A 288358-nucleotide genomic window follows, 5' to 3' on the forward strand; every position below is an offset into this window, starting at 1 on the left:
AATCCGTACCTGCACCTTAACCCAACTCGTCTTAAATTATTTTCTCTTCGTTAATGATAACATTAGATGCCATTCAAAAAAGCATTACGGCGTATTTAAAACTAGTAGTGGCGGATCCAGAAGTACCTGGAGAGGGGATAACTAAAAACTTGAAAATACTGAATAATGAATGCCTTTTATTAACCCGCGCTCGACAATTTTATAGTGGATAGTCCGATAGACCGTACTGTCTATCTCCAATGTTTTTAAAAACAATGTTTCGAAGTTAATAGAAAGAAATTCTAAAGTACCCTCCCCTTGAATCTGCCATTTTCCAGAGACTAGTAAATTTGAAGAAGAGAAGTCGATAATAAAACATTATAATATAAAATTCAGAAATAAAAATTTCTCTGTATTTTATTCCGAAAATAAATATTTTTAACGTTTAATAAATTAATACCGCCTTAATATAGACTTTGAACAAGACGCCTCCGCTATAACCTTGCGCATAACGTACCGGTATAAGCGTAAGAAAAGTTTGTCGCTAGAAGTTTAATTTCGAAATCGCGAAACCAATGGCATTCCGTCTTCACCGACGTCGATGGATGGTCGTGGTATGTGATCCACATCGGAACGCGCCGGGTGTTTGTCGGCCATATTGTTTATGCTCGAGCACGAGCGTTTTCAATCTGGCTTTCAGTTATCGTTCGTTAATTACTTAATTGTTAGTGCCACGACGTCATCTTCCATATCTCCGGGGGAAAACAAAGTCTGAGCTCCCATGCCTCCAGGTTTGTTATATATTTACAAGGTAACGGGACAGGATAGGTAAATGCCATTTAACGTTACGTGTTTATAATTATAATGTCCGGTAAATGTAACGTAAAACTACGTATCGCGCAAACTCCGTAATTAACGTTAGCCTAAAATACGAATAAAGTGATAGAAAAAATATTTGATATTCGCGGGAGGATATTTTACTAAAATTGACTTTTATGGGGAAAAGCCGAAACATCAACTCATTTAATGCCGTTTTGGTTATAGACTTTACCGGACAAAATTAAACGCGTGGAATTCCGCCATCATTTAAACCGCAGATAAAATAATTTTAATAAATAAATTGAAAAATAAATTATAGTCAAATCTCGGTTTTCGAACATTTCGGTTTCCGAACAAGCTACTTGGCAAGAGCTGGCCACAAATCAGAAAGAGAGACGGTCAACGTCCTATAGTTGCTGTGTTAACGACTGGACAACGGATTGGGAAGTTAAAGGCGCCCAGATCGCTTGGCGTCATAAGCGCCAACTATCCATGACGTTATTATTCAAATTACTGTAGATTCCGATGCGCATGCGGATAAAGTACTATTTCTGTTTATCCGTACGTGTCGCAATCGAATTTAAATAAAATTAATTAATAAAAACCGCGTTAATCCACATTGGCGTATTATAAATGGCATCCAAGAATTCGTATTTAAATATGCGTAAGTTAAATTAAATAACAAAAATTTATTAATCTAATATTATATATTATTATATTAATATTTAATTTAATATTAACACTAGGTAGCCAGTTAATTAAAACTTCAAATAATAAAATAATTAATTAAAACATTGAATCCGAAATCGAAACTAAAATTAAAAATAAAATCAAAATTAATTAATTAATTTAAATTTAAATTTAAATGAAAGCAATTGAGACATAATATTTGGGAGAGTGTGGATAAAGTACTTATTGTCCGTCTCCATTGATTTGATTATATTTCATCCAGGCACAGTCGAGTCTCTATTTATAGCACTTTTACTTTCCCAGCTGTTGTATAGAACAGAGGAAAAGTATGGCAATCGGTCAAAAATGACCCCCTCTAAGAATTTTACATTTTTGACTCGGGGGGAGAGCTTCGAAATATGGAGAAGTGCAAAAATTTCGGGGTTTTTTCGGCATGTATGGATGTTAGTGTGAAGGGCACGATTTTGTTCACCCTGTTTGAAGCTTAATAACTCCCGTTCTTTTTGTCGAAAATTTTTGAAATTTTGTAGGTGGTTTGTTTATTCGGAGATCGATGCTATTAAATTTTGGAGGTTAAACGGATTCGTGTATATCTTCAGTAGAGTCGGACTTTAATGGCGATTTTACTTATTAGCATTTTTCAATTTTTTTATTTTTAAAAACCCCATCTCTACCCTCAAAATTGAGATTTTGCCATTTTATAATAGTTAAAAATATAAAATGTTTTAAAAATTAAAATACGCTAGCAGATGGCGCCACTAAATGTTGCCAGGAAAGTTAAGCAACTGGTTATTGAATTTTTTTTCTAAAGTGATGGTTTCGGTTTCGGTTTCGGTTGGCGGTGACAGAAGATTTTGTTTTTATTTAATTAATACACATGTTACAGTAAAAGTCGGGAGTCCGGTAACTCAGAAATTACCGGTAAATTTTCGGGTATCGACTGGTAAAAGGCCGAAATACCAGATAAAATGTCCACATTTTTGTCTTGTATCAATATATACCGGTAAATTTCCGGATTTACCGTCTGCTAGGGTAAAAACGTATTTATATGTTTGTGTTTTGTAATATACTTAAAAATATAAATTAAGAAAATGAAAGTAGTCAACCTCAAAAATAAGTAATTTTTAATAGTGACATAAATACATTTTAATGCCATGTAGTCTGTGATTTAAAAATAAGTTTTTTAAATGTTGTTTATTACAATATATTTTAATTTTTAGTGCTTGTACGGCTGTAGTTTTTGCCTCTGGGTTAACAAATATAGTGCAAATACTCCCAGGCGTCGATCTCTGGTTATAATAAACACTAGGTTATACTAAAGTAGTAAAAAATTTTATAATTTCATACAAATTTATACGAACAATAATTGTTGTGATGATAGAGAAAATTCGATGGTTCCAATAAGGTTGACTATTATGACATTTAGAATTACACGGCAAAGAAGACGACTTACACAAACTTTTCTTTGTTTAACACCTTTTAAACAATCGCCCTTTTGAACCCCTGGCCTCCAACGAAAGATAATTTGCTAAAACTTTCGTACACTAACTTCTTTTCCTACTGCCTCGATGCGAAAAAAATTTTCTTTGCACGGTGTAATTTGGTTCCTACTGTATAGTGACTTCAGTTTTCCGACCTTAATGCCGAGTTGATAAAATTCTTCATACTCAATATTTATGACAATAGATATTATATTGATTTCGAATCGACCTTTGCTCGGCATACATCCGGCACTTTGATTCTTACATTCTGTTCAACTCAAAGTTTTGTAATGTTGTTACAACAGGTTGTGTTTATTTTCTTCGCAGGCAATTCGAGGCAGTCTTTCGAAACAGCATCATTTTTTCCACCCTGTTATAAGCTGTCGGAGTCAAGTGTCAACTCTCGGGAGATGATGCCGGATTCGCAGTTTCAGTTTCGACTAAGGTCAAATGTTGTGTCCCTGCTACTTCGTCTGTTCCAACTGCATTTTCTTGCCGATCTCCTGCAGCTTTAGCTGCGTTCCTCCATTTCCAGCGTTTAACAGTTTAAAATTTTTTGTTTTTGTTTTTTTTTTTCAAATCTTTAGTGTCTACGTTGTTTACTAAATCAAGTGGAACGACTGAGCTGGTTGTACCCATTTTCGTCGGAACATCAAACATAGCTACATATGGTGAACATTTGATTCCTTTACGATGAACTCTATTCTTCATTGCACGCACAAATTCCAAGCCTTCGGACTATTTTGAAGTGTTATTTATCTGCATTCGAGTTGATAACATATTTTCGATGACCTAGTTTTCGACTGATTCCCCAGACTGACTCTGCCTCTGTTTTCCTCGAACTATCTTTAAATCAACCCACATGCCACGTAAAAATTGACTAACTTGGTTACAAAACTCTCTACCATTGTCAAAATAAAGGATATTAGTCGCGCGAAAAATATCTGAAAGATCATACTCGGCCGTTTGCAATTTTAATGCTCGAAGAATAACAAGTTTTGTTAAATAATCCCGGTATATCAATAGGAACTGTTGATGAAAACAAATATAGTAAAGAATTTCTTCTTTTCCAGGGGCCGTATTCTGGTCATCCTGTCTCGTCTCTAGTCTCTCACAAGCCGGTCGCCGATTAGCTAATCATTTGTTTACGTCTCGAGAAATCATCGCGTGTAGCCAAACGTGATTCTGGACAACATTTTCTCTCGTTTCTCAGAGACGAGCGGATAGTTGTCTTTCGTCTTTTGCCTCGATTTCGTTATATCCAATATGAACAACTGGATACTACACGCGCTGTACAATCGTATTAGAGAACAGAACGTTCTCTAATACGATTGTACAGATTGTACGATTGTACGATTAAATCTATTTCGGAAAAGAATATTTCGAGAGAGAAAATGCTTCCGATTTTTTTCCAATGCCTGCTCGGAAACGCTACTGATTCCATTTTTTTTTTTTTTTTTTTGTTTTTTAATTATCCAACATCAATTACCGAACTATTGAATATGATCTTAATCTTACTTAGATAGTTAAGGAGAAATTGGATGGTAATGTTTCGTAAAATATCTAAGTACGCACGCTTTTCTAACTTAGGTTATTAAAATTTTTATCTGTTAAGAGACAAATTGACATTACAATCTGTAAAAACGTTATAAAACAAAAAAAGTAACTTCGTGTTTTATTTGAACGCGTGCTTTCAATGCCACGTGATCTATAATTACGTACTCTGCATTTTCGAAAATTTTACAACTTCATTGGTTAAAATTCAAAAAATCTATACGTGTTGCGCGCGCAGATAACCCGAACTTGTATAATCAACCTAGTAAAATCGTGACGTCATCAACGAAGACGAGACGGTTAAAAGTGACCATAATCGCCGCTGTCTCTGAGAGATGAATTTCGTCTCTCGTTCTTAAGAGAAGAGAAGTGACCAGAATACGGCCCCAGTAGACATCGGTTCTATTCGTTTTTCTTCATCTCCGAGTCGAGAACGTCCTACTCCTTCAAATGTCTATAGCCAAGAGACTTTTTACTAGCATTTACATATTTTTAGTTTACATTTTTAAATGTATTACAAAACAACGGATACTTACGATTACTTTTTTCATCCCAGCCGATCGGTAAACCGGAAATTTACCGGTAATGCCTAAAAGTTAGCGGACTCGGGACTTTTACAATAATATATATATATATAGTATAGATATCAATAGAGATAATATTGTGTTGTATTTTTAGACATTTTATGCACGAAATACAGCCAAGGTTTTAAAAAAAAGCTTTGTTTCGGTGCGGGGAAGGGATTAGTCCATTTTATGTTGTTTCTTACGGAAAAATTTGTTTGGGTTGGAGAAGAAATGGGTTTTCGAACAAATTTTAGAAAGGAAATGGGAAAAGCCGGGTTGGAATGTATGATTTAACCCTCTCCGTCTCCCCGCGGGGCGGGGAATTACGAAAAATCCCTTCTTAGTGTGCATTTTCATGACTTATCCTGTGTACTAAATTTCAACTTTCAATCCTAACCGTTCGGGCTCTGCGCTTATTATTATCATTGTTGTTATCAATCCATCTCAATTATATTACAAAGATAAGAAGTTTACGTAAGGATAGAAAACGGAATGTTTCTTCTAACGGAAGGAGAAGAAATTTTTACGATTTTTAAAATGTAGAAAAAGTTGCTTAGAAACGAAATATTTGTCTTTAAGTTTTAATAAAAGACATTTTTAATTGGAAAATAAATATAAGATTTTACCGTAAAGGGCGTTAGCGCGGGAGAAATGGGAGATGGGGCTAGGTTGAAAGAAAGGTTAAGAAGAGGAAAAAGTGTTTTTCCGGTCGGAAGCTAGACGAAATTGTCTGAGGAGAAGAGGGAAGAGCGGAGGTGCATTATTTATATAAACGAAGGCGATTTCAATTTATATCCGGGACGAAAGACGGAGAACAATTGCACGGAATCGTCTTGTTAACGGCAATATTTTATCTCCAATTGATCTCCCGAGTATTTCGCCCCTCCTAACGGTCGCCGTTCATCCCATCAATCGGTTGCGCCAAAATTTACAATTTATCTTGCGTATTTACGGAACAACATATACAGCGCCAAGAGCCGGGGAAGAGACCGTCAAATCCGGAGTTACGGGAGACGAACTTTTGGTCGAAACCCGCAGCTTTTTGTATATTTCACTTTCCCCGGCGGTCACCGCCTCCCGCCAAAAATAGGGCGTATTTTGGTTGCGGAGGTAGCATTAAAACGGACCCGGAGAGATTTACGGAAAACGTGGGAAGACATCTTTGCCCGGACAGAGGAGCGATGGGGATCTCCGCTTCCGGGCAAAGGGGCGGGGTCTGGGAGGGGCGGAAGGAGACGATCGAGAAGTCGAAGTAATAGACGGTCGGCGGCGGTTTGGCCTTTTCGTGGGTTAACGACGATTGAAAAGGCCAAGTTCGTCGGTCTTTTCCCTCTGGAGACGGCTTTCTTATAATCACGCCGAAGGAAACTCTACTTCCCCCTCTGTAAATAAAATTCCCCTTCCGAAAGGAAACTCTTTTTACCAGCCCCAGTTCCTTCCGTTACTCCCTTCGTCCCTCTTCGCCTTCCCTTTTCCCCCATCGATTTTAGCCGGAAATAATCAACAAATTTTCACTTTCTATATCTTTTGACATTTCTTAGCCCCGCCGTCGGTCGGACTTTTCCTCGGCGTATGGCAAGATTTTACCCCCTTTTTAACCTTACTGTGTTAAAGGCGAACAGGTTTTTCGGAAATTTCCCCACTTTTCGATTATTTCGTTAAGGAAAGAATAATAATCTGAGAATTTCCAGGGGAAAACTTCCCTCCGTCGGTCCAAGCCGGGGACCGGAGACGTTATTTAATCGGCGCTTCCGGAGCAAGCAGGGAGTGGAGGGACGGATGCCCGTTTACGTTTCGAATTAGACCGAAAAGTCCGTATATAAATCCCAACGGTAAAAATTTTCTAAAGCGGGTAAAATAAGTTCCTGGTAAGGTAATTGATTTCTACTGGATAAAGAGTCCGTCGACTAATTAACGCCCTTTAAATTTTAGTAATTAGCCAAATCCTTTCAATTAGTTTAAAGAAGATTAAGAAATCCGCTTCCGGTAGAAAATTTTCTTTTAAATTTTCGTCGGCCGCCGCCGTCGCCGTATTCCTTCTATCGTCACCCTCCGCCTCCCTTTTTAAACGCGTAAAAAGGACGTATCTGGTCGTAATTAAGGCCGCGACTCCACTAGCCGTAAAAGGGCCGTAAAACCCCTCACCGTAAAAGCTTTTAATCACGTGACCATGATATTTTACGACCTGCTCAGGCGTAAAATATCATGGTCACGTGATTAAAAGCTTTTACGGTGAGGGGTTTTACGGCCCTTTTACGGCTAGTGGAGTCGCGGCCTAAGTCAGGCGCGTAACGCGGAAATCAAAGAAAAGGGTTTACGCCTTGCCCGGCCCAGTTTCATTTCCGTCTTATGGCGGAAAATTACCAAATATATTTTTTTGCGGATCCTTTGTAGAATTATTTCCAATTCATCGGACCTATATTCGGTAGGTCGCCAGCCGTAAACAAATAGCCTGTCCCTACCCATTCACGTGGTAAATGAAGAATTGCGCTGGGATATCAAATCTGTTACCGATAAAATTATATTCTTGAGTCTTCGGAATTATTTCCGTTTAACCACCGGCAAATTCCTTAACCGTAAATCATAAATAAAGCCAAATTTTCATTTATTCTTACCTACGTTTGTTTAATTTCTTTAAGTCGCAATTACATTTTACTATTAAAAATCGAATAAAAGCAATTTAAAACGCTTTTACACAGAATTTTCTTTTCTACTTCGCTTCTTGACACTCCCTCTCTGTTTTTTTTTTTTTTTTTTTTCCATTAATCTACAAAGATCTTTAATCTTATTTTACTGAATTGATAATTTTTATCCTTTAATTCCCATTAATCTTTTTACCGGTAATTTTTCTAAGTTACTTTTTAAAATGAATAATAATATTCAACAAATTTGAAGTCTCCATCGATTTTTCTGGAAATTTTTTACAACCAGACTCGGGAATGCGCAAACTCTACGTTCGATAATCACCTCCGAGGCTTACCTACTTAAATATTTTTATATTTCATTAATTATACTAAATTAGATTCGGGTAAAGTTTAGCACCAGATTTTGGCGCTGGTTAGTTCATCGAAATTAGGGTTTCTCATTTCCCGGTCCTTTGCATGTCCTGGGATTCCGGGATAAAACTGAACGGTTTCCCGGGATTCCGGGAAATCCCAGAATAGAATTAATTATTTTTAAGATATACAAAATATATTGAAATCAAATGATATAATTATTTTTCATTTTTTAAAGTAATTTAATACGTTTCGCAACCAGCAAAATCATATTAATAATGCTGTGTAAGATATAGCCTATATTAAAAATTACCTTTGAATTACGTAAAAATTTTCACAAATAGAAAAAAATTTATTAAAGTTTGCTGCAAACAAAAACAAAAATGGTTTTTAATTGAGTTGAAAATTTAAATAATAAATGAACTTAAATCGAACTTCTAGGTTATAAGGTAATTTTCGTTTTTTAAATAAAGCATAATACAAAATATTATTGTAAATTTTTATAAGATTTTGAAAACCAAAGATGGTCGATACTCCGATCACTCAATCTGATTCTTATTTTAGTAATGAAAAGTCTACGAGAATGCCCTTTCCGATTCAATTGATGTGATTGGAATCGTGATTAATGCATTTAAAACAGATGTTATGTGTTTTTCACCCGTAGCCTGGAAGATTTCTAGTTCGTTTTCGAAATTGTAGTACTTCTTTTACTCTCTAGTATTCTCAATTTGTCTACCTCGACTGCTTTAATAGAAACATCATAGCCCAATAGTTGGGCTGTTCGTTTGTCTTTAGTAATCAGGTTTATGAAGAAAATTCATACTCGCATGCTTCGTACTCGTTTATATCCTTGCCCAATTTGCACAACCTGGCATTATGCAGTTATTGAAGTTACTAGGCATGGTTAAAAATTAAGACAGCGTAAGCACAATTATTCCAGATATTACAGGTTGTGACAAGTAAAGAATTTTGAGATTCCTGCCACAAATAAGCTACGTAGTGATTATTGACCATTTGTGACTTGCCATAACGAGCAAAAATTTAAAAAACTAATAAATAGGTTTAAAATTAATAAATACAAATGAATTCTGATAATTTATGAGTTAATTACACTTTCTACTTGCAAAATTTTCTCAACCTTAACACAAAATAAGATAAAAGTGAATTTTTAAGAAATTTGCAAGATTTCCCGGGATATTTCCCGGGTTAAAAAAACAACCGGGATCTCGTTTGAGGAACCCGTAATCGAAATGACATTGGATGTTACACGTCAGAATTTCTAAGCTTTGCCACCACCGCGACCAATCTAATTGCTTTCTTCAGAGATTTTTAATGTTTTTTTAAATAAGAATCGAAGCTTAAAACACTCGATTAATGATTAAAAATCCGCAAACAAAAAGTTTTCATTCATTACGAAATGTCAAACGTTGCTAAAAAGTGACGTTGAAATTCGGTAGAAAAACTTCTTTTAATTCTTATTATAAACCTAATTAACATTCTTACTCAATTAATTAACATACTGAATAGTTAATCGAATAATTTACCAGAAATAACCTCCTTTATAATAATTCGATTAATATATTAGGCAATACAGTATATTATTAAAGAAAAAATACGTTGAGTTAAAATGTAAGAAGAGCCACTTTCAATGGTTTCTATTAATTGTTTTGCATAAATAATCCTTCGAACGTCTTCCCCAGTGGCAGATTTAATTTTGTCCGTTTGAAACGTACAGACCAGATTAAGACGTTATTAATTATTTAGAAATAGAAATCAGACACTAGGGTAAATGCTCGGATCTTAGTAGATTATACGAATCAATCCTTTCTTATTTTTTTAACTACGTGCAGTATATAAAACAATATGAATGGCGCTACCTCGTACTATACTTCCAACGCTTCGGAGTTCGAACGTTAAATTCGACAAAACTTTGCTTCGCGGTTCGAACTGCGCGTCTAATAAAAAAATTGCGCTCGAAAAGTAAATGCGACTCGGGCGTTTTCGGTGCATTTTTTCGCTTTACTTTTGGCGTGTTTGATTACGTTTACTCTATCGTGTGTTATTCGTCGATTTTTAATAAATTTTTTCCGTCGACGGCTTTGGAGCGCAACTACGTTTTGTATCATTTACTTTAAAATTTCCCCAACAAAGTATTTAAAACTACATTTGACACGTTCGAAATTTAGCAGCATCTTCCCCATACACATCACCAATTTCTTTTACTGTTTGTACGAGGTTAGGTCCTTTCCGAAACGGGTAAAGCACGATAGGCCCGATATGGTTTTAATCCGAAGACGAAATCAAGTCGAAATCAGAGAAGAGGGTGGAAGCAACCGAGTATAAGAGGAAGGTTGTAGCGTGGACGATAGAGACGAAAAAGCAACTTGTGGTCGTATTTGGCGGCCGCCATTAAGGTGCCGAAAGCCATGGGTAAATGCAATTTTCATTTTATTTTATGGCATTTACCTACTTCGTTTATTCTTTGAATTTAGTATTGGGGCATTTAACTGTGTTATTTTTCCTTTATTTGTGTGTACTTTCAGTTTTAAGTTTATCTTTTTTCAGTCTGGAAACGGATTGATTTGTTTCCGTTATTTCCAATGGGAAAAGTTGGTTCGGATTTCGAACGGCCTCCTGGAATGAATGTAATTCGACGTACGAGGCGCCACTGTATATTATTAAAATTAATTTACACTAAATATATATGTATAAACGCCTTACACGAAACATCGTGGGTATGCATATATACAGGGTGTTTGGTTTAAAAATAAGTTTTTGTTTATCGTCGCTCTACAAACTTTTTTGTGACATTCACATTTATACGAAAGTTTCTAAAATTCGAATATGTTTATGTAAATCCGTGCGTTGTACTCTAAGCCAGAGGCTCTCTTAATTTATTAATTTTACTTGCTTACAGAATACCAAAAAAAAGAAAGAAAAGAAAAAGTGATGTCGATAGAGAAAAATAGGCTTAACGGGATTTAGATTTTCCAGCCGAAACGGTACGCACAGTACTAATCGTCTAAACTACTATGAACCAAGCAAGGAATTTAAAACATTTCCTATCGTACTCTTGTCAAAAGACTTAAAGATAGTAATTTAGCAAAGCCAGCTCTTGGATATAATTCAACTTTAGGTACTCAAAATTTAAAAAGAAAATATTTGTTTATCATATAAATAAGTTACAAAATCGAGACAGGTAAAGCAGATTGGAACAAAAGTGGAGGCAGGAAACACGTACAGTACAAAGCATATTACAGAGTATAACGAGTGTGGAAAGCAGAAAAAGGGTAAAATATGGATTAAATTTATTGTTAAATAAAATAAGAGTCTTACGCTTGAGCGTTAGGCAACTCTCCCGAGGTGCGGGATAGATGCCCGAAACAAACAAGTATCATTTCGTTGCTCCTCGAAGGTTACGTCAAGTTTTTATTCATCTTTGTTTATTTTTATCGAAACATAAAACTCGGCCGAATATGTCTTATATATTTATTTCTTGCGGAACCTGCATTTAAATCACCATTAAAAGTACTGTACCTGCGTGCGGCCCACAATCACCCTACAATCAAGCCGGGCAGAGAAAAACGATTTTTATCATCAGTGTCGATCCGTGGTAATTAACGTAGATTTTTCGATATGGAAACTGCGAATATTTGGTTAAATAGAGGCCCGGGAAGCTCTTTTGTTAAGTTCTAGCACGGGGCTTTAAATTATTAAAACTTCTAGGACGATTATTTCGAGTAGGCCTAATATTATTACGCCAGCCTGGCCACACCGGAACGGAGTTTGATGTGGTCGATACCGATAAAACTAAGTCGATATAAACTATTAATATTAAAGTAAAGAATAAAATTATAGCAAATTTTTATACTAATTTGATACCGTACACATATTAAAGCCACTGTCGTATTTTAAGGAGTCGGCCGATCCGCAAAAGACGTAATATTCCCATTAGACAGTCGGCGTGAAAAAGTTCTAGGGTGAAATATTCCATTTACGAACGTTTTAAATCTTTACAATAGTCGACGAAGTTTAGAAATAGTTTCAAATATTGCAGAACTATCAATAAGGCCGAGGCGCACGACGCCAGCGGATTTAACCCCAGTCATAGTTAGCCTAATTAATAAAAATAGACTTAGATAAAAAGGTAGACGGCGACCGTAGGGGAGAACGTAGAGCGTAGGTCTACGTTAATTTATTAACTACCGACCGAGTGTTTAAGACGTGAAGAAGCAGGGAAACTAAACCCGACGGGAATTATAATATTGGAATTAGGGAAAAGATAGAAGAGACGATACTTTTCTTTTCATTACCGTAAGTTACGTAAAGGGCGGGTATTATGTCTATTTATAAATATAGAAGTCGCCACGCATTATGTTCGGACTTCTTTCCACGATTCTGCAGCCGAAAAGACTTGTCGGGTGGTAACAATAAAAGCAGACTTTTCTTTTGTTCCCGTCTCAATACGTATAAGTGATCGAAGCGTGCCAACAAAAGCCCGTCTGACACAAAGCAATTACCCAGGGGTCGACTCTGCCTTCGTGCGCGGCGGACACGAAAGACCAAGAAACAAACGTATTCAAACAATATATTCCGGTGGGTTCGCCGGCAGTGAACCGGGGGTGGCCGCACGAGCAAGTAGTCGACGTTTTCCGCCGGCACGCGTCTACGCGACACCTCCCGAAAACACTCGGGAACGTGGGAAAAACGGCCGTACTTCCACCCGGTGGCTTCTTTTTAAAATAATTGTGGCGGAGGAGGGAAGACCCCCGCCCATACCACGGGGTTAAACGAGCGTAGGATTAGCGCAGGCGCCTCTTCCTCGCTTCCTCCTCTCCGGCCCGGGCGGGAAGAAACGGCCGGGAAGCCAGAAGATAACGGAAATGAACGGCGAGTGCTCTTTCTGCCCGCAAACCTTCCGTTCTTCGGCCGGCGCCGGTCCCAATTCCTTCACTCTTACTTATCGCAATTATATTTATTCCGTAAATGAATTCTCATAATTAATAATTACGCACTCCGTCCCGAAATATTTGCCTTTAATATACAAACGATCATTCTTTTAACGCAGACCGTTTAATCGCCGTTAAATGTAGCATTGCGTTATACTTAAACCGGGCGGTAAATATCCTTACCTTCTTTCCCCACCCCCGTCCTATCCTCGCGATTACCGCTTTAAAAAAGAGACGTAATTTACTGACCAAGGGCCAGCCCGCCCCGCCCGTAACTACTGTTTTCCGTAAACTCTACCGTTAAAATAATTTTTTTTTTTAAATTTAAAACTTAAAACTTAAAACTACTTAATAAAAAAAGAATAAAATCCCGTTTAGCTTAGTTATTTTTTCAAAATATTTTAAATTATAAATATCGGTCGAAAAGAAGGGAAAATGCATAACCGGGAAAACACATAAAATAATTTAAAAACTCAGAATTTTCCTTACGCCATTTTTCACTTTTAACAGAAGATACATTGTTGGTTTTCTTCCCTTGTAATTTGGTGTTTCTCGACTGTGAGCGATTCGGACGGCCCGCGGCCCGCATGGAATAAAATCGGTAGAAGAAGTTTTTACAAAAAGACGAGGTGGATAAACGTTCGTCGTCGGGAATTAGCGGGCGGGATGCCGTCCCCTTTAATCACTTCCCATGTAATTGGCCGGCCGGTCCGTAACTCTTTCCGTAATTAGCCCAAAAGTAAATTACGAAATCGGTTACGGATATTTTAAGCCCGTGGCCCGGGAGACTTTTACCCGCGTGGCCGTTACGGAATACGGTGCAACGTCGGTGCCGGTCGATGACGGCCGCATCCCTCTTTACAATACTCTACGGTCGACGGTAAATGCCACGGAATTGCAGCGTGACCGACGACCTCTGCGATTTAAGAAATCCTCCCCTTTACCTTCGAAAGTAGGTGAAAAGACCCGCCTTTCATTAAGCGTGGTATTCCGATTTAATGTAAATCAATTTACTCCAAGTCGATCGTACCTACCCAGCTCGGCTCATCCCTCGCGCTTATTACTTACTTCGACGTAAATATCCAAATGCTGAATTATTAGAAAATCGCGCCAATCCCGGAATATCTAAATGATCACCGGGGCGCGCGCAATTACAAAATACCGGTGGAAAAAGAAAGAACGGTCGACGTCATTTCAAATTTTAATAAACGAACCCGGTAATTTAACCGGCTGAAGAAAACTTTTTAGTACGGCGCAGTCTCATTGGTAAAAATATCTCTTCGGCGTGACGTCGACGACGTCTATTGGTCGACGGAAGCGATGTAGTTTGGCGCGCCGGCTGCGTAGGAGGGCCTGGGTTCCTATTTAACCGTATTTTCCTTTCGTTTCCTCCACCGAGCGGCTTCTTTCCTGCAGAAAGTGACGAAAGATGAACCGAGAAAAGAATATTTTCCTTTCCGTTCGTCTTCTCGGAACCTTCTTGCTTTTATCGCAGGTCTTTGCCCACCGCTTAAATAGGTGAGTTATAAAATAAAATCCTTTAATTTATTAATTGTAAATAATTGGACAAAATGAGATAATTTAGCTTGTACTAATTAAGGAAATGTTCCGTCGGTGCTAGTTCAATATTGATGAATTCGCCGCCCAGAGAGACGCTTTCAATAGTCGAGTCGGAAGCGCTCTGCGCCTTTGTTAATTACAGAAAATTCATTAACGATTCGTATTAAGTCAACACGACGTGCAAATCGTTTCCCCAATACACATCAAACAACTCGGAAGAATTTAACTTCGACTACGGCAAACAGGCGCAAACTTTACTACTGTAAAACTCCGTTAAAACGGCTACTTCTTTTTCTTGATTATAGAATCTATATTAGAAACACGTTCGACGTTTCGAATTTTAAACAATATTTTACCTTTTCGAAAAACGACGACAAAAAAGAGAAGCCATTAAAGTCGATTGTTACCTTTATTTAGCCTTTCGACCGATACTTAATTAATATAGACGCATTACGCCCACAAAACGGCCCGTAATCTTTCGCGGCTTACGGTACGCGGTACGACTTGTACGGCGCAATATACGATATATTTGTACAGAAAGTACGCCAATCCGGCGCTCGCCCCCAACACTTGTTTCCTTATTTGCTCTTTTTACAGTCGACGGTTTCTAAAACGTCGGTTTACCATTTTTTAAACTTACAAAAATACTGGGTTTAGTCGGAAAATATGGCCAGAGCGTGGTTATACCGAGATTTACCACTTAAATTTTTCCATGGGTTGGAAACGACTAATAAAATGATTATTCCTTGGGAATATTTGATGACGGTCGATATATTTATGGAAAATTTTCCATCAGGCGGCGGTTAATCCTATTAATAATTTAGAAACACCTAGAACTATAAATAAACTTTGATTGTATTAGAGAAAGCTTCGACAAAAATCTTTTCGAATAAAAGTCTCTCGCACGCTTTTAAACACTGATTTTATTCGTTCGACACTTACGATTTAATTGAATTCGCTATAGAAATTTTAAATCTAAAAATATTCATATTTTATAAAAATAAATCAATACTCGCTTAAATCTATTGTAAACATTTTGTAAACCCGATTGGCCTTTTCCCTTACTTTAATTTGTCGTTTTGGAAAAAAAGTTTTCCGTTATTACAATCAAAAAATTTACTTAAATATTCTCGGTGAAATTTTAAATAATAATATATCCTTTCTATTGAAATTTTTATAAAATTAATAGTATAATAAAAATCGAATTTGTTTCCTTTCTTAGTCGTACTTATTAGTGTTGGAAAAGCTTATGTTTCGTTTCCCCCCCCGTTCGAAACTATTGGGATTGTCGCGACGACCTTCCTTTGATTAAAGAGTTTTGTTTAAACGTAAAGAATTTTTAGTAGAAAGAATCGATTTTTGTAGTTGTATTTCCCGAAAATAAACAACTTTTTTTATAATATGGATTAAAGATTCAAAAATTCCAATATAAGAAAAAAAACCATTTTTGTTTGAAATAAACACAGGTTTTAACAAGTAAATACTCCGCTTGTTGCTCTGAGCAAATAAACGCTATATTTTCCTATATTTTTCTGTTAGAGAGAGGAGAAGTGGAATATCTGATCAACGTTTAGCCGAACTAGAAACACTTTTGGCACTCTCCAAGTTTAAGTCTTTCCACAGACCCGTCGCTTACGGTCTTCTGGATTTAGAGAAAATGTAAGTTTTTCTTTTATTACAAATATAATAATTGTCTCGTCTCCCATGTCATTTAATGAAATAAAACAAAAATAATTGTCGCTAAAATATTATACCCATGTCTTATTTTAAAGGAGCTACTCGATAATTAGTGGTCGCGTGTTTCCTTTTCTTCTATTTTTAATAAGATAATTTATAATAAACTCGTAATAAATAACTTAAATAAGTAAATTATTATATTAATAACGATGACGAAACTAGAATATTTTTAGCCAATTAATCTAATTAACCCTTTTACTATCATGGGGTCAACGGTAACCGCATTCCCTGTTTCCGAGTCTTATATTCTTTAAGAAAATGTTTGTAATATTTTCTCTCAATTGAGCCTGTTGAAAAGGAGTTTTCTGCCAAAGGCTTTACATTAAAACTCGCATCTGGGGTCGACTATGACCTCACAGTTAATTTTCTTCATTTTGATAAGTTTCGGTGTTTCTTTTTTAGCATTGCACGTGGTGACTTTTGTGTAGAATTGTTAAATATTCATTAATGATTGTTCCTTATCGTTCCCGAAATTTCCTGACTTCCTGAGATCAATCATCATTTGACAAACTGCTGGATTTGTACCTCTCCTCCACTTCTGTTATGGCAATCTCGTCATTGTCATCGTCTGAGTCATCTTCCTAATTACCGTACAAGACGTCTTCTTCATATCTATCGCCACTTTCTCAAACAACATATTCTGGATTTGACTGTCCACAAGAGTACAGTTCTCTAGTTTGGCTTAAATAAGCATCTGTAATAGGACAAATGATTGCATCTTCTACTGGGAAAATAGGAAACAACGAGAACTGGTCGTCTTTTACATTCTCGACATCAATACTCTAAATACTGTACTTTTATAGTATGGATGTACTGTACATGAACCCAAATTGGAATGGGTAGGTTATTACTCTTGGAAATAGGAAAATCACTAGTGAGGAAGTCGAGCAAAAATACCAAAACTGCCGCCTTAGCAGATCGGGGATGAAAACGTGGCCGATGTGTGCTTTCACCTAGGTGAAAAGACTTTCACGAGTTGCTTAACTTTCCCGGCTGTAGTGAGATTTAATTTTTTTTTACTGCATATTATTAATCATAGCGAGGAGTTATTTATTGTGACATGATCACATTGCCGGACTGCAATCTTTGATTACACTTTTAATTTATTTAACTTAAAACATATGTTCTCCGCCTCGAATTAGTAGTGGCTTGCCCCTGTACATCATACTTTTTCTTTAACAATAGAGTCGTGCCGGTCAGCTATTAACTGCTTTCAGAAGAGAATTTTCGAATTGAAATAACGTGACTTCTGGCGCAAACCGGAAGCTCTTATATAATTAATCGGGCCTCCAAGCTTTTGATATCTGGTCTCGCCTTTTGTCTAACTCCGTTATCGAAGATTAAGGAAAGACATAGACAGACGGACGACAGTGGGAATTTATAGGTTTACAATTTTTTCAAACTGTAGCCCAATAAATAAAATTGTGTGTGGCGCCCGCCATCTGTTACGAGATTTTGTTATAAACACTTTCTACATTTTTAATTATTATAAAACGGCAAAAGGCTTAACTTTTAGGGTAGTTTTAAGAGAAATTGTTAATGCTAATAACCAGTAAAATCTTCATTAAGTCCGACCCCTCTGGAGATAAGACACGTGTCCTCTGTCTAGCTCTCCATCCACTCGCCTTTAATCACCGACATTTAAACATGTTTGACTTCAGATAGCTCGAAATTCTAATTTGTAGAGTTATTTGATTAGTACTTTTTCCATATCTATTCAACTAAATAAATTTCCTTTTAATGTAAAATATTTACCTTGTCGATTTCAATTAACTGTTTATTAACTTTATCCTTCCTGTCTATACAAGCGCATACACAAAATGAAGTTTTATAAAATAACGATCAAATTATTTCGTCGCGATAAAGACGGGCCACTCGATTCTGCCAAATTTTGTCACAGTACTCAGAAATTTTCGGAGAATAGATTGGGTAAAGTACTTTTTTAGCGTAGAAAACTAAAACATTTTCCTATTCTCGTATAAGAGCGTAACAAAAACCAATGGACAGTCACAACTTCGGAATAATTTGCAAAGGCTGTGTACTCTTATTGCACAACCCACACCGCCCACTCTTGTCTACCGTTTCTAAGAACACCTTGCTTTGCCGGGGTTTTCTTTTCAGAACATTCCTTTCTGACTCTACAAAACATTATTTCATTAATTAAGAACGTTTCAAAGAGTCAGTAAACATATCGAATCTAAACTTCTTTTCGGAGTAAAGTATCAATAATAAGGCGAAATCGCAAAAGTGTCTACTCTTACGTCACCTTATCTTGAGATGTAAATAGTTATTACTTTTTTCATAATACAACAATTATTTCCGATTACGGCCATATCTCGGGACAACGTCATCTTTGGCCGGTTCCTGTAATTGTCGCTAAAAGTGTTTTAAACAATAAGAAATATGTAGTAATAAGGTCTAGTCTCTAGGCGCATGTTTCAGTCCAATGGTGCGGAATATACTGGCTGAATGAAGTTTAAATTTACAGTTCTGAAAGTTGAAAAAATTGTATCCCGATATTCCAACTGACGTCCGTCCGCCAGTCTGTCCTTTTTTAATCTCGAGAACAGTGTTACATTGAAGAAAACCGAGACCAGAAATGGAAAGGTTCGGGCAGGAGGCTCCAACTAACTGTAAAATCTTGCAATACAAACCGAAACGTGGTTTAAATTTAAAAATTTTCTCTTGAAAGGTGTTAGATAGAGTACTGGTATGATTCTATTGCTAACTGAAAAGTATATCGTACAGGGGCAAGCCACTGTTGAGGAGTAGAAGACATATTTTAAATTGAATACATTGAAAATATGATTAAAAATTTGAGCCCGGAATTGTGATAATGTGACAATTCTGGGCTCGTTAGTCTTTGATTTAATTGCTCAATTAAAAAAATATTCCTTATAATCTGATATTTGCGCTGAATAAATATTAAAAAGTAGTTGATAAAATGGCCAGGACTATAATTGTAAAATTAGTACACAATTAAGACTATACAAAGGAGTCTTTCGATGTCCTTTCTCACACCTCAGGAGAATAACAGTCTTACGGCGGAGTCGACCTTTTATTAGAGGTTGCTCATCCGCCTCACTGTGAGTAGCCTCTAATAAAAGGTCGACTCCGCCGTAAGACTGTTATTCTCCTGAGGTGTGAGTAAGGACATCGAAAGACTCCTTCGTATAGTCTTAATTGTGTACTAATTAAAAAATATGATTATTTAAATATATTCTAGTTAAGTTTATTATTATTATTATTGTTATTATACAACATTTAGAAAGTGAAGAATCGATCGTCTCAAATTTCATTTTCACACAATCATTCAATTTCGAATTCAATTTGAAACCAGGCGAATAATTTTAAATATTTTGATAAAAATGAATGGCAAAACACTTTTATAATTTAAAATATTTTATTATAATAAAAGAAAATTAAAACAGAATAAAATTTATTAAATCTCATAGACGACGATATAACGTAATTTGATAATCAATATTTTTTCTATAAATATTTAGATAGAAAAAAAGGAGGTCATCGACTTTTTTAAAAAAAATCCTTTTTCTTCAAGATTTTAACCATACAATTAACTTTAGAATTTATATTTTATAGTAAAAACTAATAAAGGATTATGACATAATTGTATTATTAGAGGAAAACGCAAAAGATCCATAGAAAATGCGGAGGAAGGAGAAAAGAAACGTTTCTATCTGGTCGACTTCGGAGGCGAAGACACAACTCCCACAAAAGCCCGGAGGAAAATTCCCGCTCCATCGGAAAGGAACGAGGTTGGTAAAAATTCGAATCAGTTAAGACGAAATAAAAACATCGGCCGGTGGAGTAAACACGGAAGATCCCGGATACGTCTAACAATTTCACGTTTAATCGGTAAATTTAAATTCCACAAGGATACAAAAACGCGAAGATTAACGTTAGCCCTATTCTAACAAATAAAATCTTTTTTGCATAAATTTACTTCAAAACATAAAAATAAGAATTTGTATTTTTAAAAGGAAAACTCAACCTACGTTTATATACTACCGAAACTCCGAGTTTATTCGGTTCAATTAAGTACTAAAAAACCGCCAAACACCGGACGGAATAAAAATAAAACCAGTCCGGTTAAAATCGGGCGACGGATTACCGAGAGGCACTTTACTCGCCGACGAACCATCCCGCCGAATACTCTTGCTTTTACTTTATTCCGCTTTTCTCGGGTGGGTACTCGGGTCGGCGGGCGAATTACGGGTAGCCCTGCCGGTTCCCATTATTTCCAATTTCTTATTTACAGTAAGATTCCGCTTAACGCTGGGGATGCGTTCCTAGATGACAGAGCGCTAAACGAAACAGCGTTAAACGAGGTCATCTTAACACGTAAATAAGGGGGATACGTGAAACAGAACAGAGAATAGGAAAATTTATCAGTTTTTTTTTTTTTATTTTGTAACATTTATTGTTAAATACTTTTTTATTACATTACTTATAGACTTATTTATTGTTAATATCGAAATTTATTCATAAAACATTCATGAAAATAAAAAAAAATGTTCGAGTAAAGAAGTTATGTTTTGATGAGGAAGGTTCTTCCTCATTTGACATCTTTTGTTCCTTTGTGAAGAAGTCATCTAACGTCGTTTGCCTTTTCCTGTTTCGTTCAGCATGCAGTTGTCGATAGCAAGACATCGCATCCGTGACACTTCGTCTTGCCTTTGAACCAGTGGCGTAGCGTAGTGGGGGCGGCAGGGGCGGCCCGCCCCGGGCGGCACTTATAGGGAGTGGCAAAATTTCACAATAAATAATAATATCTTGTAAGAATACCTAAATAAGGAGGCGGCGGAATTTTCCTCCGCTCCGGGCGGCTGACACCCAGGCTACGCCACAGCTTTTGAACATCTATCAAAATTGAAATCATTTTGTATAAACTGATCCATTATTTCCGTTATACTGGCTAAACATTTTTTAGAAAATCCGTTGAAAGTTCCTATTGTTCCTCATCTTCAGAAACGCTAATTTCGTCATCTTCATGCACCTGTTGTTCTACTAATTCTTTAAGATCGTCGTTGGAAAAACTTTCTCCAGTTGTAACTTGCAATAATTCTTCAATATCCTGCGCATTTATATTATCCAACCCTGTTTCATTAGCTAGCTTGACAATTTCGTCGACATCAACAATGGATTCTCTTGTGTCAACATCCTTGCTTAGCTCCGGCCATAGATTCTTCCATACTCCTTTCAAAACATTTCTCGGTCACCTCATTCCAGGAAAGATTGATGTTGTCTACAGCATCCATGATATTCTAGTTTTTCCAAAAATCTCCAATGGATTGTTTATCTGCTCCATCTGTTTTATCAATCAGTTGTCGGAATGTCCGCCGCAGATAATAAGCTTTAAAATTTGATATTACGCCTTGATCCCAACACTGCGTGCGATCTCGGGTAATTCCAATACTACCGCGTAATACCGAAACAGCGTCAAGCGGGGTCTTACTGTACATATATAAAAGAGGACGACCATTCCGTATGTCATCTCCGGTTTGAGTTGCTGCTTTAAATTCGCCTTTGCGTCTTTCGTGCAAGGCCAACTTGGATTTATTCCACGCACACAACGAATGGTCTTCCTTTTTACAGCATCAAACAAAACGGACATTCCGCCGAAATTACGCCGTTGGCTCGAGTCCAGTGAATGTTTCCTTTAAGTCCTCCTTTTTTGCCGTTCGATCGAACACGTCGAACGTTTTGTTATCGTATGGGTTCGTTCAACCGGCTTTTGTCGGGGTCTTCGATGGGTAATTGTCGGGTTAAAAGTTCCTCCTTAATGTCGGGCGAGACGGATTACGCGTGAAGGTTATAAAAAGGTCGGGTCGGCCGTAATTCCTACCTACGTCGTTGTGTCGTGAACGTAGTGTTACGCTGTGAAAGCTGTAAAAGTATTTGCTTTGCCACATCTGACGACGTGGGTATTTTCATTTCCGAATAGTACTTTTTTTAATTTTAATAATCACTGCGACGATGATATATCCCGGAACGTTCGGTATATTTGTTTTTTATAATTCTTTCTTTTTCCTATAAATTTAATTATTTTTCCAATAGATGGCGCTACGTGTAACAGTGTCTGGTGTACAATACGATACTACCTCAAAATCGATGTTTTTAGGTAGTAAATACCCGACTGTCGATTTTAGGGTCTAAGTAATTCTCGCACAAACTTTGGTCCGGATAGGTTTATGAATAAAGATTTGTATGAAAGACAAACCAATAAACCAACAATAATTTATAGATTAAATTGGGGAAATTTCGATCACTTAAGCTAGAAATATTAGCCAAGAGAAAATTTAATCATTAAAAGTAAATGCAAAAGCTATACGTAATTAACAAACTTACATCTACCCGACTATATATAAATACAATAAATATCAGTGGGATACATTGAAACTTAACCGCTTAGTCAAGCACACTTTCGATCGGATTTCCTCGGACACGCGAGCAGTTGCAATCTTGGACTGGTAACATACCAAGGAGTTTTTGATTAATAAAAAAAATTGCTCCGTTTTATTTTGTCAGTGTTTGTCAATGCAGAAGTGGCAGATGTTGTCCTCGGTCGACTCGAAGCCGTGTATTTCTGTACGGCGTATTTGAACGCACGAATTTGTATCATTATCACGCCCCTGGCCGCATTGGATACAAATGTCATATATATTGAGCGCGGCAGGTTAGATATCTTTATATCGAACCTGTCACGCTGGTCACAAGTTCTTCGGGCTCTGCAATTCCGATGAGTGTGATCCGACTTACCCTGAAATGCCGTGTTGCAAATTAGTTAGCACTGTTTTCATTATGGTTACGGTATTAACCTCCGAAATAACTAACTAATCAGTGAAATCCATGCTTTCGTACAATGTGAAAATTTTTTGACTTTAGGGAGGTGTCAAAACATCACGATTCCAAAAACCCGGACTATCAAATGAGACGCAATTATAATATTATATTATAACAGTCGGGAACGTAACACACGTTACGTGGAAACGGGCAGGTAAGTAAAAGCCCACAGCCAAACATACATTTAACGTCATCATTCGTTACTTTTCGAAACCTGCATGAAGTACAGTGCAGTGGCGTAGCTAGGGTTCTCCGGGCCCGGTGTGGAACCGGATTTGTGGTCCCTCGAAAAAAATTTTTCGGCAGGGGTTTCCTTTTTCCGTAATGGTAATCAGGAACGTCCAAATAAAAACAAGCAAGTTTTTCAGTAAATTTTGGCTTTTGAATTTATTTGTTCCGTTTAATGCGAGGTAAAACAAATAATATTAGGATACATTTAAATTTTAAAAACTTACTTTACGAGTTTTCTGACTAGCAAAATCAGAAATATCAGAATCGAAATCGATGGAATTGGTAACTTCACGTTCAATGGATAAAATGGCAAGGTTAGTCAATCTCAGGTTGCTCATTGTCGATCTCAGGTAGTTTTTAATTAGCTTCAGCTTGAAAAAGCTTCTAAGTTGCAACACTAACTCCGATTTCTATATTTGGTACCGAATCGATCAATTTGTATCGATGAATAAAATTCAAAAGCTCCATTGGTCCTCCATTCTCAAATCAGGTTAAGTTCCGAAGATACAGCAATGAAGTCTTGAAGCCGTTTTCGTTCAAGAGTAAATTCTTTTCTGTCGACTTCTTCCGGAACGTTTTCAAGGTCCATTTCCGAAACAGCGTCCAGCAAAATTGCGGGCTTTAAGAAGGCGTATTGTTCTGCTAACTCTCAAATCCGTTGAAATCTTGTGCCAATTTCCTGAATGATTCAATCACGATAGAGTAAGCGGAATAACTTTAGTCTCGTCAAAAGGCATTGCATAATAGTTAGAAAGAGCTGCAAAAGCCCGCTTGTTTTGTTTAAGTTATTATAAGTACTGTACTTACAGAAATGTTAAAAAATTGCGTTTAAGCGTTCAATTTCTTTCGTTTGATGAATGATGCGTTAGGTACTTTTTTTGTTTTGTTTACGTAAACGGACTAAAATATTTTTGTGTAGTGGTTTATATAGTGTATAAATAGATTAAAGTTGAGTTGCTGGTTTTCCTGTGTAATAGGGGCTCCCAGCAGCTCGAGCAGCCAAATGCCAAATTTTGCTTTGTTCTGATTGCCATGAAAAATTTTCGGGTCTTTTTTTCTGTGATTTTGGGGCCCCCATGGGCCTATCGCTTTCCAGGAGCCCGGTGCGGATTGCACCTACCGCACCCCCTAGCTATGCCACTGGTAGAGTATGACGTTAAACTGGAAGTATCTCAAACAATAAAAATTATATACAAGGAGGTTTACACAGACGTTTCGAGTAATTCGGCGATAACGGTGTCACGGTCGACGCAAAATCGTACATTCGATAACCGACGGACGCGGAAGAATTTTCCATTAAAAGCGCCATTTTCTTGTAAGCCTAGGAGTTGACGATGGCGTTTGGATAATCAGTGGAATCATGCTCGATATTCCAAACTTCTAGGCTTACAGGAAAGCGGCGCTGAACGTCCGACGTACACGTTTCGCGTTTAAAACTTCGGCTTCAACCTGGCTAATATTTGCGAGATCGGACCGGGAGGATGTCGGTGCAAGTTCGACCGTCTTTTCGTAAGAAACTGTTGTATACATTAACTATTAATTTACTTTATTATATTAATTTCAGATAAGATACGACGGCCGACGTCGTTAAAACGAGAGAAACTGCCTTCGATTGGTCGCAAGATCGAAACGTTATCCGTCTTCGTATAAACATAGCGTATAATCGAAACGTTTGGCAAATTATTCCGTTTTTAATTTCAAAAGAGGTCAAAAATATTCCAAGACAATTAATCAAAAGACGATAAGGAAATTTTACAATTTCCTACGGACACCGGAAGAAAAGTCGGCTACGGGAGATGTGCAAAAAGAAAGAACTTTCCAATGTAATTTGTCGTAATTCTGCAAATGTTTATTGTTCGTAATGTACGACGATTGCCGTCTTTTTCTTTTATTGTAAAAAATAATACAATAAATTATTTCTTGACTAAAAGCCAAATAAATGTGAAACAGAACGACTAGAAATGGCCGGAAAAGAATCTCTCTCTACCAAATTTGTTTTCCAAATAATCATTGGCCTAAGAAATGAAAGACGATTAACAGATTTTAACACTTTTCACAAGAAATGTTTCATATTTTGGGAAATTTTGTTTTTAAAATTGTAGCAGAGAAATTCTAAAGACAGAAGTTATAAAATAGACATTTCCCCGGCTTTTTCAAAAACAATGACGAATTTTCCTAATCTTACCAACGGAAAAAGTCGGATTAAAAACCGGAAACGAGACGGAAATCTTCTGTCGGACAAATTTCTTTCGGAAGTGGCTTTTGCCCAGGGCACACTTTAAATTTAAATAAGGTGAAATTTCATATTTAAACGAATTGGTAATTAGAAAAATTTAGACTACGGGACTTTTCCGGATTTATTTTGTTGACCGGACGAGGTCTATGATCCGGCCTTCGGGCCAGGCAAAGCAAAAATTTGTCAATCCCAAATTTCTCTCTTTGGAATTTCCAACTTCTTTTCGTAAATTACGCTCATCCTTCCGTTAATGACGCTAGGGTTTTAAACCAAATATTATAAACGACTACGATGTTACAATCTAAACAATACAACAAGAAGCTGCTTAACTTTCCCGGCAACATTTAAAACTGGGTGTGTGACGCCATCCTTTATCATATTTTATTACAAAAATCTTTTTCTATTTTTAATTATTATAAAATTGCAAAATGCTTAATTTTCGGGCTAGGGACGAGTTTTATAGAAAATTGTAAATATAAATAACGACTAAAATCGTTATTAAGTCTGACTCTACTGCAGATACGACACACGATCATCCTTTATCTCCCCACCCCTCGGTCTATAACCACCAAAATGTAATAGCGTAGATCCAACCTACCTGCAGAATTTCAGAAATTTTCGACAAAAAGCACGGAAATTATTAAGCATTAAAGAGGATGAACAAACACATACATAAACAAACATCCATACACACTGAAAAAATCCACGAAATTTTTGCATTTCTCGACGTTTCAGTATTTCGGGTCCAAAAATGTAGAAATTTTGGAGGGGGTCATTTTTTGACCGACGGTCATTCTTTTCCTGTGTTATATATAACTAAACCGGTAAGTAAAAATTAATTTCGTTAGCAAGTAATACTAATAAGCAGATCGGTAGCGTAAATTAATAGACTAAAGGCATCACTCCTACAAATTCATTTATTTAAGAAACCGTAATTCGGAAGACAGAAACCGTAATTTGTACTCTTTTGAGAACGGAATATAACACAGTTTATAATAAATTTAAAATTATAATAAACTAGCAAGTAAGTCCGGCGTTGCCTGGGCTAAAAATAACAGCAAACTTTAAGATTATTGAATTATTACGTAATTCCAACCCTTCTATTATATTACATTTTAGTGTTTTGTTTATATAACTACAAAAGTTATCATACGTAAAGGTTTAACACATCCAGTGACCGATCTAACACATTTAAAAAAATTTTTTAAATTATGTACAGTAAGGGAATAAAGAATTTTTAAAATGCGTTAGATTGGGCATTAGATGTGATAAACCCTTACGTAAGATAGCATTTTATTTTATAAGTGCAAAGGTTATGATATAATAACATCAAAACGAAAACCATATAGAGTTTGGTTGTTTCAGCCTACAATTGTCACTTTATCGCCATACTCGGATGGTACGAAATAGCACAAATTCAAGGGTCAAATAGACAGGAATTGAAAATATATCTTACATTTTTCAGATATCATAATATTTTCTAATGTTAACTCCATAAAACCACAATTCACAGCCGAAAGTCAAACGATAATCTGCCAACCAATCAAATTTCGGAAAAAAACGGACCAAATATTTAAACTCGGCACCCTCGAAAAACCACTTAAATCGTATTTTGTGTCTCGGTAACCTCGTAGTATATAATTTTCCTATTCGAATACCATCACACCGCTGGTCCGATAGAAAGGAGTGTTGCGGAAGGTGGTCAAAGTAATTTGACCGAAAGAGAGGACTGTCAACAATTACTAATTAATACCGATTTACTATTAAAATTTGAAAAGTGATCCCTGTTAGACGGATTGTGACGGCCCCGCAAGTGATGTGAAGTTGCTAATCTTAACGTCCTAAAGACTTCATATGACTTGTTTAAATTAAAGCATCTTGTAAAAATGTTAGAATAATTGCTTTTTTTGTGATAATAAAGCGTTTAAATTTTGACAGCAGATTGTATAAACGACGTGGGAAGTATTTTCTCGTAAATATCACGTTTATAGAAAAATTATTAAGTTGCAATTTGAAAAAAATTGTAGACCTATAAATTTTCAGTGTCGTTTGTCCGTCACTGTTCTTCCTTAATCTCGAGAAAAGACTTAGATGAATGTCGAGACCAGACATGGAAATCACAAGAGAAAAATGATCAAATTAATTATATACGAACCGAATACGAATTATTATTTGTACCGCGAGTCAAGTTATTTCAATTCAAATACAGTATTTTCTCCCCGAACGGAGTTAGATACATAACCGGCGTGACTCTATTGCTAACGAAAATTACGATATACAGAGGAAAAACACAACTACACTCCACGCAGGCAAGTGTCATGTGCTACCTGTTGTGGAGGAGCCGGATGGCCGAGCGGCAAAGGTGGCAGCCTACCGCTCTGGGGGACCCGGGATCGGATCCGAGCGGGTCGAAAAATCCCCAGGAATTTTTCGGGGGTGGTCCGTTCGGATATGTCGGGCCCCGTCCCTCACCACCCGGTCGCCCCATTGTGGGCCTGGCCGAACCCATAATGGGCCTACTAAAAGAGGCCCTCTTAGTGCCCACAGGGCAGAAAGAGTTTTTTTAAAAAAAAAAACCTGTTGTGGAAATGATATATTATATTCATTTGATTACTGTAACAATTATGCGTCTATTTTGCGCTATTCTATTGTCGCTATAATTAAGTGAATATAACATATGTTTTTTAAAATTATATCCTTTTTTTATAAGAATTATATTTAGTTTATTATTTTGTTAAAGTTTTCGTCAATAGATGGCGTTACGTGTAAAGTTCCAATAAAATGTAGACAAATTGATTGATACATAGAAATCCAATGAATATTTTGGGTTGGAAAGTACGACACGATCTAAGTTAGAAGTAAATCGTAAACGTAACTGCCGAGTTTGGTAGCAATTGGTCGAATGGTCTAGACGTGCATAGCGTACAAACAAGCATCTTCATATATATATATGTTACCGGCAAAACTCGATTTTACGCCAAACTAGTTTTGCCTAGGCCAAACTAGTTTGGCGTAAGCGTGTCAGGCCAAACTAGTTTGGCGTAAGCGTGTCAGACCAAACTAGTTTAGAATTATTATTCAAGTATATTAATGGTTAATTTAAGTTCATCATAAAACACAAATAAGTTCATTTTTAATTTTAGTTTGATTTTAAAAGTTATTTTTATTTTGAGAATTTTTGAAAATATTTTCGAAAGTTACCTTTAAAAGTGCATGGCTTAATAAAGAAATACAAATTGATAAGTACTGATTAGCTTATTTTTATTTTATAGTTTTGTACCAGTATTGTACCACTTCTAATCAATACCGTTTTTGGTTAATGTTACCCTGGGTATCGAAGATGGCGGCTCGTCTCCGATTCCAGCGATCAGAAGACAGGGAACAGTGGGGACGCACGTTCTAACCTAACCTAACCTATTCTAATAATTTGGTTGCTAATAATTATGGTAATTTATTAGAATAGGTTAGGTTAGGTTAGAACGGGAGTCCCCACTGTTCCCTGTCTTCTAATCGCTGGAATCGGAGACGAGCCGCCACCTTCGATATCTAGAGTAACATCAACCCCGTTTTTTATAATTAAGTAGACTATGTTTAAATAAATATTGTTCATCTAATTGATTGCCTTTTGATTTTATTTTAACTATTAATATATTTAACCATTAATATACTTGAATAATAATTCTAAACTAATTTGGCCTGACACGCTTACGCCAAACTGGTTTTGCCTAGGCCAAACTAACTTGGCGTAAAATCGGGTTTTGCCGGTAACATGTATATATAACGAATAGTTTAAATAAAATACAAACGTATTAAATAGAATTTCATAAGTTACGTTAATATTGATCGGTAGTTTATTAGTATAGGGTACTTTTCCTTTTATATCAGGAATACTTTACCACCAGGAATATTTTACTTTACAGTAAAATATTACCGATACAAAAGGAAGGCGTAGAAGGCGGGTAACGGCGCAGGCGGAAGTCTTAGCTTCCAGTCCGGGTAAACGAGGAAGAAATTTAATAAATCGGATTTTCTTTTCTTTTCTTTCGAAGACACAATGTAGTGACGTAAACTTAAACACTGGGCGAATTTTTCATCCTTTTTATTCGGTTGGTATTATCACGAGAATGAAGGGAAACCTGAGCTCCAACCGAATAAAAAGGATGAAAAATTCGCCCAGTGTTTAAGTTTACGTCACTACATTGTGTCTTCGAAAGAAAAGAAAAGAAACGAAAATACAAAACACGGTTTCCTCAAGATAGAAATCGGATTTTTTTGTCGTAAATGAAGCGAATTTCTAGTCACGAAGCGGCCGCTGCAAAAGAAACTGCAGTTCCGGTCTAAAAGCGGCGAGAAAAGGGGGAATGAACGTTATTTGCGGGAAGAAAGCGAAAGGACTTACTCCGGTAGTTTTTCCAGCAGAATATACGGGGCCCGGCCCCTATTTAAGTCCAGGAACCAACGGAGAGAAAAGTTTCTCGAGCGGTAGGCCCCGCTCAAAATTTTGGGCAAAGGCGGGAAGAAGCGGCAGTTACCAGAAACGGGAGTAAAAGTAGTGGACGACGGACGAATTACGGAAAAAGATTCGACCCCGGGCTGGCAATTTTTGCAACGGGAGGCTTTGGAAAAGAAATTCAATTTTTCGGGGCCTATCCCGTATCACCACCGGCAAAATCGTTCGAGCCGTCCGACACAATACAGAATAGGGAATACAGAATTGAAAAATAGAGCAAACGGACTGAGTGTTCGAAACCCGAATGTTCGTCTTTCCCCTTTTCCACAAGGTGGTTCCCAAAAGGAAAAAGGCTCCCGGTCCGGCGGTTTGGTCCCCAAGTCGGAGTGCCACCGACTTCCTCCGGCTCTCCCTCCTTTATCTCTATCTTTTTTTTTTTTTTTTTTTTTTTTTAACTCTTTCCGCCCTGTGGGCACTAAGAGGGCCTCTTTTAGTAGGCCCATTATGGGTTCGGCCAGGCCCACAATGGGGCGACCGGGTGGTGAGGGACGGGGCCCGACATATCCGAACGGACCACCCCCTGAAAAATTCCTGGGGATTATTCGACCCGTTCGGATTCGATCCCGGGTCCCCCAGAGCGGTAGGCTGCCACCTTTACCGCTCGGCCATCACCCGGACAAGACGAAACGGCGGGCAATTTCCGGGACTGCACGCCTTCCGAACCCGTCCGTGATTACCCGAGGGAAAGCTGTCCTACCTCCCGCCACCCCTTTTCCCCATCCATTATTTATTGAATTTCCGCCCAATGCCCAATGCCCAATGCCCCATCCGCGGACGGCAGGATGACCTGGCGGTGGAGGTAGACCTGGGACAGATACCGGAGGGTGGAAAAATACCCCAAGAACTTTTGGGGCCGTACGTCGAGCCCCGTCCCCGGTGGTCCAGTGATGGCCCAGACCGACCCGTAAGGGGCAAGCTAAAAGAGACCCTCCCGGTTTCCGCAGGGAGGAAAAAATTAAACAAAAAACGAAATAAAAATATTTGGAAGGACGAAAGCGGGAGGAACAGAGAGAGGCGGGTGACGGCGTGTGGAATCCGGCCCGGGCAGGGGCTTATTCCTTAAGACTCGACTGGCGGTTAGCATTGACAGTGTTTTATAAAAATCGTCTCTACCCTGGAAAAGAAGCCTTTGGCCATTTTATAACAATTTAAAATACAGTGGAACCTCGCTTAAGAGCACCTAGCACAACGAGTATTTCGCATAACGAGCAAAACAAATTGTAAACATTTGCCTCGCTTAACGAATGAAGAAGAGAGGGAAAGTCTCGAATTGTGGGCCTGAGGCATATTCCATCAGTCTGTGTTTAGCACTCGTTTCCCTAGCATCTTAGTGTCACTTGTGATCGCATATTTTTCCAAACTGGCGTTCACACATATTACTTATAAACATCAACAACCATAGCTCGTTATATAATAAACACGCCAAACGATATGCCAAATTCTTGGGTCATTAAATTTAATGACCGATTCCAAATTAAATTTTAGAAATGTCTGAATTAAAAATTAGCTATTTATAATTATTAAATTTAATACGAGATGGAAACATAACTGTCTACCTCTAGTCAAATTAATTAATTTCTAATATTTAATTATAGCCTTTACATAAGCCAAGAATTTGGCATATCGTTTGGAGTGTTTATCAAATATATTAGCTGTGATTTTTTTTTGTTTCTGCAAATCGAATTCTCATTCAAGGATGGTTCATTCCGTACTAGAAGAAAAGATGATGATGATTCACGCTCCTTAACAATGTTTATTGTATAAATTTTTTTGAATAAACATTATACTTAAAACATTTAAGTATTTTTTTCGGCGTGGAACGCATTATCGAATTTTACATTAATTCTATGGAAAAAATTTGTTTCGTTTAACGAGTGTTTCGCATTACGAGTAAGACTCGGAATCGAATTATGCTCGTTAAGCGAGGTTCCACTGTATGGAATTTTTCGTAACAAAATGCGGTGGCGGCCTGGAAGGTGGGCGACGTTTTTCCTTTCCGGTGCTGGTCTAGGCAAAACGCCAGGACTCCCAATATATGACCTTGAGTAGGCCTAATACCTTGAGTCCTCTTTTGTCGCGTAATGATTAATACGGTTAAATACGTCGGGTCCGGTTAGAACGAAGGACGACCGTCGAACGAAATATCGAGTAAGATAAAGTAAACCACCTTTCCTCTGGACGGCGCCCGCCACCGCAGCCACTTTCCGCAATTATTCCAATATAACGACTCTTTCGACCTTCTACCTGGGGTTCCGGTGTCGCGGACGCGTTACCGTCGGCTTCTCCTCTCAAACACGCCTACGGCTTAACGGTTGTATTTTTAATTTATTTAATTTAAAATATACGCTCTCCACCCGATATTAGTACCGTAGTGTCTCGCCCCCGTACGTCATACTTTTGCGTTAGCGACGGAACCGTGCCGGTCGTCTAACTCCTTTTAGGAAAACTTTCCAATGGGAATAATGTGACTTCCGGTTTGCACGGGATGTTCTTATATAGTTAATGGCGGACTCCCGCTCATGGGGTTTTCATATCCGGTCCGTTCTTTCACTTACCAAAGTTTGTTCTCGAGATTAAAGAAGGACAGACGGACGACGGTGGGAATTTATAGGTCTATAATTTTAAATGTCAAAAATGTATTTACGGGAAAATTGTTCGTTTAGTTAAGTTACAGCAACACAACACTTGGGCGATCTGTCTAGGGAAAATGCCTTTCGAGAGGTCTTTTAAGGGCAACTGGATTTTATTCAGGCGTTACAGACGTGGAGAAAACACGGAAAACTCCACGTGGCCATCTGGTCCAAGCTAAGCGCCAACCCACGACAGAACTCCCAGTGTTCAGGGAACGGAACAGCTTGGCCACTATAGTTTATGGTGGGGCACTTTTAGTCCCGGACAATTGTTAAAGGCGGCAGCGGCGGCAGATGGAAAAAAGGACGACGAAAAATGTTTCAAATGGTGGCAATAATTATCATCCGTTGTGGATAAATACGTAATTTGCCGCTCCAAGCGGCCACCCCGTCCGGAGAAAACGTCTTAAGCAGGAAGGGAAGAAAACTTTTTCTGGGTTCGGACGGGGACGAAGGAAGGAATGGGGTAAGTCCAACGGCCGTAGCCTTTAAAGTCGTCTGGGGTGAGAGGGTGGAAGATAAACCTTTACTTTTGCGCTTTCTGCCGCGGCAAGAGGGCTTTAGAAACGGCCCGACCGATTCATTCGGTTGGAAAATGTTGGCCTGCGTTCCACTGGTTCGACGGGGTTGACGGAAAAATTTCCGCCGTCGGTGGGAGTGTTTGCAAAATGCGGTGGCACCCGACTTTCGAACCATTGGGTCGACCGACGCAATTTCCAACTGATGACGCCGCCTGTGCCCGTACGTCAACTCGATAGTCCGACCGGAGTAGAGACACTCCCCGTACTTCTCGTATTAAAACGAGTCCACTGCCTGACTATTTAAATTACATTTCCGTGCGCGTGCGGGTAAGACACCGTTTCCGTTTTTCGGTAGGCGTCGAAGTAGAATTTAAATCCAATTAATCGGTAAAAACCGCCTTATCGTCGTCGGCGTAACGGCATTCGACCATTCGGGCGTAAATATTCTTACGTTAAATTAAATGACAAAAATTTATTAATATAATTACATTATATTACATTAAATGCATTAAACATTAAATTATACATAATACATTAAAAAATTAACTTTTTAAAGCCGCCGGGATGGAAAGTGGTCGATATATCAGCAATTATTTATTGTGACATTATCACAATGCCGGGCTGCAATTTTTCATCATATTTTTAATTTATTTGATTTAAAACATATGCTTTCCACCTCAAATTAGTAGTGGCTTACCCCTGTACATCATACTTTTCCCGATAACAACAGAATCGTGACGGTCGTCTATGTAACTCCATCGGGGATTAAATTTTTGAATTAAAATCACGTGACTTCCGGTCTGTAACGAAAGTTCGTATATAGTTAATCGAGGCGACGGCCCCTAAATTTTACATATATGATCCGTCTTTCATCTATCCAACTCCGTTCTCGAGATTAAGGAAGGACAGATGGATGGACAAACTGACAGACCCCACAGTGGGAATTTATAATGCACAATTTTTTCAAATTGCAGCCCAATATAGAGGCTAAAGTATCCTCTGACGAAAGTAGCAACGTATTATCACGAACTTATCCACCGGTATGCAACATAAAAAATATACCTTTAGTCTAGAAAACTGAGATATAAATATATTGGTAACGATAAAAAGCCAGGCTGTTATGTCGAAAGTGCTGTCCTTTTAACAGTATAGTTAACGCGTCCATTTATGAAATATATCCGACAATGAAAGAATAATTAATTTTATCACGAATTTACCAACGTTTACCCTACTTAGTGTGTCCTTCCGCTTCCGTTACCATTGGTCGGGGAAAGAAACCAGCCATCTCTCCTCCCGCTCGGCCCGCGGTCCGGGCCCAAACCGAAAGACAGGAGAAGCTGGGGGGAATTAACGTATTTACGGAGGGGAGAGAGAAAGATCGGCCCTTCTTACGCGAACGGGTTTTCTCGGCCCAACTGCGCTTAAAAGGAAACCGATAGCGGAATGCCCCGCCGGTAGGAAAAGGCCGGACCGGTCAGGTGAGGCCCATGGCGCAAAATAATTGGCTTTTTCTCTCCACCGATAAAGTTTCCGGAATGATTCGTCGGACGAGTGACGTTTATTAAATTCCGGTCCTGGCCTCCCGCCTCCCCTTCCCGGGAATCGGTACCGGCGGATGAAAAAACTTGGAGATTTCTCGGGGCGGTCCGTCCCTCCGCTCCCGTCCGGGGTCCGCCGGGAAGATGGCGAGAGAAAAGATTAAAGGATAATTAATCCACCGCGTATATACGTATATCGGCCCGTATTCGGTAAGGAGCCGGATCCTCGGGAGGCCGGATTACGCACTCCTTTCCGATATAGATTACGGGTATCCCTGGTACAACGCGGTACTTCTACGACATGCTTTGGCTGTAACACAGTTGGAAAATTGTGGATATCCCCGTACACACGACTTCCGGTTTGGCTCTAAAGCGGTCTTGGAAATTCTCCGCACAAAATTTCATAATTTCTAAGCGAAACTTCGTTATTTTACGCCTTTTGTCGGTTCAACTTTGACGAAAACTGATAGTAGAAATTTTTACTTCCTTGTCTCAATTTTCCTATCAACCACGTCATTGCTTTTAGACTTTAACCCTTAAGACTGTCACCGCGCTTTGTTTTTATAGATTAATTTTCGTATTCAGTAAAGTTTATTTAAACATTTTTAGATAGGTGCTATTAAACTTTTTTTAACCGTAGGTAAAGCGATCATTTGTAAAAAGACGAACGAAATACGACGGTCTCACGTCACAAATTCTAAAAATGTCGGTCTGTACGCGACCCGCTAAAACAAATTATGAATTAATGACGTATTTTTATTTCGTCATCCATAAAATATTGTTTATGATAAAAATAAAAAGTATGAAGATGTTGAAATACTTCTGATCAAGATGGACAAAAAACCGAGATGACGACGACATTTTGTAAAATGAAAAAGGCTCTAGTTTAACTAAAGTTAATATTACAGTATGTTTAATTGTAATTGTTAATTACTTATCAATTGCTTTAATAAACATATTTCTCTTAGTAACGGAAAAGAATTGTATACTTTTGTTAACTTATAGAATGTAGCCCTATGTCTTGCATTAGTTCTTTGTTTCGTGTAGCACGGATTGGCGTAACAAGGAACTTTTTCGGAACGTAACTACCGTCGTATACGACAGACACTCGTGTTTGTAACGGCCTACCTCGGTCTGGTTCCCGGAGGACCGTCCGAGCGGGAATCCCGGTGAAAATGCACCTCCGCCTGGGAATTATTTGAAAAGGCGCGGTTTTATTCTCGCGAATAAAAACTTTTTTTTTGGGAATTTTCTTCGTCCAAAGCAGAGGCGGAATCACTTTCGAATTCCCCAGAAAATAGTCGATACACGACCCCTTAAATTATTTCTAACCGTTCCCAGGCCCCAGAAAAGGTTCAGACATCGGGCTAACCCGCCGCCGGGCTGCAACCCCGGTCCAGCCGGCCGGTTCGAATATTTGGCCAAATTTTCGCCGTCAACCACAGTTTTCGGCCCGGGCGGAAAATCGTCGGCCGTCAGTTGCGCAATCAACTGGAAAACGTCTTATCCGGCGGGAAATTTCCCTTATCCGTCGGATGTTCGACCAAATTCCGTGGGAAAGCGACGAGTGCGCCGGCGGTATTTAAGGGGAGGACGGGCGCTGCCGCTTGTGTTAAACGGCCACATGACCGGGTACAAGTTCGTCCTTCTCGTGGGTTTGCTGACTCTCTCCGTCCTCTGGTCGGCGCCGGAAGGTAAGATCCCACCAAATTTTATGGGAAAATTGGGTTACAAATGTGGTGTGCCGGAAACCCTTAGAAAGAGGACGAACCTTGGGCATCTGTCCACTAATACTTTTGCCAGGCCTCTTAAGAAGACGTTTCGGTCGGCGCGCTGGGTCCTTCCGCAATTCTAATTAATTCCGGTTAAACGAAACTTCTCTTTCTTATTTATAAAACGGAGCGATAATTGACGAAATTCCCAATATTTTAAAAGACAAACGAACCGCCGGTTTCTACTACGTGGCGTGATTTATTACGAGTACGTAATACTACGGACGTATAAGAAGGATTACAGTGGCGCCCGGCGGATTTCTTATTCCGAAATGTATACTTTCGGAAAACGAAGCACGATATTTATAAATGAAATAATATTGAGATAAATATCGTTTGGTATGGTACCACCGACGAAAATTGATTGCGGCTAAGGCTATTTCCAAAGGCTATTTCCAAATAATTACTATTATATTATAATAGAAATTTTATGTAAAGGTTAACGACTTGGTATTTTCAGTGGCGGCGACAGAAAGCATGGACAATTGCAGCGAGACGGGAGTTTGCATGTTGGCCTGCCATCCCAATATCAGACAGGAGGAAAACAACGACAAGTGTCCGGAAGGAGAGATGTGCTGTACTCTGATGTAGTCCAAGCCAAAATAAAATCCCAGCCTTGACCTCCGCTTTCATTTCTAATTTTTTCTCGTTTTATAAAAATTGTTATTCAAGCGTGCATTAAATGTTCGGGACTTTTTCGCTGGTGAAATGAACACCGGAAAGACAAAAATCGCGCCGTTCGGCCGGGGCTGGTATACCAATACCGAGACGGAGACTCTCGGTATTGGATACTAACGAAACAGACGGAAGGTATTGGGAAAACAAGATGGCCGAAGACGAGCATTTCCTGCAGAGAATGCAAAGTCCTTCCGAACTCAGCAACGACAAAACTACAGTAAGATCCCGCTTAACGCTGATTTGATTATAACGCGGCCTGCTCGAAGCCTTAAAAAAAACTCAAAATTTACGCCGATTAAAATTATCGCGGCATCTCATTGATTCGTATATAATACGATTATTTTCGAACACGAACTAATCAGAAAAAGGTGGCAAAAAGGCGCACTTTCTTTAAATCTATGCTTGATTGCTGCAATTTTGAAAAAAAGTATAACATCATGGATGCCATAGGCATCAATCATGTTATAGTTTTCGGATCCAATATATATAGTAAGTTAATGTGTACCTAGATAGCCAAGATGGCGGCCGGGAAAATTTTTCCCTACATTCTAGACGGCGACGGGGAAAATTTTCCCTAATTCGAGACTGCTACGGGGATATTTTTTTCCCCTGCGTTCGACGTGGCTAACGCGTTTCCGGTCGCCATCTTCGTCTTCTACTGTTTCGTAATAACGCAAACTAAAAACTCCTAAACTATAATAAGCGGCAAGATTCTAGGACCGAATGACGACGGTGGGGAGGGGGGCAAATTGTCGACCCCCTGGGGAGCAAAAAAGTCAAAGGAACCAAAAGAAACCTGTATATGTGCGCATTCGTGAGATATAGCCCTCGAAAGTTTCGCCTACGTTATGCGGGTTCGCGAGCAAAAAAGCCGGGTTACGGGTTACGTGACCAATATTTTTTTTACGATTTTACGGGAGTCCCGTCGCTTGCCGTTAAAATTGCCTTTAGTAGACGTTTTCCCCATTTTTTTACTTTGTTCAAGAACTACCGTGAATCGATCACTAGTTTAGCACATGGCGGCGTGTGGTGGCGCCCGTACGAGAGGTCAGTCGGGCCGCCATGTTCGCTGCCATATAGTCATTTTGGGAGGCCTATATCTCGCGAAGGCGCGCTCGTACACCCATGGTTCATTAGACTTTTTTGTTCCTATGTTCTACAGTTCTGTTAAAGTCCCAACCGCGTCATTCTGACCTAGAATTGTGCCGAATAGGCTACTGTAAACCCTATTTTAATAGAAAAAAAACATTTTTTTACTCACGTTGATTGTCTGTCATTTCCCTTTTTTACATTTCCTCCCGACTTTCGAACTTTGATCTTCGTTTATTATAGATCTTTTTTACCCCCTTGTTTTGCGTCGGCTGCTACTGTCGATGACTTCTTATTTCTTCTTTTTTTACTCGCGGTGGTTGACGTTTCCTTATCCCGACCTTTCTTTGATTTCTTTCACTTCTTCTTCTTATTATTATCGATGTTTTGAACGGGTGCAGGCGGAACTGTCTCGGGTTCTATACTAGCTTTTCGAGATATCCCGCATGCTAAAGCCGAAATCGTCGCACCACATTCTAGACATAGGTAGTGCCATTATGAATGACAAGATACATCCCGAGGAACAGACGACTACATTTGCTTTTAAAAGTTCCTTCGTACACTGAATATTTAACTGCACACGAACTGCATCTAAGAAGACATTCGTTTCTTTCGCTTCTGTAATATAATTTGCATGTCTTATTCGCACGTAGAACACTGCGATTCTATCTGCTGTATACCTAATTTGACAGCAAATTTGAATGCATTATCAATTGCCCGGTTCAATCCCAATTCCGAATAATCTGTTTCCATCATTTTATAAAACTTCCTGGTAGTACATTTGGCCCAGAATTCCTTCGAACTCAAATTAACGTCGCCCATGACGTGCACAAAATTTCAACGAAAAAACGCAATATCTTTTTGTTTTTACTCGTAAAAAATATAAATTACCTTTTTAGCAATTCGGAAAGAACAGATATTGTAAAAAAAAAAAAATTTCGATGCCAACACTGAACATGCAACACACCACTGTCTTCTAAACTCCCTGCAAACGAAATTTGCATAATTCGACGATTTCGGCACCAACACATTTCGTCACATTTCCAAAGAGCTCCCTCTCACGTCATAAACGCAAAATCGCGCGTCTCCGTTTCGAGGTTACAGGAAACGCGGCCGCTACGTCGAACACAGGGAAAAAAATTTTTCCCGTTGCCGTCTAGAATGTAGGGAAAAATTTCCCCGGCCGCCATCTTGGCTACCTAGGTACACATTAACCATATAGTTTATTACGGATCCAAAATATATAGTTTATTAAGGAATGATAAGGACAAAATAAGAATGGAGGAACAAGCGGGAGTATACAGAATCCCATTTGAAAACCAACAAATAGGGATCGATAAAGAATATGTAGGCCGCGTTTCTTTATGCAGCGAGAATGACGTCACGAGCAGCTATCGCTACACGTCGCTGTATCATAGTTTAGAAACGCTTTCCGCTCGAGCTAAACATGGATGCATAGGCGTAGCTAAGGGGGGGGCGGTGGAGGCGGCCCGCCCCGGGTGTCACCCTTACGCGGGTGACACCCGGTAGGCCTGTACCTAAAAAAAAAAAAGGTCAACGGCTCGCCTCCCATGACAGTTTCTTCGCTATGAGGAGACGCCACGAGAGCTCGCACCAGCTGAAAATCTTACTGTGATTTATTCTATAAATTCAAACTCATACGTCGTGATATCGCATATTCAATATAGCGTTCAAGTTGCTCGAGTGCAAAGATATTACAATTCAACAGTTTTATAAAAGAGTTAAAAAGGGTGACACCACGATATCCGCACCGGGTGTCATCCATGCTAGCTACGCCACTGCACGGATGCCGTAATCTATCCTTTAATTCCACAGTTACAGCCGAAAGTAGCGCTTTAGTTAAAGAACTACAATATTTAAATAAAGAGATATAAAGAATTGAGCATTTCTCTTTCCGAAAATGTGAACAAAGTAGAGAGATAGGAGATGTATAATTATATTTAAGATATGGTATCTTCTTATTCTTTAGATAACTTTCAGAGTCATTTTATAAAATTTAATCCTTCTTAATGTTTCTATAATATTTTTATCAACAGTCACTTCGACTTTTTTATTTTCGCAGCATAATATCGTATTATACACACAAGCGTCCATTTTGCTTTACACGTGTAGCAGGACGTAAAAGCTGCTTTATCTTTGCTGCAGCGACCTCTTGCAGCAAACGTTTAGAAACGGTTCGCTACATTGCAGCGCTGCATTTAGAAACGGGTTTCAGACTGTTCGCTGTAAAGCGCATCTCGAGCGCTGCATAAAGAAACGCGGCCGTAGGGGTGACCAGAAAAAACCTAGCAGTACGAGTAAAGGAGCACAAATACAGTGTTAATAAAGGTCTCAATAACACAATCCTGGCAAGCATGGCACAATCGGACAGAGCAATGGTTAGATGGGATGAAGCAAAGATCGTTAGAACGTTACACTCACCGTCCATTGCGATGGAAATGGAAAAAATAGAGATATACAAAAGTAAAATGAGGAACCGCTGCCTGAACGCAAAAGATGCGAATGCTTTACCAACAGCATGGAAATACAAGAGCGAAAAAAGTACGGGTTTTAATAATCCATAAGGAGTGAACTGGAACTTATATGTTAATTTAATTTATTAATAATATTAGACTCGTAATTTGTTATTTCATTATGTAACTTTTTTTAAACTCTTTCCGCCCTGTGGGCACTAAGAGGGCCTCTTTCAGAAGGCCCATTATGGGTTCGGCCAGGCCCACAATGGGGCGACCAGGTGGTGAGGGACAGGGCCCGACATATCTGAACGGACCACCCCCCGAAAAATTCCTGGGGATTATTCGACCCGTTCGGATTCGATCCCGGGTCCCCCAAAGCGGTAGGCTTGACCGCTCGGCCATCCGGCCGTCAATTATGTAATGTTAATAAAAATTACTAAACACGCTATTATTTGTTTATGTAATATACAAAAAATTTTTGTTGACTGTATTTTAAAAAATTCAAATAAGATGAATTTGAACAAAACGTTCCATTTTGGAATAATGGATGATAGCCTGATGATGGCCTATCGAAAATAGGCTGAAAACATTTGGAATAAAGAGAAAAAACTCGGAAAATTAAATTCAGGTGTGTTGGTATTAAAATTAACTAATATTGCTGGGAAGGAGATAGATAAATACAGTTACATTACGAAGTTTATAACTCGACTCAGAATTATTTGTTGAAACATGCGTTCGATGATTTTTAGTAGGTTTAGAACGATTTTTTTAAAACCAAACTTTTTAGCGTATTCTTGCGAGTACAGTAGAGCATCCATTATCCGACCCCCGATTAACCGACCGCGTTCTAGTCGGCAAATTCAAATGTCCGCTAGTGATGTGGCGGTACAATACTTGGTTATGTCTTGGCTACTTTAATATTATTTTTGTTAAATTTTTGCATGTTTTAGCTGGCAGCACTTGCTCGACCCTGAAAGGGAGGCTAGTATTTAAACCAGGTCTAATACACTATACTAATAATGTATTTTTTCATACTTTCCGGTTATCCGAGTTTTCAGTTATCCGACCAACCCCAGTCCCCAATTGAGTCGGATAATCGATGCTCTACTGTATTGCCCAGCGGTGCAGCGGTTGGTCCTCAACGCCCCCTAAATTTGCCTCGGACCGAAAAAGCCCCTTAGATCTCTTCAACGCTTACCGGTGGGTAGTCATCAGATTTAAAGTGTAGACTGCTTACCAATGAAGTACCACTTGGGGTTCACAAACTTTCATTTTTTCCTTAACATTAATGATATATTGTTAATAAATGAACATTATTTTTATTAATGTTTATCAATAAATAATAAAAACATTATTAAATTTATAAAATAAAAATATGTATTATAAGATATCTAAATATTTCTAAACAGATGACTATTTAGAAATCTTATAAAAACAGATATTGATATTAGTCTAAATCACCGAGATCACATTTCTACGTTGAATATATTTCAATTTTCACTTCAAGTCAAAATAGAATTCTATAATATGTGCAAATATAGAGCATAAAATGAAACATATATCAAAATCTGTAATTTTATAAAGAAGTAAGTGCGTTTTCAAAATGATTTTCAAGCATTTGCAGATTTTGCTGATTTAGTTGTTATCGCTCATCGAATGCGTTATAAATGGTTATTAGACATTACCTTTCTGAAACTAACTACGAGTATTTTAAAACGAAAAATTTTATCACTAAACAAAATAGTCAAATATCAAATGTTCTTACTCACCAAGGCTGGAGATAGCGACTACCCATTTTCTCTGTTTCGTAATTTTTAGGAAACCAATCAAACGAAACTTTATTTATGTGAAAATTCGAACCCGCCGGAACCAAACGCTAGCAATAAAATTTTTATTGCTTGTTTCCCATGGAGAAAAAATGAATCATGAGTAACATTAGTTTTCTCGGATCGTGGCTTGCAAAAAGGCTGACAACAATATACCATCTTCCAAACTAATTAATAATTAACAGATTTTCAGACTATTCACTCACGTAAACGCTAACGAATACACACGGACTTGTGACGTACAGTACCTCCAGCCTAGCGGCCGGATGGCCGAGCGGTCAAGGTTAGCAGCCTACCGCCCTGGGGGACCCGGGATCGATACGGACGGGTCGAAAAATCCCCAGGAATTTTTCGGGGGGTGGTCCGTCCGGATATCTCGGTCCCCGTCCCTCACCACCCGGCCGCCCCATTGTGGGCCTGGCCGAACCCATAATGGGCTTGCTATAAGAGACCCTCTTAGTGTCCACTGGGCGGAAAGAGTTACAAAAAAAAAAAAAAAGTACCTCCAGCCTCACATTTTCGAAACTTGCCACGAACGCTATTCTAAGGCAGATGCACGGGTCTGTAGTATAATGTATGCCTTGCCTTACATCAGAATCTCTTAAACTTTTTATCTAAGATCCTTTACAATAAAAAAAATTTTTAAACCCAATTTACAAAGTAGTTTTTACCCCCCCCCCTTAATGTGTGATACAAAACAAACCTCTGAATGGCATAAGCTAAATTTATGTTTTTTCATACAGTTTCGGTATATTCAACATTAATAATCTATACAGGGTGGGCCAGCGAAAACGAAACGGCAGAGTGTTCGTGTTCGTCCAAGCAAAGCGCTCGGACAGGTCGATTTTACTCTCGAGGGGACATCTTTTGCAATAAAGTTTTTGCGATTCTGAATATTAACTAAACAAACATTTTTTTCGAAATAAATGTTTGTTTAGTTAATACAAAATAAATGAGTTTTTAAAATTTTTTGTTGTCTGTTGTATTCAGAATCGCAAAAACTTTATTGCAAAAGATGTCTCCTCGAGAGTAAAATCGACCTGTCCGAGCGCTTTGCTTGGACGAACACGAACACTCTGCCGTTTCGTTTTCGCTGGCCCACCCTGTATATAAATGAGAATGTTTGTTTGTTTGTTCATTATACACTATTAGGCCGCTCAATCAATTGCTAAGAAACTCGGCAGTCATGTTTTATATACTTTTAACTTAGATATCGTCGTACATTCCATTCCAAAATATCGATTGAATTTCTGTAAATCAATTAATTTCTATCTACATTCGATTGTTGATTTTCACGTAGCGCCATCTATTTAACATTTAACAAAATAATAAACTAAATATAATTCTTATAAAAAGAATATAATTTTAAAAAACAAATTATATTCACTTAATTACTGCGACAATGGTAATAGCATTGTAGCAGTAATTGCGCTGCCTGGAATCGAAAGTGTTACCCTGCGAAACGACTATAAATATTTATTTATTTAATTTTTTCATCGAACTCTGATTTTTTCATTTCCGTACGGTACTTTCTAAATTCTAATAAGCGCCTTGCAGTAGCCGAGCGTACCGAACACCAGTAGACATTTCCATCATCCATTAAACATTTTCCATTGTGCGCCGGAATCGTCTGGCGATTCGTTCGTGTCTCGCTTTATTTTATGTATGTTGGATTATATAAATAAAAGCCCTAGCTATTAACAGTGCCGGCCGAGAAGAGCCTGTACACGACGGAACATGAGAGGAAGATGGCAAAATCGACGACAGAGGGGGAGAAGGAACTTATCGCCGAGCACCCAAGGTGGCCGAAGGTGTCGAGCGAGCCGCAAATGGGATCGGCAGCTTCTAAGGTACCGTAAACTCAGTTTTCTTGTTATTATAGTCTTTACCTCTTAAAATTTATTAATTGTATTATTCTTACCTTCCATCGTGCGTATTTCCTACATAAGTTATCGAAACGGGTGTCGTTTACGGTTTCGTAAGGGATTATTGGCATTCCGTTATCTCTAATGGGAAAAATCGATTGCGACTTCAAACGGATTAAATTCGAAGTACGAGATGGAATAATTAATACAATGGTACGAAATACAACCGTATTTTTTTTAACTCCACCCTGTGGGCACTAAGAGGGCCTCTTTTTGTAGGCAACATTATGGGTTCGGCCAGGCCCACAATGGGGCGACCGGGTGGTGAGAGACGGAGCCTGACATATCCGAACGGACCACCCCCGAAAAATTCCTGGGGATTATTCGACCCGTTCGAATTCGATCCAGAGTCCCTAGAGCGGTAGGCTGCCACCTCGACCGCTCGGCCGTCAATACAACCGTATTAATAAATAATGGCGTCCGATTTGTTAATAGGCTATGTTTTCCGTACGAGTCCTTTATCGACTTTATTTGGTTCGGTCGACATTATATTATTCGTAATCGATGGCGGTTTAGTCTTTCTATCAGGAAATCGACTTAAACCGCCGGTAATAGGGATTTTAGCAGAATGGTTTTTCACCGAACGAACGATACGCTCATTTCCTGTCGAGAATCGCTTTTAGTGGTCCACAATTTGTTCCAACATCCAAGGTCTATAAACACAAGGTCTAGACACGATACCGTGATGCATCGCGACAGTCGCCATTTTGGATCCTTTTGAGGTTATGTGTACGGTGATTCTAGAGCAGGGGTGTCCAACCAAAATCAAGATTGGGCCGTTTTGTAAATTTATTTTAGTTCGCGGGCCAAGACAAAAAAATATTTTCAAATTACCGGGGTGCCGATTTACGAGTCTCTACTGTATTTTGAATGTGAACACAAATTATGTTTGTCTACCAGAAACTTGCAGTATTTATGTGGATATTTTAGAATTTTTACTGCTGGAAATTTTACTTAACGAAAGTTTTGAATATTCAACCAAAGTTGGCGGGCCGCACGGGAAGTCACATCGGGCAGGATTGTGGCCCGCGGGCCGTGAGTTGGACAACACTGTTCTAGAGCGAAGCTGATTCTTTCTTTCGATCTCAATTAGTTGGATTTCTTATTATGTATATATATAATATGATGGTTTGTTATTCAGCACCGAATTGTAAAAATTCGACAGCCATAAGATTGTTTCGTTTTCCATCTGATAGATCCAGGAGTGTGATGATTTAAGAGTTAATAGAAGCTATGATTTATTAATACTTATATACAGATGAACCAAATTTATTAGAATTCAATAATAATAAATTTTCGTCGTGAATATTGCAGCCTGGCACTGTGACCGCGTCACAATAAATAATTGCTGGTTTCTACGTTAACTTTTATCCGATTCGGGTCTATTAGTCGTGTCGTCGAAATATTCGACCGGATTAGGAGACCCGCAACGCGGGAAGGCCTTGCCTTTTCAGTCCTACCTGTCTTTCCGTTTCCTTTACCCGGTCGGTCATAGGAATTATGCACAGTCGACTCCTTTTGGGACGAACTTTATCCAGCCGTTTCTCCTCCCAGGAAAAGGTAGGCGCAAAAAGCTGTCCGAAACGTGTGTACGGCTTTGGCGTGATTTCTTTTTTCTCCTTTTGTCCCACGGCAGACGACGACTTTTGGAAAGAACGCGGTTTTCCCCGTAATTAAGCTTTTAGTTCCGGATTTAACTCGCACGTCTCCGCGCCGTGATTTTTTACACGTTTTCCAGATTAAATCGCATGGAAACGGCAAATAATTTTTATATTAACAAATTATATATTTTTTATTTATTTACTTTTTAAATACAATTCTTAAAGCTTCGAGCTTTCTTTCAATAATAATAATTCTCTTACCGTGGCTTCCGTTGGAATTATAATGATATTTTCCACCTATATACCTACGTTCTTCGTACGTATATATTTAGAAAATAAAATTAACAATTATTACGTTCTTTCTCGTTACGCATTTTCCGTGACGTATTTCCACTACGGTCCCTAATAGTGACGTACGCTATAAATAAATTAATTTCATTTACAATGGTTCTAGCGTAACGGCGGAATTCAGCCCCGGGAAAAACGAGACGCACGAAAAATCTACGGAAAAAAAGGATTGTTTCTAAACAGAATTATTAACGTTCCGATGGAAACTGACGATAATAAATTACTTTCCAAATTCGAATAATTTTTTACCACGATTGAAATTTCTCGGCAACGAGAAACTGTACTAAAACGAACTTTTTCTTTTCGTTCTTAGATTACGATTTTCCCCGCCAAGCAAACTTAAGTATGAACCCAAAGTCGTTCGACGAAATTTGGCGTGGATTTTTGCCACCCGGCGAAAATCCCAGTAAAATTCTACCTTGGAATAAATTATTAATTTACAAAACACGACTTAAATTATTCGCATTTTAAACAGTTTTGCTGCTTATTTCGATTAAAAGAAAAGTTAAATACTCGTAATACAAATCGACGAAATAAAAAGGCTAACGACGTATCACTTATTGGAAATTGAGATCACGAACCGCTATAAGCTAACGCGGTGTCGGCCGGGAACACAAAATAATTTAGCGGAGCCCGACGAGTGCAAGGTGCGCGGTTATCACGTGTCGGTGACCGTTCTATTTACAGCGCCTACAAACCTGGTAGCGGCGCTAATTTTGTTTTACGTCTAAATTCTGCAGACTTTCTACTTGCGAGGCGACGAAAGAAAGCCGCTGTCGACCGGTGACGACGCGGAAAACTACATAGGATTTGCACTTAAGGGCGAGCCGTCGACCAACCAAAGATTGCACCGAGTTAGAGGCAACGTGGCATCTGGCAGAACATCACAGTCTAAACACGGGTTAAGATCCGTTCCATTAACTTCTCTTCGTCAATTTCGCTCCTCTCTGAGTCAGTCCCTCGAATCTCTTGAAAGTATAATTAATAAATACCCAGTCTTTGTATCCCGGATCGCCGTCCTTGGCCGGTACCGGTGCAGCGGCTGTAAAGTATAAATAGTAAAAATGTCGTTATTATTCCATTTCTAAAGGAAAATTTCAAATATTTTAGAATTATTTCACGCGCATTTATCCAACATTTTCTGTAATTCCCTACGCGGCGTTTTCACACGCAAACGTCTGGATCCCAAGCATTATAATTTCTTCTGCACCGTGGCGCGTATGCAACGTTGGCATTTTCGCCCCAACTGGCGCATCGGTCAATCGCAATGTACAAAAATGTCTTCCGATATTCACCCATGCGCATGCCACTCGTCCAGTTATGGATACGGTGAACTCCGATCGAGCAATATGGCCGCCTCCGTGGTTATTCTTAGTGACTTTTATAAAATAATCATAAAAATCGAATAAGTGGTTACCGTGTAATATTATTTAATCCCATACGTTGCAATTAGATATAAGATTATTTGGCGATTATTAAAACTTTTTATTGACTAATTGAAACACACAGGCTATGTCACCAGTAGCAGCAGAAGAGTACGCTTGAGAATGGAGTATGAAACGTTGTCGTTTTTGTATAGCGAGTTCTTTTAGGCTTCATCTTAGCAACAGTAGCAACTAATGAAAATATTTCATCATCGTCATTTTTACTATTCCTCTATATTAATCTAAAATTATTTTGACAAAATGAGTCCGCAAATGCCAATATAGCGCTGTTTGCTTCCGCCATCTTGTCGAGTGGTAGGCCGTTCCAGTGAACGCTTGTTAAACCGTTCACCGACTGCATCGGCTGTGGCTGAGACTGATGCATACTGGAATGTACCCATTGTTCATAATACTGTCAACGTCGAGGAACTCGTTATACATTAAATATAATGGGTAGCGAGTTTGGTTTAAGATATAGTCACAGGCGAGGTTTAAACGGGTGTATTAAGGCAAGCCAGCACATAAAGGACGACAACGGCAGCGAAAAAAATATCAAAGCATTTAAGTGCAGGTCAGGTTTACCTATTATCAAAAAAAGTTTTTTGATTTTGATGTCCCCAATGTCGGTACATATATCGGTACCGTCACTATCAGAAACAGTATATGTAGCATATATAATTAAATACGGGTATATACAGTATATTTTTTTAAAACTCTTTCCGCCTAGTGGCACTAAGAAGACCTCTTATAGCAAGCCCATTATGGGTTCGGCCAGGCCTACAGTGGGGCGGCCGGGTGGTGAGGGACGGGGACCGACATATCCGGACGGACCACCCCCGAAAAATTCCTGGAGATTTTTCGACCCGTCCGGATTCGATCCCGGGTCTCCCAGGGCGGCAGGCTAACCTTGACCGCTCGGCCATCCGGCCGCTCATATACAGTATATTATTTACCTTTTTGGCTGTAAAATATCATTTTAAATGAATTCTAAAAAGTAAATGGATTGAATGAAACACTTTAAATGGCACATGAAAATTACGACAAAACGTAAATATTTGTGCGCATTGATTCATTATTAACGAAGTTGAGGCTGAAGTTTTAAACGCGAAAACGTGTACGTTGGACGTTCGGCGCCGCTTTCCTGTAAGCCTAGAAGTTTGACAATGGCGTTTGCAATGTCGAGCATGATTCCACTGACTTTCCAAACACCATTATCAAACTTCTAGGCTTACCGGAAAGCGGCGCCGAACGTCCGAAGTACACGTTTTCGCATTTAAAACTTCGGCCTCAGCCTCGCTAATATCGACTTTTAACTCGCCTTATATTCATTTTATTCGTAATTCCACCTTATAATCGTAAGACAATTCCATTCTAGGCATTATCGTATCTTTTTATGGAGAAATCAGTCATTTATAACTGGCCTATATGTAAAAATTTAACTTATTTTCATTTTAAACTAATAGTAATTACAAATAAAGCATTCGTAATTTGTAATTATGACCAGAAAATACGAGAAAACGTTCCGGATATGGGCGCTGTTTGCCGCGGCGGCATAATTTAGAACTAATACTCGCTCAGGGTCTAGAGTCTACAGTAGACTCTAGACGCTTGTTTTTCGCACGGCAGAGTTCGCCACGGGTGGCGCCCGAGGAGGAAATTGTCGGATCGAGACCTCCTCTAAGAACTTCGTCCCATAAATGATTAACGGAGAGCGTTGCCATCGGTGGAAAGTTCGACGGACAGACAGGCGTACTTTTATTAATTTAGAAAAACCGGAAAATGGCGGTTCCTGCCTTCCGTCCCGCGGACGTTTCCGCCACTGGGAATAAACCGGACATACGCAGATTAAATGGCCAATGAAAGTTTCTAAAGATTTCATCCGAACTCGAACCTAGATTCATGAAAGTGGCGGCCCAGGCGTCCTCTACCTATCCTCCGGACCACATTACGGTTAGGGTGCGACTATGCAGACGCGAGCGAGCGAATATGTGGCGAGAAGAGGCGAGACGCGATAAATATCAAAACCGGTCAGATATGTGCGAGAACCAGAAATTCGCTCTCGCCAGCGTTATTTTTCGCTTCTCGCTTATGCATGGTTTTCCTTTGCGAAAACTAAATCTCTCGCAACCTCTCGCTCGCTCTAAATTCGCGTCTGCATAGTCTCACCCTTAAGCACCGAGGATTAATGTTATTCAGTGGCGTAGCGAACATAACTGGCGCCCGACACTTTATTGGCGCCCCCTCCCCCCTCCAAAACACATGGTTTGTCTTGAAGACCATTTGGGAGCGAGTGGCGCCCGGTGCATGATACACCCCTTGCACCCCCCTCGCTACGCCACTGATGTTATTAACAGGTAAAACGGACACACTTCTTCCGTATTTCCATAGAAAAAAATGTATTTCAAATTCCATTTATTTTTTAATTTGCGTTTTGCGCCAAAAAATCTGAAATCTCTTCGGATGTAAAATGATAATGCAGACGGCCCCATATTTTTAAGAAAAACTAGTCCGAAAATGGCCTGGTCTCAGCTTTCTACGGAATGAAAAGTGTTAAAGATTGAAAAATTGGCAGGCCGTAGGGAACGATACGGCGAATAAAAAATTCTGTTTGGTGGCAGTGTTTTTTACCCGTGTGAGGAACTAGGCTCTTTTTCGCGCAGAGTTGAAATTGCGCCTTGACTTCTAATGGCCGTTCCAATTATTGCGAATAGAAGACGACTAACAAATTAGGGCGGAGTTTCTCGACCCGTGGTCTACGGGCTCAAATTAAGCTTTCCGCCCGATCGGCTAATTTGCCGGCGTGTGGGTAACGCCAGCCCGGGTTTAAACATTTAGGCCTACGTAACTTGTGGTGCCTAAATTATTTCGGACGTTTTAGCGGTGGGGTCGCCGAATTGGGATATAACCGTAATTTAGACTTACGAATTTTTAAATCGACGTCCGGAAACTCGTCGAAATTCGAAGTGTCGTCTATGCTTTTCACTTCCACCGGAATGGCCGCCGGCCTCTCCCTGAAATATCGTTAAATGTGCATTTTAAGCGATCGTTTCGTTTTCGTCTTTGTCCGAACCGATTCCTTCCGAAAAATTGAAAAATATACCTAATGTGTTCCCAATCGACGCCCTTAAAAAACGGGTGCTGTTTTATTTCCTCCACGCCACCGTTAGCTCCTATGCGCTTTTCCGATTCACAAGAAAATCTCTGTATTAAATCTCTAGCTTCGTTAGATATTGGCACTTCTGGTGGAAAGATTAACGTCTCTCTCCAATTCATGACTTTTCTATATGTTTCCTGAGGAGTTTCCGAACAGAACGGAGGATATCCTAAAGCAGAAAAAAAATATACAAGTTCTTTTTCATTTGTTTTAAAAAATTAATTACAGTGATTGGTCTTGTATTTATTCTACGATATGCAAATCTAAAAATGAATCTTTAAAGCATTTGAAGTGCAAGGTATCACTATAATTGTTTTCATAGCAAATTTCTTTAATAAAAATAAAACATCTAAAACCAATTCATTCAATTGGATAGTCAAAATTAACTGAATAATTTATTCACTAATAGCGAAGTTTTTGAATAAACAAAATTTTTTCCCTAGAATATGGTTGACAAAAATAATGTTAAACATTAAACACATTATCTCTGTGTAAAGAAAATGTTTTTCCTCAATATTTAGTATCAATATGATATAATGCTAATTTTAAACAAGTTTAAAATGTTTACATGAACTTTTAACTTAATTTCTAACTTAACTTTTTAAAAATTTCTAATAAACAAAATCAATATATTAAGTTAATTACCAATAAGCATTTCATACATAATAACACCTAAAGACCACCAATCACAAGCACTGTTGTAACCTGTTTGCATAAAAACTTCAGGGGCTATATAATCTGGTGTACCTACAGTTGAATAAGCCTATAAAAATAAAAAAAATACATTTATATTATGATATGATTATTATTTAATTCTAATTACTTTGAAATTTCAAATATTTTAATTATAAATAATTTACTTACTGCTTTTGAATTATATAATTTATCTATTAATATTTTAGTGACATAGTAGCCTGTGCACACCTATAGGGACTGTTCCAAAAAAAAAGACTAACTTTTGTTTTAAAAACTTTACTACTTATGTACAAATTTATTAGGCTTTGTTCTCTTTAAAGTAGTCCTCTCTACTGGCAAAATACCACCATAATTAGAATACCTGCAGGAATGCATTTTATAAATGGTGTGCAAATCTCACATCACATTTTCCTTTATCTCCTCTGTGGTTGAAAATTACACTGTTTCAGTTCTTTTCAAACTGGGAAACAGAAAAACATCTGCAAGAGCCATGTCTGGAGAGTAAGGTGAATAGGGCATAGTGATTGTCTCATTTCTTTCCAGATAATGGCAAATTGGGAGTGATGAGAGAGCTGGCACATTGTCACAGTGCAACATCTACATTTGGTTTTCCTTCAACTCAGGTCTATTCCTACATATATCATCCCTCAAATGCCGTAAAATTTCTAAGTAGACCTTTTTGTTATATGTCTGATCACTCTCCTTAAGATCTTTTTCTCAAAAAAATAGAAAAAAAATTGAACCTTAAAAGCAATTCAAGCATAATCTATTGCAAATTCTAACATTTTCAATCTTCACAGGAGATCTTCCTCAGGATTCTTTAAATTGGAACGTGGAAATGGAACATTTTTAAGAATTATTTAAAAAAACATATAAACGAGAATTTTTTAAACTAATTCTCTTTAAAAATTTTTAAAATAATTTAAATTGATTAAATCAAAATTAAATCTCTTGAAAATAATTTTTTCAATTCAACTGTTCCCTTTGGTGTAAGGATTGCCAGGCTTAAGATAACTTGTCCTTCCTCTTTGAAATTAATGCAATGGCCACTCTTTACCGATCTGAATATTTTGAGAGCTTCCAGCGTCCTTATTTGGTTGTCATGCTTAGATCATTGTATGATGGAGGCCTGGTCTAGATGGGCTTGAATGTCGACTGCAGCATATTTGGCTACGGTGGTGTTGTATTTTCCTTTACTGATATCATACTTGTGTTCAGCCAGCCTTACTTGTGTGGTGGCGCCAATATTCTCAAGATCACGCTCAAACCTATTGTCTCTCAGTGTAATCTTATACATGCCAGGAACCCTAAAGCATGTCAGTGTTGTCCTTTCCGTTTCTGAGGATGTTATAGATAGTGGGAACATGCCTATATGCTAATTTATCACCTCTGTGACAGGCAATTTCTTTATATAAGCTTTTCATGTTGTGATTATAATCTAAAACTATGCGAAATGTGTTGTGAGCGTTCCCACTTAGTGATACAACATTATTGGGCATAGGAGTACCCCTGTTGGAATAGGTGTTCACTAATTTACAAATATGATGATTTTTGTAACCATGCCTTTTAGCTATATCCTCAAGATGTTTAAGCTCTTTTAACTTGTCCTCGTAGTACATGCAGTGGGTAAAAGCACGCTTGGTTAAGGCATGAAAGGCAGCTATTTTGTAGATATATGGGTCATATGAGTAGGCTGGTATAAACAGTGGAAGGTGTGATGGTTTATGATAAATATTGGTATGGATAACTCTGTTTATAATAGTGACATTGAGATCTAAAAAGTGTGCCCTTGAATTACTGGCTTGGTCTAACATTATGGAAAGTCCATATGGATTGCTATTTATTTGTTCTATGAAGCTTTCTATATTTGGTTTTGCTTTCCACAATATAAAAATATTGTCGACGTACCTTCTGTATATGATAATATTAGGAAGGAAAGAAGATAAGACTGTTTTTTTCTAATAACCTAATGACCGTCTCACAAAGATCCCCCGATAGGGGACTGGTACTAGCCCTAATGTGGACTGCCCATCGGTACATTTTTGTAAGTACTGTACATTTTGTAATTATATTGAAAAAAGAAGGAATAGCATAACATATGTGCTAGTTCTAAAATATGTTTGTGATGTGCAGGTTCATTGTCTATACTTAACAAGAAATCTCTAAGTGACAAAAACATGGTTGTAGGCGTATTGACGAGTACAGTAGAGTGTCGTTAATCCGAACCCCAGTAATCCGAATCGCCGGTTATCCGAACAATTTTCAGTCAGACTGTGTCGTGCTGAATCGAATGTTTTTGATACTAGATTTACTTCTAAAGTATAATTTTCATGTTTTTATATTCTTCAATATATTTATTTTGTTTGTACAAAATAAAGAAATAATTTTTAACGATACAATAGCCTCGATTATTATTATAAAAATTTGTTAGGCTTAAAATCAACGAAAATTCAGCACAAAGCGACACGCAATGGAGAAAAATTTGAACATCAGACAGGTTAATATATTTTTTCGTACATAATCGGTTATCTGAACAAATCACTAATCTGAACAACCCCAGTTCCCAATTGATTCGGATAAATGACTCGCTACTATATAAGGAAATGAAATCTATCATTGTTATATACACATATTGTGTCACTTGGAGCTGTATGCTTTTAAATGTTCTTTAGGCAAATCATGTATACATTGTTCTAATATCCTAGTAGGTGATTTAGCCTTATTGACAATAGATCTTATGGTGTTCCCTGGTTTGGGTCTTTGTGAACGTGAATAGTTTGGGGTATCTGGGGAAGTCATAATAGCCCTGCTAATTTTTAATTTATTGGCACATGATGTATGTGTGAGATTAATGACACGTCTATGTAATTTGTCGACGTAATTACCTTGAATCTGTTTGCAGCAGGTGTCCCTGATATAATGGTTTATAAGGGCTTTATACCTCTCCTCCTTTAACAAAATCATCAACCTACTTTTATCAGCTTTTAGCATGACGATATGATTGTCCGACATCCATTTTTTGCTCTCCCATAGAAGTTTCCAGGGGATTTTTTCTTGGCTCATCTCAGAGGATTTTATCTTGAAAGCCACTTTCCATCGATAAAAGTCTTTGGCATTCATCCATGCAGATGATGAGCTTCTCAATGCTTGGCACGACGTCTTCATGGTAGCAATACCTTGGTTTGAGTGCAAACATGGGTCCATATTTGAAGGTGTCGAGGAGGAAGGATGGGAGTGATACATTGTCCCAAAAAATCAATTGTGGGTGAAGTTGTACACCCATATTTTGTTGTTGTTTCTTGATAATTCAATCCAATTTCTTGCGGTATTTGTGCGCGAGATTTCTTTCTAACCTTTCTTGTAGATAAATAACTTGTTTATTCTCATACACAAGCAAATTCAGGTTATTGTCAAAACGAACATTTTCAAATTTAATTAAGTTCCTCAGTTCAGAATGTTATAACTTCATCAAACATATAGCTTTTCAAAGGCAAAGATGTTTTAACTTAGGTAATAAGGATTCACATCCTACCGGGAGACGAATACAGCATACAGACATTGGAAATACCTTGTAATTTCTGCATTCCATCAAGAAGTTAGCCGGCATAGCTTAATTATAGCTCAAACTTTGCAAGCCTGGAATATATCAAAAAAAAAAATTACAACAAACTGAACCTTAAAAGCAATTCCAGGATAGTCTATTGCAAATTCTAACATTTTTGATTTTCACAGGAGATCTTCTTCAGGATTCCTTAAATTGGAATGTGGAAATGGAATGTTTTTATTTAAAAATGTATAAACGAGAATTTTTTTAACCTGGCCATCCTTATACCAAAGGAAACAGTTGAATTGAAAAAATTATTTTGAAGAGATTTAATTTCGATTTAATTGATTTAAATTATTTAAAAAATTTAAGAGAATTAGTTAAAAAAATTCTCGTTTATACGTTTTTTAAATAATTCTTAAAAATGTTCCATTTCCGCATTCCAATTTAAAGAATCCTGAGGAAGATCTCCTGTGAAGATCAAAAATTTGCAATAGATTATCCTGGAATTGCTTTTAAGGTTCAATTTGTTGCTATTTTTTATAATATATTCCAGGCTTACAGAGTTTGATCTTTTTCTCTTTTTAATTTTGTCACAAATCTGATAAACACTACCTAGACTTATTCAGTAAAGTGACTGTAACTCAATGATTAACACAAATAGAATTATGTGACACTGTTTCAAAACTTGCTGCTAAATGACTAAATGACATCACTGTCTGTATTTCATTCTAATTGCTATTTGGAATGAAATACATCTGGGTTTTTGTGCTATCTAAAAACTTTGGTTTTTTTTTTTTTTTTTTTTTTTTGAACAACTCTCATAGATATCTGATGCATTAGTCTGGAATGAGATAATAGATTAAAATAAAATTTTATATATTATATTTGTTGCTTTAAACAGAAAAATGTATATATATTTATTACAAAAGTAAATTTCAAGCCAAATTTCACAAATGTAAAGAAAGAAGAAGAATGTAATTTTTCTTCTTCATGAATTGGATGTACAGTACACCATTTTCTGCAGTAAAGAAACATTAATTTTTTTAATAGCATCCTTCTGTCTCTTCCAACATCTTTCCATTGGTTTCCAATTATAAATCTGTTTTGCCCATTTGGCCAGCTCTTCTATTCTTTATGTTATGTTCTTCTCATTCTGTTAGCTATCAATTTACCTATTGGTTGTAATGGCTTTCTTCTTGAATTTTTTTCATTTCTGACTGTCTAAATGTATCTTACCCTGTATTTTGCTCAACATTTTCATTTCAATATCTATGTAACATTTGTCTTGTTTGCAACTGGTCCAATCTTTTTTCTATTCATTATAGAATTGTAGAATTAATGGAATAAGACAACTCAACGCATGGACAATCTGCCAAAGGAAAATGCCTCAGGAAGAACATCTATGGGAAGCTGGCTCCTTTTCAATGCTGAAACATAAGAAAACCTGGAAACTCCATATGGGTAATTCTTTGGTGAGACAATCCCTTAACCAACTCCCAATGTTTAGTGATTTTATCCACTCACTCTTGTCAGTATAGGCCACTGTATTATTTTGTATACAACAAATTTTGTTTCCTTTTCTAATTCCAAATTCACAAAATCCAAGTAATGCAGGAGATGTTGACAGACCAAGTCAACAACCCACTCACCCACTCAAAGACATTAAATTAGATCACTCAAAGAGTAAAAGAAAAACAATCTCAAACTTATAATTTCTTGTTACATATATTAAATGAATTAATATATAACTTTCAAATAAAAGAATTCTAAATACCATCTTTATTCTAATAAACAGCAAAACTGCACGATTAAAAAAGTCATAGATAATGCTCTCTAATACTAGTGCCATCTATTGGAGGAAGACAAAGCTTAATCTTAAACCAATAAACCTATTCACTGTTGTCACTACACTCAAACCTGTTTTTGTGCGATCGATTTTTGTGCGATTTTTTATTTGTGCGATTTGTTTTGTGTGATTTTTTGTGCGCGGTATATGAATTTCAATCAAATTGGTATACTGCACAAAAATAATTGCACAAAAAACGACCGCACAAAAACAGGTTTGAGTGTATTACCATATGTTAAAATAAACTGCAAGTGTGGAGAATATTGCATTGTTGTTGAAATAATAGTAAAGTAAAAAAATTACTAGTTTTATTCCATTAATAGTCACACTCTAATAAATAGCATAGTAGCAAGCCAAAAAAAGTTGTAGACAGTATGCTGTTTATTAAAATAAATACAGTATATACTAAATAATATAAATTATTTAATTTTATTTAATAAAGTCGATGAATTAATTTAAAATTGTGCATAAAATATAATCTATATAAACCTATACAAGAAACCCATATACAAGGGTGACTCTGAAAGCTTTGCAAAATAAAAAAAACCATTCATGATGAATTAAAGTGTCTATTTTTTTAATAATAAACTTCATAGGACACATTATGCATAAATGAATTTCATCAACCTGCCTTAATATAAGTGAGACAGGCCCTGTTTCTAATAGTAACAAGCATTTATTTATTGTGACACTGTCACAATGCGAGGCTACAATTTTTAATCAATTTCATTTAAAATATGTGCTCTCCACCTCAAATTAATAGTATCTTCCTCCTGTATATAATACTTTTGCTTTAACAATAGAGTGCTGCTGATCATCTATTAACTGCTTTCAGGGGAAACTTTTGAATTGAAATAACATGACTTCTGGTGAAACTAGATCCACCCATGTTCATTACTCATAACCCCAACATTACCAGAGTTAGACTTGGCCTTCCTTACTTAATAAAAGAATTAAATACTTTGATCATATCTTATTTTTTCACTCAGTGTGCCAAACATATTTCCATCGTAGAACAATGTCTTCATTATAGTTTTAAGCATTATAAGCATATTTTTAAATGCTTTTTAAATAATTTGTAATTTAGTAATTGTATAAAAGGAAAAAACATCTTATTACATGTTTATCATATCATTTATATGTCAACATTATTTATATTTTATATTTTTAACTTCTTTTTGTACCAGTTCTTTTTAATTTTTATCTTTTTATGGGTGCTTTTGTTAATAGGAGGATGGCTATCTGTTGTTGCTAGATATTTCTTATTGCTTGTAAAATAAATAAAAAGAAATTCATAACAACACATAAATTAAAACTCACTAGTTGCCTTCTGTTCTTTTTCCAACTTTCTGCTCTTCTTTTTGAATCCATTGGATTTGAAGCTAAAATAAAATAATTTTATACATTTTAATTAAATCAAGTATTAAGGCTATTTAAATATTAGGCTATTTATAATTAAAATTTTCAATTATATGTGCAACTAGAAATAAAATGTCTTTAAAGTATTTTTGATGTATTTTACTGTGAAGGACAAATAGACGAACATTTTATCTTAACTTTAATCACTTTAAATTTCAACCGTTTAAAAATGCAACCATTTTATCAAAGAGAAAGGTTAACAGCTGTAAAAATTAATTCCCACAGACTTGTTTCCTTGTTGAAGATGACCCATCTAGTGTGTCACCCAGAACTTTCGATAAATTTCAAGTATTGGACGCCAGACCCTTAAAAACAATCTCCTGACCTCATGTAAAAAACGCAAGAGGAGACCAAATAACAAGGGAGGGCTATGACAAATCCAGGCAGTCATCATCTAGTCGTTCAACTCGGACTGAAATCCTGTAGAAAAAATTACTTTGAAAAATCTCTGCAACTTTCAAGCATATTCCAGGGCGTTACCCAACCTGATGATCCATTGGATATTCCTCTGTGGACTATTCCATCCAAGATGCCGTTATTGAATATCAATCAATCAAACCTGTCTGTCACACTCCAAGTCAAGAAATCCAGTATCTCCAAGCCAAGTCTCTTAACAAGGTATTTATCAACATGTTAAAAATAAATTTGAAAGGTCAACTTGTCAGATCATAGAGCTATTCTCTATTTAGCTGTTATCCAGTGAAGTTGCCGTCTTGACTACCTAAGGTGGCTTCACTTATTCAACTTGGTCAAATAAAGTTTCCTCTGTGCTTAGTACAGCTTTCCAACTGTTATGTTTTATGTATCTTCTAACTGTGCATTTAGAAGCATGTTGTTTAAAGTGTTTTAATGCATTTTGTAATCCATGCAACTGACTGATGTGATTTGTTCTAAGACAATGCCAAAAGAAAACAGTCCCTTTTGTTGAAAACACATTTTCTACATTTGGTTTTGTTAGGACAGAGGATTCTGATCTGTCTATGTTTCTGATGAATACCATGAACAGTTAATTTCAATATTTTAAAATCAAACAAAATTTTCTGCTCCAATAAGCCTTGTTCATGCATTGAAAGGATGCATTTCTGTTCATCAATACTAACAAGTTTTCCATATGATATTTTGTACTATTAGCAGTTTCCTTGCTGTTTAGTACTAATGAGTCATATGTACATAATTATTGTCATAACCACCTGATTGAACATTAAATCTTGTAGATGCATAACAAATCAAGTTTTACCATTGGTCAATTTTTAATGACATATGTTGGATATGCAAATCAGTAATTAACCAATTTTACTTCTCCCTAGAAAGGTAGAACAGTAGCATAATTCTGGCTGTACATACTAGAGTAGGGGTTCGCAAACTTTTTGAATTCATGATCCCCTTTTCGATAAGACTTTTGCTCACAATCCCTTACTAGTTTGTCTTTTATTTCCTATTTATACCACCCTCTTCTACACCAGATGCACAAAGGGGGGCATAATGAAGTGAGAATGTCTCCAGGGTGGTATTACTGGGTATGCCTTCCATTGCAGAGAAACTGAACCCAGATTTCAGAAGATAGTTTTTGAAAAACAAATATGTTTCACAATAATTTTTTGTTGTAAATAGAAACTACACGTATGTTATTAAGACTTTTTTGTTTTATTGTGTGAAACCTCTCACAACCCCTACAGAGTTACTACCCACCCTTTTGGAACCTTGGTACTAAAGAAATATACTAGATTAACTTCCTATCGTGATTTCCAGTTGTTGAACAATTTTATATGCTAGTTGAACTTCTTCATCACTGACTTCTATATCAAGTATATTAAATTTATGAACTTTATAAACATGAACAAGCATTGATAGAGTTAGCAAATTTGATATACTTCTTAATTTTCATATGTTTATTACTAGAGACTGTCTCAATTGCTGCCTATGGCAGTCCAAATTCTCACTTCATCCACTTGTTTCCAACATAAGACTAGTCAAAACAAAAATTTCAATAATATACCTTCATCTATCTAATTAGAAGTTAGGATTCTGTAACATAAACTAAGTTCAGATCTTTTCAAAATATACTCACTACAGTCAGAGAAAAAAAGTTTTTATTTGAAATGACAAAAAAAAAACTCATTCCTTCAGATTTTCTCCATAAAAATTGAATATAGATTCACTTTTAGATTCCAGAACTAAAAAAATTTTTTTGAAGTTGACTGTAAATTCAACAAAAATTGGTTTTGGAGTTCAAATAATGCTTCAAAGTTCAAACTGGGTACAGTGAAAAATGTATTCAAAGTGTAAAATAAACTTCTGAACAAAGAATGAAATCTGAAATTAGCAATAATGTGTTAAATTTCACAACTGTTATAAATAAATCACACATCTATGTTAAGTAACCATAGCTGTTAAAAATACCCATAAACTTTCTATTCACACCTTTACTTATTAATGATGCCATCCAAGAAGTATGAGGAAGGCTGTAATATCGACAATTCAGATGAAAAAGGAACTTATTGCAAAGCCATGTTTAAGATGCCAAAGTCAATGGTGTGCAACCAGTAAATGCAATTTTCATTTTATTATACAGTATTTAAGTATTCTATTTATTGTTTTCATGTTTTCATTTATTATTAGGGCATGTAATTGTGTTACTTTACCTTAAATTTTGTGTATTTGCTGTTTTAAGTTTATTGAAATGGATATTGTTTAGGGTCTAGGAATGAATTAATTCACTTTCCAATATTTCTAATAGAGTAAATTGCTTTGGACTTCAAACAATTCAAAGTTTCAATGGCCTCCTGGAATGAATTAAATCTGAAGTATGAGACACCATTGTATGTAGAGTAGATAACATCATTTTCTAATTTGAAATATTGTTTTAGCAGTTAACTTTAATTTTCATATATTTTTGCTAAAAAAGCATTTGTAAATTTTAGATGTTTAATAAAAACATCTGCTATATTATTTTAGTTTCAATTTGAACTTTTGAAGAAAAAGGAATGGAGTTATTAATGGGAAATATAAAAGTATAAAAATTTATATACTGTGCATTCTCTTTAATATGAATCTATGCTAAGCTAAATTCTGCTAAGTGAAGTTAATTTTTATCATTTTGCCATTAAATTATCCAGACAAAACTAAAAAGAAATCAGATTATTTTTAAAAAATAATTTGTTTTCTTTGTTTAACAAATTTATAAAATTAATATGTAGTTTATATTTTAACATAAAATTTTTTTTTAAATTCTATATTTATGTATGTGGAATCCAAGAATAATCTGCTTAAATCAGGATGAGAGAGGGTGTGATATCAATATGAAAAAGCACAAGTGCAAGACTTTTTATAGTTGATTATCCATTTGTGAGCACTAGCATTTTTGTCTCAAACTTTTGTAACTTTTATTGCGCTTTTATTGCTATCAAATACAGTTGTGTTTTCATTCATACAACTCTTGACAATTATTGAAAACCCTAGACATTGTTTCTACATATACAGTCGACTCCGCGTAAGTCGACACCTGGATAACTCGTCACTGTAGGTTAATTAGTCAGATTTCTGTGGTCCTGGCCAACTTATATAGGCAATAATGTTATTAATGTTAAAAAACCACATATTTAAAGAAATTAAACAAATATGCTTTAATTCGAATAAATGTAAAGAATCTGATTGAAAAAAAGATGATCAGGTGATAAACAGAAAGGATGATTGAAAAAGACAGAAATCATATGATACATTACGTGCCAGACGATTTCTCTTACGTGCCACTTTGGGCACGCGTGCCATAGGTTTGCCACCCCTGCTCTACTGTATTATAAGTTAGCAAAACTAGCATTCTGTATACATAGCTGTATTTCATTTGCTTAATAAATTACATCAGTTACATGGCATTTGGCATATTGTACATATTGTACAGAAATATGTAAATTTCAGATAATTCAAACTTTGATAATTTGAAGTCACAATTATTTCGTTCCTTGAATTTCAAACTAATGAAGATTTCCTATATAAATTTTTTGCAATTGTTATAGGTATTAATAGTGGTTATTTAATAGTGGCTGAAGAGGGTCTGGTGAAAACCAAAATGCATCCCACAAATAAAATTAGTCTTTTTTTGATGTGATCTCAATTTTCTAATGCTCCAATATAGTTTGATAAGCCTTGTATATCTCTACCCATTGATAGTTTGAGATAATTCCTTCATTACAGGCAAGAAACTTACAACTATAATCATTTGTTTTATTTTTTGTTTTTCTGATATTCACTATCAAAAAATGAAAGAAAAATCAGAGTGTTGGTTTGTAAAAATTACCAATATTAATATAGCTGCAACATTCTGATAATATATCGCACGCTGGCAAGAAAGGTGACACAACTAAACAAATGGCAATTTTGAGGTTATGTCATTGAAAAATATGTATGAAGTGCCCCAACATTCACAAAGTATCACATCTCTATCTTGCAAAATAACAAAGTTATTAGAAAAGCAAGAAAAGTGACATAACTCAAAGACCTCATACATATTTAACTGATAACTCCTCATATTCAACAAGAGCAGAGCTACAGATCCATAATTACTATACTATAGAATATAACAGAATTTACCGCCATAAATACTTACCTGAAATTTAAAAGCAGCTTATACTATAAGTTTTATAGTATTCTTTAAGTAGATTTTTCTCACATACATTTTTGAATTGTGTCACCTTTCTTGCCGGCATATGATATATCAGTATAAAACTGGTTTTGGTTACACCTCAAATAAAAACTCTTCACTGAAAGTAATTTTTTTGACAACTTAAATAATTATTGTTTTCTTTCAATAATGTTTTTGAATAAATATTTGTTTATAAATATAAATTGTTAACAAGTAAATTAAAAATATAAATTAAATAACATACTAAAATCACTAGGTTTCGCTTGAGATAGATCACGATAAAATTCCGTCCTATGTGATTTCTTCAGACCTGTACATAATCCAAAATCAGAAAGTTTGATGTGACCCTATAAAATAAATGTAAACTGTAGGTTAAGGGAACCATCAGGATGTACAATGATTTTCAATTATGTTACAATATAAAATTTAAATAACAATGAAAGCAAAGAGAAGCAATTTTGTTGAATTGAGAAATTTCTCAACAAAAAAAATAAATGAATTTAAAAAACACTAAAACACACTAGCACAATGTTAAAATTGTGTGTGGTGCCATCTGTTATGAATATTTTTAAAATAGCAATTTTTATATTAATAATTACACAACTCAACAAATAAAAAAAATTTAGGCGACTGACGTTATAGTAGGTGTATAGGGTCTATAAAGCATCATTTTTATGAATATGGCAAGCATAATTTTCCAGCACGTATATATTTTTAGTTCTAGAATATAATTTTTAGATAACTTAATAATATATTTAGATAACTTTTACTTATCTAAATATATAAAATTACTTGTCCTGACTGACTGACTGGCATTCATCATCGCCCAGAGCAAACCACTGAACCTAAAGAGGTGAAATTTGGTACACAGTTAGGGTACGTCATGAAAATGCACACTAAGAAGGGATTTTTTGAAATTCCCCCGCGAGAGGGAGAGGGAAAGGATTAAGGCTTAACCTGAAGAATGGCTTCTACTGTACTATTTTAGATGAAATTTTTTGTTTTCAATTACGTTTAGTCTTCATCGAGTACTTAGGTGTATTAAATTGATAACATTTCAAGTGTTGTTATAAAAATTTTTATATATTTCGATTTTTTAGCCAAATGTTCAAACCGTTTTAAATTCGAATTTGTTATTGCATATTGGTTTAATTATAGAATGATTGTAAACGTTCCAGAAAATTGATCAAATTGAAAACAGTTTGTTTGATTTGTGGTAATTCTCATCATTCTCAGCAATAGGAGTTATATAACAATTACTATGGTTGTTGAAATACTGAATATAAATGGGGATTGTTTGCAAAATCCACATGGGCAAAGTCGTGGGTAACAGCTAGTTATAGATATAGGTAAAAATAAGAGAGAAAATCAACTTATATCAAACTGAGAAATTGCTCTATTTACAAAAATGTATATGAAATTACAATTACACTCAATCTGCTGTCAATAACTTTTTTGCAAATGCTGATTTTCATTTATATTCCATATCACGTTCTCTAGTAAGGAATCAGCAATAATCTCCCATTGTTCCAGGATCTCGCCTGCCTTGATACCATTGTTCCATTGTTAGGATATCTTGGTGAAACTTATCCCCTTGCTGATCACTGATGACAAATTTTTGAGGAAAAAATTTAAACATAAATGTAAAAAATGCAGTTAAAGGACATTATACAACTCATTTTATTGTAATTTTTAAGTAATTCTCCTACAATTTTTCTGTTGTCCAAAAACTGTTATATTAAGGTATTTGAGAGCAGTGCATTCTTTATCCAGTGCTTTGATGAAGGTTTTTATTAATTAAAGTTTTATATGCAGTGGGAATAACAAGATTTTTTGGGATCAACTAGAGGTGTATTCTTTGTGTTATCTTCACCTGGAACAAATTCATCTCTCTGAGGTCATTCTTTTACTTTAAAATAATTTTGTGTTGCTCTACTATTCCAAAGACAAACAAAACAATATTTGGGAAAAACCACCCTGAAGTCCCAGTAACTGTCCTACAACTTTTAAGTCTCCACATATCTGTATTTTAACGTTCAGTCTCTGCATCAAGTATTTTTAAATTCCATAAAATTACAACTCAAACCTTATGTGCCAGGGAATTTTTAACTTTATTTTTGTGTTTGGTGCATAGGAATTAAGATAAAAACACCTTTTTCCCCACAGTTGCAAAATGGCTGTAAACCAGTGTTATTAAAAAGGCAAAAAGTTTAATTTTGAGAGCAGAGACATGTTTTTAAAAAAACTGTAAATGCCAATAATGAGTAAAATTTTCATTAAGTCCAACCCCACTAAAGATATGACACAACTCCTCACTCCTTGATCTTTAACCACCAAAATTTACTAGTATAAATGCCCATATATAGAAATAACCCTGCAATTTCAAAATTTTGGATTCATCCAGTCCAGAGATATATTGCAAAACAGATGCCAACACACACCTGAACATGATATAATACTGTACAGTTTTTTACATTTTAGATCTTCTTGAATGTCTAAATGTTGAGAAATGCAAAACACCAGAAAAGTCCAAATTAACATATTTTCCCTATGTTATACTCTCTCAGAGTCAGGAAAGTAAAAATTATTGGGAAATTACAATTATATTTAAAAACATTTCCTGACAAAAGAATAGATATAATCTCAAATATAAGCTAGATCCATGCCACTTTGTGTTATGTGTTCAAAGTTTATCCAATGATAACATGAAAGCTTTGAAACGAGACAGGCACTTGTAGTGAGAAAACACAGATTTAGATAAAAAGCCAATTTTATACTTTCAAAGGATACATAAAAATAAAAGCAAATAAGTTCATTAGCGAAAATGACTATTGAAGATAAGTCCCTATTAAAGGTTTCTTATCTGATAGCATTTCACAGTGGTGCACCCAGAGGGGGCCAAGAGGCCCAAAAACCATCCAAAGTAAAAAAAAAAAATCTTTCATATGTTTCCAGCACTTCTTTATAGTTCTAACAAACGTTTTCAGCTTGATTTACAGGTCTTCTTCAGGTTAGAATTCATTCCAATTAGAAGGCCTGTAAATCAAGCCTAAAGTGTTCATTAGAACTATAAAGAAGTGCTGGAAATGTATGAAAAGGCATGTTTTTTATTTATAAAAATTCCAGCTTGTGGTAGAAGATTTAGTTTGAAATGCTAGTAAATTTTCCAAAAATATTTTCCTAATTAAAATTATTTTTTAATTATATTGTGTAGTGTCTTCTATTTCTATATTACTTATGAATTAGTGGTTACATAAGGCAGGTGGTTAAATAAGAAGAAACTATAATTTATTCTAAATTTAAAATCAATCTGATTTCTAAATTTAAAATCAAATTATAATTTCTTCTTTAGTCAAGAGATGGCACCTAATATCTATCTCTAGTTGTTCTTATCATGTTATTTCTAATTATAATATCTGTAGGATAATTTCTGTCCAATTATTTTGGCTGTTGGTTCATGGTTTATTAATACGTCGGGTTATTAAGATGTTGATATATTCAAATATATAAAATCTAATGTTCAGATATTCTATATTTATGTATTACATTTTAGAATAGTTTGTGACTGATATTCCAAAAATCAGTCACCTGAAAATGGCCTATGCATTAGGCTGAAAACATTAGTATATAAGCATATAAATGTTTCTCAGCAACCAAAGGTGTGAAATGTCTCTTCTCTTTGCTCTTGTTGCTTTTATAACCACTTTTGCAGCCAGGAATAAAGCAGGTTACAGGCATAATAAGTGGCTATCCAACAAATCCCAAAAATCCACTGATTCTAAATACACATGTCTATTCTTTGTAAAAACCAAACAACTTTTACCTCTCATTTTTCTTTTTAAAAACCAACAATTTTCAACATCTGTCTTTAAAAATGTACAATCTAAAGTTAAATCCAACATTTATATATTACAAAAAAAAACAAAAATAGGCTGAAATAACTAAAAACACCACAGATTTAAAAATGCATAGCACTAACACATCTCTTCCAACTCTGTCTGTTGAACAATCAGAATACTGCCCTATCAGAAATGAAAGGTGGTTATAATGGCAGCTCCTCATCCATATTATTTAATAACTTTGGGTCTGGGGTACAGTGCCAAAATATGTGGTTGCCACTGCACTAGAAACCCTCACTGCAATATATTATAAGGGTCTAGATGTACTGTACAGTACATAAGATTGGAAAAGATTTCTTCTTTAATTTTTGAAATGGTCTGATTTTTGTTAAAATTTTTCTTATATCTGATGATTAATCAAAATGTGATATTTCAAAAGGTGCACTATTACCATATTTAAAATATTTATAATGGTTGCCCAAAAGAAAAAAGAACATATCAGAACTGGCAAACATTTATTGAAAATCTAAAAGAAATATCCTTGTTTGTTTAGGCAAATATCTCAGCATCTCACAAGTAGACCAATGCTCCTCACATAGAATTTTGATAGCCGCTGGTAAAAAAATTTTTTGCCCTATCCTTCACCTCATTCTACAACTTGAAACTTTTTCCTTGCAAAGCTTTCTTGAGAGGTCTAAAAATGTGAAATTCGCATGGTGACAGGTCAGGACTACATGGTGGATGTTCTAGTATCTCTCAGTGAAATTTCTGTAACATGGCAATGGTTGCACTTGCCATATGGGGACAGGTATTGTCATTAATCAAAATAACTTTTTGTAAGAGAAGTCCTGGCCATTTTGACTTTATTGCTTTGTGCAACGCGACAGAGTTTCACAATAGCATTCTGAGTTGACTGTTGTGTCTGGTGTCAAAGTCAAAACAACAGCAATTGATGAGGTGGAGATTATGGTGTCTGCCTGACCTAGTCTCAGTTTATACTAAATTGACTTGCAGCCTTCTCTATAATTGCATCAATTGTTTACTGCTGTTTGTCCTAAACAATGTTCACCATAATCATGTTTCATTCATCTATAGATGTCAGCACTCCTATTCCCTTTAGCCCCATAAACCAAACTACTGCCTGTTGTTTGATTCTGGATGCTTCCATCATAACTAACTTAACATTAATCTGCCAATTACTGGAGATAAAATCTATTCCCACCAATACTTAATGCACCTCATGCTTCACCTTTGTTGAGCTTACCTCTTGCAAGGTGGCCCACCAATAGTTACTTTGCACAATGAAATATCACAAGTATTCACTTTGCATTTAGGCAACCCTTATAAATTCCATATATAATTTTCACATATTTGAGATGTTAAACTAAGTAGAGTTAGTAAGAGAAATTAAAAATAAATTTAGCATTATTTGGGAACTATCAGTATATGCAACATGGTCATATTCCATACTAAATAATCTATATATTAAAGTATGTTTTGAATTAAATTTTTTAGAAAAACTATAATCTAACAAAAGTTGTATATGCTCATTAACTTAATTCAATTAAGTTTCATTTTCATGTTCTGTACTTATATAAAACAATATCATTGCACTGCAATGTGGCTGATCATTGAACAGTTGGTATTAATTTTGGTTTGGTTGGGATTTTGATATGAAGGCATTGTGTGGGAGAGGGCAAGAATGAGTATATGGTGGATGAGAGAATTGGAGAGAATGAAGGAAATTGTACAGGGGATGAAGTCATGCAAGTCATATAATTTATGTTATTATCTCAGCAATTTATGGTATTTGAGTTAGATTTTGTGTTGCATCTTTTTTTGGTTTGCGTAGTGAATTGTTTTGATTATGTCAACTGAATTTCAAACAGCCAGAGGAAATAAGGTAAAACCGGATAATAAATCGCTTGCAGTTTAGCTCATTTTATTTATTACCCAAAGCAGGGCAGCCCAATCTGGTGTTATCTACAAATAGTACTTATTTTTGGTAACAACAATCATCATCAGCCAAGACTATATTGTGTGCGCACACACATAACATCAGAAAGCACAAAATGATTTTAAATATTTTTAGCTTTATAAATTCCTTCAATTTGAATTAAAAATCTAGTGTTTGTAAATTTTCAGAAAAATTCTTTAACATTAGGCATATTATAAGAGTTTCCCTGACTATTACAAAATTCTCTAACATTTCGCAGGATTCTGGGTGAGGAGAAATCCTAAAAAGTTATTGTGCTTAAAATATTTCTTGTTTGGATAATAAAACAGTTGTTTTTACAAGCACTCAGAGAAGCATTAATTAAACAACATATTCAAAACAGACAACAGCTACAGATATTGCGGATAAAAAGTCTAATTATCTATGGATCAACCAGCACCTCAACACCTAAAAATCCAAGAAAAAAAAAAAAAAAGAAAGATGTATAGTATGACCTAAAACAGAAAACAAAAGTACAGCTGTATATAATGTATGCAAAGGATTTATTTGTGAGAAACATGTAACACAAATATTTATAATTGTCATCAATAAAAAATTTTTATATGCTTTTTTAAATGCATAATATAAAAATTTCTTATTGATAACAATTTATGTATTGACATATAAAAAAATATAAAAGATTTAAAACTCTTTTATATTTCTTTATATGTCAGTACGTAAAACTAAATGTTTATTTAAAATTACTGTAAATTATTGAATTTTATTTCATTTCAGAGACTGTTTAAAATATCCCATATTTACATCAAGGTCAATTAATGTAAAGTAATTTTCATCAGCCTTCAACGGTTAAATTGTTTTATTATTTTTGAGAATATTAATTTTTATATTTAAACAGTAATAAAATTCTTCTTATTCTACTTACCCTAGCATCTAACAATAAATTATCCGGCTTTATATCTCGATGTATGAATCCTAATTTATGAATGGAATCTATAGCCAAGGCAGTTTCGGCAATATAAAATTGTGTACATTCTTCAGACAAAGTATCTTTTTTCATTAATAAAGTCATCATATCACCTAAAAATTTATCAGAGTGTATGTTTTTTAGAAATATAAGTACATATGAATATACAAGGTGTGACCAAAAAATTCAAGGACTTAGGGTGTTACTGTGAGGCTCCGGAAGTGAACCAGGACCATATACACAAAAAAAAATTAAATTTTATTTTCTTGTGTAAAGAAAACAATAATAATAATTATATTTTGTAAAATCGACAAAAAAACAAAAAGGGAAAAATAGAAATTTCATGTCCATAAAAGGACATGTTTGAAGAAAATTCTTAGAAAAATGTACTTCTCAAATTAAGACAAAAGAATAATGTAAGTCCTAAAGATCAAACATCTTTGATGTGGATCGAATTGACAGTCAGTGTTGACTCATCCTGTGTTCTGATCTCATTACATTTTGTAACAAGTGAGGACCAATTGGAAAGTGGAGGTAAGTCGAAACTGACCTAGTGGAATGTTCCATCTGGGACCAAAAAAAGATTATAAAAATCCAAATTTGGAGGATATGGGGGTCTTCTCTCTCGTGCTTTTGAATGTGCTACCCCTGTCTTGAAAAGATTATTCTCATTACAGACTAAGTATCCTCTTCAAACTTCCTAGTTACACCCCGGGGCCGTTGACTCCTGAGAAAACATCAGAGAACTTTCCTCTTTGGACCTTCGTCATCCGGAAAAAGGGACCCAGAAAATTTGGCTTCCACCGCCTGTTAAAAGTGTATTATTGTCGTAAGATAGTTTTTGTTATAATAAAGCAGGTAACTATTTGTAACTGGAGAGAGTTGTCTCTGTGTTCAATGCTCCCACTCACGTTCAACACCACTTGGGCCTCCTGTCAATAAGTGCAGTTCGGCGACATTAAAATCAACATCAAAATCTTTGCTGTGGTGGGGAGTGACTGTCAACTTCCTGCTATAAACTGCTCGAGTTTTTTAGCAGTTTGTCCATTAGTATTTGAGTAAAGGTTGATCGTAACACACTTTAAAACCAAATTTGTAAAAATCATGCAATTGTTAATCAACTGTCACTTAAATACTAACAGATGAACTGCTATAAAATCGTTCATGCCAATTGCCAATGTGAAAAAAAAATTCTAACAGTCTATAGCAGCCCCCCAAAGTAGGAAAGTGTCCTTGATGTGGCAAGGGGCCTAGCAGTGAGAGGCAAATGGGTTCTAACCCATTTGCCTCTCACTGCTAGGCCTCTAAGATCATGCCTTGGCTTCAGTCATTTATGGAGTTTTCAAATTCATATCTAGGTTCTAGAGGTGTCAGAATATCATGAGCCTTGGGTATATATACGAGGCTTTAATGAAGTTTATTGTCCAAGTGTCATGTCCCTATCCACACTTCCATCAGGATTTTGAGCATCTCTCCAATCTGGAACCTTTCCCTGTTTGGACAGATGACAATCAAAACTGCAGTTTGGAATAGTGAATGCAGACTCACATTAAAACAGAGGGAAGACTGGTTTGGTCAAAGCACAGTGGTCATTTTCGATGTTGCTGTTGTGAAGGGGGCCTGTAATGGGTTTCCGAAATATTCACAGGCAAGGGAGTGGTTTCTGTAACTGCAACAAACAGGATTCCCAGGGACGTCTTATGGGATAAGTTGACTATAGTTGTTTGGGCTAGTCTGATGCAAGTTGATAGCCCTGCTGATAAGGAGTGAAAGCACCAGCAGGTGCTTTTGTGAGGCATCACTTGATAAGAGTTCCATTGAGATATGGTAAGTTTCCCTTTTGTTCTGTGGGCTGTCCTTGATTGAGCAACACTCTCGTTGGCAGCAATATGAACTCCCCCACTTGCTGTGCTGGTGGGTAAAGTTCCCATAGTGCCCTTTGTAGCCTGGGAATGCTGGAACCCTGAATCTCCTGAATTCAAACATCATGTCAGTATGAGAACTGGCAGCCATGGTTGGGAACAACCTTGCCCCATGGAACTCAAGACACACACTCAAAAATTCTCCCATTCTTCTCAGTGGCACGAGGTCAATGGTTGAATGCATTATGGGAGGACGAATGCATTTGATCTTGCCCAGAGCCTGTGAATCCGCATAAAGATCCTTCTACATGGTAAAGGAGAAGCAGTTTTCTAAGAGGAAAACCACCCTTACTGAGAGAAAGGTGCTGGTCTAGGGACTGCAGCCTGCATACCAAAGCCAGTGGGGCAAGGAGTCATACTCCTATTGCCAAAACCTTGCTGGTGGCCAGGGGGATAGTGCCTATAATGGCTTGCAGGAACAACCTTACCCTGCGTGTTATCTACCATAACATGTGGTTGGAGAGCTTCTCTATGGCACAGGGCCAACTTCTTTATGTCTTGGGAGGAGGGACTTAAAAGTCCATTATGGACTGTAACTGCCCTGGAAAACCAGAAACAACAAGAAAGTATCCTAGCAGGGACAAAGGGATGGCCATAGCCAAGCAATCAGTTGAATTTAGGTGACCTTGGACAGGCAGCAATTTAAAAAGTTAGCTGTCCTGGCAGTGGGCCAAACCAGATGTGGAAAAGCTCTTAAATGCATACTCCAACTCTCAAAAGGATGTGGGGCACCCTTGGAAATTTGGGAATGGCCTTGACCCCTCTTTCTTTATTTTTATTTATCATGGCTGATCAAAGAGAGTTTATGCATGCGACTCTAAACTCTCAGGAGTGCAAAGTAAAGAATCCTGAGCAGGTGGGAAATGTCAAAAAGCCATCCAGTGTAAAACAAGAGGGAGAAAGTGGTGTATCTGGCACCACAACTAAAAAGCAGCAGTCTGACAAGAAGTGGAATGCTAGCAGTAAGAAAGCTGCATAGGCAGGAATGCAGCCAACCATTCGTCTTGAAAAGGCTGGCTGAGCAGATCATCCATCTAGCCTCCAACTCCAGCCCAGAAGAGGTTGAAAAGTTTGCCCCTAAAACAGAGGTGCAAGTACTGGTTAGCCAAATGGCAGTCACATTTATAGTGAGCAGGCACTGCACAGACAGGTGCGTATGCAAGAGGAAGTGGCACATGCAGATACTGCTTTGAAAAATGTCCAACCACAGCTGGGGATGAGGCTTTCAGGGCAACTAGAAGAGTTGCTCTCCAAACTGGTAAAGTTGATATGTCCTGTACAGACCCAGGATGAATGATTGCCTCAGCTAGTAGAGAGAGGAACCCTTCCTCTGCCAAATAGCAAGAAGGGACTGTAGTACAAATGCTCAGATATGAGCAAGGAGATAGAGGGCATCTTGAAGATGCTGGCAGTTCTACCATCCAGAACCTTTTTCAAAAGATGATCATAGTGTTGATGCAAGGATGCAAACTCAGCACTCAAAGAACAGAAGATGGAACCCTTACTGAAATAAAGGTGGCCCACGTCCTACAAACCAATCATTCAAGACCCAGTCAAGTGGAGTCAAAAAGTCCTGTGATGGGCATACACAAAGATTGTGAGTAAACCCCCACGGCTGAAGCACTCCTGCTTCAGCTGTGGGGGTTTACTCACAATCTTAATAAACACACCCCAGCAGAGGTTATCTCTGCCCAAAATGACTTGGGCCTAAAGGTCGACAATCTGAAGCCCAAGTTTTCCATCAAAAAGGAAAGGCTCATCAATTGAGTCTGTGAAGTCATGGCCCCTATTCAAAAGACTTTCTTAAAGGGGTAAGGTCCATGTTAAATGGACAAAAAACTAGGTTTTGGAACATTAGTCCTAATTGGATGCTACAAGTGCTACAAGTTTGGGCTTATCGTCCACGACTGCAGGTGGCCGCCCAGACTTCTAGCCATTACACAATGGCACACTACCACAAAGAGGGTAAAACGACACTGCTTAAATGCAGCTGTTTCAAAGCAAACAGTAAGGTTGGTTTGCAGCTGGAAACAAACCACTCCATGTCTAAGTGCCAGCTGCCCATCCTACCTGAGGGAACTGGCTGTGGTCAGATCTCGAGCAGACTATGACTGGTATGTGAAGTTGGCCTGAAATGAAGAGGAATTGATGGTATATACATAAGTAGATCTCTGGCCTAATGCTCGGTCAAAACTATCTTATATCCCCTCCAGCTGTTCAAAGTAAAAGTGAGGACATTCAGGATCCCACCATTATTACATGGCCAAAGCAGATAAGGCTATTTTAGGGCTAGGGTTGGGTATCTACCTACCCTGGCCCAAAACAGAAGCATAATGCTTATGAAACTAAAAGAAATTGATGGAACAATGTAATGAGGTCTATTGACCAATAGCTCAGCAATATGCTGGGAGATCCCCCTTAGTAAGAAAAGGAGAATCCCACAGCCCAAGAAGTTAAACACCACTCCATTTTTGATTGAGTGTATGTAAAACAGCTTTCATCTGTGTAAAACTATATGCCTATATTAGACAGTTAGACTTGAAAGCAAGGAAGGTAAGAACGGCTTGTCCTCATTTGGGCTGTACTGCCAGAGCCCAAGCATTTTTCTCGATCCAACTTTAATGTTTAGACATCTCAGTGGCTACTGGATGCCCAACTACTTATGATTAAGATACAGTCTCTTTGCACTGTGTAGTGCTATTAAGCAAGGCAAGGTCAATTACTTAGAGTTGTGATATGAGTAGTGGTCTATAACAGGAAGATGATGGTACCTCCTCACCATGGCAAAGATTTATGTTGTTGATTCGAATGCCCTATAGTCGAAGTCCCCAAACTTTTTGATCATACCTTGTGTACATTATACTAAAATATTAATAATCTATGAAGTAAATTTAAACTATCAGTTCAAATAAAAAAATATATTTAAATACATACCACCAGGAAGAAATTCCATAATAAGATATAGATTAATGGCATCTTGAAAGCTATAATACATTTTAACAACCCACTGATGATCTGCTTCAACCAACACATCACGCTCAGCTCGAACATGCGCAATCTGAAAAATTTTAATACAAATAATATAAAATCAAAACTTCTTATTTGAGGCAATAGCTAGTTGTTTAACAAAATAGATGTAATTTGATAGTTTAAGAAAAAAATAAATTTATAAACTATACTGAATCAAATAAAAAAGTGTAGTTGATAAATAATTATTTTTAAACTGTAAAATAACTGCTTTAATACTTTAATTCTCCAGTATAAAACAAAACTGATTAATGTTTTTGATCTAACACTAATATCTTTATCAAGTCAGTTAAAGTTCCAATATTCAGAATGCAAACTGAACAATGACATTACAAAACTAAGTAGAAAAATATTTAAAAATAAATAATTACTGTAAAATTTCACATCTGCAATATATAGTAAATGTATAAGTAAAAGAATTTTACTTATACATTTTGAGACTATGAAGGAAGCAGACCAACACTCAAAATTCTATTGAGTGTGCTGTTTTGAGTCTTTGGTCTGCTTCCTTCATAACTTTCTAATCACTTCTGTTATGGTTCTAGTTTTGTATCCTAGGGTTTTGGCAATTTCTTTACTTCTATTAAGTTTTTTCAGTCTCTCATGTGCACTACTGCAATACAGATATTCTCTTTTAACAAGTGCCAGAATGATGACAGTTTGTATCAATAAGGGTCATTCGAATTAGATGGGACATAGTGGGGACTACGTGTTGGTTTAACATATACACTGGTGACTAAATTTCCTCTCTTAAATTTGATATTTATGTCCAAAAAATGTATCTTTAATAAACTCTTTTGTTCCATCTTCAGTTTCAGTCCATCAGTTATTAGTATAAAAGTTATTAGTATTAACTTTATCCAGAAATTCATTAATTATTTTATTATTCTTCCAAATGATGCAAACATTTTTGTCCATTATCTTTTAAAATATACTGTATCTGCCATAAAATTGTTAAGAATATTTTTGTAATACCAGTTCACATAACAATCCTAATATTGGACTCTCCACAAGGACCCCTTTCTTTTGTCTGTAAAATTGGTTGTTAAAACTAAAGAACAATTCATAACTTACTAAGTTAGTTAACTCTATCATTTCCTTGGAAAATTAATTAATTCTAGGATCTGGAGGAGCATAAATTCCATTAGTGCTTGAAAACACGATTCTATTCTTATATACGGATATAAGCTCTCGAAATCAATTTCGAGAGCTGGTACCAATTTCTTAATCCATTAACAGTAGGTCTTGTAACTCCCTAACCACTTTTCCTGGGTCTTGTGCAACCAAAATACTATTCTCTAGTCTGTTGAATATATGTTGGGTCCTCTGCATTTTTCTACTAATGGTTAACGTCATAAACTATAAATATATGTTTATTTTCTGCATTTTGTCTTCTTTCTAACAATGTAAAATACTCATGGAATGCCAAAAGTGTTTCTTTTTTTTTTTTTGCTTATTTTATTGTAATTACATCCAAAAATGCAAAAATAAACATATCAAATTTCAGAAACTAGATGTAAATTATCTGAACTTACACAAATTAACATCTGCTTTGTGTGAAATTTGAAAGGAAGGAGTTATCTTTCAAGTTCATAGTACACTGTTCAGTGCAGCCCACATGACTAACTACTACTACTAATGTCAATAAGCCACTAATTGTTTTATTGCACCATAAATGAAAACACTTCCTGACTGTAAGTTAGTCAAATTACAATGTTATTATTTTATTGTAATTAGAATAATGTTTTCTTTAAAATTTATTTAACTGCTAATTTTGTTAGATGTGACTGGTTATATTTTTAGTCGCAGTTTAACTGGCATGCTGCTCTTCCCTGGTTATATGCAGCATGTCAGACAATATGTGAAAATATGGCAAAATTATCATGAGATGATGGCTTAACCATCTACTCTAAGACCAGTGTTCTGCAACCTTTTTCTACTTGCGGCACACCTATGACTCGACATGATTCAATATGACACACCAAAATGTTATTCCCCTCAAAAACGTATATGATATGATACTATTGATAGAATTTCATAATACCAAAACCTATTATTATTATTATGTTGGGTTTTGTGAATTATACTCAGGTGACACTGATGGCTGTGTACTATGCCGGACCAGAGTCAAGGCATAGTAATTTCAAAACAAGACAAAAATTAAATAAGCGTGTCAGTGTGTGTCTGTATTCAGAAATTTCCTAACAATATGACATGTATTCAATATAATGGCCTTCTGTAGTGTGATGTATGCATTTCTCTTCAATTGTAATGTGCCCAGGCTTTTGTGTAGTGTGTGTGGTATGACACCTGTAGAGGAGAGAATGACAAGTACAATAAGCACCCTATCCATCCTTCACAAATGCCTTATTTCCTGGGCAAGTTCTGTGTACTTGCTAATTTTTTCAGTGCAGTATTTTGTATATTATGAGTGTTTAGAATGGATATGTCTATAATGTATGTGATTTTATTGTGTTTGCCAATGAGTGTGATGTCTGGTATGTTGTGGTAAATTGTTTTATCTGTGATTATGGCTCTGTCGTAGTACATTTTGTGCGTGTTGTTTTTCAATACTGTCTGTGGAATGTATTTGTATTATGGTTCGTGGATGTCTAATAATTCTGTGTTTCTTTACAAGCACTTGATGCATTTGCTACTTGATTATGCCTGTAAATAATCTGTCTGTGCAAAGAGCTTGCAACCAGAAGTGATGTGTGTATGGTTTCTGGCATGATGTAACATTTTCTACATGTACCATTTGTGATTGTTGTATCTTTGAGTATGTGTTTTCTGTAGTTTTTAGTATTTATGACCTGATCCTGTATGACAATCAAGAATCCGTCCATCTCCCCAGAGAGGCAACCAGCTGTTTGACACAGTTTTATCAACAAAATCCTGGTCATAGGGAAAAATTAGGTCATAGGGATGTCTGCCATGGCGTGCCTTTCACACCCATGATTGCGTAATGGTGTCTACGCTATTTATATGTTGTGTCATGTCGTGTCCATATGTTGTGAATGTAAATTTAATGTAAGTATTATTTGAGTTACTGCTTTATGTAACTGTGATGTTTCTTGTTTTTTGTAGAAAAACTCTTGTAGTGTCTGTATTTGTTCGTAGTGAAGGTTTATTATGTCAATCAGGCCACATCTGCCATCTTTACATGGAAGGGTTAATCTTTCTGTGGCAGATTTAAAATGATGTTGTTTATGTTTAGTAAGTGTTGTTCTTGTTTTCCTTTGGAGTTGCTCCAGATCTGTGTGAGTTCAACATATGACTCCAAAAGAATAAGTGAGTACTGGGCGACATGTGTTTTAACATCATCTTATTTCATCAGTGCTGTGGCAGAGAATGAAATACAAGCATAAGAAACACAGCAACTGTGATAAAAATATATAAATAAAACTTGAAATTAATAAAATATGTAAAAGTTCACATCACACCAGTTGCAGAACACTGCTCTAGACAAATTACTTTGTATGTAATTATTAACTTAGTCTTATTATAGTCTGATAATTTCACATATCATTTTGCTCTAATCACAAATTGGGTTGTTAAGTTATGTATATTTTAAAGATGTTTGGAAGTAGAAAGATAATTAGTAGATGCATTCACTGATCATGAGAGAATTTCTATCGAAAACATTTTGATAAAAAGAAAGACTGACTTCTTGAGAGGGATTTGTAGCTTTTCTGTATGTTTTAATAAAAATGTTTTTATATTTGAATGTATGGTAATCAACTATGTAAGGAACTGAGTCCAAGCGTTATTTTTATTTTATTATTATTTTTCGTTTTATTATATTTTGTTTGTGGCTTATGTTTATTTAGGACGAAGGTTCCCCACCACTCCCTTATTAGTAATGAAAAAAGAAGATAAAACGACTCACGAAAAAAAAAATAAGCGCCGTAGGAAAAATCTCGCACACTTGCACTGCCCAGCAGAAGTAAACGGTCCGCAGAAAAAAAAATGGAGAAGGGAGTCCCCACACTCACTAGTAAAGAAATACTTGATAAACCGTCTTAATATCCCAGAAAATTATGATAAATACTTTGTAAACGGTTTATAAGCTTTTGTCCGAAAATTAAAGCTGCCAGAAAAAAAACTTAATATTAGAAACTAAGTATGTAAATAAGGGGAGTAACCCAGCTGAAGTGGGACGTCACCTCACAGTATAAAACCCGTATGTTAACCGAAGAAGGAGGAGGTGAATTCCAGAGGGAAGTGATTTCTAAATCGAGGTGATATCCAGAGTGAGGTGAATTCGACAGCGAAGTGTTTTCTGATAGAAGTCCAGATTGATAATTGGACGATCCAAGGTGTTAAAGAGGAGTTTGATTTGACGATATCAAAAGGATTGAGGAAATAGGTTCTTCGTATAGTGAGGTGACGGATAGACGTTTAATTAGTAAGAGATTTTGTTCATAGTTGCTAAGTATTTGATTTGTCAAATTTTCAAAAGGGGAATTAATATTAAGTTAATCCAAGTAGCTGAGTTTATTGTAAAGTTGACTTGTTGAATTTCGTTAATAAATTTTGTTTGGATTATAGACATTTGTACGTAGTAAATTCTAGTTACTAATTAAATATATTTGAACTTTTTGCTTTGACTTGATATTTATCGTTATTCGTACTAATTTTTCGGTGCACGATTAAAAGCCCAGGCCTGGCAAACTAACCTCAAATCCGTGTAAAGTACCCGTTAGGTTAATGGAAGTTTTACCGACCACAGTTAGTGTTGGTTTCCTAAGATACTAAAAATAGTACTTTACAACTAGTAATGATCATAATTAAAACAAATTTATTTCTATACAAAATATGAATATATTGTATACAGACTGGTACATTTTAATTAATTTACTGAAATAATTCAAAGAATACGCATCCTGAAAACATCATTGACCAGTGGCCCACTAGTCAATAAGCACTCCCACCCTACTTATTTTTTGGAGAAGACACTTGTGAAGAATATTACATTGTTAATATCTACCTCTAATTTTGTAACTAGGTCTGCATTTGATGCTAAGTCAGCCATTGCTAACAAGCTTGCTTCCACTCCCACAAGCATATCTTGATTTCACAAAATTGATGCAATTTCTTTGCATCCATTGGTACCAAACTTTGCAGTCAATGCTCGCAAATGCTTTATTCCTTAGGGCTGGATACTCTGTCTCACAGGTCTTAAACTGGAGGGATATGCTTTTTCTTATTACGAACAATTGATTCCAGTTTAATATTATTATTTACAAGCAAAAACATGGAGTATCAATGGGCTCTACCCTCTGCCGCTCTTGCAGAACTCATCAAGAAAAATGCTAGTTTATAGTTTTTAGTTCTACTCACACTTATTAAACCTATTTCAAACTGTTTAATTCTTTAAACTTTTAAAATTAAAAAAAAAAATTTTAATTTTGATCTTATTAAAGGGCATAAATGTGGTTTAAAGTAATATCTGCCATGTGTTTCTCATCCTTAAAATTAATGCTTCTCCCTTGTTTTTTGGCTTATATATTTCCAGCAATTGCAAGGCTCTAATGTTTTCTGATCATTAATAGCTCTTGTAATGATAGTGGTGTTCTGTAGATTGGCCTGGATGTTGCTGTCTGAGGCATGAATAGCAAAGTCGGTGGTGAGCTTGTGGCTGATATCATAACTATGTGCAGTCAATCGCTTTTGCAGATAGCATATTGTGGAGCCTATGTACTCCAATTCCTGTTGGTCTCTATGGTTCATCACTGGAATACAATATATTCCCAGTAAGCAGAGTTGATTGGGAGCATCTTTGCCATTGCATAATAAATTGTATATAGTAGGGTTGCATACTTATGTTATTTTGGTATTCTTATACTCTGCTATCTCTTTATATATGTTCTTCATAACATGACTATACTCCACTACTACATGGCAAGTATTGATATCATGTCCACTATTTCCATTATCCCTTTCCTTATCTTTCACAGTATTCTTTCCATTGTTTCATGCAAATTTTTTCTGTATGTATGGATGTGTGTGTGATGGGAGGCATGATTTCATTCACCCTCTTTGAAGCTTAACTCCTGTACTTTTTGTCAAAAATTTCTAAAATTTTGCAGGGAGGTTTGTTTATTAGGGAAATCGATGCTATTAAATTTTGGTGATTAAAAGTCAAGGAGGTGAGATAATGGGGGTCATGTGTATCTCCAGTAGGGTTGGACTTAATGACAATTGTACTCATTATTAGCATTTACAATTTGTATAAAATCATCCCTACCCTCAAAATTAAGCCTTTTGCCATTTGATGATAATTAAAAATATAAAAAATTTTTAAATAAGATATCATAACAGATGGCATCACCAAATATTGCTAGAAAAGTTTAGCAACTTGTTGCTGGATTTTTTAAAGTGAATCAGTCTAGGCATTTGTTTGATTCTCCTTTTCCTCGAAAAAAGTTTGCACAATTGTACATTTAGAAAGACCTGATTTGGATGAAAGAATGTGATGATGGTATTTGTTTGGCTCATTGCATCATTTTCCGAACCTCATTTAGTGTTAAATATCATAAAATAATGCATTTCCGAGGCATACTGACTGTGAGAAATATTAAAAAAGAAGTGCATCTTCTCATTTACCTTCCCCCTCTCCCCCAGTCATGGCATTGGCCAACAAAGCAGTTTATAAAGATGGCAACACAAGATGACATGATGGGATTCTTTGAGTAAAAAGGAATTAACTATAATTTCTTTGAGGGTAGTGTTGCAACATTAACTTTATCTGAAATAAGATTACAAAGTTATTTTGTAGAACATAATAAAGGCATGCATATCCACATATAAATGGAGAATTTTTGGGTTTCTTTCAAAAGATGATTCCAAATTTTCCAATCATTTTCCTTTGTTAAGCTAGATGTTTATTAATGGACCTTTCTCATAATGTAAATCTAATTTTTCTAAACTAAAATAAACTTTAGAAAATAATCAAAGGAATCAAAATCGGAAGAAATTTTGGTATTGTCTCATCACTAGTTATCATTAACTTGGACAAAATAGATGATGATGTACTGTTAAAGGGAGCTTAACAACTTGATGGGAATGAAATAGAAAATAGGAATGATGAAATGAAAGTTCTGACAGAATTAAAATTGATATAATATTGTTTCAATGAGTTTCCAAATTTCTTTAATGTAAATTGCTAATTTTCTGTATTCAAATAAAATTGATAATAAAAGATCATCTTATATTTGAGTGCTAATTCTCTCAAAAATTAAGGACTCCAAAACTGAAAGTTGACTTATATTTAGACCAATCTATATATATAATCGAGATGAGTTGATAATAATAATCAGCGCAGAGCCCAAACGGTAAGGGGTTGAAAGTTCAAATTTGGTACACAGTCAGGGTACGTCATGAGAACGCACGCTAAAGGGGATTTTTCGAAATTCCTCCCCACGGGGGAGAGGGACAGGATTAAGTCTTAACACTTCCATCATTGATGGAAGTGTTACGTAACAATGGAAATGTTAAGAGAAAGTGAAGTGCAAGACACAGATGCAGTTTTTCGAAATCAAACATATTTTTAGACCTATCTAAAAATTCTGTAATTAGTCTGGAAACAGAGAGGACCAAATTCTTGCATTCTGTGAAAACAGATAAAGTTGACTATAATGTAATAATCCTAATTTTCACTAAAACGATTAGGAGTTGAAAGTTGAAATTTGGTGCACACTTAGAGTACCAGATATAAGTTCCAAAGTGTTAAGTAACAATGGAGAACAAGAGAAAGTGATGTGCAAGATTTACAGGCGCTGGAAAAAAAAAAAAAAAGAAAAAAGAAAAAGAGTAATATGTTGGAACATATTCAATTTTCAAATTTAAACAGATTAGTTCGGTTTTTCTCGACCTTTCTTCTTTAGAACATTCGATGAAAATCAAACGATATAATCAGAACACGTTGTGAAAATCGAACAATATCAGAACATTCGATTTTCAAATTCGACCTTTCTTTAGAAAAACTTAGTTCATTGATGAAATTACTCTTTTTTTTTTTTTTGTGACTATAATGTAATAATCTTAATTTTCGCTATCGTTACTTTTGTCCGAGCAATGCCGGGCCTACTTGCTAGTACAGTATATAATTTAAAACTAAATTATGAAATTATTGCATACTTGTTCTTTTTCTAACATATCTGCCTTCCTTAAAATCTTCATCGCATAAACATGTCCTGTATCTTTTTTCTGAACGAGTCTTACTTCACCAAAAGCACCTCTTCCAATAACTTTAAGTGGTTCAAAATCTTCAACCCCTAATCTAGATCGTTTTAACCTCAAAAATTCAGTTTCCTTCATAGCATGCTGCATTCTCTTTTCTTGTTTCTACAAATGAAAATTAAATATATAAACAATTTTCACTGTTAGCAGATAATCTTTAATTTATTAATTAACTATATGTACTTTTGATATAATTAATAAAAACAGATAAGTAAGAAATACAACAAATAAAACAACCATAAATATTTTCCATTGTGGTTAATAGATACATGTTTGAATGTTTTATTTTTTTTTTTGAGGTACTGCCAAATGGAAATGTTTATATATTTTGACATAGAATTTAGGGAAGTGACTTTTCAATTACATGTACTGTACATTTGTGATCTAGAAAAATTTTATTTTGATTTTTGTTTTACCCTTCTGGATGAATAAAATACTAAATTATAGCTATCATTTTTGGCTGTGAGATCTTTAATACATCTAAAATGTATTATTCACTGACAGCTTTATCACAAACTACTTAAAGCTTCAGAAGCAAACACTTATAAAGTAACTCAGCACAATGGGGAAAGCCAAACTTACGAAACCCCTCAAAGTTTTGGGAATAAGTGGTATTCCTCTATCTGTTTTTGATTAGACAAAATGTGGAATGTACTAATTTCTCCTGCACTACAATTTTCACTTTCATCTTTTGTAAACCAAATCAGAATAATATACATATCAATTATATATATATATATATATATAGCAATTATTATTTTGATATGGTTTATTATAACTACAGTACATAGCCAAATGATTATCTTAAATACTCGGGCTATAAATCTATTTTGAATATGAATATTTAATACTAAGTAATCTGCTACTACATGTAGACGTTAGGTGCCATCTCTTATCTAAATTATCATCATCAATTTAAATAAGATATGGCACCTAATATCTACCTCTAGTAGCAAATTACTAAGTATTAATTATTAAAAATAGCAGATTTATACCCCAAATATTTAAGGTGATTGTTTAGCTATGTATCTATATATTATCAGGCTGACTTGTTTAATATACTTATGTTTATTATAACTAAAGATATTTACTACGAATGAAACTATTACTAAGTTTTATCCTCATGCCACTCTTCTTCACTATTATCATGAGTATCAAATACTCCAAACTACACCTTAACCTGATAAATAAAAAATTTAGTTTATTATATATTTGTCAACATGGACATTAATCATTAACAGGACAATTATACTGGTGTTAAGCATTTACACAAGAATGAGGAAATGTTTTCAGAAAAAACAGACTTTCTTTATTAAGCTACCTGTACAGTAAGGCAATAATAATTAAAAAATTTAGTTATTTATTAATTTATTGGGCAGTATCAACAAACAGAATGCGAAACACTCTAGTGTGCATACTGCATACAAGAGAAGCCAAACAAAGCCTACTAAGGAACGTAAGGATCTTACAGACAAAAAAAACTCTTCCTGACATCTACTCAATTCCATTCGAGACCACAGAGTTGATCATTACTACAAGCATATTGGTGCCACATGTAGATCACTACTTACGAGGATCAAATGAAAACTACGAATCAATCACAAAAATGCTGAATAATACACCATTAACTACCTTTATGTCAGACCGAGTCTTCTCCACCAAATCATAGTTCCTTCTTGGCTAAAATATTTGAAGGTATTGGAAATATACAGATGTATACTTAAAGGCATTACAATCAAATACATAGACATGGTACCTTTGTCATATGCTTGGAGAACTTTGCTTGAAGTCAGCAGATGATAAACATTGTCTGATCTATTTTTCTCTACATATAAATTGGTTACTGTATACAAATTGATTTAATTTTTATATATATTTTTCTTATTATTCTTGTTTTTTACTATTACTTCTTTCATTGGTACTTATTTAATTTTGTATTATTATTGTTTATGTTTTGGTTGCTTATTTAATTCACATATTTTGTATCTATTTTTCTTTTATCAAACTCAAAACATATTTAATAATTTATTTATTTATTTTTAATGCTTACACATGTAACAAGTCACAACATATATTAATTTTGTTTTCTATTCAAATTTATACTGGTGAACAAAAAACGGAAACATTTATAAAAAATGTAAAAATGTTAAAAGAGCTTAGATTTAAATTCTGACCATGAATATTTTACATCCCTTGAAAATTTCATGTGAAAATTTTAAGAAAAGAGATCCAAATTTTAAATGTCATACCTGTTCTTCTGATAATCCCTCTTCTTTCATTGATTCTTCAAGCTTTTCATGTCTAAAAAAAATTTAAAACATAGGTTTGAATATTTATTTATAACAATGATAATTCTGATATAAACAAAATGTTTTTTTTTTACTGAAGGAGTCAAGTTTTAATAAAAATTTAAATAAAAATATGTTTTAAGATTTTCAAATTTCTCAACATTGGTATCCCACTTGATATCTTGTAAAATAAAAGTTCTAACCAGCATTCTGTAAGCATTATTTCCAAATCCTGTTGTTAAGAAGATTGAAACAACTATTCTAAAGAAATTCAGATTCAATTCTACTACTTTTAAATTCTTTTTAAAAGCTGTCATGAACATAAACAGCTCTCAAACTATATAAGCTCAAAATACAATTGATAAAAAATCTGAGGACTATTTGGTCATTTCCCTGTTCAAATCCTTATGTCTTTTTCCTTGCCAGATAACAGTAGACAAGCCTTAAAAAATTAAAATAGGTGAAAAGAAGTCCATGCATCACAGACCAAAGTTGAAAAGTTTTTCTGGTCTTTTGGGTAGTATATCACTAGAATTTTATCTGTGTTGCACAAGTACACTCAGTGAAACTAACACCTATATGCCATTTTCAGCAAATAATTGAAAAGCTAACAACCAAAAAGTTCTCACATTTTTCTATCATCCATATTTTGATCTTATATAGTTTACCTTATATTCATGTGCACAAAAACTTTTAAAAAAGAGAATTTAAAAATGAAAACTGGTAGAACTGAATCTGAATTCCTTTAGAACAGTTGTTCTAATCTTTTAACGACAGGATTCATAAATAACTAAAACACATTGAGAAAGCTGAAACTGAGATAAACTTACAAATTAAAACCATCCACACTTTTTCAGCATAGAAATTTATTCAGCAAACAAATATTTTTGGTTTATTTTATAAGCCTGCCCCAGGCCTAGTATGAAATACAAATTTCAGATATTCTAAATTGGAATGCTCAACACATTCTATGATGCTAATTCCTGCCATGTGGTTGACAGGGATTCACATGGCAATCGTTTTTTGATAACCCCAAAGAACATGGAATTGATATATACATAGTGAAACTACCTGGGCTAATTCATGAAATGTGTTTATTCTTGTTCAGGCTTTTATTTTATTCATATATATATATATTCAAATATGGTTTTCTGAACTTGATGTTAAATAAGTAAAACAACATGGCCGTATTTAGGACAACACTATGTCTCAGAGACTCACTACTAAGCGGGATCACTTCAATGCTCATGGCAGGTCTCGTTCTCATTCTCCAACCATCTTTGGTATCACTGGTTTTGAGCAAAATCATTCAAACTTCGCTGGCCATAGCCATGATGCATTTTCAGTGAAATTAACCTATCTAATGTTGAAATTTCTGTCTGTTGCATGACACCCCAGGTTAAATTTTTGTCAATGTGAAAATTTCTCGTTTTTGAAAAAATAATGGTGGCTATTGTATCGTTCAAAATTATTTTTTTATTTTCCACAAATGAAATATATATATTAATAAATGTAAAAAGAAAAAAAATTATATTTTGGAAGTTAGTTTTAATATGAAATTATAAAATTATAAAGACACGCCATCTAGTTTCAAAACGTTCCAATGAAAAAACGAGATATCTCCTGTCAATCGATCAAGGTTAGCATGTGGCAACCAGAAATATGTGGGGAATAACACGGGACAGGTAAATGGATTTTTTCAAAGGTTCGTTTGTCAAAATTCGATTTAGCAACATTCGCTTTTCGAACTTTCCAACCAGCAATGCATGCGCAAATCTCGCACTACTGCCTGTTTGTAGAGAATGTCGCCATTTTGTATTTTATTTTGTCTCAGTTCTTGGTTCCCTGACTACCTACAAGTCTGTTTTTTTTTATGTGCGCATGATTTGGGCACTAATATCAGTGCCAAATTTCAACTCTTGACATGTACTCCTTCATACCTCTAAGCTGGTAACACATCAGGCAGTACAATTTTATAAACAAGTCATAGTCTTGTCAAACGTGCACATGAAACTTAATTTTCCATTGATTAAAAAATTTGTAAATAACATCATAGAATGTGTTGTGCATTCCAAGTTAAAATATCAAAAATTTGTATTTTGAAGCTAGACATAAGGCATGCATATAAAATAAACCAAAAGAGTTTGTTTTCTGAACAAATTAATCTGGTTTTTTTCCAATATTTAACTTTTAGTGTAAGTTGCTTTTTTTTATAAATACTTATATCCAGCAGTATTCTTTTTCATTTCTGGTGTTTAAGTGTCTAGTAGATGAGACAACTGACAAACCTTTAGGAATGTTTTAGTAATCTGGCAAATGCATTTTAGGTAATTATCCCTCTTCAGTGCAATACAGTGTTATAAATTACAAATAAAATATAAACCATAAAACAATAAAAAATATATATAACTTAAAAACCAAAGTTTATGATTACATAATCCTTGGGATCCTTCCTGTGCACAAATTCAGTGCTTTTGGCCCACCAACTGTTACAAGACAAGTAAAATATCTCTGTTGACAATCTCCAATCTATAATTGGTTGCTACAATGTTTGCATCCACTTAAATTCTGGCATAATGACATCATACCAACAGTTATCAATTTGCATACCCACATTACAATTAATATAATTTTCATTTTTTTATTATTTCTACATGTTCTTTAAATTTTCTTTTAAATGCACAAAAATATCAACCCAAAGCAATGTGATTAAACAAGTGTGATTTCTAGTTTTGCCCATTCTTTATTAAAAAGTTTATTTCTAAATGAATAATGTCAAGACCTGTTTCCACTTATGCAGAATTGCAGCAGAAAATACACCAATGATGTTGACAGAGTGGTTTTGATCATCCTGCAATGGAAAGAACATAGTGAGATGAGATAGACTCAAAATGAGCACTATGACTATTGAATATATAATGGCACTATGACTAGTGAACTCTTCAAATGTTGCCAGAAATCACCCAAAGTTCACACAAATGCTTATCAAAAGTTGCAAAAATTCATATTGTCACAAAGAACAGCTAAGCCTAAAACTTCAGCTTTTAATTAACAAATATTAGCATTTAATGTCACAAATCCATAGTTATAAGATAAAACATTGTGAATAAATGTTTTTAATAAGCAACAAAAGTTGAAACATTGACAAAATCTGACACAAATTTTCTTTAAAAGTAGCCCAATTGCCAAGAAATTGCAGGATCTAACAACTTGTTCTGCATCTAATCGATACCATCCATAATTGTTGAAAACAGCGATGCTCAACCTCTCCTCACATGGATATTTTTTAAATAGTTTGCCACAATGTGAATGGATGGAATTCTAAATTCAGAGAATTTTACTAGATTTTGAAATTTGTTTGTTATACAGCACAACAAATCCCATACATCTGTATACTGCATATGCTAAGATTTGTCAGTTGTTCTATATAGGGAAAAGGTCATTATAGGAAGAATTTAAAATTAGAGAATTTCCTATATAAATATTTTCTTTTAAGATGATCCTAAAACATTCATAGAACATATTTAAAACACAAAATATAAACATTTTGATGATTAAATATATAAATGCATTTCTAATAATCTTAAGATGGGATTCATTTATTAAACTAAAAAAAATTAAAAATTAATTTTTAATACAAAAACAATTATAAATAAAAATTAATCAAATTACAGTTTATCAAAGGAGGAAAGAATAGTTTTCAAAGAAATAAAAAAATTTTGACATTCAAGATTCTTCAATATAATATGAATGATATTGCAAATCTTCAAACATCATTTTCACCAATAAAAATTATATTATTTTATCTTGTAAAATTATTATCTCAATTATCATACTTACACAATCTAAATATCAATAAGGTAGCACAGTGGTACCTCATACTTTGAACGTTTCAGAGTTTGAATGATGCTTCGAAATTCAAACTGCATGTGCAGTGAAGAAATCCACTCAAAACAAACAAAATCTGTTGGCTGCCCAAGTTATCTATTGCTCTCACATCATGTTTGTATGTTTTCATTTGTTTTTTGCTTTATTTTTAGTGTTTTTATTATATATATATATCTTGTGTATTATTCATTAATCTTCAAGTTCTTCCTGCAATTTTTCTTCATCAACAGCTTTTGGAACCCCCTTATGTTTTGTATTCTTTAGTTCAAAATTTCCAAAACAAAACTTTTTAAACTACATTTGACACATTCAAAGTTTGGGAACATCTTTCCCATATACATTATGAATTTTATTTACTGTTTGTACAGCTTTATATCCTTTCCAAAACTCATATGCTTTTCATCTGAAGACAATTCAACTCAATTTTATACAAACAAAATGTAAAGTAAAAAGTTTAAAATAAGTTTCTAAACAAAGAATACAATCTAACATTAGCAATAATGTGTTAAATTTCACAACTGTTATAATTATATCATGAATCCATGATAAGAAATGACAGCTGTTAAAAAATAAACAAAAATTTTTGGTTCAACCCAACATAACCTTTATTTAATAACCATGGCATCCAAGAATTGTGTGGAAGCAACAAAGCCTAAGAAGAAGGTTGTAATATTGACAATTGAAACGAAAAAACTTATCATGAAGCATGAAAGTGGTACACTTGTGCCAGATCTGACAGCCAAGTTTAAGATGTCAAAGTCAACAGTATACAACCAGTAAATACAATTTCCATTTTATTATACAGTATTTACAGTCGAATAGTGATAAGTCGACACCCGGATAACTCGACACCCTCAGTTAAGTAGTCAGTTTTCTGTGGTCCCGGCCGACTTACATAGGCATTAATGTTAAAAAACTCCGGTTTACGCGACATCGTTTAACTTGACACCACTGGATAAGTTGACATACTTTTGCTGTCCCACACTCCGATAAGTCGACACCCCCTCCTGAAAAAATGAATTCACTCCACACATGTGGTGCAAACTCATTTTTTCAGGAGGGGAGTCGATTTATTTATTAATATATAATTAATATATTTAATAATACATTATTATTATTAATATATATACATATTAATAAAAATGCCTTAACATTTTATGTATTTTTATGTATAAAACAATAACAGATAAACAAAAAGAAAATATACAATCTACATCAATGTCATACCAGAATCCAATTTTGCATTTTCTCATGCCAGAGGCATTAAGAATCCTTAGACGTTACTTGCCAACAATTGACAATTGTGAAGATGATGTTTTAAAGGCGTTCATGATCGTTGAAAAAGAAAGTCGAGACAGCTAAGTGCTCGAAACAAACAACACTAAACGAATTTTTCAGTTTATCATCTACAGAATAATTGTAAACGGAGAACACAATGTTTTGTAAGTCTATGTTACTGTATAAAGCACTACTGTATTTTATTAATTGTAGTTTTGTGGTTTTTTTTCCAATTTCGCTTTAGTTGACAAATCGGATAACTCGACACATTTCCACTTCCCCTTGGGGTGTCGACTTACGCGGAGTCGACTGTATTTATTTTATTTATTGCTTATGTGTTTTAACTTATTATGAAAGAGGGTATTTAATTGTGTTATTTTTACCTTAAATTATGTGTATTTGCTGTTTTAAGTTTATTGAAATGGGTGATGTTTAGAGTTGAGGAATGGATTTATTCACTTTCCATTATTTCTAATGGGAAAAACTGAATTCAAAGTACAAGGCACCACTGTATTTACAAAATATAATGAGTAATATGAAGTTGATTATAAAAATATCTAAAAACAGAGTGTGAGGTATTAAACTCAAATAATATTTTATTTCCCAGGGTCATTATATTTTGTTTCAGTTCTTTTCTGGAGTTTGTTAAATTAGAATCAGAAGTATTAAAAGACTAGAAAAAATAATAAAAAATAATCTTACTATGCAATTCTGCAGACAACTATTAATAGAAGTTCAATTTTCAAACCAACTATGGCTATATACAGGGTGTAACGAAATTCCTTGCCAATATTTTCAGGATAAATTTGGCGGTTAAAAATAAGCTTAAAATCCTCTACATATTTTTCAAATTCTGCTGGCCTGTGGAAAAAAAGTAGGAAGTTTAAACCTGGTTTGCAATACTAATTTTTAGCATACCAGATCTCAAAAACAAAGCTGAATTTGAAAAACATTTATAGACAGTGGCAGGTCAAGCACTTAGAAAAAGGTTGCACTTAGAGCCTCCAAGTACTAAGTAATGCTATCAGATCAATTTATTACTTATTTAAAAAAAGTAATAATAATACTAATCAAGCTATTGTTTCCTTAAAAACAAATCTGTATTTTTAGCCTTTTGCAAACACAGATGTGATCATCATAACTCATTAATGGTTATTGCATTATTTAAAATGAAATGAAAAATATATTATTAATTATTTAATAAAAAATAACAAAAAATTACATAAATTTTCTGCAATAAATAAGATATGTAAGTTAATTCAAATTTATTATAAATCATTAAAAAGTGAAGGAACAAGTACATACATACATACATTAAAATTGTAAAAAAAAAAAAAAAACTAAATTGGAGCTTTTCTTGCTTTATGTTTAGCAAATTTATCGATAATATATTCATAATCTAATAACTGAACTGCACTGTTTTCTATGAACATCATTGAAAAATTAGTTAAATGCATATGTTTAACCAAGTTAACCTAAATATTTTTCCAGCAATGAATAGATGATTTATAAATGTTTTCAACTACGTTCACTAGTTTCTTCAAGTATAACTGGAACTTCTTATTTTTCAAGAAATGGAATGCCTCAATGTTCTAAACTGTATTGGAGCATTTTTAAATTATGTAATTGCCTTATTATGTTCAATGACATGTTCCAAAATTAAAATTAACAATCATTATTGGTTAAATCATTTTTTTAGTAACATTTATAAATTTAAACCAATAAAGATCATTAACTTTAATTTTGAAACATATGTCATCAAACATAATAAGGTAATTACATAATTTTTTAAAAACACTCCACTATGTTTTAAAACATTAAAACGTTCCATTTTTTGAAAAATTAGTAGTACTAGTAGTACTAAGCAGACTAGTGAATATAGTCAAAAATGTTTGTAAATCAACTACAGAAGGTCCTAGACTTTTGAACATTTTACTTTTGCACAATTTGCTATTTTGCACATTTTTAAAAGTTCAACTTCTTAAATATTTTTCTCGATAACGAAAAAATTTGCTTCCATGCAGAATACTCATACACTACGAAGTGCGGTATCTCACTCTACGTTCCTGGACACACATTACTTCTTATAATAGCGAACTTCTTGGAATCCTAATCACTATGACGTTGTTCCGAGCAAGAGGTCAAAACAGTTTCTGTCTTGCATTAGGGTGTGTGTCAACATATTGTGTGTTTTGCCAATTTATTTGATTATGTTTAAATATTTCATCCTTATTAATTGATAAACAAGAGTGAGAAATGGAGAAACTGTAGTGTTGATACGAACAAAAAGAAATTAAGGACTCATAAACTTCATACGATCGAGACAAAGATGGAAATAATTAAACATTCTGAAAACGGTGAATCTTTTGCTTCAATCAGACATTTGTACAATGTAAACAAGTCTACAATATGTTCAATTTTGAAAAATATAAATAAAATTAAGGAATATGTTCAACATTGTGGAAATATATCTTCAAAGATTGTTTCTAAAGATGTTGATCATCATGGATTGATGATCAACATCAAAATAATGTCCCTCTGAGTTTTTCAATTATTCAAGCTAAGGCTCTTAGTTTGAATAAAAATTGGAAGACTAGATTAAATGAAGATTCTAACATGGTGTTTCAAGCAAGTAAAATAGCTGGTTCAACAAATTTAAAATGAGATACGGTATTCAACTAACTCTTGACAACTTTATAAAGAAAACACCTGAAAGCACTTAAACATGCCTCATTAACTCAATATGTATACATATTGATAAATAAATACTTTAAAACACAGTTTTTGGTGCATATATTTTTACATCTCTCTACTTTTGAACATTCAACATTTCAGCACAGACTTTCAGGAACCAATTATGTGTGAATGTCGAGGGTTGCCTGACTTCACTGCTGGAAAAGTACTTAAGTTATCTATTTTCAACCAAATCAACCTATGTGCTCCAGCTTTAAATAAAGTGCAATTTATAGTAAATGCAACTGAGTAAACAAACTTTGCAAATAATTTATTGCTATTGTATCTAATTGTGCTTATTATATGTAATGCTTGCAAGAGTTATGCCTATGTAATTTTCCTCCAATTTTTTTCATATGTGAAAAGGTCCATGGCATTAGTGAGATGCTAGAAATTTTTTCTTAAAAGGTGCTTATGCAGTAAGAATAGTTCAAAGTGCATGTCCTCTGGATTGAAAACTTAAAGGTGGGAATTTTTTCAAATTTTTCCAAGTTTCATATGAGCCATTCACAGGCCAATTCGTTTAACTCCATTTGTAAATCCGTAATAATCGTTATTATTTTTACATTTTTTGCATAACTAATTTTATATGTCATTACATTAAAGCTATGCTTTAATACGATGGTATGTAAAGATACATTCTATAATGTATCTCTTTTTGAAACTGCTAACTTTTGGAAGTCCCAAGCATGCACTTCTTGCACCTGTGCAAGGTCCACCACTGTTTATATAGGATTTTAAGCTTATTTTTTGACTCTAGAATCTATCCCTAAAATACCAAACAATTACTAGATTAAATTTGACTATATTAATGCTACTAATTACTAATTAAATGGTAATTTGGTCTAGAGGGAAATGTTAGGCACCATCTCTTGATAAATTTAATAATTATGATTAAATTAATATTTAACAATTAATGTAGAAGTTCTGGAAGAAAAGAATTGGCCCTAACTACAATTTGAACTCATAATTCCCACTTGCCATGCAGATGCATTATCCTAACCTCCTCCTAATTTTACCTCAAAATTTATCAAGAAATGGTGCCTAACAGCTTCTAGTATAAATTATTTTGCATTTCATTAGTAATTAGTGACATTTAGCCTGATGTAATCTGGAAATCATTTGGCATTAATCTAAAAATTGAGTTTATTAATATTTATATTTCAATATTTAAAAAATTGACATGGAGTTTTGTTTACAACCTGTATAAAGTTACTTTCATACAAGATGTTACATCTTATATAGTTTGGGCAACTGAGCAGACAATTTGGAAATTTATGATCAGAATAAGAACTTAATTATTTTGGAATGATTTCTCATCTACTTTGTTTATTCCAAGAACATATATTATTAATAAGTGTTTCTCAATGTTTACAATGTCAACTTTTTTGTGATTAACAAGAATTAAATCTTACAACTAGTTTTCTAAATTTACTAAAATAATAGGATAAATATAATAATATTTTGAGAAAAATGTGTAAAAAATAAATTTTTTTTACTAATAATTTTCCCAATTATTTTTAAATTATTGATTTGTCTTAAGCTTTTTTGCACAGATAAGCTTGAAGACATTTTAAAACATTATTAATTTTTTAAGACACACAAGACCTGAGTGACAGGAAATTCTGGACCTAATGAATCAAAGAAGAATGTATAAAAATAAAAACATTAGAAAAACTATAAACAGAAATTTGGAGAAAAACTCAAAAAATAAAGGAACAATATTTTGAAGAAAAATGTACAGAAATCAAAAACCTTCTAAAGAAATATGACACATTTTATGTTCACAAAAAAATCAAATAACTAGCAGGACTATACAACAAGAAACACACTAAGGCCATACTGGACAAAAATGGTAACATAATTATACAGATTGAAGGACTACTTCAGAAAAAGATTTTTTGATAATCAAAGGCAAGGCTCTGAACATATAAATCTGTCTCAACAAAAATCAGGATATGGCATAACTATAGAGAAGGTGATATATGCAATAAAAATTATGAAGAATAGAAAAAGCTCTGGGGTCAGATGAGTTACCAGTGAAATTCTGAAAGTTATTGATGAAAACAAAAGTGAAGATCATGAAACCATCTTAAGCAACAATCCAAATGTCAACACTGATGTTGAAGATTCATTAGAGGATGATGATGATGAAATGAGAAAAGAAATTCAATCAGCATCATCAAACCATCAAGACGCACTGCACTACATCGTCCATTTAGAACAGTAGATTCTAAATGGATTTAGAACAGTGTATTTGCATGTGAATATGCTCAAATGATGGAGGTGTTCTACATGAAATCATCTGTTGAAAAAATTATAACATGTACAGTAAAAGGTCTGAAGCAATTCCTAGTCACTGACTTTTTCCATGATGTGTAATAAAATATAATGTAAAAATATCCCGCTGTAGTGTTAAGAATACCTTCATCTCAATCAATGGTTTTTCCTGCACCAATATATGACTGCACTTATTAAATATGTAAACTGATCCTCTAGTGGGGACACCTCAATAACTGGGACACATTTTGCTTGCACCACAGGCGTCTCAATTGGAGAGGTTTTACTGTATAGTACATGAATGTATTGTGTGTACATATATAAGTAGAAAATTACTGTATTCTAAAGTTTACTTTTTACACATTTATCTTATATATATTTAATTTAACATTATATTAGTAATATCATAAGAGATACATAAGTTAAAATATAAGTATTGAAATATGTTATAAAAATTAATACTACAAACCTATTTTTCCTTTCCATATGCTGTGCAATAAGATTTGAATAATAATTTTCTAAATGCACTTTTGCCTTAGTCGCTTTATCTAAGGTATGACCACTGAAGCGTATCTGCCCCCCATCTGTGGTAGCCATCCTCCGTGGACTACTCTTCTATAATAAAGTAAACAGATTATGATTATAAAAATTGTAGTTACTAATATAAAGTTTTTAAATATTTGGACTCTTAATTTTTAAAAATTTATGCAACTTATTTTCTTCATAAAAGATAACATAATAATTGCCTAAATCAAACAGATCAAACAATATTACATACTGTAAATATAAAAAAATATATTTTAAATTTATATTCATATTAAATAAACAACTTCAATAACAGTTCAAAAGTATGACTTCTCAATACAAAATTTGTTGATTAAGCCATTGATAAAATATATTTCATATATGTATCAACAACTGAAAAAGAAAAATTTTTACAAAATATAACAAGAATTGAAGACAAATGATTTCAGAAAATTCCTGAAAACATCTAAATTCAATTTCATTTTTGACTTGCAACAACTGTAATCAAACAATAACCAAAATAAACACAACTTTTCATAATTCATAAATATAATTATAAATTTATTTCATAATTATAAAAAAATATGAAATGCTTGCATTATATTTATCCATATTAATTGCCGTCAAATGTTTAAAATGCAATAGCAAGGTTCATAAAAGACTGAACAAAATGATAATCTGTCCAGATGTAACCTTAATTTGATTAACTTGAGCTCATTAGTTCATGTTTCTGTTGAAATCTCAAAATTTTTATAGATTCAAAATTAGAGAATTATGTCTCACAGTCTATCCCAATCTGAAATATAAATAATGATCTTTCTCTACAGTATTAATGGCAATATTATAAACTGTATCTGTATTATTGATACTCTTGTTTACAGACAGATTAATAAACACTTTTAGAATTTACAATAGCTAGTGGAAATAAAAATTATTTTAAAAAAATTAATTTTAAAAATCATTGCCAAGTGAAAATATTGTATCAAACTAAATTATCAGAAAAGTTACAAAATATGGAAGTATTTATTTATGAAGCATGTGAATAATTAATTACAAAAATATCACACCTCTAAAAACCTCACTAGGGTCTAGTGTCAGATTTAAAGCATTAACAAAAAATTACATTGTAAAAATACAAAGTATTATATTGGGTTGTTCGGAAAGTAATTTTGTTTTTTTCATAGAAAAATAAACGCAATATTCTTATAATAAATAAATATTTTATTGAATTATATATTGATCATTTTGGTCAAATATCTGTTGTCATTGTTTCTGGGGTAGCATGATTTCACATTCATAAAAATTTTGATCGTTGTTTTCAAAAAACTGATCCAAGTGATTTTTGACATTGTCATTTCAAGTAAATGTCTTACAGTTAAAAAAAAATTTGTATAGACCGGAACAAGTAATAATCTGAGTGTGTCTGATCTGGTGAATATGGTTGGTGTGATAACACATCCCATCTATGCTATCAGTTTCTGACTAAACTTGTGTGAAATTTATCATTATCATGGTAAAACACTACACTTTATTTGTTGACCAATTCTGGCCTTTTCTGTTTGATGATATTACTCAATTTGTTTACTTGATGGCAGTACACTTTTGAATCAATTGTTAAATTGTCTGGTAAAAGCTCAAAAAAAATTTTTTTTTAAATCCAACCATAGAGAGTATCTCTCATTAATAACATGTGGAACCCATATATCGAGTTTTGAAACGAAACAAATTCATTTTAAGTAATAATAAATGGTTCAATTTAACAGATTTAATCTCTTAGTGATTTCACGTGTTATACGGCAGATTGCTTCAATCAGTATCTTTATTTTGTTTTCATTGGCTTCAAATGGCCATCCAGAATATGGTGTATCTTCGATATTAAAACTGCCAGAATGCAATTTTGTAAACCAGTTTTTGCACTGTCTTTCTCTCAACACATCATCTCCAAACATGTACCACAATTTTTTTCTTGTTTGAACAGCATTTTGGGTTTTTAGTTATAAAAAAGCAAAATATGCCGAAAACGATGCTTTCGATTTTCCATATTTGATGGGTCACCGAAAAAAAAAAATTGTACAGAATCAAACAAAATTTTTTACAAATAAGCCTTAAAATGTCAGCTGTTGAAGGAAATAATGAATATGTGGTTTAAAATAAAATTGGCTGGTAAAAATACATCTAATTTCTCTAGTAATAAAAAAACAAAATTACTTTCCAAACAACCCAATAGACAATATGAATACGAATTCTTGTCTTCTCACTCGTCCTCTTTCAACATCACAGGAACATGATCCACACAGCGGAGTCGACCTTTCTTTTTAGGCTACTTTCCTCGTCTACATTTATGTAAATCAAGTAAAAAGTTCCTTGACTATGGATTCCATCATAAAATCCTTTACATTGTAAAGAAAAAATTCTAAAAATCCAGGATGTAATACAGTGGACCTCCGATATAACATGCATGTCAGGCGGGAAACAATACCCGCGTTATAAGGTGAACTGCATTATACCGAGCGGCGCGGTGTAACGTGGTTCACCTCTTTACTTTAGCAATATTGTCAAGCTTTTCTTTCACACTGTAAGCTTTTCTTTTACTCATCATGCATACAATAATTAAACACTATTTAAAATACATTCAGGAACTCAATACATACACAATTATTCAATATGCAGTAACAATAAAATGCGCTACTCACTTACGCCACATGGACCTGTATAAACTATAAACATGTTTGAGCTTATCGCATCACGAACATCACCCGCGCTATAACCGAGTGCGCGGTATAGCGAGCAGCACTATAACGAGGGTCCACTGTATAATTATTTTAACAAAAAAATACATTGTAAAAATACAAAGTATTACAGACAAGGCAAATACAAATTCTTGTCTTCTCACTCGTCCTCTTTCAACATCACAGGAACACTTTTTTACCTGATTTACATAAATGTACGTGGGGAAGTAGCCTAAAAGGCAAGGTCGACTGAGCTGTGTGGATCATGTTCCTGTGATGTTGAAAGAGAACGAGTGAGAAGACAAGAATTCATATTCATTTTGTCTGTAATACTTTGTATTTTTACAATATATCTTTTTGTTAAATATTTTCAGGTTCCTTCTGAGTAGGGTTTCTGAAACGGGATCCCGGGATCCCGGCTGTTTTTTTTACCCCGGGAAATATCCCGGGAAATTTTTCTCATCCCGGGAAATCCCGCAATTTTTTTAAAAGTTCACTTTTTTCTTATTTTGTGTTAAGATTGAAGAAATTTTACAAATAGAAAGTATAATTAACTCATAAACTGTCAGAATGCCGGAATGCATTTATATTTATTAATTTAAGCCTGCTTATTAGTTTTTTTGTTAATATGTCTCAAAAATAAATAATTGTTGAACTGCGGGCTTTGTAGTAATCCTCAATTGATACGTTCTGAAGTGATTCCAACAGAGGTTTTAAAAATTTGTATATATATATATATTTACAGAAATTTTGCGAAAAACAATTCCTTACTACCACCTGCAGTGAATTATCTGGCAGAGTGAGAGCTCTGTATTCTCGCGATTATTATGAGCACAATTGCAATTGAATAAAATAACAATGTGGAACGTTTAACCTTTACCATAATACTACACATTCTATCTTTTTCTTTTTTTTTCTAATTTTTTTTTATTTGTGAATTTTCTACGTAATTCAAAAGTATTTTTAATACATATTTTACACATCATTATTAATACGATTTTGGAGGTTGTAGAACACTTAAATTACTTTAAAAAATGAAAAATAATGATATCATTCGATTTCAAGATATTTTTTATATTTTAAAAATAATTTATTATATCCCGGGATTTCCCGGGATCCCGGGAAACAGTTCACTTTTATCCCGGAATCCCGGGACAAGCAAAAGACCGGGAAATAAGAAACCCTACTTCTGAGCCCTGCTTCATGTTTCTGGAATTCTATGAATTGAATATGTATAGAAGAACCTTGGTTGATTTCAAATTTAAATCGCTACATTACAAATGAGTGATTTAAATTTTGAGAGGTATGTTATATGTTACCAGCAGCACCGCTAGCTGTTCGAGCGCCCGTGTGCAATACTGATTATGCTGCCCCTGTTTAACTATGACTACCTATGCTGAGCTTGCCAGCAATACCAATTTGCCGCTCCCTGGACGTGCCGCCCGTGTGCGGTGCACACCTTGCACGCCCGCTTACGGTGGGCCTGTATGTTACCATTGAGTCCAGTTGAAGGGCGAAAGAACTGTTACAGAAATATCAATTATTATTATTATTATTATTTATTTTCTTTCATTTTGTAATTAAGTTTATCTTTCATTGTTAGGTAATACTGCAAAATTATTGAAAAAGCTCAATTTAGAACATATTCTTACATATAATGCTAATACTAATATCTAATTATATGTTACAATCTGGAAATAAACATTCATAGTAGACATGATAATGATATGAACATAATCTGATAAAGTGTCCAAAAGTTTCTAAGTGAAGGAGAAAACTTCATTTAAAGAATCAGACCATCCATTTGATATCATAGGTTTCAAGTTCTGTAGGACATTATCTTGCATTGCAAAGTGTTTTATTCTTGTCAATGTATTCCTGGAAATTTTTGCTTTTCCAATAAAGCTGATACATTCATATTTCTCTTGATTTCCAAGATGCTGCTTGAAGTCTGGTCTAAGCATAAGGTAGATGATCTCTAGACAGATTTGCTATTTACATATCTTTTCCTTTATAAGGGACATTCGGTGTATATCTTTGTAATCTTAATACAGTATATATATAATTCAAGTGATAATACTATAGCTTCTATTATCACTTGAAATCACAGTGCATTTGCACATTTGACTGATAAAAAATAAAATACAGTGGTGTCTCATACTTTGAATGACCTGGAATGAATTAAATTTGAAGTCCAAATCAATTTTTCATATTAGTAATTACAAAGTGAATTAATCCATTCCCAGACCCTGAGTAATACCTATTTCGATAAACAGTTAAAACAGCAAATACCATAATATAAGGTAAAAATAACATATTTAAATGCCTTAATGATAAATTAAAGCATGAAAACCATGAATAAAAAAACAGTAGAATTTCATTTTAACAGATCTTGGAACAACAAATTTTTTCCCCAGGTTCTGCCAAATCAATATAATTTTATCTCCTTTTAGCAGATTTGTAATTTGGAATAATATTGTAAACTTCTGTTTTTTTTCAACATTTAGTTAGTAATTGGGTGTTTCTGGGAATTTATAGAGTTTGATTAATCTACATCCAGGATATGTACAATTGAAGGATTGTACGAAGAGAGTCAGTGGGTGATACAATTGAGGAAGGGTCACCTAGACTCAATGGCCTTGCTAAATTTCGGCACGACACTTAGACGTCGGTCCAAGTATAGTGCCAAAATTTAGCGATGCCATTGAGTCTTTCCAAGTTGTGAACACCTTCCTGAAAAGTATCAGCATAAATGAACAGGTGTACTGTACATGACATTACTGATATAATGCAGTTGTATTCAACAAGCAGAAAAGCAGCAGCTATATAGGATAGAACATTTCAGTTGATACACTACTGGGCTAGAACCAAATGAATTAGAGTATGTTCTTTGTCTTCATTATGACAATAACAACAAAATTTATCGTAGATAGGACATTTAAATGACCTCAGAGAATTCAAAGTTGATTAAGTCTTAAGTTGAATAATAAGGCCTTTTATTGGAAAACTAATTTTGCAATTTATATAATTTGCTGTAAACCATCCCTTACATATTCTAGAAAAATTAACTCGATAGATTGGAATACAAGATATTTTTTAATTCCATAACTGATCTGACTTGGTTTGAAGTATTTCACTTAAATAAAGCTGATTGGGTCAAGAATAAAAAGTGGCTTAGGCCATCTAGAATATTTTTAACTGAAATAATAGTTGAAGTTTTCTTATCAGGATTAACTGCAGTCAGCAAAATGTTGTAAGTAGTTTGGCATAAGACATACGTAGGTAACTCAAAAATTCTTGACTGGAACAAGAAGAAATATTTGACAATTTTTTGTTCTAATGGAGGTCTCCCCAGTTCAAGATGCAGAGCAGAACTTGAAACTATTGGGTTGTTCGGAAAGTTCGTAGCAATTTTTAAGAGAAATAAAAGAAATTGTTTTAATACTAAAAATATACTTTTATTCCATTATGTATGCGCCATTGTTTTTAATGACGTGTTGCCATCTATGGGGCAGCTTCATGATACCCTCTTCGTAGAACTTTCCAGTTTTTTCCGCGGAAAACTGATCCACGTGGTTTTTGCAAGCTTCCAAAGTATCAAAGTTTTTATCATGAAGAGAATTTTGTAGAGAACGGAACAAATGGTAGTCCGACGGGGCAAGGTCGGGTGAGTAAGGGGGGTGGGGTAAAACATCCCAGCCTAGTTCCAATAATTTTTGGCGTGTTCATAAAGACGTGTGAGGTCTGGCATTATCTTGGTGAAACACAATGCCTTTTCTATTGGCCAGTTTCGGACGTTTTTCTTTAATTGCCATGTTCAGCTTATCCAATTGGGAACAATACTTATCAGAATCAATTGTTTGATTCTGTGGAAGCAGCTCATAGTACAGGATTCCTTTCCAATCCCACCAGACAGTGAGCATGACCTTCTTTGGATGAAGACCGGCCTTTGGAGTTTTTAATGGTGATTCATTTTTCTTACCCCACGATCGTTTTCGGCTGATGTTGTTATAAATGATCCACTTTTCATCACCTGTCACTAAACGCTTCAGAAAAGGGTCATTTTCATTTCGTCTTTCAAGAGAATCACAAATGGAGATGCAATCCAGTAAGTTTTTTTCCGTTAAGTCGTGAGGTATCCAAATGTCATAACGATTCACGTATCTGAGCTTCTTTAGATGTTCAAATACAGTACTGTTTGATGACTTCACTGTGTCTGCAATCTCTCGAGTTGTGTAATGAGGGTTTTCATCCAATAATGCTTTGATTTGGTCCTCTTCAATAACAGGAGGTCTTCCTGAGCGAGGAGCATCTTCAAGGCTGAAATTACCCGTTTTAAATTTTGCAAACCACTTTCGAACAGTTGATTCTGATACAGCACTCCCACCATAAACATCACATATCTTTTTTGCTGTTTGTACAGCATTTTTGCGTTTACGAAAAAAGAAAAGAAACAAGTGTCGATAATGCACGTTGTTCGCATCCATTTTTGCAATGAGCCAAATTAAACGCTATTTGAATAATCTTAACGGTTTTTTTGTAACGGACGCGTCTCAAGGTCATTTATCGTACTATTCATTGGTTTGTACAATTCTAATCATTTTTGCGTCAATCGGTGTCTCAACTGTCAGCTATCAAAAATCGCTACGAACTTTCCGAACAACCCAATAAATGTTCTATTTTAAGTCTCAAAATATTTCATGTGTATTTTTTTCCAGTTTTGGCAGAAGTTTCAAATTCAAAATGAGAATTAAATTTAGATTGAATAAAAGCATCAAAAAGCACTCTTTAATGAACTTATTCTTTCTCATTTGAAGAGCCAGCTAATGACTATTCTGAATATCTTTTTGCAATAAAGTTGAAATGATGTCCCGAGCCCAAAAATGTAAAAATTTGGGGGAAATCATTTTTTGCCCGATTGCCATACTTTCCGTCTGTTATATATAACAGTCAGGAAAGTAAAAATGGCCAAATATTTATTGTGATATGGTCATAATGCAGGGCTGCAATTTTTCATCATGTTTTTAATTTATTTAATTAATCTATGCTCTCCACTTCAAATTAGTACTGTAGTGTCTTGCCTCTGTACATCATGCTTTTCCTGCCAGTCATCTAACATCTTTCAAAGAGAAAATTTTTAAATTAAAATAATGTGACTTCCAGTTTGCATCAATGTTCGTGCATAGTTATTCGGCCTCCTGTCCTAATCTTTCCACATTTGGTCTCGACTTTCATCTACGTGATTCCATTCTCAAGACTAAGGAAAGACAACAGACAGACAAGGAGACAACAGTGGGAATTTATAGATCTACAATATTTTCAGATTGAAGCCCAATAAATATTGCCTTACAACTTGTAAACATGTTCCAAAAAAACGAATTTAGGCATAAAAATATATTAGATTAACTGTAGAGTTTGTGTACAATATATTTTACGTTATGAAATTGTCAGTTACAACCCTGTGCATAATGTACCGGTATAAGCATAAGAAAAGTTTGTCGCTAGAAGTTAAATTTCAAAATCGCGGAACTAATGGCATTCCGCCAGGGCCAGATTAACCAATAGACAAATTAGACAAATGTCTAGGGCCTGTAATTCGGAGGGGCCCAGCTTCGGTGCAGAATCTCTCTCTGTTTTAAAACGAGTTAAAAATTATTTAAGAAATTCGATAGGACAGGAAAGACTGTCTTTAACAATGCTTACTAAAGAAAGAGACACTCTCAAACAGCTATATTGATCAATTTTCTCAAATGAAAATCCAAAAACGAAAAATTTAAATATTTTAAAGGTTGATTAATGGATAAAATTACAGTACAGTTGTCCCTTGATAGTCCGATGTTTTGTAACCTGACATGCTCAGTAGTCTGACGCACCTCCCGGCAAGGTCACTGTAGTCCCCGTTACGTGTCTGCTTGCACAGAAGCATGTTGCGACATGAATCTCCCCACCCAATTCTTACACGATAACACACATTTCTTGTGTTTTCCATGAGCAGTTCTGTACGTACTATTATTTATGCCTATACATATTGTATGTACATTTACTGGCTTCCATATTTCTTTTAATAAACATGTTTTAGTTAACTGAAATGGGTGTTTCATTTCCATATTAACCTAGACAGCATTTTATTCATAAAATGTAGGAATATTGTAGGCTACTGCTAGCAAAACAATGCCAAATATGTAATCACTTTCGGCAATCCAAACACTTTTGGTAATTTGGTCCCATACCTGTCGGATTATCAAGGGACAACTGTATATACATTTTTCGTTGTATCAGAAACTCTTTTGCTGTACAATTATTATTGTATTAGTGTTTGTATTCTCTATTATTAATAAAAATTTTAAGTGACATTATTTAAGATTTGTTTAGAAGCAACTTATTTAAATGGGGCCCCAATTTAAATTTTGTCTAGGGCCCGCTAGAGGCTTAATCCAGCGCTGCATTCCGTTCTTCACCAACGTCGATGCATGGTCGCGGTAGGCGGGCCCACATCGGAACGCGCAGGGTGTTTGTCGGCCATATTGTTTTTGCTCGGACACGCGCGTTTTCAATCTGGCTTTCAGTTATCGACAGTTAATTAATTAATTGTTAGTGCCACGACGTCATCTTCCATATCTCCGGGGAAAACAAAGTCTGAGCTCCCATGCCTCCACGTTTGTTATATTTTTACAAGGTAACGGGACAGGATAGGTAAATGCCATCTAAAGTTACGTGTTTATAATTATAACGCCCGGTAAATAAGTTATAATTAGTAAAATACGTCGTGCGCAAACTCTGTAAAAATTTATTAAAAATTAGCGTATAATAGAAGTTCTTTAAAATAGTTCATAATTACGTCGTTTAGCCTAAACGTCGACTAATATTTCAACGATTCGGATCGATCCGCCTACGAAAGTCAATGTTTCGTGATAACGGATCAATCTTTTATCGGCGGCGAAAACGCCGACGGACTCGAAAGAGGAATCGGACAATTACTTAATACGGGCGCTTCCCTACTTACGAACGGGTTGGGTTCCCGATGTTTTGTCCTAAGTTGAAAACTAACGTAAAAAAGTACATTTGCACATAGAATAACCACGTATTGTTATTATTGTTTGATCCTTCCGTGAACTTAATACAACACGTTACGCTCGATTTACCAACTCGTTACTGCTTAAAGCTGTGTTTCAGACGCGGTTTCTTTCACATAACGCGCTTGGTTTTATAATGTCCAGTTTAGTTCCCAGGATAACAGGACGACGCTTCTCGTATTTATCTGCACTTTTGAAACACTAATCGGAAAAGTCGATAAAAATTGTAAACAATAGCGAAAAACGCCGTTAACTCCGATCTCACCGACTCGGACGCCACACTGAGAGCGACGACGATGAAACCCCGAAATTTTGTGCAGAAAGGAAAAATCCAAGAACGAGTTGCTTAACTTTCTCGGAAGCATTTAAAAAGTCTGCGGCGCATTCCGTTACGATATTTTATTTTAAAAAAGTTTTTACATGTTTAGAAAGGCGGTGAAGAAGACGCAGAAACGCGCTTTCCACCGATTCGTCCATCTGAATATTTTCTAAAATAAAAATTACTTTAATGTGGCCGTTAATCCCTGCGAAAACGGGCCTAGGACTTTGGCCTTGGGTCGACTAAACAAAAAAAGATGGTCGAGGTTAACCCACCGACAAAAGTAGACGTGTGGAAGAAGAGGCCTGCCTTACAAATTACTCGTCTGTTTCGGAAAGGAAAAAATGTTTCCTTTTTCGCCGGTCGGAATAAAAATCCACAAGCCGGAAAGAAAAATTTGAAATCGTAACGGTGACCATTCTTCCCGGCGTGCGGAACCGTAATTCTGTAAAGAACGAGTTATCGAGCATACCCGTACGCCCGGACGACGGTAGCACTCGGTCTTATCCTTTATCGTAATTTACAGTAAATTATTAAATTTAATTTGCCTTAAACTCCGGCGTAGTTTATTAATTTCCTGACAGACGAATATTATTCTTACTACACGTCCGTTACATAGACTTAACTATTGGTATAGGCTATACACTACGTTCGGACTGTACGTACAGTACGTAACCTGCATCTGCTCTGGCTCTAGTCCAAGTCCACTTTAAAAGATTAAATGAATACCGAAACGGGACAAATTAAAAGGCGCAAAATTTCATACTGCCGTAAAGTGAGTAACGTGTACCGATCGTTAGAGTTTCATTAATAACTAGCTGTTTGGTTTTTAAAATTGCTATTCGACGGGCATAACTTTATTAAAATTAAATTCGGCCCGACCCTTTCGGTTATTTATTGCAATTTTCTTAGAAAAGCAAATTTTTCCGAACGGCCAAGGCGCATTGTAGAAACAAAGGGGAAAGGTGTAGACCGGCCGGGAAATGACCTAGCGGTTACGTTTGACCTGACACCCCTTTTCGGTCGAGCAAACCGGCGAAAGACAAACCATTTACCTTTTTCCCGATGAAAGGGAGCGCGGTAGCCCGGACGCAAGACTGGGGTTAAGGCACGTCCAAGTCGCGCATTGTCTTGGCCAATCTATAAATCGAAAAGTGTCCGAGTAGGGGAGGAAATGGCCTAATTCCTGTAGCTTAGAATATTAAACCGGTTGACGCGCAGTGCAGAACAGCCGTTAAAATCCGGTTTCTCTTCCTATTAACTGTTTCTATTTCGATTGGCGCCTTTCGATCGAACCTAATCCGAAAGAAATCGAATGATAAAACCGAAATTAGCAAAATAAAAAAGGAAAATAACACTTTCCAAGTTCTTACCAGGCCGGGGAAAACACTATTCGCAGTGGAAGATCGAGTTTTATATCCGCGTTTCGACCGTGGTCTAAATTACGCCATTGGAAAAATAAAGAACGAGTTTCTTTGTAAAGTTACACAATTGCCATTTTTCTCTTCTTGAACAAACAGTTGCTTATCGAAATAACTGCCGTTATCTTTTGTGTTTATTAATAGAATGTTTACCAATTTATTTCCACTGCCGGCAATTTCTTTCTGTCTTATCTCTATTACGCAGGAAGACTCGTTACCGTTCCGCTCATCGTCTTACACTTCCATTTATCTTTAAACCCTTTAATTTAACGCCATAATTAACGTAAATCGCCGCGGATTAATTACGGCCCGGTCCTTGCTAATAAGTGATGACTTTTTCCGTCTAGCCCTTGCGGCATTAAAATTCTATTTTTAGCGTATTGCCTACATTTAATTATAGATTAGTATAACAACTTTATACCAACCTTTTGGTCGTTAACTACGCTACAAAATTAAAATCTCATTTTGTAAATTTAATTCAGAGTTTCGAAACGTTTAACCTATCCCTCGACTTTCGCGGAATCAAAGTTACGTTTAAAATAGTTTTCGCATTACAATTAATAACGGTTATTCCGATACGACCGGGCGAATATTTCAGCTTTACTTAAAAATTAACGTAAATGTCGGACAGACCGACGTAGGGTAAACGATGGCCAACTAGAAATTAATTAATATGGAGTTTTCGAACTGGGCCACCGCTCGTCACGTGAGAAGTGGAATTTCCGGATCCGCTAAGCCGCCACCCGACGTAGTCGATATCCGGTCCGACCGGACGGAGACTGCGTCGACGCGTACGTCACGGCCGCCGAAACGGTACTGCACCATTTTTAACTATTTCACTTTTCTCACGGGGATAAAAATTTTCCATCGGCGGGTAGAAATCGGGAAGAAACGGCGGCAGGAGTTTCCGTATTTTTCTTTGAATTTAAAAGGAAAATTTAATTTATTTACCCACCGCTAAGTTCATGGCTCCGAAGCCGCAACCGGGCAAACCACACCAGCCGGGAGAGGGGTCAGTCAGCTGTTCCGTTACTTCCTACAGTCTATCGCACCTGCGCAGAAGGCAGGCCCGGCGGAAAGTCGGGCGCAGGCGCCGTGAGAGGCGCAACGTTAACGCAGGCGAAGGGGACGGCGGGTAAGGTAGATGGACCGAGACGTCCGGCTTTCCAATCACTCATATATATGTATGTGTGTGTGTGTGTGTTACATATCGAAGTTTTAACCCGTCTCACGCCCATTACTAAATTACGTACGGAGTAACCCGGTAGACCCAACCGCGATCTACTCGATAAGGACGAGACGAAGGCCGAGAGAAATTTATAAGCAGAGAATAAATCGGGCGAGGGATAGTGTTTCCCGGTAGCACTTAAACAAATTTAACTTCCGTCTCGGAATTATAACTGGAAGGTTAACCGGGACAAATAAGGCAAAGGAAAAGAAACGTCCGTCTCGTCCGTATAATAACAGTCGATTCTATACATTTACTTTGCTCGGTACGAACCGTAGTTTTTCGTACAGGAATTTTACAGGAAAGGAATTTTACAGAATCGTCGAGAACGGTAGTAATTTTCGAATTTATAATATTTCGCCAAAAAAATTTAGTTTCCGCGCCAACAAAGGACAAAAAGGAAAGTCATTTTTGTAAAATCCCGCGAAATTTCGTAAATATTTGGAAAAAAGGGCGCGGCCACCGCCGGAACTTCCCGCCAAAAAAAAAATAATAATAATAATAATAATAATAATAATTATGCTGTTTGCGCCGTCAGGGGAACGTTTCGCGCCACCGTCCTTCTTTTGTCCCGACCCAGTGCGGGTGGAGGTCGAAACCCTTCGTTTAAACGAATTTTTTTCCCATCTTTCCGAGTTTTATACTTCCTCTGTCGGGCCGGCCCGTTTATCATCCTTATTTAGAGACTTCAACCACGTTTACTACTTTATCTCGGCGATGGAAAACGCAAGATGGAAACCAACTTGCGTTTTCCATCTTCCCTACGCATTTAATGTCTGTATCGGCGCCGGTAATAACCGGGTCCCGGCCACTCTCACACCCGCCGGGTACGCGGTTTCCGTTTACGGAAAATTGGGCGCCGGCCTTTTCCCGTCACGCCCGTTAGTTGTTTTCCGAATATTTCGGAAGTTTGAGATGCGGCGGACAGAGCCAATCCTTTCTTGTATTCCCGATCAGCGGAAGTATTCAACCGTCCGACGCTTTTATCCCAAAATCTGCCCTCGTCTGGGCCACAATTACTTACGTAAAAACACGGTTCGTACTCCAGTTTTTCCGCCGTTATAATTACCGCTCGCGCCTTCCATCTACAAAAATAATTTTCCCGTAGGTACAAATAACATCCGGGCAAAGGTAAAATTTAGCCGTGTCGCCTCGGCCTTTAAAATGAAATTTTGCCGTGCTTAGCTCAGAAAAATTTTATATTTTTAATTATTATGAAATAGCAAGAAGCTTAATTTTCGGGGTACGGCTGAGTTTTATAAAAAAAATTGTAAATGCAAATACCGAGTAAAATCGTTACCTACTGGAAATATACACAACCCGCATTATCTCCCCACCCGCTCGACATTTTAACCACCAAAATTTAATATCATTAACCCCCCTAATAAACAAATCTCCGTGCCAAATTTTCGACAAAAATCACGAGAGTTATTAAGCTTCAAAGGGATTGAACGAAATCGTGCCCTCACAAACAAACAAACAAACATATATACAGTATATAGGGCCTACATACATACATAAAAACCCATTTTATGCATTTCTTAACGTTTCGAGGGCCTCTCGGTCCAAAATTTTTACATTTTGGACTTCTCTGGCTATACTTTCCCTCTGTTATATGTATCAGAGCCGGAAAAGTAAAAATTCACAGTTCAATCAAAACTGACCATCTAACAATAGAAAACAACGAACAATTATTCGGCTACAAATTTGAAAAAGCTAAACCTATAAATTCCCTCTGTCGACCGTCCGTCCGTCCGTCTGTCCGTCCTTAATCTCGAGAACGGGGTTAGACAGATGAAAGCCGAAACCATATATGGAAAGCTTAGGGACAGGAGCTGTCCCTAATATTATCTCGACTTTCATCTATCTTACTCGATTCTCGAGATTAAGGAAGGAATTTACAGGTCTGCGATTTTCAAATTGCAGCCCAGAAACTACTAGACACGAAAGTTACAGCACGATTCCATTTCATTGATAGGTTTACCCAAATCATTTATAGCCTAATGTATTTTCGTATATAGACAAAACTTCAAATTTCAATAATGTCTCGAGTTTAAAATTTCAAAACGAAGTAAACCACATATAACAGCAAATAACAAGATGAATGGTTTAAAACAGTGGTTCTTAACCTTTTTATACTCATGGCCTATCAAATATTTCATAATTTTTGTGACCCCCATTTTTTTAAATAATAATTTAGGCCCTATATTTGTTAAATTATCTATACAATAAATTGATTTTTTTATTGTTGCTTTATTTTTTTATATAATAAATGTAAATCATAGTTTTATTATTTCATTATCTATCTAAATAACATTCAAACTTCACAATTAAACACGAAAACTCATTAATTTTTTACAGAAAATAAAATAAGAAACATGTCGATAAATCGATCCAAAGTCGATGCTAAAACTAAACTAAAATTAAAACATCCACAATATGTAAAGATTTTGCATATCTTTTGCAAAAATACTTAAATTTTCAAAGCCTACTACTAAGCCTACTATTTTTCATAATTATTTTTAAAATTTCAAGCATTAATAGTTTCTTAGAATTGCTTTGGAATAAAAGAAGTAAATACTGCGGTGTAAGTAGCATATTTACATTTATTTCTTCTGTACTAACAAAGTTGTATGTAGGAAGAAATAAAAAATAAATAAATAAAAATAAACAGGAAAACTTTATCTTTCTTATTTCACTTTTCAATACGATATTCGGTTATACAGCAATTTTTTTATATTATATTCTGAAGGAAATTTTGCATAATTTGGCGGCCCCCGGCAAACTTCTTATGGACCTCCAGGGGCCGCGGCCCCCCTGTTAAGAATCACTGGTTTAAAACATTAGATATATATTTAAGAATAAAAGTACTCGACAAAGGTAAACCCTTTAACAGAATTAGTCAAAAATAAACAAACAATCATCCCAGGGATAATCTTTAATTTGTTTATATTAGAAAATTAATAATCTTATGAGATTAACGATTTAAATTAAATTTATTGTGACATGGTCACAATGCAGGGCTGCAATTTTTAATCATATTCTTAATTTATTTAATTTAAAATATATGTTCTATATCTCAAATTATTAATGTCTTGCCCCTGTACATCAACTTTTACTGATAACAACAGTCGTGTCGGTCATCTACATCAGTGTTTCTCAAACTTTTTGGTCCGCGACCCCCTTTTGCACTTAAAAATTTCAAAGGACCCCGAAGAATGACTATGTGTAGGAAAACATCCCGGAGGGAGGGGGTTAAGGAAAGACAAACGGATGGACGACAGTTGAAAATTACAGATCTACAATTTTTTTTCAAATTACAGCCCAACAATTCTCTAAAAACTTTGTGACTAAAACTTACGAACAGCTAAATTGATAATATTATAAAGCACTCAGCAAATCATTATAGATATACGTACTTAACACCTTACTCTTGCCGAGAAAAAATATATTTATTTGCAACAAACAAACAAACGTTTTCAGCCTGCTTCACAGGCCATCTTCAGGCTTGGAATACATTTGAAATTCTAAATAGAATTTCAAATGTATTCCAAGCCTGAAGATGGCCTGTGAAGCAGGCTGAAAACGTTTGTTTGTTTGTTGCAAATAAATATATTTTTTCTCGGCAAGAGTAAGGTGTTAAGTACGTATAGCTAAATTGATATTTTAATAATTATTATTGAATTCATGACAAAAGCGATTCGCTTGTAATAATGACAATACGAAAGGAAAATGTGAAGAATCTCCCAACACAATTTCCGTAGATTTTAACCTGTGATATTTACAACGATAAAATTATTACTTACTTAAATATTTAAAATGAGTAAAATCGCATTTAATATGGAATCTCTCCGGTAATAGACATCGTGCGACTTTTGTTTACCGGGAAATTACGGGCCGACTTGCGCCCTACGAAACATTACGGATTGCTGTCCCATTTACGGATATAGATTAGTTACATCGGCAAGTTTTAGACGAAAGTAATGATTTACATTAGTACTTTGCCTTGATCTGCATCGACAAAGATATCATAAAGCTCGGTAGAGGTAAGCCGTCAAGTAAGCGAGCGAACGAACGGCATAACAAAGCCAACCTTACTTTACTGTAATTACAATACTTTCTGTCTATCCTAATTAACATTTTATTAAAAAACTAAAGAGGTATGCCTCATCCAGACAAAATACGAGTATCGTCGCCGTCTGCCATTTTTTCCCGACCTACGTATCAAATTTCATCGAGTTACGTCCATTCTTTCCCGAGATATCGATTTTTTTCATTTCACTTAAAAATTTTTTTCTTCTCCTCCAGTCAAAACAGCTACTTTTCGCGAAATGTCTGCTTGGGACGCGCTCATCATCATGTTCGTAATTTTAATTCTAATTTTTTCCGACAAAATTTAAAATAACACAATATTGAACTTATTTAAATTATATTAGTCTGCACTAATTTAATGTTCGAACGCTGGATTAGAGGTGAAAAAATCCAGTTCCGTTCAGGAACTGGAACCGATTCGAGTGAGAAACTATTCGGACGGAACAGTTTCACGAAACTGCTTAGTCTGTTAGACTAGATCAGTGGTCTCCAAAATTAGGTCGCAAAGTGATACTTCGGAGTACGCCAAGTTTCCCTTCAAAATGTGTGTGTGTCCTATACAGTCAAAATACTGTAATTCGAATTCAAAATGTAAATTTGTAATTTAATTTAAATGTATGTACTGTATTTTGTTTAAAATAAATTAATAATTTGATTTTTAACTACACCTACACACACACGCAATATATATATATATATATATATATATACATTATATGGGTACAACTTATAATTATTTTCTTCTTAGGGGTACGCGATCAAAAAAGTTTGGAGACCACTGGACTAGATGGTTTCATGAAATCATTATACAAGTTCTGTCGGAATTTTCGTTGGAGTCGGCAGTTTCTCATCATATACAGTCAAACCTGTCTATAACGGAACCCCAAGGGATCAAACAAGTCTTCCGTAGTAGACCGGTTTCCGTATATAGTGGTTACTACTATAGGTATCCCTCGATTAATGATTAATAAATTTCTCGATGTTACCGCGTACATCAAAAACGGTGGTACCTGGTACATTCAAATACAGTGGTACTTTGGTACTCGACCGAACAATCTCCACCCGCAAGAACAAATATTTTTATTTTAGCTTTAATCTTTTCCTTCATCAGTAAAAAAGTTCTCTAAGATGAAAATGAGTAACCAATAATAAATAAAATAAAATCTTACAGCTGCCTACCTTCGTCGAACAAAATTATACTCAATTCGGTTCGTTTCATAACAGGAAAAAAAAACTGCGTGCGGAACACAATTATCAGTTTATTTTACAACCATTTCAAGTTGCTGAAGTGTTTCAACAATACAGTAAGACGTTCCTAGACGACAAAGCGCAAAACGAAACAGCGTTAAACGAGGTCATCTTAACAGAGTAAATAGGGTTAGGGAAACACGCGACCAAAAATAAACAAATTTTACTATAATTTTTAGTTATTTTTATATTAATTTGCATAATTATATATGTTAAATAACACAAACATATGCACATAGAAATGTAAAGTTCATTTTTTGTGACAAAGGTCCTGGCTTTTCTAAAATTCTTGTTTTTTGCGATAAAGTCGCGTAGTTTCATTTGTCGCTTTTTTTTCTTTAAGCAAATGTCGGTAGCGGGAGATCGCATCCAAAACGCCTCGCATTGCTTTTGCACTCCTTTCAAAATCTGGATCATTCGCTACAGTTTCATCGACGATTTCGGCTATCGTTACCAAACTTTTACTTCGTTTGGGTTCTTCGTTTCAGAATCACTATTTTCCAGTTCTACACAAATTCCTTGTTCTGCTAGTTCTACAGGTCGTCGTTGGTAAGGCCCTCACTAAAAACCTGCAGTAACTCCTCAATATCCTGCTAGTCTACATCTAGTCCTGCTGTATCAATTAGGTTGACAATTTGGTCAAATTAACGATACATCGACAGGCTCTTCTCGTTGAGAATTCATGGATACTTTCAGACAAAACTTCTTCCACACTCCGGTTCATGTATTTATCAGTTAATTCCTGCCAAGCGAAGTCGATATTTCTTATGGCATCCATGATGTTATATTTTTTCCAAAATTACACAAAACATAGTTTTAAGTAGGGTTACTCAAACAAGATCACGGGATCACGGTTGTTTTTTTAACCCGGGAAATTTTTCTTATCCCGGGAAATCCCGCAAATTTCTTAAAAATTCACTTTTTTCTTATTTTGTGTTAATGTTGGGGAAATTTTGCAAATAGAAAGTATAATTAACTCATAAACTGTCAGAATACATTTGTATTTATTAATTTTAAACCTACTTATTAGTTTTTTTTTAATTTTTACTCGTTATGGCACTTCACAAATGGTCAATAATCAATACGTTGCTTATTTGTGGCAGGACTCTCAAAATTCTTTACCTGTAATATCTGTAATAATTGTGCTTATGTTGTCTTAATTTTTAACCATGCCCAGTAGCTTCAATAACTGCGTAACGCCAAGTTGTGCAAATTGGGCCAGGATACGAACAAAGTCTGCAAGTATGAAGTTTTTCTTCATAACCTGATTATTAAAGACAAACGAACTGCAGAATTATTGGGCTATGATGTTTCAATTAAAGCAGTCGAGGTAGACAAATCAAAAATACTAGAGAACAAAAGAAGTACTACAATCTCGAAAACGAACTAGAAATCTTTCAGGATACAGGTGAAAAACACATATTTGTCTTCTCTTAAATGCATTAAACACGATTCCAATCACATCAATTGAATCGGAAAAGGCATTCTCGGTAGCAAGACTTTTCATTACTAAAATAAGAATTAGATTGAGTGATCGGAGTATTGACCATCTTTGTTTTTTAAAATCTTATAAAAATTTACAATATTTTGTATTATATTTTATTTAGAAAAACGAAAATTGCCTTCTAAGTTAGAAGTTTGATCTGAGTTCATTTTTTTAAAACTCAACTCAAAGCATTTTGTTGTTGTTGTATGCAGTTTCCAGCAAACTGTAATAATTTTTTTCTATTTGTGAAAATTTCTAGTAGTTCAAAGGAAATTTTTAATATATATCTTAACAGCCTTATTAATATGATTCTGGAGGTTGCGGAGCGTCTTAAATTACTTTAAAAGACGAAAAATAATTATATCATTTGATTTCATGATAATTTGTCAAAGTTAAAAATAATTAATTTTGTCCCGGGATCCCGGGAAACAGCTCACTTTTATCCCGGAATCCCGGAACAAGCAAAAGACCGGGAAATGAGAAACCCTAGATTTAAGGGAAGTACAGCGCTACAACGAATTGCCACCTTTTGCCGATTGGTTCGTGTTTGGGAATAATCGTATTATATACGAATCAATAAAAGGCCACGATAATTTGAATCGGCGTAAATTTTTAGTGTTTTTTTAGGCTTTGAGCAGACAGCGTTATATCGAATCAGCGTTAATCGAGGCAGCGTTAAGCGGGTTCTTACTGTATGTGTCTGTGACACACGAAGATCTGTTGCAAATTCACCAACTGTCATTCGTCCATCTTTAACAATTTCTCTTCGACAGCTTTTAGGGACCCGTACGTTTTGTATCGTTTAGTTCAAAATTTCCCCAACGAAACTTTTAAAACTACATTTGACACATTCCGAGTTTAGAAGCATCTTTCCCATACGCAGTACGAGTGTCTTTTACTGTTTGTATAACGTGATATCCTTTACCAAACTTAAGCATGCGTGCGTAATGTGCCCGATGTGCATTTTATCTGCGGACATTTCGACTTGATTTTATTCAAACGAAATGAGATGTAAAAAAGTTCAAAATAAGCTTCAAAACAAAGAATGCAATCTCACATCGGGAACAACGCGTTAAATTTAATAACTTATAATTATATCACCAATAAAATTACAGTAATACAGTAGTAATATTTTGTTATTCTGTATTGAGTGTGACGTTTTTATAATTTGTACATGCTAGGCTTGTAAACTTGTTAAATCGGATAAAGATACCGATTTTTCCGTTATACGGTCTTATTTTCTTTTCCGTTTCCGCGTCGGACAGGTTCCACTGTATACGGGTTAATTTGCATTACTTTTTGCAAAAATTTCAAGGAACAGAAGAAACTTTCCGTTAATGACAGGTTTTTCGCTATATATACAGGTACCGTTATAGACAGGTTTGACTAAGTATATAGTAGAATATTTCCCTTCCCTGATTTCATTCCCCTTATTAAGACAAGTCGGATAAAATAAGACAAGGGAAGGGGAAAGAGTGAGCTTCAGTAGATAAACTATACAATATAATGAAATAAATATCCGTTTATTTCAAAGTTTCTTCTATGTTTCGTTTCTAGTTAAAGTAATAAAACCTTTATCACTTTATGAATGAAGATCGAGTTTTGTTGGAAGACCGAAGAGGTGAGGGAGTTACAGAAACTTGGACAAACTGGAACAAGAGAGGGAGGGGCAATAAACATTTCAAGAAAAATGCGGACGTTATTTACGGACAGCCTCTAATGAAAAACTAGAGGATTTTCACATGACTTCTTTTTGCCCATATTGTACAAAATTGTACTTATTATTCGACATTTCCACCAAATTACATCGAAAATACTGCAATTAATTTTCCGGTCAGATACGATATCAATCATTCACAAATTCGGCATAGCAATGATCATTGCTATGCCGAATTTGCGCTTATTACGACACAAAACGTATTCGTATATTCGATTCTATAAATTACGGTAAAATATCTACAGAATTTTATTCTGACAGAAATTGTATCCTTATAGCCTATTAATATTGACATCTCTGAACTTTCCGAGAATACAGCAACAACCAAATAGAATCGACTCCGGTGTATACGGAATGGCTTTTGCTTTTTGAGAACTATAAAAACATAACTGTAAACTAGGGTTTGTCGGTTTTTAAAACCCGGTATTTTGAAGAAATTTGTATAATTTGAAAACTGGGTTTCCCCGAGTAAAAAGAAAAACCGGCTTTTGAACCTATACCTAAAACATAAAAATTAATTAATTATTTGATTAAAAGCATCAACCTTTTGATACAAAATTGTCTCTGGCATATAACTACAAAACTTTGTTAAATACTAAGTTTCATAAACTAACTACAAAACAAAAAATTCTCCTACGTCTAAAATTCGGCCAATTCAAGCTCTGAATGAAACGGTTGGGACCTTAGAGTTGTAGAGCATATCTGTAGAAGAAAAAAGTCAAAGGAAAAATCATACTTCTACAAGCGACCTTTCGCAAATACAGCTCCCTAAAATCGCGTCGCGCGAGATCGATTTTATAAACAGCGAGGGTGAGGAAACAGCGATTCTTACAAGAAAGCGGCGCTGAACGTCCAACGTACACGTTTTCGCGTTTAAAACTTCGGCCTCAACCTCGCTAATATCTTCAAAAACTTGAAAAAATGACTTCGTCTAGCCCTAGGACACTAAACAAATAGTTTTTAGTATTAGAGCGTACGAACAAAATAACGAAAAAAAAACTGATTTATTACTTAATGCTTTAAAGACGATTAAACTCAGCTCAGTAGCGAAAGTTTTTTCTGTTTCTGGCAATTTTGTGTAAAATAAGGACACGGTTGAGCAATAATCTATAGACGTTCTTTGCTTTCTAAAATCATATTTTCTTATTGAAAAATAAGAAAATATTTAATATTTTGCAGGCATTCATTGTTATTCATTTTTTAATGGTTTTCTATGGAGTAAATTTTATATTTTAATATAATATTCTAGAATTTTTTTTGTTTTGTTTTTTGTAAACGTTGGCCGATTATATTTTATATTCTTGAAAAGTTTTAAAATAAGTTGTAAATATCTCTTATTTCCTTTTTTGGGTAAAAATTTAAAACCGGTTCTAACCAGTTTCATAGAAAAGTTCAGATTCTAAAACCGGTGTTTTAAAAAGTCGGTTTTTGTATAAACCTTACTGTAAACCTTACAGGTACTGTATAGAAACTGCCGTCAAGCATGCATAGATCAATCATTCAAAGGATTACCGTTTTACGTTAGACGTACACGAATACAGTATGAAACCTTAACTCGGTGACTACGTTTTACATTCATAATTATTCCGCCATGGAAAGTCGTGATATCGGGGACGTCGAGTAATCGTTCCGACGTCAAAAGCAGTAATAGTAGTGTCAAGAATTTTCATTGTATATAGTTTTAGTATCAGTGCCAATGTCGCTTTTAATAAAACAATATTTCGGTTTTCAAACGCACACTTGGCGGTGCATTACAGATTTACAGGTACTCCTCACTTTACGACCGAGTTCCGTAAGTGCGAGTGGTCGTTAAGCAGATAGGTCGTAAAGTGAGAAGTACCTGTATTTCATTAATAATTATTCCGGTTTGAAGGAATTATTATCTCATAATACACACTTTAAAGCAATAGTAAAAGGAACTGTGATCTGTAATGAACACATCATCATGACATTTTATTAATTAAAAGTGACATTGGCACCAATACTAAAACTGTATACAATGAAAATTCTTGACACTACTATTCCTGCTTTTGACGTCGGAATGATTACTCGACGTCCCCGATATCACGACTTTCCATAGCCAAATAAGTATAAATGTAAAACGTAGTCACTGAGTTAAGGTTTCATACTGTATTGTGTTTCGTGTACCTACATCTAACGTAAAACAGTAATAATTTGAAAATGATTGATCTGTGTTGCTTGACGGCAGTTTCTATACCTGCAAGGTTGACGGGTATGTTTTTAAAAATCTTATATATTTATAGATAAATAAATAAAATTATTTAAATATATGATTGACCCGACATACGTCGTAACCGATTTCGTATTCCTAAATTTTTACACGGATACATAAACACGTTAATATTATTACACACCTGGCGTGTGTTACACGTGTAGTGATTACACTTACTAGTATATTACTACAATGCGTTTCTACGGATAGGCCTAGTAACTTAAAATTCAGAGTATAATTAAAGAATATTAAGTTTAAGATTCTAACACGAAATTAATAATATATTTAATATATATCAAAATAGAACTGCTAAAATTAAACTTAAATCACGATTAATTTTCAATTATAAACTAAAATTTAACGAAATCGCTCTCGTTTGATGCGGTCTACGAAAAACTCGAAAAATTGAAATTTTAATCGGAAAACGCACTAGCCATGACAGCACGTGTTAATTTATTAACTTAAATTTACTGATTAATCCGCTTTACTTACAGCCTATCTGTAAAATTTCGAATTAAATGTTAAAATCGAAATACGGGGCGTATTTGTGTATACGAATTACTCACGGTAAAACATTTAATCAGATACATTTCTAACCTTCCTTTCTTAGCCGACTCGTAACGTCCACGTAACATCACCTATTTGGCACAATACGGTGCAACATCAACCGGTGACGCATTCATATAAATTTACTCATTCGTTGACAGCTGGATACCATCTGCTTCATCACATTTTATATGTAATCATATTGGAACACGACGTGCCCTACCTGTCTCTTTCCAGCAGAGAGCTTAATTGCGAATTATGTCCACTTTATTTATGGTACTTTTACGACCTTAATCCACATCAAGCTAACCTACATTCTTTATACATTAAAAACAAACATTCAAAATTTATTTATTATTAATGAATTTTTATATTTAATTTTACAACTGATTATATGTTATAAACTACATTTCTGTATAAACTTCCGTTTGAAAAATCTTTAATTTCACATTTCGAACATATAGATGTTATTTTCGAACGAAATGCAGTTTAAATTGTAAAACGGTCCATTTGACTTCAAGAAAGAGCAATGAAATCGAGAGCGCTTTGTAATCTCACGAGAAAATGAAATATTCAGTTTGGACCCGTATGTTTTACGTTTTGTAATATAAAATTCGTGTCGAAAAACGTTGAATTCGACTGTTATGCGGTATATTACCGATTCATTCAATGTTCTTTCCAACAAACCAATACGTTAAGTCTATCGTCGTTTGTTGGCTTTTCTAAACAAACTCCGAATTTTATTGTTCCGTTCAAATTTTTCATTTCTAAAGATAAATTTACTAATTCAATAAAAGTTATCCCATTAATCTATATATCATAAACGTATCGTTCCATAATTTACATTAATTAAATCCGACAAATGACAAATAATCATTCTAAAAATTACTTTCTAAAAATAATTTGACTTTTAATTGCTACCGTGAAATAAATCTAGAAACAACAAGTATTACTCAAATTTCATTACGTATAATTAATTCTCAGTTTTTAAAATTAGATTAGTTTTGCTGTCTCGAACATATTTAAAATTACAATTAAATAAATAATTCCTTTTTTCTATTTAAAAATATAAATTAGTCAAAACTGTAAATAAACAAAACCCAAATTTCCTGGTTTACATCGAAAAGATTTCTACATTTAGTTTCAAAAAGTATAATAGTTCGGAAACCGACACTAAGGTGCAGAGAAAATAAATTTGCGCACACGTTAATTAAAAAGATTAAAATATAGGAAATATAAATTATATCGTAGTTATCCTTAAAATTCATGCGAGAAATATCACAAAACCCAAAACAAGATTATGTCAAAATATAAAATAATCGAAAATCTGTGCCAAAAAGTTATAATAATCCTAAACAAGTCGTGTTAGCCTGAAAGAATCGTGTAAATCACTTTGCTCTAAAGCAGTGGTTCTCAATCTTTTTGAAGTCGGGGAACACTAAACTTTGACATTATTTTTCTGCGGAACACTTAAAATACATCAGCTTTAAAGCAGGGTGGCAAACTTTTTGAAATCATTCGTAGATGACGACATTGGCATTTGCTGATTACATTCCCATACAAAAATTATTTTACATTGTATTGATATTTCTTTTTCAACAATTTTTAATTGTATATTTGATTTTTGCAGAACACTTAAAGTGGCTTCACGGAACACGGATTGAGAACCACGGTTCTAAAGCAATATGTAGATATGTACATGGGTTATAAAACAATCCTAATCACTCGGCAAGCGAAGATGAACAAGACAACAGCAGAGGAAAAAATCCCGCAACGAGTTGCATAACTATAGCGGCTATCACCAGATCTTATTTAAAAAATAACTTTCATAATTTTAATTACAATATAAGTTAATAAAATTGTGTGTACCGCCATCTGTTACGAGATAATGTTATATAAAAACTTATATTTTTAATTACTATAGAATGACAAAAGGATTAATTTTGAAGGTAGGGATGAGTTTTATAATTGAAAAAAGTATAAATGTTAAATTAATCGTCATTAAGTCTGACCCTACTGGAGATACAAACAAACTCCTTTATCTTCCCATCCCTCAACCTTTCACCACGAAATTTTGGGGGTAAAAGGTCGACGGAGCGCCACCATGCCAAATTTCGTTTCTTCATCTTTACCCCATCCTGAGATATTATGCAAAATAGACGCCAACAAACCCAAACATTCCACAGAATGTGTGTGTGCAGAGCTATGTACTATGCCTGACCAAAGTCAAGGCATAGCAACCAAAACAAGACAAAAATTAAATAAGCGTGTCAATGTGTCTGTATTCAGAATTTCCTAACAATATGACATGTATTCAATATAGTGGCATTCTATAGTGGAATATACTTGTACTATGGTTCGTGGATGTCTAATAATTTGTGTTTCTTTGCAAGTTCTTGGTGTATTATATTTGCTACTTGATTGTGTCTTGCAACCAGAAGTGATGTGTTGTGTAGTTTCTGGCATGATGTGACATTTTCTGCATGTGTCATTCGTGAGTGTCTTATCTTTGAGTATGTGTTTCCTGTAGTTTTTAGTATTTATGACCTGATCCTGTATGGCAATCATGAATCCTTCCGTCTCCCCAAAGAGGCATCCCCGAGCTAACCAGCTGTTTGACGCAGTTTCGTCAACAAAATCCTGAGCCTGGTCGTAAGGATGCCTGCCATGGAGTGTCTTTTGAGCCCACGATTGCTTAATGGTGTCTATGCTTTTTATATGTTGTGTCGTGTCCATATATTGTGAGTGTAAATTTAATGGCGTGTTATTTGAGTCTGATAGAGTTACTGCTTTATGTAACTGTGATGTTTCTTGTTTTCTATGGAAAAACTCTCGCAGTGACTGTATTTGTTTGTAGTGAAGGTTAACTGTCTTTCTATGGCGGATTTAGGATTATGTTGTTTATGCTTAGTAAGTGTTGTTCTTGTTTTCCTTTGGAGTTGCTCGAGATCTGTGTGAGTCCAATGTATAACTCCAAAAGAATATGTAAGTACTGGAATGACACATATGTTTATTGCTTTGACTGTATGTTTTGCATTTAACTGTGTTCTGAGAATAGCATTTAACCTACTTTGGTATTCTTTAATTAATCTTTGCTTTATTTGTGTATGTTCTGTTAGTTTGGCCTGTTGGAATCCTAAATACTTGTAGAACTTGCCCTCTTCCATGAATTCAATAACGTCCCCATTTCCAAGTGCAAAATCTTTTTTCAGGACTCCTTTTTCTATGTGAAGTGTTTTGCATTTGTCTAGGCCAAACTCCATTTGCATGTCCTTGGTGTATGAGTGTGTGATTTGTAAGAGTTGATGAAGTTGTTTCTGTGTGGATGCATAAAGATTTATGTCATCCATGTACATGAGATGTGACAGTGTAAACTGTGTTGTTTTTTCATGTCTGATATTGTAACCATGTTGTATGTTATTTAGCATGTTGGATAGTGGGTTCAGGGCTAAGCAGAACCAGAGAGGACTCAAGGAATCTCCTTGAAAAATTCCTCGCCTAATAAAAATTTGCTTTGTTTGTATGGAAGTGTTACTAACCCTGAGATGTAGTGTTGTTCTCCAGTGCTGCATAGTGTTTTAAAAGAATGCAATGAGTGTTGGATGTATTTTGTACAGTACATCTGTAGAATACGTAACAGCCAACTGTGTGGAACACTGTTGAATGCTTTTCTGTAGTCGATATATGTCATGCGTATGTTTCTGTGTTGTGTGCTTGCCGTAGAATGACTGAATCTACGAATACTGTTCTTTGCATCCCCTGTGATTTCTATGGCAACCTTTTTGTTGTTCCATAAGAATGTTGTGTTCTTCAACATGTCTGTATATTTTGTTTGCGATACAGGATGTCAATAATTTGTGCTTGTGCTCCAGCCTGCATTGCTCTATGGTTCAGTAAAATTACTGGGCTCTTCCACCACAACCAGGTGGTGACCATGGGAGAGTTGTTGTTGTTATTGTTATTGTTGTTATTATTATTATTATTATTATTATTGATACACATAGAGAGGCAGCTGTGGTCTGTCAGATATGCTTGTCAACTCATAACTGTAGAAATAAAAGATACCAATGCTCGTAACTTCTGTAGGTGCATAATTTGATCAAAATATTCAAATAAAAATATCTTACATTTTCTATACAATTTGAATGCGTAATGAAGAATGGGTTTTCCATTTGAAAATATGAAGTTGATGCTTCCTTCAGCAATAGTAATGCCATCTATGAAGATACAGATAGGGATCTTGTCTCTCACTTGACACAGCATTTTCAGTGTAAAGAATTTTTTCATAGGATGCATATTTTTTGATATTTTCATCATAATTAGTTTCATATATATATATATATATAAATTAATCTACATATATTAAGACTATTTACAAAAGACTATTTAACTATTTGTTAAAACTATTTACAAAAATATACATTTTCGACTCTATCTTTTAATCCTTTAACACAGCCACAGAAGTAACAGTTACAATCAATGGTTTGAGGAATAAACTTCATTAATAAAGACAATAATAGGTAAAAAATTCACAAAGTTAAAAACGATCAAATGTCAGCCTTTTATTCGAGGATCTGAAAATTTTACATTAAAAACAAAAAGTAAATCTTCTCACTATACTATAAAGTCCTTAGCCAAGTTATAACTGGTTCTGGTCCTCTGGTGGTAGGTTTGAGTTATCCATTCATTTGCATATACAGGTAACCCCCGTATAACACGGCACTTCTATAGCAGAGATTCACTCTGACACGGTTTGAGAATTGGGACCATCCCCATATAACACGGTACTTTTATAGCACAGATTCACTCTGACACGGTTCGAGAATTGGTTAAAACCCTCGTACAACATGAAATGTAATAAATTTTACATACTTAAGTACTAATACTTCACAAAAATTATTATTTTCGTGAACTATTAGTACTTAAGTATGTAAATTTTCTTTTCCCGCCTTCTGTCAATACACGTGGTTCTTATCGAAACTTATTTCAGTATTGCCAGATCTCAACGCTTCTGCTCTTGGTGTTGCCAGATGTTTTTCCCTTTTTCCATACTTGCTTTATTCTTCACAAGTGCTTAGCACCATATAAGGAAATTTATAAAGATCTTTTAACTAAAAGCAAGCAATCTAAAATAACATAGTTATTGCAAAAGGTAAAGCATGGATCTGAAGACAATGCAGAAAAATGCTCAGAGGATAAGCATAACTTGCCAAAAAGAAAACGCCCTTGGTTAATAGTGCTTAGTGATGACAAAGAAAACATTGTTTAATTTATATTAATATGTATCACTTAAGAAAATTTTAATAAAGATATTTATCTTAATTATGAAAATATAATAGCATGTTTTTTTTAATTTTTGGAACCTAATCCACCTTTTCATACTAGTTCTTTGTTTTGTATAACACGGCAATTTTTTGGAACGTAACTCCCATGTTATACAGGGGTTATCTGTAGTTACAATTTTCATGATGAGTCAGGATATTTGATATTTTTTCTTCATATTTGATGTTAAGACTATTTACAAAAATATACATTTTCACCAGAGGACCAGAACCAGTTATAAATTGGCTAAGGACTTTATAGTATAGTGAAAAGATTTACTTTTTGTTTAATGAATTTATTAAAAAACATAAGCTGGATATTTCAGAATCATTCATAAATATAAATTCAAACATAAAATCGAACATTAAGATGAAGAGTTTGAATAAAGTGAACTTATGCACATGCATTCCCGTGCCAACTTTATATACGATAGAAAACTAAATATCTTTGAAAATTTTTAGAAGGGTGTAAAAATATGTTCGTTTCCAGCATAAATGCAAAAAAAGGCATCTAAAATAGTACAGTAGAAGCCAAGTTCTTCAGGGTAATCCTTAACCCTCTCCCTCTCTCCCACGATAGGAATTTCAAAAAATCCTTCTTAGTGTATGTTCTCCTGACGTACTCTGTGTACCAAATTTCAACTTTCAACTCCTTACCATTTGGGCACTGCACTTATTATCATCATCATCAACCCATTTTGATTATATTATATTATTTCTGTTTGTTTTTAATAATTATATTCCAGTAGTTAATTGCTAACAAATTAACTTTTTCATAGATCCAAGTACACAATTATTTAAAATAGTACAGAGAACAACTGTTCATAATGAAAACGTGAGTCACCATTAAAGCCTTCAAATTATTTTGACAAGTATCATTTTAAGGTAGTCAATTAAGATTTAAACTTTTTCATATCTAAATATGTGATAATGGAATCAGGAAATTCAAAGATTTATTTGTTGGAAATAATTAGTTTTCTCATGAAAACTCTCTTAAAAATAAACAAGTAAAACGGCAAAGCCATTTTTGGGACGAGACTATGTCTCAGAAACTCAGGGCTCTCGACTGCACATTGTTTTCTAAGGAAAAGAGATTGTAGGATCCTGGCATAGATTACGGCAGGCTTTGCTGCAGCTGTGATTACAACAGGTTGCATTGTCATGGGCCTGTTCTTGGCAAGCAGGATCATTTCAACACTCACAGTGGGTCTCGTTCTCATTATCCAATCTTCTTTGGTATTGCTTGTTTTGAGCCCACGAGGCATTTTCGGTGAAATTAATGAATAAAAGGGATCCAAATGAGGTATTAGCAACACACAAGAAAATTGAAACGACAAGAGCAAGAGAATACACATGTAACATGTGTCACACACTTGCCAAAATTCGATTTCGCAATGTTCACATTTCGAACTTCCCAATGCACATGTTGAGGCGCATGCCAGTTGCCACCTGCTTTGCAAGTTCCATCTGAGGGTGACAGATGGCGTTACTAGTTCTACATTGCATTTGCATTTTATTGTTTCAGCTGGCAAGCAACACATGCACAAACTTCACAGACATGTCTGTTTGTAGAAACAGTGTCGACATTTTGTATTTTATTATGACCCGGTTCTCAGTCCCCTGACTAACTACAAGTCTGGTTTTTTTTTTTTTTGTTCATGATTTGGGCTCCTAATATCTGTGCCAAATTGCAACTCCTGACATGTACTCCTTCATACCTCTAAGATGTCCAGGCATTGACAGCAGCATGATTTTATAAAGGAAATACAGTATTTTTTAAAGTTTTTAGGTTTAATGATTTATGCTATGAAACATCAGAATGAAAAGTAAAATATGGGGCATGTGCATCTCTACTTGAAATATACAAATCATTGTTAATTACAAATTCAAAAGATCATTGTCTGAAACATTTATCATGCTTTTTTTGTATACATTTTATATTTTCATAACATAAGTTATCGCATACATATTTTCTAGTTTTTGTAACATGTAAATCCAGATCCTAGTTATAGATAGTACATCAACACTGTAATCAGTGTTAATGTACAGTACGCGTATTATATTTACTCAATTAAAAATTAGCAAATCAACTATTTTTACTTTCTATATGTAATCTTAATGGGTTTTATAGTAGGTCAATACTATTTATCTTCTACTCTACGCCAAGTCGCGAACTTGTTCGGCTGTGTGGCGAATGTGCTCCGTTTTTTGGTTACAATATCTTTGGATTAATCTGACATCCGTGGGTGAGCGATACATCGTTTTGTTCCTTAAGACAAGCGGTTTCAAACGCTATCTTACTTTTTACATTCGGTTGTACTTTTTGCGTGTTACGACTGTTTTTTGGCCGCCGTCACGTGGTCATGTAACGGTCGGCTTTTACTCGTTTGTTTAGCGTTTTACATAAACGATGCTTTTACCGTTGTATCAGCCTTTACCTCCGGTTCGATTGTTGTTTTGTTTGTTATTTCTCGTCCAGCGGTTCTTCTCGAAGCGGTCTTGTATCGTTCCATAACAGGTCAACTTTCGGCCATTGTGTTAGGCCATCGGCGATCATTTTTGGATGGTTTATAGAAGGCGTTGATATACCCACTCTGACCAATTTTCGCCTATTTTTGTTAAATACTTTTCGTGTTATCACGTCAAATGCTCACAAAGGGTCAGAGGTCATTGACCTCGCCACGTGGTAGTGTCTCCCCTAACTGACCCCAATTCGGTCTTTTTGTTTCATTTATCTCATCTTCATAGTGCAGAGCCTCCTCTGGCATTTGGGCCACTCTATTCATATCTTACCACCAATTACTTGTGTTATAATGGTACCTATCACTCTGGACGAATTTCTGAATAAATCTCATCAAGTGGTGAAGGAGTTTAAAGGATACTGTGCTGATAATCATAAAGCTCACCTCGGAACTAAAGTGCATGTTCTTTACGTCTCCGAACAATTCAAAAAAATTATTAACATGGCTGAGGATCTCATCAGGACTAACATCCTGTCCAACAAGACTCAACAAAAACCCACCTCTCCCGATACCCCAACAGGAAAAAAGGCTATCCCTTCCAATTACAACGAGATTCTCAGTGTTGGTTCAACACCTCCAATACCAGTCCTACTACCACCTGGCTCCCATCGCCCTATAAAAATCCAATCGCAGCCACATGAAGAACTTCGAAAACTCCTGGAGAATGATTTACTTATACAAGCACTGGAGAAAATCAAACGACGGCTCACTGGAAAAATGCCTTTCATCTCTGTCTGAATTCTCAGATAGACTAGATCACAAACTGAACTCGGTCACCTCAAAACTAGACGAGATACATGATAACGAGAAAATCACTGAGCGTGTGCAATGCCTGACCACAAACTTTGAGAATAATACTCCAAAAAGAAACATTGATGTTCCATCTGATAACCTGGGGGTACCTCGATCTTATAGTGCGGTCCTACGGTCCGGAAACAATGTCAATCAAACAGGAAACAATAAAGTTCACACGACCAAACCTGAGGTCCTTCTCCTCCACAGCAGCGATGAGGAAAAGAGCTGCAACAAGCTACGAAAAACAATTTATGAAAAAGTAAAACCATCACAGCTAAATATCGGCATAGATCGCATTCGTAACATTGGTGACGGCGGTCTGGCCATAGAATTAAAAAGAAAAGAGGGCGCTGATAAACTAAAAAACTTCATAGAGGACAAAATACCTGAGGTCTCTGTTAGGAAACCAAGGAAAAGATTGCCGTTTATAGTAATTTACTCTGTGCCTAATGAAATTACTCGAGAGGAGATACCAATGCTGATTTACAACCAGAACAGCATCATTAGCGAAAACATTACGAAGGAGGAATTCAAGGGCATGATGTCTGTGAAATTTGGCATGGGAAGAAAAGGCAATGCATATACAAATTGGGCTGTTGAGGTTGTTCCTCACCTCCACAAACTTCTGATAGTGTCCGAGAAAATCAACATCGAGTGGTCAAGGTGCAAAGTGGCTGATTATTGCCCGGTACTGCAGTGCTTTCACTGCTGTAGATTTGGGCATACGACCAAAATTTGTACACAGACCGAGGCTACTTGCAGCCACTGCTGCGGAGTGCACAGATACAAAGATTATCCGAATAAAACCTCCAAACCAACCTGTACCAACTGTAAACATCTAAAGAAAAACAAAACAGACCACAATGCTCGGGAAAGCTCTTGCCCTGTTTATCAAAAAACCAAACAAGACATAATACTAAGAACTGAATATGGGACAATTTAACAACCAACAGATAAGTTCTCTGCAGATAAATCTAGATAGGGGCATCAATGCCACCTCTCTACTTCAATCCAACCTAAATAATTATGATATAATACTTACGCAAGAGCCATATTGCATTAGGAATCTTCCGGCCTGTCTCCCAAATTACTGCAGCACCATTCAAAGTACCAGTGACTACCCCTGGGCCATGACCGTAATTGTTAACAAACACCTCACCATTCTTCATCATAAGCATCTTGGCAGCAAGTATATTGTCTGCACGGAGATCAATACTAAACTAGGCAGAATCATTGTGATCAACATTTACTGTCCTCATGATGGCAACATTGATAATATCCTATCACAGATCCAAACTATCATCAACAGCTTCCCGAGGGAATTATTCATCATTGCTGGGGACACCAACTCTCACTCTCCTTGCTGGGGAGGTAAATAACTTGACAACAGAGGAAGCAATCTTGAAGACTTCTTTGCAGCAAATGATTTCCTGGTTTTAAACGATCCCCTTTCTTTGCCTACCTTCACATCCAGCAGAGGTAAAAGCTGGATTGACATCACTGCCTGCTCATCAAACTGTCAACCTATCATCACTGACTGGAAGGTTCATTCTGAGGACACCCTCTCTGGACACGCTTACATATCCTTTATGATCAAGACCCCGACATACAGCAACCAAAATAAGAAATATAACATCTCCCGTGCCGACTGGAATGGGCTACACCACCATCTCATCTCTCACCTAACGGATCCTGATAATCAGGATAGGGACAACACCAGGCGCATCATTGAAAACAACATTGAGCACATCTCCACAGCCTGCGAACTCTTTATTCCACGGACCCCTCCTAAGGGTAGGCAAGTGCCGTGGTGGAACTCCACACTCTCAGAACTGAGGAAAACAAATAACCTACTACGCAAAAGGTACCAAAGCACATTCAGTGAGCCTGAACGTTCCAACCTCAAAACTCAGTACCTACAGCACCAAAGAATCTACAAGCATGAAATTAGAACATCCAAACTCAATTCCTGGCATGAATTCTGCACCAATGCTTCTGGCAATCCTTGGGGTTATATTACAAAGTTGTGCACTAGGAAACTGAGGCAACACCGCATCCTTACTACAGTCTCTGTCAACAATACCTTCACCACCAGCTTAGAGGACACCCTTGAAGCCCAAATGAATAACTTCTGCCTTAATGATTCTCCTAACACCGACAATGCCTGGCAAAGTAATATCAGACACAACCAACAAGATAACATCAACACTACCGACATGCCTCCCTTCAATCATGAAGAAACCAACCAGATTTTTAACACCCTTAAGCGCGGTAAGGCTCCTGGAGTGGACAACATCACCACAGAAATTGCCAAACACATCAGGACTTTAACCCCAGAAAATATTCTTAAAATATTCAACAACTGTCTTAGGCAGGGTATCTTCCCTAGTGCTTGGAAGATAGCTAAAATCATACCTATTCCTAAGCCAGGCAGCAATGAAAATCTTCGGCCAATCTCCCTCTTGCCTACCATGGGTAAAGTTTTGGAGAAGTTAATTAATAATAGACTCATTTGGCACTTGGAAAACGGCAACTATCTCAGTGAACACCAGTTTGGCTTCAGGCCACAAAGGTCAGCTCCGCAAGCTATCAATATGGTCATAAGCAAAATCCACTCTCTTCTTGGTAATAACAAATACATACTGGGAATCAGTTTGGATATTTCTAAGGCCTTCGACAGTGCCTGGTGGCCTATCATCCTCAAACAACTCAGAGACATTAACTGCCCAGCTAACCTTTATCACCTGGTCAAGGATTATCTTACAGACAGAACTGCCATACTACAATATGGCAACTGTCAACACGAAAGAAGAGTGACGCGTGGCTGTCCCCAGGGGTCTGCCTGTGGCCCCACTCTTTGGAATATTGCTTTTGACACGTTCCTTCGGACAGACTTTGGACAGGACTCCATCACAGCTTATGCTGATGATGTTTTTATTTTAATTGGCGGAAATACCAGAGCTGCCCTTGAGCACAGGACAGCGCTTGTAATTAAAAACATATGCATCTGGGGTGAAAACAACAAACTGTCCTTCAATGCAGAGAAGACCAAATGCATCATGTTCAACAGCCCTGGTAAAAAGAACCTCTATGCACGTGTCCCAACCATTAAAATGCATGGGAAGTCTGTCAAGGTGGTAAAACATATCACTTACCTGGGCGTTACTCTCGACCCCACTTTAACCTGGACCCAGCATATTAAACATATAGCTGCTCGCACAGGCCTCATCTTTCATACCTTTGCCAAGTATGCCAAAAATGAATGGGGCCTCAACTCAGAGGCCATGGGGACCATTTACGACCACATATTTATTCCTTACCATCACTTACGCATGTGGCACTTGGGGTCAAGCAGCTCAAAAAGTTCATCCTAGACGTGCACTCACCTCTGCCCAACGTAAAGCCCTACTACTCATAACGAAGGCCTACCGCACCGCCCCAAACGTAAGCCTTCAGGTGATGGCCCGCAAACCGCCAATTGAAAAGGTTATTGACTTATACTACAAGCAGTGGAACATCAAGTGGGGACTAAACATTAGCATCAACCCTTCCTGCACCATTAATGCCGATGATTTGGAGAAGCCCACTCCCTTTCACCTCACCCATTACCCCGGAGATTTTAACCCGATTAAATTTAACGGAGAACTTTAACAACAACTGCAAAGTGTTTACGGATGGCTCCAAAGTTGATAATCATGTTGGCGGCAGCTTTGTGGTATATAGGGACGAAGATGAAATCTTCCACAACGACTCAGACTTGCCAACCATTGCTCAGTCTTTCAGGCTGAGCTCTTTGCTGTTAACACCGCCATACACTGGTGTGAAAATAATTTCTCTGGCCTTTGCATAAGCGTCGTCTCTGACAGTCAAGCCACAATCGCCAGCATTAAAAACAAACATCCGCACCACCTAGTTACTGACATTTACCGCACTATTCGTCATTCCACCAATGAATATTTCTTGAACTGGACTCGTGCTCATCGGGGTAATCCTAGTAACGAACGGGCAGACGAACTGGCAAAGGAGGCCGCCACTGACCTCACTCTCACCACTAGCTATAATAATATGAGCAATTCCACCTTAAAGCACATCCTTTGGAACAATCTTCTCGAAAACTGGCAAAATGATTGGAACAACAACCGGCAATCAATTACTAACAACTTCTTCCCGCATATCTCGGACATTAAATAACTTTAAGTGGTTGAAACTCAACCATTCCACATCGCAATTTTATACCAATCATGGTAATTTCCACTGCTACCTTAACAGATTTGCCAACCACTCGAACAGTACTTGCTCCCTCTGTGACACTCAGGATGGAGCACTCCATTATATATTCGACTGCCCAATGCTCGATGCTGAGCGGCAACACTTAAAGACTATAATCAACTCTCGGGGAAAGGACTGGCCCTGTAGTTGCAACGAGTTGATCAATGAACATTCCACTTATGTCTACTTCAATCAGCTGGTCAACAAATACTGTAAACTTGCAGCTCTCCATACATCAACTAGCACCTCCTAATAGCCATGTACTCATCACTGTATTATTATTACTTTTACACAATACCTTTTATGTATTTAACCTCTGACATGTACTTATCTTGTGTATTGTGTCCCAAATTCAATACTTTGTACTTAATGTCATTCTTATTTGTTACGCGATCTCTAGTATGTAATCAAACTGTTTTATATATCACGTTATGTGTATAATGTTCCTTATCTCCTATCTTGTCTTACATGTCATTACCATGTATATATCAGATTTGTATCGTATATTTTGTTTGCTATGTTTGTACATCATCCTTCTGTAACTTTACTGTTGTACGCATTTTTAATGCATTTTCAAACCGGTTGTGCTTACGTGGTACTGGGCTCGTACCTTTGTACAGCAACAAAGAACTTGAACTTGAAAAAAAAAAAAACTATTTATCTTCTATCGTGTAACCCAAGCTGGAAGCACTTATCTACAGTCTCGATTTTTCAAACAGGAGTACTTTGGGTAGGAAATTTTCCTATATATTTGCAGATGTGTTAGTAATATTTAAGACAGTCTGTTTTGGTTCTCCATAACAGCTAGCAAAAACTGATTAATGAGGAGTTGGTATCATTGCAGTTAAAACAGACAAAACAAAGACATTGGTACTCTAAAGAAAAATGCCAGTTTGAATTTGTATGTTCCACAAAATATATGAAAGCTTTTGATAATTTTCCAGATAATTTGCTGCATAGTCATCAGGCAAAATTTTCTCTTAAATGTAAATTCTACATCTTAAACAAACTGCTCTTTGTTCACCATACACAACTTGTTTTTTTGCCTTTGGTAAATTTCATAAAACACTCATGATCCCACCCCATTCTAGAAAGTGTGTGTCTGATATTGCTATTGGAAAGAAAATGCTTAAATTCATCACTTATAATCTGAGTGCATATCTGTTCCACTTTCCTACTCGTGCCAGTTAGCCCATAGATTGGAAGATATTGTCTTGATAGATAAGGAATACTTGGCAGTATTGGACTTTGAGTTGCTTTATCCTCTCTGTCAGAATCTAACTATGCTTGCATAAACTGTGTTTTTCTATTTGGAAACATCACTAATTTACATTCTTACTATCACAATGTATTGAAGTCGACGCATCTGTGTTACTCATTTTTCAACTTTAAGGCTAATGTCAGACTAGTGTAATTTCACGTCCGTCTGTTGTTTTTAATAGAAGTGAGGGGGAGAACAAAAACATGGGAGAGCAAGCAGCAGCAAAAAATGAGGTCATCCATGCTTGAGCTTCCTAACTTGTGGATTGTACTTTTTAATTTTTCAACCATGATGCCACACAACCCTAGTCATCCCATCCAATGCATCATGAATTCATGCCATAAAAATATTGAGAGTTCTGTAGCACTTTTTGTTTTTATTTTATTTCAAATTTTGTTTTATCTATTGTGAGCTTTAAATGTTTAGAATATTTAAATTTTGAGAATGTTATAGGACTACTGCACATACATTCATCCTACATTCCTATTAACCTGATGAAGACGATTGTGTATCATTGAAAGAATTTGCTCTATAGAAAAGATCTTAATGCCATATGGCAGTGTAAACATCTACCATGATACATTTTGTATACAGACATTGTGACTATGAGTACTGCTTCTTCTGTTAAAAATGTATATAGCTCAACTTAATATTTAGCTCTCAAGTCTTTGAAGTTATTTAGATCAGTTAAAGTTGTCTGTTAATGTTGAGAAATCTGGATACACAATAGGAACATGCTAATCTGAACTAATTGAGACCAATAGTTCATATTAATGAGAAGTTCTGATTAACAAGGACATGATGGTAAGGAAATGGTGCTTACACTGTGAGGCCATTCATTTTTAGTGCTGTAAGAAACTTTACAGAAGCAAATAGAAGTTAAAATTGTTGGTGAATCAAACAGGATCACAGAAAGAATGGGTAGCAATGCTCGGGACATATGACTAATGTTTACTTTACATGCATAAGTCTATGGTTAACAAGTCCATTGTTTTAGTTACAGGATGATAGAAGCTGTTCAAATTACACGAAGTTCAGATGACCAGAAGTTTGGATTAGCACAACTATATTGTATATTCAAAAATAAAATCTTCAGAGTTATGATTATCCTAGGATCAGTAACCAATTATTGAAAAGGCTTAACACCATTGAGTACCTAGGTGTTATCTTTGTTAGGTTTGATATTGTATCCATATTTTGTGTTGCTTAACCTATTGGATAGGGGGTTTAAGGCTGGACAAAACAAAAGTGGACTTATTGAGTTCCATGGAAAATGCCTTGCATTATATGTATTTAGTTTTTATGCATATGTAATGAAGTCTGAGGTATAGTGTAGTTCTCCAGCATTTCACTATTTTCTAAAATTTAATTATTGTTAGGTATGTTTTGTATAGATGTAGTGTATGCAATAACCATGGGTAAGGGAAGCTGTCAAACTCCTTCCTGTAATCTATGTATGCTATGCATAGGTTTTTGTTTTGTTTGTGTGCTTGTTGTGGAAAGACAGCCTATGAGTAACTATTTTTTGTATTCCATGTAGTTTCTATGATAGCCTTGTTTTTGCTCCGAGAATGCTGTGTTGTTCTATCTGATGATATATTTTGTTTGTAATACATAAACTGAGTATTTTGTAGACTAGAAAAATACCCTCTACAAAATACTGTATTGTGTAGGGTCTCTAATGTTGTCACTTTTGAATTTCATGCAAGTGATGCTTTGTGTAAGAAATTCTAGCATGTCTTGTAGATTGTGTATGAAAAATTTCTGACTAGTATCTAGTATAGAGATATAAACTTTTTGTACCAGAAATTGTGAATATTGTCTGCACCAGGTGTTTTCCAACTGTGTGTTTTTTGTACTGCATGTTGGATGTCATGTATGCTTATTTTAACATGGGGCATTATTACCATATGTTTCCTTCTTCTTCTTTGATCCAGCTTGTTTCATCTTTGTATGTAACTGGATTTGACTGAAGAGCAGACCAATAGTCTGATTTTTTCTTCTATAAGCATACCACTGTGATATAATTGTGTGATGGGTTTGATATGTAGTTGTCTGTAGAAAAGTGCCTCATCGTTTTTGAATAATCTGTTTTGTTCTTCGTTTAGCTTCTTGTTTGGATTTGTATTAAATTATTATTTCAGCAACCTAATAGTGATGTTTTTCCCAAACTTATTACAACAATTTCTGTATATTATAACACTTTTTATTCCTTTTAAGTACCTTTAACAAAATGCATTTCAGACTCTCCAGTTTTTTACAGTTGTTAAAATATTAAACTGTACAAAACAAAGATACAACTAAATTCCTAATTTTAATAATACAAAACTAAGACATTAAGATAAAACTTACATTTGGTGTACAGTACATATCAGATTATTAAATACACCAAAATACAACTCACTTATCCTTAATGTTAAATATAATGTTAAGATTATAACATTACATTAAGATTAAGTGAGTTATTTTTTTAACAAGTTTTTTTTTTAAAGTATATGATCTGGAAGTATATGAATTTTAAAAATTGTTCAGAACCATTACTTTTTAATCTAAATATCACTAAGGACGGAACAAAAGTATACATCATTCTGAAATGCATATGTAAAACTATATTAAACAAATAAAGTCATTGTCAAGTGAAACCTTTGAATGTTAGATGTGGTGTTTCGAAAGTCTCAAACTCAACTGAAAGTTTACAGAAAAAAAATGAAATGTTACATATGGTCTACTCTTTTAAATGAAATAGAAACTTGGACATTAAAGGAGATGATTAAGTGACTCAAAACATTAGAGATTTGAACATATAGACAAATGTTACGTATTCCATGGATAGCTAAAATGAGAATTGAGGAAGTTTTGAAAAAGATAGGGAAAAATAGTGAACTAATTGACATCATCAAACAAAGAAAAACATTATCTAAGACATTTAATGAGAAACACAAAGTATCACATTCTTCAACTGAGCTAGAAGGGGAAATAGTAGGAAAGAAAAGAGGAGGAAAACCAAAATTGCCATGGCTAGAAACATCAAGGACCCACCTTAACATGGAACAAGTAATAAAAACTGCTGGAGACTGGGAGAAGTTTGCAGAGATGGTTGCTGGACTCCAAATGGAAATGGCACAATAAGAACCTTTAACCTTGTGCCATGTATAAGGCTCAGGGATGGGCAACCTTTATCAATGTAAGAGCTGCATACAAGAGAAAAGAGGAGAGGAAAAATGTCACTAAATCATAATTATTTATTCATATATGGCATAGGTATACTCAATTTAGCTTCTGGAACTGATGTAAATATAATATATCGGAAATATTTCGTTAAATATTAGTCATTGCTAGTTTTAAATTAGTTTTGATGTATCTGTTAGCCAGTTTGTTTTAATTTTTACTAAATTCATTGCAGAAAAGCTATTCACATACATAAGTTGTAGAAAATAATGTTTGAATTTTTGCTGCATACTTCCTTAAGCCACAAAATTGATATATTTATTCATATTTTATGTGACGCGGGCTGCCCATCCCTGCTTTACTGTATTCTGTGATTAATAAAGAAATAGATGCTTTCCAGCAATACTGTAGCAAATTTTTCATAGCAGATAAATTGTATGCTTTTGATTGGAAACTGTTGTGTGAATAGCAATGTAAATGTCCCAACAATGTAAAATTAATTTTTTTGCACTAATTAGTGTAGTTTCATTTATACTGAATGAAACTGGTTAATTTTTAGGTTTGTTACTACTATAAATATAAATAAATATCGTTCTATAAATCATATAATTTTTAAAACACTTGCATTTAAAAACATTTGATTTATTTGTATTTCTAGTTTATTGTGTCTATTTCAGATAGATACAAAACCCTCTAGAATAAATCTAATCGACCAGAAAATTCCAATGAAAATCTTATTGAGAGATTTTTCTTATAAAATAAAATTAATAATTGACCTATGAAATTTTTTGTATTTATTTTAAATCACCCTACATTAATGTATGAAATATAAGCAAGCTTGTTTTTCACTGTATTTTTAAAAATATAGTGAAAAATGTTGAAATGAATATGAAATTTATAAAAGTTAAAACTAGTGCACATCAGATGTAGTATACAGTGCTATAATGCTATACTGTATTGCATTAAAACCAGTCCTATCTGGCTCAAAGTAAGGCCAGTTTAATTATAACCACACTGTATAATGTTTACAAATATTATTTCAAAGTCCACTCCAAATTATATATAATATTGAATGTATACACTCAGATGGTTCTGAAATCTTTTTTTTTTATAGTGCAAGTATTTTCAACAATACACAACTGTCGTCATCAGGCTAACAAATGTAGAATGAAACATCACTATATGCAATAGGCCTATAATATTATCAAAATTTAAATATTCCAATCCTTTAAATTTTACAATGGAATTTGAGGCTCACAAGTATGAGAAACAACAGAATTTGAAAGTTTGAACAACAGTGTTATTTGAAATTTCAGAATACAGTTAAAAAATAATTCTTATATAGACAGTAAGTCCAACTACATTAATTCGTTGCTTTCTATATATCCCAGATACTACACTGTATACTGTATATACAGTGTTTTCCATATAATATGGTGTTCATTACATTGAAATTGTCAGTACTTTTAACTCAAACCTATTTTTCCATATACCCTTTATCCTTTGATAGGTCAGTGATCTTTATTTTCTGTCATATTCCTTGTTTAGTTCAATTACTGGTAAAAAAGGTTTTGTTTGTGACAGTTCATTTCTCACTCCAGTATTTCTGATTGGAAGACTGTTATTTTAAACACATAAAACTTGTAAACTTCTATTTTTACTGGATTTAAGGTTTTTTTGTATTAATTTTAATAAACAAACACTATGGCTGTATGCTGAACATGACACATGCCATTACCATTCTCACATCAACATCCTTTCACTGATATGGCATGTTACCAGCATTCCAATTGAGATTAAGACACAAGGAGGCACCTTGACAATATACTCAAAAGTGCCATAAACCATTTTAATATTTGTAATCATTCTGTCAACAGATTCTCAAAAAATGGCTTGATGACAGAAAATCTGAGAAAATTGGGCATTAAACTCATTAACTTGAAACTAATTCAGTCAGAATTTTATCCCACAAACTTCAATTTAACAGGTTTAAATGCATAGTCATTTTTTGACCGGGCAAAAATTTAAGACAAAACATTTTCTCCCAGTTTCCAGTGTTCAATGATACACAGTAAACATCTCTAGCAATAATTATATAATAAAAACTGGTCTGTATACTTGCATCCCTCGATTATCTTTCTACTGGAAAAACATTAAGCAGGATGTCTTTTGATCTTTAACTCCATAAAATATATATCTCTCTCAATACAACTTTTCAGCAAATATTTATATAAAAAAATTTATTATTGAAATTTTGGTTATTTTTAAGATATAAATCCCAAAAATTCAATATATCATCCTAACAAAGTAATATGCAGAAAAAGTCTCAAATTACATTCCAAATAGAATTGGTTAGAATGTTATAATTACATATAGACATTTTGAAAAGTGCGCCAAACATCAAGAAAGGAAAGATGCATCTCAAATTTAGCTTGAAGAGAGAGAATTTGTATCATGCCAAAATTACCTATAGCATAAAATCTAAACACACTTTCTTGACATTTCTAACAGCAGTCTGTCAATTCCACAGATTTGCCAGAGGCATCATTAAGAATGTTTAACAATTTATTGCTTGTTTTTTATTGTCAATTTTTGTTTGCACTTTTAAAACTATTTCTTTATAACAGTGTATTATTTGCTCTGTCATATCATAAACCTAATGTTTGTGGTATAACATGCAGATTGTGTATTGTACACATTTAGAATACAAAGCAACTATTTGCTAACAACTAAACTAAATTAACTGTTTGGTAATCACAAGCACTTTATATCTGATTACATTTGTTGTAACTTATATATAGGCATTTTAGTTACATTTTCAGAAAATTAGATGGGAAGTCTGGTCAATATTTAAAATAAAACATTATAATTTTTTCCATTTAAATTAATAATAAGTTCTTAGTTAATGTTTTCTTGCAGAACATGTAATTTTTAAAAACAAATTACAGGCATTATACAAGAAATGAACATATCATTAACTTCATTACATAATTATTATACAGTCTTTATCACTAACCATCACCTGTGATCATTAAAATGTAAAATCACTTTACTAATAAGAATTTTATATATAATAAATTTGCAATCTTTCTTTTACGATTTTTTAAACAGCATGATTTCAATTAATCTTAACACTTCTCTATTACAATTGTAACATATTATGCTTCAAAAATAAATTTACAAAATTATATTTTGATAATTTTCTTGGCTCAATTCAAAGTCTGAATGAGACAGTTCAGACCTTATCAGAGCCATAAAGCGTACCCATAGAAGCAAAAAAGTCAAAGAAACCATACAAGTGACACTTGACAAAATACAGACCCTCAAAATCGGATCATGCGAGGCAAAGAGTCACGTCACTCAGCCAAGACTACCATGTTTAACTATCTAACCCATGCAACTAAGCCGGTTTCGAGAAGCCCACTTCACCATTCGTGGAGTACTCAACGGTATATAGTTTTAGGGGCTTGGGGACTCGCTTCCACCCGGGTGGCAAGGTGCCAGCGATAGCAAGCATCAAAGTGCACGTCTATGTGCAGAACGTCAGTCGAGGCAAACGACGGCAAGTCTCAACAACACAGAGCACAGGGAAACAGGCAGCACATTGATACACATTAAAATCTGACCTTTGGATGCAAATATCTCGCCAGGGTATCGCTCGTGCAGGTACGGTTTCTATGACTTTTTTGCTCTTATAGGGGAGTCTAAGATTCTCAAGGAGTGCAAAACCCCTCATTCAAAGCTTAAATCTCACCATTTTATCGCCAAATCAAAACGTTAGTCAGATATTACAACAATGCTTCAACGAAGGGGGGCTGCGTTAAAAAGCAATCGTCATAAAATTAAATAATATCGTTTTTGTCATCATAAAAAATAAATACTCGTCTTACAAATTTCTTTTTACACCAACTCTCACACACAGATCATAAGATCCTATACTATTCTTACCAAACAATCTCTGTCATAACTCAACTCTTCCTTTCATACATCGAGGTGTTAATCCCCATAATCCATTACCATTTTTAATTTACACTAGAAAACTAATTAATAAATATATAATTTTAATTTCAACAACCAAAATATATAAATACTCGTAAGGCATCTATCGAGAAACTGTAATTACCAAAAGTAACTCGCAAACGACTCATTTAACTAAACTTATTTGAAAAACAGCAATTGATGAAGGTCTGACATGTAAACAAGCCAATCATTTGTTGACAAAATTATAAATTAGCCATATTAAAAACAATATATCAAATATTGACATACTCGACCGCGTATCTTTTGCAAATGTCATTTATATATAACTAGGTACTTGCCTCCGATTTATAAGTTATAATTACGTCGATAAATCCTGCTCGAATTTCTGATTGCTTTGGTATCACTTCGATCTCAACTGGGTTTCATTTGGAAAGCTACTACCGACCTCTAACGGAAGAAAGCTATACAATGACGTCATCGCAACGACAAATTTCGGTTAGCTGTTCAATGGAGAATATATTTTATTTTTTTAAATTTTTTAAAAACTCAATTATTTTAGTCAAGGATTTATTATTTTCTTGTTTTCATGTTGATAATTGATATTAATTTCAATTTTACAAATATTTTTCACGACTTTGAACCTTTTTTTTTAAACTTTTCACCCCGTGGGTGCTAAGAGAACCTCTCTTAACCAGCCCATTACAATATATCAGGCATGGGCAAATGCGGCTCCTAGAGCCGCATGCGGTTCTTTTTGAGTTACATGCGGCTCTTGCTGAAAGTGTTAATTTCTGTTTTATATTATTATTTTTACAATTTTATTTTTATAATTTTGTGAAAATATGTTTATTAAACAAATTCAATAATCAACTACGGCTCCCATGCATTTTGCAAAACCTACATTTTGGCTCCCACTGAACTCTTGCTTGTCCACCCTGCAATATAAAATATATCGGGTGATGGTCCGTCTCGATATGTCGGGTCCCGTCCCTCACATATCTGGACGGCCATCAACTGAAAAATTCCTGGAACTTTTTCGACCTGTCTGAAGGACTCGGATTCGATTCCGGGTCCCTCGGTGCGGTAGGATGCCACTTTAACCGCTCGGCCATTCGGCCATCGAATTTTTTTTATTTAGGTACTGTACATTACGTCTTTGGTTTTACCACGAAAATGAGATTTAATCCCGTTTTCGCGGCCTTCTTACACGAATTTGGGATTAAAGACCACGAATTTAATTTAGAAAGAACTAAAAAATAATTTTAAAAAAAGCAAATGCAGGTATCCCTCGTATAACACGGTAGTTACGTTTCGAAAAAGTGCCGAAGTTATGCCAATCCGTGCTATACGAAAACAAAGTACTAACGCAAAACATAAGGTTCGGTATCAGAAATTAGCAAAAGTATAAAATTATTTTACGTTACTAAGAGAAATATGTTTAATATCGATAATTAATTAACAATCACAATTAAACGTATTGTATTATGCGTTAATATTAACTTCACTTAAAATACAAAATATCGTCGTCATCTCAGCTTTTTTTTATCGAGCTTGATCAGAAATTTCGTCAACACCTTCATATTTTTTTTTTACTTTAATCGATGACAAAATAAAAATACGTTATTAATTGAAAATTTGTTCTAGTCAGTGGCATTTATTCAGTTGAGATACCGAGCAATTTTTTCCAGAATTTGTGTTCGAATACCGAATTGTTCAAGTAACGAGATACCGCCGTATTTTGCTCGTCATTTTTACGAATGAAGTAATCATTTGTAGGTAATACCTACGGTTAAAAAAAGGTTTAATGACTTACCTAAAAATGTTTAAACTGTAGAAGGTCGATAATGGCGTTCGCTACGTCTAGCATGGCGAGCAGAAGATCGATTTGAACTTCATTTTTTCGTGTTTGAGGTTAACATTATGACGTATTTTATTAAAATAATGATTATTTAAGCATTTATGAATAACATTGTAAAGAAACAGACGATTTTAATTCAGAAATTATTTAATTATTCAATTTTTTATCAAGTGATGTGAAGTGCCTATAGAATTTACATATATTTGTCTTCATAATAGCTTATCTTAAGGTAGGTTTGTTCTTTCACGGCATCTTCTACCATCAACAGCATAATACGTTCGTAAATTTTCTAAAAATTAATTTTCCGAGCTGCTTTCGAATTTACATAAGCCACTACTTTCCTCGACAAAAGTATCAGGTAGTCGTATCGTCCGATAGGAGACACAATGCTAATTAAAAATAATTATTTAGTGTTATTAAATATCCTATAAATACTTTTAAACGATTTAATTTGTTTATTTAACTTTGCTGGTAACCCTCGATGTTAAATGTATCCACCATTTTTCAACAAATTTTCCGTGAGTCAATGCGCGACGTCCACTGAGTCACATGATGTTGTGAACGAGCGCCGCAAGGTCTTTTACTTGGACTTAAAACGTCAAACGTGTACTTCTGCTTGCCGTACACGTTTGTACTGTGCCTCAATCTCTCTAATGAATAACACCGCGCTACTTATAGTATTTCTTTTTTGCTGCTCAGAGTATTTCAATTGTTTTTGTAAACTTTTCTTAACTTCGCAAACTTATCGTTGCCGCTTGTTCGGTTTAGTAGTACAAAACACAGGATACCAAATGCAAGATCAGAGTTAACAGGCGTAAGGAAAAAGCACAGACCACAGGCAGATTTCGGGTATATGAATTTATACAATTTAGAAGGGTTTTTAAAAATCAAAAGAAATAACTTAAGTAACTCATTCTCTAGCATTAAGGATTAAAATGTATTTTCCCAATGCCCATCCAAACATTGCCTTCTGCCTTCGTACCACTGCATGGCCCTAGAAGTCCTTTCCGCCTGCCGGTACTAGATTAAAACCGCATAGAAAATAGCTCGGCTGCCGGATGCGCCGTGGGAATTTCTTAAACTCGACCGTTTTCGGTACTAGAAACCCGCTGCTTTTTTTAACGAAGAACACCACAGTTTGTTCCAGTTTCAAAACCAATAGTATATACCAGGGGTGGCCAACTTTTGTATACATAAGATCTACTTTTTATCTTAAAAATGCGTCGCGATCGACTTGTTGTCATAGGCATAGTGTAAGTGGGGAGGGGGAGGTGTGAATACATACTATGTTTATACACTGTGTTTCAGTACGTGGTGCACTGCTTATGAGTCAAGTCATAACTGCATACATACTGTTGTGTTCGGTTACAAATATAATACATTAAGTCAAGTCATCGCGAGCGATCGACCAAAATTGGCTTGGCGATCAACCGGTCGATCGCGATCGACTTGTTGGCCACCCCGGGTATATACTACTTACGTTTAAAAACCGAAAAAAAAAAACCTTTCGTTTGTCCCAAATCCCAGCCGCGTTAGGTATGGCAGAATTCTCACTAGCAGTAAAACGCGGAAGGTTGTAATCACCGATTTCCATGAAATTTTGTGGACGTGTAGTATTTGCTGGTAGTGTACTTGAACTCTAAGCCGCAGGACTCATTTATTTGGGCATTCTGGAGAAAATCACGATTAAACTTTTTTCAGAACTATTAATACTTATGCAGAAGCGCCATTCACGTGTTCGTGGCGTGAAGATCGTTAATATGCTGATTCGATCCTGTATGAGAAATTATTTTTTCATTTACAATTTAATCTAATTGTTATTAAATTTGTTATGTACAATTTTTATGCCATTTTTAATTATGGAATTTAAAATTTATTTTTCTTTAAAACCTGATATTTTTCAACAATTTAAAATTCTCGGCGGAAAAAGTATACATGCAGTAAACACAATTACTGTTTCACAAGAATATGACATTTTGAATAGTATTTATCATTAATATAGTTAAAACAATGATTTGGTGTACCGTGCACAAATAATCATGGCTTCTTCATTCGCAATCTTTACATTTTGTTTTAAGAACAGAGGGTGGAAAACAAACTTCGTTAACATTTTTGAAAACATTTCTTTCGCGTGTTGAAATGTAAACCACGTATATTTTAATAGCATCTTCATGGTTAGCTATTTCGCTATTGGTTTTCAGGAGATAGCTACAGTACACTAGTGCTCGTTGATGCCACAGGAATATCCATATCTTACCAACGAAATACAGCATAAGCAAAAACGTCTTCTGTAAAAATTTGTCTGGCATGCTCAATGGTTTTCTTTGTACTGTCCGTCACTGAAGTCACTGCCGAACGAAAAGAGAATCCTAGTTGTCGACTTTGGTCAGCTTCCCTTTCTACATTAAAGGAACCCACCCGATAAACTCCAGCAGCGCTCTGACCCAGGGCCGGATTTACCAATCCAGGGGCCCTGGGCACAAATTCGGTGGGGGTCCCCCCCTTTAAGAGTAGGCAAATTTGATGATTTAGAAAATTTACACAAAATACTGTACTTTCAATTAGATTTGAACTAGGAAGTTGTAAATTTCATTTTAAAATAAGGTTATTGTAAACATACATATATTTTATTGTGTAAAACTAATTATTTTAATTTAACTGAAAAATACCCATGTGAAATTTTTTCCCGAAATTTTCCGATGTTTAATAGGTTTTTTCCCGGGTTTGGTTTTCTCTGCCTGTTGTCCTCACGATTAGGCCACACTAGGCTGTCGCGGTAATAGAAAAAAAAATTATGTTTAAACATAATTTTTTTCAGTTTTGTGGGGGCCCTGGGCACAGGCCCCAAATGCCCTTATGTAAATCCGGCCCTGCTCTGACCTCTCCAGTAAAACTGAATCATTTCGGCAAAAAACATAAACTTCGTCTAGATTTCTTTCTGATTAGCTTAAGCCTATCTACCTACTAATATATTATATACAGTATACATCAAGGCTCAGTAGAGGCAAGCCATCAAGTACGCAAGCGAGCGAACGAATGGCTTAACAAAGCCAACTTACTATACTGAAATTACAACACTCTCTGTCTATCCTAATTAACATTTCATTAAAAAACTAAAGACGTATGCCTCATCCGGACAAAATAAAAGTATCATCGCCATCTGCCATTTTTTTCCGACTTACGTATCAAATTTCATCAAGTTCCGTCCATTCTTTCCCAACATATCAATATTTTTCATTTCACTTAAAACTGTTTTCTCCTCCAGTCAACAGTTACTTTCCCATCGGAAAAAATAAAGAAGACATATCACCACCTGCACTAACTGGTGAAGAGTTTGAGAGGACATCAGTTGTGAATCGGTAGGTTTTTGAGCTTTTAATAGTTGAAGATTTTGATAGAGGACGTGAAACATGTCCTGTTCATTGCTGAGGCTAATCTCGATGGCTTCTTTGGTCTCTCTTTTCAGGTTTCTACTAACCTCGAGTGCTGAAATTGCTGCCTCTATTACCTCGTGAAACAGCTCAGGAGTCGGATTTGTACACACTGGCATTTTATTACTAATTTATATGTATTCTTAGAATTAAAACTGGCTGCGGCACTTAATATTAAGAGCACTTTAAAATAAACTCACCAGATGAAAAACACACATCTGCAAGGATCAGTGTCCGAAAACTAAAAGGGAGGAAAGTTGGTTTAGACAAAGAAAGTTGGCAACAGCAATAAAGTAATTTAAAGGGCCCTAGAGAGCTTTTAACATTCCAAGAATTTGAGAAAAGTGGATTTTAAATATTTCTACTGGTAATATATAGAACCAACGTACTTCTATAGAACCAACATTTCGTCTACCTCTCTACGAACCTAGCAGATCAGCAAATGGAAGCAGCCGAAGATAACAGTTGTCGGCTTCGGCTGCTTCCGTTCATCGTCTATTTGTCAGATTTTTAATAAAAATACGAAATCGGACACCCGATAAATTTATAAATTTCGATAAAATCAATGAAATAATTTATATTCTTACTTCTATGAAAATCTATTAAACTTTTGTTTCGCAATTTCAGCGTAGCTAAAATGTGGCGAAAACTGGAAGCACAAACGCGCGCATTCTTTGTGGTCTAGAGCACACGCTTCTTCCTGGCAAACTTTCAAATGGGCATCAGTGTGGTCGACGACCGCCTGAAAAATCCAATTTCCTAGAGTGATGTCGAATCGACGGGCGACGATCGAAGGAACTCGCAGGGATATTACCTTAATCTGTTTCACGGAGTCAGTCGGCACGTGGTTCACGTTAGTGGCAAACTTGGCACGTGGTTCGACGATACTCGGGATACGTCTTAGCTCCGCCCTCCTAGCCAATTACGTTTCTTACTCAGAAAGCCAAGGCGTTGCTTAGTTTGTACGGCCCCAGTTCTGTAAATGAACAATAAATAAGATACAAATACTGTATTTGTATCTTATTTATCAAACTTTAAAATAAAAGGCAATTAGGGTTACAATCGAATTTCGCACACTTTGACCTTAATAACGGCATTAGTATTACGAAATTTACGAAACAATATTATTTTTATTTTCCGAGATAAATTAACCAATCGGCATTTTTAGTCGAAACTGGATATGTAGGCCTATTTTACTTTTTATTTGAATTTCCGAATCTGGCGGAAAGCAGAGACTACACGTGTCGTTCGTCTGTCACTGGATATACAGTACGTCCCCCTCTTGCGCAGAAAAACTCTGGAATCAGAGTTGCATCTGTCCTACGTTCTAAGCTGCAGCATTAGTCCCACGCTAGGTTAACAGGACGCCAATTTCGTAGACTTTCGATGGGAAAAGGACGCCTTTTCATTTGCAGTCATTGTAGGCAATTCGTATTTTGCGGAGACTTTTTCTTGCTCGGAATGGGGTTTAGCATCGCTTAAAACCAAGGTTCTGGCCTCGTCCTATTTTCGACTTGAGCCTGATAAATCGTTAAAAAGAACCAAAGAAAATTGCTAAACCTTGGACGAAAAAGTCAATTTCTATTCGTTTTATCACGATGGTCTCCACACAAAGAAGAAATTGAATAAATCTTTCGTTTGGAAGAAATTCTTCGGGATGCAGTTTCGTCTCTGGCCGAATGACAACTGGTGGAATTGATGTTTTCGTGCGCCAGACTGACCACGGCCATTTCTGAACTGTCTACGGCAGACAGCGCGATTCCCAGTTGTCCGGCGTAGTAGGCTGCCATTATGACAGTGCTGGCGTGAGGTACAGGTGTGTAAAACATGGTTATCCCGATGAGGGAATCTGACAGGGCGAACAGAATGCCTCCTCCGCAGGAACACAGCTTGGTCCACGTCCATAAATCTTCAAAGAGCTGTACTCGTGCCACGGCTCTCCACACCATCAACATTAATAAATATATATAAACGGGTACCAGTACTGCGTATAAACCTAATGAAAAGAAAAATAACTTTTTGTAATATTCAAAAACAGTCGCATTAGTACGGGCTGGTCCGTTTTAACTTATATTACAAAAAATAAATACTTTAAAATAGAAATTAGGCATAATGGATATTCTCGTCATATACTAATATGTTACACATTGTAAAATGCTTGGAGGCCAGTTAGGCTCACTCCACGGGTGTAAAAAGAGTGCCGAAACCCTGAGTCCAGTCCCTATATTCTGGTCGTGCCGAGATCGCTATTTGATTGTTTTCTGCTAGATTTCCATGGCCATTTATGCACCGTACAGTACATAAGGGCCCCAATATATAAATATTTAGATACATTCATTGTTTTATATTTTTTCAAATTCATTAATGATTCTTAGCTACATTTCTTGGAAAGAATTATGCTATAGACCAGAGGTTACCAAATTTTCACAGCGGGCCAGATAAATCAGAAAATGACGAGCGAGGCTGCATAACCATTTTGTTCAATATATATTAGTATACTGAATACACAAAAAAAGAAAATCAACGTATTTATTTACCAATACGCAAACATGATCGCTGCAGCAAGCTCATAATCACTTTTCTTAGAAACTTCATTGCAGATACTTACACAAAAAGCGCTCTGATATCCAAAGTCTCAAAAAGTCGATGAATTTTTCATTTTACTGATTTTCCTAAAAATTGTATTACTGCCAAATGCAAAAATCAGATTGGACCAATTTTGGCATTTTTACTTACACTTATTTTAATTTTTTGATATAGTAAGTTCATCTACAATATATGACATTTCCATATAAATAATTATATTTTAGCGCATTTGTGGCACAGTGCAGTGGTGTGGCCAGATCTTGCCCATGGGCCATAGTTTGGTGATCCCTGCTATAGACAGTATGTATTATATGTAGTATAATTCTTTATCTTTAGTATATCTATGTAGTATAGTTCTTTATCTTTAGTCCTTTCCCTCCCCCGGGGAGGAGGGAAAGGACTAAAGATAAAGAAGTGAAAAAGATTGGAAAATTAGGATCAATATTTGCATAACAGAAGGTCCTATTTAACCTACCTCACTACTTTTTATCTTTTGGCCTTTTTCTCCTTTTCTCAAACTTGGATCTGTAATCTTTTGAGTTACAGCTCCAGCTTTATTTAGTATTCTTTCCTCATTTACACATTTCCAAGTATTTGAAAATATTTCCTTTCCACTCAAACATAAAATATGTATAAAGGTTTACGGCTTTGTGACTTCCTTTTGAGTTTATGACATAGAAATAAATAAATAAATAAAAATTTAAAAAATTGTCAATTTCGTATCAACGTTTATTGGGTCGCATTGAAACTTGCCTCAGGCAGTGGGTTGGACATCCCTGGTTTGAAATAATTATATTTTAAAGGTGTTCCAAAAAAGAGGAGATTTTAAACAACCTGTTTCCTATTTCTATATAGTATATAGATTTTTTGGTAGGCCTATATAGTAACTTATTTATTTATATATATTGATATAATGATTGCATAAATAATTAATTTAACCTAGCAACAGATCCTGCTAGCAGTAAAGTTACTTAAAAAGAGTAGCTCGGAAGTAATAAAAAAAAGTCGCTACTACATTAAAATAAATGTTTATTGCAAAACTCATTGCAAGTGGGATATTATCCTCCTGCTTTTAGTTGTTCATTTGGATGCGATACCCGTTTTCTGCACTCTTGTAAAAGTTGAGGCCTGAGCGATACTCGAGCTCATGTGTCAAAAATTTAATAAAAGTGTCAAATCAAGGAATCAAGCTTGATTCTAACACTTGTAAAGACTGGACGAAAAACCTAAATAAAATCAGAAAAGAATAAAATTATTAATTGAGAGTAAAAGTATTTAAATAACCTTAAAAGGAGATCTAGCATGGAGATTGTGTGTCAGACTTATAAGAATTCAAAACAATTAAATACAAGCAGAAGTTTCAAAATGAGATTAATTTCCCTTGATTGAATAAAACACTGTCAAATTTGATTTGACCATTCAGAGCCGAAAATGGTCTGTTATCTACCTGGACAAAAGAAACTGACCAATCTGAAAGCTAGAGATCCGGGGAAAGAATCAAAATCTGGATCTCAAGGACAAAGGCACACTTTTCTCTGCCTCCTGTTGTGAGTTATCTGCCTAGTCTTCCTTGTTATATATGGACTCTTCATCCCTAACATAACCATCCTGTCTTGGACTATTCTGGTTTTCAACACTTTACTGAACTTCCTGACACCCATAGAAGCATCTCAACTGACCGCCCTGGGGCTATCAAATCTACGATCCAGCTCCAACAGTTGATGAGACATACTGTAGATTGTAAGATTTAGTGTCAAAAATGGAATTTTCGCAATTTGGCAGTCCCATTAAAACCATAGAGATAGACAATATTGAAATTCTTCTTCTAAATTGATTTAGAAGAAAAAAAACATGACTGAACAATGGATGCTAAGGCAGGTACTGTGATGCGATATCATGATGCAGGTGGCTTGCTCAGTGCTTTTTTGGCTTTTGGGGAAGGTTATTGACTTTCTTAGGAGAAAGCAAATGCATCTCGGATTTCTTTGACACCTTGGAACAAATTTTGAGTTTGGCAGGTTGGACCCTGCGGCAATGCTTAAGTATTGCAAAATGCAAACTCATGGGAATAGCTAGAGAGTTTGTTTGGCAGGATCTTAGGATAAAGGCAGTCTTAGATTATGCAGATTTTAATTGCGCGATGATCAGAGGTTCGATCAAAAACCATATTCTATTTGGGTACAGAATTTTCATGCATGCACCCAAAAACACAATGAGACAGTGCAAGAATTTGTGGTTTACCTACAAATTCTGGCAGATGCATCCAAGATCAAACATATTAACGATACAGATCAGAAAAGTGTGATTATAAGGAGGTATCCAAAGGAATTTGAGCTACTGGTTCATGACGACACAACAAAAGAAAATGAGAGATCACCTAAAATGGCAAAGGAGGGAAAACTAAATATTTATAAATCTTCCACTTACTGGTCAACAAAAGCCTGAGAGCAAGCAGCAAGGCTTCATAAGATCCAAGTTCTAAAACTTGACAAAAAATTCACTAACTGATAAAATCCTTTCACCAGATGAAACTATTTGATAATAAAAGGAACCCAACGAATTACCATTCAATACGAAAAAGTAGATAAGTCCTCTGTAAACTATATGAAATGTGGAGAAGATTTAACACACATCTTGACCCCTTTCCACTGTCACATACCGTAGGCAAATTAGTGCCAATAGAAGAGCTAGCCGTTGTCCATGGTTACCCTAATGTTGTACATAAACTGATTGAATATACCACCTGACCCAATGGGGATTCACACTGAGAGTCAACATGCCGCTAGCTGACCAAACTGGGGAGGTGGAATGGGTCCCTGTTACCTTTAACCCATACTTAAGTTCTTTATATGCCAAAAATGCCAAGAAGTGCAATGTTCGTATAGCTTTCAGGAGGTGCTTGTCTATTTTCTACATGCTTCATAATGGAAAGGACCCTCCCAATCCTATTAGACTTCCTGGTGTATACAGTATCCATATCAGGGAGACCAGATGCAATAGGAACGTTCTGCACATTGGGTCCACTCAATGTTTTACATAAATCAAGAAGAAAGATACAAGTACATTTCTCTGACATCCAGCACACTAGAACTTTCACAGCCTTCTCTACTAATACAATAGATCCTGAAATTGTGGCAGGCCAAACTCATCCATCCTTACCACATGCCACACGGAATACTTCAGATGGTTAGAGGCAATAGAAATCTTTAAAGCTAATTTTACATCATCGTGCATAAATTTTAAGTTGGAAATGATATTGTCATTGTCCTGGCAAGCTCTACTTGACATCACAATTTAGTCCTTTAGTTGAATCTCTGTTAACCACAGGAATATGCATGTGTGACTTTAAAAAATGTTTTGAATTTTTTGTACTCATACTTCGAATACTTGTTCAAAATTATATTTATTTCAAAAAAGCTTTTATGTTCTTAGCAGCATTCCATCTGGTAACCATTATAGCATCTGAAGAAGAACTCAGGAGTTTGAAAATATTTACAATAGTTATATTGTTTTTATTTCACACCAGTTATTGGTCCTGTGTACATTGTTAAGTTAATATATTATAATAATAATACATTAATAAAAAAAAATATTATGCCAAATGACTACCAAATTAAATCGGGCTACTTTACCACTATTGTTTTTAATTAAATTCTACATAATTTGGTACTGGAGGTAGGCATTAGACACCATCTCTTGTTAAATTTAATAATTATAATTAAATTAATATTTAGTAAATAATTTAAAATACCCTGGAAGAAAAGAATTGGCCCAGAGCAAGACTCTAACCCGCAACTCCTGCTATGCACTGCCAGTTATGCTATCCAGACTTAGGCTTACCAGATGTCCTGTTTTGAGCGGAACTGTCCTGGTTTGATGATGTTGTCCCAGTATCCTGGCCAGTTTGTCATTTTGTCCCGGTTATTTGATAAAATTTTAAAAGTGCCGAATATACAAGAAGTAAAAATAGTGCAGCCTCGAGTAAAATGGCGATTTGGCAATTACCCTTCTGTTACACTCACCGTTGCCAATCTAAATATTTCGTATATAGATATAAGTACTTTTAATGTTGTCTAGATATTTTCCCCAAAATTTATAGCATATGACCTAATGCAGTGGTCCCCAACCCTATGCCTGCGGGCACCATAGCGCCCGCCGATCGTTTCACGTGTGCCCGCCGCTGTGCTACCACGATAAAAATAAAAATATTTAGGTTTTCAATAAAATGCTATGTAAAAGTTTTTTCATTTTCAATGATTAACCACTCAAAAGTAGAAATGGCGTCCAATACAGATAAAAGCACAAAGCGAAATGCGACCGATCTCTTTTTCCCCTCCGCCAAATCTTCACCAACCAAATTTCCCATACCTGAAATAAAATAAACTGGTCCGTTCTGAATATCATAAAATCAAAGTACAGATTATGACTTACAGATGAACACCTTGACGACTGCTTACGAGCAGGAATATCATCATACTCTCCTAATTACGAAGCAATGGCCAATGAAATGCAATGCCAAAAATCACATTTACTTTCAGATTTATATTTTTTATAAAGAATTTTTATACTCTGTAGATTTTGTATGCATTGTTTAGTAATTACTTGTTTTGTAAAAATTATTGTTAATAGTCTTGTGTATGTTTTATTACATTTTTGGAATTAAATGTTTTCTGTACATTATGTGTATGTATTATTAACTATGTCCAAGTATAAATTCACCTTGAAAAAATAAATGGTGCCCGCCATCCGGCCGGTATTCTAGAATGTGCTCTTAGGTACAAAAAGGTTGGGGACCCCTGGCCTAATGAATTTAGATGTTTTATTTTTCACAAAATTTATAGCAGCACGTATTCCAAAAATGAGCAATTTAAAAAATGATCACTTGTCTGGCTGCTCAATTTAAAAAATGAGCAGCCAGACAAGTGATTCTTATCCCTGAAACTACTTATTCTAAAGAAGCCAGGCCCCCAAATACTCTTATTTTGTTTTTAAATTTAAGTACCAGGTACTTAATGGCTACCATGTTGTGAATAGGAAAATATTTTCTTCAACTCTCCTAAACAAACACAAGATCACAATAAAACAAAGACATATGAATCATAACCTTAAAAGTGCTCAGCAAATAAACACATAGAAATATAACACCTTAATTTGTTGCTGAGAAGAATTTCAATTTTATTCCATGTTAATTTTATTTTGTGTTAATTTTATATGTTCTTCCATTTCTCTTGGATATTTAAAAAAATTTTTTTGTTCTAAATTTTAATTTAAATATTTGTATTCTATACATGGAATGTATCTGTTCCACTTTGTTTTTGACCTGATGATGGCCTGTTAATCGAGCTGAAAATGTTTTTGTTTTCAATTATATATATTCTTCTCCGAAACAAATTAAGGTGTTATATTTCTATGACACATGAATCACTTACAAATACCAATTGCAACAGTTGGAGGAAGTTCAGTGGTAATGGTTTTCGTTTTTTTAAATAGTTTATCTTATTTATTTAAATGTTGCCAGTTCTCTTAACTTTTAAAATTTACATTATATCACAGTAATTATTCATGTCACACTAGATAAACCTGTAGAATATGTATTTCTATGATTTTTGTAACTATATTGTATATTGTAACCCTGTTAAATTTTTATAATAATAAATTAAACAAAATAATTATAACTGCACAGTTATGTAGATCTCATAATGCTGTCACTTCACCAGTTCTGTATCGATATTGTATTGTCCCTTCTGCTCAGTATTAATTCTGCTTATAGTTTTTCCAGATTCTACATGCATATAAATGTCATGTCTTTAACACACTTTCAATTTGGGGCAATTTTTGAAAAAGGTTAGACTATGTGACCAGACTCAGACCCTTCTCCCTCACTGTCCATGGCAGCCATTGACTTATCCTCAATCTCCTTCATCTGGGTTATGTGGTTTGTGGACATTCCCTAAGGTAAATATACAAATTTGTCTAACTCATTTCCTAATTGAATCAATTTTTCTTACATTAATTCCTGTAAAATTTAGTTTTCTGATGTGTTTTTAACTTAAGTTTCAGTATGGCTACCATATTGTGATCACTATTGCAGTCTGCACTGAGTTAAATTTTTCTATTTTTGACCATGTTTTGTATCAGGAGTTAATCAAAATGTAATAAGTTTGGCCCAGACAGCCAATGTCTTCTTTAGAACCTGGGATTTTCCACATACAGGCTATAACCTTCTTTTGTGGTATTTGAACTGTGTTGTAAATATTTTTTACATAGAAATTAGCTAATTTATTTCCTGTCATTCCTCAATCCCAGTCCCCAAGATCCTACTATTTTTGTCCTGTGACCTCCCCAACTTTAGCATTCGTAATACCCATTATTAAAATATTCCTTTTGATTTTTATATCAACACACTGTCTAATTTTGATGTATATTTTGTCAATTATTGGTCAGTATGAATACTTGAGTGATGTATTGAATTCTTGTATTTAATTTTAATTTGAAGATAATTGTTCTATCAAACTTGCCAGTTTCCTTCAATATATTTAGTCATCTGATTTTTAAATATGATACTAATTCCTTTCTCAAGTTCTTTACCACTCAATTAAATTATTTTGAATCCTTCCTCATTCTTAATATCACCTGATTTTTCCAATATTTATTTATTTATTTATTTCATTAAATTTGCAGGAAAAGTCTGGATAGACATTTGATTTTGGCCTCTTTACTAAAACATATATTGTAAAAACAAATAACACCCCTTAAAACAAAAAAATAAATAATAAATTAAATTAAATAAAAACAGATAACAAATCTTAAAAGAGATAAAATGCCTTTTTACATTTCAATTTAAAATCAGGAAGATCAAAATTATTAAGGTTTTGTGATATATGGTAGAAGAAAGATCATTGGGATAGATTTAGACGATAAAAAAAGGCAAAAATGTAAGTAAATAAGCAAAGTTTTCTTGATGGAATTTGAAGTGAAGCCAATCTTGATAAATAAAAACCATTAAAATATTTGTAATATATTAACCGATCAAAATATTTAATCCTCTTGAAGAAAAATGGGAAGCCCAGGCAAATTCTAGCAATATTACAGTCAATAGTGAAAGGCAGATTACATATTTTGTTGAATTTGAGGTATATCTTATTAATAGCAGTAGTAATCTTATGTGAAAGGGAAGGTGCAGCCATTGACCAGATACGCAATCCATAATCAATGAAAGATTGAAAATTAGCATAAAAAATGCATAAAAAATGGCCCATAATGCTTATATATTTCTGAAATTCCAAGGATGCCATTAAGCCATTATTTCTTAAACATTTGCTGATTTTCCTTCTGAAAAAAAGAGATTGTGCATTCCAAGTTTAAAGCCTTTTGTAAGGCTGGATTTCCAAGTTATGCTCTTTTCTTTAGCTCCAAAGTTTCCCAAAGGATTTGATTCTGGGACATTGTACCAATACAAAGCAGATACCTATTCTTCTGTAAATCTTGGGATAAATAGATATGATAGTTTCTGTGCTGTGGAATATGTCTGCATCTTAAAACCAAAACATCCTAGGATAATGTGTCAGGTTCCAAAACTGCAGGGAGATGAGATTAAGTAAATTTACTAGACCTGGCCTGCCATATTTCACCAAAATTTGCAATAAACTCAAAACATGAGTAAATTTGATATATTACTTCAGGTAAAATACCAGTTCCATCAGGATTTCTGACTTGCCCAATGCAAAAATTCTAAACAGCCTTTGCCCTCCCATTTTAATTAGAATCATTAAATTTTATATTCATAATGTTTATTATATATTAATATAAAAATACAGTAGCCCCTTGTTATATTGTGCTCAGGAGACAAAGAAAAAGTGCAATATAACCAAGTACTAAAAATTCTGGGCTTTTACTAAATAGATTATTCATGCTATGGAATCTCTATCCTCTATTCTTTCATCAGCAAGTGCTTATGATATAAAAATAAGCTTAGTTTTGCAATACTGAATTTATTCATGTATTTATTAATTGATTTATTAATTGATTATTTATTAATTGATGTTTATGTAAACATCAATACCATGAATGCCTATTTAGCATTATTGTTTCTTTAACAATGGTAATTAAAGACAAATACTGTCGATATAAAAACAAAATATCAGTTGCAATTTCATTATACAGTACTATATTTCATAATAAATCACTTATTAAAAATTCAAATAATTTAAATTTTTCAATAAAAATTATAAATACAGTAACTGAAAATTTAAAAAATAAATATCCAACACCAAAACTATAAAATTACAAAGTGTAAAAATTCTCTAAAAAGCAAAATAAAGTTACTACTATATAAAAATTTTAGAACTTTCTGCTCAAAAATAAACAAATCTTTTCCTTACATATTACCCAATGAATTTTAAATTTCATACCTTTATCAGTGGCATAGCGAGGGGGTGCAAGGGGTGTATCATGCACCGGGCACCACTCACAGAGGGGTGCCCAAATGGTCTCCAAGACAAACTATATGTGTTTCTGGAGGGGGGAGGGCCGCCAATAAAGTGTCGTGCCCCAGGCACCAGTTATGTTCGCTACGCCACTGACCTTTATGTGAATTGACACAATACCATCAATTCACATAAAGATGTGAAATTTAAGATTCACAGAAACTTGTAAAAGTGGAGACAGTAGGTAGTTAAAACCAATAAATAAATAACTTTTAATATCAAAAGGAAACAAATGATAATTGATCTGTCCACCTGTTTGCATATATAGATCTTGACCAATTTATTGTTTCACCTTCAATGGTAGTTTCAAGGACAATGGTAGAAATAAAATACCGTATTTCATTGCATAAAGAAGTTCAATGGCAACTGATAATTTAAAATTTATTGATTCAAGTGCTTTTAAAATTTGGGGACCAAAAAAAAAGCATGATATATCTGAATCCACAATATAATGAAAGGCTATTGTAATTTAAATATGACAGAAATTTAAAAAACTATTATAAATTATAATTACCACTCATTCCAGGATACATGATGTAAGTGGCAGTAGTGCCCAGACTAATACATACTAATCCAGCAATTGGATTCAGAGGTGACATTCCAAATGCAAGTATATACAAAACATGAGCTATTGCAAATGATAGCATTCCCCAAATAAAGCAGCATGGCCAAATTAGAAGAAGATCACCAAAACAAGAAAATATTAATCCAATTAAAATTCTTCTAGAGTATGTATGTTTTTCATCTAGACTCATTCCATGTAGAATAACAAATATACATAACCATCCAACCGGTAAGCATTTGATAAGACAAGCAAACCAGGACGGCTTATCACCAGGAATGGCTAATACAAAATACACAGCAACAGTCTTGAAGAATGGCACTAATTTTGGTCCAACACTTTTTAACTGAAATTGAAAAAAGTTGAAGTTTTATATAATAAAATAATTAATTCATTATTTTATTATTATTATTATTAATTAAAAATAATAACAATATTTTAAGCCCATTAGAAATCATCAATTACTATTGACAATTATTATAGCTTTTTAATGTTAAAGCCATTTTTAATTTCTATAAAACATCAGTTAATTTTCAGTTCATATATCATTCAGTTCAATAATCATTAGTTGAGACATTCTAAGAAACAAGTAATTGTTTATTATTACAAATATTTGGGAAATATTCTTCTATCTACATTAGTTATATATTTTTATAAGCTAGAAAAATTCATTTATATGCTTTAAACTCATCTAATATTTTGTGTATATTTTAATGCTTTTTTAAACTATATACTTTGTGAGAAGGGTTTTTCATGAAAGGGTTTTTGTAGCCCACAAAAGCAAACACCTAAGAAAAAGAAATATGTGCAGTAGATATTAAAAACTCAATTTATTTTCATATGATATAACTATGTACTGGTTCAGTAAAGGATGCCAACTCTAGGACGATTATTCTGACAGTAACCCTAAACCCGAATATCGGCAGAACACTTACAAAAATAAAAATGGCCACATCACACTGAATCGCAATCACACTAATCCAATACAATAAACACAAATAATAATTACAATAACAATTTTCTTAAAACTAATCCTTAATACTACATTTACTCTAATAAAAGAAAATTGAAAATAGGGATGAGAAGTAGCAAAGATGGAAGATAGGATAGGAAAAAATATCTGGGTCATTTGGTTACCATGAGGGCCATGTGTGAGCTTCTTAAACCAAAAAATACTTGCTCCTATCTTCCTTTCCCTCGGTTCTTGAGGATTTTTAAATAGTTTTCCAACAGTTGGTTACACATTTGGACTCAAAGCAAAAACGCTAGCTTTAATACACTAACTTACTGGTACAGGAATTTTGAAGTTCTAGCTGCACCAGTCTCTATAGCACTGGACACTGTAAAATCTTTCTCCTTTTCGTGGAGGTCTCTCCTCAGGCACCAACCCAAAAGTGACCTTCCTCTGCTTCTGTTGTGAATTGCAAGAATTTTGCCAGATAGTGCTCTTTTTGCAAGTTGTTTCATGTTAAAAATAAGAATTCAAAATGCTGGAGTTTTGGTATGTTTGAAGTTCTCCATTTTTCTGTTCAATAAATGTTTTGTTAAAAATAAATGTTCATTGTATCTTTTTCCATCATATTTTTGGTGCCAGAACCTGGGAAAGACCAGAAGACCTTAGATGAGCCAAATAAAGAAAACAGTTAAGTATCACAGAATGGATAAATTTATGGGAGAAGGCAATGCAACACCTGGAAATCTTGCAAGGAGCAATGCCTCTGAAGAAGACTTTCTATAAGAAACTGACTCTATTTAGGTGTTAGATTTGTAAAGAACACCTGAAAAATTTTGTGGCTAGTCCATTAGTCAGATGCAAATCTGCAACCAACTACCAGTGTTTTATCCACTAAGACATTGATGGAACTAAGCACATAAGGAAGCCAGTATTAATTACCATAGCCCAGACCCAACTTCTGTTATTTTAAAACGTCAAGTAATTTCAAACAATTATAATGTTTTAATAAAATTATTTAAATTGTAAATGTATGTAATTTTTCTTATTAACTTTAGTTAAATTAATTTAACTTAAATAATGTAAAGGAGTGTTTTAGAAGTTAGACAAAATGGCCATGACAGTAAAGTAATTCCAATAATCTGAAAATTTTCCTTTTTACAATATTTTTTGGTATTCATTACTTGAACTCATCCTTAACTGAAATTTTTGAGCATTATAAAAATTCATTCTGATGTCATCATCGTAAAAAATTTTGTATTTTTGGATGTCAAAAAGTCCATTAATTACTGCCTGTGCTAAAAATAAAAATAATCATTCATGGCACTGACTTCAATTTTATTTCTATTAATCAACATATTGCATCAACTTTATGTATATGGTATCCTATGATAATGAAAACGTGATTAAATTCAGGGGCAAATTCTCTGGGCTTGCTTAGCATTCACCGCATGCTTAAGAGAAAGTTTTGACCGTCAATATGTTTTTTATATAAGAACAAATATGCCAAAAATAATTTATTCTAATGTGTAAAACTCTTTTATCATTTGTGTTTGTTTTTATATTGACAGCTAGTGGCTAGCCGTTTTAAGTCAGTGCAATGCTTGTGGGAATTCAATCGCTTACTTGTGTGGAGGTTTGCTGTAGCAAACAAGTGTGTGTGCATGATGTCATTCGAAGCATTTAACACTGCCAGATTGTATCGAAAGTTTGTGGTACCCAGTCAGCATACATGTATAGTAAGACCCCACTTAATGCAAGAGATGCATTCCTAGACGACAAAGCGTTAAATAAGGTCATTTTAACATAGAGTAAATAAAGATGAAGAAACACACGAACAAAAATAAACAAATTTTACTTTAATTTTAAGTTATTTTTATATTATTTTTCTTTCCTCAAGCAAATGTCGGTAGCAGAAGATCACATCCAAAATGCCTCATTTTGCTTTTCCACTCATTTCAAAATCTGGATCATTCACTACAATTTGATCAACAATTTTGGTTATCGTTACCAGACCTTTAATAAGGAAATCTGTAGCAAGTTCTTTGGGTTCTTTGTGTTCAGAATCTCTATTCTCCAGTTCTACATGAATTCCTTGTTCTGTCTGTTCTTGAAGGTTGTCGTTGGTAAAGCTCTCACTAGAAACCTGCAGTAACTCCTCAATATCCTGCTCATCTACATCTCCTAGTCCTGGTGTATTGATTTGGTCAACCTAACGATACAGCGATAGGCTCTTCTCATTGAGAATTCTTGGATACCTTCAGCCATAACTTCTTCCACACTTCGTGTGTATTTATCAGTTAATTTTTGCCAAGCAAAGCTGATATTGCCTATGGCATCTGTAATGTTATATTTTTTCCAAAATTACACCAATCATACATAGATTTAAAGAAAGTGTACTTTCTTTAGATCTATGTTTAGAAGTAGCAGAACAAGGAATTCGTGTAGAATTCCTTGTTCTGCTACTTCTATAGGTCATCGTTGGCAAAGCTCTCACCAGAAACCTGCTGTAACTTCTCAATATTCTGCTAGTCTACATCTCCTATTCCTGCTGTGTCAATTTGGTCAACCTAATGATACAGCAATAGGCTCCTCTCGTTGAGAATTCTTAAATACTTTCAGTCAAAACTTCTTCCTCACTCCGTTCATGCATTTATCAGTTAATTCTTGCCAAGCGAATTCGATATTTCTTATAACATCCATAATGTTATATTTTTTCCAAAATTACACAAAACATAGATTTAAGGGAAGTACAGTACAGCGCTACGACGAATTGCCACCTTTTTCTGATTGGTTCAGGTTTGGGAATAATCGTATTATATACGAATCAATGAAATGCCGCAATAATTTAACTTGGCATAAATTTTTAGTGTTTTTTAAGGCTTCGAGCAGACCATGTTATATAGAATCAATGTTAAGTGAGGCAGCGTTAAGTGGGGTCTTTACTGTATTGTGTACAGGGGCAGATTGACATAGGGACTACTAATAGGACTTAAGCCCTGGGCCCCCAGTGTCAAGGGCCCACAAAAGTTGAATTATCATCACAAATTTTTAATACTTTTTCATTATAATATATTTCATGTATAGATATAATAAGCTTTATAATAGTCCATACTTTTTTATTCATGTCAATTAACATTTCTGCCTATTGTTTAGTGCTAGAGATAAGCCTATTATTCTTATTATAACTTTCAATATGCCCAAAAATTTTGGTCAGGATTTGCCTGATTAAATTAAAGCATTCTTTTAATCTAAAATATTTATGTTAACTTATCAGTTTAGTGTTGCATGGCAAATTGTATGGTAAACCTACTTACCAATAATAATTATTAATCAGTTCATAAATCATGGTTTTATTTTGTATGCAATGATTTTTGGGAAAATTTTGGGTCTTAAAAATAGCATGTTCTGTACGTTTTTTGATAAGTTGCATTGTACCACATTATTTCTTGCTGCCTGCAGAAGGCTATACTTGGTCTACCTTAGTGTGAGCAAAAAATATCAACAAGACAGCCAAGGAGGCAAATTCCCTGACTTTTTGACAATTTTTTTTCAAATTATCTGACTTTCCATGACTTTTTCTGAACACAAGTGAAAATCCTAGACTTTCTCGGTGCGAAAACCTGAGTAAACAAATAGTATTGAGTATCCTATGAAAAATATTCAGTATTGATGGAAAGTATCGATATAGTATCAGTATCAACAGTGTCAGAATGTCACCAGTATTGATGCAAGAAAATTCGTTTGGAGATGTACAGATGAGAAATTTAAAAAACTGCCTGAATAGGTACACTAAGTTTCCAACAAGTGTAATGATTTAGGGCTATATGTCAGTTATTTTATATGGAAATACTGTATATGTATTCTTAATAAAATTGAAACAGGAGAAGTGTATGAGGAAATTTTAGTATTGTTTCTAATTCCAACAATCTAAGATCACTTTGCTGATGCTGATGTTTTTCACGCTGATAATGCCACATGCCATCAAGCCAAGCAAATTAAGGGCTTTAAAACATTAAGCTGGCCTGCAAATAGCCCAGATTTAAACCACATTGAAAATTTATAGGCAAAATTGAAAATGCTGGTAATGAAAGGGCATTCACTAATAAAGATGAACTTAAAGAAACCATTAAAATTAGTTGGGGTAAAATAACTTCAGACACCTTTCATGCATTAATTTTGACAATGCCAAAATTCATAAAAGCTGTAATAAGATCAAGAGGAGGACCAACAAATTTGTTTCTGTACATCTTACATCTTGGACTCTTGACAATTTCAAGAGTGCAAAAGTGCAAGCAAAGAATTGTAACTGGTGAAGAAAACATTCTCCACTCCTTATGATACTGATTCTTCATAGCCCACTCATTTTAACATGGATTCTGAAGATCACTTAATTAAAATTAATAGTGGTGGACTGTCCAGCATCAGCTTGCATGATGACAAGTGTGCTCTCTTAAAAGATAGACAAGATGTTAAAAATGTTAATGACTTCTTTATAGCTTAAAAATATAACAGAAGTTCTAATATTATTACTATATGTACCTAAATTTTCTGTTGTATTACTATTTAAATAAAATAATTTTTCGAGGATACTTTATATTTAAGAATATAATAAATAATTCTGAAAACATAGTTCTGATTTGGATTATGTTAAGTACATAACTGATTCCATTGTTAAATTTTATAAATATTTTTAATATAAATTTTATACAGTTTATGAATTTTATTATTCATGTAGTGATAAAGGTTTTGAGGGGGCTTGAGTTTTGTTGGACGTCCAAAGAAGGAAGGGGTTACAAAATCTTGGAGAAACTGGGACAATGGGGAAAGAAGGAGTAGAAATTTCAATAAAAAATGCATATGTAATTTATGGGCAGATTCTCATAATCTCCTAGTGAATTCAAATGATTGCTCTTAATACTGGACTGTATAAAATGTGCTTTTGAACTACCTGTTAATGTGTAAAATGTTTGGTAAAAGCAAACTATTTAAAAATATCCATCATTTATTTAAAATTAAAAATTCAATAATAATAATCTGTATTTACATTTAGTGTAATAAGCCAGTAATAAGTATAATACATGTACACTGTAATTACTAAAAAATATATGTTTATTTAGCAAAAAATAAATATTTCTTATAAAAATTGAATGATAGTCTTATAGTTACGGATGGTCCCCTTTTTTTCCTGGCAACCAATAGTTTTAGACCAAGTCTGCCACCAATTATTAAAAAATTATTTTTCACAATGTAAGACAAACTGTATGCTTCATATTATTCATATTTTTCAATCAAGAAATTAAAATTGTTCATTTGTATTTTTATACTAGCAAAGCATCAACCTAGTTTCATAGAATTTGAATTACTAACTTCATTTAATTCAAAACTAACAATTCAAACTGTATAAAACTATAGCAGGTATTAAATACTTCCATTATAGTTTATACAATTTCAATCATTAGTTACAGTTACCAGAAATACCATATCAATAAATTGTGTAAAAACTGGCACCATCTTGTCACCTACAGAACTTAAACTGCTTTTTTCCTGAACCAAATTTATTACAAAAGGAACATTTTTGATTTATTTGGGTTACTTTCAGCTCGAAATAAATATTTGAATATAAAATGTTTATTAGGAAATTAATTCATTTTTATAATCACTTAAAAAGGGTTTCTTGGACAAATAAACTGAAATATTGTCTCCTTTGAATCTGACATTCACCCAAATTCAAGAATTAATCAGAAGACTATTTAATTCTAAAAACATTTTAATGGTACAGTATTATTATTATTCAGATATTATTTATAAGGATTTATTTAGATCAGAAATGAGCAACCTTTCCTTGTTTGGGGCCAAATTATCATTCAGACTTCTCTTAGAGTCAAAGGCTGGACCAAATTTTTAAATAAAATAAATTAATATTAAATGAATTAAAACATGTTGATGCTTCATATTTCATTTATTTATAACATAATACTTTGGTATAAAGTGCTATATAAATTTTATAATATAATGAACAACATAATTTAATGTGAAGATCGGCCTTGTACTTGAACTACAAGACTATCAATATTGAAGTTAATATTAGCGAGGTTGAGGCCAAAGTTTTCAACGCGAAAATGTGTACGTTCAGCGCCATCTTCCTGTAAGTGTAAAAGTTTGACAATGGCATTTGGAACATCAAGCATGATTCCACTGATGTTCCAAACACCATTGTCAAACTTCTACACTTACAGGAAGACTGTGCTGAATGTCCGACATACACGTTTTAGCGTTGAAAACTTCAGTCTCAACCTTGCTATTACTTAAGTATAACCACATAGAATTTAAGGTTTTTGTCTGTTATTCTTGTCCAAATTTTTGATTTATTGTATTTCATCCTTGAAAAAACTGTTCACACATATATGTGCTGCCGAAAAGACAAATGATTTTTCTAGAAAAGGCACATAAATTTGTATATTTTTCTTCCACCAAATAAAATTTATAAAAATCTATCAAAGAAATGTTGTTAAATTGTAATTTCTAGCACTATATCTGCCTGAAGCTCAATAAGTTCCATTTGTAAATTTTTTGACACATTACTTACATCAGCATCCATCCGATGAGCAAATATACATGATTAATAAAGTTAATACTGGCTACTACAATTTCCATAACATTTGTGAATTTAATTGATTTTGAACACAGATTTTGCTGGAGTATAATCAGTAAAAATTTGTTAAATTTTCCAGATGGATCTGTAGTTCTATTGCTCTTTCACGAACTATTTCAATAAATCCCTTTGTGCACAAACCATCGCAGGGGTACCATCAGTGCATATGCCAGATAGTGAACTCCATTTAAGCCCAAATCTGTCAAAGGCTGTGTTGATCATTTCAAATATATCTTCACTGGTAGTTGTTCTTTTTAACGGCCAAAGCACCAATAATTCTTCTTTGACATTGAAATCTGCATCAACTTCTCAAATAAACATTGCTAGTTGTGATGTATCGGAGGCATCAGTGCTGTTATCCAAAGCAATTGAAAATGCTTCCAATCTAGCAATCTTCTCTTTTAAACTGTTTTTGATATCATCAGCAATAATTTCTATCCATTGGGCAACATTATGTCTCAAGAAACAAATATTCTCAAAGTATTTTCTTTTTGGGATATATTATACTTGCAACAACCAGCAGACATCCTTTGATAAAGCTCCTTTATCAAATGACAGAATGCTTAGAGATTTTTTTGTTTACCACAAAGCTGGATTTGACAATGCTGTGGTGCTGCATTCTTTTCTTATTGAACATTTGCTGCTGGGTATCCAAGTTCTTCTTCAACTTCTGTATTTCATTTTTTCTTAGTTGTCCATTAAGTTTTTGGTGATCCACACGTCTCAAAGTAAAGCATCTCTTCAAGTCCTACTCTTTGTCGACGGATACAAATTCATTGCATGGCAAACATACAGGCAAACCTTTATTCAAAATAAAATAATAATCCTCCATCCATTTGTCTCAAAATTGATGATTCTCTGCATCTATTTTTCTTTTCTTTTTTACATAACCCCCAACACCATCCTAAATTTATAAGCAATATTCAGAACCATCAAACAAAACTATCTTATACACTGCAGGTACCAAACAAAGCACAACACCAACACACGCACCAAACTGACACATCACGCACGCTGCTAATCAAAGTGAGAAAGAGACCTCAGCAGAAGAATACATGGCATGTTTCGTGCAAGTCGCACGACGTCGGCTTAATGCGAGTTAGCGGAACACACCACATTTTCTTCACCACAAACCAGACAAAACTTCACCAAAATAGATTAGGACAGGATCAAAAGAGATAGAGGGCCGGATCCGGCCTGCAGGTCACCCACACGCAATTTAGATATTATACATAAATAAAATATCCAAGAATTGAATAGTCTTCTGAGTAATTCTCAAACTTGGACGAATGTCAAATTTAAAGGACGTAACATTTCAGTCTATTCGTCCAAAAAAACCCCTTTTAAGCAGTTACAAAAGCAAGCAATTATATCCAGCAAATATTATTTTAGCTTTGTAATAGGAATTTAATATAAATGAAAATTTACAGTAAATATAAATATTTTTAATAAAATATCCTTAGTAAAATATGTTCAAATTTATACCATTTCGATCTTACACGACAGCACAATTAAGTATAAATATATATCTGGATGACGGTAATTTAATCTTTCAAGTGTAAAAACATCAAAATTAACATCCATTCATAATGCATTATTACATGCAGTACATTAATGTGTAGAAAATAATACATTACGTACACATTGGCTTTATACCTATAGTATGTAGTCTACATCAATCTGCATGTACTGTACACGCAGACATACATAAGGCCGCATAAGCAAACATTATATACAATACCTATATAAAGTGGGTACATACACAGGTCGGAAGTCACTAGAATTAGCATGATCAGATTAATTTTTTATTGGATTGGTACTACTAATTATACACATTATTATTATTATCATCTATTTATTAATATTGACACCACTGTACACGAAAAATACATAACTATATAGTAAAATTTTACAGCATAAATTCGAAAGTCTTAATATTTGATTTTCAAATCGTTCTCATCCACAATCAACAAAACCTTTCAAATGCAGTAAAGTTGCGAGCATTCCAATTTGGAATAGAATGCAGATCTTAAAATCGAAAACGTTAGTCAACTTTTACATGAAATTTTTGTTATGGGATGTTAAAGGTTTTGTTGATTGCGCTTGTTAATTCATTCAAGTTATTAAGAAGGTAATTAGTTGTGGTCCTGAAGGAAACAAATACAGAACTAAAACAAATCAAACATCAAAAGATAATATTTCTATTTATTTATTTACCACAATCTTCGGACTCGTCCAATAATCTGCCATTTTGACAACTTTCTTCTTTAGTCTTCTAATTAACAAGCCATATGGAAATCACATTTAAATTTTTTGTTTGTTTATTAAGTAAGTTTATTGTTTTAAAACAAACGACGTACGCAGCCGTCACAATTGTTTTGTTTACCAGCTGATTAAAATGAGTGTTGCCAGCTTTGTAAACTATTTTTAACGACGCTGAAAAACAGACAAGCTTTTAGCTGCAGGAACACATTGAGACCTACCGCTGCGCCTCTAGCGAAACCTTTTTGTAACTGTCATGGCGGGCGATCTGGTCGTGCAATCTTCAGTTTGGACCATGTTGAATTTCTATCAATTTAATGCTTTTTCTTAATTTGCATTTCCCTTTATTTTAAGTTTTTCTGTTGGTTTTCAGAAAAGCAAATCGCCGATTACCATATACACCCAGATTATTGTGTTATTGTACCGATTGTTTTGTTTTATATTTAATAAATTTGGTTTTTTTAGTAATAATGTAATATTCTGTGTTAACACTTGGGAATTATATTAAAGTTTTATAAACAATTTATCAGTGTATAATTTATATAATAATTTAGCAAATCGATTCCGATATTTATATTATTTTAAAAGAATTTTTTTAAATAAGCAAAACCTATTTATCGTATATTCCAGTAACTCTCTATGTGAATTGAAAGTAGGGATTTCTGATGATTGACAAGAATTGCAAAAGTTATAAATAAATAAATTTAGAGTTTTAAAATATTATATTAGAAGATATATAAAAGTTAACAAACATAAAGACGACAAAGTATTAGTGATGATAAACTAAGGTACCATACATAAATGCCTTAAAAGATATACACAGAGATTTAAAAATGATGTTTGCAGCTTTTCCTAAGACTAAAATCTTTAATTAAAGCACAATAATCTAATAAATAAGCTACGTCATTTTCAATTGAAAGAAAAGCAAGGGCTGAAAGCCGATCTTGTGTCGTCGAATTCTTCAAATATATTTTAATAATTTTTAACCTCAAAAAACTCCTTTTTGCAGACGCAACTATGACAGGTGTGTGGCAATAATTCTCAGAACTACTTCGATAGTGGGGTACATTTCAGTTAAATTTTTTTCTATTTCAGCACCGAGATAATGTCGTCGTTTCCTTCATATACACATTCAGTTCTTCATACAATTCATGTCCATCAATATCAGATGTTTCTCTACTGTTAGAGATATCTGCAAGTCGCTGCATTGCTTCAAAAGTTCACAATCACTAATTTCCTTTAATCTTTTTATGTTATACATGAAACCAAATATGCTCTCATGATAAGTGCCCCAAATCTAGGTTGGCAGCTTGCGCGCACATTGTCGACAATGACATAAAAATAGTTTATTTTGAAAATCTCTTCCGCAGGCAATTCAAGAGCTTCATCTTCCCCGTAATAATCAAAACTCGTTCTTTTACGTCTCCTTCTCATGACTTTAAACTTTTTGTCAATATCATTTTCCACAGCTATATCTCTCGCCCGTTACCAAGAGTGATTGGAAACCATTTTCCCGATAATTATCAAGCCAATGTGTAAGGGTCGATTTACACAGAACAGTGACGTGCCGGCACAGTGCAGTAAGCATCGATAAAATATCACACATAGCCAATCAGAGTTTCATGTACGACACTTGTATGATTGACAGAATACAGATCACGTGTCGTAGATGAAATTCTGATTGGCTATGTATGATATTTATCGATGTTTATGCCACCAAACGGTCACTGTGCCGGCACGTCACTGTTGTGTGTAAATCGACCCTAAATGTGTCTATGTGTTGTATAGCCGCATCCAGCGCCGGATCCAAATAGGTGCGAGGGCCCGATTGAATTTTTTTTTTGCGGGGCCCCTCAAACTTTAAATAACAAAATTAATTAACTGTTAGTTTACTTATTGAAATATGTTGTTTTATTTTTAATAATAATATACCTAGATATTTATTTTTGTAACATGTACTATTTTTAAATATATAAATTTTGATGTGATGCGGGGCTCCTTCAAGCGCGGGCCCGATTGGCACCAATCGCTCCAATCGCCTAAAATCCGGCCCTGGCCGCATCTAGGCACATTTTTTTCGCTCTGTCACATTTTACTCTTATAACATTTATATGTTTAATTTTGTCGTCGGATGGATTAAATATATTTTTTACAAACAAGAGACAAGTCGCTCCAAAATTTATTAGACGATCACCATTTACACTGATGTTCCAGAACAATTTTATAGACAGCCGGACCTTCCTTTTTAGGCTACTCAACTGCCTATTCTTTAAAAAGTTCCTTTAAAAAACACAGAAAAACCAATAAAGTTAAAAAATCTTTAAAATTGGTATGGTAATCTTACGACATCTTTAGGTCATCCTTATCCCGTCGAGATCTCGGCTCCTTTTATCCACTGAGAATTAGCGCTGTTTAATGTAGATTACGCCGATATATCCCTCTGGTGACGAATTTAAATTTAAATTTTTGTTTAATTTTCGTCGGATGGATAAATATATTTTTTACAAACAAGAGACTAATAAGGATGACCTAAAGAAGATGTCGTAAGATTACCATACCAATTTTAAAGATTTTTTAACTTTATTGGTTTTTCTGTGTTTTTTAAAGGAACTTTTTAAAGAAAAGGCAGTTGAGTAGCCTAAAAAGGAAGGTCCGGCTGTCTATAAAATTGTTCTGGAACATCAGTGTAAATGGTGATCGTCTAATAAATTTTGGAGCGACTTGTCTCTTGTTTGTAAAAAATTATAACATTTATCTTTGTGAGAATGTCATACCATACGACGAAAGAACTAGAAACTATAGCAAGGGAATTCTATAGCAATAGAATTCCCTTGCTATAGAATGCCAACTGTTGTATTTTCTGCTAAATCATTCAAAGCATCACATATATCGCTTAGTTGGTATTTAACGGCCTTCACCGATTCTACTCAGCATTCCCATCTAGTTTCGGAAAGTGGTGTTAGCGATAAGGATTTTACATGTGTTTTTAAAATAGCCCACCTGTGACTCCCACAAGGTAAAAAATAAGCAAGTGGATTAATTTCAAGTATACGTTACTGGACACCATCTTTTTCTCCACGCATATTGGCCCCATTATCATATCCTTGGCCTTTGCAGTTTTTCAACGATATACCAAACTGTTCTAGTTCTGTGATTATATAATTAGTCAAACTTTCAACTGTGGTTTTTTCGACGGCTAAGAAGCCAATAAAATGTTCTTCAATGTCAGCTGTATTTGTATTTAAAAATCTTATAATAATTGACAGTTGCTCAACACGAGAAACGTCACGAGTACAATCAAGAATAATCTAGTAATATTTATTCTTTATTATTTTGTCAACAATTTGAGTCTTCACGCGACTTCCCATTAATTGTATAAGCTCATTTTGAATATTTTTTCCGAAATAATGGTCATTAATCGTCTTGTATTTTACTTGTTTTAGGTGAAGTCGCAACATTGGATCAAATCGGGCTATTATCTTTACTAAATCCATAAAATAGCCGCTAGTCTCACTTGAATCTGAGTCAGATACTAATTTCTATGACCTCTAAAGGCCAAATTGTGAGATACTAAAAAATTTACAATTGCAAGTAGTCTTCCTAAAATATCTCTCCAATGCTGCCTTTCTTATTCAATTTTAATCTGGGCTAAAGAGTCAATAGTGGTACAGCTTTTTAACCCATTCTCTATATTTAACCATTTCAACATACAATCTTTGTGCAGTCGGCTAGATTCATGAGACTTAAGGTAATCACCCAAGTGTTTCCAATCACACACTCCTTCACTGGATCCAATTCTTGTATTTTCTAGTCCGAACATTCGACACAGAAAGCAGTAAACAGCATCCTTTGTTTGCGAATGAATCATTCAGCACATGTCAAGTTTTTCACCATTGTTTTACTGTAATGATCCGATAATGCTAATGTTTTACTGTAATGATATTCACTGAATCGCCGTCCATTATCATTGTAAGGCCGCCGACTTCCAGGGGAAAACAGTTAATCACGCGTCAGGAAAACCTAGGGTCGAAAACGTATGTGGGTGGTGGCGGTAGGAGACAAAGATGACAAGTGTCTTACACAAAACCGTTTATTCTAACTACTAAGTTAACTTACATATTATTGGTACAAATTGCGATCTAGATCGACTCTTGTGGTGATAGAGATCTCCAGTTGTCGGTAGTCGGATGCGGTCCGTCTTCCGAAGATGCGTGCCCGGGGCTGGGATGACGAACTGTCTATTGCACTGGACGTGTGGCCTGGACGGGGGTCACCAGCTGGCGGACGTAGGTTCTGGCGTCTATGAGGTAACACTGGTCCAGAGGAGAACTGCCGCACTTCTTCCAAGAACGACGGAAGGAGGGTCCACACCTTGACCTTGCGACTCGGGAGTTTTATAGGAGTTTTCCCCCTGAATTTCACCCTTTTGATTGGTTCTATTCTTCCTCTCCCTTACCCCGATTGGTCATTTCTTTTGTTTCTATGCGAAACTGGAGACCGATCTGGGTCGGGAGAGTTCCGAGAGGTGTTGACGGAGTCTTTGAAGTTCGTGCTCGTATATTCCGGCCGTTATGGCCCTCTCTTTGACGTTTTTGACCTCACGCGGTCCGCCAGATGCTTCGGTGGCCATTTACCCCCCTCTGTTTCCCGTTTCCGACACTCGTACACGAGCACCTGGACAAAGCTCCCTCTCTCTCGGTTGACATCCCCTCGGTCGTTCATTATCGTGTCGCGTTTGTTTTAGGATAAGTTTGGGAGAGTTTCTCTCGTGTCTGGTTTACATCACCAACATGTGTTCCTGACACGATTTGACTCTCGAAACTTCCCGACTTCGGAACTTTATAATTATTCACCATTTTTACGCGTTTTTTGCGATTCCTACATCATTTACGGGAAAAAAATCAGCTTTTAATACAATCAGTTCGGTCTACATCAGTAATTGTTAATGGCCACAAACCTGGGTCATTTTGAGGATTCAGAGTTTCAATTCCGCCAGTCATGGATGTAGACATAGACTCAAATATGTATTCTTGGCTGGATAGTGTTGATGATGGCGGCGGCGGCGTAAGAGACAATGATGTTGACTCATCATCCTCACTATTGTTACTAGGTGGCAGCGGCACCCATGACGATGTTGAAGGAATAATTTCAGCTGGGTTAGGATTACAGTGCAATAATGTGTCACTTTCAGTCAATGAAGGGTTTTTAGAGGTTTCTTGACCATCACTTTTTATATATTTATGTAAAGACCCACGTAGATTTTCTTCTACCCGCTTTCTTTTGATAGCTCGTTCCTTTTTGAACTACCCGATTCAAATTTTCTACCGGCATCACGATCACGCGAACTCATTTCATAAATCTTGTTTCGCACATAAAACTAATTCAGAAATAATTTACAAGCAGTTTTACAGTGTTTTTTCTAACAATTCACTCTTTACAATAAGTACTGTTAATAATGTAAGTTTCATTAAAACTTAATATCATTTAATGTTACCTACTAAAAGATATGTACCATACAAACGATTATGTAACGCATACAGCTGCTAGCAAAATAAGCGTCAGATGACAAGAGTTGACGAACGAAATGAAACAAGGAGATTCCACGAGCGTAAATCGTAAACACGATGAATCGCGAAAGTAACAAAACCGCGCGTTCAAGTGGGTTTTCTAATGCGCGAGGCGCAGGATTCAAATAGTAATGAATTTTTCAAATATGTTTTACAGTCAAATTACAAAAAAATATTATTATTCACCGATAAGTTAATTAATTTTGATATCGTTAATCTTTAGTTCTATCTTGAGAAAACCGTGTTTTGTATTTTCTTTCTTTCTTTCGAGACACAATGTAGTGAGATGGATTTAAAAAACACTGGGCGAATTTTTCATCCTTTTATTCGGTTGGAACGCTTTTTTTTACATTACGCGTTTCGGGCCGATGCCCCTCTTCAGCCAACTAAGCAGTATAAAATATTTTTCACATAAGAAATGGCTATAGACAAATATTTAAAATAAATACCACGACAGCATACATAGCTAGTTTTTTAGAGGTCATTACCTTCTAAATCCTGGTGGTAAGAGCTTGTATACCATCAAAAGGTGGACCGTACCTCATTCGGAAGCATAGACAGAGGGCGAATAGTCCAAGGGTACGAATCTTTATAAAATTCCATAAAAAGCTTTGGTATCAATCTGTGGAAACATATCGGGTTATTCTCTACGGATCGTATTTATAAAATCATACCTGAGATTCGTCTACCTGCATGTTATCTAGATATTCCTTTGCGTAGTGTCTAGAGTTGTGTTCGTATACCGATCTCGTACTCCTCCACATCAACTGCGTAATACTATCTGTTTCCAATTTGCATACGTTTGGTTGAGTACCGGTAGGGTAGATATTCCTTTTAAGGGGTTTTTTTTCCCCTTCCAATAAAATTATTCTGAAGCTTAGCGGCATTTTTTAGAATTTATTAGTACACAGCATGTGCCCATTGCTATTTTTTCCCGCTTTTGGTTTTTTTAATATTTGTCACTATGCAAATGACGTAACTTCGAGTCTTAAAACAGTTTTTTATATTTTATAATATTTTTTATAGTAATTTAATCCAATTTTCGTTAATTTTTAAGCTTAGATTAGTATTTATACAGGTCTTATTTTTGTTTTTATTTTTAATGATTTCTACACTTTCTTTGAATTTCCTGTTGTATGTCTTCTTTTCTCTATGTAGAACGCTTATTTTATTATCATCGATTTTACAATTATTTAACACACAATGGTCATGGAATACTGAGTTTAGTCTGTTGTACTTTAAGTCGGCTATATGTTCTTTCACTCTTATTTTAAGTTTTCGTTTTGTTTCTCCTATGTAGAAGTTGGTGTTTTCACAAGTACATGGTATCTTATAAACTATGTTTTTCATATCATTTTTTTTTTAATCTTCTGTTTCTTTTTTCTTTCTTTTGCTTTAAGTCTAGATAACAAATTTTCGTATTTTGGAGCAAGTTTTATATTATTTTTCCTCATATCTATGTCGATTTCCTCATAAAGGTTCCTAATATATGGAAAGCTGACATATTTTATTTTCGGTTCAGTTTTTTTATCCTTTGTTTTAGTTTGGTTATTAGTAATTTTATTTTCCCATTTATTAATCAATCTGGTTGGGTACCCGTCTAGAGCAAACTTTTTCTTCAATTCGTTAATGTGTTTGAGTTTATTAATTTCTTTACTAGTTCTACTCTGTATTTTCTGGTATTCCATGTTAAAAATATTTTGTTTTATATATAGTGGTATGTTTGAAGTATACTTTATTGTAGTGCTGATTGAACATGGTTTTTTAAAGGGTTCGAAGTCTAATTCGTTTTCATTTCTTGTTATCATAACGTCTAGGTATCTTATGGTATTGTCGGCCACATTTTCTTCTTCTATTTTAAATTGGATATCCTTATCTATATTGTTTATTATGTTTTTTTATTATGTTAGGTTTTACTTCTGCATCATTATATATAATTAGGACATCATCCACATATCTTTTATAATATTTTACGAATGTTATATTATTAATTTCTTCATCAATGTCGATCATTATTATTTCAGCTAGTTTCGGACCTATGACAGACTCCATGCTAATACCATTATTCTGTGTGTAGTATTCTTCATCTATCTCGAAATAATTACTCATATACGCAAATTCTATTAGTTCTATGATATATAATTCTACTTCTTATTTTTTAAGTTTATCTTCAATTAGTTCCCATTTTATTGACGGGTACATATCAATCACGTCCAGGCTAGCCATTTTTGATGTTTTTTCTATTTTAACGTTTCTTAGACTGTCTAAAAGTTCCTCTGTATTTTTAATAGAGTGTTTCGAGTTATGGTATTTTTTAAGTTTTTGTTTAAGGAATTTTTCCAGATTATATAATGTAGCGAATTTAAAGTCGACTATGGGTCTTACTTTTTCTCCCATTTTGTGAGTCTTAAGTTTCACATTCAATTTAGGTGTTCTATCATTATCTTGGTTGAGGATATACTCTCGTTCTGCTCTTGTGATTTTATTAAGTTTTTGCAGTTTTGTAACTCTCTTTTTTAATTCTTCATATAGGATTTCTTTCGGTTTAATTGGTAGTTTTCGGAACTTATTGCCTCCCACTATTTCTAGCTGTTTTAACTTAACCCATTTTTGGGTTACTATAATAATTTGTTTAGTTTTATCGGCTTTAATGAGGTCTAGCTGATTGTCTTTTAGAAATTTATGCAATGTTTCTATCTCGTCTTTATATTCATAGTAATTTTTATGTTATGGTTCTTTCACTCTTATTTTAAGTTTTCAAAACGAAAACTTAAAATAAGAGTGAAAGAACATATAGCCGACTTAAAGTACAACAGACTAAACTCAGTATTCCATGACCATTGTGTGTTAAATAATTGTAAAATCGATGATAATAAAATAAGCGTTCTACATAGAGAAAAGAAGACATACAACAGGAAATTCAAAGAAAGTGTAGAAATCATTAAAAATAAAAACAAAAATAAGACCTGTATAAATACTAATCTAAGCGTAAAAATTAACGAAAATTGGATTAAATTACTATAAAAAATATTATAAAATATAAAAAACTGTTTTAAGACTCGAAGTTACGTCATTTGCATAGTGACAAATATTAAAAAAACCAAAAGCGGGAAAAAATAGCAATGGGCACATGCTGTGTACTAATAAATTCTAAAAAATGCCGCTAAGCTCCGGAATAATTTTATTGGAAGGGGAAAAAAAACCCCTTAAAAGAAATATCTACCCTACCGGTACTCAACCAAACGTATGCAAATTGGAAACAGATCGTATTGCGCAGGTGAAGTGGAGGAGTACGAGATCGGTATACGAACACAACTCTAGACACTACGCAAAGGAATACCTAGATAACATGCAGGTAGACGAATCTCAGGTATGATTTTATAAATACGATCCGTAGAGAATAACCCGATATGTTTCCACAGATTGATACCAAAGCTTTTTATGGAATTTTATAAAGATTCGTACCCTTGGACTATTCGCACTCTGTCTATGCTTCCGAATGAGGTACGGTCCACCTTTTGATGGTATACAAGCTCTTACCACCAGGATTTAGAAGGTAATGACCTCTAAAAAACTAGCTATGTATGCTGTCGTGGTATTTATTTTAAATATTTGTCTATAGCCATTTCTTATGTGAAAAATATTTTATACTGCTTAGTTGGCTGAAGAGGGGCATCGGCCCGAAACGCGTAATGTAAAAAAAAGCGTTCCAACCGAATAAAAGGATGAAAAATTCGCCCAGTGTTTTTTAAATCCATGTCACTACATTGTGTCTCCGAAAGAAAGAAAGATCGTTAATCTTACTTTTTATACGTATGTGAGATTAAAAAATCTAAATGAAAAATTGTATTTAGGCACTTAGTACAGTATATATTAATATTAATATGAATTAATCAAATTTATTTTATTGTTATAACTAATAGCTAAGGATATAATAAAAAGTTTTAAATATCAACTTTTTTCTACTCGGGTTGTTGCGCGAGGCCCTGGACGATTGCCCTGCTCGTCACTGCAAGTCAACCAAGGGGGAGTTTGAGCATTAATCGACATCCGTTTTATTTCATTAAATTTTATACAGTTTGTGCATTTTAGGGCAAACTGGGATAAAGCGAGGGGAAAGTAAAAATTTCAAGAAAAATGTGACATAATTTATGGACAGCCCTATATACAGTAGTTAATCGGGATCTCCGGCCATTAAGCATTCCATATCTGGTCTCAATTTTCATCTGACTTGAAATTAACGAAGGACTGACGAAGGACTGACGAACGACATTGAGAATTTAAAGGCCTAAAATTTGAAATAATGTTAAAAACATTTTTAGTTAGGTATATAATTGTTGCCAAGCAATATTCTTCGCGCGTGTTCACTAGATTAAAAGATTAAATAAAAAACCGCACATAAACTTATATTTACTTTGTACCCTTTCAAGTTCCTCCTTAATCTACTTACTGCATTATGTTATTCCATATACCTAAATTGTGAAAATTAATAAATTGAGTTATGAAAAGATAATATCCCACTATTCTTGGTGTCCGATTGAACTTTGCATCTATATGCTCTAAACACACGTAACATCTATTGTTTTAAATGAAACATTTCCTTTTCAAACATTTTATATATGATATATATATAGAAACGCTATGGTAAAATATTCTACATGACCTAACAAATGTTTTGCTTTCATTAACGTTGTATTTGTATTCTTTTCTTAACTGTTTAATTCAATGTTAACAACACTGTAGAACTTTTTTCGTCATACACGAATAATGTGAGGTCTCGGCCGACCAAAATCTGTTTTAAAAAAGTTGGTTCAATTAAAATGCCTTTGATAAATAAAATGTCGCGAGAAAGCGTGTCGGGAATTCGACCAATTTCTCCAACGATCGCGAAAACAGGAAGATAGAATGTATAATAAACCTAAATGTCACGCAGGTGCGGCTGGTGATATTTACAACCGGAGTAAAAACGCTTTATTGTGAATTACGGGCGAATTTGCGACAAAATTCAATAAACAATTACGGCAGGTGTCCTATCTCCGAATTCTGTCTGGACTGGCTCTGGCAACAATTAGGGACCAATTGGAGGGTTAGAGGATGGAGATCAAGGCCAACCAGAGCGTCCAATCAGGGATGCAAAACCTTTAAGAGGCTCGAATTCAATAACAGAGGGTCTTTCCTTGACGTTCTGCGCTCATAAGGATAACGGAATCTTCCTCGCCTCACCAGGCCAGAGACCTTCCCACAGAGAGGAGAAAGGGATTTCCTAAGTTCAGGAACGCGCCAGCCGGGACAGAGAACTTTTATTCTGGATACAAGAAACAACGAAGTGTTCTTCTCCATCGGGAACTGTCCGATCCGCCATTCAAGAGCGACCAAATTGGAAAACCTTATCGCGAACATCGGTTCGCGCTGAGAAGGTTTTCTCGTCCGGACACTGAGCGTCGGATTAGTTTTAAGGACCAAAGGAGATCTATTGATTTTTATAAGATGCCTTTTGTATATTAATAAACGGGTGTTAATTGTAAACAGAGTTTGTGCCTCTGTGTCTAACGTCGCCACTCACATACGCTGTTCACACCTCGAGTCCTCCACAATAATAAAGAATAAATGACTTTTAGAAAATTTAAATTAAATAATAGTTTTTATTGTTAAGTTAAATAATCATGTATTAAATACATTATTATTGATTTAGATTTATAAATTATATTATCAGTGTATTGATAACTAAGCAATACATTAAAACTGGATTTAATGAAGCACGAAGCACTTAACTAAACCATTAATATCCAGTAAGACGGCCGGATGGCCGAGCGGTAAAGGTGGCAGCCTACCGCTCTGGGGACCCGGGATCGAATCCGAACGGGTCGAATAATCCCCAGGAATTTTTCGGGGGGTGGTCCGTTCGGATATGTCGGGCCCCGTCCCTCACCACCCGGTCGCCCCATTGTGGGCCTGGCCGAACCCATAATGGGCCTACTAAAAGAGGCCCTCTTAGTGCCCACAGGGCGGAAAGAGTAAAAAAAAAATATATATATATATATCCAGTAAAACAATATACTTACTAAATAATAAAAACAAACCTTTTCGACGACTTTTTCAATCAATGTACCGTACTTGTACTGATCCAAAAAGTGTAATTAATAAATTTAATATTTTAAATAAAAAATTAAATTTCAAAATAATTTATTCAATGCTATTATAATATTAATTAATACAAGACTAAAGTTGAAAAATACGATTTTATATTTACAAATTTATAATTTATATGAGATTACACGCATTTCATCTGAATTTTCAAGTATAGTAATTCGATTACTATTTCATTTTTTTTTAAATTTGTTTTGTTTAGTGAAAAATAAATCGTGTTTGTCAAATCGTGTATCGAAGAGGCCTTATGGTAGGTTACGTAATATCAGAACCGAAACTAGTGTAACGTTTCTCACACTGTAGTCCGCGGACTCTTGAAAACCGAAAATGTGTGTATCTTGGGTCGTCGAGTTGTCAGAAAAAGATTTCTATTTAAAATTATAAAGGTTAAGTATTAAACTTTTAATAATATAGTCTGTTTTTGTATAAAGCGATCTACTTAAATTTAGAGTTATTATAATTATGTTTTCAAAGAGAAGAATCACGTGATATGGAACACGACGTCATTGCAGATCACGTGACGCCTCAAAGTGTAGCAGAAAATGAATCCTTCCGCCAGAAATATAAATCGAGGGGAAAACGTCGGTGGTCACGTGATCTGCTGACGTAAGCGAAGTCACGTGACACGATTTGTAAGCGTCTTCTTCCAATGTGCTATTCGCATTTTTCACCGGATGCTCGCCCTCTGGTGTTTAAAAACAAAACTATTCTATCTGGGTCGTTTGATTAATTCTTGTGTATTATCAGCAGTAGAGATGAATAACAATAGAAAAAGCAAAGCTTTCTGTTGCGTTCCAAATTGCAATTTCACAGATTTACGGGAGCCTAATATAAGTTTTCGTCTATTCTCACACGAAAAACAGATGATTATTCGGAAATCGGTCGGTTATATTTATGAGCTTCTCCGAATTGTGAAAGAATGGATTAGACATAAGAATTGGCAGTTTCCCGATTGTCCAACTTTACACGAACAAGTTATGCTGTCAATTTTAAAAGATATTTTCTTAAAGTTAAAATGCCAGTTATTTTGTGTGGGACACAGGGTCGAATTTAAGCATTTCGAAGCCTTAAGCTGAATGTAAGTCCCCTTACCAACCCTTCCCAATTTTAGAAGTCAATCATAAAAAGAAAAAAATTAAATCAGACTATCTCTCTGATTCAATACGGTTATTGGAAGAAAAAGATGTGAGGTTTCACTAATCTTGTTTTATAACTGAATTTAATTAAATTTTTATACCCATTCCTTAAAAAATCTTTAAAATTGGTTTTATCATTTTTTTTAAAAAAAACCTTACGTTAATTCTTAGAAAAAAATTAACGAAATACTACACAAAATGAAAAGTAAAGTATGTTTTGTTGGTTTGTAAAAAAATGCTTATTACAAAATTCGACTTTAATTTTTTTTTTGTTTGTACAAATGTTTGAGGCTCCTTGAAAGTCGAAGCCTAAGCAACAATTTACATAGCTTTTTACTTGTAAATCTAACCCTGATAGGACAATGTCAAAGCTGATGTTTTTAACACAAAGGGCACAAATATGCATAGAACGATCTCGCTCACTTGCTTCGATACCACGTAATGACGTATCCCGCTAGCAATAATTGTTCTGCTACTATAAAATTTCTCGATAAACAGCTACAAGCAGCATATATCATTATATCGGGCAGTAATATATGATTAATTTTACATTACTAGTTACAAGCTACCCAGATAAAGTAGCCATTTTGTAAAAATTCAGCGCCCTCTATAGTTCATGAAAAACGCGAATTCCGTGATGTAAACAAGGTTATGCAATGGCGGCTTTCATCGTGCTTAGTCGGTAAGTAATCCTATGAGTTTTCGTTTATAGCTCTTATTATACGCATCGCCCCCAAAAATTTCCATCTGTTTAGGACATGTCTACTAGTGAGGTCCTTTAAGAAAGCAAAATTAGGAAAAAACACGCCATGTATAAAAATAAACTCTTACCCTAACTTCTACTAGTGACGTCATTGTTTTTGTCTGGTCGTACGATTTGCAAGATGGCTGCATACTGCAAACCACTTAAATGATGCATTTGCAAAACATTTTATAATAAGTGTTAAATATTAAAGCAGTTTATATATTGAATTTTTGACTTCATCTAACAACAAAATATTTAAATCTCTATTAGTAACCTGATTTTCACTAAAACTGTTACTTCGAAAAATGCAACATGTTCACACTGAATGACAGTATAATCAGCAAATAGCATTATTTGTATCAAAATACGAATTTATAAAAGCAATAATAATTATAAAATATGCACTAAATTTCAGTTGAATTTTTCTTATTGAATATACGACTGATTATTGAATACTAGCAGGTAGGCCCGGCGTTGCTCGGGCAAAAGTAACGATGCTTGCATTCTGTGAAACCCGTTTTCACAGAATGCAAGAATTGGGTCCCCCTGTTTCCGGACTAATTAGAGAATTTTTAGATGGGTCTAAAAATATGTTCGATTTCCCGCAAAAACCAAAAAAAAACTGCATCTGCGTCTTGCACGTCGCTTTCTCTTAACAATTCCGTTGTTACTTAACACTTCCATTGTTTATGGAAGTGTTAAGCCTTAATCCTGTCCCTCTCTCCCGTGGGGAGGTATTTCGAAAAATCCCTTCTTAGTGTGCGTTCTCGTGACGTACCCTAACTGTGTACCAAATTTCAACTTTCAACTCCTAACCGTTTGGGCTCTGCACTGATTATTATTATTATCAACTCGTCTCGATTATATATATAATTTGTATTTAAGAAATCTTGTATAACTTGTTCTCGATAAAAGAAAACATCAACTAGAAGAGGAAAATAATTTTATATACTTTTCTAAGCAAGTAATCATTTATTATATTTAATATTACAACTCTCACACAGCAGAAATCTTCACAATAATTAATAAATATTAATAATAATTTAATTGATATAAATAAGATGTTTTGAAAAATAAATGATTAGTGAATATTTATTATGATAATATGTGGTTCTTGTAATAAATATATTTTTAAAAATCTGAAATAGCAATGTTTAATGACCTAAAAACATTTGTTAAACCACAGCTGCACTTATTTGGAGGTATTTCTTTTTCTCTTGGTGTTTTTCTTCTTAATTTCAGACGGAATGGAGGATTTGGAACATCAAAAAGGGGTCGGAATTGCATTCCATTTCAATAATTTTCTTCCATCCGCTCTTTTAAGTTCAAATTGTGACTCCTAAAACTGTATCTAAAAAAAATTAGTTATATTATAAAAGTTATTTTAAACACTTCGTAAATTTATATTTTCAACATTATTTTATTCACTAACCTCATAGAGCCCCAAATTCTCAGTTGGTTTCCATTTTGTCAGCGGAAAAACGGAACAACCTTATAACTTTGGATGTCGAATTTTTACAATTAGATGCTGAACACCAGACCATTTTAATATATATATATATATTAAAAATTAGTTGGATTTCTTGTTCTATAAGAAATCCAACTAATTGAGACCGAAAGAAATAATCAGCTTTGCTCTAGAAACACCGTATACATAACCTGAAAAGGATCCAACATGGCGACTGCCACGATGCATCACAGTATCTTATCTAGACCTTATGTTTATAGACCTTGCGGCTAACTTAATCTCGAAAATGAGGAATGGATTTTGGTCAACATACAACGAAGTTGCACGGATCAATGGACAAAAATTGTTCATTAGTTTCTTTCATATTTGCAGAATAGGCTAGAAGCACAAATTTTCTCATTTGGGGCGCTCTTGGAAATTAGGAAAAGGACAACCGAGACGAAAAGAAGGAGCACGTGCTCCAATGTACGGGTGTGTGTCCCTGCCAGGTGCGATCTATCAGACAAGTTAGCACGCATTCATCAGTCACTGGGTGTTATTTAGTGTCCAACTCGGGATCGCCACCAAGAAGTGTAACATAAAGAGGTGTACACAAGGGCGTCGCCAGAGGGGGGCAGAGGGGCAGTTGCCCTTCCCTAGACATGCGAAAAAAATTATTTAAATGCTAAGTCATTTATTGCCCGATTTATAATTCCCGCGCGAAAAACCCAAGAAGATTATGTTTTAATTAAAACAATCTTCTTAAGCTTCTTAAAATTTATGAATCGTTTTTATTTTACCTACATATAAATTGATAGAGAATATGAATTGTATCATCTTGCCCCCCTGGCCCATTGGCTGGCGACACCCTTGGGTGTACAAATATGACATCGAAAGTAAAGTGTCCAGGTTAGGGAGGTAGGAATATATTATAATGCTTATACTTTCGTCCGGTACAAGGGAATAGTGTTCAAGTTATTTCTAACTGTCTACATGGACATTACTCATTACTAGGACTTTTACACTGGTGTTTAGATATTGACACAAGAATGAGAATTAGTTCAGAAAAAACAAATTTTCTTTATTATATCACCTGTAGTAATTTTCCCTGTACATAGTGTTCAAGTTTTGAGGTTTTACCATATATTTGTCCAGTGAGATCGGTTTCAAATGTACCGAAACAGTAACCAATTGTAATTTTGAAAATTAATTTTTTCTTTCCTGAGCAATGTTATACAGAATGGAAAAAAAAAATGCCTCGAAATGAAACGGTTTTTTACGTTTTAAGGAAACCTATTCGAAACGGAAACCCACCAAAGTGGAAAACTATTGGTACCGCGCTATTCAGGTGTCTGAAGACAGACATATGGGTCGCGTTCAGTAAGAACAAATACTTTTATACATTGCGAGTTAAATGCGTCGGCTTCTCTTCGTTCGAACGACTGCTGTGTTTCGAAGCGTACGATTGGCTACATTTGTGCGTATACGCCGACGCGTGGATGAATGCGGACTCGTGCGTGTACGCGTATGTACTGTACTGTATACTTAGTTTAATAACGCGCGACTTCGGCATACTTGCAGTAGCCAGACGCAGCCGTTAAGTGGTGTAAGGTCGACCGAAGCACGGGCCAAAAGCGTTCCAGTGAAATCCAGTTTTGGCTGATTTTAAATAAGCAGTTTGTGTTCGGTTCGGGTATTAATAACACAAAGTTTTGCTATTTTCAGAATCTTGCAAATCTAAAACCAAGTTTGTACATCGGTTTGAAAACCCGAAAGACAACGAATAAAACTAATTTTACCACTTGTAAAATTAAACGTATTCATCGTTTGTTTACGATTGAAAAAGTCGCGTTAAAATAATTAAATAATAGTGATTCGTCTTATAAGTAAAAATATGAAAAACTGGAAGAAATGAAAACTATTTATTTATAGGAGTTTTCGTAGTTTTGCTACATATTTGAATTTTTAATAATTAACAATGTTAAGTAGTGATTGAGAAATCGATGAACATTTAAATTTGTGCAAATAAAAGGAAATATGTTATACACACATTGTACGGACAAGTACACGTACAGACACGCGTTGGCAATGGTTTTAAACCGACGAGACATAAACGACGTATACTAGATATTGTGCATGGAAATTGAGATCCTCTACGTTTACCTGGAAATCACTATATTTTTCACACGTGTTTTAAGATGAAACATTTAACATCTAACAAAAATGGTTTGTAACAATTACCGAACAATAATACTAAAATGTTTGAACAACAATAACAACATCGTCACTACTTAACACTTTAAATATTTTCAACAATATATTTCTCTTATCGACATGGAGCTATGGCACAAACATGAAATCCAAACGAATAAACATCTCGTTATAAAGGACTAGAATGATTTTTTCTGGGTTAAACACAATAAATAATTTGCAAAAACAAAAACTGTACAATAAAAAATAAATAACTTTTTGTACATCGTACATTTTGCAATTTTAACTACTGTATTTCGGCAGGACAAATTGCACAATATATAATTTACTCTTTTTAGCAGTAATAATATTTGTTTAAAAAAATCTGTAAATATCGACATTCGAAAAATATAAACACCAGATTATAAAGATAATTATTTCGTTAACTTAATATTAGTATTTTATATTCTCTCGTGACACCAATATAGACAAAAAATTTGTTACCGTAGTTTAAAACAGCATATTTTAAACCACAATTCCAATTCGATTAATCGTTTTTTTTAATTATTATATATTAACATTTACTATCTATATATTAATACTTATATTGATTTTTTAATTAAATATTCATTATATAGCCCAATAGAAATAATTTTATTACATCACCAAAGTAACGCTAATTATTCACGTTACACAATATTTGTTATACTTCTATTTTACAGCAATCTTTTCTGTTTTATATGAAAAGACATTCTTTCGCTTCACTTAATGAATATTCCAATTGTGAAGAAAGAATGCCTTTGGTCTTACGATAAAAACTTTTAATATCTATGATATATACATATTTTTTATACTTTATCCCAGGATTATTTACATATTAACACTGTAATGACCATACAAAAATATCTATGTAGTTTTTGAATTAATTTTATCCATAATCTCTAAAATCAAATAAATAAATTACGCTGTAAAATTTAGCATCGTGTAATTTAACAGACGATATTAAAATTGCCATCTAAATATGTAGGCTGTATAAAATAATTCATTTAACGAAGGAAAGAATAAACGTTCCATGTGCATTATTATTTTTTTGTTAAATTAATTTTTCTAATACATCGATACGAATTCCAACAGAGAACAGAGGGCATAACAAATACTTTTTTCGGCCCTCTTCTTAAAAAAGAAAAACGTCACAATTAGGCTATTATTTAATCTGGGAAACTCGGAAAATGCCATTCCGTGCTTCGTTAAATGTCTGAGACCTGGCTCTGGAAACAAATTTATTTAAATCTTAATAGGTGTGTCATCGAAGAAGAAAGGCTCAAAAATCTTACGATAAATAAAATATTCAATAGTTTCAAATAATTTTATATCTAAGTTTTTCACTTTTATTTGTTTATTCGTTTCTCAAATGAGATTCAGGCAGTCCGTGTATAAATTTCCTACTTAAATAATAATAATAAATGTAAAAAATAAAAAAATAAATAAATTCACTCGAGTGGTTTGTGTGAGATTAAAAATGACCACCTAGTTTAAAATTTGCTTCCGATAATGGAAAAAAATAAAATTTAATGATCCAAGTAATAACTTTAACTGATGTAAAGCAGCTATTTGAAAGTGAATACTGAAACATTTCTCACGAATGATAGCGACACAACTTTAATACATTAGAAAGTTCTCTCAAAATTACGTTATTCGAGTTTTAAAACGTTATACTAAATCAAAGGCATTATTAAACACCACCGGTTACTAAGTGAGTCATTTTACTACATTTATATTAACCAATATACCAAAATAAGCTAAACGAATGCCAGCCAAATATATAAGGTTTTTTGAGATAAATACTTTTATAGATACTCCACTAAGATTATACGTATTAATTAATTATTTTTAATTATTCACAATTCTACCGATAATTTAATACTGGCCATTTATATACAGATTAGTCAAACAATACTTTTAGACGATAGATTACATCTAAATTTGTGTTAAAATACAATAATTTGGTCATACCTCGTAACTGGATTTATGACAATGCTCTCCGAACTAATCCACTTGTTAGTATTGATACTTTCCAGTCTTTCATTGTCAATATTGTTTCTTCTGCATAAATTCTGTTAACTTAAAAATTGTTGTTGCATTTTATTGGGCTAAAAGCAAAATTTTACTACTGTCCCACATTGCATCCCATATTCATAATACACTAATATCATGCATATATTTTAGAAATTCTGACACAATGTTGAAGAACCAGAAAAAAATATAGATAGAATAAATAGATATTATAATTTGTTTTGTGTGTATTATAAGTTATAATATATAAATTATGTGATTTATATATTTATAAATCATACTTTATAATACACGTAAATACAACGATATTGCCAAATGCATAATAAAAAAAATTCGTGACACATTTTGTATTGAACGTACAAAATTGAATATTTTATAAGTCTGCCTAGCAAACCCTAAATAAAACATTTTGAAGAAATTGCGGTTATTTGTTACATGTAATAAATATTCTGTATTTAATTAAATTATTTTGTCACTTACATATCTTTTAAACCATAAAATAGCAATTTAACTTTTCTCATGTTTCACTTATATTCTGCACTGCATACTATTTAACAGGTGACAACCTTTGTAAGCGTGTGTACCAAAATTGCCAAATCTGATCCTAAATTTTCTCACTTGTCGACGGAAATTTTTGAAAACATTAATTAGTCTAGTGACTAGGTGCTATGGAAAATCTAAATTTAGCAATTTTTGAATAAATTGGAATCGGCTCGAAAGTATGTACGAATATCCGATACACACGTCTCGGAACAAAACGTTTGTTTGTTTATTGCATTTTATCTTCCTGGCTGTTGCGGATGCCTAACAAGGAAAAATATTAAAATCGTATGAAATTTCATTTCTTGCAAATTCTCCACGTTTTCAAACCTCCTGAACCAGCACGGTAGTCATATACCTTTTCTTTTTAAGCAGGGCGAAGCCCTCACACTTTGTAAACGTCTAGGATGAACTTTAGGCCGTGAACCTTTGCCAACAAAACAGAAAATTACTTCTCGCAGAGGTTTTCTGTACTGGTTACGAATGTATACGGTAATTTTTTGCCGCGTTTAAGCCGTTTTGCAGATATCGCGCCACAGAGTTGCGCTTTGCCCATACAAAACTCCACAGACAATGGCGCCACTATAGCAGAGATTAAAATTCGGGATGCCGGTTAGCTACCTTAGCACTTTTTAATTTACAACTACACCCGTCCTGGACCCAGAAGAGAAAAAACTGGGTAAAAATTACGTGTGTGTTGGCGTCTAATTCGTTTGATATCTCAAGATGGGGTAAAGGTTAAGAGTTTTGCATGATAACTTGTATAAGGAACATTGATACTATTAAATTTTGGTAGTTAAAGGTCAAGGGATGGGGAGATAAGGAGTTACACCTATTACATCTGAAAAAAGTCGGACTTAATGAAGACTTTACTCTTTATTAGCAATTACATTTTTGTTTTTTATATAAACTCACCCATGCCCTCAAAATTAAACTTTTTGCCACTTCATAAAAGTTAATATAAGAAGTTTTTTTTATAACTAATAGATGGTGCCACACACAATTTTATTTATAATTAATAACATAAAAAGTTACTTTTTAAATAAAATCTTATAACAGCCGAGAAAATTACGCAACTCGTTGCTGGATATTTAATTTAGTATCGCTCTACTGGATAAAATTGTATTGTATTAAGTTATACATTTCATAAGTTTTTAGGCCTCCCTAAGTCAGAAAAGAAGGAAAATTCGAATTTTCGTGTACTCATTTACAGTAGAATTTACTACGTAAGAAATGAATTACTATTATAATAAAATTTATTGGCAAATTAGTTTGTATCAAAGCATACATTTATTTTTGATTATTATTCATTAAATTTAACTATGAATTTAAATGCAATAATTAAATTTTTTTCAGGTAGCGTAAAAAAAATATTAATGTTAAACTTAAAAAGTATTTAAAATTAATTATTTTTATTATAACTATTTAATGTTTATTTTCTCTCTTTAATTCTTGTTCTATAAATTTAAAGTGTCATGTTGGTGCTAAAGCATTCTTACTGTAACATTATTAAACAAAATTTAATTTTTGAAGTCTCTTTAAAATATAATTATTTAAGGCTTTTATAATTTTTCTGTGAGAAGATACTGAAAAATATGAAACAACAACCTGTATTGTCTGACTCTATGTAACACAATATTAATTAAATTAAATGGCAGACAGCATTTTAACTCTTTCCTTATAATTGCTAAAATACCTTACCTCGAAAACTATCTTCGTTTTAAATCGCAGCATAAAATGCCAATTTAAAATTCCACAATTATATAAATTGTAACTCACGACTCTTACAACAGAATATAGAAAATAGAGATTACTTTTTAAACTACTAGAATCTACTAGCAAAACAGTTTGTAATTCTACTGAAATTTTCTTATTAAACTTAAAAGTAATTTAAAATTTGTTATATTAATAGACACTGATTTTAATTTTAAAATAATTAATTACTTTATAATATTAACTTAACTTTAGAACTATATCATAATAAAATAAATATTTTAACATATTTTTATATTGATATGAAATTTATGATATAGCTTATATACCATAATTTATATCAAATATTTATTTGTATATTATTTATAATTATTAGACAAAGTGATCACCTTCCGGTTTGAACAAATCTGGAATATGCCATTATTACATTGTTTACTTTTAATTTTTTAACATTTCTTATAGCTACTAATTATTTATAATACTTAGTTATGTAATTAATATTTAGTGTTAACTAGTATAATAGTTTAATATTAAACTTAAATAAACTCTAAATCCCACAGCTAATTATATATTAGTAAATAACACCAACAAAACCTTCAAAATTAAACTAGCAAATATATTTTAATATAAATATGCTACGACAAGTGCTTTCGATCCTAATTGGGATCTGCTTCAGGTCGAAACATTCAATAAAAAATTAGAGCATTCTAATTTTTTTTATCAAAAAACAATGCTATTTGTGTCAGGTACATCTTTAGATCTCTAAGTCAAAGGTGCACTGAACATAAAGATATTTAAAAAGGCAGCTCTGTTAGTTTTATTTTTCTTCATACAACTTTCCAGTATCAAGGTAGACTGGAAAGTAGCCAAAATCATCAAAATTGCCTCTCACTCCAAAAAATTAGATTTTGATAAAAAATAGAATGTTCTAATTTTTTATCAAATGTTTATCTAGCATTCTAATTTTTTATAGAACATTTTGACCTGAAACAGATCCCAATTAGGACCAAAAGCACTTGTCATAGCATATTTATATTATTATATATTTGCAAGTTTAATTTTGAAGATTTTGTTGGTGTTAAAGGAACTATCAAACACAAATACAGTATGTATATGTAAAAAGTATTGCCTGCAAACAATTAACATATGGTCATTAATTTTATTGCCTGCAAACAATTAACATATGGTCATTAAAAGGATATGTTAGATGTTTTATATATAAAAAATTATTTAGAAAATTAATGTTTTAATTAACGAAATGAGGAAATGACCTTTGTAATAAATGCCATACTTTTGGAGTTTTCATTTTTATCATTTAAAATAAATAAATAACTATGAAATATGAAAATTATTATTATTTTAATGAGTAATTTAGACATTTTATTTACTAGTATACCTTTACTTCTTTAACATATATAATACTGAAAAATTGATTCTTTCACTTTGTTGAACTTCAGGTTTACATCTGGTCTGTTTTCTCTTTTTTTATTTTACTTTTTTAACTTTAATAATAATAATAATAATAGTAGTAAATATATTATTCCTTCTAAGTATTTTTGCTTCTTGTCTGTGATTAATGTACCTTTGATATGACCTAAATTTGTATAATTTTCAGTTATCACATCTTATAGGTCAAATTATGAAAACTGAGTCAGAGATCAGATCCAAAAATTATTATGCTTTTATTAACATTGGAAATCATTTTGAACTTATAGTTATAGTCTGTCATCAGTCTATGCAAGATAGTTGGAACTGATGAGTGACTAAGTCTGGAATACATTCATACAGTCAATAAAAATGCAATAAGTTTTGGATCTGATCTCTGACTTGGTTTTCATCATTTGACTTACAAGGTGTGATAAGTCTGAAAATTAGCCAAACTTAGGCCACATGAAAATAAATATATTATTGTTAACTTAATAATTAAACTTATTATATTTATCAAAAATGTTAATTTACAGCTATAAATTAGTGTAAAAGATGTTAATAGATATCTAACTAATTACCTTTATCAAAATCAAATCCAATTGAAATGCAAAGAAAAACTTGTTTCTATTACATTTTTTAAAAATGATTTATGATCAAATTTCTGTCATTGTTTAACCAAAGTAAATTTTCCTTACAGGATCTGTCTTATTTGTTATATACATATAGAATTTAATAAAATATATTTTAAAAGTTACAAGTTATTTTATAAGAGTAAAGCTGAAAATCCTAACTTTTTAATATTTTTTTCCTGTCTATATTTGGTCTTTTGAAAGAATATAAAATACAGAATATATGACAAAAAAATAACTTGTTTTTTTACAAAAGAAATCATTTATATAATGGATAGAAATAATTTATAAATAATCTGAATAGGATGGAATGTTTGTTGATTATTTTAAATATCTATATCAATATTTCCCAAACAGCACAGCATATTTCAGACAAATGCTTTATAAATTATAAATATTACTGGTTTAAATTTTTGTTAAATTTTCATATACATTTTCTAGTCTATAATTTTAATAAAATATAGAGGCTTAGTTTAATCTGCTTCTCATTATATTATAACATATTTTAATACTTAATTATGATGATGATAGTCAGAAAACACTTACTCAAAAGCTTTCCTATAAACATTAATTTTATAAATTTATTCAAATTTGACAATTTAAACAAATGAATCATCAATCATGCTTAGCAATGGACATATATATTTCAAATTTTTTCTAAAATTCCAGTTACAAAAACATCTATTCTTCACAATCTTTTTAATTTCTTTGTAATATTAGAAAGTGAATGGTTAATTATTATTATTATTTTTAAAAATTTTTTTTATGTTATGCAAATTCCTATTACCAAAATTGCATGACATATTTCTTTACGTGGAATAAAGTTTATGATGATTCAAAGTTTCACAAAATTGGATCCTAAAATTTGATCAGAGAGGTTTGAGAAATGTTGATTTATATTCAATTTTTTGTAGTATGGCAACTGGTAATTACCGTTTATATAAGAAAACAGAATTAAATGTTATTGCACAGCTTTTTGCATTGAGTTATAAATACTCAATTATTAACAATTTTTATAAATAATTTTTAAACTATTATAATCTTTCATAAAAATATTCCTAAATTTTAGGCAATTTGTTTTTTTTTTGGTTTAAATGAAATTACTATCATAATTTATAGTGTAAAGAAACAATAAAGTTAACAGATACTACTTAAAACAGTTTATTGTTATAAGAATAGTTATATCTCTTAATTAAATGAATTACTCAATATTTTTAATTCTTTTAAATCAAAACTAAGAAAACAAAATAAAATCTAATTTATACTTTGTTAACAATTATTTAAAACAATTTTCTTCAATTAAGACAAATTTAAACTTTGATCAAAAAATATTCCTTTTCATTTTAATTTGGTCCCGATTATGGGAAATAACTTGTGCTGTATATTTGTAAATAGAAGTAAAATAGTTTTAATGATCACACATGTCAGATCTAAATTATAATCATAATGGTAATAGCTTACAGAACTAAACTCTGTAGATATTATATACATAAGAACTGCATTTGAATGTGTCAATAACAAATCTATTATAATATAAATGTAGCTATTTTTTATAATTCTATTCTGTTTATCAACTATGTAAGATATGTAACCATCACTAAAATTCTTAAATTCAATAAATAGTACGAAATATTGTACAGACTATAATACATACTAGTAAGTAAGTTACATTATATTGTTCTAAATATTATATGGAAAATACTATAACTAAATAATATAAAAGAACTTTAAGGCTTCAGCAGTACCAAAAAAAAAAAAAATTCGAAGTTTTCAAGTAAAAACTAATATTAAAGTTTTTGGAATGTTAAGTTATAACAGAAAAATTTAAATACATAATTATTTATATTTAGGTACACATACATACATCAAATGGATTTCAAAATTATTACTACTGCATTCTTATGTGGTTATAATATACATAAAATAATACATGCTTGCTGTGTTGTATTTCTATCATCTCTTGGGCTTTCTTCATTTATAAACTTGAAGTCTTTGCACAGGATGTATTCATGCTACTTGATTTAATATTTGAACAATTCCATGAAAAATTCATTTTTTCATTCTCCAATTTTTTCAGGTATGGAATGTTCAAATAAATGTAAAGCTTGATGAACAAATTCATACTGTTCAGCTGTCTGTACCATTCCACCTCTAAAATAAATATTAATTATTAGATATTTTAAATATGAGCATCAAAATAAATAACGAGCGTAGTAATATCTTTATTAATCTCTCAAATTTGAATAATTTGTAAGTTATTAGAATGAATATTCAAAAAAATGCGTGAATTTCTACATTCAAAATAAAAAGTGTATCAAAATATTAACTTTATACTCAATGGCTGAAATTGTTTTTTTATGTACAAGTATCCCTTGCTTAACATGGTATTTGATTAATGTGTGAAATTAATTGTGGCAATCCCTTTATATACACAGCAGAAGTTTTAATTTATGCACCTTTACTAGCTGTATTTACTTAACACAAATACAATGTTTTGATTAACTTGATTTTGATGTATGTGGTAGGATCAAAGGATTAATTAACTATGTTAATCAGGGGATACCTGTAATATAATGTTTTAAAGAAAAATATTAAAGTACTGCAAATTTAATTGCTTCACTTTAGAATCATTCTTTTTGCAATCAGCAAGTTATCTATTAAAAATGCTTATTATAATAAATAAATATATAAAGGTTGCCCAAATGAAAAGTGAAAAGTGGATACACATCAGAGCTGGCAAATCTAAAAGAAATCTTCATATTTGTTTAAGCAAAGATCCCAGAGTTTCATAAGCAGGTCAATGCCATGACAGTTTTTCAATAGCATTCTGAGTTAATCATTGTGTCTGGTAGCATAAAGTCGACCAACAATAATCCACAGCAGTTGAAAAAAGAAATGCAAAGTTTTCGACCAAAGACTAATATATAACAAATATTTATTGTGACATCATCACAATGCCAGGCTGCAATTTTTAATCATATTTTTTAATTCATTTAATTTAAAATATATGCTCTTCACCTTTAAATTAATGGTCTTGCCCCTATACATCACATTTTTCCTTTAGCAATCAAGTTGTGCCAGACATTTATCTAACTCCTTTCAGGGGAAGTTTTTAATTGAAATAATGTGACTTCTGGTTTTCACTGGAAGTTCATATAGAGTTAACTGAGGCCTCCTGCCCCTAGGGTTTCCTCATCTGGCCTCAGCTTTCATCTATCTAATCCTGTTCTCAAGATTAAGAAAGAACAGACAGGTGGATGACAGTGAGAATTTATAGGTTTCAAATAATTGCAGCCCAATTATTTAGTCAACATCCTTTTCCAGAACTGGGCATCATTATGGACTTACAAGTTTGTGGGGAGGATGAGTGTTTTCATTGCTTGCTCATGTTCTTTGTTTCAGGAGTATAATGGTGACACCATGTTTTGTTTCCTGCAACAATACAAAGGAGGAATTCAGAATCTTCATAGTCTTGTGATCTTTGGTGAAAATTTTCGCCATTCATTGTGCACAGACTTTTCTGAATTGGGGGTGTTTGTGGATGATTGTTTGCACTGTCCCTTTGCTCAAATTTGTGGATGTACTGATTGTGCAAGTTGTAACTTGTCTGCTACTTCTGATTATGTTAGCCACAGCAGTGATTGATGCAGTGGAAATTATTGTGTATGCCTGACCTGGTCTTAGTTTATCCTGCATTGACTTGCAGCCTTCTCTGTAATTCTTGCACCAATTATTCACCGCTGTTCGTCCTAAACAATGTTCACCATAAACATGCTTTGTTATTCTATAGATGTTGCCACTCCTAACTGAACTACCACTCATTGTTCAATTCTGCCAATTACTGGAGATAAAATCTATTTCCAACAATACTTAATGCATAAGGTGGCCTGTCAATTGCTACTTTGCATGATGAAATATGAGATGTTATTTTCAACTGGGGGATCCTTTACACACATACAAAATGGCATATCATATTGCATCTGTTATTAAGTTCTTTTAGAAGGGAGTACTTGCATCGTCTATTGATTCTGATGACTTTATGTAAACAAATCTACCTTATAACAGGAAGTATTATGGCACACTCTTTTGGCAGATTAATTCTATAAATGGATGTAGGGTAGATCCCTAATGCTTGACATCTTTAGAAAGTTCAACTTTTCTGCCATTCTACAAATTTAAACAAGTTTCCTATATGTTTTGACTAACACAGCCATATATATTATATAAATAACTTTTATTTAACTGGAGAAACAGATCCAATCTTCCAGGGATATATGCAGTGCCAATAACAAATAACAGAACAGAAAGACATTTGCAATATATAGGGGTCACTACAAGACCTTTGTATCAACACTCCAAGAGCACATAAACATCAATAAAAAAGAGACGAAACAACACTGTTTTATTCATAGCCTTGGAAGGACAAATACAAGTATACAAATGTACAAGTAGATCAAACCAAACTTATACAGTACAGGTGAAAAAAACAAATATGGCCTATGGAAAAAATTGAAATTTGCCATTTTTTCCCTTAACCACCAAGTAATCAACTATAAAGACAGCAACTCATTGGCCCAGGCATGGAGTGTCTTACATGATATATATTGACATGTTTGTGGTGTGATATTTTTTATAACTAACCAAGCAATAGTAACATATAAGTGCTAAATTTTAAACAGCATGTGAAATTACTGTGAGAATCTGGGATTTAGGAGAAATATTTGTTAAAATTTTATTTTAAAATTTTAACTTAGAAAAATTATCAGTCTTTGACTTCCTCTGATGCAGGGAGAAGAACACTTAGTTCCTTCCAAAATGATGGTTCAAGTATGCTAACCCACTGAAACTATCCCCACAACTGCTCTATTTCTTTCTCTTGAGGAAGTATGACATGATATCCCAATAATCTGATTGTATGTCAATTTTGTATAAAAGATCAAAGGTCACCTTCAGCTCTAGCCTTCTTTAACCATGTACAGTACAGTACTAGTTGTGCTATGTATCTTAAGTATCAAGGCTTTAGCCATTGTTCCCAGTTTGGCACCCTTACTGAGCAACCAATGGATAAATAATTGCTCTTGTTTTACTTTGTGCTTAGTTCCTGTCAAAAACATTCTCTTCAACCAAACAAAGCTACTATTGGTTTCACAGTGCAAGATATTTTAAGGTAATATGACATTTCATATATATAAACTCTTTCTCAATAGAACTAGAGATTGTAGATTGGTATTCTCATCAAATTAATTTGTTGAATTTATACTTATATTAAGTTAGTAATCATTTAGGTACTATTAAACTATATACCTATTATATAACTCATTATTATAATCTCATAGAATAAATATGGTAATTTTATAAACTGTCTAAGTTAGTGCCTAACCCTATGAGGCTCCAGAAGTAAACCAGAAACACATGAAAAAATTAAATTTTGTTATCTTGTATGAATATAGAAAAAAAATAATAGTATTTTGTAAAGCTGCAAAAAAGAAGAAAAACTGTTATAAAAGGAAAAATAGAAATTTCAAGTCCATAAAAGGACATGTTTGGAAGAAATTATCAGAAAAACTGTATTTCTCATATTAAAACAATAGAATAATGTAAGTCCTAAGATCAACCATCTTTTGATAGGAATCAAATTGACAGACAATGTTGACTCATCCAGTGATCTGAGTTCTAATCTTGTTACACTTACTAATGAGTGAAGATCAATTAGAAAGTGGAGGTGAGTCAGATTGACCTATTGAAATGTTCAATCTAAGACCAAAAAAAATTATAAAAGTGGCAATTTCAAGGTCACGGAGAGTGTCTTCACCTGCCTTGGTCATTCTGTACCTCATTCTTAAAACAAAAGAAGATATTTGATGTCATCGATCCAGCCACATTTTGCCACCCAATTACACCCCGGGGCCGTCAATCTCGAGAAGACCAGAGGACGTGAATCTGCTAAGAGATGGAAAACTTTGTTATTGTAACCTGGTTTATTGTACAAAAAAAATGCTTAACTGTTGTAACTGGAGAGTTGTCTCTGTCATCAACATTCTCACCCATGTTTCGACACCACTTGGACATCCTGCTGTTACACATGGTTCAATGGAATTTACAGGAGTTGTGAGGTCAATCAGGTTAGATCACATTTTCAACCACTCAGAAGATAAATTAATTTTTATGCATCTTAGTCTGCAACCTTAGACTAAGTGGTGTCAGGACCCTGATAGAGAGATCCTACCATAATCTTGGATTTGAATCACCATGTCACAGAAGTCTGAAAATAGAGGCTCCCTCTTCTGTATGTAAACTTTGTTATTAAATTGGAACATAGAAGAGTAACATAAAATATGAAATAGTTAAAAAAAATCTGATGGTGGCATTTTGTATATCTTATTTTATGTAACAAGAAGTCCCTGGAGCAAAAACATGGCTGGATTCTAATGGATGGATATAACAACTTAAAGTCTAGTACCAAAAAGTAACTGCACAGGAGACCTGTTTTAATGCCTCTATTAGTTCATTGGAGTTTTTGATGGTGTGTTGTAGTTATCCAAGTGGGTGAAAACTACTTGAATGACTACTAGATTCATGAATGTCTCTCTCTAATCTGAGGGTAGGGGATTGCATCTTATCTACTAAGGCCAAGGCCTTGGGTCATCTGATTAGAAGACATCCCCTGCATTCTTCATGAACTTTTGAAACAGGAGGGACACAAAATGCAAAACCTCTAAAGAAGATGAAAGTGGAGGCAACTTAAGTGTAGGAAAATTTTAGAAAGTGATCATGAAAGTACACCTGAATGTGTGAATTCCGATGATGATGACTTGGATAATGCACAAATTAGTGACATATTATCTTGTATTTTTTTCCTAGTTTCCTAATTACTTAATATAAACTTGAAAAAATATATAATTTTGTTCAAATAAATAAAACATATGATAATGAAAAAAATAATAGTAATATATTATTTAATCTGAAATCAAAAACAATCTGTCTGCAGGATGCATCATGCTTGTTAAAATAATGGTCGCACCTGGTTAAAGGTGTGACCAGATGGAACCCATATTTATGGTTAAAATCAATAAAATTTTGATAAATGAGTGGCACTCAAATGAAGTAAAATCAATTAATCATACAGAAATCTGTTCAAATTACAGTTAACAGGTTTAAACATACTATAATACTAAAATGATACTAATGTGAATTAACGCATTTTGCTTCAGAGTTCCTGATTTATACTTCGAATCTAATGCACACTTCATTTCTGAGTTCTCAAAAAGTCAAAAAGGGTGCATGTTAAAATCAAAAACTGCACACCATCATTAATTGTAGAGAGAGTAGTAATCTTATATCATTGCTCAGAAGGATCCTTCCTTTCTATCTCACCATCCTTCTTCCCTTCCCCTCTCCTTCTGCTGGCTAAACACTTTGTGTATGGCCATTGTCTTTTGTTAAATAAAATAATATATATCTAATGACAAAGTTTAAAAAAGTTTTCTTACCTGTCTAACCTGAGAGCACAAACTATTCCTAATACATCAACCATATTTTCTTCCCAAAGCTGCTGAATTCCAATACTTGTTGCAATAAAGCATCCTGTTCTCCCTATTCCAGCACTGTAAAAATTAAAAGTAAATAATTTTAATTAATACAATATAATTTACAAATTTCATTCTTCTGTGTTTTATGTTTACATTATAACTAAATTTATATATAGTGCAGTCACAGTTTATGAAACTATCTCATTACTGACAACTTCTTGTAAATAAGGAGATTTCCTATTTATTTGTAGGGTCAGAACTTTAATCTTGCTCTCATAACACAATCTCCTTGCCCATGTTTTCCAAATAAAAATACAGTCATGGGCGTAGCCAGGAAGGGGCACGGGTGGGCACAGCCCCCCCAGTTAACCTGGTGCCCCTCTCCAGAAAATTACAGTGCGGCCCCCCAGTTAACCTGTTGCCCCTCCCAGAAAATTACAGCTTCTACTAGGCCCCTCCCATAACAAAATCCTGGCTATGCCAATGAATACAGTGTTACAAAATGTTTGTTTATTTATCTACCAATGGTTCTAAATGAACCTTTATAAATACCAGAAAATCCAGGAAAAGAAAGTTTATATAATTAAACAAACATTTTCAACAATTTTGAAATTATCATCTTCAGATTGTAGGATAAATATGGGAAATAAAACTTAAATATTTTTAAAAACAAACACATCCAAATTCTATTGGATAGAATATATATGTAATAACATATGATTCCACTAGGCAGTGATTTGTAAATAAAATCAAAAAAGATTTTCATATAAGGATCTCAAGGCATGGGAAAATGTGTTTGTCTCCTTGTAATTGATGACCAGTTCTTTAAAGAAAGCTTATAAATCTCCATTCTTTCACAATGTTTTAAGTGGGACAAGTTATAGGTAAAATGAATGATGCAGGCTTGATAATATGTAATATCTATGTCATTCTCCAATACATACAAACTTAAGCTGGTGGAAAAATTTTGGACTTATTTACAAACCATTGTCCAGTGGATTAATGCCAGTTATTACATATATATTCTATCCAATAAAACTTGGACATATTCGTTTTTAAAAAAGATTCAAGTTCTATATTCCATACTTATTCTAAAATCTGAAGATTACAATTTCAAAATTGTTCAGAAAGTTTGTTTGTATAATTAAACTTTATGTTTTGCTGGTCTTTATGAAACTATAACATCTTATTCAGTTATTAAGAGACATTGTTTAAAATAAATTAAAGTGTTGATTATGTTATTTGCCAATATAATAGAGAAATGCAAAATGCAAATATGACACACAAATTATCAAACATTCTTATATAAGCTTCAAGAGAAGCAAATACATAAATTATCAGACATTTCTTTATTTAATGGCAAGAAAAAATAGTTAAGATAATAAGTAATCAGCAAACAAGTAAAATAAAAATGTTTTAATTAATAAACACTGATGGAAGGATCTGTATTGTAAACAAAATTCACTAAACTGCATACTCCAACTCCTAGCAAATAAAGATCCTGTTCTCCATTCATTGTTCTTTACCAATATTCAGTCACTTAAACTATACCATCAATTGTTTGGTTTTCTGTTATTCCCTCTTTGCTAAATAAATTAAATTCAAAACTTTGAAAAATATATTTCTTACTAAACAAATGCTCTTATCTTTCATGTTTAGATTCAGCTTCTGTTGCTAGAATTTGTCAGGGCTTTCTAGATATATTTAAACACATTACAGTGGAACCCTGCTTAGCAAGCATAATTCGTTCCAGAATCTTACTCGTAATGCAAAACACTCGTTACGCAAAACAATTTTTTCCATATAAATTAATGTGAGATTTGGGAAATTGTTTTTGGTGGAATGTTAGCAAAAAGTCAAATTATAAGAAACTTTTCTTCATTTCATCTGTCTCCCATGGAATTAAACAAAAGACAATCAAATGTTGTTTTAATGATCAACAAATGTCTAGGGAAACACATGTTAGTAGGAGGTCTTCAAAACAACCAGCACCCTTTCTCATCAACGTAAGAGAGTATTGGGGAGTAATCATAACAAATTGTCAATAGATGGGAACGTCGACATACCCATTCCACATATTTCTTGGAAAAAGTCCTAATCACTTTAAGATATTAAACTCCCATTTTAGTTCAGTCATCTCAACATTGAAATCCAAATCAAGAATAATCAAAATGGTAGGAACAGTCTCACCTGAAACATACCAATTTTATAAAATTGATGTTATGTCGTTATTTCCATCTGTCCCACACTTTGATGTAATAATACTTGCTAATACACTTTTACTACAAAAATCCTACACAATTAAACAGGTGTTTAACATTTGGAAAGCCATCTTTCTAATAACTGAACATAATTATTTCAAGTTCAATGGTCAATATTTCTTACAAAAAGCTGGGTGTCCCCATGGGCTCACCTCTTTTGGCAATTCTAGCTGAGTTGATTATGAGAAACATCATATTCAGTCTTCTCTTCACCACTTGCAGTCCATTATCAATGTATATAAGTTATAAAATGAGATATCTTAACAGCTTGGGAATTGTCAACTTTTGTTAAATTCCTGTTAGATGTTTACCCCTGCATCTCATTCTCTGTCAAAAAGAACAAGACAGGAAAAAAAGTAAATGTTTTCCACCATTTTTTTTTTTTGGTATAATTTCCCAGAGATGGAGAGTTGAAATCAAGAATAGAATCTTTTTATGGGAGTCAGAAAACTTAGACTCTCAACTCCTTACATGTGGATCTTTAAAATATTTTAAAGTTTTTAAAAGCCATTAATGCCATTATTTTGACATTTTTAAGGTTAAAGTATGTAAAATACAATTCTAATGTTAAAACTTTTCTAATGAGTCATTGTATTTTATTTTAGTAACTTTGATAAATAAAATGCAAAGTATAACCTTAAATATGGGTTTGAGATTCACCTTTAGAGGATAAATTCCAGATTTTGGAAAAAATAAAGATTTGTTCAGTTTCTAAACACATTACTATTTATTATTTTTTAAAATTCAAATATTTTTTTGTTTTTTTGTTGAAAACAGTTTTGTGAAGCCCATTAATCTCATTCTGCTCTTAGAGAACTAAAATTCAAAAACAAATTGCAGCCTACTTCATTAAACAAACTACTAATTAATTAGTAATGAAAGGAATCTGGAGTCAATAGTTGTGTGTTTTTCTGCCAATTCCCTATCCTTGTGATTTCCTGCATCCATTTCCAATGTAAAGGCTCTATTTCATCTGGACTTTACACCAAAAACCAGTTCATCATATCAAATTCTCAAATATGGAATACTTGTAAATTTTAAATCATCAAAATTCTTAATTTTTTGAATTTGTTTTTATTTTAAAATAATCACAATTGTACAGATTGACTCAAACTTTCAGATCATTCTGTATATAAATATATTTGAGTGTACCTCAAAATGTAATTGCTTTATAAATAAAAAAATAAAACACATTTTGTATATATATTATTACACATAGCTGTAACCCGTCAGCAGAAGTAAAAAAAGTTGTTTTTACTTGAAACTATGATTTATTGAACTATAAATTTGTTTTATCACATTTTTTTCATAAGGACTGTTGTCTCTTAATAAATTTTCTTCATTGTCTGGATCTAAAATATAAACTTTTAATAAACTTAAATTTATAACAAAATGATGAAAATAAAAAGTTGTATAATTGCATAAGTGTGATTACATATTGATGTGATAAGCCCTTAATAATAATAATTATGAATCTGTATTTTATTAATTTGCAAAATCATAACAATAAATGGGTAAAAAGTTTTAAAAATTAAAATGTAATTCAAATGTTATGTACGCTCTGCCTGAAGATGACAATTTGAAACGTCAAAAGTATTTGTTTGTAGTTAGAAACTTTTCAAGTAAACAATTTTAATTCTGAAAGACATTGTAGTTTATTCTTAATCTAAGTTTTATGCCATTAACAAACATACATTGGTTACTGGCACTATAATATGACAATAATTATTGCTATTTATCAAAATTTATCAATTATCAATATATCAACTGAATCTTGATATCAAGACCAATATCAGTACAAATTTTAAAATTTTGTTTTAGGAAAGCCATACATGATAATTAAATTTCATGAGAAAGTAAAACAAGTTGTTGAGAACAATTTTAAAATTAGATCATTCTCCATATAACTACATTTCTTTGAAAAATTACTTTAATGGAGAAACCAAAAAATTTTCTAAGAACAATTTTTTGATTTTAGCAATCTTATAAATATAGTTCTTAAGTTATACCATTTCAAGACATTGTCAGTGCATTTGCAATTAATGATATTTAAAAAAAATGAATAAAACAACTTAAGTTTAATTATTAGAAAGGTAATTCTTAATTTGAAAACTTTACTGTTTTGTTTTTGCAGTTTTATAAGTGCTGAAATAGAAGATACGATTGCCATGAAGGATCAATGTTGGAAATAAGCTACCCTTAAATGGATACAACAAAACTCAGCATTTATGGCTAGATTCTGATTCTTGTATGTCTGGAGATAAGTTTGGCTAGGTCTATTTTATATAATATATTTTAGTCTATAAGATTAAAATGAATCTTTCCTCTAAAAATATCTAAATTATTAATTAATTATAATAATTATGAGAGTTTCCATGAGATAACTACAACCGGCAAATTAAATTTTTTCCAGAACAAATTAATAGGTAAAATTAACATGAAATTTACCAAAAAATCTAATACATTACAAGATATGGTAGAAATGAGGAAAAAATACAATAAAAATGTACAAACAACATTTACTTTAATTTGTTTAAAAATTTTTATAATCAATAAGTATTGTCACATAAATTACATTTTACAAAAGTTAATTCAAAACTTATAATCTGAATATAACTAAATCTATGCCTTATAACATGTATATAATTATCAATAGTTAAATATCCAAATTAAAAAATCAGATAAGCCTGTTACATTTAAATTATTACTACAAATAATTATTTAGTTACTGAAAAATTTCTATAATTTATACATGAATATATCAAATGAAAAAACTGATTAAAAAATTATATTGGAAACTAAATTAGTTTTTAATTTATTACTTAAATTTTAGTACCTGCAATGAACAACAGTTGGGCCTTTAGAAACTTTATTATCACGACGAAATGCTTCTACTTCAAGAGCCATAGACAACAATTGTTTAGCAGTACTTGGAGCTTTATGATCAGGCCAAGCTGTATACCAGAAATGAAGAACTTGATGCATTTCTTCCTCATGCTTAAAATATTTAAAAACATACCTTTTATTATTCAAAAAGCATGAATTCTTTTCACAAAATCTGATAAAATAAGGAACAATTATTTAATCTAATAAAAATTTCATCAAAAATAATGAAATAGAAATAATTTCATTATTTTTGATGAAATTTTTAGTAATAATTATTACTGATTCAATGATCACATTAATTAGAATAATATGCAACTTTGATTTCAACAATTATTAAAAATTACAGAACAACTTTTATAAACTGGAAAAATTTTATCACGTTTGTTTATTCTTACAAAGCCATTATTAAAATCAAAATATCAAATTCAAATAAAACAAACAGAAAATAAATTGCTTTACACTTTTGATAAGTTTAGATTAAAAAAAAAATTACTGTACTTTAATTGGGATAAATATTTTTACAACTTTATGTTTAGATTCATAACAAACTCTAAGTTGGCATCATAAAGTGATAATATTAAAAATTATAATAGTTGATACCTGAACTTTTTGCACCAATTATCCAATTTACATATAATACATTTCTCACTTAACAGTATTAATTGGCTGAAAATCAAGTAATGTTTAAAAGTATAGGGTGTCACAAATTAAATTTGACATTTTCCAACTGGCTACAACAAAAACTATTCATCAGAAAGTCATGAAAGTTTGGGAATGCTTTAATGACATGATTGGAATTTTTTCTAAAGCAAAAAAAGTTAGTTCTAAAACCACAACTAGATGGTGCTTTTCAAGCTGAAATAGTAGCATATTGGTATGCAAGATTGCCAGACTTGAATCCATGCAATTTTTGGCTCTTAAGCTATCTCAAAGACTTGGTCTATCATGATCCCATAACATTGTTGTCAGACCTTAAGGACGGCATAGCATAGCATGCCATGTGCATAACATTCCAAGGCAATACACTGCATGCAACTGTTTATCAAGCTGTTTTAGACTTTCAGATGATAGCAGACAATAGTGGCCATCATGTTTTGAATATGTTTTGTTCACATTGGACAGATAACAATGAGATACATAAATTACATTCTGTATAAAGCTATAATATGCCCTCTATTGGTAGTTTTTGGAACCAAATATTTTTGTTCTAGAAAAAATTCCCATCATCTCCATTAAGGAATTCCCAAACTTTCATGACTTTCTGATGAATGGTTTTTGCTGTAGCCAGTTGGGAAATGCCAAGTTTAGTTTGGGACACCCTATACATTTATATTGTGAAAACATACTAAAAAAAATTGGAAGGTCAAATTTAACACGATTCCAATACTTTCCTTTTTTGGGCTGTAATTTTAGAAAATTGTAGACCTATAAATTCCCACTGTCATCCGTCTGTCTGTCTTCCTTTAATCTTGAAAACAGAGTTAGATAGATGAAAGCCAAGACCATTTATGGAAAGATTAGAGCAGTAAACCCTGATTAACTATATATATAAACTTCCAATGGAAACTGGAAGCCATGTTATTTCAATTCAAAAATTTTTCCCTAAAAGGATTTAGATAGATGATTGGCATAACCCTATTGCTAACAGAGAAATTATGATGTACAGGGGCAAGACACTACTAATATGAGATAAGAACATATATTTTAAATGAAATAAATTTTAAAAATATGATTAAAAATTGCAGCCCGGCATTATGATAATGTCGCAATAAGTAATTGCTCATTATGTATACATAACAGCCAGGAAACTAAAATGCTAGAATTATTTTTGTATGTTTATATTCAAATTTTTGTAACATTTTAAAGTTGAACACTATTTTAGCATATTTTCAAATACTAAATATAAATGAATCATGTTCACTCTAGCATTGAACCTTTACCTTTGATTTGATGGAATATGGCAGTGTAACATATGTACAATCTGATAAAAGTGGATTCCTCCCAGAAGAACTTTGTGAGAAACGGGCCTCTAGGTGTTAGATGCATAAAGAAATCCTGGAATACTCCATGCAGCTAGCTCCCTGGTCAGGTGCAAATCTGAATACTGGTGTGCTGTGGTTATATTCACTTGGTCACTATTGGGCTAAATCTTTACCTTTAGCAAATGTTTTTGGGTTCATTCATAACCTTTCCATAAGCTTTAAAGATCAAACCCTGAAGAATGGTTATTAATATATCCTTTTTCAGGATCTTTACCTGCCATTTTTTACCAGGGTTTTTACCTTACCATTAAAACTCTCTACTCAATAACTTAAAACTGGTATAAATTAATTTAAACACATACAAGACATCTACACCAACATACTTCAAATTACTAATTTTAATAACGTTTTCATCTGTACAACAGACATCTTCAAGTATATATAATGCAGAATAAAATAGACAAATTAAAATCAAACAAGGTTTTACGAACACATTATAAATTCCTTGAATTAGTAATTTGAGGTATGCTGGTGTAGGTGTCTTATTTAAAACTCTTTACCTTTAGCTTTCAGATGAAAGCTAAAGATAAAGTTTTAATGCCAGAGTGAATAAAAGTTGTTTTAGATAAGTGATACATGTAGCAATGACATTTTTAAAACATAAAACAGGAAAAGATGACTTCATGAGTATATATTAGAAAGAAAAAACTCAATTCTCTACTCTCTTCTATTCAGTTTGTTATATTGTCAAATGTAATTGATTGGAAGATGAGCTGATAAAATCTTGACAAGTATGCTTAATCAAGTTAAATGCTTTAACACTAGTAATTGATTGTTTTTACTGTCATGACTAGGTGCATAGACAGACCCTGGGCATTACTGACATCGATCTTTATTTGGGAATAGCCTGTTAACTTGTACACACCTTGTTTATAAGTTAACACCACCTTACAAGATATCCCAGAAGTAATAAAAAACAACACCTTAAAAAGTTCCAGCAATAAATTAATTTAATAATAACGTTTTCGACTATCTTAAATAGCCATCTTCAGTTAAACGAACTCAAACAGAAAGAATGCCGAAAATAGAATATAGGCAATGCAAACATTCAAAAGTTCAAATTAAATTCCAATGCAAAAACACAGTCATGTATTAGAAAGCACATGCACATATTTATGTTTTCTAATACGCGACTGTGTTTTTGCATTGGAATTTAATTTGAACTTTTGAATGTTTGCATTGCCTATATTTTATTTTCGGCATTCTTTCTGTTTGAGTTCGTTTAACTGAAGATGGCTATTTAAGATAGTCGAAAACGTTATTATTAAATTAATTTATTGCTGGAACTTTTTAAGGTGTTGTTTTTTATTACTTCTGGGATATCTTGTAAGGTGGTGTTAACTTATAAACAAGGTGTGTACAAGTTAACAGGCTATTCCCAAATAAAGATCGATGTCAGTAATGTCCAGGGTCTGTCTATGCACCTAGTTGTGACAGTAAAAACAGATAAAAGAAGACATGGTTTCAGAATACATAACTAGTAACTGAGTTTTTCCATTCTAAGAACATTTTTGTTGTATAATGTGCTTCTTGTTTGATTTCAATAATCTTCAAGTGTTTATACTTCGAACTATTGGAATACCTTTTCCCAAACTTATCACAATGACCACAAATTACATAAAGTGATTGTTTTTTCATTTTAGTTTCTTCCTATGTATTACTGAGAAATGCAATACTGAATACTGATTATTAAAAACACTCCAAAAATCTTTAAAAACTGCATTAACTGCTTTAATTCATAAATTTATTTTACTTATTGTAAATTCTATTAAATATTGAAAGATACAACCATACATAATCAGTGTTTTATGATTATTTCCTTTTAAATTCAAATATTAAATAGAAAAAACAAAAACATCTACTGTCATAAGTCATTTTTAAAGATTTGAAGGAAAGTGTTAAAATACACATTTACCTTTAACAATAGTTCTCTAATAGTATATCCATCTTTTGGAACAACCTTCATCACCTTTACTTCAATTCCATCATAACATCCATAATAATCTGGTATATATGGTTCACATTTCACCTACAAAAGTTTTAAATATTTATTACACATAAATTATTTAACTTCTAAACTAGTTTCAAATAATAAACTCTTCTGTTAAAATTAATTTTTTGTTCAAAAATAGTAAACACTGGTTAATGATTGATTAAAAAAATACAGATCAATGTTAACCTTTAATAGTTTGCACTCCAATATATAAATTACTCAGTCACATTTGTAAGAAATCCTAATTATTAATCAATTCTACTTTATTCACTAATTCCTTGTAAATAGATGATTTTATTGACTATCATGGGCAATCTTACATTTCTTTTGCCTGATTGTTCAAATTTTTTCCAATGAAACATTTACTGGCAGCTTTATGTATAAACATCATTAAGCTCAATGTATTAATAATAAACCAAACAATTGCCAAAATAAGAGATGGTGCCTAACATCTACTTCTAATACCAAATTACTTAGTATCTAATAATTAATAGTAGAAAAAAATAGCCTGATTAATTACAGCAATCATTTGGTTTATTGGCAGCTGTGATGTGGGTGAAACAACCTGATGACATTGCAACCTGATTTATTACTACAGCTTTCCCCAACCTAATTACTATTTAAGTAATACTAATAAATAAGATTTATTAAACTTTAGGGTTGTCTTCTGCTTGTCTATTTTTCTGGTTTCTGAGTTATTTTTAATTGGTAAGACATTGTCTTAGCAAAAAAAAATTATCTTAACCACTAGCAGTTTATCTATTGCTACCAACAGTCACAATCAGGTTGTAAAGGTAAAATTTAGACATTTTGAAAAATAAAAAAACTTTTTTGACAATTAACTCAACAACGATTTTTTACAGTTCAGTCTTGTAGGTAATTACCATCAATATCAATTACATCTTGTCACCTTTACTACAAACTTTCAATCCCATGAGTATAGAAAAAATGGATTTGGCTTTAAAGTTTCAAATGTCATTCTCAAAAGAGTATTGTCATTAAACTGTATATTGGCAATATGGTTCTGTAGAACACAAACTAGATGGTAGTCAATTGGCACCAGGTCTGGGATACACAACCAACCAATACCAGCAAATATGAAACTAATAAACAAAACTATTTACTAACATTTTCGTCTGTTTAAAACAGACATCATCAGGCACATAATGCAGAACAAAACAGCTACATTAAAATTGTATGCGTTATACAAACAATTTACAAGTTCAAATTAAAATTATATCCAGAACAAACATGTACAGTTTAAAATTAAATTTTGAACAATATATATATATATATATATGTTACTGTGAATGACCGATATCTGAGAGAATGTCAGCATTCACACAGTCGTTTCGTGTATGTACGAAATATTTGCTAAATATCATTATTTCTCACTACACCGGCAAATGTCGACATTCAGCATGCACTGATGGTAAATGTTGAATAAAAATATTTTTATTACGTTAAGACAAAAATGCAACTTTTTAATATGTCAAAATAAGAGAAAGCTTAAGTAACAGCACATGTAAATAAACTGATGAACCTAAAATGAACAGCACATTCTTAATCAGAAAAGAAAAATAATACCAATAATAAACTTACACATAAATTATGTAATTAACATTATACAATCTTATTTATTGCAACAATTTAAACTGTTATCGCACTTTGAATTGCACAAGAGTCCCTTGTTTTTACAACTGCATTTATTCATGGAACACTTCTTTTTGCAATGACAGCGTGTATAGCCTTGCCCTCCACTTTTGAATTTTGAATTAGATGCAGCTGCTTCTCTCTGTGATATTTCTTGAGAAGAAATATCATCTATGGAAAGTAACTTTTCTTTACAAATTACGAACTGATTACAGGTATAAAGCTGCTTGAGGGTACCATTTTTGTTTGCTAATTTATAAAAGTCGACATCTTCTATTCCAACAACAACCGCCAACACATTTTGGACATCTGTACGGCCATGGTCGACATCAGGGACTTGTATTCGTACAGTATCACCAATTTAAGCAGAAGGAAATTTTCTTTTTGAGGTTTGTAACATTTTCGTTGCTTGCAGTAGAAGATTCTCTTTCGCAGCTGCTCTTTTTATAGAAATAACTTCATTTGCTCGATCAGGGCTTCATATGAAGACATGGTAGGACGCAACTCTTCAATATTTTCCTTTGAAATAGGGTATTCGTTGTGGCCACTGCTCAAATTTTCTTCAAAAGTATTAACAATTTCTTTGAGCTGTTCTTCGGTTTCAATATTTGCGATTATGTTCGCCAGGTAAAGATGATGATGCTATGCCTCTTTTTGATTTAACGCCAAACATGGCTTCATAAGGACTTTGGCATATTCCTTCGTGATATGTAGTATTCTTGGCAAATTGTACAAAGGGCAAACCACCGTTTATTTGTATCATTATCATTCATCCATACAGTTAACATATTCTGTATATCCCGATTGGCCCTTTCAACTGAGCCTTGTGTTTGACTATGACGAGGCTTTCCATGAACTATCTTAACATCTTTCCACATAGCACATAGTTCGAATATGACTTGATTACAAATTCCCTACCATTATCTGAATGCAATATAGCTAGGGCACTAGCTTCTCGGGTGTCGTTTTGATCTCCACCAAAGTTTATCTGTGCTTGTCGACATACACCAGCGATTGTTCGAATGTATAATAATGTGAGGTTTGCCAATTGGAGAGAGAAGTGATCTCGACAGCCGAGCGATCAATACTGTCATGTGGGTGCAGCAAGACTCACCGAGACAGGTTTACCATTAATAACCGTTTAATAAACATAGAAATTTCCTTACAATTTACTCTTGTTTGATGAGGTAGAACCACATAAAGCATGAGAATAATTGTCCAAAAAGAGTTCAACAAATGTTCGTGTCTACGTGACTTGTAGTTCGACGTGGATGGTGAAATATCCGTAGACCCCGGGGCGTATAGCACATCCTTCGGCTGCTTCTCTCCGGGCGAACTGACGATTTGGAGATAGCTAAGAGACAGCAATTAATGATGCTTCCTCCGGGTCTGAAAGGGTTCCTTCATTCCAATGTTTCGGGAGCACACACGACCAAGAGAGGAAACTCACGCATCCAAGAACCAAAAATGTCCTTGAAAACGACAGTTTTATAATGTTTTTCTCCCAAGTCGCCTCTCCATTGGTCTCTCATTGTCACCTGGTGCCAATTCAAAACCCGATGGAGGACATGGAGAGGTCAGTGTTGCAACTGAATATGATTCCTCTCTTGTCGCGTGTTCCTCGACTTTATTCCTTTCCATTGTTTTAAACATTTCAAAAAAAACTTCCATTGTGTAATTTAGATCTTTAATTTCGTCCCTTTGCATTGTAAAGGAAGATTTTTAAGATCTTGTTAACACCTCCATTCGGACCTCCCAGTTGGCCCTCATTCGAGTCCTCACAATAATATAACCAAATATTTGGTCTTTCACCGATGTATTTTGTATGTGTCAACATTCTGTAATTTCGGTCTTTCACAGTAACTATATATTATTTAAAAATATTAAAGAATAATTTACAAAATGTGTTTGAATTATTTTCCATAAAAATTACATACTTAGCTTAAGATAAATTTTGTAATTACATAAATTAATTTCTGAATAATTATTTTGATGAAGAGTGATCCACTTTTGTTCATGAACTACACACAATATATGCAGAAATCAAACACATTAAGAGGGATGAATCTTTGTGATTTTCACAGGTCATTGACCACTAATCTTTGCTTTTTGCCAAAAGGCAGATGAATGTTTCCCACAACAATTACACCATTTAGACTTTATTGGGCAATACAGTACCAATATGAAGTATATCAAGGGCAGAGACAACATGCCAGCAGATGTCCTATCACGTATAGCCATTGTCTGTACCTTAGACTTTGCACGTATCGCCCAGATACAGATAAACAATACTGAACTTCAAAAACTGCTGAGTTCCAACACAGCCCTACAATTCAAACAAAAGTTACGATTCTTATACAATTTAAATAAAATAAAATAAATAAATAAATTTTTGTAATACCATGATGTCATAAGAATGCAAGCAAAGCTCGAAGTTTCAAATTTTATGTCCTAATTGATGTTCAAAATTATTTTGAAACTGCATAATATTCACAAATAAACAACTTACTATGACACCTTATGAACATGCAGCCCAATTTTTATTACTTCCAAACATTTTCAGTCATGTTAAATGACCTTTCTCAAGAAAAATCAAAATGAAATAAAAACAAACGGTTAAAGCAACTGTAAAAATCGAACGCTTAGTACAAATCAAAAAATGAACAAGCATTTCAAATTTTTTAAATATATTCCATTGCGGCTTAAGTACGTCATCTTTACCTTGCAACCGGAATAATACAAAACATAAACTTATAGGAAATTAAAATACCAAATAACAAGATAGAAAATTATAAACACAAATGTACAAAAATAGTAGAAAGATAGTATGCACGTATTATTGTATGTTAGTGTTTATAATTTTCTATCTTGTTATTTGGTATTTTAATTTCCTATAAGTTTATGCTTTGTATTATTCCGGTTGCAAGGTAAAGATGACGTACTTAAGCCCCAACAGAATATATTTCAAAAATTCGAAACGCTTGTTCATTTTTTGATTTGTACTAAGCGTTCGATTTTTACAGTTGCTTTAACCGTTTGTTTTTATTTCGTTTTGATTTTTCTTGAGAAAGGTCATTTAACATGACTGAAAATGTTTGGAAGTAATAAAAATTGGGCTGCATGTTCATAAAGTGTCATAGTAAGTTGTTTATTTGTTCAAAATTATGTTAAACCTGAGGAAGGCTATTTACGATAGCTGAAAATATTAGTTCATTTAATTAAAATTTGCTAGAAAAAGCGAGAAAGGTGTTTTGTAATAATATACTCTCTTATTATTTTTTTAATGACATTTTATTACATTTATTTACTTACTTATTTTAAAATTTATTTCAGTTTTACTTGTTATACCTCACAGTTTTAATAATTAGTTATTCCAGCTGTCACTATAATTATTTTTAGGTAATTATTTAAAGTAAGAGTTTTTGTGAGTTATGTGTATGTTAAATATAAATAATTATTAAACACATTCTGTATTTCTTATATAGTTTTATTGATTTATATAATAAAATAAAGACTGAAGAGATGCATAGAGTCCAAAATGCATATCCATTATAAATTATAGAAAATAAATCTACTTTTTCCATTGAAAGGAGTGTTCTGGTTATGACTTGCCCTCAATAGCAACTTTATGCTGTTCCAAAAAACATATAACTAATTGTGAGAACAGCAAGCAATCAAGTACTGTTTATTAAATATTAATTTAATTATAATTATTAAATTTAACAAGAAATGGCACCTAAAGCCTAACTCTAGTGCAAAATTATTCAGTATTTAATAACTATTAATAGCAGTAATATAGACTGATTTAATCTGGTAATTGTTTGTCTTTAATATAATCATCAGGCTTTGAGATGTTTACATATGTATACAATTTTACAAATTACAGATATCAGACTACTTTCAGTTCTCACACATTTTATAGAAATAACTAAAATTACATATATTAATTAAGAACAAAATATTCCCCTTTAATTAAACATTAGTAGAACATACAATTGGTAAAACACAGTAATATTAAGCTAAAGGAATCCATTGTACAACATGGCTTTCCTACAACACTGATTTGCTCTAACACAGTTAGAATATTAGGGAAATCACTTGTACAATACAGTGTTCTTACAACACGATTTCACTCTAACATGATTTGACAATTGGAGAAATCCCTATATAAAACATCACAATTTTTAAGTGTAAACATTGTCATTCGATATTTTTTTATTCAAGCAAACACATATGTTGTCTTACATTTACCCCTTGATTTTAGAATATTGAAATTTTCACTGTTGTTTCATGCATTTTGCCCAGTTTTCTTTAATGAGAACTGATTGTACAATATTTCTTCTTCCTTGTTCTAGCTTTCCTATGTTGCTGTCATTGGTGATTAGTGCTCTAAATCACCCAAAAGACTGTCTCTGTGTTTTGTTTTTATAGATTAAATTAAAAGTTATTAGATAAAAAGATTATATTTTTAAAGATCAAGAGATCTTTAAAAAGGCAAATGCAAACAAATAAAAACATTAGATTTTATGAAAAAAAAGTAAAGAAAAATCAAGATCATAAATTCAATTATAGCAAATAAATAGATATGTATAATGTATTGGTTATTTGAAAAAGTACAATAGAGCAGATTTAAATGTTATAAATCTGCTTCTGTATATATTCTTTAATGTTTTAAAAATCAAGATGTTGTTGGTATTTTAAATTAAGATCAACAGCAAAGCTCAGATGATGACAATATTTTGCCAAAAAGGAAACGTCCTCATTTAACGATACTTACCAATGAAGAAAAAATTTATATTAACGTGCAATATGTTTGATTCTCATTGTTAGTTAATTACTGATTGCTTTAATAAACACATTACTTTTAATTATGAAAAAGAATACATTTAAATTTTTGGGTTTAACCCTATGTTTTGTACTAGTCCTTTGTTTTGTAAAGCACAATTTTGCATAACATGACACTTTTTCAAAACCTAACTATCATGTTATATGCGGTTATCTGTATTTGGCATTTTTTAATCATCAAAAACCCCACTTCCCTTCTAACTAACAAATCTAAAAAATTCAATTCTTTTTTCTTTTTCTAGTTCAAAGGTTAGGTATTTTTTGAGAGTATTTATTTCCTTTAAAATACTATTGATATTATTAGGCTGAAATACATTCTGGTCAAGATTTTAGAGTTTGTCAATAAATATCAAAATGGGCTTAGTGTGATAAACTTGGGTTGTGAATGGATTGGTCCAAATTATATAATAAATTCACTATAAATTTAGAAAACAAGCTTTATGTTTATCCTCTAAATTTCTCAGACTAGTTAAGTTTATAATATAAAAAATATAAAAGAAACTAAGTTGTCTTCATTGCTGTCAACTTTTTAACTGTTTTACATAATTTTGCAGTGTCATAGCCTCTAATAAAAAGTTGTCTTTGCAAAAAAAAAAAACTGTTTTGTTCCTGGTGATTGGACGTAATAATAGAAATTAATACAAATTAGTTCTTATATATTTTTTTAAATTATGAATATAATGGCAGCCTGTTTTAATTAAAATGATTATATTTTATTATATTAATTAAGTTTATATTAAAAATTTCTTTACACATACCTGTACACCAAACAGTTGTATGATAACAAAAATGATGTACAGGTGTGTTTTTAGGTATATATCAGTTCTTAAGGTATTTATTTCTTTAAATTTGATTTTTGGGATTTATTTCAATAATTTCCATGATTCACGTAATTCGAATATAAATGAATTGTATTTGTGTTAAATTACTAGTAATGAAATTACTGAAATTATATAACACAGAAATTATTTAATCATTTAAAACAAAATACAGTGGGTGATCAGTTAACAAATGTAATCCATTCCAGACTTTATTCGCTGTACAAATTGTTTGTTAACCAATTATTGATTTACCAGATTTTTATAGAAATTTGATTAATTTGTTCTGGAGACTCCAAAAAATAAAAAATATATACTTGCTTACTACGTTTATTTATATGTAATAATAAAAATACATTAATAAAAATGCAAGACTGTGTATATGTCATGTTTTTTCTGTTTGTAGGAGTTAAAGAATCTGTCTAATGTCGATTGCTTTTCTCTCTTCTTTAGGATTTTTCAGAAGTAATTAATAGCATTGTAAAATTGTAGAGATCCCCCAAGCCTATTAACTTTGACCTGGTTTGATGCCATTCTAGACCAACATTCTGACATCCTCCCACTTCTTCAAAAAAATATTTAATAGCGGATATCAACGTTAATTCTCTTTTTCAGATAAAAACATATCTTGCCATGTTTTCTGGTGTTCTTTATTCAAGAGTTCTTGGCGTTCTGTCGTCAGATCCATTTCAAGTTCCATTATGAGCTCTTCAATGTTCTTTATTTTGTCAGATGTGATTTTTGTTACTCCTTTAGCTGCTTGATTCTTCTTGATTATACTGTATCTTTCTTAGATAAGATTGAACTGCAGCCTACTGTAGACCTGTTCAAGCCATACTGCCCAGCAACATCAGACATCTTCTGCCTTTGCTATTATACTCTCACTTTTTGAAAATAAAAACCAACTCAAAACTTAATGAGTGCCTGCCTGACAGTCTTGCAAATACCATAAAAAAATTGTTTCTACCAGAAAAATAAAAAGCTGGAATTACAAGGAAGAGTTTCAAAGTTTGGAGGAATACTATCTGATCAGTATATACCGGATTGAGCGTCAATGTTGACATCTCCCACGCTCCAAAAAGTTTCAAATTGTTGCCTGAAGACAAGGGAAGACCAATCGGTATTCATTATTTTATGTCACTTCTTGTGTTTGTTCTGTGAGGTGTTCATTATCCGATCATGTGTTTGTTGTCCAAACAGAAAAATCTTTAGTGAAAGTGTTTGTTATCCGATTCATTCATTAACCGATCACCCACTGTATTAAGAAACTTAAAAATAAAGTAAAATTACCTTATTTTTTTCTTTTAATTTTGTAATCATAACAATAATGGGTACTTTTTCTTTCCAAATCATTAGCCAAAAATCATCAACAGTGTGAGCCATAGGCCCTTGAGTTGCAATGTACGTTTTTGGTTCTCCATCATAACCCTGAAAACAATTACATTCTATATTCAAAATTATGTTTTAATTACTCAACAAAAACTTGCAAAAATAAAAATTTCAATTTATTATATAATTTATTACTCTATGTTAAACTAATTATATAATTACTTTAAACATATAGAGTCATTATTTCTTTAAAATACATTTATATCTCATTTCAATCAATATATTAATGATTTTTATTTTGAAGATTTTCTATTTTCTATTTTACAAGTTTTTAAATTATGTAATATCTATTTCTACTAATAAATTCAGGTTAGAATATCATTTAAAGTATTACTGTTTTTAAGCCATAGCTTGCTCACAAAACTGAACAACATATTCAACATCACATTTGTACAATTAATAGATACACTGTCTTTTGATATTAATTTAGTTTAATTCAAACAAGAACAGGCAGACAAGTACTTTCAACATTTTACAATAGAAGAAAATAGAATGTATACAGGCAGAATAAACATATTTAGAATAAGAACAAAATTTAGATGGATAAGTTAAGTTTAAAATGATAGTTTATATATTTAGCACTTTCATGTTTCCTAAAATGTTAAAAAAAACTGACTGTAATTTTTATGTAATTACTATAATGACTGTATATCATATTTTCACCATATTTTTATGTATTTAAACATCGTATACTTATTCATGTCACATTGATTTCACTTGAATTCTAAAATTCATATTAAAAAATTTGTTAAGAAAGTGTGAGTTTTGATTAATATCTCCTATTTAAAACTTGCTGACATATCTACTTAAATTTTATTTTTATTCTAAATACGTTCTATTTCACCTAAAGACAATATTTGTAAAATATTGAAAGTATCTGTGTGCCTACTTTTGTTTCAATAATATTCTAAATTAATGTTAAAAGACAGTGTGTATTTATTAATAGATTGCTTACTTTATAAATCATCCAGCTGTACAGTAAATTCATTCAAATTGAAAAAAATAAATCTAAATATTTAGCACTACTTTCATTTGTATATACTGTAGTACCCCCATACTTTGAATGCTACTGTTCCGATTATGTCAATTAAGTATAAAATGTAAATAAATGTGATTTGTCATTTTTCTTTGTCCAGTTCAACAGAAATTTGATTTGGAATTCAAATGATGCTTCTATGTCCAAACTGTGCAAGCAGTGAAAAAAATGCAATTGCTGCATACATGCCATCTGTTGCAATCTTACAATACAATAGAATAATAAGTCTTATGTGTAATAAGACTTACTTATTAAATCTAAAATTGTAAAAAAAATGTAAAAATGAAATTTTGGGTGACAGTATTTACATCAAAATATATATTTTATTTATATTTTGATGTATTGGGTTGTCTGGAAAGTTCGTGCCAATTTCGAAGGAAAATTGAAATGCAGGTGATTTAAAATTTAGGATATATTTATTAAATTATATAGGTGCCATTCTGTTCTACAACCTTTCTCCATCTTTCAGGCAACTTGAAAATTCCATCCTTCCAGAATCTCTCAGGTTTTTCAGTGAAAAACTTTTCTATGTAATTTTTTATCTTGACGAGTTGAAGTTTTTTCCATTAAGGAAATTTTGTAATGATCGAAATAGGTGGAAATCAGAAAATGCAAGGTCTGGTGAATATGGTGGATGGGGTAGAACATCTCAACCAAGCTCCAACAACTTTTGTTGAGTTATCAAAGACCCATGAGGCCGTGCATTGTTGTGATGAAACATGATACCCTTCCGATTTGCTATTTCTGGATGTTTTTTGTTCAATTGCTGTCTTTAATTTGTCTAATTGGGAACAATACTTCTCTAAATTTATTGTTTCATTGTTTGGTAAAAGCTCATAATACAGGATCTCTTTCCAATCCCACCAGACACAGAGCATGACCTTCTTTGGATGAAGACTAGCTTTTGGGATGGCTAAAGATGGTTCATTCCGCTTTCCCCAAGATCTTTTTCGTTCAACATTATTATAAATGATCCATTTTTCATCCCCGTCACTACTTGCTTCAAAAATGGTGTCTCCTCATTGCATTTATAGAGCGAGTTGCAAATAGAAATGTGATTCATCAGATTTTTCTCCATTAAATTGTGGGGAACCCATACATCAAAATGGTTTATGTAGCCAAGCTTCACAAAATGCTTGTGGATGATGGATTTTGACATATTTAACATTTCTGCTAACTTACGTGTCATATAGCATGGGTTATTCTTGATCAGTGTTTTAATCTGATCATCTGTGGTGGAGAGCCAACCCAAGCGTTCTTGATCTTTAAGGTTGAAATCACCAGCTTTAAACCTAGTAAACTACTTCTGCACAGTTCTTTCAGCTACAGCATCTTTGCCATAAACAGCACATACCTTGTTTGCTGCTTGTGTGGCATTTTTGCCTTTCTGATAGAAGAAAAGCATTAAATGCCTAAAATTCACTTTGTTTTCTTCCATATTCAAAAGCATAAAAAACTGACAAGAATTAATGTATTGTAACCAAATTTTTTTCCAAACATGCCTGAAATACTGTCTTTTACGATATGTAAGCATGTCATTTGTTTTCAATCATTCTGACATGTTTAGACCTGTCCTTACGCCACCTACCAAAAATTGGCACAAACTTTCCAGACGACCCAATAAAATTTAAAATTAACTCATTTGATATGGTTTGCAAAGTTTAAAGAACTGCTTACAAACATGGTTTTTAGGTGTAGTATCAAAAAATAAAAACTGATGAATAGCATTTGTGCATTCCTTACATTTCTATTACACACACCCCATACATTAAGTCAACACTTCACTGTAATAGTTTTAATATTATTATTATCAACAGTGCATCTTTATTTAAATTGTAAAAAGAAAAAAACTTAATACAATTTTTGAAAAACTGGAAGAACGACTACATGTCTTTAATTAAGTACAATGTATCCCAATGACATGCATTAATCTACTGTTTCTCAAATTTCACCTTTTGTTTAATAAATTTTAATCTGCCATTTACTTAATTTGCATAGTTTGCTATCAATATATTTGTCTAGACCTACAGGGATCTGTGGTCCACACCCTGTTGAGAAATCTGCTAACCGAATTATCTCAACCACTGTACATGAAAATTTCTACTATTCAGCACTACACACTGCAAAAATTTTCAGTGTTTTCAGATGATGCTTTCAATGATGTCAAATAAACAAAACAGTTAAGTATCTCAAAATGGATAAGTTTATGGGAGAAGGCAATGCAACACCTGGAAATCTTGCAAGAAGCAAAGCCTCCGAAGAAGACTTTCTATAAGAAACTGACTCTATTTAGGTGTTAGATTTGTAAAGAAAACCTGAAAAATTTCATGTGGTTAGCCCATTAGTGAGATGCAAAACCTGCAACAAACTACCAGTGTTTTATCCACTAAGATATTGATGGGGCTAAGCACATAAGGAAGCCAGTATTAATTACCAGGCCCAGACCCAACTTGTGTTACTTTAAAATTTTGAATAATTTCATAAAATTATAATGTTTTAATGAAATGATTTAAATTGTAAATGTATGTAATTTTTCTTATTAACTTTAGTTAAATTAACTTAACTTAAATAATGTAAAGGAGTCTGTTCTTCTTACACTTCATCAGAAACCATAGTTTGGCTCTAATTTTAACCAGAGCTATCAGTTTCTTACGATATAAATTAGCCGGCATAACTAAATCTTTAAATACAGAAACTATTCTAACCTCAGCACCACGGTGAAATCTACACTATCCAGAACCTGTAACCAGTGCATAACATGTATATATTGTATATCGCAGTTGACAAACAATCAATTTGCTCTTCTTCAGGTCAACTGGTTAAGGAATTCCCTGATTTCACCCCAGTGCTGAGGTTAGAATAGTTTCTGCATTTAATGTAAAGGAATGTTTTAGAAGTTAGACAAAATGGCCATGACAGGAAAATAATTCCAATAATGTGAAAATTTTCTTTTTTACAATATTTTTTGGTATTCATTATTAGAACTTCATCCTTAACTGAAATTTTTGAGCATTATAAAAATTCCTTCTGATGTCATCATTGTAAATAAATTTTGTATTTTTGGATGTCAAAAAGTCCATTAATTACTACCTGTGCTAAAAATCAAAATAATCATTCATAGCACTGACTTCAATTTTATTTCTATTAATCAACATATTCTGAATTGAAATAACATGACTTCTGATTTGCATCAAAAGTTATTAAATAGTGAAGCAGTACCTCGTGCCCCTAATGTTTCCATATCTGGTCTTGTCTTTCATCTGTCCATACGGCTGTCTGTCCATCCAGATGGACAGATAGACAGATGAACAAAGTGCAAACTTATAGGTCTACAACTTTTTCAAATTGCAGCCCAAAAAGTTCCAGGGTTCATTAAACATTCCCAGTTGGAGGAGATGCAATGTCAAATTAGACATTGATGATTACTTTTAATTGCAACCCAATCTAGTCTAATTTCACCTAGATGCAGAGAAAGGATGACTGGAGAATGAGGAAAAGAAATTGGGTCTAATCAGAATGTTTAATTTGGAGACAAATCCTTTAAAAACCTAAATTTCAAGGATGAGAATTTTCTTCTCCCATTACATTGCAATGCTAAGCTATTCCTTTTCCCTTGTGTCTGTGTTCTTATTTCCATCTGTATGACAACATTGTCTCTGTCTTTGATCCACTGATCACGAACTATTTCATTGTCTGAAAATCAACACCATGCCCCAGGGCTGACAAACCACCAAAAGAACATTATCTGAAAATGATCCAAAAGACATTGCCTACATGAACGTTTTTAAACAACAGAAATTTTGTAAGCATCTTTCAAGTTAATATAATGAGGTTATTCTGTAAATACAAAGTCTGCTTCGGTATCAGGTCACTCCCACATACATCCCTTTATCCCTTGTTACTCTTGATTTCAAACTCTATATATTGGAACCCTCACGACCATATACACTATGTGATCAAAAATATTCAGATGCATACTTTTCAACAAATACTTTTATTACAAACACATTAATAGTGTGTAGTGCTTCCTATTGTTCTAATCATAGTCTCCACTCTCCGCCAGATTGGTACACAGCACAGGGATGGTTCCTCCATTCTTCCTTGAGAGCACTCGTGAAGTCACTTACAGATGTTTGGCAATTTGGCCAGGCTTGCAATCAACACTAATTCAACCCACAGGTGCTCAAATGGAATTGGGTCTAATCAGACATCATTGAGTAGGCCAGTCCATTTCAACAACCCTTGTCTGTTGAAACAATTCCTTCACACACTTTGCTTCGTGGCAAGACATGTTGTCATGTTGGTAAAGAAAACAATTCACTCTAAACTATTCCCACAATGTTGGTAGAGCAAAATTGTCCAAAATGTCAACATATGCTAGAGTTCATAAGTTAGTATGCTTCACTGAAACAAGCTGTCCCATCCGCACCAGGAAAATGAGCCCCATACTACATCCTTTTCCAAACTTTCACAGTGGGCACCACACAGTCATTCAGCAGATATTCTCCTGGCACCCATCAAACCCACACTTGACCATCTGAATGCCAGAGCAAGTACTGAGATTTGTCATGTCACAAGATGTATTTCCATTGTTTGATAGTCCAGTGTTTGCGAGCTTTATACCACTCCAAATGGCACTTAGTGGAGATGCTGATAAAGTGTGGCTTATGAACAGTAGCACACTGATGGTAATCAAGGGTCCTCATTTCTCTATAAATGGTGCTAGCACTATCACTTGCGAAGGAGTTTTCAAAACTGTAGCAATTGATTCAGCAGAGAATCTCTGTCTACTCTGGATCACACGTCCAAGCAGTCGACAATCTCTCTTCATCAATTTCTTGGATCAACCAGTTCTCTGTTGTACTGCAGTTGTTCCTTGAGATTTCTATTTGACTATGACTTTCTCCACAGTTCAACAGAGAATGTATAACATGGCTGAAATCTTAAGTACAGATTTGAAGCGTAAGTGACATCCTACGATTGCACCATGTTGAAAATCACTGAGCTCTTTGAAGCAACCTATATTGCAGACATGGGAAAATGCAGCTCTTTTTGAGTTACATGCAGCTCTTGCTGAAAGTGTTAATTTCAGTTTTTTATTATTATTTTTACAATTTTATTTTTATAATTTTGTGAAAATGTGTTTATTAAAAAAATTCAATATTTGTTTTATATTACATTTATATTATATAATAAAATCACGCGTCTTACCATACTATCCGCCACGACAGTACAGAACTGCGGCGCCCATGCATTTTGCAAAACCTACATTTCGACTTCCACTGAACTCTTGCTTGCCCACCCCTGCTATGTGTCAAACTCAATCTACTATTTCTTTCACAATGTATGAACACGTATATATATTCGCATAGCATTTACATATGGTATAAGACAACTTCCACTACTTATGGAGTGTGTCCAAATACTTTTAATTGCATAGTTTAAATCATCCAAATACAAATTTTTGAATAATGCAAAATTATATTTAAAACAAACTTAGGCATGAGACTAGCATGCACATGGAAATATATCAGTAGTAGAAATGAATAGCAGCAGTTGAGTATTAAAGGAGAAAGGAATTCACTGTAGAAGATGAAACAAACAGGAAATATAAACATTTACTTATTATTGAATATATATATATATATATATATAGGGTTGTTCAGAAAGTAATTTTGTTTTTTTTTTTACCACTAGAGGGATTATTCGTATTTTTCCTGCCATTTTCATTCTAAACCATATTATCATTACATATTTTGACAGCTGGCATTTTAAGGCTTATTTGTAAAAAGTTTTGTTTGATTTTGTGCAATTGTTCTTTTTTGATGTCAATCAAATATGGAAAATCGAAAGCAGCATTTTCAGCATATTTTGCTCTTTTATTACCAAAAAGTAAGAATGCTGTTCAAGTGAGAAAAAAATTGTGTAATTTGTATGGAGAAGATGTATTGACAGAATGACAGTGTCAAAACTAGTTTGCAAAATTTCATTCTGGCAATTTTGATACTGATGATGCACCACGTTCTGGAAGGCCAGTTGAAGCTGACAAAGGCAAAATAAAGGCATTGATTGAAGCAAACTGCCAAATAACAAAACAAGAAATCGCTAACAGATTAAATTTTTCCAATTCAACCATTTATGACCACTTGAAACGTCTTGGTTTTGTTTCAAAGCTCAATATATGGGTTCCATGCATTCTTAAAGAAAGAGATTTGCTCCATCACATTAACATCTGTGATTTGCTTCTTTAACATCAAGAAAATGATCCATTTTTGAAGTGAATCATAACTAGTGACGAGAAATGGATTGTATACAACAATGTCAAATGCAAGTGATCATAGAGTAGAAAAGATGAGCCAACTCAAAGCACTTCAAAAGCCGATATTCATCAAAAAAAAAAAAAGTGATGCTCTCTGTTTGGTGGGATTTTAAGGGAACAGACAATTCTACCAGACAATTCCACAATTGATTTGAAAGTCTACTGCAATCAACTGGACAAATTGAGTGATATCATCAAACAGAAAAGGCCAGAATTGATCAACAGAAAAGGTATAGTGTTTCACCATGATAATGCCAGACCTCACACAAGTTTGCTAACTTGTCAGAAGCTGTTACAGCTTGGATGGGATGTGCTACCATATCCACCATATTTACCAGATCTGAGACCCTCGGATTATTACTTATTCCAATCTTTACAAAATTTTTTAAATGGTAAAACATTTACTTCAAATGAGGATGTCAAAAATCACTTGAATCAGTTTTTTGCAAGCAAAGATCAGAAATTTTATGAGCATGGAATCACACTACTACCAGAAAGATGGCAAAAGATATTGGACCAAAATGGTCAATATACAATTGAATAAAATATTTATATATTATAAGAAAGTTGTTTTCTTTTTCACAAAAAAAAAACGAAATTACTTTCTGAACAACTCCCAATATATATATATATAAGATCAATAATAATAAGAGGATCAATATTCACTAGAAAGAGATGTGGATAAATTTGTAATTAAAAGATATGTCAAATATTGTCAAATACCAATCACATTAAATTATAAATTAGCAATACCAAAGGAAAACATCTTTAAAATGGAGATAAATTTATAATAGTACACCAAACATCAATGATTGAAATGCAGAGATAGAAGACATTTTTTAAATAATCATCACACAACAATATATGTGAGGTAGAGAATTAACTTTAAGTATGCTTACAGTATTTGGTAAATTAATATCAATTTTATTAAGGTCTTTTATAATTACTGTTATTGAGATTCTGAAGGGGGGACAATTATGTAATTAGATTAATTAGTTAAGCTAATATTCAGTTAATGCAGAAGTAGAGAAACCCTAGTTTTTCCCACTACCTCATATTTCTGTCATACACAGATCTGAAAGATAAACAGAGGATTGAATATCATCACAAATCAACAATCTTTACAATGTTTGGACTTATTTCAAAACCCTCGTCAAACATCTCATTATTAATGATAGGAAACTGTCAAATTGGATAAATTATGAGGTAAGAAGAGTCACAACACCTCGTTGGTGACATCAAAGAACTTTGAATTTGTAGCCTTATATGGAAAGGAGAGTCAGGATGTACTGGTCGGACCAGGACACGGTTTGAACTTAGAACCACAACAATGTGAGTCACCAGGGCAAGAGTCGCACCCTTCAGAGGATAAAAGGGACTCAAACTTGAGCCTCAGGGTGGACTCCACCATAGGGACAGGTAGGACTCCTGTCCCACCATACTCCAGGCCAAATGCTATCTCCATAGAATCCTCCCTACCAATATGCCTCAATGGAAGTAAAAGACATCATTACCCCCTCTCAAAGATATTATGTTAGAATGTTTGTAAACTCTCTCTCTCAGTCAATTAGTATAAGGACTTAGAGTTAAGATACGGAATATCTAAAAATGTATTATCCCATGAAGCTGGTACTTAGAGTCATATATAGATTTAGTTGCTTCAATGTAGTCTTTACTTTAGTTTATTAAACTGGTAACCTGTCTTGACTTGGAGAGCAGACCTTATTGACTTACCCACAACCTCCCCACTCAACTTTTCATCTTCCTAGCAATCCAGTGACAACGTGAGTGGGTTTTACCACCAAACACCAATCAAAGGGATTGACAGTAATGACCAGTAATCCCCAACTTCTCACATTATAGTAATATAAATGTCAGTTTATCTGAGTATTGTATTTCATTTTATTAGGTTCTTTTATGTGAATTTTAATTGTAATACCATATTGTTGAAATGTTTAAGTGCAACTCAGCTAAAGAAGGCTATTAAATAAGCCAAAATTCATTCTGAGATATTAAATGTTAATTCAAAAAAATTGGAAAACTGTGTTAAGTCTGATAATTATAACAATAAGGCCAGCAGGCTCATATGGATATTTACTTCTATTTAATAAGATGGCATACTAACTGCCTATCTCTGGACAAATTACTTCATTTCTAATTACTGATCATTCATTTATAAAAATTATAGCCTGATTATTTGGCAGATCATCTGGCTTTATTCAAAGTAATTGGATTTGTGGAGTTGTTTACATAAATATATAAATATCACTTTAGAAAGAAAGACTAAATCTAAAAATTCATATCTTGTATATTCTTATGTTATTGTGAGATTATGCCAGGGTAATAGACACGTTGAGTAAAACCTGTTCACCACTTATGGACCCTGTTTCTAAACAGTTACTTGGAAGTACAGGATGGCTTCCGTAAAGAATTTATTTAACAGAAATCTGTGAAGATCTCCTGCAACAGGGATGCCTTAGAGCCCCTGTGAATTAGTTTTCCACCAGGTTATCAAACTTTGAATGCAGATAACCACGCGTATTTAAATCTATCTCGCGGAATAACGAGTGGGAGGGACGATGGGTAAGTTTGGAAAAACTTACTCAAAATTTGAGTCAGAGATGAATCAAATTATAACAATAACAAATATAATTTAATAAAACAAATAAAATGATTACAAAGGATAATTGTAACATATTCAATCAAATCTATGTCTATCTTATTCTATTTCCTATCACCAAGAGAGAGTTTACAACAATATTCTAGGATCATAATACCTCATTAAAGATGAATCTAGATGATTTTCTATTTGGCACATAATAGTAAGCCTTTTTCTTCCACTTTATGCATGAACGCCTATTTATATTGGAGGACCCAAATGACTTCCTCCTACAACGAAAGTATTCAGCAAACTCGACTATTTATTGGAGACCCCCTTTCGCTGTGTCTTCTCAATCGAAATCTTCAGGCGGTCTCCCTGATTTTGGTGTGAATTTCGATAATATTCTATTGCCTTATCCAATCAAAATCTTTCAATATTACATCATAATAGGGGTAAATCAAGGGGTAAGACATTTGACATCAACTGGTTTTTTTTGTCAACGATAAAGATCTTAAAACGGAACTATATTTCCTTTGTTATGAAAGGGGGGTGAAATCCTCTCCTTTCTATTTTTGCAATTTTAATATATCTATGGTCTTCTTACATCCAAATAAATATAACAGTTAGATTAGAAATTGATCTATTAACGTTCTGTAATAAACAAAAGGGTTTTCTTAAGGTAAACACTTGGTAATAATTAAGTTTAACAATGGTGAGGGGGATGAACTGGTGCATGAGAAAGTTCTGTTAACATCTGCAAGGAAGTTCTAAACGGAAACATCTCCCTTTCACCAAATGTATGTTTTAACATAGATAAAATTATATAATATTTTATTATATTCTTATATTATAGTAGATTATTAAATTAATCCCATAATACAAGGAGGGGAGAACAGGGGGGCTTCTGGTCCTCACACTATCATTCATTTTATAAAATCAAAATTTTTATTTACTGAGCATCTTTTTTAATCCTAATTTATAAACTTTTGTAACTAAAGTTTATAATTACTAAATTATCTAACTATTTCAATAATTAATTCAAATTTATATTATTTACTTACACGAATATAATTTGCATTAATGTAACTTGATAAAGGATCACCATCATCTTCAGAAAGCAAAACTCTACTTTTCTCATCTGTTAAAATTAATGTAATTAATTTTATTTAATAAATTCATTATTATTATTTAATATATATATATATGTTAAATAAAATGTTCTACACAAAAATATCTAAATAGATAGGTTATTATAAAAATATAATACAATATTATAAAAATTTAATTAAACTTACTTAAATTTGAATCTTTTTTGATAAATTATGAAAAAGGAAGAGAGAATCTTGATTTATATGTATTTATATTTATTTATATTTGATTACTTACAAAATGGAAAATAAATCATGTAATAAAAAAATAACCAGATCTTTATATCAGCAAATAATTTTTATGAATGTATAAATATTTTCGACCAATAGGTCTGCATCAAACCGATGTATTTATTAGTTGGCTAGTTGGTTATTAGCATTTTAAGGTACAAGGGCTTCATGCTGCACCAACCATATGGTAAAATGTTAAAATAATCTTAAAAACGGATGTATTTACATGTTCTATTTTTAGAATTTATATGAGTTCTAACATAAACATTAGAAAAGTCAAAATTTGGAACAATTCTGAAATTTACAAGTATATTCTGTACAAAATTAACAAATTACATGATGTGTTGTGAGATATGAAAGGGTTTCTGCAAGCCTACTAAAGCAAACACCCAGAGAAAAGAAACATGTCACAGATGTTAAAAAATACAATTTATTTTGCATTACACAACCATGTACAGAATCAGTTATGAACTCCAACTCTAGGATGTATACTCTGGCAATAACCCAAAACATAGTCGTCAGCCAGATAATTACAAAATATTGTGCCATGTACAAGGAATTTGCATTTATGTATTACCCAAAAATTTCCTTATAACTAATCCTTAAAAATATCTTACACTAAAGAAAAGGAAAACTGACAATAGGGGCAAGAAGTATCAAAGATGGTGAACAGAATAGAATAAAGAACCCGAGTTGTATGAATTTCTCTATGCTGTTGTGAGGGACCACATGGAAACTTTCTTGAAAACAATTTGCATTTCCATTCACCTTTCCTTAGTCCAAGAGGGTTTCTATAAATCTCTGATCCAAGTCATTGTTCATTCATCCGAGCTCAAAACTTGTCAAGTTGAAATGCTGATTTCACCACTGTAATGTCAATCTTTGAAGTTCAGGAGTCTCTATTACTCCAAATTTTGGTCTCTCTACTTCAAGAGATTTCCCAATATTGAAAAAATAACAACCATGAAATCAACAAATCTGTATAATGAAATATTAGATACATTGTTTACTTATGAAGAATTAGAAGAATCAATTCGTAAACTGAAATTAAAATCGGCTCTAGCCATTGACTTAATTACTATTAAATTCATAAAATTACTGCCACCATCAGCTAAGCAAATATTACTTGATTCATTTAATTATTTTTATAATTCACTAAATTTTCCAGAATCTTGGAACTTGGCTAAAATACTTATGATTTACAAAAAAGGAAACCGGAATAAACCTGAGAATTATTGCCCAATAGCTCTTCTACTGACTATAAGAAAATGTTTTACATCAGTTCTAGCAGCACATTTTCAATGTTGGATAAAAGAACAAAACCTGACTTCGAAATTCCAATTTGCCTTTATTAAATCCAAGGGTACCAAATCTGCTATATTCTTTTTATCTTCAAGAATTCAGATTTACTTACAAAAAAACGCAGGAAAATATATTCAGCCTTTATTGACATTTCTAAAGCTTTTGACTCCATACATGTTCCTACTTTAGTTAATAAACTAAAACTGTTCGGTGCTGGAAATAAATTTTCTGATTCTAATAAGCAATTGTTTTCCTACTACAAAATTAAGATATGGATCTTCACTATGCCAATCAAACTTATCAGGAAACAACTATAAACCATGGAATACTCCAGGGTGAGCAATTATCACCATACCTCTTTGTCTATTTCATTAATATAAAAGTTCATCTATTTTTAAATGAGATGGACTCAACGGTCGAACTTTCCATTATATACTTTATGCAGATGACCTAGTACTAATTATTCCAACTTGTGCAACATTACAACGTAAGATTGACAAGGTAAATAACTATCTGAACTCTCTATATTTATCGATTAATGTATCCAAATCAAAAATAATATTAAAATAGCAAGTCAAGAAAAATCTTTTTACTTAAACAGGCAACCTCTTGAATTGGTTAGTAACATAAAATGTCTAGGTATTATCTTTAATTGGAATGGAAATTTTCAATTACATTTGAAAGCACTTACTGCAAAAATTAATCTACTTATCAACAATGTCATTTATTTATGTTCAGCTTTAAAAATTACAAATCTAAAACTTCAGATGAAAATATTTAATGTACTAATTACACCTGCATTTTTCTACGCTAGTCCGATATGGGCATTAGATTTATTTTATGATCTGGAAAAGTTTCACATCGCCTACCTATGAAAACTATTTAGAATTGAAAGAACAGTCCCAGGATATGCCATAAGAACAGAAACAAACAGATATCAACTATTCCCTTTTTTTCTGAAGAAAATGATCAAATTCTACTACAGATTAATAAATACCAATGATGACAATATGAGATTTATACATCAAATTATGTGTACCCAAATCAACGATTCAAATTCAAAAACAAACACATGGCAATACAAATTTAATAAAGTACTTCAATCATTTGGTGTCTCAAGCAGAATATTTGATAATTCAGAGGATAATTGGAAACACAGCTATATGCTAATGATGGAATCCGTCTTATCACAGTCTATTATAAAAGATCAAAATTCAATAATGAAGTCGATTTATCACCCCTTGGTACTTGGAAACTCTAAATATACCTACAGAATCAAACATCCTATCTGCTAATATAAACATGAATATTAAACATTTATTAATTCAAATCAGACTTAACAAATTCTCTTTATTTATCAATAATACTTATATAGATTTTTCTAAAGAATTCTGTTATTGGTGCAAATCCAGGGACTTTTCATTACTTCATTTGTTTAAGGACTGCTGCATTAGAAAAACATCGTAAAAAATATCAAATCGTTGAAATAATCCACACGAATCAAAACTTAAACTACAGAGCTGGGATAGGTAATCTAATAATAAGCAATAAGATTAAAATAAATAATTTTTTTATTCAAATCACAAATGAGTTAAAACGATATTGAATTAATTGAAAATTATTGTTGATTCATTACTTTATTGTCTAAATTTACTATGTAAACATAATAAGTAAGGATAATGATTTATCTATATGTTCATATTTGTTATCAAAAAATTTGTATAATTTTATTGTTGTGTTTACAGATTTGGCTAACAGAATAATGTATAAATTATATTTGTAAACTTAAAGCTATGTATAATACTAACCCCCTGTAACAAGGTTTTTCCTTACTACAAATAAAGATTGATTGATGATGATGATTACTCCAAATTGGTTTCATCTGTCTCTCAGATACTTGGCAATTCTCCCTATTCTCCTGTTCGTCCTCTCACTATGAGGACCAGCCAACGCATGACTCTTTCTCCCCATGTGTGCCTTCAGGAAATTTTGCATTCATTGACAATTCCAGGAAATGCATTCATTGACATTCCAAGTGGCCCTCATCTCCAAGAGGAATAGTAATTAAGAAGATTAGAAAGTTATAGAAGGTGGAAAGAACAAAAAACAAAGGAAATATGCTAAAGATTATGAACTAAACTTAAATCTAATATGGCATACAGCCACAGTGTAATTTGATAAAAATTAAAATAAAAGGTTTGGTTTGATGTTACAAATACAAATTTCCTTTAATTAAAAACACCTGAATTGATAAAAGAAAGAAACTACATCAATTCATTTTTGGAATATGGATTTACTTATAATAATCATGATAGTGTAGAACAACGTCATTGCTTAATTTGTAATGAAAATCTGGCTCCAAAGAGCACGAAACCATCCACTAAAATGACATCTTGACACCAAGCATGCAGAATACTGCAATAAACCAAGGGAATATTTTGAACTACTTCTAAAATTTTCAAACAAAAAAACAAACAAGATTTTCACAGATTTGTTACTGTCAACAAAAAGTACTTACTTGTACTTAGTACTTATAAAGTTTCTAGTACTATAAAGTACTTACAAAAAGTACTTACAAAGCTTCTTATCTAATAGCAAAATCTAAAATGCCTTACTCAATAAATGATCTCATGTTACCTGTTTCTGTTAAAATGTGATGAATAATTCTTGTGAAAAACTATAAAAGTGAAATTTGTAAAATTCCTTTATTGAATGATATTGGTTGCAAAAGAATTTCTAAAATTAGTAATAACCAATTCCAGCAGTTTATTAGCAGGCTTAAGAACAGCCCAAAGTTTGCAATCCAGTTAGATGAAACAACTGATACTTATCAAAGTTTATCAGAAATGAAAGTTTGAAATGGAAAAATTGCACTGTAATCTTTACAGATGGTGTTGGAGCAGTGATGGGCAAAAATGTTAATTTTTAGCAAAAGTTGAAGCTGATGGCAATAAACAAATCACTTTTACACACTGCATGATTCACAAGGAAACACTCGTAGCTAAAAATATATCATCAAATTTAGATGTGCTTTGTGATACTATCAAAATCATTAACTTCATTAAAAGCTTTGCACTTAAAAGTCATTTGTTGTCAAACTTTTATAAAGGCAGGAACCCTGATTACAAAACCTTATTACTTCTTCCAGAGGTGAGGTGATAATAATAAGTATGTGACCAGTTTTTTCCTTGCAATGAATTTAGTAAAAAGTGAAACAACAAATCAGATAACAGATTCTCTTTTCAAAAATAATTTAAAATAGCAATGACTAATATTCAGCTAAATATTTTGGCTATATTACATTTACAACAGTTCCAGAAATCACATTAAATAAACCTAAAAACCATGATGTCATAAGAGTGCGAAAAAAATCTTGATGTTTTAAATTTATGTTCTTATTTATGATTCTAACTGATGTTCCAGTTTTATTTAATTTGAAGAAGGCCACTTAAAATAGCTGAAAATGTTAGTTACATTAAAGAAATTGCTAGAAAAAAAGAAAGGTGTTGTGAAACTTATTAAACAAAGTTCTAGTTTACTCCACATAGAATAATGAAGTTTCTGCTGAAGATGTTGTCATAAGAGAATGAAAACATTTCTGATTAAATATAATTTGTTTGATTCCTGAAACTAGCATTTATTTATTTATTTAATATGGTGCCAAGTATGGTTGTATTTTCCTTTCAAATAATTTTCTTCCCTCTTTGAATTTTAGTATTTTCTTTCATTATCTCACATCCATTTTGATTGCAGTGTTTCTCAACTGCCAATTTATTGTCATTATTCTTTTTTTGAACATTACTTAATTTCCTTAGAACACCAAAACATATCATCATTATCCTTTTTTGCTCAAATATGTTCCATGAATGGAACACATTTAAGCAAAAAAGGATGATGATGATGATATGCTTATACGGCGGTCTCTCTTAGTCTTGTGAGTCTGCTGACGTCAAGGGGGGAAATGGTACTTCCATGTCAGGAACAGTGTAGGGTTTGTTTGCATGTGGGCGGTAATGTTGGCGACGGAGATAACACATGTCTTACAATCAACCCATTTATTAAACAAAGTGATGCTTACAAAATTTACAAGGTGTTTTCTCTTTTGGCACTGGTTCTAGATGTCTGAAGTTAGCTTGAACTGGCATCTTGGAAACAGTGAAGATTGGGAAGCGGTGTTGGCAATGTCAGCAGTCCTGGGAGAGTATTTGATAAGAGATAGATGAGTTTTCCATTGAATTACCAAGTTCCAACTTGATGGGCGGCCAAAGTGACCAGAGGCACTGTTGTTCACTGGCATACAAATTATAATCTGCTGGTATTAGGCCAAGGATCTGTGTGTCCAACCTCAAAATCCAAAGTTTTTATAGTTTTCTCTCTCTCCATCTACCTTTTGAATTGGCCCAACATCCCTCATCTCGCTTCCTGATTGTTCTCTCCTGTCTGCAGGTGAAAACTGAAACCAGTTCAGGTCGTGAGAAAGGTCTGTATTGGAGTCTATCTGACACCTTCCATCGACTCTGATCAGGAGATGTCAATAAAAACTATAAACCTTGCACTTATAATTTAGTCCGTTATCTCCATTTTCTGTCAATTAGAATTTTAATGATCACACGCAACGTCTCTTTGACCATCAACTCTTCTCCCCCTTTTCTGGTTTTCTAACGTAGATCAATTGTTTATGAGCACTCATATCAAAGTTCCATCTCTCAGGTCGACATTCCACTATGATCTGTTACGTCATTTATCTCTACGTCATATTTGTTTCGACAACTTTTTTTCCTCTCTCTCTCTTACATAATTTACATGACCTTTGTTTTGATTTAACAGTAACTTCCCTTCTTTTTCTGTAGCATAATGTTAATTTGATTTCAAACCTTGTCTGGAACCTATATAAATATGGAGTTCAATACAATTACACACCAATTTATGTACAATATTATTTTTGTTCCATGTCTCCATTTCTGGTTCTTTTTTTTTAATCTTGTTTGTGTAGTTAATATTAATATACTGTTTTGGTACTAATAAAATACCATTTTCCCTACCTTTTTGTCCTAATCTTAATGGTTTATCTGTACTTGAACCTGAGTATTTCTCAGTCCAACAGAGAACATCAGACATCATCATTAATGTTCAGACATCATCAATGATTATTGGATGCCAACTGCCAATGATTAAGTTACAGGCTCTGGAACGCTGTAGTGCCTTTAAGTAAGGGCAGAGTCCTATCTTTCAGAGTTACTGATATGAGGCACAGAAAACACTTGTTTTCCAGCAATTCCACTGCATTTGCCTAAATTTACAATCTGGTATGGATTCATAGCCCCAACTGTCCTTAGACTATTCTTCATTAAAGAAGCTAGTCCTAATGAACCTGTAACATGATCTGCAATGGCCCAGAGATACTGACTAATGAATACTTAACACTTCTGTTGTACCCCAACTACAACAACGGCAAGGTATAGAATCAACCAATTTCATGCAAAATGAAAACCTCCATATATCAAATGCCGCAACACTAATCTGTGAAAAAATTTTACTAATAACAATGATTACTCATGAATTTCCCCTCATCTGGTCACCTCATTTTCTGGATCTTAATCCATGTGATTTTTGGTTGTAGGAACACTTAAAAAGTGTGGTTTATCAATGACATGATACAAATTTGGTAGCCTTAAAAGGATCACACTGCATATGAGAGTCATCACAAAAGATTGATTATAGTTAGTCCTAAATATATTGCTACACCATCAGGCTTAACACCTTCAGAATGGTGCAACTGAACAGAATCCCCCACATTCCTGAGATTTCTGTTCAGTATTAGTGTCTTGTACAAGTAATATTAGGGCGACCTGAAAGTAATGTTGTTTTTATACATTAAAATCAAACAAATAAAGTTTTAACTAGTTTTTATTTTTAATCAATGATGTGATCACCTCATTATCAACAACCTTTTGCTATCTAGTGTGCAAATTTTCAATGCCGGATAGATAAAAATCAATTCAAATACCAGGAGATGGCATTTCGGATATCATCCAAATTTTCACATTTTTTGTCACATAGAAAGTGTTGTAGTGATCGGAATAAATGGAAATCCGATGGTGCAATGTCGGATGAGTATGGTGGGTGAGGCAGTACCTCCCACCCCAATTCATTAATTTTTTCAGGGTTCGTCTTGCGTAGTGTGGTCTTGCATTATCATGTTGCAGAATAATGCATTTCTTGTTGACAATCGCAGGACACTTTTCAATTAAAAATTGATTTGCTCAATCCAATTGTTCACAGTAAAGGTCTGCATTCACAGTTTTCCAGGTTTCAGCACTTCAAAGTGAAGGATTCCACAAATACTCCACCAAACACACAAAAGTACCTTTTTGGGATGTAAACCTGGCTTAGCAGTGATTCTAGTACTTTGTGGTGATTCATTCGAAGAGAGTCACTGCCTTTTGCATTTTGGATTATCATAGAGGACCCATTTTTCATCTCCAGTGATCAAGCGATCAAAAAATACTTCTGTATTGGGTCATTGAAACAATAAGTTGCATGTGGTGGATTGGTTAGCTTTGTTTTCTTCGAACAGATTATGCGGGACCCAAATACCTGCTCTGCATACTTTACCAATCTGCTGCAAATGTTCTTGGATGGTCGAGCAAGGTTGGTTAAGAGTGTTCGACAGTTCCTTGATTGTCTGACATGGATTTGCTTCCACTTCTGCCCTTAACAGGTCATTGTCTAAAGTTATTGGTCTTCCTGATCGATACGAGTCGGAAAGATCAAAATTTCCTGGATATGAACTTAGAAAACCACCTTTGGCATTTACGAACATCTAACGCATTTGGATAAACATCGCAAATGTTTTTGGTAGCAACTGTTGCATTACTACCTTCATGAAACTCAAAAAGCATACAATGCCAGATATGTACCTCTTTTGGTATTTGGCTGATCATTTCACCCAAAATTGCAAAAAAAAATTTAAGATTTAATTATTTACAAGTAAACAAGTCACTTTGACCTTCACATGGCTTTGAAGTACACAATGAGCTGATAAATGATAAACAAGTATTGACATGTTCAGACACGACATTACTTTTCAGTTTACCTAATATATTCGTTGTTTGCAGGGCCATAAGTGCAACAATGAAAAGTTTTAGTACTAATTTTCTGAGTGTATTCCATAATGGAACACTGAATTTGACCTGATGCAGATGTTGAGTAAGATCAAAAACATTTCTTGAATTTTATGTTTTTATTAAAACTTTTTCCTGGAATTAAAAAGATTTTGTTGGGTGGAGTTTCATACTTATTAATCCAGTTATTAGATGATGGTTATAAACTAAGTTTTCATAGATATATATACCTTGGGGATTTCCAAAAATATCACCATACCAAACATGGCTACATTTGGAGTGCTAAATTTCTCTCTAGAATAGTGGTCTCCAAAGTGGAATACACATATCCCAGAGGGGTACACAAAGTGATTCTTGTCAAAATATTGTTTTTGTCCTGTCCGCAGTCTGTCTAATCTTACAGTCATTCTCCCAAAGAAGTAGGCTCACAATCACTTGCAATCATACACTGAAAAAATTCTAATTGCAGGTAGCAGAAAATTTAGCAGAAATTATGTATTTACAGTTGAAATGTAGCAAATTTTTCTAACATGTAAAAAATATGTTACGGAGTTACCTAAATATGTTACGGAGCAATTTACTCCGTAAACATAGATTTTATATGTACATTTTTCTAATTTATTTCATTTATTTGAAAAGTTTTATTGCAGATGAGTGAGATTCATTTAGACTCTACATTCCTTCCAATTCCTTGTCTGAATATGTATTTGAGAACCTAAAAACAACAAATTTTATATTATGTTATAGGGGTACAACTTATAATTATTTTCGTCTTAGGGGTACGTGATCAAAAAAGTTTGGAGATTACTGCTCTAGACAGATCTAATGTATGTAGATACATATATGTAAGAAACTCAAAAGAATTAAAGGAGTCAAAATATTTATTCAGATTAAGTGCTTTCAGGATTTTTGATCCCATCTTCAGATCCATGACATTCAATGTTCTGAAAATTTATTATACAAATTTGAACATTTCTTTAACAAATTACAGATATTTTTAAATTACCAAAGTGAGAATCAAGATTTGGGGGTCAGCTATTTAAAGAAATTATTTGTGAAATTAACGTTTTAAATTTAAATAGAGAAATAATATTTTATAACTTTAACAAAATTTTATCACAGGATATATAATATTTTCGTTTTAAGAAAAAGAGGATGTTGAACTTCCTTGTTAAACGACTGACTTGGGAATGATTCAGATGCAGCCTTTGCGCACGGGACTTGGCCATCTGTCCAGCCGTCATCTCTATAAAAAGGCATGATTTTTCCGCCTTTTTGTGCAGTTCCTGGGAGATCAAGTAGATACCAGAATTGGCCATACTAGTTAGCGCAGTTCCCTGGTGATCAAGAAGATACCTGAATTCGCCATACAAGTTATCATCAGTTTGTCTCCTCAAGAACCTCTCCCATGAAACACTACCAAAGATATTGAATATGAAAGTGAAGGTAATATAATTTTGATAGATGAATGTAAACTCTCTCTCACACGCATAGATTCTCTCTCTCTGCGAGATAGGCATAAGATAGTATAGATAGATCTCGATATAATTGATCACTATTCACTAACATTATCTCATATATATTTATCTGTAGTTTTATCGTTCGTTTAATTAAATATATTGTTATTTGTTTTATAAAAGGATCTCATTATTTATCGATGTGCTCCCATTTTTTGGATGTCATAGAATCTATTTATAGAAGTAAATGCAAGTTAGGGGGCATGTTCATATTTTAATTACTCTAGCTGGTGTCGGGAATCCTGACAGGAGACTGGATTTTGCAATCCTTTATCTCTGCATTTACCACCTTTTAATAGAAGTCCCTCCGCACTCATTATTCCTAAATGAAGTTAGGAAGCCATTCCTTTTAGACAACCGAGGGCCAATCAAATGATTAGCTGCCGATTAAGCAGTATATAGTCATAACTGTATTATATACCCTGGCAGTCCTCACACCAACATTTGAAGTATATATGTTACCGCTAAAGCTCGAAAGCCGTTAATGTGTACATTACCTAGCTAACCTAGTTAATGTGTGGAATCAAGAGTTTTCTGCATTTTACCTAGGTAATCTGCACATTAATGGCTTCTGTATCGTTAAAGTTCAAAAGTTTGTTTCTCTCATTTTCTTTTCCTACTATTTCCCAAAGAAGACAGAGCAAAAACTGATGCACGCTCAATTTTAGTTGTGGTTCTTAGTAAAACAAAGGATAGCTTTTATAAACTTGGTACTAAAATGGGTATTTTAAAACAATTCTATGCAAAATCTGAATTCGGTGTTTGTAAAGAGAGATTTTTAACAAAAGAAGATGTCCCTTCTGTAGAAGCATCTTTACATCAAACAGCAATAAAACAATACCTCGGTACTGGGCAGGGTTTCAGAAAATGTGACTGCAAATCTAAATGTACCACAAATAGGTGTGCTTGTTGCAAAACCAATTGCTAAGTAACTCAAAGTGTCACCAATCTTTAGATTGCACTAATAAGTAAGCACAATTTTATCTTATGTTTGTTTTGCAAATTCATTTCCCTAATTGTAATAATATTTTAAACCGTTTGACATTTTGTATTACAGTTTTTTAATTGATTGAAAATTGATTCTATCGACTAATTTGTTGATTGTATTAACTTGATTCTTTAGATATCGAAAATTAAATAAATAACATTATGTTAATTTAAGCGTACAGAAATGTTGCTGTTGTTCCAGCAAAGATCTTATTTTCACTTTACTGAGTGCCTAGTAGGTAATGTGCGGATTATCTAGATCAGCTATTCTCAACCGATGGTCCGGCGGACCATTAGTGGTCCGCGGAGAAATTTTACTGGTCCGCGGACATTTCCCCTATTCACGAAAAAAATTTACTTAATTTAGTTCTACGTAATTTATGATTAGTACGGCACTGAAGACAAATTCCCGAAATTCTTACAAGTGTAATTCCTATCGTTGGAAGTAACGAACGTACAGAATATTTTTCATACAAGTTGCATTTTTGTTGCATGATGTGGATGTGTGCGAAAGCGCGGCGCGCAGACACTGGCCGACTGACTCTATTGACGACAGAAACTTAAGCAGCTTTATCATTGTAAATTGTGTTGTGGTCTGGGTGTGTCTTTAATTTATTGTTAAACGAAACATTATAATAATTATACATATGTTTAACTGGATTGAACTAATATAAAAGTAAGTTTATTGACTATTTATATACTTATATAAAAGCTAATAAAAAAATATTTTTTAACCCTTAGTAACATGAACCGTAAACAAGGCTCGCTGTTTAATTTTTTGAATACCAGTTCAACGTCTCAAAAAAATGACCACAAAACAGGACTTCCGCCAGCAAAAAGAAGAAACCAATTATCAGACAGTACAACCCTGAATATTTAAAATATGGTTTTATTCTTTGGCCCAAATCTACGGAAGAAGATGTACGTCCGATGTGTATCATTTGCCATGAAGTTCTAGTAAATGATGCTATGAAACCATCGAAAATGTTACGACATTTGAAGGCTATACATTCTGAGCTGGAAAATAAACCGCGTGAATATTTTGAGCGTAAAAAACAAGAGTTAGAATTGCAAACAAAAACATTTAAACAAAATTTTATTCCGAACAAGTCACTACTAAAATGCTCGTGCTTAGTTGCCCTTCGAATTGCTAAAACCAAAAAATCATTTACCACTGGGGAAAATTTAATAAAACCTGTTTTAATAGACGTTTGTTTAGAGATGTTTGGACAAGCTGCTGTTGATAAAATCAAATCGATTCCCTTATCTAATGATACCATAAGAAGAAGAATTGAAAAATTATCAGAGAATTTGGAATATCAGTTAATCCAAAAGATAAAGGAATCAACACTTTTTGCAATACAAATTGATGAATCATGCGATATTTCCCAAAAAGCCATATTAATTTGCTACGTTAGATATATTGATTTTATTTTGGAGGAAATAAAAGAAGAATTCTTGTGTTGTATAGAATTGGTTTCATATACAACAAGTGATGAGATTTTTAACGCACTTAATTCTTATATTATTAAACATTCTTTAGAATGGAAAAATTGCGTAGGTGTATGTACCGATGGGGCGGCTAGTATGATTGGCAGACATTCTGGTGTTACTAAAATAATTCAGGAAGCAGCTAATTCTGATTTATTAATGACCCACTGTATAATACACAGACAACATTTAGCTGCGAAAAGTTTATCCGCAGAATTAAATGAGGTTTTAGCGGAATCTATAAAAATTATTAATTTTATTAAAAAAAGCGATTTAAACTGCAGATTATTTGCAATATTTTGTCAGGAGGTTGGTGCCGAACATGAGCAATTATTACTTCATACAGAAGTTCGATGGCTCTCGCGGGATAAGATTTTAACCAGGCTTTTTGAATTAAGGATGGAAGTAGAAATATTTTTAAGAGAAAAAAATAATCCTTTAAGTATGCATTTGTCTGATGTAGAATGGGTTGCAAAACTAGCATATTTAAGTGATATATTTTCATATATCAACGATTTAAATTTGAGTTTACAAGGAGCTTCCATAAATGCGTTTCATTTATTTAATAAAATAGATGGATTTAAGAAAAAAATTAATTTTTGGGTGGATAAAGTAAATAACAATAATATTGATATTTTTAATAATTACTTTGATTTTGTTAATTTGCAACAAGATTTAAACTTATCAAAATTAAATACAATCATTGGGCAACACTTACAATCTTTAAATATTGGTTTCGAAAAATATTTCCCATCTGAAAAAACCACGTGTGAAAGAAATGTGTGGATAACAAACCCTTTCATAACATATGACAATAGTAAGTTAAATTTAAATGACAGAGAATATGAGTCCCTTCTTGAGATTAGTGCAGATATTATGTTAAAAGCTAGTTTTTCAACAATGTCCATAGATAAATTTTGGATCAAATTGAAAAATGAATATCCATTTCTATACGAGAAAGCAATGAAAATGTTAATCCCCTTCGCAACTACATATTTATGTGAATCGGGATTTTCATCTATGACGGTAATAAAAAATAAATTTAGAAATCGGCTTTCGGTTATTTCACCGCTCCGACTTAGCTTGTCTAATTTGGAACCAACAATTGACAAGTTGATTGAAGAAGAGCAGCAGCAATCTTCTCATTAACAATATGTTCATATGCAATGAGTTTTTGATTTTTTTTATAATCTCTGATTTTTTGTTCTAATTTTTCTTAAGAGTTTGTTCCCATTGATTTAATTTTTTGGTAATCGTAAGAATGATATTTTTGTTGTGTTCCTACATCCATGAGTTTGTGATTTTTTTATAATTTTCTTCATTTTTGTTAAAGGTTTATATACTTACTTATTATTATATGTATGTATAATTATATATCTTTACATTTAAATATTACTGTAGGCAAATGATAATAAAAATGCTACAACTAACTTACGTAGTAGTTCTTTATAAATACTTAGTAAAAATTAGTTGTTAAGAAAATATCACTGGTCCACAATTTTTTTTAACAAATCTACTGGTCCGCGGGCCAAAAAAGGTTGAGAAACGCTGATCTAGATCATCTGCACATTACCTAGGTAATTTGAAAAATGGAACAATTTTCGAAACTTTAATGGATCACCCTAGTTAATTTGGAGATTAGCTAGGTAATGTACACATTAACTGCTTTCGAGCTTTAGCAGTAACATATACAAAAATTATAATAAACATGAAATAATATTACCCACGCATAAACTAAGAAACAAAAATAAAACTAGAAATTAAAAAGTAAAATATACTATTGAAAAGCTGAAACACTAACAATAAGCAACTCAACACTTTCCATTCTCTTTCCAGTCAAACACAAGTATAAACTAAAATAAAAGAAAGATAAGGTAACGAAACAACCAAAAATAATAAAACAAGAATTAGAACAAAATAATAGTCAATACAAACATATATTATAGATTCAATAGATAATTTTTTGAATATAATCATTGATTACTTAGATTCAAAAAGTTATGTACAAACAGTTGTTCTATTTGAATTGTCAGAACACTTAATACTGTGGATCAGATGATGGGATTGAAAATTCCAAAACACAGTTAATCCAAATAAATATCCTGACATTTTTAACTCTTTCAAATTTCCTTCTAACATTTAGGACAATCATGGTCTCCATTAAAGAAAGTATCTTAAATAAAAATACTGTATTTATGTATAAATGTTATATAAGAAATACTCACTTGGCATAATTGTCTTGTAACGATTTTTAGTTCCCGAACCAGGGATTTCAACCTTTTCAGGGTGATTCATTGGTATTTCCTGTTAAATGTAGTGAGAATGAATACAATTTCTAGAAAAAATTTAAATAAAAATAAGTCCAAACAGATTTATTAAGAATAAATTAAACCAATTATTTAACTAACTTTACTAGATTGTTATTTAAAAATAAATCTTTCAAACTTAAATATTTAATTGACTGAAAGTATTCATTTATTTCAAAATTCTTTTCAATCTACTTCAAAATTTATTATTTCATTAAAACAAAAATTATGATATTAAATATTTTCAGATTTAAAAAATTCAATACTTAAAACTTCAATAATTTAAACATTAAAATTTTATAAATTAAGAATGCATCATTAAGTTCTGAACTCTTTTACATTATAACATCTCAAATACTATCTTGATATAGAAGTCATTTTTATTTTGGCACAGAACATCTTTAAATCCATCCAACTTATCTTCAGAAACAACTCCAAAATCAATCAAACATAACCAACATTTAAATTTCCAAAAACATCAATGTAACTAACATCAAATATCACTTGATCTTACATGCTGAAAAAATAATTAGGACAACATTTTAACTTAATCTTAGTATGTAATGTTTATGGGAAACAATTTAAACAAATTTTATAAATTATTCTTTAATATTTCTGAATAATATATATATTATTTGGGATATAATTTTAAAATGTATAGTAACATATATAATTTTAAACTGTAACTGTATTGTTCCATTGATGATTTTAATTTTAACATGTAAATTCTTTGTATACATACAATAAAGAAAAAATATATTTCTCTTACAGACAATACATATGAAATGTGTCTTTATTGTACTTCATCGTCCTGGCTTAATTTTAAAAATTGTAAATTATTTTTTAATTGTGCTGCCACCGCTAAAGGGAAGAATTGGACTATTTTACTTATTATGCCTTTGTGTCCTTTATAATAGCTGAAATTTATCTTTGTATACTAGTACTTTTATCAATTAACAGGACTTATTATACTGGAATATTATGGATGCAGATACAAAGTCTTACTGATCAGAAATAATATTTTTTATTTAGTTAACCTGTTACTTAAAGGTTAACTAAATAAAAATATTATTTCTGATCAGTAAGACTTTGTATCTGCATCCATAATATTCCAGTATAATAAGTCCTGTTAATTGATAAAAGTACTAGTATACAAAGATAAATTTGGACTATTTTACATTTGAAGGCGGAGGAGAAGCCTCAAATAAAAGGTCGACTCTGCCGTGGAATTGTCTTATACCTCAACAGCGTGAGAAAGGATGTATTTACACTATACATCCTTTCTCACGCTGTTGAGGTATAAGACAATTCCACGGCAGAGTCGACCTTTAATTTGAGGCTTCTCCTCTGCCTTCAAATGTAAAATAGTCCAATTCTTCCCTTTAGCGGTGGCAGCACAATTAAAAAATAATTTACAATTTTTAAAATTAAGCCAGGACGATGAAGTACAATAAATACACATTTCATATGTATTGTCTGTAAGAGAAATATATTTTTTCTTTATTATACTTCATCATACTGGCTTAATTTTAAAAATCTTTGCATAATGTGTTTAATGTAATCATTTTGTTCTATGTTATATGCATGATAATGTCTATTTTAAATGCACAAAGACATTAGTAAATATTTCTTTTTTTATGAATTACATAGTTGCTGGTATTGGTTCAGTTGTGTGTGTTTAACCCTTCGTCACGCGCCTAGTGCTGATTCCGCACCAATCGATTTTTAATTAGTTCGTGTAAAAATTCTAATTGTCCGAAAAATCTGAAAAAATTATTACCTGTCTAATTTTTCTTCAATTTTATGATGCGCTATTCATTTTTTGCTTAAAGCGTTCCGTTATTTTTAATTAATTATTGGTGCCGAATCGGCACTATGGCGCGCGTTATCGCGGATTTCAATTTTGAAATTTCCCGCCAGTCGTTGTTACTAAAAATAGCCGCAGCGGTGGCGCGCGCGCTTCTTTGTTTATAATCGCGTTATTTTAAAGTGAATTACTTCTAATAAACTGAAATTTGACCGGAAATAATTTAATTTCTTACAATGGTATTTTTTAATTATTTTTTAAAGTTTTATGACACCATCACAACATTTCCCTGAGTGGAAGAACACAATTAGAAAGTTAACACTATATGAACGTATTCATTTTTTATATTATCTATTTTTCTGTATTTTTTTTATTTTCTGGGTTAGGCATAAGGGCTTGCTTTCACGGATTTGCAAACAGGACCTTTTGGATAAAGTATCCAACAAATGAATGACATTTATTGATATATATATCAATAAAAGTTGTTCATTTGTTGAATACTGCATCCAAAAGGTCCTGTCTGCTAAATCAGTGAAAGAAACCCCGTATGCCTAACCTAGAAAATAAAAAAATTAACTTTTTTGCACACGCTAATTATAATTTTTGCAATACAAGATGTACATAAAGTTTTAGCATTGTATAATGTAAAATGTATAAACGAATAATAGAAATGAATATTTAAATGTATAAATAAATAATATATAATATAATTTTATTTGTATTACCAATTTATACTGTTTATCTTAATTATTATTTATATAACTCTTGTATTGAAAGTAGAATAGATGTAAGCAAGAGACGAGATAATTGACATCCAGGCGACACTTAACGCCTGGATGTCAATTATCTGGTCTCTTGCTTATTCAGAGATCGGCGTGAAGTCCACCATCGTTAGGATTATTATAGATCTAATAGAATAGATGTAAAAAACATTTTCGTGTAGTATAAACATTTTTTTTTCTATTATATTTTTGATCCGTTTTTTTATTTTTTAAATACAGTCAGTAATTAATATATATTATTCCTATATAGATTTATTAATTATAATAAACATACACTATTTAATATTATATTAAAATAACACTCTTTAATTAACATCTGAAATGAAGAAGTAATTGAATCGAGTCCCATCGCCATCTTTAGTAACGCGCGACAGTAATTAATTGATTCTGAGCGCGTCGCGTTGCATCAATTTAAATAATTTATAAAAATTAAAATTATAAATATGTTTATAAAATAATTGACGATATCTGTTCGCAATAGTATTGTAAAACACACTGTACTTATAGTTCAGCATTTCTGATAAATTTTAATAAATATTTGAATTTTCGTATATTTTATATATAAAAATCGAAGAAAAAAACATAAATTTGTAAAACTTAATAAAAAAAATATCTGCAACTTCATAACACATATAAGTATGAGAATCCATCAAAAAAAGATAGTTAATAATAATTAAAATCGAAAAAAAAAATAAAACTTTCAAGGTAAGGTAATTTCTGTCGTAAAATGTGAGGTAAGCGATCACGTGACGCCCGTCTCCCCATCTTCAGTAACCAAAACGGACGAGGTTGAAATAAAAGCCTAATCACCAGTAGAACTAAAAACATACATCGGCGCGTGCCTAGAGCAATAAACTTGAACGGGAGCGAAGATGAAACACGACACTTTGTAATTTATGCTAATTACCTTCTAATATTAAAAAATTAAAATCATCAATAAATTATGATGAAATTAAAACTTTTTTGACTGAATTCGATTACAAACATATTAATAAACTGGATTAAAGTAAAAATACCCGTTTTTCGACGCTAAATTTTTATTAATTAATTTTTTAATTTGGTGCCGATTTGACCGAGCGCGCGTGATTTCGATTTGACTGCGCACGCGCGTGATGAAGGGTTAAGACAATATTGTATTCCAACCTTTCAAGCCTAATATAGCCAAATGATTCAGTTTTGACTTAAGCCTAACTTTACATATGCATTAATATGTATTTAAATTTAATTAATACATATTAATGTGACAAAGTTTCTATTACAGGAAATCTTCATTAATTCCGAATCTCATTAGTTCGTAACCATACTTTTTCCCAGCTGGGAATGTAGAGATTTACTTGTTAAGTAATTCACTTAGTCCAAAATATGGCTACTTCAAAATTTGAAGTGAAATTCTGACTGAACTATGATATGAGTATGTTAACTTGTTTATTTAGATCAAAATGCCTCCATGCTGTAAGAGAACAACAGACCAAGTACACTTCTACTCTGGTCAATACAGCTTTGCTTCTATAGTAACACAAGGACTACCCTTTTTTTTCTTATCTCAAAGTATGGTTGATTTTTGAGATTGCAAGATTGGGCTACAAGAAGCAGATATTTATAGGATTCTGGGCTACTACATTTGGATGATTTACTACTTTTTTGGCCAAGTTAAAAATAATTTGGGCTACTTTAGAGGAATTCCGAAGTCTGCTTTACTTTTTAATAAAACCTATCTGGCAACCTGCAAGGTTCTCATCACACATGTGCTGTTTACCTGCAGTTTATTTATATTATTATTATTATTAATTATTAATTAGCAAAAATAGCATTCTGTATATGTAGCCATATTCTATTTGCTTAATAAATTACATCAGTTACATGGCATTTGGCATATAGTACAGAATTATGTAAATCCCAGATAATTCAAAACTCAATAATTCAAAGTTGTGATTATTTCATCCCTTGAATTTCAAACTAATGAAAATTCCCTGAATTAATAAATTTAACTTATTAATATCTCAAAGATCACTAATTTAAAATCCAGAAATTCAATGTTATCATTTACCATAATTGGAATTAAACTGTTCATTTTTATTTTTAAATAAATAATTTGAATAAAATAGTAAGAAAATTAATCATACCCAGAATTCTGCATGTAAAGCTTTAACATCCTTTAAACAATTGCGAAGTTGTTTACGAGTCATTCTGTTACCAGCAGATAATAAAAATTCTTCTGTGGAACTATAAAAGTAAAAAAAAATTTTTTTTATTTTTATCAATATAAAATATATCACATTTCACTTTAATATAAAATAATTCATAAAACGAGATACTTTAGCAAGAAAACCAGAGTAATTTATCATGAGTAACCTTGAGAAGTTGAAATGCAAATTTTCTTTAAACAAGGGGCTAAAAAAAGATGATAATTTTTTTTAAAAAAGGTGTTAAAAATATCTAACAGTAAAACTGTATTTTTTTCTACATAAAATTATACATAAAACATACAAAACTGAAAAAATAATAGAAAATTAAAATAAATTAGTCATTTTTGGAATCCAATACAGTGGTTTCATAGTTTACAAACAGAAAAACATTGTACTTGTGAATACACAGTCATTCTACATTCTCCTTGGTCGACTGAAGACATGAGAAAAGTAAATCTTTGAACTGCAAAAACAATCTCTCAACATTGACAGATATGAGCAGAGGATATTTAATTTTCACCAAAAACTCTGGGTTTTGTGACTGCAGAGACTTCTTTATTTGCTAATGTAGTTAGCAATAATAATAAGAAAATGATAAAAATATTTTAAATGACAAAAAAGTTCCATAGTTGACAAAGTACAAACCTCAAAATATGCCTTTATTTAAAGACTACTACTGGAATTAGAGTTTTTCTCCTCTTTGTAGTCAATTTCCATCAGAACTGCCCACAATAATTTACATAATATGGCAGAAGTTAAAAAGCCAGGAATTTACAAGATCAGATTAAAGTACTATAAACTAAAAAACCACAAACCTCCTTACAACCCACATAAAAATATAAAGAAGTTTGTCCTCTAGTGCAATCATCATCAGTAGGTAAAAACATCAGTTATAGGCTTTCTTACAGAGGGTGTTGTTCAGTAGGTATGTGGTTTATGAATAATTGGAAATAGTGGTTAAAGAATGAAACATACTCTCTGGGTTGTATTTTAATTAATATTTGTAAATTTTTAGTTCATGGTACAGAACATAATCATTTTGTGATGTTATAAAGATAAAAAGGAGTACTTGGTACCAAGAAGCTTAAAATTGGAGCAGTAACATATAAAAAATGGGGTGAAAGAGGGATCAATGCCCATTCACTCCCAATACTACTGGTAGCCCTCTTCTCAGACATGACAGTGACAGACTCTTCTCAAAGTCTATGTTACATTATACCTGAAATACAATTGCCACCATGCTTATTTGGCTTTTCAAAAACTCACAAACCAAATGGGCCTCAACGGACAATCATTTTCATGTATCATATTAAGAAAATCTTAGGCACCTTTGTTAGAAAATATTATTGTTTCTCACACACAAAGCAGTGTAATTTAATGATCACTTGGCTTCCTTTCATCTTTATTTCAGTTCAACTGAAATAAAGATGAAAGGAAGCCAAGTGATTGTTAAATTACACACGACACGATTTCAAGTTATCAAAAGAAAATATTATATAAAAAATAGAATTGTTTTAAAAAATTCAGTAGAATTAGTAGAGGAAATCTATAACAAAAACTTAGAACATTGCAAGATGATAGTAATGGTAAAAAGTCTCTTAGAGATTCCTCTCTCAAACTTACATACAGCTTGACACAACTTGACAGCAACATACAGCTTGACACAAAACTTCCTTTATAATAAGATAGGAAGCAAACATTAAAATCATGTTACCTCCAAATTTCTTTCTAGTCATATATTCCTCCTATTTAAAGTTTGAAGGACACTACCACTAATAGTTCTGAGATGATCACAAAGTCTCCTCACTCAAGATATTTAAAAGAAATTTGCCTTGCCTTTGTAGAAGCTACTGTTTTTGCCAAACACAAACATTATAATGGCATACCAATATGTTGGTAATCTTTAAATCTTTGGGAAAGTGAAAAAGTCTATAAAAATATATGAAAGAACTCAAATCTCAAATCAGTAGATCATATACTAGAATTAGACCAAATTCATTCAAGTTACATGCACATCCTTGATGTCAGTTTGCAAAAAGATTTATACATTAGTATATGTTAAACCAACAGCAGTTCTCTATTAGATAAATGCAACATCAAATGCTCTCTTTCCATGCAACATTGCATTGTTAAGAGTTTAATGAACAGAGCACTAAAATTTTCATAAACAAAACATTTAAAATTTTTCTTTTCAATGATATACGTTTCTTACATTTCTGTTTGAATTTTCTTTGTAATTTCTTTGACATTGGGTAAGTTTTCTTCAACTCGCACAGCTATCAGCTTATAACTTTACAAATTCTATTTTATCAGTTATTATTTATGAATAATATTGTAGATCCTGTCATTCTGTACAAGTCGACATCAATTTCAACATCCTCTCTCTTCACTATCCAAAGTTTCCTGCCCAAATGCTGCACTGCATCCCTATTTTCAGTTTTTTGCAGACAACTGCTTCCCCTCCTTCACACAGCTTCACACCCCAATAATCTACCATTTTAAATATAGACATAAACTCTCTATCCAACAAAATTTAAATTCATGAGACTATCGTTTATAGTTTACAAGATATAAGCATGACAAATCTTGCCATTTGTTTAATCGCTCCAGTTTTCTTAGACCTCCCTATACCAAACCAAATTTAAAGGCACGTTCAAATCAAAAGATAGAGAGAGCTGCACGTGAATTCTGTGGTATTTGCGGATTCCCTGACTTTTTCTGCTAAAAATCTTATTTTCTGACTTTCCCTGATTTTCCAGGTCTACATGAACCCTGTAAGAATAGCTAATATGTAAAAGTGTTTTTTCAAAACTATTTCAACCAACTCTAAAAAAAAAAAAAATTTTTTCAATTAAAAAATGGGATCACACCTTAGAGCAGTATATAAATCTTACTAAGTAGTATTAAAAGTCAATATAAATGATTATTTAAATAAAAAAAAAACACACACACCACAGTGGGTGATCAGTTAACGAACATAATCTGTTCCAAGACTTTGTTTGCTATCCAAATTGTTCATTAACCGATTATCAATTTACCATAGATTTTTATAAGAATTTGATTAATTCGTTCTGGAGACTCCAAAAAATAAAAAATATATACTTTCTTACTATGTTTATTTATATGTAATAGTAAAAACATATATATACACAGTTACATTAAAAATTTGCCGGGACAAATTCACATTTAAGAAAAAAATATTTCTTACAAGACTATACATTTACACGAGTCTTTATCCTTCCAGTCCCGTCACACGCTTTTTAGAGGCAATAACAAGTCTACGCGAACTGACCTTTTACTGGAGGCTACTGTCTACCATCCAATGTAAAACAGTTATAGAGTCCTCTAGCGGTAGCATACATATTCTTAGAAAATAATAAATTACATTAAAAATTTTTCTTAAATTTTTCTTAAATGTGAATTTGTCCTGGCAAATTTTTAATGTAATTATTATTTTTTAAGAAATATGTATGCTACCGCTAGAGGACTCTATAACTGTTTTACATTGGATGGTAGACAGTAGCCTCCAGTAAAAGGTCAGTTCCGCCAGTAGACTTGTTATTGCCTCTAAAAAGCATGTGAAGGGACTGGAAGGATAAAGACTTGTGTAAATGTATAGTCTTGTAAGAAATATTTTTTCTTAAATATATATATACACAGTCTTGCATTTTTATTAGTCATGTTTTTTCCATTTGTGAGGTTAAAGAATCTGTCTAATGTCAATTGCTTTTCTCTCTTCTTTAGGATTTTTCAGAAGTAATTGATAGCATTGTAATTGTAGAGATCCCCCAAGCCTATTAACCTAGACCTGGTTTGATGCCATTCTAAGACCATCATTCTGACACTTCTTCAAAAAAATGTTTAATAGCAGATATCAACATTAATTCTCTTTTTTCAGAGAAAACATATCTCACTGAGTTTCTTGGTGTTTTTCTGTCATCAGATCAGTTTCAGGTTCCATTATGAGCTCATCAATGTTCTTTATTTCTCAGATGTTATTTTTGTTACTCCTTAATCTGCTTGAGTCTTCTTGATTATACTGTATCTTTCTTAGATAAGATTGAACTGCAGCCTACGGTAAATCTGTTCAGCAAAATTAGACATCATCTGCACACTCTCTACCTTTGCTATTATATACTCTCACCTTTCTCATATTTATACTCTCCTTTTCGAAAATAAAAACTGATGCAAAACTTTACGAGTGCCCACCCAACAGTCTCACGAATACTATAAAAGAATTGTTTCTGTCAGAAAAATAAAAGGCTGGAATTACAAGGGAGAGTTTCAAAGTTTGGAATAATACTATTTGATCAGTGTATACTAGGTTGAGTGTTGATGTCGACATCTCCCACGCTCCAAAAAGTTTCAAATTGTTGCCTGAAGACAAGGGAAGACCAATCGGTATTCGTTATTTTACGTCACTTCTTGTGTTTGTTCTGTGAGGTGTTTGTTATCCGATCATGTGTTTGTTGTTTAAACAGAAAAATCTTTAGCGAAAGTGTTTGTTATCTGATTTGTACATTAACCGATCACCCACTGTACTAACAAATTTATTAGAAAAATTTTACCCATGCTTTATATATTTAATCTGCAATAATTTTTAATTATATATTTAAGCATTGTTTTCTTAAAGACCAAATAAATTATAAATTGATTTAAAAATTCTATACAAAATTCTGTATTACTACAACATACCATTCTTTGGGCGGTGTGCCACAATGAAGATTTTCTTGTGAACGATTTAAATCCAGTGTCAAAGATGCATTAGATCCTCTCCTATTTAATTAAATAAATATAGAATATTAAAAAATGTAAAGAATATGTTATAATCATTGTATAAATATGTAAGTCTAAAAATATTTAATATTTTAATAAATAATAGATATCTAATGTATATTTAATAGCTTTATTATATGCTATTTATAGTTTCTTCTCCTTCATCTGGCATTATGGGCCTTGAAGACCCTAACCACAGTCACAATCCTTTTCCATCTCATTCAATCTATAGCCTGCCTCTGCCAATCTTCGATTCCAAGGTCTTGAAGATCTTCAGTGATCCCAAGTATTCACCTTTTTCTGGAACAGTGTCTTGGCCTCTTCCCTTTCCTTTCATAGTGGAGCCCTTGTGAAGCTGTTGCCATTATAGGAAGCCTTACGACAAGACCTAGCCACTGTAATCTTCTGGCTTTAATCACCTGTATGATCATGGGCTTGTCGTAGGTTGTCTACAGTTCCTGGTTTGTTGTTCTCCTTCATATTGGTTTTCCATTCACCAGGATACCATTATCATCATAATCTTCCCCAGATCCAAAGTCTTTCCTTAGAATTTTGTTTTCAAATCTCTGCATTTTTAGTTCCTCCAGCTTTGTCATTGGTCATGTTTCATATCCATGCAGAATCTCAGATCTAATCAGCGACTCATATACAGTTAGCTTCATCCTTTTACTAAGGAGTCTGCTTTTTTAGTATATTTGTGAGCCCAAAGTAGATTTTATTTCCCTTTAACAAGTGAGTCCCTATCTCCTTCTTGATGTCATTGTTTCTGTTTATGTCAGTCCCCAAGTACTTGAAGGATTCTGTAGTGCTGAATGTCGTAATCTATGGTTAGATGTTCTAACGCCAACCATTGCAGTATGCTAGCAGGCTAATTAATAGCTATAATATTAATGAATTTATAGTCATTAATTAGCCTGATAGCATACGGCAATGATTAGTGTTACCATTACAACATATCTGGTTTAGTAGCACTGTTTGGTTAGATGTTCTTTGTGGGGCTAGCCTTTTTTAGAAGTTTATAGTTTAATTCATAATTTTATTTTTCAATTTTTCATTCTTAATCCTAAAATTACATCACCCATAGTACTGTATTATCTATAAATTTAATTTTAAAAGCAAAAAATGGCATTAATTATTTTTTGTAACAAAATAGGAACAGACATGTACAAAAGAAATTTTAAACAACATAATTTTTTTTTTAATTTTTCAAAGATACTAAACTGGAAAACTTTTGAGAATATTCAACCAATATAAAAATTTAGGAAATCATATTGTCTTTTAAAAACATGGCAAAAATCTCATTATAGACACATCTAAGAAATTTTGAACATTAATATTAATTTGTTTTATGAGACCGTGTCTTGTTCTATAATTTAGACTTGATAAACACTAATGTTGTGTTTTTTTTCTTCAAAGACACTTGGCAAGTTTTCTATCAGATATCTTTATTCATTATCATTTCTATCAGATATCTGATAGAAAACTTGCCAAGTGTCTTTGAAGAAAAAACACACAACATTAGTGTTTATCAAGTCTAAATTAATATTAATATTAAAAATAATAAGAATAATAATAACAACTCTCCCGGTGGTCACCTAGTCATGGTGGCAAAGCCCAGTAATTTTACTGATCCATAGGGCAATGCAGGCTGGAGCACAAACTCCTAGTAGGACACCCATGCCAATAAGGTCTATGGGGAGAAATAAAGTTACATGTGACCATGCCTACATTCTGTGGTGATATTTACCATGGTAGTAACCAGGTCTAAGGGTGATACCAGCTCAGATGTTGCCCAGGTTAACAAGGTCTACATTTGTGGGTTAGTCAGAGGCTCATGTTCAAAAAAATAGGCCACAGTCTCCTTCGGTTACCAGTGGCCAAAGTAGTATCAGCCTAAGCATGGCTACTGCAATACCCTTGACAGATGTGAACAACCAACCTAAACTTGGTGTTTCTGTGGAAATGCATCCACAGACCACAAAGGCTGGAAAACCATACTAACGGATAAAATAGACAATAGAAATGAATGAGTTATTAACATCTGTACTTAGTACACCATCACAAAACTCAAAACAAACATGACAGTGTACAGACAACAACTACACCATAGATTCACACAACAATATTCTCTCCTCACTGTCACCAAACAGAGTTGTTGATCAAAAAAAAACAATTATACACAACAACCTTATCCCACAAACAACACTTGAACTTATCAAACAACTCAAATCTCTGCATTTTTAGATTGCATCTCTGCAATCTCTGCATCTGCATGTGAAATACGCTCTCACTTATATTTCAGGAAAACTCTTCTACAGACAAATCAGTACCAAAACAAACACTGATACACAGCACAGTGGCACACCAACAAAAAAAAACTCAGAACTTATTGGTTTTCCTCTTTGGTCTGCTGATCAAATACATCAACAGACAGAAACATCTAACATTAATGAAGATACTGAATAGAACTTCCTCAAAAAACTGGAACAGTATATATAGATAGAATGTTTTTCTCCGTTGTTTTCCTGAAGAAGGCCAATAAATTTGTGGCCGAAAATGTTCAAAGTGTAAGTTGTTTACATTTATTTGCTAGAAAATTAGTGCTTAGGTGTATGTTCGAATCTATTAATGAAGATCACGTAACCTGTCAGGATAATCCAGCAACAAGCATTGATTATAGCACATACACAACAACTACCACTAATGATACTACAGACACTTCCTCATTCATCATTGATAACAAACATAGATTTAGTTAATACGCTCTCACTTATATTTCAGGAAACACTCACTAAATATACAGGTACAGATCCCACACAGAGACCACAAATACCAAAAATCAACACGTCAAAGGCAGTAGAAAAAACACTAAATTATGTAAACATTCACTTACTACCACACTACATTCATTCAATTTCTACACTCTTCAACATTCATACAGTAGTGATACACCATGGACTGAAAATACAATCACAAATAGATATACACAAAACACAGTTATCTCACAAGCCTGCCTGTCTGGCAGAGAAAAATAGAAACACAAATAAATGACATTTCACAGCAATTAGGCAGGCTGACACAATACAATAAAAACAACATAATGCCCAAATTAAAGAAACAACTCAAAAACATTTCCAAGAAAATCAAAACACACACATTACAGAATACATTGACACACTAAAACAAAAACTCACAGCCAAAGCACTAGACTCAAATGATACAAAACATATACACTACAAAAACAACAAAATAAATTATTCACAAACAATGAAAAACTCTTCTACAGACAAATCAGTACCAAAACAAACACTGATACACAGCACAGTGGCACACCAACAAAAAAAAACTCAGAACTTATTGGTCTTCTCTTTGGTCAAGTGCTGTCACACACAATGCTGATGCAGGCTGGATCAAGGAGAACAAAAACTTGCACAACATACCAACTATGCCCTGTGCTAAAATAAACATGCATGATTTCCAATACACTGTTAACAGAACACACAACTGAAAGACACCTGGTGTAGACAACATTCACAATTTCTGGTACAAAAAGTTTACATCACTGCACCAGGAACTAGCTAAACACCTAACTCACATCATCATCAATCCACAAGACATGCCAAAATTTTCTTACTCAAGGCATCACCTACATGAAACCTAAAAACAGCAATACCACAGACCCCATACAATACAGACCAATTACATGTCTTCCAACACACTAAAAATTATTGACATCCTGTATCGCAAACAAAATATACAAACATGTTGAAGAACACAACATTCTTACAGAACAACAAAAACGTTGCTGTAGAAATCACAGAGGATTCAAAGAATAGTTACTCATAGATTCAGTCATTCCAGAGCAAGCACACAAACAACACAGAAACATACACATGGCATATATCGACTACAGAAAAGCATTCGACAGTGTTCCACACAGTTGGCTGCTACATATTCTACACATGATACAAAATACATCCATCACTCATTGCATTCTTTCAAAACACTATGCAGCACTGGAGAACAACACTACATCTCAAGGTTCATAACACTTCCATACAAACAAATCAAATATTCATTAGGCAAGGAATTTTTCAAGGAGATTCCTTGAGTCCTCTCTGGTTCTGCTTAGCCCCGAATCCATTATCCAACATGTTAAACAATATGCAATATGGTTACAATATCAGACATGAAAAAACAACACAGTTTACACTGTCACATCTCATGTACATGGACGACATAAAACTTTATGCATCCACACAAAAACAACTTCATCAACTCCTACAAATCACACATTCATACTTCAAGGACATACAAATGGAGTTTGGCCTAAACAAATGCAAAACACTTCACATAAAAAAAAAGAATCCTGAAGAAAGAAGATTTTGCACTTGGAAATGGAAATGTTATTGAATCCATGGAAGAGTTCTACAAGTATTTAGGATTCCAACAGGACAAACTAACAGAACATACACAAATAAAGCAAAGATTAATTAAAGAATACCAAAGTAGGTTAAATGCTATTCTCAGAACACAGTTAAATGCAAAACACACAGTTAAAGCAATAAACACGTATGTCATCCCAGTACTCACATATTCTTTTGGAGTTATACATTGGACTCACACAGATCCTGAGCAACTCCAAACAAAAACAAGAACAACACTTACTAAACATAAACATCATCATCCTAAATCCGCCATTGAAAGATTAACCCTTCCACGTAAAGATGGCAGACGTAGCCTGATCAATATAGTTAACCTTCACTACAAACAAATACAGACATTGAGAGAGTTTTTCTACAAAAAGCAAGAAACATTGCAGTTACATAAAGCAGTAACTCTAGCAGACTCAAATAACACACCATTAAATTTACACTCACAACATGTGGACACTACACAACATATAAAAAGCATAGACACTGTTAAGCAATTGTGGGCTAAAAAGGTACTCCATGGCAGGCATCCTTATGACCTGGCCCAGGATTTTGTTGACAAAACTGCATCAAACAGCTGGTTAGCTCAGGGATGCCTCTTTGGAAAGATGGAAGGATTCATGATTGCCATACAGGTCATAAATACTAAAAACTACAGAAAACACATACTCAAAGTCTTTAAACTCTTCACAGACTGCTTTGCATAACAAATAATAAACTACACAAAGAACCTAGAATTAGCAATAAAAATGGCTGCAGAGTAAAAAAGTTCTTTGTGTAGTTTATTGCATACTCAAAGATACAACACTTACAAATGTCATATCATGCCAGAAAAAACACATCACTTCCGGTTCAAGCTCTTGGCACAGATGAAAAGACATAATACATAGACATAATAAAGTAGCAAATATAATACATTAAGAGCTTGCAAACAAACACAAATTAGTAGACATCCATGAACCATACTACAAATACATTCCACTGAAAGTATTGGAAAACAACACAAAATGTACTTATGACAAAGTCATAATCACAGATAAAACAATTTACAACAACAGACCAGACATCACACTCATTGACAAACACAATAAAATCACATACATTATAGACATATCCATTCTGAACACCACAATGTGTCGTATGTTGTCCCAATACTCACTTATTCTTTTTCACAATCAAGAAAGTTCCCTTCAATAGATCTTACAGAAGATAGGTATCAGGTGGAAAGATAGGTATCAGCTAAGTGGAAAAAAATTTCTGTACAAAATTCTGCATATTATTTCTATGAGAAGAAATTGCATTCATTTGATAAAAAGAAATGCAGAATCAGAGAACCTTCATCCTGTTGTCTGGCTTGATAAAATATGGATTTTGACAAGCCACATGTGGTAAAAAATCATGAATGGACACAACTGTCAATAGCCATTTGGGTATTGCTGTTCATGTGTCCTAAGGAAAAAGGTTAATTGTCTTTCAGAGAGGTACTGTACAGAAGACAAATTTATAGAAGCTAATTTGATTTTAACTTCTGAAACAAAATCCAGGAATTATCGTGAAATGAACTCCCAAAATTTTCAACTTTAGTTTGTAGAACAGAGCCTGGATTCACAAACATCTCATAAGATATGACATAATATCTTTCCAATATCATAAAAAAAGTTACCAGAAATTAACAACATTTTACATATTATATTCACAAAACACAAAAGATTGGTAATGAGAGTATGTCATATAACATCACTAACAAATATTTCCATTTTGATAATCCAATAGGAAGGCATTTCTTAGTGATGTATTTCCAGAAATTTCTTGCACCATATGCTTGCAATATCAGTGGTAAGATAAGAGGTATTTTGTTAAAATTAAAAAGGGATGTACAAGGATTATTTTTTTCAACCTCCACCAACCCAGAATAAAAAAACAAGAATGAAGAACAAAACCACTTTATTTGTGGAAGGTAGTTACAGTCTTCACCTATTTTTCCACATAATTGTCTTCTCGATTCAGGCAGACATCATACCATGATACTAGCTTTTGTATATCCATGTCAAAGAAATTGCCGCCAGGCCATTCAGCCAACCTTTAACACTGTCAGTCAGCAGTATACAGTGTGGACCTTGAAATTTGAGGAAACTCCTCACTGAATTCAGAAATCGTAAACTGATGTCTTTCTCATACCAATTGATCCACTTTGTCTACCAAATCATCGGTCATCACACACTTCCTCCCTTGATCGCCCTCATCATGAATGTTGTCACCATCCTTGTTTGAATTTCCTGTACCATTCCCGCATGCATCTGTAGCTCATGAGGTTCTCACTATACACATTACACATCCTTTGATGAATTTCACCTCCATTCAGCCGTTCGGCCTGTAGAAATCAAATTACTGCTCGTATTTCGCAGTTGGCAGGAGACTGGATTGGCAGCATCATGTTTGTGTGTTTACTGCAGAGTAGCAAATGTCTAAAATAGCTTGGCACAACGCTAAGTGATGACGGAATATACTACTCACTAGGTGTTCACCCTGCCCTTGTCTCACATGCTCCTAAGTTTTTTTCATGCATTAGTGTGAGGTTGAAAAAAAATATTTTGTGGAAAGTGTATGTAGGATATAGTTTAAAAATGTTAATATTATGGTATTTTGATGTTTTTTTCTTATTATAACATTCTAAAATATGGGAGAATATATTTTAATCTATGTTTTTTATAAGATTGTGAAAAATGAGGAAAACTGTAAAAAAGTAAAATTTTTAAAATTATTACTTTTTGATTGAAAGAGTTATAGAATTAAAACCAGCTTAAGAGGACAACGTTGTTTTTTGTTGTTGAAATGCATACTAGTCTTTTGCATGTTGCTAAGTTTAATTGTTGAATAAAAATAGGCTAGTATATAATAAGTTTGTTGTTGGTTATGTTTGTAACCAAATGTTTAACTGATTAATAAATGTTTTTGTTGTTCATCCACTAATCTATACACAATATATACTATTTCATAAGCCTGGGACTTAAAGGCTTCACTTTTTTGGACAAAATTATTTCAGAAAAAATACCAAGTACTAGCACATGTTACAAACTTATTGCACAACTATCCCGCCATAGGATGATGGCATTCCATCTCTCCTAAAATAGGAATGGTTGGAACCAACCAACTGCAATCTATCATTGTGCCAACTATATATAATGGCATGTGTTGATTCTTAAATGAGCAAAATCTTTAATTAAAGTTAAAAATATGATTTTTTAACGTAACGAGTGTACATTTAAGGAGACTAATCAAATTGCTGTAGCAGTGTGATATAATCATGTGACCATCAGTTTATTTGCATTAAGAACCAACTTATTTGAAACAGACTACAGTTAAAGAATTAAAATTGAATGATTTTCTAAAAAATTTTTTCAAATTATAATCATCATATTTATTTCATAATAATCATTTTATTTAAAGTAATAAAAAAAGTTATAAACTTAATTCAACCTTTCAAGTAATCCTTTTGCCTTCATGCGTAATGGACTTCTTCCAGGACTAGATGTATTTTCTGATTCAGTTTCAGTCAAATAATTATCTTTATTTTCTGGTTGGACAGTATCAACATCTTTGGTAACTGGTTTATGGACAGGCTGGTAAACAACTTGTCGAGGTTCTTCTAAAGGTATTGCTTTCCTTTTTCTTTCTTTCCAGGAGCAAAAATATAACTGTATGACAAATATGACTTTTAATGCACCAAGACACTTTTATGGACACTTTTTCATAAAAACTGATTCTTACTCAAGAATAAAAAATGAATCAAATAATTTTTTTTTTGTAAAAAATTTTCTATAAAATTCTTGAATAAGAATGTAAACAAGATTGAATATCAAAAAATTTTCAATTAATTTTTAAATGCATTTTATATATAATAATATATATGTTTACATTAACTATAAGATATAACCTGTTATAATGTATGAAATATACTTTAGTTATTATTTTCAGAATTATTAACTTACAAATGAAATGACTTCATATGAAGAAAAAACATAATAATTACCTGTTCATCAACATCAACATATTAAATACAAGGTCTGTTCAAAAAAAATAACTGAACTTTATTTTTTTTTTAATTTTTATTCTTCAAGTTACAGATTATTGGTCCTCGTCCCCTTCAAAGGGGACGGGGACCAATAATCCCCTATTAACACATTTATCCCAACAGTGTTTCCACTTTGCAAAGCAATCCTAGTAAGCTTGTTTCAGACTGTCCTTCAATGCTTGTGACGAATTTGTTTTAATGTCATCAATTGACAAAATGGTGTCCTTTCAGCACTAATTTTAATTTTGGAAACAAGAAAAAAATTGCAAAGAGCCAGGTCTGGGTGAGTAAGGAAGCTGGAAAGGACAGTCATTTGATTTTTGGCACAAAACTGGCAAAATGACAAGGCTGAGTGAGCAGGTGCACAGTCATGGTAAAGCAATCATGAGTTGTCTCACAACATCTCTGGTCTCTTTTTGCAAATTTTTTCATGCAATTGTTTCAAAACACCTGCATAATAGTGATTGTTGACTGGTTGACCTTGAGGCAAAAATTCAAAGTGCACAACTCTGATTTTCTGAACGTGAGTGGCATCAGTTGAGGTCAAAGGCTTTCCTGGTCAAGGATCATCTTCAACTAATTGATGACCACTTTTGAATTGGGTAAACCATTCATAACACTGTACAACCTACAGAATTGCCTCCATAAGCTTAATTCAAAAGTTGAAAAGTTTTCCCCAGTTTCACACAAAACTTTATGTTGCATCGTTGCTCCCATAAAGCAAATGCTGTGAAAATTGCCACAAACACTAAAACACCTTTTACTCAAAAAACAATAACATGGTAACAGAGTGAGATATCAATAATCTGAAAAAAGCAGCTTACTTGGTAGGTTATCACAAATGTGTTGTCAACTTCACAACACTAGAACACTCCATTTTTGCCTGATTCAAAAAGTTCAGTTATTTTCTGAACCAACCTCATATTATATTAGTCATATTAGCTTTAAAATATATTAGGAATTAAAATGACTGATACTATATTTATATTATTGTCAACTAAGGACTTATCATATTAATAACTATTATACCGGTGTGCCAGTTTTTCAAAGGAGGAATTCTTCCTGAAAACAACAGGTGAAAAATAAAAACTTTATTTTTTCTGAATAAGAATTCCTCCTTTGAAAAATCAACACACAAGTATAATAGTCATTAATATAATAAGTCCTTAGTTGACAATAATATAAATATATTATAATATAAGGATATAAAGGCAATTGAATTAATAAAACGACTGATGGCATCATCAGTCACTTTAATGGAAAACTTTATTTCAAGTTGTCTACAATCTGTCTCTGGCTGAATTTTAAAAAAGTATTTAAGATTTAAAATGACCCAAATTGTAAGGTAATTATTGTTTAAACCATGTACTTATATTTAAGGTCAATAAGTGCAGACAGATAGCACTGTTAAAAATGTCCACACATACTGTTACTGCTGACTGATACATCTAGCAATGACTTGATTCAGCAACTTCAATGTCTGGCACTTCAAGTTATTCCCAACTGGGCATATGATAATTTGTGATTATGAGTGATGTTTATAAGGTGTCCCTTATTTTCTGACTTCAAAAGTTTTGAATGCTCACCTGCCCATTTTTTTCCCTTTCACTCAAAAATGTTTCCATATTTAATTTCTTGACAATTGATGAATATTAACCTGTGTTGACTTGAGCGTCAATGTGTCAAAAACAAATCTAAATGTGCTGCACTTTGTTCAGGCCTGGACTGGTCATTATACATGAAGTACTGTCAGTTTATGTTTGGTTTCTGTCTGTCAGATGTAGTCATGCATCTTTACACTAACATTACATCATACGAATTATGCAGTCCAAAGAATAGTGTTTTTGAAAGGAAATGTGAAACACAAATAACCTGAGGCAAACTGCCAAGTGCTGGCTGTTTTATTTTACAACATACAAGAGGTGAAGCTAACTATAATTGAAAGTGCAAATCTTGTAGTTCAGTGCATGATATGTTAAAAAAGGAGAAAAGGCTATGCATCAAAGCTTGATGGATGGCAAGAACAATTCATTCCCTAAAAATGTTTTTCCTGAAGTCAGAACTTGAACTATCCATCAAAGAGGAGCTTTACATGATATTTCTCTGTTTGTTTAACAGTTTACATTAAACCATGACTTAAGTACACTGCAAAATAATAAATACCATCATTTAGAACTTTGAAATATATTTGAATGGCTTAAGGCCACTCAAAAGATAATGGAAAGGAAAATGATAAGAATAATGTTAAGAGATAAAAAAAAAAATATTTGAATAAAAGAACAAACAAAAGTAGACAATGTTTTTAGTGCATATTAAAAAGTTAAAAGGGAGCTGGGCAGAACATGTAAAAAGCACAAATGATGAAAGATGGACAGAATGGTTGACATTCTGGAAACTAGAAACTGGGTCAAGAAGGCAAGGGCAGCCTAAGATGAGATGAACCAAGCATCAGGAAGAAATGAAAAAGAAAGGATAAAAAAAAAAAAAAAAAAAACAATGGAAAAATAATGGAAGAGTCATTCATCCAACTGTGAGGATCTAAACAAGTTAGAGTTAATTAACAATTAATTATAAATTATAAAAGCAAAAGGAAAACCTCAAGGAAAAGAACTGGATTTTTACTGGGGATTTCCTGATTAAAAAGATAAAAATCCCGATCAAATTTCGCTCAGAGTCAACAAGTGTTACAATGTTTACATTTAACACAGAAATTTAATCAAAACAGGCAATTAGTCATGATGAGAACTGTCAAAAAACGAAATTTATGAGGTAACTCAAGCCACGATTACGGATAGAAAGTGGCAATAAATTCATCAATACATCCGATTTTGATGGCTCATATCCACAACACCCAGACATAAATCGAACTTTGAACACATTACATCATGGATTGCATCAGCCAGTTCTCATGCGAATAGTGTATGAAAAGAGAATGAACCCGATCATTCAGGCAGACAAACAGCAGACAGCATAGAAGGTCATCTGCCCCGCCATAATCAACAGCAGACTTCCCTGGTGAACACCAGTGGACATCGGAGGTTATTACAGAACGTCATAGACAGCGCAAACCTTCACCAGCATAGAAGAATTCCAGCTGCCCATACCTACATTGCCAAATTCTCCTCCTTCCAGATGCTTAGCCTTAGATCACTGATCGTACAGCCAATGCCTCTGAGATGACACTTCAAAGCTCCTAGATTCTTCTAGCTTTGAAGTGTCATCTCAGAGGTATTTTAACTAAATGGTTGTAAGCTCTCTCTCTCGATTCATTAGTTATAAGTAGTATAACGGATAACTGCTCCTATGTATTTAACCCTTTTATGTTTTTATTAAATGTGTTGTCCTATTTTAAATCTGTCTACCTGTCTTATTTGAGGGAAGGACACCTAGCGACGTATTCACCTCCTTCCAACTCAATTTATAGCCCTCCTAGCCATCCTTGGACGACGTAAACAGGATCTACCATCCCAATACTGGTAAGCGAGGTTTAGAGTTCCCTTCTCTAACCCCCTCAGTTCTCACACAACCCTGGATACACAGCTGTAAGCTCCCAATCAAGATCTCTGCTTCTTGAAGTCCTTAAAATCATATGAATTGTTAGATACAACAATTTCTATAGCAGCTTTGAAGAAGCATAGCCAACTTTTGTATTTATCCAAAAAATGGCAGGTCTATCTCTCTTTGATGACAACACTGACCTTCAAACCAAAAGTAAAAATGTTGTCAATTTGGGCAGAGAACATTGATGTATGGGGGGGAAATTTATTCCTTTGCATGAAAAAATGGATAGCATATCATTTGATAGGTTTAATTTCTTTTACTGTAGTAGTATATTTTTATTTACCTTGTATCATTGATTTGTTTTTCATTTTAGAGAAAACAATTGTTGACTTTGTATCATTTTAAAGTAGAGGATTGTTTACTCAGCTATAAATGGATACAAGTTTTCTCCAGAGATGTCCTTAAATGTGGAAAAACAACACTTTGTATTTAGCAGACCAAAGAACAGTTAACATGTTTAAAGCTGTAAATGATTCTGTTGAAAGAGCTGTTAAATTATTGCTACACTTTCACAAATTGTTGATTATGGATAAAGAACAAAAGGAGTTTGCACTGCATTGTGTGCAAAACCATCAAAGACTATATCCAGACTGCAAAAAAATAAAAAAAACATTGAAGTAAGCACAGTAAATTTTAATATTGTAATTGAATGTTACAGACAACTACTATGTCAAATTAAATAAAATGTTATACATGTATTTCTTAATTCTTGATTTTTTACTGATTTTCATAATCAAGTTTTGTACTCAAGTTGGCAGGCTAATGTCATCATATCAAGATGAAACTTCATATTTAAGTAATTATGACAAAATGCAAAAAATTTATGGAATGGATGCTACCATTTTGTCAAAAACAATGTTTTTGTCAAAATAAACCCTAATGTTTATATTTTGTATAAAATTTTATTAACTATAACATCCCACTTTATAATAGAGCCTTTCTTAGAAAGGCTTTGTTATAAAGTAAAATGAAGCAATTATTATTATAACGATACATTCTCCAACCATCGCTATGAATATGGGAAAATATATATATATATATATATGTATGTATAAGAGCAAGATCAAAGAGCAGTGCTTAAATGCAAGAGATGCAAATGCATTACCTTCAGCTTGAAAATACATCATTGTAAAAAGGTTACATTAAAAACCCCTAAATTATGTGATCCCAAAAAATCATATTTGGTTTTTGTGTTATATTTTATATTTTTCCTAATTTCATTTTTATTTGTATTTTGTTAACCTTATATATTTCTTAAGTTTTTTTTATTTATTATTAACCTTATATTTTTCATAATTTATTTATTTAATTTGTGTAACTTTAAATTTGTATTTAGAATATTTCAAAAGTTAAAATTTAAAGGGAATATTCTATTTGTGGAAAATTTTCTAAAAATGAACTTAAAAACCTGATGACAACCTATGAGAGTAGGCTGAAATTGTTTGTTAATAAAAAAAATTCTCTCAGCAAATGCACAGGTGTTTTAGTAAGTTTGTAATTTATCTCTTCCTAGTACTTCCAGACTATATAGATGAAAAACTTTTACTGTATACTTTTAATTTTTTCAATTTTTTACTGTATTTTTGCAGAATGACCAGCATGCCGCATATAACCAGGGTTGATCAGCATGTCAGAAACCCCAGAGTTGCCAGCATGCCAGTATGCCAGTTAAACTGAGATTGAAAAGTAAAATGTAAAGAAAACATTCTTTCAAATATAATGTTATAATTAGAGTTTTCATTTACATATATCAACTTCCTGAAACCCGATGTATTGATACTAAGCCAAATGATTGCAATAATCAATCAAGCTAATATGCCATAATTAATCATTAGAAACTAAGTAATTTGGTACTAGAAGTAGACAATAAAACAATTAATGGCTTATTGACATTACAGCAAGTTTCTAAAATTTAATACAGTGGTGCCTCGTATAACGTACGCCTCGAATAACGGACGCTGCGAACAATGGACTTTCTGTTTGGCCATTACGTGACTCGAGCAATGGACCAGCTGCAAACAACGGACTTTCTGTTTGGCCATTACGTGACTCGAGCAACGGACTGGCTGCGAACAACGGACTTTCTGTTTGGCCATTACGTGACTCGAGCAACGGACTGGCTGCGAACAACGGACTTTCTGGCATAATTGGTGACTGCTCCATGGATGCGTTCTTTAATAGCGGTCGCTCTGCGTCTCCGCTACTACGGGAGTGTGCTGCTGTTCATAGGCATTTAGGAACGACGGTGAAAGAAAAAAAAATGGCAGCGCCCGCACTATCGATAGTATCGTGATGGAGGAATCTATAATTCTAAACTATGAGCTTTTAAAGGCAAAAGAAGAGTCCCGACTGTAAAATTTAACCATAAAATGGATTATTTGTTGAAAGAGCAATTCAAAATAGCCACGAAAAAAATTTGAATGCCGGCTACCATTCGAAAAAAAATCGTAAAGACACATCACCGCGTGCGCTAACTCACGCTTTCACAATTTCTAAATTTTCATTCATAAAACCACATAATGGACCCGGAAACGAAACTATCTGAGCCATGGAGGACGCCATGTTGCTTTCCACCGTAAAACTACTGCTACAAGCGGCCGTTTTTTGCCGTTCGACAGTGCCCACTCCCACCGGAATTTAGGAACACGTTCTGCAGGAATTTTTAAACGGATGTCGCTCGCGCAGAGTTACGCGGAGGAATAAAAGAACGCACCCCATGTTCATTTTTTTATGATACAGTACAGTTATTTTATGCTGCGGAACGAATTAGATATTTTAATATGTATTTCTATGGGAAAATGCATTTCGTATAACGGACATTTCACTTAATGGACGTGCACCTGGAACGGATTAAGTACGTTATATGAGGCACCACTGTATATTTATTTTTGCATTTTTGAATCAAATTACAATAAAAACATTAAAAAAGCACTTTTGAAATTCCACAAGTATTTTATGGCATTAGAAAGAAGACAAAATGAAAAAACTTAAACATATAATTATAGTTTTTGATGTAATGCTAACAGTCTTACAGTTTTAGAATAAAAACTTGTTTACTTTTATATGATGTAACTGATTTGTTTTTTCAATGCACCTACTAGAGAGGGATGTATAACCTTTCTTAAACCAGCATACTGGTTTTTACCATACAGAAATATCTGATTTTGTGGTCTCCCCAGATAGACTGACATGCTAGACAATCCACAAAAATACAGTAATTTTTGTAAGTTACCTGGTTTTCACACTGAGCTCTTCAATTAATATAATTTGAAAAAAAAAAATAAAGTATAAATTCTTAATTTAATTTAATTTAATGGAATTACAGTTTTATCACATTTCTAAATCAAAATAAATTAAATATAATGAGATTGATTGACTAATAAAATTCTCATATATTCTCAGAACATCATCAAACTAAGGCATAAATATATCAAATTAAAATAAATAAAAGTTAAATGTAAATAACAAGCAAATAAGTTACTTACAATAAGTAAACTAATGGCAAAGATAATGAAAAGACTAGATGATATTATTAATGGAAGTTGCCAAGAAGACCACATATGATCTTTGACTACACTCCATACTTTGATTTCTTCCTTAGAGGTATGAATTGCAAAATTTTCCTGTAAAGAAATACATAATTATTAATCACACTAAATTTAATATCAATGTAGACATTTATTATATTAAATTTTCAATAAAATGTATATATTGTTTGTAAAATATTGATTTTTTAATTTAATACAAGTTTGTGTATATAACATATTTATTTGAAACCCCCTATAAATGCACACAGAATGATTTTGTAACAATTAATTAACAATAAAATTAAACTAGAATTTTGAAAAAGTATCATAAAGAAAATGAGAAAAAATAAATTGAAACAATATTTCTAAATTTACTTTATCCTTAAGCATCTATCTAATAGCAATTTCTACAATCTGCATGCAGGTATATAGTAATCTAAAATATTTTTAAAAAATATATCTTCAATTTTCCATAGTACCTGATGAAATAAAGACAATATAAAATCAAAACTTAAATGTAAGTATACATCTTGAGGAATATATTTTACACCAATAATTAAACAAACTCACTTTATCAAGTGTTAAAATCACAACTGTTATATAGAACTCAAACATTTTCAACATATGTTTATGCTGATCCTCAAGTTTGAATAAAATTCTAAGGTGGTTCAGTGTCAGTTATTCTAATGTTTGAATTATTTAAATCTAAATATTCTATGAAATTTCATAGTCTAGTAGCAATTTCAATCTTTTAAATGAAACATTCAAAGTTTTATTTGACATTGAAGCCTATAAATACTGTACATCACAACATTCCAACACCTCACTGGCTTGTTTTTAGCTCTCATATTGAATTAAAATAAAAATAACGATTTTCATAATCCCACATTGCAAAAACTTGAAACACTTGCAAGCTAAAAAAACTGTCACTACAACAACAATAAAGAAAGGTTCACTTCAGAACATCATGTATAAAATGAACAAAGCTTTTGGAAAAAAATTACTTTGAATTTCACATGCAAAATGTGATGCAGAAAAACAACAATTTATATTTACAGAATGCATATGATAAAAATGACTATAAAATTACAACATTGACTCTTCTTATTGTTTAAAAATATCTGTGTGCAAATGGGCAAATAGTATAATCATAACATATGTTCATGTGTTATGATTATATGATGTCAAACATTGTGCATTTTTAGTAAAAATTCTGAATTGTGATTTAAAATCCATTTTAGCACAAGGATCATTAATTTGGAACATTTTTAACACAGCACGTGAACGGATGCTCTGAGGAAACTGGACATTTGAAATTTACATCGTTCGATTAAGTTCAAAAACATTTTGTATTTGTATTTGTTTTAGAATATCCAGCTTGCTTTCCTGAGGAAGAACATAGAAGGGATTAAGAAAATATTTGATTTCTAATTGTGAACTGTATTACAGCGATTAAATGTTCATGTAAGTTAATTATTTTGTAATAATAAAAAATTTAAGTTAATGGGTTATATATGATCAGCCAATGATCTGATAAAAAATACATAGGTTTATCAATAAGTGTTACTTGACATTATTTATTACCATTTTCATAATTGTAAGTTTCTTATGCTCGAAATTTTACAATTCTGTTTTATTATCTATACTTTTGGGACAGCCAAAAAAAATATTTTTTTGTTGTTAAATTATTAATATAATAACCTTTAATTTTAAAATTATCATATATTAGTGTAAATTAATTTGAATATACAAATGAAATCAGTCTCATTTCTCTTAAATTCGTAACAATTCTGAAAAGTAGTAAAATGTTGATTATCTATACTTTTGGGACACACTGTACCAGAGTATGAGAACTTTGATCTGGAAAACAGAAGTGCCACTCAAATGTAAGAAGGTCCTTTATCAATTAAACATTGTCTTAATATTTACTTATAGCTGCTGCACTACATCATTGAGAAAAGACAGAAAGATCCATGTAGCACAAATGAAATTCCTCAGGAGCATTCTGATAAAACCAGAAGAGACAAGATAAAGAATGAAGACATAAGAAAAAGAACAGAAATGGAAAATTTGGAAAGAGAAAAGTTAGACTGAAATGGTTTGGACATACCAACAGAATGAAAGAAAATAGAATAGATAAGAGAGAAATGGAGGTCTTTGGTCTCTGGTCCAAAGACCTCAATCTCTTCTTCATCTTTAATCCAGGCTTTACTGGATTAAAGACAAAGAATAAGAGATCAGTTATTCTCTTTATAATTCCATCACATTCCACAAAACTCTAGTTAACAAACTTAGATATAGAAAAGTTTATAACATGATTTTTATATATATAGAAAAACAATTATTATTTGTTTCATAGGTATGTTCATAAAAATAATGTTATAATTATTATTAATATTTTTTTAAAATGAAAAATTTGCTTTTATCTAGAAAAATTGCTATATATATAATTCTAAATTTATTACTTTTACAGAATATGAAAAATGTACCTGTGAATAAGCTTTTGAATGAATACTTGTAATTTCAAATGGTGCTATAAAATCTTTCAATTGACTAACAGATGTTGATCTTAACACATCAGATGCAGGTAATAAAATGGATACACCATCTGCTAGTTCAGATCCATGAAAATTTCCTGTCATGGGATAAATGAAGTATAGTTCCACAATCCCAGAATAAAGCTAAAGAAAAAAAAATTATATTATTAAAATAAAAATTTTAATATTCCTAACTATTTTAATTTTTATTACTTTTTACTGTTTTAATTACTAATTTTAGTATCTATAAAATTTTCATTAATATCTACAACATTCATTTTATGTCTATACCAAATACACATACAGGAACTCCTCTACTTACAAACTTTCAGACTTATGAACAAATTTGACTGCGTGATCAATGTGATCTTTAATTGGGATGCTGCATACACCAGGGAAGTCTATCCCAGTTAGGACTGTCCTTTCCATTACAAAAGATTCAAATACGGTGTAACATCTTCTGTATGCGATACGAATGTGGCACTTTTTAGCTATCTCAGTGTATAGTGATTTGAGATATGGGTTGTAAGTGACTGGGATCCTTTCTTCTTCGTAGAGTTGATCTTTGCCATGGGAGTGGACTTGGTCATTGCCATGAAGTGGGCGATTACTACTGTCACTGTTAATCCAAAGTCCTGCTAGTTGAAGTTAATCTTCTTCTGCCTGTGCCTTCTCCTAGGGGAGGTTGGCAGCCAGCAAATACCACAAATCTCTATTGTCAGTCTTATAAATAATTTCTTTAGTATCTAGTCCTGTCCAGTCCTTAGTCATCCATCCAGCCTCATCTTCTTCCCTCAATCTTTCCTTCTAATGTGAGTTTGGGGATTTCATATTTTTCTCCCCTCAGTATGTGTCCACAGTATGCTAGTTTTCTCCTCTTTATTATTTTTATTAATTTCCTTTTAGTATCTGCCATCTGTAACACCCTGTCATTAGTGGTTCTGCTAGTCCACGTTGATCTTCAACATTCTTCTGATTGCCCACATCTCAAAGACCTCAATTTTCCTCTCCATATCTTTTTGTAGTGTCTATGCCTTACATCCATAAAGCAAAATGGGCCAAATGTAGCATTTTAGCATTTTTAGTCTTAATTGTAGATTTAGTTTCTTTTCACACAGAATGTGTGAAAAGAAACTAAATCATCTGGTTAAACTTGTCTTTAGCTTGTCCAATTCTGCTGCGGATTTCCTTTGATACATTATTGTCTAAATAAAATCTTTTCCCCAAATAACAGAAACTATCTACTTGTTCAAGATTCTCCCCTCTGCACTTCATCTTTATTGTGTACTTAACTTTACTTATGTACATTGTCTTAGTCTTCTTTGTATTAGTGAGTCCCTTAGTCTACTGTGAGTCCCATTTCTTCACTTTTTGATACTAATTCATTTAACAGTATTTGTAATTCTTTTTCTGATGTAGCAAGAATGACTGTGTCATCTGCATATCTGAGATTGTTAATTAATGCTTATCCCGTTCATCTTTACACTTTCTGTTCTATCTTCCAGGGCCTCCCACATTATGTACTCAGCATACAAATTATATAGGATTGGTGAAAGTACACAGCCCTGTCTAACCCCTCTTTTCACTTCAATCCATTCAGATTCTTCATTTCCCAATCTAACTTTTGTTTTTTGATCCCAATATGCATCTTTAATGATCTTAATGTCTCTTTTGTCTAGTCCTAGGTTACAAAGTATTTCAAGTAGTTTATCATGCCATATCTTATCAAATGCTTTTTCATTGTCCAGGAAGCACACAAAAATGGGGATATTCATATGGATTGTTTTTTCAGATTTGAGAGAGAGCAAAGATTGCTTCTCTTGAGCCAACTCCCATTTGAAATCGAAATTGAGTATTATTGATGTTACTTTCAATTTTGCCATATATTCTGTTGTGAATGATTTTTAGTAACATTTTGCTTATATGGTTTAGCAAGCTAATTGTTCTGTATTCACAATGTTTTATAGTTCCTGTTTTCTTGGTGTAGGTACTGTAATAGAATAGTTCATTTCATTTGGTGCCTTCCCTTTTTTGTATATGTTATTCAAGATGTCTGCTAATGCATCTATTTCTTCGTCACCTATATTTTTGATAAGTTCAATGGGAATTCCATCTGGTCCAGTTGCCTTACCTTCGTTCATGTTTTTAATTGCAAGTCTCACTTCTTCTACCATAATGTCTGGGTCTTCTTCATCTATCTCAGGTTCTTCGAAATACCTTTGGTCTTCATAAAGTGTTCATATATATTCCTCCCATGATTTTTTCATTTCTACTAAATCTGTTGTTATTTTGCCATCTTCTTTTTTCTACACATCCTGTTCTTAGTGGAAATTTTCCTATAGTTTCCTAATCTTTTTATGTAGGTCTTTGGAGTTATGGTCTCTCTCTCCAATAACTCCATTTCCTTGCATTTAATCTTTAGCCAGTTTTCTTTTGCTCTTACAATTTCTTTCTATATTTATCTGTGTATATTCATATACATTTGTTGATTTTTATTTTTATACTTCTTTCTTTTGTCCATGAGCTGTAAGATTTCATTTGTCATCCATGACTTATTCTTTTCAATTTTTTTTATATCCAATTGTTTTCTCAGCTGCATTAACAATTGCTGATTTCAGTATTTGCCATTGAACCACTGGATTTGTCATATAGTTGCTGTCTTCATGTTCTTTCAGTTTGTTCTTGATTATTTCTTGATATCTTCATATAACTGAGACGTTTTTCAGTGCCTCCATGTTTAAAATTCTTTTGGGTCTTTTTTTCTTTGTTATTTTTAGTTTTAAATTAAGGTTGCTTACCAGCAAGTTGTGATCAGAGCCACAATCTGTACCAGGGATGAACAGAATCACAATCTGCACCATCTTAGGAATTCTAAATTGCCACCCTACGGCCAGCATGCAAAATTACAAGAAACCTTCAAGAGTTGAAACAAGTGAGAGGAGCCTCTTGGTACCAGAGAACAGTTAGACCTGAAAACGCTGCATCAATGATTTTTGTGTAGAACATCAAATTTTAAATGAGCTTATCAATTGTACAGTAGAGTGCTGGAAACTCAACTCTCAATAACTTGTCCTTCTGTAAAACTTATCGTGTGTTACAAAAAAAAATAATAATATGTAATTAATTTTTTATAGCTATAACTTAATACTAGAATCAAATAAGTTATCATTCTTCAATGGCAATACTTTATAATATCATCAATTCCTTGTGTTAACAAAAAATATAATCCTTTTTCTAAGGTGCCTATGCAAAATGACAGACACAAATATCACTAACTCAAAATTAGCCAGTATTTTTTATATTAATGTTATTTAACTACAAACAGAAACATTTACTATTTAGCCTATACATAGTTAAATTAACATGTATACAATTTGCACAACCTTTATGAAAAGTCTGCTATTTAGACTAGCATTGCTATGCCATAAAACTCATTATTTTCTCAATCCATATTAAGTCAAGTTTGTGGGATTCTACTATATTTTATCTGAATGAAACCATTGATTTCAATGAGTTCCTGCTATTTATTTTTCCTCTTATCAAGTGTATTAGCAAAAGAAAAAAAAAGAAATCAATGAAATGTAAAAGTATCACTGACAGGATTGACAGCTAAAAATATGTGGTACCTGTTATCACATACCCTTAGATAAAACAGAATCTTAATTTCATACTATCTGAACATGTTATAATAAGAATTTATTCAAAAATTTATGTAAACAGCAAATTTCTTTTGTTAGAACATTTAATTCTTATAATGAATAAATATATTAAATTACACAACACTTACATCTTTGAATGCAATTCCAATATTCCTCAGTGGGAAATTTAACTGCATAGAAAATGCCTTTTTTAACTGATTAATAACATTTTCTTCTAAATTTCTTTTGGAATTATTAAATACCTATAAATTAAAAAATAGAATAAATGTAACTTTGAGCATAAAAACAAATAATGTAATAAATTATGCAATTTAATTAACAATATTACAATAAAGCATATAAATTTAGAATGCTTGTCTTCACACACACAGACAATCAAATATGACATGCAAAACTTTAATTAGGTGTTAAAACATACTTAAGGATGCAACACAAAAAGAACTTAATTATTCTTCAACTACTTTTGCTTGCATCGATGCAAACTTCTTCAGGCATTGAGAATTATTGATAAAAAGAATAAAATTTTTAAAAATTGAAAGAAACAAAGAAACATTCTCTGAATAAATAAAACTATATTTCCTTACTGAAGAGACAATATAAAATAAAATAATCAACCATTCCAACTTCAGCAAAAATTCTTTAATCCTAAAAACGTTTTCAAACGCATTAAGCGTCCATCTTCAGTTACATCTTTAAATTAAATATAAAATTCGAACAAATATTAAATTCGAACAAATATTACGTAAATTAACGGTACGATTACCATAAATAAATAAATACATAAAAAATAAAAATAAAATAAACAGGATTATTGTAATTTACAAAATTATGCCAATATTTCATAAACAAAAATAAAATAAAAATAAAACAAAAAATAAAAACGAAACAAAAAACCAACGTGCGGTTTAAACCAATCACGGATTATCGCAGTATTTCTTTACAATTGCCTTCATCCTTCATTAAAGATTATCGTACTTCTATGTTTAGCCCAAATCATCGCACAAAGATTTCCAAGCTGTGGAAAGCCCATCAGCGTCCCTATAATTAATGCATTGCGTACTTCTCTGCGCTCTGTGGATTTCCAGTTTTTCGAAAAACTTTATTGCGTGTCTCGATCTAGTAGACCTGCTGATAGAGGCTTGGTCCCAAATTTCGCTCGTGGATACAGAGAGCACACACACACACTGCACCGATGTTTTAGATACAATTAAAGAGCTACAATACATCCGAACAACAGCTTTGCAACATGGCTACAGAGCAGAAAAAATAGATGCTCTCATCAAGAAAGACCATAACCGAACACGTGGGAGGAGTAGAAACCAACCAAGAGAAAAAGTGATCCTCGATTACATTCCTTTTCTTAGGCCGTTAGTTAAAAGGATTTCCAGGAGTAGGAATTTGCAGGTTATTTATCAACGTAATCCGACCATATACAAGCTTTTAAGGAATGATAAGATGAAGTATGAGCATAACTCACTAACAGGAATTTATTCGATACCATTAAGAGATCATAGGTTCGATTCTAAATTAGTATATATAGGGGCAACTTTGAGAAATTTAAAAAAGAGGATTAATGAACACAAGCGATCGGTGGAAAAATTAGTTGATAGTACCGTCCTGGCCAGTTACGCTAAGCAGCAAGGCATCACGGTCTTTTGGGACCAAGCCTCTATCATCAGGTCTACTAGATCGAGACACGCAATAAAGTTTTTCGAAAAATTGGAAATCCACAGAGCGCAGAGAAGTACGCAATGCATTAATTATAGGGACGCTGATGGGCTTTCCACAGCTTGGAAATCTTTGTGCGATGATTTGGGCTAAACATAGAAGTACGATAATCTTTAATGACGGATGAAGGCAATTGTAAAGAAATACTGCGATAATCCGTGATTGGTTTAAACCGCACGTTGGTTTTTTGTTTCGTTTTTATTTTTTGTTTTATTTTTATTTTATTTTTGTTTATGAAATATTGGCATAATTTTGTAAATTACGATAATCCTGTTTATTTTATTTTTATTTTTTATTTTTTATGTATTTATTTATTTATGGTAATCGTACCGTTAATTTACGTAATATTTGTTCGAATTTTATATTTAATTTAAAGATGTAACTGAAGATGGACGCTTAATGCGTTTGAAAACGTTTTTAGGATTAAAGAATTTTTGCTGAAGTTGGAATGGTTGATTATTTTATTTTATGAAACATTCTCTTTATCAATAATTTAAACACAGGATTTAAATACATTACTCTATTAAACACCCTTATTCCAGCACAATTCCCTAAGCTAATATACTGAGATAAAGTTTCTCCTCCAAAAATGTTATTAGTCAAACGTGTCTATAACAAACCCTGTCATTAACAAAGAATTTCGTTGGCCCCTTACATTTTCTGCAAAAATCTATGTAAATTCACCTGTATACAGTGGAACTTGTCTAATATGGAAATGGAAAGAAAAATCAGGTCTTATAACAGAAAATCAGTATTCTCTGCCATGTTCAACCAAACTGATATACAATGAAAAATGTGCATTTTAGGAAAGGAGGGTGGGTCTGTAGCTGTACATTCTGCCAGGCTCAAGTCACAGCCATAACATGTGGCCTTATTGCCTTTAGTTGGGTATAGTCAGCACAATAAGAGATTACACTTAAAAAAAGCCATCGGACGAAATTACACTTAGGCAATACTAATTGTCCTATTTTAGGAGAGATAGAGTAACAAAATGGGATAGTTCTGTAGTATTAAACATGAACTGTTTTGGGGAGAAAAGCTACGTGGTGCTTTGGTATGCTCATTAGTTCAGAAAAAATCCCAAGACTCTCTAAAGAATCTATCAAAGTAAAAATGTGTGAAAGTGACTACATATTAAATTCATAGATTATTCCTCCAACCCTGTTCTACTTTTGCAATCACCCAGGATAGAGTTCACTTTTATTTATACAAATGCTTTTTTGAGAAAAAATGATGTACAGCATTAAGTGTAGCAAAATTACCCCATCCTGTTACCTTAGCTCTCTAAAAATAGAAATTGTGAGTATTGACAAAGTGCAATCTCTCAAGCCAATTACCTGTAATCATTTGTTAGTTTCCTCCATTTCCTCAAGGTGATACCATGGCTGCAAAGAAATACTGCTCTGTTGATTTTAACACCAAAGTTATGATTCTGAAAGCTCATCATTGCTTCACCTTTTCACAATTTGTTTCACAGTCATGTTCAAAAAAAAACATGACTGTGAAGCAAATTGTGAAAAAATATAAAATAAGAAAAACATATGTACAACTAAATTGTCATATCTTTGTCATAGTGTGAATTCAGCAGATTGCTACCAGCTTCCAAATTACAGGTTTATGTCATTTTGAAGTCAAGAGAAGATCATGCACAAATGGTTGAAGTGAAATGGTTCCATGAAAAGAAAGTCTAGGAAGATGGGCAATGAGAAAATTAACATTGTGATTTGGGCCTTGATGCTTTAAAGGTCATGTTACTTAACATTTCAGTACTTCCCTTTGTTTTTCTTACAGTATGGGGCCAGAAACAAATAAGTTCTTCATTTTAACACTAAAGTGAAGCACCTGTTAATAAATGTTAATATTCTTGTATTAATTCCCTGATAACTTTGGGTCAATATCCATGTTAAATTGCCATTTGGGTGATGTGCCTGTTTCTGTTAGATGAATGTGTGCATGACCTTTTTTATCAATGCTCTGAACCTTCCAATTTATATGAGTGATATGATTGAGATAAAAATGAATGATATGTAAGTTTACAGTATACAAGATGTTTTTGATTTTTTTTCTTGGATGGTAATATTGCCATCTAGAAAAACCACACTATTATTGTGCTCTTGCTCTAGACATAATCATAAGCCTTAATTAATGTTGTTGATAAATTTTATGAACTCCTGTGCATCTGGTTTGCATGTCCATATGATTAGATCATCATCAATGTACCTAGTGTATAGGCTGAAGACTGGTTCAAAAGCTGGTAGGACACTATTTTCCAGGTGTTGTATAATGAGCTTGCACAATGTGCCCAAGAGGTGGCTTCTCATCAGCACTCCTCTTTTCAAACTGGAAGATGTATGGCATGATAGTTCAGAATGCTCCATAATGTCTTTATGATATTTATTTGAACCCATTACATACAAAAACAGGGTTCTATTTTTATAGAAGTGTATAATAATTCAATGTATCATACAGTGATGTATGTATCCTCCCCTAGTTGTAATTCACTTAGTTTTTCCAGGCATTCCATGAAATTCTTAATGGTTTGGTGGTATGAATGTAGATGGTTGTTGATAGATTTGTTGACAAGTCATCTTTACCAACCACTCAGGTTTATAAAGATGACTTGTCAACAATAAGGGAATAATTGGTTTTCTGTTTTGTGAACCTTGGCAAATGCAAAATTTCTTAGTGTTGACAGTGCAGAGATAGAAGGATTCTTCATATGTAATAAGTTTACCAAAAGGTGTCTTAATAAAAATGGATGACACAATTTTGCAGTTTATGTAGAAATTCTGGTTGTGCCTGACTGCATTCTATGTTTTTAATGAATTTCAGGATCCATTTTCTGTATGTCAATCTGTACATCAGGACCAGGTTCTTGGTCTTGTCTGCCCTACATATAATGTTATCTTTTGCCGGCATTTTAGATGTTTTGACTGAATCCCAAATAGAAGCATAAGGGACTTAGAGAAGATTCTGGCATATTCTTAAACTAGACTTCCATCTGTAGATTTCTTTATTAATATTGTTTAGTCTTTCTATCATGTTTCAAACATCTAAAACATCTAAAACAATAGAAACAATCTACGTTTCTATTTTGAAGAATGCAGTGGTGGTGTATGTATCAGCCTATATCTTGTGGCCTCTGAGTTGCTTGGGTGGAAAATTCCATCACTACAAATAAGTAAGTAACAACACTTTCTGGAACCTTTTACCGGTGTTAGACGCAAAACGAAAAATTTCCGTTAACGTTTTCGAACTTGGTAGTTCTTCTTCAGACGGTAAAAAACGAGGAACGCAGAACGAATAATCAAACAAGTTATTTTTAAATAAGTTTAAATAAGTAAGTTTTGAAGCAATTGACTTCTTATTGACTGATACCCTATCTATGGCCTAGAGAGTCCTATATGAAATCCAATAATGTTAGGAAGCTTTGGATATGTCAACTATACAACACCCAATCAAACAGCATCTTATAGAATTTAAACTCGACACTTAAATTTTTTTAAAACTGAAGATGATTGTTTTAAAATAAACTGAAATGTTCCTTTTTATTTAGAAAGTAAAAGTTAAGGTTATAAACTGCTGGATTTTTGGATTTTGAATGCATTTAACCAGTTTTTAAGATGGGGATAATTAATCTGTTGGTTACGTATTTGTTTAAGTTTTGAATGTGTTCTGGTAAACATGTTACAAATTGTGATCAAACTACACTCAAAAAAAAAAATAAATAAAAAGTCATACCTTGTGTATGTGTGCATGTGTCTGCATGTGCACATATATATATTTCTCACAAAATTCTTTAGTCAGAAAAATCATCAGGCAGGGTGTACTTGCAAAAAGGGTATGAAGAGAACACTGAACTATAATTTGTAAAGTTAGCTTCTTGTCCTTAATTGATTTGATTCTTTTTAATTCTTCACCCAAAAACCTAATAACCGGTGCCAGTCCACTTAAATTATATGGCAAACGTTTTCGGACACTTCACTGCGCCCTTCCTCAAGCCTTCTAATCTTCTTACAATGAATTTTCGAACAAACGAAGTCATATTTCCGTTACGCAAGTGCCAACCGAATAAAATTTAAAAATCAAAAAATTAAAAAATTTTTTAACTTTTTAATTGGGGAAGGGCGCAGTGAAGGCTTGAGGAAGGGTGCAGTGAAGTGTCCGAAAACGTTTGCCATATAATTTAAGTGGACTGGCACCGGTTATTAGGTTTTTGGGTGAAGAATTATTTACAATCCGGTGTTTTAGGGGGAGTTTATGTGATTCTTTTTAAAATACTCTTTGCTTACATGGGCCTTTTCCTTATCAGGACTTATTACACTTTTAGTATGGAAGAAAGAAAAAACTTCTAGGTTATTTTCGTTACACTTTTTATTACTCCCATATGCATTTCAAACCAGACATAAAAACTAGCACACATAAACTGGAACTATATACTAAACCAACAAAATTCACACCTAAATGCTAATTCCAGCAGTAAATGAACAAGTAACTTTAATGCTTAAATGTTTTCGGCTATCTTTCAGAGGCCTTTGTCAGGAAAAATGCACAAAACAGAAAAAGCAGCTCTATCTTTTGAAAAGTTTTAGCTTTCAAACATAGCTGTGTTCTAATTTTTTAAACATTTAACTAATGTTCAATACAAAGATCATTACATATTACAACATATGAAAAATTATTTTTTAAATAAAGCTATAAATATATTCATTAGTAATATAATATATGGTGTTGTAAAAGTTAACCTGATGTTTTAACATATAAACGATGTTTGATAAGGAAAACTGTTTCCTTCACAATGCCTAAAGCTAAATGCCTAATTACACATCAGAAATTATAGTTATGCTTTGTGGCATTGTAAATAATACTTCCACGCTTGTTGAACTGGAACATACTCTGACTATATTCCGATTCCATCGCTTTATGAAGAAAAACTTCATGCAGACTTTGTACTCGTTTGTATCCTTGCCCAATTTGCACAACCTGGTGTTATGCAGTTATTGAAGCATACTGGGCATGGTTAAAAATTAAGACAGCATAAGCACAATTATTCCAGATATTACAGGTTCTGACAAGTAAAGAATTTTCAGTCCTGTCACAAATAGGCTACATATTGATTATTGACAATCTGTGACATGCCATAATGAGCAAAAATTAAAAAAATAATAATAAGTAGGTTTAAAATTAATAAATACAAATGTATTCTGACAGTTTATGAGTTAATTATACTTTCTATTTGTAAAATTTCTTCAACCTTAACACAAAATAAGAAAAAAGTGAACTTTTAAGAAATTTGCAAGATTTCCTGGGATGAGAAAATTTCCAGGGGTTAAAAAAACAACCGGGATCCCGTTTGAGAAACCCTACTTTTTTTATTACAATATTCTTATGTTTAACCATCAAATCAAACAAATTTTTCTAAGGCATGAAATTAAATTTTTAATCCTTTGAAGGTATATAGCACTCTTTGAAAAGCAGTGTACATTTGAAAAAGACAGAACTATAACATTTTTAATATTTCATATGTATAAAAACTATAAACAAAATAGCCAAATTTCTTGTTAAAAAAAAAGACAGAAAAATTACAACTTCTTGATTGTATAATTTAAACATAAAAGATTAATTGGTGAATAAACTAAAAACAAAATATTTTTATAAATAAAATATTGTGATATTAATGAAAAGATAATAAAAATATTTCATTAAAAAAAAATTTAACAAAATATGCTTGCTACAAATAGGATTTTTTAACAATTATTATAAGTGTAAACACAATTATATGGGATTGTTATATTGATCTCTGGTAGTTAATTTAAATCAATACATCAGTCTCTAACATATTAAGTAAAACATCTATTGAAGAAAATAACAGCTTTATTTAACAAATATTTCAAAATAAACATCACATTTATAAAATTTCTTTATTGAAATTAAGCAAAACTTTATATGTCTACATGTAATTTAAAATTAAATTAAGTTTTGAAAAAGATCTAATTTTATAATCTTTTGAAATATCGTGTAACCAAAAAAGTTATGTCGTTTTTTTGTTGAAAGAAAACAAACATAAAAATGTATAGGAAATAACACCATTTATTCATCAAAATAACCACCCTCACATTCAATAACCTTTTCCTAACAGGAAACAAGCTTATAAATTCCATTTGTATAAAAGTCACGATCTTTAGAGTTGAAACACTTCTCTAACTCCGTTTCCATAGCCTTTCTATTTCTGAACTGTCGATTTCACAGATGATTATCTAGGCTTAAAAACAGGTGATAGTCAGAAGGGCTAATGTCAGGGGAATAAGGAGGGTGCAAAAGAGGTTCCCATCCAAGGGTCTGAATTGTGTTAGAGGTCACACGCGCGTACATGAGGTCTATAGCATTATCGTGTAGGAAAAGAATGCCTTTACGGTTCACTAAAGCTGGCTGTTTTTTCAAAAGTGATTGATGAACTCAATGGAGTTGGTCCCTGTAGACATTAACAGTAATAGTCTAGCCAGATGGTATAAGTTCATAGTGAACAATTCCATTTGCAGTCCACCATACACACAATATAGGCAGATGTCAATTGATGAGGTATCCATTTGCTGAGCTTGTAAACTTTCCCAAGACTATGCAAATGTAAACAGACAGTTTCATCATTTACGGAGAAACATCTTGTCAGATGTTTCTCCATAAATGATGAAACTGTCATTTACAAAGAAACATTTGTGCTAACATCTGACAAGTTTGAGCAGAATCTTCTTCGATTGCAGCCTGTAATTCATCGTCATTAATGACATATGGCCGCCCTTCTTGTGACGCATCTTTAAGCGACTCATCGCCAGAAGAAACTTTTCTAAACCACCTTTGGGTAGTGCGAGTGCTGACAGAACCTTGTCCGAAAGCTTGGCATATTTTTTGAGCCATTTGCACAGCATTTGTTCCAAGTTTAAACTTGTACAACATACAAGCACAAATTGTAGAGTTTGGAGTACTTAACTTCAGGTCAATTTTTATAATATTAAAAGATAACCTTTCTGCTTTTCTTTATATAAGATGAGTCGGCATTAAATCTTGATTAACATATTGCTGGAATTTTAGTGCCATCCATTGTGTATTGCATGTAACATTCTTTAAACTTTGTAGTTTCACAAAAAATAACAGAACTTTTTTGGTTACCTGATATATACATTTATTTATTGACTTTGGAAAATAAACATAATGAAGATATAATTCTAATTAATCGAGATAAATTATCTAAGTAATCTGTAAAATGAAAATAAAGATACATTTTTATAAATTAAACAACTTCTATAATTAATACTTACAACAACTAATTTATACTGATTTGGAATCAAATTAGGATGCAAAATAGTATAATTTGGCACATCTTGCTTTGGATAATAGTCATCTTCAATCAGTTTATTATTATTTTGAAGTTTGAAGGGTAAAGATTTTGCTAACATTTCATCTCCTGTATAATAATTTTCCTTTTGTGGAGTAATTTCTACTGACTGTCGAGAAAAACTGACATGTCGGCATTCTACTGAAAGAAGAAAAAATTATTTGAGAGTATAAAACTAACTCATTTCTTTCTTTAAAAGAATAATTATATTCTATTATAAGTCAGTACATTAAATTAAATTTTATTATTATATACTACTATTTTTATGTTTACAAATTATTAATTGCAATAGCAGAAAAAAAGTCTCTGAAATTAGAATACTAAAAAATAGAGTGTATCTTATCAATACTTCTACCATAAAATTTATATAAAATAAATGAATAAATATTCTATCATCCAACTAAAGCCGAATATTAATTGGGCTAGAAATGGCTATAATATTAATATTCATTTTAACTTTGTAATGTGAAGCGATTATCACAGCTATATTTCTATATACCTATGATAGAAAATAAACCCATAATCACATGAAATTAATATTCAAATGATAAAATGGTAATTCGGATCTTATCAGATAATCTTCTCTTGTGAGCACATAAAGTTAAAATATGTCAGAGGGGACTTTTCTTTACGGCAGCCGACCGTAGTTCATGTGGCAAATTCCTTTCATTGTGGACTGCCTGCTATGGCATCTATGAAATATCGAGGACTGCCAGGAGTTATGTGGCAATTATTTCTCTGGGTGAACTACCCCGAATAGCAGGAAAATCTCCCTTTTAACCCCTTCTCTGACCAATAGTGTCCAGGCCCACACAGGATATGTGATGGGTGCAGAGAAAGCAAACAGACAAATGGCCATCTGAATTATAGATAAGGCCATGTGAGAAAGGAAGTTGATTTCCTTTTTTTCCAAAAGTGATGAATAAAACTTTCCTTCAAATAAACAACTTATAAAAATTTAATGCATTTTCCCTGCTAAATTAATTAAACAAATCCCGGTTCTCACATTTTGTTTTGATATCATTAGTATTTGTCTTTAAATGTCATTGTTAAAGAAACAATAATGCTAAATGGACATTTGTGGTGTCAATGTTTATGTAGACATCAATTAATACAATATAGCAATGAATAAAGTTCAGTATTGCAAAACTAAGCTTATTTTATATCAGAAACATTTGCCAATGAAAGAATAGAGAGGAGAAATTCCATAACATGAATAATCTGTTTAGTAAAAGCCCAGAATTTTTATTACTCAGTTATATCATGACACCAGGTATAGTGCACTTTTTCTTTGTCTCCCGACAACACAAAGAGAAAGTGGCTACAACAAGGGGCTACTGTATTTCTGGTAAACCATGAATATTTAAAAAATGCTTTAGCTTCTGTAAATAATCAGTCATGAAAGATGATGTTTGTTTATTAAGATTATTCTGGATGTTTTCAGCTTCCTTCATTTTTGCTTCCTCTTGCTTTTGAACACTTTTAACATTAACAAGCATCACATATGCTGCCCATATTTCATTCATGTTCTTGCTGTTAATAGCTCTCTCCAGTTTTTGTTTGCTGCTTCTAACAAAACTGGACTTGTCGCATGTATTTCACTTTCTTCTACTTTTTTTCTGGTTTTAAACTGCTACATTGCCATAATCTTCTAGTTACAAACAACTTTCTTTGTTGTTCTTCAAAATGTTTGTGCTTCCTCTTCTGCTGTTTTTTTCTGTTTCTTTTGTTCTTTTAACTTCTTTTCATTTTCCAACTGATCATGATAATTTCTGTATGTCAAGGCAGCTAATTTCAGTAGGTCCTTTGTAATAGGTACAAGATGTGGTCATAACGTTTAGTCCCTCTTTAACAATCAAAAGTAAATTAAGCATTCTTTTCAACATTGATGTTCTATCAGGAGCAAGTGCCCAGCGTAAAATTGAAAATCCCTGTTCCACATCAGCATTGCCATGAGAGAGGGTCAATGCTGATTTTACTAATTTGGCTAAACTGGGATACCTATTATAATCAGAAATTGTTTTTTTTTTTAATTCTCAGAGATGTGTAAATATTGATTTCAAAATAAATTAGTAAATCTGAAATAAACAGATTTCAAATAGTACAGTACAAGTAAAATAACATTTATTAATAATTTCAAAATAACAAAGAACTCCTTTATGTATTTCAGGCCTGGCCAACCCGCGGCCCGTCATGTTAAATTGTACGGCCCACTGAGCGATATTACATATCTATTAAAACTTTTGTTTCCCATTATGTGTATAACAAAACAATTAAATAAATGAAAATTTGCATGTGTCATTGTTATAATGCACAAGTGCGAGTACAAACTCTTGTATAACAATAAAATCTTATTCATTTTGTATTTGTTTTACTTTTTTAAAAGCATGTTTGCCTAAATTGTGGCCCACCGTAATATTACGTGTGATCAAAGTGGGCCGCAAAACAATTTGGGTTGGCAGGCCTGATGTATTTTCTTAGCATAAGGTTGCTGTTGAGAACAAATCACACAGGAACATTTTTAGTGGAAAAAGGTTGGTTTATTGATAGGAACAAATATGCATTTCGGACTTAATGCCCCTCTTCAGTCCTATTATAACAGAAATGCATATCCATTCCTATCAATAAACCAACCTTTTTCATCTAAAAGTGTTCTGTGTGATTTGTTCTCAACAGCAACCTTATGCTAAGAAAATACATATAGTAAAGAGAATAGCAAGCAACCAAGATCAAAGAACTTCTTATTTATGAAATCGTTTTAAATTTCATCTGCAGGAAATTTCTTGCAAATGAATAAGAAGTAACATTGTTACAACACTGTTAACCTTTTGGAAAGCATGTGAAAATTTTTCCTGTAAGCAATACATGTTGTACAGTACTTTTCACAGTACTTCAAATCTTTTAATTTATTTGGTAAATTTTATATGTAAATATGAACTTACATTTTCATTTACTTTTTTAGTCTTTCAATTAATGCACAGTTATAATCAGCATAAGAGAAGAGACTAAAAAATGGATAATTCACATAATAATAATAAAAATGGATATTTCAATAAAGTAATCACACATTTTATGAAAATAATTCTTACTATACGTAATAATTATTCTCGTAGTCAATTTAAACATACTTTTAGGAATATATAGATGTGATTTTAACATTAACAATATGCTATGAAATCATTAAAATCTTTATTCTATTTAACTCAAGTTAAATAGAATAAAGATTTTGATGATTTCAAGATAAAGATCAAGATAAAGTAAGAAATATTTTTGTAAACAATAACTCCATAACCCAATTGTTAATTAAAATCAAATGATTTGAGTGTGTTTATTATAAATTATCTTGCCCTATGAATAGCAACAGCATCAAGATAACTGACAAATTTTCTTCCTGTCTGTGCAATGTAAATTACCTAGCCAACTAAAATTAGTGACTCACACATGCTCATGTTTTAAAGCTGGATAAAAACAAGACAAATAAAATCTTGTCAAAATCAAGTTGTTGCATGCCTATTGGAAAAATACAATAGGTAAATGTTACAACTAAAGCTTTAAAAATGTTGAATAAACCCATGTGTGAATAATTCAACTTTTTAACATTGAGCCACGTGTATAAAGTTGGAATTCTTGTTACAGAAAATTAGTTTGTAAGGTATAGGTATTATTAAGGAATGTACTCTGTTTACGATCAAGTTTTTGTATCAGAAACTCTAGCAACAGGAACATGTTGTTCTTATAGCATTATCTTTATAAAGGTCTAGTGAGTAGCATTACGGTGCATCACAAGGGAGTGAAGAATAACTCATAAAAATAATGTCGTGTAATTTATGGAATCATCCTAGTAATCTATTTTATAGTAATTATGCCCATCATAGGTTTAACAAAGCCCACAATGGAAGTGGCTAATCAGATGAATGAGACAAGGCCAGACAAATTTAGGACAGAGTGTCCATTAAAACTACTATATTTCCAATCCAGAACAAACCCAGATTCCCCAAGTTGGCAGGTAAAAGCCTAACATATCATCAAGTCTTTTTCTACAATTTACTGTTCCAACTGTTCTTAGTTGTTATACACTAATGTACAACATGTGACATACTTTGTACTGACTGTTATTTTTATTTTTAAATAATAATCTGTTATTGTTTTTTCAAAATAACAGTTTAAAAATAACAAGTTGTTAAATAATAACCCATCATTACCAGCCAATTATTACTATATAATATTGAATAGTTAGTAATGGTCAACAAAGACTACATATGCAAAAAAAAACAAAACAAACAAACACCTACATATTTTATAGCTCAACAAGTTTAACAACAGATATTTATAGAATAAATTTTAAGAAAAATTTGCTT

General features: G+C 33.3%; 4 protein-coding genes across 8 annotated transcripts in view; 1 reads left to right on the forward strand and 3 right to left on the reverse strand.

Annotated features, from left to right (window-relative positions):
* The first annotated feature begins 14339 nt into the window (after window positions 1-14339).
* LOC136976770 (uncharacterized) lies at window positions 14340-25373 on the forward strand. The gene is made up of 4 exons (XM_067272136.1): window positions 14340-14552; window positions 16134-16253; window positions 19972-20107; window positions 24991-25373. The coding sequence occupies exons 1-4, from the start codon at window positions 14464-14466 to the stop codon at window positions 25015-25017; spliced, it is 372 nt and encodes a 123-aa protein (XP_067128237.1). The 5' UTR covers window positions 14340-14463; the 3' UTR covers window positions 25018-25373.
* A 21017-nt stretch (window positions 25374-46390) lies between these two features.
* LOC136976767 (serine/threonine-protein kinase tricornered-like) lies at window positions 46391-142105 on the reverse strand. 4 transcript variants are annotated; one of them, XM_067272132.1, is made up of 12 exons: window positions 141995-142105; window positions 96192-96337; window positions 85505-85556; window positions 83154-83360; window positions 74919-75042; window positions 70021-70175; window positions 63547-63649; window positions 58565-58626; window positions 51801-51918; window positions 51102-51324; window positions 50924-51012; window positions 46391-47619 (listed from the first exon to the last, which is right to left on the reverse strand). In XM_067272132.1, the coding sequence occupies exons 2-12, from the start codon at window positions 96317-96319 to the stop codon at window positions 47495-47497; spliced, it is 1386 nt and encodes a 461-aa protein (XP_067128233.1). In that variant the 5' UTR covers window positions 96320-96337; window positions 141995-142105; the 3' UTR covers window positions 46391-47494. The 4 variants fall into 4 exon arrangements, with proteins under 4 accessions (XP_067128233.1, XP_067128231.1, XP_067128229.1 ...); XM_067272130.1 differs by lacking the exon at window positions 141995-142105 and adding an exon at window positions 120391-120517; XM_067272128.1 differs by lacking the exon at window positions 141995-142105 and adding an exon at window positions 120360-120445.
* A 3259-nt stretch (window positions 142106-145364) lies between these two features.
* LOC136976769 (lysoplasmalogenase TMEM86A-like) lies at window positions 145365-168583 on the reverse strand. The gene is made up of 3 exons (XM_067272135.1): window positions 168404-168583; window positions 158532-158925; window positions 145365-148941 (listed from the first exon to the last, which is right to left on the reverse strand). The coding sequence occupies exons 1-3, from the start codon at window positions 168434-168436 to the stop codon at window positions 148520-148522; spliced, it is 849 nt and encodes a 282-aa protein (XP_067128236.1). The 5' UTR covers window positions 168437-168583; the 3' UTR covers window positions 145365-148519.
* Window positions 168584-193284: 24701 nt separating this feature from the next.
* The window catches only part of LOC136976766 (tyrosine-protein phosphatase non-receptor type 5-like), a 104768-nt gene continuing 9694 nt past the window's right edge, over window positions 193285-288358 (reverse strand). The window contains exons 2-15 of one of the 2 annotated variants that reach the window (XM_067272127.1): window positions 283924-284138; window positions 275011-275124; window positions 271176-271367; window positions 268645-268782; window positions 261004-261221; window positions 253013-253093; window positions 248255-248354; window positions 243462-243540; window positions 228498-228574; window positions 217381-217518; window positions 208697-208810; window positions 204690-204850; window positions 199554-199667; window positions 193285-194214 (exon numbers count right to left, since the gene is read on the reverse strand). In XM_067272127.1, coding sequence (XP_067128228.1) covers window positions 194121-194214; window positions 199554-199667; window positions 204690-204850; window positions 208697-208810; window positions 217381-217518; window positions 228498-228574; window positions 243462-243540; window positions 248255-248354; window positions 253013-253093; window positions 261004-261221; window positions 268645-268782; window positions 271176-271367; window positions 275011-275124; window positions 283924-284138 — 1835 coding nt within the window. In that variant the 3' untranslated portion in view covers window positions 193285-194120. Of the gene's footprint in view, window positions 194215-199553; window positions 199668-204689; window positions 204851-208696; window positions 208811-217380; window positions 217519-228497; window positions 228575-243461; window positions 243541-248254; window positions 248355-253012; window positions 253094-261003; window positions 261222-268644; window positions 268783-271175; window positions 271368-275010; window positions 275125-283923; window positions 284142-288358 lie in introns of both variants that reach the window. The other variant, XM_067272126.1, reaches the window with a different exon arrangement.

The sequence above is a fragment of the Centruroides vittatus genome, unplaced genomic scaffold, assembly GCF_030686945.1.
Source record: "Centruroides vittatus isolate TY-2023 unplaced genomic scaffold, ASM3068694v2 contig_424, whole genome shotgun sequence".
Taxonomy (NCBI): Eukaryota; Metazoa; Arthropoda; class Arachnida; order Scorpiones; family Buthidae; genus Centruroides; species Centruroides vittatus.

Bases quoted from the DNA above. Each gene is read 5' to 3' on its own strand.
- LOC136976767 (XM_067272128.1), bottom strand. From the start codon at position 120,428: ATGTTACGTGGACGTTACGAGTCGGCTAAGAAAGGAAGGTTAGAAATG. The intron at 85,557-96,191 runs GTTTGTAGTATT...AATTTTTTTTAG, and splicing joins CATATGGAAAGGAAAAATAG to ACATGAAAAGCTTGAAGAAT. The intron at 51,325-51,800 runs GTAATTAACTTA...TTTCTGCTTTAG, and splicing joins TATGTATGAAATGCTTATTG to GATATCCTCCGTTCTGTTCG.
- LOC136976769 (XM_067272135.1), bottom strand. From the start codon at position 168,436: ATGGCAGATTATTGGACGAGTCCGAAGATTGTG. The intron at 158,926-168,403 runs GTAAATAAATAA...TTTCAATTTCAG, and splicing joins GGACGAGTCCGAAGATTGTG to TTAAAAAGTGTTGGACCAAA. The intron at 148,942-158,531 runs GTAATTATAATT...TCTTTTCATTAG, and splicing joins CATGTATCCTGGAATGAGTG to GTTTATACGCAGTACTGGTA.
- LOC136976770 (XM_067272136.1), top strand. From the start codon at position 14,464: ATGAACCGAGAAAAGAATATTTTCCTTTCCGTTCGTCTTCTCGGAACC. The intron at 14,553-16,133 runs GTGAGTTATAAA...TTTTTCTGTTAG, and splicing joins TTTGCCCACCGCTTAAATAG to AGAGAGGAGAAGTGGAATAT. The intron at 16,254-19,971 runs GTAAGTTTTTCT...TTGTATTATTAG, and splicing joins CTTCTGGATTTAGAGAAAAT to AGGAAAACGCAAAAGATCCA.